Source organism: Amyelois transitella, chromosome 12, assembly GCF_032362555.1.
Source record: "Amyelois transitella isolate CPQ chromosome 12, ilAmyTran1.1, whole genome shotgun sequence".
Lineage (NCBI taxonomy): Eukaryota > Metazoa > Arthropoda > Insecta > Lepidoptera > Pyralidae > Amyelois > Amyelois transitella.
This window is the reverse complement of record NC_083515.1, coordinates 4,554,782-4,823,934: the sequence shown is the minus strand read 5'-3', so window position 1 is coordinate 4,823,934 and position 269,153 is coordinate 4,554,782. Positions and strand designations below refer to the sequence as shown.

General features: G+C 34.8%; 10 protein-coding genes across 11 annotated transcripts; 6 read left to right on the top strand and 4 right to left on the bottom strand.

Moving 5' to 3' along the window:
- The first annotated feature begins 86,027 nt into the window (after window positions 1-86,027).
- Window positions 86,028-86,987, top strand: LOC132902320 (transcriptional regulatory protein AlgP-like). Its single transcript, XM_060946896.1, has one exon. The coding sequence runs from the start codon at window positions 86,028-86,030 to the stop codon at window positions 86,985-86,987; it is 960 nt and encodes a 319-aa protein (XP_060802879.1).
- Window positions 86,988-101,228: 14,241 nt separating this feature from the next.
- Window positions 101,229-107,187, top strand: LOC132902305 (uncharacterized). The gene has a single exon (XM_060946851.1). The coding sequence runs from the start codon at window positions 101,761-101,763 to the stop codon at window positions 107,083-107,085; it is 5,325 nt and encodes a 1,774-aa protein (XP_060802834.1). The 5' UTR covers window positions 101,229-101,760; the 3' UTR covers window positions 107,086-107,187.
- Window positions 107,188-131,878: 24,691 nt separating this feature from the next.
- On the bottom strand, window positions 131,879-132,950 carry LOC132902319 (uncharacterized). Its single transcript, XM_060946895.1, has 2 exons — window positions 132,915-132,950; window positions 131,879-132,577 (listed from the first exon to the last, which is right to left on the bottom strand). The coding sequence occupies exons 1-2, from the start codon at window positions 132,948-132,950 to the stop codon at window positions 131,879-131,881; spliced, it is 735 nt and encodes a 244-aa protein (XP_060802878.1).
- Window positions 132,951-142,628: 9,678 nt separating this feature from the next.
- On the top strand, window positions 142,629-184,623 carry LOC106142437 (uncharacterized). Its single transcript, XM_013344186.2, has 6 exons — window positions 142,629-142,857; window positions 177,905-178,028; window positions 178,885-179,123; window positions 180,242-180,334; window positions 181,760-181,900; window positions 183,735-184,623. Exons 1-6 carry the CDS (start codon window positions 142,755-142,757, stop codon window positions 184,523-184,525), a joined length of 1,491 nt encoding a protein of 496 aa, XP_013199640.2. The 5' UTR covers window positions 142,629-142,754; the 3' UTR covers window positions 184,526-184,623.
- Window positions 184,624-185,634: 1,011 nt separating this feature from the next.
- Window positions 185,635-190,724, top strand: LOC106141265 (protein I'm not dead yet). Its single transcript, XM_060946894.1, has 12 exons — window positions 185,635-185,642; window positions 186,420-186,555; window positions 186,989-187,141; window positions 187,499-187,626; window positions 187,787-187,922; window positions 187,974-188,043; window positions 188,279-188,339; window positions 188,409-188,531; window positions 188,936-189,035; window positions 189,370-189,473; window positions 190,241-190,316; window positions 190,632-190,724. The coding sequence occupies exons 1-12, from the start codon at window positions 185,635-185,637 to the stop codon at window positions 190,722-190,724; spliced, it is 1,188 nt and encodes a 395-aa protein (XP_060802877.1).
- A 10,486-nt stretch (window positions 190,725-201,210) lies between these two features.
- LOC106141257 (protein I'm not dead yet-like) lies at window positions 201,211-210,178 on the bottom strand. Its single transcript, XM_013342909.2, has 15 exons — window positions 210,108-210,178; window positions 209,594-209,717; window positions 208,952-209,104; window positions 206,464-206,579; window positions 205,833-205,947; window positions 205,124-205,226; window positions 204,766-204,826; window positions 204,342-204,467; window positions 204,096-204,210; window positions 203,680-203,795; window positions 203,229-203,323; window positions 202,926-203,018; window positions 202,390-202,589; window positions 201,802-201,939; window positions 201,211-201,327 (listed from the first exon to the last, which is right to left on the bottom strand). Exons 1-15 carry the CDS (start codon window positions 210,176-210,178, stop codon window positions 201,211-201,213), a joined length of 1,743 nt encoding a protein of 580 aa, XP_013198363.2.
- A 264-nt stretch (window positions 210,179-210,442) lies between these two features.
- Window positions 210,443-218,621, bottom strand: LOC106141246 (protein I'm not dead yet). Its single transcript, XM_060946893.1, has 16 exons — window positions 218,611-218,621; window positions 218,154-218,283; window positions 217,503-217,655; window positions 216,731-216,846; window positions 216,237-216,351; window positions 215,820-215,922; window positions 215,082-215,142; window positions 214,844-214,969; window positions 214,488-214,602; window positions 214,030-214,142; window positions 213,969-213,974; window positions 213,634-213,725; window positions 212,816-212,908; window positions 211,637-211,830; window positions 211,065-211,202; window positions 210,443-210,553 (listed from the first exon to the last, which is right to left on the bottom strand). Exons 1-16 carry the CDS (start codon window positions 218,619-218,621, stop codon window positions 210,443-210,445), a joined length of 1,677 nt encoding a protein of 558 aa, XP_060802876.1.
- Window positions 218,622-219,368: 747 nt separating this feature from the next.
- LOC106142702 (uncharacterized) lies at window positions 219,369-241,665 on the top strand. Its single transcript, XM_013344572.2, has 7 exons — window positions 219,369-219,596; window positions 225,190-225,375; window positions 227,887-228,045; window positions 235,741-235,818; window positions 236,220-236,357; window positions 237,801-237,897; window positions 238,423-241,665. The coding sequence occupies exons 2-7, from the start codon at window positions 225,198-225,200 to the stop codon at window positions 238,574-238,576; spliced, it is 804 nt and encodes a 267-aa protein (XP_013200026.1). The 5' UTR covers window positions 219,369-219,596; window positions 225,190-225,197; the 3' UTR covers window positions 238,577-241,665.
- A 1,270-nt stretch (window positions 241,666-242,935) lies between these two features.
- LOC106141235 (uncharacterized) lies at window positions 242,936-248,299 on the top strand. Its single transcript, XM_013342892.2, has 9 exons — window positions 242,936-243,041; window positions 243,639-243,729; window positions 243,990-244,167; window positions 245,296-245,419; window positions 245,725-245,871; window positions 246,629-246,830; window positions 247,265-247,440; window positions 247,791-247,895; window positions 248,153-248,299. The coding sequence occupies exons 1-9, from the start codon at window positions 243,027-243,029 to the stop codon at window positions 248,297-248,299; spliced, it is 1,185 nt and encodes a 394-aa protein (XP_013198346.2). The 5' UTR covers window positions 242,936-243,026.
- A 1,312-nt stretch (window positions 248,300-249,611) lies between these two features.
- Window positions 249,612-261,944, bottom strand: LOC106142663 (putative inorganic phosphate cotransporter). 2 transcript variants are annotated; one of them, XM_013344516.2, is made up of 10 exons: window positions 261,642-261,944; window positions 258,789-258,936; window positions 256,964-257,169; window positions 255,589-255,825; window positions 254,926-255,135; window positions 254,411-254,578; window positions 253,743-253,959; window positions 252,324-252,445; window positions 251,770-251,886; window positions 249,612-250,411 (listed from the first exon to the last, which is right to left on the bottom strand). In XM_013344516.2, exons 2-10 carry the CDS (start codon window positions 258,889-258,891, stop codon window positions 250,187-250,189), a joined length of 1,605 nt encoding a protein of 534 aa, XP_013199970.1. In that variant the 5' UTR covers window positions 258,892-258,936; window positions 261,642-261,944; the 3' UTR covers window positions 249,612-250,186. The 2 variants fall into 2 exon arrangements, with proteins under 2 accessions (XP_013199970.1, XP_060802943.1); XM_060946960.1 differs by having other exon boundaries at window positions 261,790-261,944.
- Between the last annotated feature and the right edge of the window lie 7,209 nt (window positions 261,945-269,153).

The window sequence follows — 269,153 nt, the reverse complement described above, 5'->3', positions numbered from 1 at the left end:
AGACAGAGTTGATATTCTAAAAAAAGAAGGCTATGTTCAGCTGGATGGTTAACTATCTGGTTTTCAATTCCACAATTTATGTTCCGAAAGCACCCAAACTGGAAAATTTCATATAATTTAATTGATACAAACGTTGAAAATTTACAATATGAAGTATTGTTTCTTTGATATTTTTTAAACACGCTTCATTTTATTAAAATATAGTTTAATTAGCGCAACAGAAAAGCAAAAATGAAGTAGAAATGGTGGCATAAAAGTGTGTTGCCTGAAAGTCGTTTATTTCCAATTTACACGGGAGTAATTACAGACTTCAGCAATTAGTACCTCGGATTCGTTAGTATTTTAATGAATAAAAATGAAGAGGTAGGTATTAAACCAATATAGAAATTAGGAAACGGCAGGTTTATCTGTAAAAAACATTTGGACAGCGGCGTAATTTTTATGAGACGTCATTAGGTATTTAGAATACCTATGTGAATAAATTCAAATTTTCAGAATTGCCCGTTTTAAAATATGCTTAATTCATTCATTCCACTAAATAAATAATCTTTCTTTAATTTATACCCAAAGTATATTGTTACAGAGGGACAGTTCTTCTTTTGCCCCATCCACATTCATAAACATTCATAACTTCCTTCATGGAAGCTCGTGGTTTTTGGGTATCCTTGATTTTTGTCCAAAACCTCTCCGATTTGATTAAGTTATGAATTTATTCCAAAACTCCTGTTTACATTCTTATATATTTGGTTAGTTATACAAACCAATGCATGAATGAAATTTTCTTTATATACAGCAGTACAGCACACAAACAACTGATAAAGTTGCAAAATCAAAGCTGTAAAATCACAATCTTAACCCAACTAATATTATAAATTCGAAAGTCAGTTTATTTGTTTGTTTGTTACTTCTTCATGGGTTATTTACTGAATTTATCTTCTTGGAATATCACGGATATGTAATTAAGAGTACATAGGGTAAGTATAGGGACATAGGGTACATTTAATCCTGGTAAAAACTAAAGTTCCTATATTCTTGTAACCTATACACTTTTATAGGTAACGCTAATAAATTCCTCGCTTTTTGTAGGTGGCGTTTCATTTGTTCCTTTTTGTAGGTAGTGCTAATAATCGTCCTATTTTGGTAGAAGTTGTAAAATTTGTCGTAAAAGCCATTTTCATTATATATCCAAAGTCCAGTGAACCAGTGCCATGTCCAGCTAAACAGTAGATTTTTGTTTTGCATTTAGTTTTAAATAGGAGGAACCTAGCATCCAATGAGCTGAAAATAAGGCTTTAACTGAAGTAAATGACACGCAATTTGCAGTTAATAGTCGCGATTATGGTCAGAGAGTGTTAACAGGACAGGCCAGTTAGTAATATCAGATTCATAAGACTTAATTTAGATTGTTATATCAGATGGTCAAAATTTTCATAGTATACTCTTGTAACTTGCCGTTTGTAATATAAAATAAAATATACATATATAGCAAATTAAAACTTTCCCGTAGTGTTAGGCAGAGATTATATTTTCCGCAATCCTTGCATACTTCTTTTGCTCCCTACTCGTAACTCTGTTCATGTAAGCTCGTCGGTTTAAAGTAAAAAATGCCGTTCATAGTTATTTTCGTAGATTTGTAGACATATTCGCAGTGGGTCTACCGCGTAGAAATCTACGAGTCTACGAGAATTGCTAAGAAAAATTGTTCAGCCTTATTTTTGAAGCTGAGGAATATTCTATATTAATAGCAAGCTTTATATAAGGCTCTAGAGGAGGATTAAGATAACATTTGTTTATTTAGGTTTTAGTCGTTATGACACAATATTGAATATTCAAATGTGTATACTTAATAAATGAATTATTTTTTCTCTTCAAAATACATGCGATAGAAAGATTTTATTAAAATTTATGATTAAACCTGTAACGGAGAAAGTCATTATCGATCATGCGAGAAAAAGAGATGAAATTCTAAAACGCATTATCATAGGCTCTCCTTTTGTATTCAGAGGCCGCGATCCACTTACGACGAAAGCAAAATGACGACAGTTTACTGGATCCAATATAGGGCGTATTTATTATTCAATGTGCCTCCATATTTCATGACGTTGGCGTTCTTCTTGGTTAACTTAAAATGAGTGAATGATGCGGGCTAAGATTAGGACCTTTACACACTGAGTTTCATCTTGAATGCTGTATGAATGTATTAAGTGAACTGCGTTGTAAAGTTGTGTTGTGATAGATCTTAAAAGTTGTGTTGTGATAGATCTTAGAATACGCATACACATAAGAGTATATACATGAAATGTATAATCATATCTTTATCCCTTTCCTAATAGACGAATTCAACATTCCGAGAGTGAAATGTCACGTTTATTATTGGATTTAAACAATCCCGTGTCTAAATACAAATTCAATTATTAAACATAGCCATTTAGACTTAAGATTATTGCCTATGTCTATCCTGTAATATGTGTAATCTCTTACCTTTATGTAATTGTATTTAACCGAGTGATGAATTGTGTACCTTAGCTCGCATAGAGCGAACATTGCACCTCACAGCGAGGATACAGCGGCGTTACTTTTCATTACGTGCACCGCACGGCTCCGTATACTTTGGATTTATAGTACATGTAAAATCTTAAGGTATTCATGCTTCGTTTTATTTAGCTTATCTACTTGAGTTACACTAGCCATCACTAGGGGTTAGGATCATGTATACAATTAAGAGGGAAAAGCTAGAAAAAGTAAAATATACTGATGGTTTTGTGCTCAAATTGTAAGATCAAATGGTGACCAGTTTCCTTTTTTACAAAGTTTTTACAATCCTCTTTTTGCCTCATGATGATTGTGCCCTGATTATCTCATGTTTCTGGAGAGCCTTATGTCAACCTGTTAGTGGTAGAATGCCAGGTTTTTACGCTCAGTGACTCCAGTCTGACCGTTTTTACATAAAATCGGCTGAATATGATTGGCTCAGATATGAGTGACTGGTACCGTTAGTTAGATGAAACTACTTTTACCTCACTTAACCTTTTAGTTAAAATATGATAACGTTTGTACATGTCAGTAAAATAAAACTTTTGTGAGTGGTAGAGTATGCTTTTAGCACTAAGTTCACATAATGTAGCTTTAGGGCTCATGAAAGTTTAAAATAAATGAAAATATACGTAAAAGTATCTAGTAGACAAGTATAGCTACAAGGAATCGGAGATTTCCATTCAAGCAGGTTCCAAACTCGAATTCTACGATATGTAAATGTGTTTACTTCAGAAACCAATTCAGTCATAAGTAATATCTATTGTCTGTCAGCTGAAGGCTGTTTGTGCTTGTTCATCCAAGTTCACATTGATATGATGCCACTGCATGGTTGGCAAAGAGAACTCGTTTGAAAGGTCTGCTCGATGATGTACAAGAAACGCTTTAACCTTACAGCTTACATCCATACTAATATATATATCCATAATAATTTATGTTTTTTGATTGTTGAAAAACTGTGGTCGTTTTTTAATAATTATGAGGTACAAACTTTAACAAGACCTTCAAGGGTAACACAAACATATTTTCAATATAAAAATTGTCACATAAAAAAACACTTTATTGTCCACATCCACATCCACACTAATAATAAAGAGGAAAGATTTGTATTTTTGTATGTTTGTGTGGAATAAACTCAAAAACTACTGGTCCGATTTTGATAAAATTTGGCACAGATATTGACCTTCAAAAGTGACATAGGCATAAATTTGTTTTGAAATAAATTAGTTTTCAGGTAATAAAATATGTCCACCCGTGCGAAGCCGGGGCGGGCCGCTAGTCATATATACATTTGGTATGGTTAGGTTATTGTGACAATTAACGAAATGTTAGGGTTTATATCATATACTGTTTGCATTTTATCCACATTCATTACATTCTTCATGGATTCATTACAGCTTGTCGGTTTAGGCTACTCTCGAAGTATTTAGTAAAGTTGAAATATAAAGAAGTCTCTGGCTACATTACGGGAAGGAGGCGTGATTTTATGTATGTTTGTGTGTAGTTCGTATCTGTTTTATCTTTCTGAAAATAATCCGTGGTTGATAATGCAAATTTAGTAATGAATCAGGAGAACCGTAGGTAAACTTTAAAATATTTATCAACATGGAGACTTTATTGATATATTTCTTTATTTAAACTTTGTTGTACAAAATAATATAATTGGAATAAACAAATAAAACGTTAAAAACAGAGCAACAAACAACGCTTCCCTTCCTTTCAGTGCTCTGTGCGTAAAAGCCTCCGCTCCTCTCGCCGCCGCAGCAATATCTATCATCGTGTAAGATTCGCCAAACCGCTTAGTCGAAGTCGATTCTTCCAGCGGATTAGATATAATGATAAGATACTCTTAATCCAAGCTGGGTAAAGTTTTTTGTTAACTGAGCCACAAAGGACAGACCGGAGTGGCTTAGTGTTGCTGACTTACGAAGTACCCTGGAGGTGTATTAATGAAGACCAGAGATATCTCTTATCATCTCTCTTTTTCTATCTCTTAGGTTAACCGTAGTGCTAGAAAGAGAAGATATGATATAATAAACATTAATGAAAAAGGGAGCTGATCGTCGGTGGAAGATGGACACGGGAGGATGATGATGATTCAATCATCTTACATTGTTTTTAAAAGAGCCATTAATCCTTAATGGGCATAAATTGTGACAAAAATGATAAATTTGTAACACGCGACACGTCCGCCCCATCCCGTCCGGGAACAAAACCCAGCAATAGTCCTAATTACAGCCATTATGAAACTCTTCGCGCGTTGATGAAAGTAATTTTTCTGTAGCGACTACCAATTAGGCGTTACCAATTAGTACAAAGAGGCGCAATTTGTAACATGAACCCGAATTATGAGGTAGTTATGCGCTGAAAATGATCGCCTGTTGACAATATTGCTGATACTCGTAAACAAATTCATATTTTTTGTCAGTGACTTACGTAAGCTAAGACAGCCAGTTCTATTGTTTGAAAAAATTCAACTGAAAACAGAAGATAAAGGCCTGAATTTAGACCTTTATGTTTGTGGTATGTGTTGTGTATATACTATTGACAAAATGATGATCTAAGGTATGTACTTAAAAAGCTTTTCATAATTTAAATAATAATAAAAAACATGCATAAACTCTTTTTATTTTTCTTATGGGACTAAAAAAGGGCGAGGATTAAAAGAGTATTGATTTCCGTCAGATTTCTTGAAACAATTTTCGGACCAGGAAAAGACATATTAATCTGATATTTTTGTTTTGAGGATTTATTTCCCAATAATTCTACTAATCGAGGTTAAAAGCAAGTTAATCAGTAGTAAATGATAATGAAATTAATATAAAGAACACAAATTATCTGAGAAACCATACTGAACACGTAGAAAGAAATAACATTGTATATCCAAGCCGTTTTCCTTCCCGCGGAGCTTGTAAAAGTCAATCAAGGAAAAGGCCTAAAAACTAGGGAATCTCTTATCGATGCCTACAAGCAAGTTTCAAGGCAGAGTAAAGTTCCTAGGTTCATATACAAACGTCAATTAATAGAATCGTGGTGCTATAAATTTAAATCCTATTAAGCGCTATCTTACATCTACACATCTAGACTGCATTAATTTCATGAAATGTCCGTAGACTGCTTGAATTTATACGCGACCAGGGAACGTAATAAATCTTTTTGAGCCTCGTATTCTCATGAAATGCACTTCCTAGCTATTAGATCCGATTTACAACACTAGCCCGTGTTGTGTCTGAAAGCCTGGATACAGTACAATTCAAAGAGAATCGTATAAATATAACTTTATACAATAAACAATTTAAGTAACAAAATCTTATTGTTACTGTGCTAGAGTCTGGGAGTAACTTTAATCTATAAATCGTGCAGCTTGGAACCGTGTTAGCAAGTATTCTGAAATAGGAAGTAACATAAACAATAATGAGTATACAACACAAAAGTAAGTATATAGTAAAACTAAGTATAGTGCAATTACATAATATTTTAATAACGATAAGCACGTTTTTTGTTTAATTTTTGTTTTTGTTTTAAAGGGTTTTTTTTTCACGAAGTTTGGTCCAGATTGATTTAATTTATATTTTTTACATAATATTTTGACATTACAAGTATGGTTATTATTATACACCTAGTTATTTTAATTACGCAAAGACCTGTTAAAAAAATTCTGTCTAAATGTATCGTAATGTAACAATTATGAAAAATCTTAATTCCACCATTATGTCATCTGTTGGCTACGCCTACCCTGCAAGGGACAAAGACGTGAATTTTCTTTGATCTGACATAATCCACCAAAAGCTTACTCGGTATAGACTTTATATAGATCAGTTTATATGTCACAAGACCCCTTTCCCGGAATCCACTAACATAATAAAGTTAACTTACGATATTTACTATAGGCTCCATCCCAACCTAATGAACAACCTAAAGAATACGTGCTAATCTATATATATAAAACTCTTCCGTTACTGAGTGACTGACTGACAGACAACGCACAGTCGAAACTACTGGTCGTAGACAGCTGAAATTTGGAATGTAGGTTCCTTGGGATATGTAGGGGAGCACTAAGAAAGGATTTTTGGAAATTCAACCCCCAAGGGGGGGAAAAGGGGTGAAAACGTTTCTATGAAAAATCTTATTCCTTGGGTTTATAAACTTGAAACTTGGCATGAACACGTACATAGGCAAGTAAATATGTTTGACATTATAAGTTTTTTCAAACTACCCTCCAATCGTGATTTAGGGGGTGCGATTGGGTGACTGATTTATTAACGCACAGCCGAAACCGCTCGGTATAGGAGTCTGAGATTTTGAACAGAGGTTCCTTTAGTAACATAAGTGAGCACTAAGAAGGGATTTTTGAAATGTCAACCCCCAAGGGGGGGAAACGGGATAAACTGAGCCGGGGCTGCGGGAAAGTTCTAACGAGAAACCGTGGCCCCGGAACGCAAAGGGCAACTGAAGGTACGAGGTGGGTTTTAGTCAGTAAAAGTCTGACACTCCCTTCCGTTCCACCCAGAGCGGGAGAGGTCATTTGATGATTTCCCATCCTTAAAAAAAAAGACTTTGTATGACAACTTTCAGTCGTCTCTTTAACATACATAATTATGTACATACATGCATAACATTAATAACATCACGCCTTTAAATCCCTATTTTGTGTTAACACTACCCATACAAACAGCTAAAAGGAAACAAGTGAAGAGACGAAATTTGTCCGCATCCATTTTCACCTAAATTCTTAACGTTAATGAGATTTACTTTTTATTATCAGGTCAACCTAATAGCCTCACATGTACGTATAACTTCGTAAGAATTTTCTTTCAACTCCTAACCGTTGAGGAGTTGTACCTTCCATCATCAGCTCATTCACATGGGATGATGACTATCAGACGCAAATACTTAAACAGATCTATGAAATTGACAAAAACGTAATTGCCTGTAAATTTGAGGTTTACCCTTGATTTCCCTGGAATACCATCATCAGATCCTGACTAGGTAACAACGGGACCAACTTGAAAGTATACTCTACCGAACAAAAAAAGAATCACGTAAATCGGTCCATAAATCTCGGCGTAATCGGTATGCATAAATAAAACACCCGAATTTTATTTTCTATTAACTATCACGAGTTGTCTCGATGCTCGATAGATGGCGTTGGCATCGAGATAGATCGCGCTATGGTTTCGTTACCGTCATTTAGCTAGGTAGCGTAAAATATTTTAATTTATCGTAAATTTTAAATTCTAAATTATTAATTTTATAAATATTTTAATTTTTTTATAATTTTAAAATTTACGAATTTAAAAATTATTTATAAAATTAAAAAACGCTATATATAACCGAATTACACGTGGGCGAAGCCGCGGGCGGAAAGCTAGTACTACCTATAACGCAGTATATCTACTTATTACAGGATAAACGAATAGTAATCAAGGATAACAATCTAGTTTCTTAAATAAATACATGGTATTAGCGGATATGTATTACTACGAGTATATTACTCGTATCACTATCATACTCGTATAATATCAAAAGTCATTCGTATAGCAAGCAGCAAACTAATTTAATAATAAACTAGCGACCCGCCCCGGCTTCGCGCGGGTGCAAAATTATAAATGTTATTATACATAAAAACCTTCCTCTTGAATCACTCTACCTGTTACAAAAAACCGCATCAAAATCCGTTGCGTAATTTTAAAGATTTATGCATACAGACAAACAGACTAAAATAGCGACTTTGTTTTATAGTATGTAGTGATATTAAAAATATGATTTAGAATAATTTAAAATACATAAGGCTCGGCAGGATTTGACAATAGTTAACAGTGATTTAACCCTTTACAGGACAGAATACTGAACTCAAATTACACAGGGTGACACTCCGGTTTTTCATACAAAAAATCACCACGTCTATAGCAGTACTTATTAAAATGACTACTAAAATATCAATATACGTCTGTAGCTACGGGCATACCCGCTGTACAGATACAACCGGACTGTTATTATAAATAGAAACTTAAACCAACAAGACGGTTAGTTAGCCTCAAAAGGGTCTGTTTCAGTATTTTCTGATGTTTCAAATAAACTATCATCGTCGGTATCTTCCGGGGCCGATACATCCTCCAACAGTTTTTTGATTATTCTCTTCGTCTTTATTCATCTATGACAAAAAGTGAACTTGAGCAAATCACACAAATTGAGCTAGCCCCAAAGTAAGTTCGAGATTTGTGTAATGGCATTAGTATCGATACTATATTTTATAACAACATATGTACATATGAATCTTATAAGAATGAGTAAAATACTTACGTTTTCTGTCACAAATTTTTGCGACACTGACTTGATGTTTCAAAGAATGTTCTAGGCGAACTAAACGGCTATTGCCGTGGTGTCACTATATCAACTACTTTTTTGTGGTTCTACACGATGTAAATATGTATGTATTTTAGTTTTTAGATTTGACAGTAACAATGCTTGAATAACTTGTAGATAGTCAGTAAACTTGTTCTTTACAATGATAGTATGAACGTAGCACGGTGTCCACCGTAGCGCTCTTTAAGCTATCTTTTAAAACGACTGCGGTGCCCGGGCTGTCAACCTTCTAAGTTTTTAGCACACTGCTATAACCGTACTGTCCTGTAAAGTGTTTATCATACTTAGGTGGGTTTTTTTATATTGAATTATTTTCTTCCTATGGAGATTTTTAATTGGCTTTCCGTTATAATTTACGTTTTATATCCTTTCTTGTTATTTAGCTATGAGTCTTCCGAAAACATAAATATATAAATATTAAGGTGATGAAGAGAAGATTGCTTAGAGAAATATAAAGGTCAGACGATCGGTTAGTAGCCTTCGTTTTGAGTCTTGTGACTGCGGCGAGATCACGTCTTTCTCACCAGTACACCTCAAGGACCTCAAGGACCAAGGAACATAGACTTAATGATGGAACTGACTTATTTAAGTATACAAGTCGTAAGAGTATTATTATGTAGGTATAAATTAATTACTAACTCTATCCCTGCCATTGCGATTTCAGCTAGTTCAGTTTAGTGCATTAGTCAGGACGGTGACACTCATTCCTTTTTTCAATTTATACATATTACTAGCTTTCCGCCCGCGGCTTCGCCCACGTGTAATTCGGTTATATATAGCGTTTTTTAATTTTATAAATAATTTTTAAATTCGTAAATTTTAAAATTATAAAAAAATTAAAATATTTATAAAATTAATAATTTAGAATTTAAAATTTACGATAAATTAAAATATTTTACGCTACCTAGCTAAATGACGGTAACGAAACCATAGCGCGATCTATCTCGATGCCAACGCCATCTATCGAGCATCGAGACAACTCGTGATAGTTAATAGAAAATAAAATTCGGGTGTTTTATTTATGCATACCGATTACGCCGAGATTTATGGACCGATTTACGTGATTCTTTTTTTGTTCGGTAGAGTATACTTTCAAGTTGGTCCCGTTGTTACCTAGTCAGGATCTGATGATGGTATTCCAGGGAAATCAAGGGTAAACCTCAAATTTACAGGCAATTACGTTTTTGTCAATTTCATAGATCTGTTTAAGTATTTGCGTCTGATAGTCATCATCCCATGTGAATGAGCTGATGATGGAAGGTACAACTCCTCAACGGTTAGGAGTTGAAAGAAAATTCTTACGAAGTTATACGTACATGTGAGGCTATTAGGTTGACCTGATAATAAAAAGTAAATCTCATTAACGTTAAGAATTTAGGTGAAAATGGATGCGGACAAATTTCGTCTCTTCACTTGTTTCCTTTTAGCTGTTTGTATGGGTAGTGTTAACACAAAATAGGGATTTAAAGGCGTGATGTTATTAATGTTATGCATGTATGTACATAATTATGTATGTTAAAGAGACGACTGAAAGTTGTCATACAAAGTCTTTTTTTTTAAGGATGGGAAATCATCAAATGACCTCTCCCGCTCTGGGTGGAACGGAAGGGAGTGTCAGACTTTTACTGACTAAAACCCACCTCGTACCTTCAGTTGCCCTTTGCGTTCCGGGGCCACGGTTTCTCGTTAGAACTTTCCCGCAGCCCCGGCTCAGTTTATCCCGTTTCCCCCCCTTGGGGGTTGACATTTCAAAAATCCCTTCTTAGTGCTCACTTATGTTACTAAAGGAACCTCTGTTCAAAATCTCAGACTCCTATACCGAGCGGTTTCGGCTGTGCGTTAATAAATCAGTCACCCAATCGCACCCCCTAAATCACGATTGGAGGGTAGTTTGAAAAAACTTATAATGTCAAACATATTTACTTGCCTATGTACGTGTTCATGCCAAGTTTCAAGTTTATAAACCCAAGGAATAAGATTTTTCATAGAAACGTTTTCACCCCTTTTCCCCCCCTTGGGGGTTGAATTTCCAAAAATCCTTTCTTAGTGCTCCCCTACATATCCCAAGGAACCTACATTCCAAATTTCAGCTGTCTACGACCAGTAGTTTCGACTGTGCGTTGTCTGTCAGTCAGTCACTCAGTAACGGAAGAGTTTTATATATATAGATTAAGTCGCATATCATAATGCAATATAACCGTTTCTACTCTTTGTGCAACATCTTGTCTTACATAAGAGCGCATTCAGCAATTTTGAGCGTGCATAGGTATACCATCTTATCATTAGACAGATTGACGTCAAAAGCACTCAAATGATTAAAAAAAGGATAAAATAATTTATTAAAAGATCACCCATATTACTATTATAGTATAGGCATCCATTTTGGAGTGCTGTCGGAAGGAACCACTCGATATCTCGAGTGAAGTCAAACATGGCTGCTGAATATTCATGAGTTCATAATCGTGAGCCATATCACTCAAGAGTAAGTTGAATACAAACTATTTTCTACATTCAGTGTCTATCTCTACTTTCTGGGTTGCTAAGTTAACTTGTTTTCTGTTGTGTGCTGCCTTTAAAAACCTTACTAATTACACATTGTATTAGAAATAGAGATAATATCAGATAAATATACATATAATCACGTCTATGTCCCTTACGAGGTAGATAGAGTCAGCTATATGGCTTTATGATGGAATTGGGATTCAAATTGCGATAGGTTGCTAGCCCGTCGTCTAGAAGAAGAATACATACATACATACATACATAAAATCACGCCTCTTTCCCGGAGGGGTAGGCAGAGACTACCTCTTTCCACTTGCCACGATCTCTGCATACTTCCTTCGCTTCATCCACATTCATAACTCTCTTCATACAAGCTCGGCGGTTTCGGGTACTTTTGACCTGATCCTTAGAAGAAGAATCCCAAGCTTAAATAAATAATAATAAATTAAACATCAGATAAAGCTTAACTATATTACCTTTCAGTGTCTTTGTGTTCTTACTAGCTTCCTGACTGGCGACCCGCCTCTCCAACATTTCAAACAGTAACAAAATCCATCCGCAACTTTCCGAGATTAGCGCATACATACAGAGAAAATAACTTTATAAGCGTTTTTAGAGTTCCGTACCTAAAACGTAAAAACGTGACCCTATTACTAAGTGTTTTTTGCATTCATTCAATTAACAAAACATTATTCAAAGTGGCCAGTGAATATAGAAGTACATATATATATATATATATATATATATATATATATAAATCAGAAGATCTGGGGATGTCGACGCCTATCAAGATTATCTAATTTGGATATTGTTTGTTAACTAAATCTACACGGATTAGTGACGGATTCCGGGATCAGTGTTAATTGACGTGTACATTTGTATTTATTGTATACTAGCTTTTACCCGCAGCTTCATCCGCGCGAATTTAACGTTACCTTTAAAAAAGTGACGAGTAAAGCGCCACTTACAAAAAGCAACGAATATAGCCCCACCTACAAAATAGACGTATGGCACCTACAAAAGAATGCAGGTTTTTCGAAAATCTCATGGAGACTATAGTTTTTACTGGGAAAGTACTCTGTGTCCTTCTTCAGACTCTTTTTTTCAAGAAGATTTTGTTAGTATGTAACGCGTAGGAGTTGAACAAATAAATTAACTTTCGCATTTGGAATGGGATGTAAACGAAATCTATCAATATATTAATCAATCAATATATACTATGTATCTTCATAATATATTCACTTTTACACTCTGCTATCATCTGGATAAGATTATTTCTTTAGATTGTAATTAAGTAATGTTTTAGTATAAGTAACTTACAATCTGTACCCTTGGAAGAGCGGAGTCTCCTAACACAGGTATTACATACTTAACAGGAGACTTCAAACACTTTTGTTATTTACCACATTGTAAGTTAATGAATAAATATTTTTTCATTTTTTCATTAAGACTAGGTAGTTGTGGTAGTAGTTTGACTAGGATTACTATCTAAGTGTGTAAAATAAATAAAGGTCGCTCGAACTAGTATTGTTTTACACACCAGTGTACACACACACTAGTTTGTAAAACAATGTTAGTTCGACTTAGAAGACCACTTCTAACCATATAGTTTAAGGATTGAAATTCGTGTAAAATAATTACATGAACTGATTTTGCAAGGGCAATCTCTTTTTTTTAATTACAAAATTTTACCTTTATTTTATAGGTTTTACTTAATTCGAAGGTCACCTTCATAAATAGATCGCTGTCTAGTGATAAGGTCGCCTTTTGCCTTATAATTTCATTTCGAAGCGTTTTATGAAGTCGAGGGGTACCTCTTTAATTTTATAATTGTTTTAGAGTATATTTACTAACCAACGATTGTTAAAAATCTAAAATTTGGCAGTATAAATGTCAATGTCCCTGCGCCCGCCCCGTCACCTTGTGGCGATATCTATACGCTACAAGTCATAAAAATAAAAAATAAAATCATCTATCAGTCAAAAACAGCGAAAAAACCTAAATCGCGCAAGAAAAGATTTCACGAATTGGAGCATATACTTACACAACCTCCGACACAATATCGTATGGATTTAGAAAAAGCACATGTTTGTTATGTTTTCACAAAGCAACTTCAATTATTTTAAAATTACAAAATTCGATTTTCTAGAATTGGCATTAGTTTCCAAACGCTGTTCATTTTTAAAACGACTCTAGATATCTTAATCTCTCACCATGCATCAGAAGTGCATTTGCTCCATTTTCTTTGAGAGCGCCGATCTAAGTGACGTCCTGGGACCGCGAGGGCCGGCCATTAAGTTAAAACGTTTTCGTCCTCTCCTGTTAATGTAATTTCTCTTAAACTTCTCCCTAATTCGATAAGGGCCGTGGTGTAAACAATGGATGCCTGATGCTTGACATATATACATATTTCATCCATCCATATAATCACGTCTGTATCCCTTGCGGGGTAGACAGAGCCAGCAGTTTTGAAAGACTGTTATCTCAATTCTATCATTAGGCTATAGCCTAATGATAGAATTGAGATAATGAAAAAAGGTGTATACACCTAAACGTGACATTTCAATATTTTCAAGATTGTTAGCTTAGCTTAGCTTTAGGGATAAAAACGTGATGATGATTATGTGTAAATAAAAAAAAGCTTAAAATATTTTATGTATACCTAATGGCAAAGTTTACTATTTTCCTACCGCTACTTTTGCTTTTTAATTTAGACGCCTCCAGTTGACTACAACGGATAGGAATAAAAGCCACCTATCATCCTTGAATTGTAATAAGATCTTAGTTTAGAGTTTTAATAAAATTTGTAGGAAAATCGAATTCAGTGAAGCGAAGCCACAAAAAGCAATTCAATCTTATATTTCAAGAACTTGAGTGTAAATTTGCGTAAATTAATGTAGTCTTATTTTGGTGTTCAGTCGATTACTTCGTAAAAGTCTTCTGACAGATCTAATTCCGAAAGGACCTTTGAGAATTACATTCCGGCGAGAGAGTGGAATCTTCTTTTTATTGAATTACGCTGGAAAATTACGGGTTCAGCGCACAGTGTCCATCGACGAGACGTGATCGAGTTCGGTGGTAGACACAAAACATTATTGTTTTGCTTTTATTTCGAACAAAAGCTCTCATGTTCTGGTAATTTTATTGCCATGATTTATAAATATTAGTACAGCGAATAAAAGGAAAAAATCTAATAATGAAATATATTTATTAAAAAAAAATATTTTTAAATAATTATTTTTTATATTCATTTTTATTTTAGTGTAAAAAAAGAGTACGCGAGTACATTTCATATTGTCATTAAGCAGAGTGAGATACTTATGATAAACGTCCTGAAATGACAGTGTTTTATGACGCGTCTGCAAATTTAATTAAATTAATTACCCAACACCAGTAATATGTGCATGAAAAATACTTAAGGTGTGTCGACAAGCAACCATAAAATATGTACCAAATCTATAAAAGTATTTCAATTTCTTCAAACATTTCAAATCATCGAAGACACTATTCTAACCTACATAATAAACTGAACAACCAATCTCGTCTGGTTCGTATTAAAAATTTATTCGTGAACATTCGCGTAGATGTCCAAGAGTTCAAGCGTTTCAATAAAGTGAATGCTCCCCAATAAAAGTCCAAGTGTCCGAAGTCGGTCAGAGTGCACATAAAAGGTCCAGCATCTGCGGACACCATCTGATGCATAATGGTAGTGTAAACTGTCCTCTATAGGATATGGGGTGCCTTTACTTGAAGAAAAATTGTTCTTTTTTTCTACCGCTTATTGATCATGGCTTATTTTTAATAAATTCAGTAATGGAACAACGTTGCTTATTTAAGTCGAGCATAGACAATGTGGATTATTGTTTAAAATGTGGATAAGTTAACTAATTCCTTTCAAAACTAAATGTTCTTATCTACTATATTAATTTGATATTTGTTCCCTTCAAATTTCATATTATGGAAGACTAAAAATTTACTCCAATATACAAGCAACCTAAGCAATATATAGCAACATGTCACCATTTGAAAACCAATTCCAATATTAAGCTATACAGCTAAACGCGGCCTTTATTCTTTTTGAGTTTATTGGCTCTGTCTATCGTAGCCCCATATGATATAAAGACGTGATTATATGTATGTATGCATGATTTGTTTTCTTTTAGGTGGCATACCAAAAAAGGAGAGTTATTCTTAATGGACCGAATATTTGGTGATTCTTATTATGTATATCAATTATTCAATAAATAAACGGCAGTACCTATGAACTTATACGTACGCAATCCTCATATTCTGAACAAAACTCTCGACCTGATTTAGAAGTTTATTCCTTACTCCAAACGCTTCAGATTCTTCCTTTTTAAGTATCTTCCAACTCAAACATGTCTCAATGCAATGCGACCAGTATCGTAGGAAAAATGCCATGTAAGCCGCTTTTGAAATCAGGCTCCGTGACAGATGGACGGACGGACGGGCGGGCAGATAGCGTTGGCTCGTAACAGAGCCCGTAATTCGTTTGGCACCCCGGTACGGAACAACGAAAAAGAATTATGCACATTTTGCACAGACAAATTCGATATTATACGAAATTAAATCTTTTCGACACGATTAAATTTGAAAACGATATTGATGACGATATTGATGAATGACATTTACGATATTGCTATTTTTTTAAATAAACGAAATAAGAACATGCACAATAATACTTTATTTACTGAATAGAAAGAACTAATAGTCGAGAGACTTGAAGGCTGATTGATTTAAAGGAGGATAGGAAAAAATGAGTGGTTGAATTGGTAAGGCACCCGGTTAAAATGCGTGATGCGCAGAAAGGCACAGGTTCATATCCCACCTCGGTCATGTACCAATGACTATTTTCAAAGTTATGTACATTAGTTTCAATACTAACCGACGCCGTTATGGTGAGAAAAAACATCGTGAGATAAACTGTGCATTCAGGCAACCGGGACTAATGTCAGGAGGAAGAACAAGAAACAAATGAGTTAGCACATGCAAATAATATAACAGGATCTAGCTCTATGTTGACATACACGTAGGATGTAGAGTGCAAAAATAATGTTTAAGCAACTGATATTAAAGCTATGAATAGAGTAAGAAAGATATAACTTAGTAACTTTTTTTTTAACTGTCTTGTAAGCAATTTTGAGACTTTATCTTTTTCATTATCCACAACCCACGCTGTTAGAGCTTGTATTTGGGTCTAAAAATAAAATATTATTTCGGTTTCCATGCTCGTAATGCCGGCAAAGAAATCTGAGTAATCATATTTCTGTGAATGGCTGACTGTTTTTACGGTTTCCAGTAAATATTATTTAGGAATCAGTTTTAGTGTACGTAAATTTAGTACTTTAAAGATGGAATGAGATTAAAAAAAAGCAATTTTAAAAGAACAATTAAGTGTTTGTTATAGTGACTAGACGACAGAAATACATTATTTGTGAATATTTCAACTCTCTATTACGAGTTCATGACATTGCTTAGTTCATGGATCATGGTGACTAAGCCTCAAAATTAGTGAAAGACGTCGCGCATCTTACAACTTAGGCTTCCATCTAGCTTTGGTTATGTTTGATTGTCAGTAAATACGTAAAACTTTATTGTTTCTTGTACGTGTTGGTACATGCAGGATCAAACAATACTTATTCACTCTTGTCTTGAAATTAAGTACCTAAGTCTTAGGTATCAGGGAACAGAGAGGTGGGGAAGGAATTCCAGATTTAGGCAGTTCACATTAGAAAAGAATTGACGAGGCGTAAGGTTCGTTGAGTAGGGAATTACACACACAAAACACACAACAAACCCACGCTATGTCGAGGAATCAAATTGGACATTGTAAATTTTTACATGTAGTTTTAAATGTATGCTCGAACACATGCTTAAACGCACAGCTTTTTCCTTCACTAAATTTCCCCAGCACATAGGTCACCCCGCTTTTCTCTTCATTTGTTAAACAAACTCATTCATTTAATGAGTGACCGCTAGTTTGCTACGGTTAGTTTGGTTCAGAACGGGCCCGGAAAATACCGCATTAAAAATTGTAATTCCACATCGCCATTGCAGGGTTAATATTGTGCGGCTTTTATCCTTTGTTAGCATCTGTTTTAATATAAAGTAGTTGTGCATGGTCATTAACGGTGAAAATATTGTTTTAATGTATAAAATATCAGATGGTCGTTATAAGGAAAAATGGCAAAAAGAGTAAATATAAACGAACAAGAATAATCTACCTGGTTAATTTTAAGGTTGTGTTATGGAACTAGGTATACAAATAAACAAATCACTTCTCAAACAGATTGTAAAAGCCAATCAAAGGATATACAAAATATAGTTTTTTTAAATTCAGTTATTTAAATCTCAATTTACTCGTTAAAGTTATCCTTAACGAGCTAAACGTAGATTTCGAGTTCTATCTAACCTAAGTCTAGGCTACTGATTTAGTATTTTTAGACAAACATACATTCGTCTTAAACACGGCCATAATCCGGTCCCACAAAACGGTGTCACAAGTCAAAGACAACACAATGGTAAGGGTGTCTTGCTCAATTACGGCTATTTAACTTGTTAAACGGTGATATCGGGCTAAGGGTTTGTACACATGAATGGAATTTTGGTTTTGATAGGCCGACTGCTGACTCTGACATTAATACTCAGCTTTTAATATTTTTAACCACTGTGATTCCATCCTGTGTCCCTTGTGACATGGTTACGGAATTTACGAAACCTACTAATTACAAAACGTTAACAGTCACAGTTATAATATGTAGATTTACTACATACATATATTACGTCATTTAGCCAATAATATGCTTTAAAATATTACAAGGCCACGGTTCAGATGTATGGCTCTATGATCGAATTAGGATTAAATATGATAGTAACAGGTTGCTAGTTCTTCTTACGAACTCCATGGAAGCGCACAAAAAGGGAATTTTCAACATCCTGTGTCCATCGCTTTCCCATGGATGTCGTGAAAGGGGACTAAGGGATAGGCTTTAAAACCTGGGATTCTTTTGTTTAAGGCGATGAGCTAGCAACCTGTCACTTTTTGAATCTCAATTGTATCATTAAGACATAGCTGAGCGTGGCCTATTAGTATTTACGAGACTGTTAGCTCTGTCTTCCTCGCAAGAGAATGAAGACGTGATTATGTGTGTGTCAGCATCATTGGAGTGGTCTTATCATACATTACGAAAACCGGCTATTATTTCGTTTTTTATTTTTCGATACTATTATTTCGTTTTTTTTTGTCTCTAGCTCCCTTCGTATGCAGTGCCCCTAATGAGTCGATATCATCTCTGCGGCGTAATGAAATGCAAACGCACCGGTTTCCTTATTGTGTCTCATTAATCTCTGCTTGACTTCTCTTTTTCTGTGGCTCACACAATTTGTGCGTCGATTTGTCATGATTTCCTCGTTTTCCTCGTTTATGCCGGGAATATTACGTGATTACGTAGTTTTTAGGGGTGGACTAAGTGAATTAGTTGCTATTAACAACTTTGGTAATGATCCTCTCATAATGTGATACTAAATGTTTCCTTTGTATTTGATAGTATTTTTGCAATAAGATTGAATTTAATTGCACACACTTATTTCTGTACAAAACTGTACGTATGTATGTAGTATATATACGTACATTAAATCAAGCCATTTTTCTCGGATAGGTAGGCAGAGACTGCATTTTCTGCATTTTTTTTTCTTCATTCTACTTGCCACGCTTTCTGCATACTTCTTCCGCTTCATCCACATTCATAATTCTCTTCATGCAAGCTTAATGGTTTCGCGTACTTTTGACCTGACCTTTTGCCTGTACATATACAGAAGTCCTAATGTTTGTATTTGATAGTTTTTTTTTGCTATCGGAAAAAAATTTGCTTTACTTTCTGCTTTTGTTATGGTGCTATTACTAATACGGTGCTTCTATAGCTAAAATAAAATTAAAAATCTGAATCTAAAAAATAAGGTAATAATGGATAGTAACAGTTAAAATACAAGTCACGTCTAGCTAAGCATCGATCGAACGTAGAAGTTCTAACAAAAAAACGGTTTAACGGAGACCTAAAAAGCTAATAGCCTTAACAGTGGCAACAATTGACTATCTGAATATCGTTCAGTTCAAACAATCAAACGCATAATGATAGCAATAATCAAGAGCAGGCATCAGACAAAGGAATAGTTAAATGGCGCTATTATATCTGTGATCCTGCCCCTGTAGCATGGCAAAGGCTACGCCATTTTTATCGCGCGAAAAACTATCGTTGTTCCGTTTCACGTCATAATAAAAAGCGAAACAGCGATAGTTTTTTGATAAAAAAGGGTGCCATTTGACAATAGTACGTATGCACGATATATGTTTAGTATTTTCTTTTTGTATTCCTCCATTATTTTTAAAGGGACAAGTTGTTTTTGTTTGTAGCGAATAAATTTAAAACTACTGGACCAATTAATAAAATTGGGTATAGACATGCAGCTTTTATTTCTAGAATTTCCCACGGACGCTAATCCACGAGCAAAGAGTTTTACCTTTCAAATACTTAGTTGAATTGAAACAAGAATCTTTTGCCTCGAATCTATGTATGTTACATCTTTAAAGATTATATCCCGAATTTTAAGAAAAGAAGAAATTTGGAGAAATCTAATTTATATGTCAGAAAGGTTTGCAACCGAATTTGCATTTCAATATCAGTTTTATCTCGTATGAATCTATTTGAGATAGGCATCATGCAAATTGATCAATGTTTAGATCTGACTTTAAATAAAATAATGTGTATTTGAAGTAGCTAGAACTCTTTTGAATTATGAAAAGTAATTGAAACTATATATTAATAGCCTAAAATTTGTTCCACTGTTGGGCCAAGGCCTTCTCCTCGATTGTTAAATTTTACTTCTATATTCTATTACTTCTTATATATAAATTTATTCGGCGTATGCCTGAAATATTACGCGGGTAAAATAAGAAAACTAAACACGTACCCTTGATGAGTTGTTTCAGGATATTGCCCATTTCATGTAAGGACGGAGGTTTCCTCAGAAGGTTAGACTAAATGTCTTAAGAAAAAGAAGTAAATATATATTTTTTTTAAGAAACAAATAATTATATGTTTCTTGAGAAAAGAAAAAAGGAAAATTGATGAATACCACAAAAATAATATTTATACGACAAACAGTTGTTCACTTACTTACAAATACTCATGCTCCCGAAATACTGTTTTATAATTATTATTTCTCTTTAAAATAATTACTGTACGATAATTTTGTCAGAATTCGGTCACATTTTTATCTGTGTTTCACATTTTTGATTTACATAAATATAATCAAATTTTTATCCTTTACTAGGTAAATAGAGCCAACAGTCTCCTAGCGCATCGCCTTATATAAAAATCCCAAGTTTATAGCCTACAATTAAAATAACTGATAAACGCATTATTTCATACTTTTGTTTCGGTAACTTGTTTACGACTGAGCATTCCATTCCACTACGAATACGTTTTCATTTTGAAAAGCAAAGTTATGAGCTGCTCCGGCTTTCATTTCTGTTTCAATTAAAATTCGAAGTAGAAGTCATAGTTGTATATAGTCGCATGCTTAAACAGTAGAGGAAAACATATTGTATATTTTGGGAGTATTTTCAAGGTCATCGACATTCTTTATAGATATTCAAATATCAAAGTATATAAGAAAATAAAACCGTAGTTGTTAATTTTATATTGATTATTATTATTTCTCCACTTAGATTTCACGAGTGACCCCGGATTTTTTTTGAGAGGCTTGCGTGGGGTTATAACATAAACAAATGATGTTTAAAGTAAAGATACAGTTATACCTACAAATTCAATGCGTTAATTATCTAACAAAAATTTGTCGACAGTTAAATTAACAAAAAACATTAATAAAAAATGAATGTGTCGATCATTTAAATAAAATGAACTTTACTGTCTATTAAATGATAACAAGAGCCTAAGTGATTTTCGATGCAAAAATGAATTTGCTAAAATAACAAATAATTTATCCAAATAATGAAACAACAATGCGTCCTTTTCCTACCTAATTAAGTATAATTTGGATATAATTATAGCAAATATTACGTAAAAAACAATGCTAGGTACTGACGAACATAAAGTGTAATAAATAGTACTAACCTTATCAAATCCTTAATTAACACACTTAACATTATCTGTTCGAGTGTCGGGTTAGTTATTTTAATATTATATTATGACTTAACACCACATCAAATGTACTTCGTCACCTGCAGAATTTTAATGCCGCCTCGAGTCCCGTGGTTTTAATAATCGTCTTTACTGAAATTATTGAAAATAATGCTGATCCACATTAAATATTCGTCCGCCTTCGTTTTTGGATCATGATGAGGACAACTAGTCCTGATTTATAATTTTTGGCGAAATAAAACTCTGGACTTGATAAAAAGATGTGTATTCACTATGGAAATTGCGCACAGATAACTAAATGGCGCAAACAGGTTCACCTATTGTCTTCGCAAAAATAAAAGCACAAGAAATGCCCATTTATTTTCCCTCGGCCGGCAGCAAAACACCAATGTTGAAGTTGACCAAACTGTTGAAGTGGGACGGTTTTTTGAAGCGGCATTTTGGCACGAGCGCGGCCGCTTTGTGTCGACTTAACAAGCGTGAAAACCATTGAACGGTAATTGGCAACTTCGTGTGTTTATCAACCAATCTAGCCTGGACAAATTTTATGACGAAAATACAATTTTTTTTTATAATTGATAGTAAGCAGAGTCCATTTATAGTAGAAAATCTGAATTATTTGGATTTTTGTGATAATGATAGAAAATAAACGCAGACTATAATCCAACGGTGACGTTTGCACGTTAGAGCGTTATTTTAAATCTAATTTCATTCCAACATGATAAAAAAATCGACGTATGGTTTTCATTTAATTATGGTTGTCATAACCATTAATAAGCGACCAAATAATAAAAAACATATGTATTTGTCCAATTCTTGGTTATTATTCTTCTTCTATGTATTACATTATGATTGATTGACGTAAACTTAATTCTTAGTGTAATCTCAAACCTTAGTGGTTTCGCTATGCTAAGTTAATACCTACTTAATGTTTTGTAAGATCTTTCATACAATAATAATAATAAAAAAAATAATGAGGTCAGTATTCAGTAAGTTTTTATCTTTTCAGTTCGATAATTAAGCATTACATACATACATACATAAAATCACGCCTCTTTCCCGGAGGAGAAGGCACAGACTTAATTAATTAAGCATTAAGAACACTTAAATACAAGGTAAAGGGTCAGGTCAAAAGTACCCGAAACCGCCGAGCTTGTATGAAGAGAGTTATGAATGTGGACGAAGCGAAAGAAGTATGCAGAGATCATGGCAAGTGGAAAGAGGTAGTCTCTGCCTACCCCTCCGGGAAAGAGGCGTGATTTTATGTATGTATGTATGTAAATACAAATGTTCCTTTGACTTCATTTTTTTGACTCACTCGTTAGTGTGACTGACAGTAACGATTACCAGAATCGACTGAGCGCAGAAAGCAGCAGTGCTTATTGCTTAAGTAGGAAAAGAACTTCATGAAAGGATTCCGTAATTTTTAAGTAAACTGGGGAAAGCGCAAAATTATTTATTCGCGGTTTTATCCCGTCAGTGTTTAAATAAATAAAAACATTTGTGTATTCAGTTGCTATTAAACAACATCGCATGCAATTTCCAGTTAATTCGAACAAACAATCTTGTGCTATGTGGCATTCCTTTGCATATTAATATGGCATTATTTGCTCGTCTTCCAGACTCGGTGATTTACATCTGAAGACATAGAGTAATGTGCATATGTAAATATGTGTTGATGCTGAGAGAATTGGCTGGAGTAGTGTGGTGGGTAACACTTTACAGCGGTTACAAATTGAGCTTTTAAGAATGACTAAAACTTAGGAAGATGAGGATAGATGCAAATATATATTGTTCCTGATTTATGATAAAATTACTTGAACTTTTTCTTTTCCAAGTAACTTCATGTTCCTAAGAGACGGACGGCCTCTGTGGCGCAGCGGTAGCGCGCTTGTCTGTGACACCAGGGGTCCCGGGTTCGAATCCCGGCCAGGGCATGATGAGAAACGAACATTCTCCGATTGGCCTGGGTCTTGGATGTTTATCTATATAAGTATTTATTATAAAATATAGTATCGTTGAGTTAGTATCTCGTAACACAAGTCTCGAACTTACTTCGAGGCTAACTCAATCAGTGTAATTTGTCCCGTATATAAAAAAAAAAAAAAAAAAAAGAGAATTTATAAACTTATATATAAAATTCTCGTGTCATAATGTTCGTTCCCGTACTTCTCCGAAACGGCTTGACCGATTCTCATGAAATTTTGTGAGCATATTTAGTAGATTTAAGAATCGGCCAAAATTTATTTTTCATACCTCTTAGTGATAAGGGTTGTCCCTTAACATTTTTTTAACTAGAAATTACATATAAATATTTATATGGCAAAACAACGTTTGCCGGGTCAGCTAGTATTTTATGAAAAAGTAAGAATGTTTATCTGAAGTACCAGAATAACAGCCTGGGTAACTTATTATATTAAGGACAAGCATCGTTCTGGGGCTTACGTCACTAACAAGATTACTTTGATAGAAACATATTGCCTCTGTATTTTTTTTCCGAAAAAATACTGCCTAAAGTGTTGCCACTAAATAGAATATTTATTTCTAGAGTAATTAATTTTTATACATCAAGGGTGATTTTGTAATTTTGGAGCCCACTGGTATTTATCCTATCAGCGAAGAGCATAAAGAACCATGTCAGGTGATTGAGCACCAACGCATAGATAAATAAGGTCAAAAAGATTATGATGGGCACACATAATACACAAATATATTCTGTGGATGGGTATAAGTACTCGCGACCAAGCGTGCTTTGGCCATGGCGCTTCGCTTTTCGAGCAGCCTTTTCAATTTTAAGGCCTGCTTCATGTCATTCAAAAACAAAAAGAGGATCTAACTTTGCCGCTGATCATAAATAATATATTAATTAGAAATAGAAATCCATAGTGTTTGTCTATCCCTCTATAAATTATTAAGCTTAAGCATAAAGCCTGAAAACCAGGCTATGACCCGACCACAGTGAAAAAAATATTACCCATTCAATTTTTATCGCCACAGACCTCTAAAAGAGCTTCCTCAATTCATACTTTGAAAGTTCATAATTTCGAGGCGGAAATAGGATATCCTTCATCAAAATTTCTGGCTTATCCACTAAGAAAAGTTTTCAAAATGTCTCACCCAATATTCAAATTAGAATATTGACACAGCCTGTGTTGGGATCGAGAATCGTAAATTAAGTTCGGTTTGGAAGTTATTTACAATTAGTTGTGTACCGCGTATTTTGCATATCAATCGGCATTTGCATTCGAGTGTTTTGCGTTATATTGTTTCTACTCCCGACCATTAACATACAAAAACAAAGTTCTAATATTATTAAGGTTTTCGTTTGGTAAAAAAATATGGGATCCTCGAATTATTTCTACGTATATATTGACTGGGTATCAGATTAACCGATTCTACATATCTTGGTGTCAGAGTTTAATATATTTATATATTTAATGTGGCGCTTTGGCATTCATTATTTTTATGAAATACAACTTTTAATACACGTTTAAATTTATTTACAAACTTGTATTCAATATTTTTTCTGAACAATACCCATAATAGGTTGCAACCAGGCAAACACTTAAAAATTCCCAAATATTGATCGACTAACAGGTTATTTAAACAAAGAAAAGAAGTATGTAGAGATTCTTGCAAGTTACCCCTCGTATTTACATAAACAATAAATGAATACCTCTTAAATTTTCTCGTTAATTAGTGAAAACCTTGTTTAATACATTTTCTTGATTTGAATGCTGACTTCACATTACCGAATATCAAATTGGGTTCCAATAAATTATCCAGAATCCAGGCACATGAGGATCGCCTCAACGCCGTGAAATTCAATTTATGGCTGTCTAGATAAGAATTAATTGATGCGGCATGGTCTGGCCCGGACGCTTGTATATATTATGCTGGTGTAGCAGTATTGTACCATACTTCGCATATAATAGGAAATTATGACCGAAATCTCATGTAAAAATATACATTTACATAATTTAGCCTTTAGTAAGTACTTATAAAATTTTGTCTTTGTGGTCTCTTCCTGATAAGTAGCATGAAAACTTTAAGGCATAAAATTATAGAATTTATTAAAGTAATTGAAAATAATTTAAGTTCAAATGAAGAATTCATGGTTTCTGTGTAGTAAATAGGTCCAGATATATGTATGTATTAGAAAATTTGAATAAATAAAAACTTTGCATCGATAACACTGTAAGACATCAAAAAACAATAAATGCCATATTGGTTCGGGCCTAATCGAGTATACAAAACAGAGGGTAGTAATGGGTAACATCCACAAAAAGTTTGTACAAACGCAAACACGAAAGGTGGGAAAGATATCCCTGATGCGATAACGACGTCCCCGACCGCCCTAGTTTTGGCGTTTCACTTACTTTCTAGTTTTGGGAATATGTTTTCCTATCTTAAAAGAGATAGTACCGGATTATGCATTTCGCTGTTTGGTTCTGTCATCACTCAATCACTTAAGTAATTTTATGATACATATAGCATTCAGGGATATGCTAATAAATTTGGGATTCTTCCTTTAGGCGATGGGCTAGCAACCCGTGATGGGTTGCTATATTTGTATTGTTATATTTGTTTTAAAATAAAATTATGCCTATAAATGACTTATTTGTGGCAGCTCTCTCTGAATTGTAAAAAATTTAGTATGACTTAAAATATATAAACCAACGCCTAATAATAAAATACGTTGTTATTATTACTAACATACTATTGAACTAATATTAACAACAATGAAGTTTGTATGTTATAACGACACGGGTGATTTATGGAAATAGATTCTCGATCAGTCAAAGTTTAAAAGAATAATATATGAAGTTTAGTGAAAGGTTTTTGTAAAAGGTTTCCTGATTCCGTAGTCCACAGTTGCAAAATAGGTTAATGCAGCAAAACCAAAGGGCAAGAGCCCTTGGGGTTACGGTAGGGTTTGAACATTTTCACTTTATAAGCATGTAAGAAAAGGTTTGGTTGATAGAAGGATTCCGTTATGTACAAGTATCTACAGCATTTTAGAGCATTCTGGTGTAAGCTAATGAGAAATTAATTTGAAATATTATATAGAAACCTTGTATTATCAATGAACGAATAAATATATTTACTAACAGTTTTAAGAAGAAGTTAGTTGTAGTGTCCGACCGAAGGTCTATTTTTGGCCGAAGCCGAAGCCGAAGCCGATTAATCGGCTCTCGCCACAACCTTCGGCCGAAGCCGAAGCCGAAGCCGAAGGTTTATATTCTCTCAGCACTCAGTAATTAATTTTGTTCAATATTGTCTACAAGCTACAATTAATATTAAAATCATTTCAAAACCTCAATATTGAAGGTTTATATATTGACTGTCTCATATAGAAGTTGATGATATATCATAGAGGTGGTTGGTTTAGAGATAAACTAGCTGTTGCCCGCGACTTCGTCCGCGTAAATTTCGAGTTGAATTTTAATCATACAGTCAGATACAGACAGACAAAAAATGTAAAAAAAAATTCTCTATCCGTTTCAGTCAAAATATTAAATGTACAGAAAAAATATTTTTACCGTTTTATTATATGTAGTATTTTGATTTTCAGTTTTTTTACATAAAATACTCAAACAATAAAAAAAAAATATATTTTTAATAATAAAAAATATCTACGGGCTAACCACTGGACCATCGAAGCCGTTGCGTTGGTGTCGAAATTAAAGTAGACTACATACATATGGTCACGTCTTTATCCCTTGCGGGGTAGACAGAGCCAACAGACTTGAAAAGACTGAATGGCCACGTTCAGCTATTTGACTTAATGATAGAATTGAGATTCAAAAAGTGATAGGTTGCTCGCCCATCGCCTAAAAAAGAATCCCAAGTTTGTAAGCCCATCCCTTAGTCGCCTTTCACTTATATTTATATGTTAAAGGTATAATGCCGTCGTATAATGATAAATGACTTTGAATTTTTAATTTCGTAACTTATTTGCAGGCATACTGATGCCTTGAGTTCATTCAAATGTCGATAACTTTTTTTTTGTGAACCTATTTTGATGAAACAAACTTTAAATGTTATTCTGAGTTAAAACAAAGCAATTGGTGAAAGTTTGAAGTAAATCGGTTTAGTACTTTCGGAGATAATCGTGATCATACATACAGACAGACAGACAAGAAATTAAAAAAAAATATTTTTGCTTTCTTTTATTCATTCTAAGTGTCCCTCTATCCATTTCATTCGAAAATACTAAATGTACAGACAAAATATTTTTACTGTTTTATTATATGTATAGATAAAAGTTTGTGATTTACCTACTGGTAAAAAATAATGATTTGATTTCTTACAAAAACACTCGTTTAAATACACGTACGGACTTGTTTTGATGCATGCAATCAGCAATGTGATATTTTGACAGTGACTCCCCGCCGCCTCATGACTTTCGTAACAGTTCGTTCAATCTCGACGGTCACTCGGACCTTCGGCGAAACCTTCGGCTTCGGCCGGATTTTGGGCCGAAGCCGAATGTTTCGCCGAAGGTGGATTTTTTGGCCGAAGGTGGCCGAAGCCGAAGCCGAAGCCGAAGCTTCGGTCGGACACTAGTTAGTTGATTTAATAAAAAGTTAAAATTAAACATTGCAATTAACTTTAGCCTTTATATAAAACGATTCTCCTTTTTATTTTTAAATATTTTTATTACAAGGTCTAACAAATTTAATAAGAAAGGGTCAATCAATCTCTTGGGGAAGTTCAGAATAATAACATCTTACTGCCGCCGGCTTTTCTCCGAAATTACTTATCCACTTTGTAACACTAAGAAACTTTCGCTCAATCGAAATTAAATTGCTAATTTTGGCGTAGAACTCTTCAACTCATTATCGATCTTCTCACTTCTTGTTGTATTTGAATAACATTTGGTGTCGTATTTGATTTAAGGAGTAAATTTATGATGTGATGTGTATGTTAGTTGTGTGTAGTTGTCCGTTATAGTTTAGGTTGTGCGTCTGTGGAATGCTTTACCCGTTGACATACGCACCTCACAAACAATAGCTTACTTTTAAAAGGAACTTGAACCAGTACTTTCTCTCTTTATAACTTATCTTCTTTGTTCATAATAATATTCATATTTATCAAGCTATTTTATATAGTTAAGTATATAAACTATGTATTTAATTATTTTATGTAGTAATTTATTTACTGTATGTAGTCTGTGTAAGTTTATATTTATAGTTTATGTATGTCGTTATTTATTATACATTTATATCTATTAGGTATACTGCTCACCCGGTTCCATGTTTTACCTTTCACTACCCAAAGGTTGGCTGGAAGAGATTGCTTAGCGATAAGTCCGCCTTTGCTCAACATATTCGTAAATGTATGTTTCTAGTACAAATGTAATTTTTTATGGGCAAAAAGATAATATCTGTATGTACTTGTACCATCAACATGGGCTTACTGGGCGTTAAAGTATAAATAATATACTATCCAGTAGTTTATTATGAATACAATACAGTGACGTGAGGTTCCCAGCACTAATACAAAAAAGAATAGGACCATTCCATCTCTTTCTCGTGGAAGTCGTAAGAGGCGACTGGGGGATGTGCTTATAAACTCAGGATTCTTTTTTTAGGCGATAGGCTAGCAACCTGTCACTATTTGAATCTAAATCTATCATTAAGCCAAACGTCTGAAGGTGGCCTAACAGTTTTTTCAAAACGGTTTGCTGGCTCTGTCTACTAGTGTATAAGGGATATGAACGTGAGTATATGTAGTGTATTTTTAAATAAAAATTGATTCTTATATTTCTTATTACTTGCGTATTTACACAAGCTTATAATTATTTTTCTTTGTCATATGGCACGTATTCCTTATAATTTTCGTTTCATTTGTAGCAACCAACCAACTAGTAATTCTGGAATTTCTGGATAAATTCGTTGTCAAGTCCTAAATGTTCGGGACTCGCATGTTCTGACGTAATGGGCCCTCGCTCCCGACTGTTTTCGCGTATAAGATAGTTTAAGGGGTGTTTATAAGAGGGTTAAATGTATGCCAGTCACGTCATTATAATCCCGTTTGTACTGATATATTGAGATGGGTACAAGTGCTATCATATCAAATCCTATTTCATTTCTTGTGCTATATTTTTTCTTGTATATTTCTTATTTCTTTGTTGAAAGATAATATCTAATTGTATTATTGTCAATTATTTTATTACTTATCGATGAGATTGTAAGAAGTAGGCAGTTAAAACAATACGACGGCTGTAATGCCTTGAAAAGAAACTAAGGGTAAAATAAGAAAGGGTATCCTGAAATTGCAGACATAACTTAATAATTATAACTACATTTTAATTTACTTTCTTAGTAAGTATATAGTGGCAAACTACACACACATTTGTCTCCTCACTACCTATTCTATTTCTGAATTCACTGGATATAAAAATAGAGCCGTATTTCCACAATTTCTTTCCATTCGAAAAATGTCTTAAAATCAGTGCGATAGTGGCGGTAATAGGTGCCTTGTATTGATCACGTTCACGCGCCTTTCTACAAGCAATTTCGTTCAGTTGTATCCTAAATTTTATTGCAACAGCTTTAACAATGTATTTTGTTACTGTACAGACACCTAGCTAAGTGTGTTTTATTTAGTTAACTCTGAATAGGTCTGAGTTTTTAATGGCTTTGATGTTATTTGCTGTTTCCTTGTGGTCATACTAGTAAACTAGTTTGTAATACACACTGGTATGATTACGAGGGTATATATGTATGTCCTCGTTGTCATAATAACATTAATGTACCTCTAGAATTTAGGACTAATATAATTGAATTATGCGCTGGTATAACAAGATATGAAATATTTTTAGTACAAAAAATATATAATTGAGATGTTAAATTCAGGACGAGAAAAAAATAAACAGTAGGTATTAAGTTAGAAATTGATTTTATTTTGGTTTTTTAATTTATTTATTAAATATAGTTTATTGATTTTTATTGCCTTTCCGGTTTCAATCGGTTTTCCTTTAAATTTCACTGTCAATTCTAGATTCCTTGGAATTTTGAGATGAAGAGTAGTTTTCCTTTTTTAAGTCAAGTCTTTCCTTTTTTGTGGCTCTAAAGCCACAAAACCATCACTGTTGAAATTATAATGGATATAAGTTTGTTCATCTTGTATATTAAAGTAGGTACTTGTATTTTTTCTTTTCATTCCTAAACGTATTTAATATTCAAAAACTTATTCAGCAAAGTATCACGTAATGCCTGCTTACCGTTTAACAAAATACACGTCACTAACGTGCCAATACCGTATCCCGGATAAATCTATTAGGGCTAGATGTTCCAGCGTCTTTTAGCGCTGAGCTCCTCTGGATAACACGTCAGCACAAGCCATTAGGCAGGATGCCTTTGAGTAGGGTCGACGAACCGTTGCCCGGGGGCTCAAAGGGCCACTCACTTCATCGTCTTTTCATCTTACCTTACACGTCATCACACAATTTAGATACTCACTCAGTTGGACGCGTATAATATCACGTGTTCTTAATAATGTTTCGGCGGAGTGCCTATAGCTTTGAGGACATTGATTGTTCTTATTTGGTAGTATTTCTGGGAAGCAAAGTGGTTTAATTTGATACAACTTACTATTTGAATAAGATTTTTAAAAGAAAATACTACAAATATCTCCTAACGGTCAAAAAGCTTTTTACTCCCTCAAAATTAATTTATCTCTTTCTCTGTGATCTCATAATTTCAGAATGGATTTTCTATCAAAAAAAAAGCTCGATTTACATATATTAATATCACTTGATTTTATGTTAACCCTTCTAATATGTAAAGGTACTTACTAAATGGGTAATTTTATGTTGTTAGCTTGGCATAACCTTTGAAGATTGTGTGAAAGATCAACAGTGGAGCCGCCCCGTCAAGGAGTTAGCAGGTAATGTGTGTACACAAATATAGAGCCGAGGTTTAATCCCCTCTGCTTATCAAGAAGTCATGGGATTATAAGTTGTTTATTTTCTCACACCTACATAATTATACATGCGCAAATATACAAATTTACACAGAGGCAACTTTTACTACTTCTCTGCGTACTTCTTTCGCTTTATTTACATATTTTATGATAAATATATTTTATGAATATATATCATCTAAGCTTAGGGTATACTTGAACTCTCCTTTCGCCAGAACGTCCTTATGTGATTGAGGTAAGTACGTCTAGGTCTTCTCCTTCCGACGTTCCCATTCCCAATCTCCTTGTATATTTTCTCATAATTGTAGTTTATATATTTTTTTTCCTTTAACTACAAGCATTTGGCTTTTTGTTTTTAAATAATGATTGAATAACCGTTATAAATAAATTAATAAAGTTATCATTTCCTACTCATGGATAAATACCTCTCTCTTCTCATTTCTATTAGAATTTTGCATTTTATCGATAAAGATGTAGACTCATAATCTTCTTTGTTCTACTAGATGTACGGTACGTCCTTCCTATACATATTTTTTTTTTAGTTATACATCCAATGGAATCGCAAAAAGACACCTTTGTGAGGATCGTTAAGATACCTATAAAAATATTTTCACGATGATCGATGTGCGGTTTTTGGTGTTACAAGTTATTAGTAAATAATCTGAAGCTAACTGAAAAATGTAATTTCTGATAGTATTCTTACGTGTGACTTAGAATATTATTTACATGCTGTTGTTTATACAACGTGGTATATTTTACTAGATAAGATGTAAACTTCTTGCACTACAGCAAAACTTCACTTTAGTAATAAAAATTCTCGAGTAAAATATGCAAAATCTTATAACTCTAGCGCACAGTAAATAAAAATGTCGTTATTACACTATATTGGATTACCGGGGTTGCAGACTCGTAATATTTTTACTCAGTAGGAAGCTGTAGTTCTTTTGCTAGTTTACAGATGAGGTTTCTGAATATAATTAAATAATAGAACTGATTTGGACTCGGCAGGTTTGTTACCGCACATTTAAGTTCTTTTTCTCGTATTACCCAGGCACTTATGAAAATACCACTTCATCTCTTCCCCTTATGTAGTGTGCCAGCTGCTTTTATTCTGTTGCTTTGATTGTAAAAATAATTCAACGGAATGGTATATGGATTCTTCATTTAGATGATGAACTTGCAACCGATAATCTGTGTTGCAGCTACCATTTCTGAATCACAATTCCATCATCATTCTATTAAGTCATTCTGTTAAACGTGGCTTCTGCGCCTTGTAATTACTGGCTTTGTTTACTTTTTAAGGGATCAAGACGACGAAGAAGATACTTAAGTGTCTGTTTGTCTCTTTAACACAAAAAAACTGAGGTCGAATTAAAAAAAAACTATTTTAAGTTTTAAATTTGGAAACTTGGTATCTAAAAATACTTGCTTGGTATTTTATGTCGTCCGTAATTGCGACGAGAGAAAATATTCCGTTGGTACTTCAATAAAATTCACGAATAAAGCAAGCCAAAATATTCAAACAAAGAACATTCACCTTTTGATGCTAGGACGAGATGAAAAGAGCTACACAAATGAGTCGCGTAGTTTACACATGTGAAGGTCGCATTAGTTAGGCTACTCTTACACATCAGGGCCGTGCCCGATACGTAGTCGGGCCGTGTTTCGCCCGGAGCAAAAAAAAAAATACCAAGGACGGCTTAATGAAAGGTCAGATTAATATTACGTTAACCCAACGAGCTCACATGAATAGAATTAATGTAGATGAAGTGAAATAAGTATACTAGGACCAATCCCAAGGCAAGCGGAAGGATGAAGTCTCTGCTACATACGTTTTTTTTTGACACGAGCAAAGCCGTGTGAGCGGATCCATAAATAATAGGATAAGTAACAATTAATTTTTAACCTGAGCCGCGTTCCGGCGACGTCCCTAGCACGGCCCGTATGTATGAAAGACCTTCTCGCACAAACGTAAACAACCGTAATGAAGGTTCGAGCTCCAAAGTAAATTGAATCGAGGTGCCGATAGTAGGAAGTCCCTCATTTTCTTGCATTTGTTGTCGCAGTGCCTGTAGGCATTAAATTTTCTTCTACGTCCCATCGCGCAGCCGTTTCCGGGTATGATGTCCGGACCTTAGGTCAGTGTTTCTTCAAATGGGATTTTACAAAATCAATAAAAAAAATATATCAAATTATGATATATATATCTTTTATTGTGTTAGTATTATTGAATATAGATTTGAATATTATTTTATTCCCATCACATTCAGTTCGTGCACCAGATGTGTCCACACATGCTTAATTATTGGAAACATAGAACATTTTATTTTGGTTTTTCGCATAGTTAGGGTCCGTCGCGTTTAATTATTTTCTGATGACCGGAATGTCTGTCTATCTTACGAATAAATATGTGTTGACGATATATTTTTGTTATTTTTATTATAGAAAGTTTGAGAAACTATTTTACTATCTGAGCCTAAAAAGTTAATAACATTATTTTCCATGTATATTTTACTGAGTTTTACATAAACAAGAAATATGAAGGGCTACATTATTGTTTACTGCAGAGATAATTTGATTTAGAATAATATCACACGAATTTATTCTGCTGTTAAAATTTCAGTAGAAAAATGTTATCCAGTAGATAAACCATTGAAACCTCATACAAAATTAATAAATAGCCTCCGGGTTAGAACGTTCGTTTTTTCTACATGTCAGCGCCGTGGCCAGTGCTGCAATTTATAGGCAGTTATTAAATAATCGCCCTCCCTTTATCTCTGTCCAATGGCGTCGATATTGCCGACGTAATTGTTAAATGGTTTACGGGATTGCAATAATATTGGTTTGCGTTTGATATATTATGCGCCTTGGGGTTACTTCGTGATGTTTACACATGATTTAGACACTGGAAGTGAAAATATATTAAGCCAACTGAGAAAATATGGGTATGTATAAGTTTGGATCATTGACGTTTCAAATAAATTATCTGAAAACCAAGAAAAGCAACTGACACTGGCAAAAAATACTTTAAAAATAAAGTCGTTTCGTAAAATCTTCCTAACAAATTTAACCTCAAGATTATCGAATTAAACCAGTTTGTTGGATGGTCAAAATTAATTATAACTAAATCTTGTCAACGACTTTGACAAATTTGTGGTGCACCTGGCACTCGAGCGCCCCCAGGTGGCTCAAACCGAAGGTCGGCCAACTAGGCTCGGGGGAATTTGATAACGTTGAAAACGCTTTATAACACTCTTAAATAAACTTAATAGCTCTCGGAAAGTTTTTCGTTGTACCCTTTAGAGCCATTAAGCAGCGTTACCAAACGATTTATTCCGCGTTTATAGACTTAGGAAGGGGCAGATTTCTGTTCATAGTATTTAGGTGTCAACTAGAGTTGTAAGGTCGATTTACCGTCCCGATAGGGGAACCCTTTTTGAAACAGTTTCCTAAAAGGTGTAAGAGATTTTATTGGCCGGTTTCTTTGTGTTTTTGCGCGTTCCCAAGCTCCCTTTATGATGGCCTGGTTCGGGGGTAGGCGAACATTTTCATAGTCATAAATAAGCGCCACAACGACACGCTGGCCTGAAGCTCAATGGCTGCTTGGCGACTCGGCTTTAGTACATTTATCTGACAAAACCTAACATTTGAGCTGTGTAAAATGGTAGATGAATTCTCATTTGGATTGGATGAATATTCATTAGATACGGAGATAGTGAATATGGATCTAACCTGACGACACTGATACTTCACTTTGTTTGTAATGTGTTTGTTATGCGTAAACATTTATTATGAAAAAAAATTGTGAATTTGTACGTTTATGGATACACCACAAACCTTCTAATTCGTCAACCAACCTTTTTATAAATATAAACTATAAAAATGTTTATTCTTTAACTAAATAGATATGGGCAGACGCTAATCGCTTACCTTTGCCGTAACAATCAATCCGGCCCACTCTAATTTTCCAGCCAATAACCGATGCCCACCGGAATCCATTGAAAGTACCTAATTAATTGAACAACATTTTTTCCTCGATTCGAATCACGTAGATTCGCCAGGTGACGTCATGACAAATACCCGAACGTATATAAAAGGGGCGTCCGAGCACCGAAACGCTGTTTTTACGGTCAGAATCGTATTAATTATATCCGATGAGGGGATCTCTAACAGACAAAGGAAAAGATATGCAATATGATACTCTTTTACAAATAACGTTTCTTCTATAGTACACTTTGCGATTTGTGTTGTTTAAGATATTTGATTTGGGGGCTATCAGGAACAATTATAATTATTTGCATACACTATGAATCCTTCCTAATTTTGACCTAACTTACTGAAGCAAATCTACTCGTAGAACTCAAAAACTAGGATAATTATATAAACATTTCGCGAAGGAAGCCTCTCTATAATTAAATTCTCTGGCCGCATAACAGTAATTTTTCAATTAAATATCATGTCGCAAACAGTCAATTAAGATTTAACTTATCAAACGTGTTTATTTCTAATGCTGTTATAAAGTTATGAAATGTGCTTTAATGCCGACATCAATCTACGTCGGAGAACATGACTTTACGTCAGAAGTTTGAAGTTTTTGCAAGATCGCGTAATAAAATCACGTCGAAGTCAAGAGTCAACGATATTTCCCAAGTTGCGAGTCGACACCGGAACGCGTAAAAGCCTTTTGTCAGCACATTTCTCAGGTTCTGATTGAGATGGACCGTTGTGCATAAATCTGTGGCATTCACCGAGTTTTATGCTCTTCAAATTCTCCGGATTATAAAGACCTTGTAATTTGGCCTAATGGACGTCCCCTTTTGAAAAATACTCGTATTAATGAAAAGAACGACCCAGTTATTTAATACCTTCCTGTACTTGAGAAATATTTATTTACCTAGATATTAATTCCACTAGAATAGTTTATATTCTACAGCGTTCAATAGATTCTTTGGTTTAAAATATTGTGCCATTATTTTTTGGAATGTTTTTCATGTTGATGGTGTAACAAGACTTAATGCTACCGTCTTTGTTTGACACACTGGAGCCAAATAAAACTTCTTGAATTTTGGTGTATTCAGAAATTATAGTTTCAAAATTAAATCTGCCAAAAGTAAAAATATTTTTTACAAAAACATGATGACAGTGATGGTTAGTATCATCGCGACTATTCTTTTTTAACAAAGGCAACGCATCAATGTTTTTGGGCACGATTAGGCCTAAACAGGTACGCTAAATGGTTCTATAAGTTCTCAAAACTATTATAACTATGTCTCTGGTTCTCTAATAAAGAGAAATGTCTCACTTGAAATGTTCAATTGGCTTTTTTAAGTTTCAGAATGAAAACCGTGGCCAAAACTTGACATTTTGGCATCGGCTTAAGGATTTATCTCGCCGGCCAGAACTGCAACCATCTCTAAAGACCTGGTTTTTAACTGACAAACGATATTTACTGAACCGAATTCATGATCTGACTCAGCAATTTTTAAATGTACTTTTCTAAATGGACTATTGTTCAAGTTGAAGGGTATTTAATTAATCTCATTGTAGTGGAGCAAATTGGCTTGAATAGTCGGAGAAATAAAATGGATGCTTCTTTTTCCGACTTCAAGCAACAGCTGAAAGGTTAATTGGGAAAATTGTTCCTATTCTTTGCATCAATTTCGCTTTTTACTACAACATTGGTATTAAACTTTAAAGGATAGAAACGTATGAAAAATCTTGTCGCATAGAATCTATATCAATTGTTTTGTACTCGTATCATATACCTCAGTAATTGTGAAGTATAATGGCTGCACTCAGTGACATTAGGTGAACAACGATCTCTTATCTGTTCATCCATCTATACTTCTCAGAAAAGATCTATTTTTAAACGAATAAATTGAAAAAAATAGATGACACTTATTTTGAAAGTATTTGGCACCGAAACAAATAAAAGTAACAAACGCACTTTCTTCTTTAAATTCTCACGGGAGAGATGCCACGCGCAAAGCTAGTAGCTAATAAAATATAACTTGCAAGTTATTTCATCAAACCCCAAACTAGAGAATGTAATATACGCTCATATGAACCATGATGCTTGAGATAGTTCGACAGTACTTCATAAATGAACGTTTTCCTTATAATCTCTAGCGAATTTCAACTCGACACAATAAAGGATCTAGATACTTAATCATCTGGTGCACGGGAGTGAACCCCGCCAATAAGACTAAATTTTCTCGAAAGTATATTTCGATTTTTATTTTTGTAATTTATCTAGAAACGAATTTTGCTAAAAATGTTGTAATTACTTCGTTATAATTCAAAATTGTACTAAAATAATAAAAGGACTAATCGTCAATTACAAATATGCGGATCATTTTATAAAAACAAAGATTTTCATTTACTAAAATGCATGTATACATTTGTGTTATATTTAAATACATGTATAAAGTCATTTAAGTGCTATGTGAAAACAAAGAAAAACAGGAGACGCTCTCTTTGTATAACTTATTATTTTTTCTAAAATACGTTAACTAAAATCATGATACTATTTTAGCCTAAACGGTATTCCAATACTTAGCTCGCAATATATCCTCTGAAAACAAAATACGCTGACACACAGCAAACAGCAATAAATTATTGCTTACTGCGCCATCGTTTGCATGCACTAATTATTATTTCATTGAATTTATATGTACTGTGTGCTTTGTAAATGGACATTTGAGAGCATATTGTTATTTTATCACCCGTGTGTCTAGTTAAATTGTTGAAACTTTAATATTTTTGACCGATTATATTTTAATACGGCATTGGTTTTGATTTTCAAATTATTGAACATGCTTAAAATTTAGAGTTATTAAGCAATAATCATTAAACAAGCAATAAAAAAAATATATATTTGCCCACGCTAATCTTATAGAACTACTGTGGGGCTAGCATGGCACGCGCGATGCAGTTTATATCGCGCGATTAATTATCGCTGTTTCGCTTTTTCTTATATAACTATTAACCCTAGGAACATTAATTGTATTTCCTTGCTTTAAGTGTACGAAGTCGCGGGCAGTGGCTAATCACACAAAAAAAATTCAAACGACATCAATTTCAAATAACATTTGGTTCATTGATTTATCTTCATTTTCCATTTGGTGATATTGCGTGCGCGATGTTATCCAAACCCCATATTTGATGGCATCGACGACTATGATGGATGAGTGTTTGTTGTGATTGAACGCTGAATTATAACATTTCAACTCTTTCTCTCAATATTTTATTTATTCTTGCCATTTTCACTTCGATGCGAGATGAGATATATTATTATGTACGTTACGCATTAAATTTATATATAAACTTGATCCAAAATCTAAAAATCTTGAACATTAAATGGTCTGTCCATTTAGTTTTATAACATATTATACTTACTAAAACATTTTGTTTAAATTATGTCTATATAGCTAGCTGACAGTACTTTTAAATGTTTTTTATGTAATGAGTATTTACACTTTCCATGCATACAGGGCACTTTACGTAATCTCTCCTTGGGGTATTTTTTTGATATATCTTTCGAAATAATTTAAAAACAAGATGTTTATTTATATTAAGTTATAATTTTTAAATCGTTTACTTTCTGTACAAAATGTATAAGTAAGTAGTTACTTATAGACTTTTAAGTTATAATTCAGAATTATTTCATTGTAAAAAGCTTACCTCTATATCAAATATTTATACTACCAAAAAATACTGTTCAAATACTATCAAATTCTTCAGATTTCAGTATTCTAGTTACGAAATGAACTACATGAAATACCTTTTTGTACTGGCATTAGATGAAAACACATTTAAGCTTTACGGCGTCATAAATATGAAAATATTGTAAGCGTAAGTATAGAAAAACATAAAGTCAATGGTGTGCGTATAAAGGGAAAACATAATGCTTCGATTAAAATACCAATACATATATTATTCCCAACTATCTCTTTGATTCTCTGCGTATTTTTCTAAAAGAGTTTAGGATTATACTGAATTGTTAAATGATTACACATTTTATTTAATGAAATTTAGAATTTTCCCAAATAAATTTTTTTAAGGTTTAAATGGTCGTCCGTTTTACAGATATAAATCCTTGGAAATTCTTTGGTACACAGTTGTTAGTGCGGTAGGCAATGGAAAGAGATAAAATTTAATCATTGGAATAACATCAGAATTCTTATAGAAACCGTAATACTATTTTATCATCATTCTACTAATCTTGTAATTATGTGCGTTTTAATTTTTTCGCCAAAACTATTGGTTTAGACATTGGAATAACACGATAAATTACAATTTACACAAATTTAGGCGAACGACGAGGGGCAACAGCTAGTAGATTCATAAATGGAGCACAGTTGAAAATTACTGCCCCAAAAAAATCACAGCACTCGTTAGACCTCAAATTAATATGGAGCGTACAGCAATCTCCGTAAACAGCTTCTGAAAGTTTGATGTTTAAAAATAAAAGGGACCGGATCGGGCCGGGTGTGTCGGTAGCCACAAGCGCGATAAAGGAGGCAATTTCCTAAATAGGGCTTGTGAGGATTTCCCTAATGTCGGGCAAAAAATGGATTGCCATGCGCGAATCTTGCGACTCCCCTGCCTCTTGTTCACTTGTTTCGCTAAATATGTCATGACGTAATAAGCAGTGGGTTTTTCTAGTGACATTGAGATACATTTCTGAGCAAGGGTGCGGAGATAGAGGGTGCCTCAGTTTGATATATATATTTATATATTGCACCGATCTGTTTTTGTTTGTAGATTCAATTATGTAATAAATTAACAAAAAAATTTAGCCATTAAATGTCTCTTAAAAGATCCTTAAAACATAATACGAAAATAAAAATGCAACTAGTAGCCAAATAATAAAAAGGCTCAAACTTTTGAACAAGAAGAAGTAAATGATAAATAATTTAATTATATATTATTCCACCTAGCAATAATTTTTTGACTAGGAAATGTTGACTAGGAACACAATAATCGTGTAAGTTACAATTTTATTGCAATTTATTTTTGAGCGCATATTATAAGCAAAGGGGCAGAATCAATATTTATAATATAAGTAATGTTTTCTGAAAGCCTACAATCTTAAAAAAATTGGTCATTATTTACAGAACCCCAAGCAAAAATGTATCTTTGAGGCTGTATACTCAAAGAGGGGTACTTCGCGGGAAGAGCGTTCAATTGGATTGAAACGTCGGGTTCGCGAGCACGAAGGGACCGTAATAGCATTTTTGTAGAAAGGGCATCCTTTACAAAAATTGTTTTGTTGATAGAACGCAAGCTATTTATGTCCGATTACCCCTCCACATTGATTATATCAATATTATCTATTATGTATTATACACCCTTATTGAGATATGATTGTAAAAAAATGCGTAGAATGACTTCATTTATGTTTAATACATACGGGTCGCTCTCATAACTATTTAGATCTTTAAGTTTGTTAAAAAACTTGTCCGTATACATCCAGGAACAGATTATAATGTATTGAATCTTGCCAAGAAAAGTAAAAAAAAAGTATGGGTCCCTCTCTGAATCTTCTATGAAGACGTACTTTGCAGACGACGTTTCGGTAGACCCTATATACCTACTCACAAAGTTTGACGATAACCCCTGCGCAGTGAATAAAGGTAATAAAATTTTTCAAATAGTAAATTCAGTAAAACTGCATCAAACTCATTATAATACGTGGAGAGGAATTAAAACTTGACTTAAAACTATTTCGCTGAAACCGCGGCACCGGATTAACAGTGACTAACTTTTTATACCAAAATATCTGGAATGGCGCGACTCTGCCCGCAGATGATACTGTAAATTAAGATTTACATAACCAAAAACTTCTGAAAACACAATTACAGAAGTTTTAACATAGAGCTGTAAGCGCAGTAATCACATTTGTCGGAGAAGTTGCAAGGAGAAAATTGTCTTTGCTGGGATGTAACGAGGTTCGCCCCTACCATTCAATCTAACATTTCCACTCGGTTACAAGTCATTTGTAATTCGATTAGTAAAACAAACCACTAGTAAATTCTAAACAATGTTCGGGTTGTTTCCGAATATAACTGATCAATGAGATTTTTTCGAGCATTTGTAAAGCAAGTGTGTTTTGCCGTGTGGTTCCCGGCACTATTACAAAAAAGAATAGGACCACTCCATCGCTTTCCCATGGATGTCGTAAAAGGCGACTAAGGGATAGGCTTAGGATAACTTAGGATTCCTCTTTTAGGCGATGGGCTAGCAACCTGTCACTATTTGAATCTCGGTTCTATCATTAAGCCAAATAGCTGAACGTGGCCATTCAGTCTTTTCAAGACTGTTGGCTCTGTCTACCCTGCAAGGGATATAGACGTGACCATATGTATGTATGTATGTTGTAAAGCAAATTGAGATTGGGCTTAGCTGAATGCAGTTCGATAAAATGTCTCGGATTTATCCGACTTGTTTATACACTGGGTTCCGAAGAACGACGATGCGCAAATACTTTTTTAAGTTGTATTTTATTGCAACCGATCTGCGAAATCACTGACAGGAATGGTTATTTGTTTGTGAAAATTCGATTTCGTCAAAACATTGACCTGAATTATTTGTTTATTACATGACAATATTGCGAGAAACTATTTTACTCTAACCACTTTTTAATATGAAAGAGATAATGGAAATATAACAAACGTTAATTTGGTTCATTCACAGATCAAACAAACAGCTCTGCGTTCTATGGTTTCAGCGTACCGTGAATAAATGATTCCTGATTCGCCAACTGTGCGAGAGATGCGTGTGGGTTACTTGACGAATTGTGATTAGTGAATAGCCATTGGTAATCATGTTTGAGTTATTTAGCTTGAGTCTTGGGTTTATAGATAAGCTTTGTTGGGTGCTACGGGTAAGATAACTCAAATGGCTTTCTGTTATACGTTAACTAATGAAAGATTGAATGTTTTTTTTTGTTTTTTTTTTAAATGGCAAGAAAAATTTGATTTGTTAAAACAAAAACATTATCCACCCCTCCGGGAAAGAGGCCTGATTGTATGTTTATATTAACGTATAAGGACATAATTTTATTTTAGAGATTTTGATATTACTCTTTTAAGATAAAAGTGTTACGAGTATGATAATGAAGCATTTTTATTGGCGAGAAGAAATTCAAATAGTAATGATATTAAGGTACAGAAACCGGAGAAAGATTTGCAAATTGTCGCTCGTATCCACTTGTTTTCCTTTATCCCGTGAAAATTTGCAGCTAACCAGGTTGGTTTCTAACTCAAGCTGGGTTTAAACGATTTTAGTTTCTAGCTACGTTAGTACTGCAATTTTATTGTGTTATATACAGTCAACCAACGTTAGCCGCTAACATAAAGGTACATAGTTATTATAACACTAGCTTAAGCTGCCCTGTAAACAATTGGACATGAAGGGGTATTAAAACAAAAATGTTCTAAAAAAGAGGACTTTATGTTTTTTATGGCTGACTATCTTGATCTGTCATGCAATTTGAGAACAGTGAGTGGTGTAGTGCAGAAATTGTTAGAGGGAAACAACTTACGTACAATTTTTTATCACACGTTTTTTTCTCTACGACTAGGTCTTACTACGTACTATTCAGCAAACTAAATAATATTATTTAGTTATTTATTTGAACTTTATGCACGTAAAATGTACAACAGGTGGACTAAATACCACAAGGCATTCTCTGCCAGTAGAATCTTTGGACCAAACTGAGAAGGATGTACCGGTATTGCGATAACTGTAAAATAAAAAAATAATATAAATAATTATAGGTAGCTTAATACACTTGCATATAATATATTACAAACATAAGTATGACTATTTTATTTTATATGGAGTATATATATATATATACATATAAAATAAACATACATACATATACTACATAAGTTGGTTGATTGTGTAAAGTTTAAATCTACTGGTCAAAAAGAAGATCATTGACATCAATTTTAAAAATTAAATATTCAGAAAGAACCAACAATTTTCAAAATCTAAAATTAAATTCTTAGTATACATTAGTACACATAGATATTATAAGGCAAAATAAAAAATAATTGATAATTTCGTCGAATCGGACACGCATTATATTTTTGAGAAAATTGGAAGATTAACAACCGAACATTACAACTGAATGTTTTTCCTTCAAATTCAATAAATCATGTGAACGATCGATCTTACAAAGTTTATGCCAATCAACTATATAAAATCAACATTAATCGTAAGATAACGGCCAGTTCAAAAAGTCCCTCAAATTTTGAGTTCGGAGCTACTTTTCTTTATAAAGTGCCTACTTTTGTAGTTTAAACTTTGACCTTTGGCATTGATGTACAGTTTTGTGATAAAGTTGTTTGGAGTTATGCCAAACTCATTTAGTATTCACTTTATGAACTAATATTAAAAAAAAAAAAAAACACTGCCTCACATTTTCTATTTGGATTTCCTCCGACAAATTATCAATCACATTACATGTTTAAAATAATAAACAATTATTATGAGTAGGTAATTTCATTAATCATACATCGAGTTCTCCTGTTATCGTACTAATAATATTATCACTATGATATAGTTTCAATCAAGTAAGTTTATTAGTTACCTATCGATGAGTAATTAGCGAATCAATCTCTTGACTTCACTCAAGACACGGAGCGGAGATTAATGGGCTCAGAGGGTGACATGAAGGTTATATAGGTAATTATTAAATTGCCTAGAATAAATAGATATCTGGTTAAAAATATTGCGAGGTGATAGGCAGTGTAATGAAATAATATGTAGACCTCTATAATCTATTTATGTACATATTTTTTAGTATGTACCTACTAACTTTGTACTAATTGTGTATAATAGATTTAGGAATAAAAACATTTGCAAAATACATAATGGGGTTCCTGGAGAGCATGACGTAAACAGACGCTCTTGAACTTAAAAGTGTCAACTTCACCAAAACAAGCGAATTTATTTATTTATTTACTAATTTATGTACACATAAAACATCGAGACTGATAAACACAAGAAACAAAATTACAAAGGTTCTGCTTATTTCAAAAGAAATCTCTTCCAGCAGACCCGAGATAGGAGACATGATGAAAAGGGTGACAGGCGTGTACTCCACTCACACAACTTGTAATAGACATACATAAACAAATACATAAATAAAATATAATAAAATACATATTTAAATACCAAATAATTAAATTACATAAAAAATATACAATATGTACCAAATAAGTAAGACTATGAAAGGAACTTTTTAATTATTTTTTTTGATTATAGACACGTATCTCGGGAGGCAATGATTTTCTTATTAAATAAATATAGGTAGTTTGTAAAATAATAACGAGACTACTAATATGTTATTCTACAAATTTAACTCAACATTTATTTCTAAAGATAAAATCAGTGACAAAACTAGTATGATCACGAGTAAATTGCTTGATTGGTCGATGGCATATGACGTCAGAACTATTGCCACGAACACACGAACCACCGGATACCACTGATGGTGGACTATATTTTTCTTAAAAGGACACAATAAATCATATCTTAAAGTGTTGTTTTCAAGGAGACGCTAGTAGTATTTCTACGAAAACTGTAATCTTATGACTGAGAAACTTTTCTTGGAAAATAGTTGCTGTCTGTGGTGTGGGCGATGTTTGGGCGTCGCCTATCACATTATCGGAAGCTCGAGTGATGGCGAGTGTTTTCAGGAATAAAGGTACGAATTCATAGCTGGGTCTAGTAAAAGGATATATTAATATAAAATTCTCGTGTCATAATGTTACATACATACATACATACATATAATCACGTCTATATCCCTTGCGGGGTAGACAGAGCCAACAGTCCTGAGCGGACTGATAGGCCACGTTCAGCTATTTGGCTTTAAGATAGAATTGAGATTCAAATAGTGACAAGTTGCTAGCCTATCGCCTAAAAAAAGAATCTCAAGTTTGTAAGCCTATCCCTTAGTCGCCTTTTACGACATCCATGGGAAAGAGATGGAGTGGTCCTATTCTTTTTTGTATTGGTGCCGGGAACACGGCACACGGCACACGGCACTGCCGGGAACCACACGGCACATGTGTGCCATAATTTCATAATGTTCGTTCCCGTATTCCTGCGAAATGGCTAGACCGATTCTCATGAAATTTTATGAGCATATTGAGTAGGTTTGAGAATCGGCCAACATCTATTTTTCATACCCCTTACTGATAAGGGTTGTCCACACTTAACACTTTTTTTTATTTTTATAATTACTTAAAAATTATTTATATACCAAAACAACGTTTGCCGGGACAGCTAGTAAAGTATAATATTAAAAATAATTATTAAAAAAGGCGTAGGAAAGTGCGTTTCATTTTATTTCTGACTTGGTACTCTAGTAGTGGAGAAAATAAATTCAAATTCAATTTCTAAATTTTTTTCATTATTATAGGACATCTCAATATCACTTAATAATTGTCATATCTTTTGGTTTCACAACATTGATTTTTAAGTAATTTATTTGAAGTCATCAAATAAATTACTTAAAAGTAAGTTTACTGCCGCTTCCAAAGCGTTAGTACCTACTGAAGAAGTGGTAACAAACTGAATTGCAGCATTTTCTTCAAAAACGTTAACTTCACAATTATCCAAACTTAGAATAAAAATGTGGACGAAAAAATACATTTTTAAGATAATTGATTCATACGAAATTTAAATAATAAATAATACCTTTAGTATGTGTCAGCTGCTTCCCTTTCCTTCAGCAGAAAATCATTAAAAATCTTGCGTAATTGAGTGTCGGTCTTAAGTCTTTCCGAAGCTGTTGGCTCTGTCTGCCCCGTATGAGATGTAACGTGAGATGGCCTCTGTGGCGCAGCAGTAGTACGCTGACATGCGACACCGTAGGTCCTGCATGTTCGATCTCTTATATATTTATATTATTTATGTATCTATATAGATATTTCCTCTCACCGGACGGTGGACCATTGGTAAGTAATTAAATTGAAAAGTAAATATCCCCTAGCTATGGAATCGCAGTCCAACCCTTGTAGCGAAATAAAGTTACTAGATAAAGCGGATATTTGATGTAAAAGTACTTAAGCTCGAGGCGACGAAGTTTTGTTTCCGGTAGCTGCCTTATCGAATTATGAACATTTTTCAACGTTGAAGGCTTGTGATTATTTTTCCTGGTATCCTGAATATATGAAAAACAAACAAATGGATTCAATATTCTCCGTAGTAAAAAACGGTAAGCAAAAAGTAAATAAGTGAAGAAAATTTTTCTTAAAAATAAAACTGAACTGAAGCAAATCACGCAATATTCTTAATCAAAAATTGGTTACACATCCAGTTGTTTTAATGTGCAACTTCCCGCACGATGATCGTAAGGAGCATTGGTTAGCAATCTCACTAATGTCTGTCACTGAAAAATGAGTCATTATTACAGGACTACAGTAATATGTGAAACTGTGCCTTTTGAACGGACGCGCTCTTTTCAAGTGGGATACCTTAACCGCTCGACCACCGACGATCTAAATGCTTTTAGACAAACGTTAACAAATTTTACATTTTATAAAGTGTACGTCGAAAGAAGTCTAGTTTACATAAATTATAATCACGTCTTTTTCCCAATTGGGTAGGCAGAGACTACATCATTCCACTTGTCACGATTCCTGCAAACATCAGTGGTTTGATTTATACATTTCTGAATTCGCGCTGCCTTTCAAGCAAATCAAGAAAAGAGAGTTCCAATGTTTAAATGATCTCAAAGTTATCCCTGATATGTCTGATATCATATCAAATGTCTTTAGGGATTTTAAGATGATTGATGTATATAGATTAGCAACATCCCAACTAATATTATAAATGCCTCTGTGACTATTGACGGCCTCTGTGGCTCAGCGGTAGTACGCTTGTCTGTGACACCGGAGGTCCCGGGTTCGAATCCCGGCCAGGCCATGATGAGAAAAGAACTTTTTCTGATTGTCCTGGGTCTTGGATGTTTATCTATATAAGTATTTATTATAAAATATACTATCGTTGAGTTAGTATCTCGTAACACAAGTTTCGAACTTACTTCGAGGCTATCTCAATCAGTGTAATTTGTCCCGTAAAAAAATAAAAAAAAATAAAAAAAAATGCGAAAGTATGTTTGTTACATCTTCAAGCGTTATCTACTGAACAAATCTTCTTAAAATATTCTCACATAATTAATTAAGAGTGTGAAGAAGGACACTTCCACTAGGTAAAAAATATTTAAAGTTTCCGGGGGTTTGTGAAAAATCGGTACTTATTGTGTGTAAAAGCTAGTTAAATCGTGATGAAAAGTTTGCTGTACCTACCTTTTCTGTCTGCGGTTTTGGCATCTCATGTGTACGATATGTTTTCCGAAGAGATAACTTTTCAACTTTCGTGAACTTTAGTAATATTTGTTTGGACAGTGTTATGGACGCCCGCATCAAAAGGTTAGTGTGGTAAAATAACGGAAGTTTAGCTCGCGTAGTTTGGAAAATTACAAGTTATTGATGTAATAAGGTTTTCAACTGACATAAATGTCCTCGGATTTTAATCTCGGAATTATGACCTGGATCAAGTTTCATACACAAGGTTGTTTAACCTATGTGTATTTACACATGATCCCTGAAGGGGTCGACATAGTTCCGAAACGATAAAGGTCATGAACTTGAAATATATCTTAAAATAATCAGTAGTCGCCTCGAATATGTGCTCTATAGAATGTAAGAATAATATTAAAATACAAAAGATTTTATGAATAAAATAAAATAAAATTGCTTATAGATTTGACATAAATGAAATAGTTAAGTTTAATATTTTATAGAACACATATGTAGCGCTTAAGAAAATTTGCAGAATCTAGAAAACATATTCTTTCTTTAGGATTTTTACATACATCGAGGTTCATTCTGATGCAAGCTAGCGGGCGTCTTAAGATGAGATTTAAACCGCCCTGTAAATAATGAGAAGATTTCTTCAGATTTATATTGATCAAGGACTTACAACCGTAAATCTTTAAGAGTAAAAAATACTCGTAGCTTCTTTCAAAGTAGATCTTTATGTAGTACCGCGGGTGAATTTTAAGAGACTACTTAACATTGAGTACCTAATCTACAAAGTGAATTGGGAAAAAAACCGAAAGGCTATCTGCTTTTGTATAAATAAATAGGCAAGCTCATATCATACCTGATGATAATTTTTGAAATAATCATTTTAAGATAAAAATGTTCATATTGGTAACGGCGATGATCTGTAGATAAAAATTTGTAAAATGAGGATTTTGATTGGTGATGTAGCGGGAGAGATGATTCACCATGACCGTCACCAAAGAGAAGATCTTCCGTCAGGCTAGGTGTTATGCCAGGCGAATCGCGGCTCCAATGATGTTGTGTGGGAGGCTGTTTATGTGCTCCATTCTGTAAAATCTTTGCTTGCACGATTTAGACTCTTCGCTGTTAGCGTCGCGTGATTGGCTTGTGGCGTAAAGAAGTCGCCACAGTGAAAAGTTTTGAGTCAATAAATTCCGTTCCGTTGTAGTTTTTTTTCTAAATATCATTCGAATGTTTATAAATGCCCGTTTATGTTAAATGTATTCTGTCATAAGTTGATATTGTGAAGTTGACGTTGTTGAAGAAAATGCTGCAGTGCAGTTTGTTACCGCTTCTTCTGCACTGACGACTTGGAAGCGACAGTAAACTTAGTTTTAAGTTATTTATTTGACGTCAACCAATGTTGTTAAACCATACGTTTTGACAATTATTAAGCGATATGAAGTATCCTACAATAATGAATAAAAATTATGAATTTTTGAATTTTGAGTACTATAAATATATTTATATTATTATAACAATCACCTAAAGGTAATTAATACTATTTAAATAATACTTGTTCTTCTCAATATTTAAGAAAAGCAATTGAAATTGTTATCGATATCTAATTAATTTGTGTTCCGAGCACCGAAAATATAACTTGCCTTGATAATAAAACCGTCTAACCCCTACTTACTATACGAAGCCAGCTATATTTTCTTTTGAGCAGCTTTATTCAAAACATTGGCACCGCGACCCGCTGACGAAATTTGCATATTTACATGCAAGTTGCATGCTAAGATGCGTTTCCACAGCTACCGCAGCTTGCTTATCTTGCATGCAAGCCACTTACATAATAGACTCGTCCTTTCCCGGAACATGGGAAGTGTATCGTATCAGAAGCCTGGCGAATGACAGAACAGGTGCAATGTGAATATTGAGCAGCACCAAAATAATGAAAACATAGAAATATGTCCAAGTCCCAGGTACATTGTGCCGTGTGGTTCCCGGCACCAATACAAAAAAGAATGATGTCGTAAAAGGAGACTAAGGGATAGGCTTACCAACTTGGGATTCTTTTTTAGGCGATGGGCTAGCAACCTGTCACTGTTTGAATCTCAATTCTATCATTAGGCCAAATAGCTGAACGTGGCCATTCAGTCTTTTCGGGACTGTTGGCTCTGTCTACCCCGCAAGGGATATAGACGTGACCATATGTATGTCACTATATTTATGTATGTCCCAGGTACATACATAAATATAGTGACGTCTATATCCCTTGCGGGGGTGACAGAACCAACGGTCTTGGAAGGACTGAAGGGCCACAATTTACGGCACAAATTACAGCCATAAAAATTCCATATTGAGCTGACAGAACTGTAAAAGGTAATGGAGAAGTCATAATTTTTGCACATTATTTAAATGTATTAAGGTGAATTTTATGCTATAGCGCAAAGCCTTTGTAAAAAAATTCTTTTTTGTACTAACACTAGTTTATGGCAAAGCCGATGAGACTTGTTATGAAATCAACACATTGAAGAAACATTGCATACATGTCTTGAAGTTAACGGTTGCTCCGAAACAATTTATAAATGGGAATGTTAATTATATCCTATGAGTATTTTTTTTAAAGTTTTTTAGCTAAGCAATGTCTAAATCTAAAACGAGTTAAGATGTTTACATTTAAGGAAGAGATGTGCTTAGAAGGAGGCTGACTAGATACAAAAAACTACTGACACTAAAATAAATAATGTTTTACCGATAGTGACCGGCTGCAATAACAAATTTTAGTAAGTCGTCGTTGGACCTTTTGAAAACTTGATTTCTCGTTAAGTCTGCTTTCTACTAAATAGATAATTTGAAATATTACAGTTTCAAACTGAGCAGATTGCCCAAGGCTCAAGGACTTTGCAAAATGTCATATAATGGCGCAGGCCTACTCCAAATTGTACCACAAACCTCTAAATGGAAGTATAAATTCGCATCTGGCTAATGGTTTTATTTGGAGAGAAATCGTCCCAGATTTAACAGCTTTTCGCACGTTATTCTGCATAACTTTTTACATACATACGTGGGTATACATATAAAATCACGCTTTATAACTTTTTACTCGAGCTTATGGCATACAGGTATCTGAAATTTTTTATATAAACGATTTGTCCAGTATAACTTATTTCTTTAGTTTTAAAACTGTACAGTGTACCTGTTAGAAAAAGTTTTATCTTATCTGAGGAATCGTTTAGTTTTAGAAATTAATAACCACGATACTTATAATCCGGTTCTTTTTCTAGGCACTGACTAAAAGTAGGTATGTATATTGTACTAATGTCATTGAAATTTATTTTAGTCCTTTGCACTTATATTTATTTACTGAAAGATTCCTTTTTATATCCGGCAAGAGACATAGACGTGATTATATGTATGTATTTTGTATGTAGGTACAAGTTAACATATTTGTTTGAAAAAATAATGACATTCATTAAACTTTCATTGATACATTTTTACCACAGCTGTAATACATGAAATATATCCACATTACTGCACCTGAATCCTTCGATTCCTATTTATTTTCTTTTTACTTCTCTTTACTTTATAATGATCGTTCCAACAGCCTGTTTTTAAGTCGAATAATCGCATGATCGAATAAATAAATTCAAACGAGCTGTGTACACTTGCATTTCGGAAACTCTGAGTCTGCAATGTTTTCCGAAATGCCGATGCGGAACGAAAATGACGCGCCGATATTCTGCTACCATTTCAGCGCCCGTTGCATATTGTTTATGTTGTTTTTGCACCGGTGCCTGAATATTATTCCGTTTTAAATAGCTTTACATTTTAAATTTCGAATTGCATCTTTTTGTTTTTAAAAGTAATAATGAATTGTATAATAAATCTTCTTTACTGAGTATTGCGAATGAAAACGTGAATGCTTTTGCCATTTTACTGGTAGTAACAGCATTCATTAGTTTTTATTAGAAAAACCTGCTCGGTGAATAAATCTTTTACATTTAATTTTAAATAATTATTGCGAGTACATACGTTGGTCTTATAAATTTTTTGTAGTACAAAAGTGTTTTCTAAACTAACGAACATAACTTAAAACTATTTATTCCAAATTTAAATTAATGCACTAGATACTTTTGTGTTTTCACAAGCGTATGATATTTACGGTGTTAAAATTCTATTCTATAGTTAACAATCAATATACATGATATGCAGTAACGACTTAGAAAAAAATTGATAACCAAAACCATGTAAGTGCGCATTAAAAGGTATAAAAAATGATACAAATTAAATAATTACCTTATTTGTGAAATTATTATAAGATGATCAATCATTAATAGTTTGTGTCGGTGGTCGAATTGTTAAAGTGGGTTAGGGCATATATTCAATTCCACCTATAGATATACTATAAAATAAATAATCCTTATGACTACATAAATATGTAAGCTTGCGATCTGATAGACTCAAACGCAAATTAAATACAAGTTATTAAAAACTTTTCTATGTAATTTAAAATTGTTACTCATACGTTCAGAATGTACTTAATTACACGCATAATTGAAAAGTTCTCAGAGAAAATTACGTCAATACCACACCCTTTGAGCGAAAGTTGCTTCGGTCAAAGTTTTATGATATTATGCGAGCAGTCCTGAAGCCTGAAGGATTACGCTAGAGTTACTCTTCACTGGTGCAAAAATAGAACAGTAGGTTAACTCATATTTGAATTATTCGAAGGGTGTAAATATTAATAATATTAGCAAATTTTAAAATGTGCTCTCTTTGTAACTTTTAAATTAGTCTTCGTTTTTATATACTTAAAAATGCCGATCACACATATCACATCGTTATCCCTTTTGTGGTAGACTAGTAGACATTATAAACGATAGATAATAACAGATTTGTATGATTGTTAAAATATACAATGTCAAGAAAATGTTGTCAAATAAAAAAAAACAGTTTCAACATTCTTAATAAAATATAAAGAATATCGTAGTCACCATCATAACATAAGTTCGACTTTTGTATTAGGTACTGTTTGTTTGAGCAGTTGACTTTTTTTTAAATAACATATTCTGGATACACCTGCTGTGGTACTAACCTAGATCATCCAGTCTAATTTCCACTGCCTTCCATGTAGTTCCCCAGAGCAATAAATTGCGTCTCTCAACTATGTTCAACATCTAACTTTTATTAACTCTAAGTAAACTATGAACAGCTGTAATTTCCTGACGCTCTCATAGTGCTTGTTTGCCTGAATATCGTCTTATAATTTGTTTTGTAGTATTTCGATTTGAGTTAAAATTGAAATAGATAGATAAATTACAGATGTTTTATTATTTAAAACATTACAACATGCAAGTTACAACAGGCAGCTTGATGGTAAAAACATTCTCTACTAGTCAACCTGATTATACGGGTAAATAAATCAGATGTGAATTAGAGATCAAGGTTCAAATCGGAAAGCTTTTATTTATTAAACATAAATAATACTAAGTGGATATTTAATTAACGTACAAAAATATTATTTTCATGCGTGAAGAATATTGAATCATGCCGCTTCTATTTTCGTTAGTTTTGATAAGTCCCATGGGAAGGGGAATTCGGATACAAGCTAGCCCCTCATAAACATACTTAAAGAAAGCGTTAATGTTGACGAAGAAAGCCACAGAAAGGATGTCAGGACGTCTCGTGCATGAATCATTAATTAACTTTTATTTCACGAAAAAGGTCATTCTACCCATTTCCAGGCCGTATCTTAATGACCCGTGCAAAGAACAAAATTGACCAGAAGTTTAAATTCGCGGTAACATTTTATTAAAATTAAATGTCCAAAATTTATTATTAATTGATTAGTTATATCAAAATTAGCACTGAAACTTTGTATCCTGTTTTTCGGCTACTAAAACAATGATATCTACAATCATTATCTTAATTTAGACAGCATCAAAACTTGATACTCTGTTTTACCGGTAACTTTACTCTTACTCAATGATATCTACAACCACTTAACCGGTTACTCAATGATATCTACAAATGGCCTGATATATAATGTACAAGTTCATGAATAAGTACAGAGGGTAAATTTTGTACCAACATTACTTTATGCCCACGCTGACATTTCAGAAAAGGGTCACTAATTTATCTAAACAAGTTTAACGGAACTTCCCCTTAATTATAGTTTAACATTTGCGCTACAGCTGCTCGCTGTACTCCGCACTCTATAGTAATTAGTTACCTACGGAACCGCATGTATGTGAACAACAGCCCAACATAGATGTATGAGCTTAATCACCCAACTCTGCTTAGCCGTATTAGCTGTCACGACTTTGTGTAGTATTAAATTTGGAGCCATCAAATACGACATGTAATGATTTTTTTATAATAGAAAAAAGAAATAGTATCAGGTCTTCGAAAACAATTTGCAAATTTATATTGACACTTAAATCATAATTCATACATTATACATCATCTTGAAATTAAGCCCCATTTGGGTCACTTTATCATCATCAAGACATTCATAATTCTTTTCGTCAATCCAATCTTTAGCAAACAGACGAGGGTTCAGGGTACCTACTCTTGATTTAACCTTTCGCCAGTTCTTTTCTCAAAATATCGACAAATAAAAAAAGCCGCGGAATATTTCAAAGCAATACGCCAAGTAAACTCGTGAATAAAGGTTATAAATACGAGTAGACTTCATAATATTATCCACTGGGATCTCTGAATAATATAATTTAAGTGAAGGATTCTCGGATTTGTCTTCGTTGGTAATCAAATATTTTCAGTTTCCCCAACAAAAGGCAGCCGAGGTTGCGCGGCGAATAGTTTATGCGCCCGACGCAAATCTCCGGCCCTATTTATCTTTTCTTTTCACTTGTCCTTTCGCAAAAATGAAAATTTATTATCTGTGTAACCGGAACGTCTTGGTGGCTAAAAATATATAGAGTACAGAAAGAACATTTGAATAAATGTTTTCTGATTGAGAAACATCTCAAAGGGCGGAGTGAAAAATGCCGAAACATTTCTTGTTATGTTGCTTACCATTTAATAGCAAGTTTTCGTCATCCTTACATTTCATTAGTTAATATATATGAAGTGTTTTTTATATTAAGTAATAAAGGCATATGCTAGTTTTATGGAATTGTTAAACAAGGGGTAATATTTATTTAGGGAATGATGAACACTAAACATAGTAGAACATTGATTCTGCTTATTTCTGAAGGTTTGTAAATTATATAAATGGTAAGAGGTATACGGCTAAAATTAACACAGGTGTAACAAGAATCTTTACACATTTATTTTATGTAGGTATAGCTGTATGATTCACACTTCACACAAGTCTTACGAATAGTAACAGTGTATTGGTAAGTTTAGTGAGTCAAATTTTCTAGAGAGCATATAATACAAGGATTTATCTGTAATGTTTTTAATTTATATGGGCTGACCGCTAATGAAATGGTATATAGAGCAAGAAGGAAACGGACATATTTTTTGCGTCGCAAAACTTAAGCGAGTGTTTTTATTTATCGCATTTCTTTTTCGTAAATTATAACAGGCACGGTTTCTGTATTGTTTGAAGTAAAAAAGATTACTGAGACAGTTTCATATTAAAAATTTTGAGTCACAATAAGGAATGAAGCAATAAAAGAGATTACTAACAAGATACGAATTGTTCGACTTACGCAAGAAGAAATCGAAATTTTGATAAGGGAAATTACTGATGTATTTTTAGATTTAAAACACACTTTTGTTTACAGTATCAACTTCCTCAATGAACTTTAAGAAGTAAATAAAAACTAACTTAAAAATGAAGGCTAGGGAATTAACGGTTCGTCTTATAAAAGACTCAGACTTAAAGAGATCAAAACTTCATAGATAAAAGTTGAGGATCCGAGAAGATGTAAAAGCAATTTTAAAAAAAGGATCGTCAGCAAAGTCTGAATATTTACCGTGTCGGTGTAAGAATCTCAGTGCTAACTTCCAAGGGGAGTTTTCACATCGTTCATCTCCGAAGGGCGGCCTGAAGGCTCATTACAGGCGAAACTTGTTCAAATCATTAAAATTTATACACTTTTCACAAATTCACCTAATGAAAATTGGAAAAACTTCGAGCCTTCTCCGCCGTGTTAGGAACGTTTGACACATCTGTTCATTGTGTGTTAAGGCTGTGGTCAAAGTGGCGCGTTATTTAACTGGTAAATTAAAAATGCCAGTGCCCGTTGAGGTTAAAGAAATTATACTTTTTGATTATGTCATAGATAATGAACCGTCAAAAACATTTAATCATTTGATTTGTGCAATCTACTAAGAAAGAAGGATACGATATGTATAAAAAAAAAATTGTTACGAATGCATTCACTCATAAAGTTCAAAATGAAACCAGTTACATACGAGTTAAAGTTAGTCATTATTTCTTCTTTTCACTACGCTCTCTTCTGAACCATGCCTTACGATGCACCGTCAAACAGTATAGTTAAGTAGAGTCCCAACTAATCCCCCCAAACTCTATTCCAGTAATCTCTCTTCCTTGCACAACTTACTCAAGAGTTGTTAGTTCCGACATTTCAGGCACGATGGTAACGTAATCCTTATAAGATTTTCCTCTTTCGAGATATCCTTAATTATTATTACTTAACCCGGATTATTAAACTGTCTTTATGATTTGTTTTGCAAATTATTTAGAATACTCAAGATCCCCTTGGTGGTTTCATCTGTTGATAAGTTTCAAAGTTGATATAATTATTTGAATAGAATTATGAAGCGTTTAGCAAGTTCTGTCTGAAATTCTGGCTGAAAAGGGCAAAATTAATAATGCTGAAGTTGATCAGATATTTAGTAGTTAAAATTCTTGGTGTTAACTTAAACTTAATATAAACACTTAAATAATAATCGGATTATGTTAGATTATAATGTATTAATATAACAGACTGTACGAATTAATGTTATTCAAAGAGCACAATTATTTATTAAAAATATTTCAATTATTCAATAGCTTTAGTTTGCAGAAAAGGGCATTTTTACCATTGATATTGTTTATTTAGCCCATTAATACATCATTTGACATCTAATTTTTCCGTCCCCTTATGTGTCATAAAAAATAAATAAATAAAAATGAATATGAAATACAATTAGTGTCTTAACTATGCCATAACTAATATACATAATAGTCATGCATTCACATTGCTACAAGGCAAATTAGGCAAGTGACTTTTGTTAAATCATTATAAGGCAATTTCAGGTACAGACTTTTTGGTGGAATTAGAAAGGTTAAAATATTTGTAAAATACCACGACTGACCCCCGCTATATTTAGCGTTATCTTTCAGACCATGCTCAGAACAAGATCTTATGTTATCTGTAGTAGAGCAAGAGCCCGTGAACGCCAGACATACCTTATTTTGTAAAAGCTGAAAGTTTCTGTAAATATGCCTTTAGTACAGGTAGGAACGATCCCCACCTATGATACTCAGGCAGTGGTTGCTTTGGCAGCTAGCAGGTAATAAAGGTATACTTTTTTCAACCTGAAATTCATTCATCTAGATTTAGATGAGTGAAATGATATATCACTAGATTGAAATAGTATTTTGTCATATCACTTATAATTTTTTAGTAAGAAGATGTATTAAATAGGAATATTCACCATCTTTCGTGATTTCGTGGTATACCTAGGGATTTCGTGAAATCTCTGATATCCTCATTTCTCTGTGACATATACATACACCGTGTGGTTTCCGTTACTGTGGAATACGACCACTCTAATCTTTTTTCCATGGAAAGGCAACTAACATAAAGGCTTCTTAGCTTGGGATTCTTTTTTAAGGCGTTGGGCTAGCAACCTGTCACTATTTGAATCTCATTTCCATCATTGTCCGTACAGCTGAACGTAGCCTTTCAGTTTTTGCGAGACTTTTGTTCCGTCTACCCCGCAAGGGACAATTTATATCTATCTAAACATCCCAGAGAAAAGAAAGGTACGTTACGTGCGCGTTTAGTACCCAGTATATATTTATAAATAGTAAAAGTAAGAAAAATCTTCAAAATTTAATGGAAAACGTTGAATTCGATCAATTTTACATATCACTCGCATAGAATTGATAAACGTTAATAAATCATTGTTTACGAGATCGGCCATGCCCATTAATTACCTCCAGGGTGTCTCGTGAAATATGAACCGTAGATATCAAGCTGCATTGTGATGTTGAATTATTTATGAGGTGCAGAACAGAAGTCTGCAGAACGCTGATTTAATGTGTTCGGATATTGGAATAGGCATTGACGATCATCAGTGCAGTATGACATCATTCTATGTTAAGAAATTTCTGTTCCTGATTTAGTTTAGGTTAGCTAGGTAAGAAGTAGGTATATATCTTTCAACTTTATTATAAAAGTAATTGAAAAGTGTCAATTCGGACTCTGTCCGAATAATATTGTGTCCGAGTAGTCAGAAACTCTCAAGAGCGTTATAAAAATATTGAAGTGCCGTGTGGTTTCCGGCACTTTAGAATAGAACTACAACATATATTTCCCACGGATGTCGTAAAAGGCGACTAAGGGATGCGCTTGGGATTTCTCTTGTATACAATGGACTGGCAACCTATCACTATTTGTATCTCAATTCCATCACAAACCCATGAAGTTCAACGTGGCCTTTCAGTCTTTTCAAGACTGTTGGCTCGATCTACCCCACGAGGGATATAAACGCAATAATTTGTATGTTTGTAGGTACAAATGTATATAGTGAAAACGTAAACAACTATAAGGTTGTTAAACAGACAAGAGACGGTGTATCTCACATTGTACAACCGTTGTGGTTTGTTTCCTGTAGCGCTTATGGAAATCGGTAAACTCAAAGGCATATTAATTATATACATTGAACATCATGTTAGTACTTGGATCATTGCAGTCCTAACTGAAATTAATCTAGGGTAAACTTGTCTTACATTAAGGATTAAGATTAGCCGACGAGCTTGCATGAAAAGTAGATGAAGCGAAAAGTATGGGAGGGATTGAGGCTAGCGGATTGTTATATCTACCTACCGGAGGGGGGAGAAGTAAGAGGTTTTATTATATATATGTATGTTATAAATGAGGTTCAATCTCATCTCTTCAGATTACACTTTATTTTTCACAAATGTAAAATGCAAATTAAAAAATCTATATTCTGTATGTATTATATACCTCAAATCTGAACACCATAGACGTACAAAAAGAGGCGCACATAAAAGCTTAAAAAAATGAAGCACCTTAATGGCGGCTTTATACCTACGCATGTGTGAGTGACAGAAAACTGGCATTCGTGTGATAATCTATGACGCATCTAAGACGTAATGGCGGCTGACTGTCACACTATTGGTGAGAGTGTGTGCGTGAGTCGTGTGGGCATACTATTTGCGCTTCATTTTGCCGTATGGTAAAACTCCATCTGCCTTTTTCTCTACGTCTATGTTATAGATATCTTGACAGGTAATTAATTGAATAAGTAAATTCATTCACGTCGAACTTCTTTCCCTTATGAATTTACGTAACCTTATCATATATTACCCCAAACCAACCAAACACCGGTCTCTTGCCGAGAAAGGACGCTACCGGGACTAAGGCCAAGATGATAACAGTTTTATGCATTGCATTTCACACATTAAAAGTTTATGTTTATCGTCCCCCTAATTTAAGCAATTAGGTGCTGTACTATACAGAAAGGAAAAATAAGCACAGCAATATTAACACAACGGCATGTCCCGCGTATATTTCAGTCGAGTTCTTCATCCAAAATAATGTAGCACATTAGTAGCAGTTACAGTGATTAAGTGGTTAGTGGGGGGAGAGTGACTGCTCGCCTATGGACGGTACAAGGGATTATGATAGAGAATAAATGAACGTAATAAATTTGTGGTCGTGTGTGTCTTTGTTTCGATTTGATTTTATCTTGTATACTTAGGCGAGGAATCCTGGCTTAACATGTAGGCCGGTAAATTTACTAACATTCATTGCATCTTACAGGAAATAAGCTTGGTTTAATGTTATGATTTTTTTTATTTATTTACTAATTTATGTACACAGAAAACATCGAGACTGATAAACACAAGAAACAAAATTACAAAATTTTATGTTAAGTCCTAAGCTGTTAATATTAGGCGTTCTGTGTTTTTACTTAATTTGTTAATTTATATGTAACATATTTAGTCCTTATAGGGGCAGACAGAGTCTACAGTCACAGAAAGTTTAGAATTTTTTTTGTAAGTTGCATTTTAGGTAACTCAGTACAAATAAATTTATTTCCGAAAAGCATCAAACCAAAACATACCTAAAGTACTAAATAACTGCAAACTTGTTTTAATAAGATTCACGCCCCTTGTTTACGTATAGCGGGATAAAATCTTCACAAACTCTCAACTAGTGTTATATTGCGTAATATTTTTTCACCCTTATAAATCAGTATATCTTGCATGAGCTACTTATCGTGGAAAAACGTGAGATGTATTGTCCCCTGGGCGATATATACGGCGTGCCCCGTGACTTCTGCCTCGGGGGACGCGACGTGTTTCCTAAAATCAATACTCATGTCTGCGTTTCTCAAAGTATTAACGACAGGAAAATGGTTTTAACAAATATTACAGGTCTTGTTACTTTATTTACTATATGTAATGTAAATTGTACACTCTTCCACCAGCCTGGGTCCGTTGACTTTACTATTTTACTACCTACTATTATACTACTCTGTCAAGAAAGTAGCATGAAAAGATCAATAATACACAAACTGTTTGTTATTCATCCAAATTTATTTTATCACCTTCAAAATATGCTCCTTTGGAAACGATACACTTACGCCAACGAATAATCCAATCATCAAAACATTTTTTAAACGCTGTTTCCGGAATTGAGGTCAGTTCTCGCCGCGAATTCTCTTTTATGTCTTCTACCGATTGAAAACGGGTGCCACGAAGTGGTAATTTGAGTTTAGGAAAAAGAAAAAAGTCGGCTGGAGCCATATCTGGTGAATATGGTGGTTGCTCGATGGTATTTGTTGAGTGTTTGGTTAAAAATTCGTTCACAATGATGGCCTTGTGCGAAGGTGCATTATCATGGTGCAAAATCCAAGAATTTTCTTTCCACAAATCTGGCCTTTTTCGTCGGATTTGCTCTCTTAAACGCCAAATAACACTCAAATAATATTCCTTATTTACCGTTTGACCTTCCGGCAAGAATTCCGAGTGCATAACACCGCGATAGTCAAAGAAAACAGTCAACATGACTTTGACTTTTGAACGACTTTGGCGTGGTTTATTCGGTTTCGGTTCAGTTGGAAGGCGCCACTCCGAAGCTTGTTGACTAGTTTGCATGTCAAACTCGTAAACCCACGTCTCGTCACCAGTAACAATGCGTTTCATGAATGTTGGGTCGGAATTGACTCGTTCTAGCATGTCCTCGGCGATTCTCATGCGATTGAGTTTTTGAAAAAAATTCAGGTCTTTTGGGACTAGCCGAGCAGCAACACGTTTCATACCCAAATTATTAGTTAAAATGGTACGGATCGACTCGTGAGATACAGAAAGTTCGGTGGCTATCTCTCTCAAAGTTGAATGAGGATTTTCAGTCACTATTTCCTTCACTTTTGCGATGTTAACTTCAGTTGCAGACGTTGATGGCCTACCAAAGCGAGGCAAATCTTCCATCACATCTCGACCGCTTTTGAACGCTTTGTACCACTCATAAGCACGAGTTTTTGATAAAGTCGATTCACCGTAAGCCTTCTTTAACATTTTCATTGACTCCGAACACGATATTCCATTGGCAATGCAAAATTTAAGACAAACTCTTTGTTCGATGTTTTTATCCATTATGAAATTAGCAATACACACTAGATATGATATAACTAAAAATAGCACTGTATTTAATGTAAACAACAGATGCAACTCAAACTCCGCGCCAAAATGGAAAACAGTTGTGCCAATCTAACAACAACAAAAAAAACAAAAATTTGAATTTGGAACCATAAATAAATAATCCATTCCCGATACTTTTCTGACTGAATGTATAATTATCACGTATGTATTTGACATTTAAACCAATTGTCACAAGACTCGAAGGACACCTGCTGAATGGCTCAGTGATGGAATTGAGATGTTTTGTTAAATTTAATGAAACCTAATCGCAGTCGCGATTTGTAATTGTATTATTTTTTACCATTTGAGAAACACAGTATCACATAGGCACTTACGTTTTGAATAAGAAGATACTGTTGTATTGTTTGTGCGAACTTGTTTATTGACTTGGGATTCATCTGCGATGACATGTAGGAAATTATTTATACGCGTTGTTCGGTTAGAAATTCTGAATTCCACATTGATTTTTTCTCTGCCGTTCAATTTTGTATTGTTTGCTTTTGATCTTCGTCTCGTTGATATGACTCTTTGTCATGTATTTGTATGTTATGTTAATGTAAATAAGAAATTATGAAATAATATTTTACAATACCGGGTTAAATAATTGTCAAAAAAATCCTCTAATGATAAGTTAAGCCCTTTCAATACTTATTCCTATCATTAAATGAAAATCTTTCGGTATTTTTTTAATTGAACCAAGTTAATATATATGAAAAATAAAATAGTAGATCAATTAAGGTTTTTGAATTATTTTTCCAAAAATGTATGCGCTTTGGTAAAATATATGTTTGTATAAAAATAGAAATAAGTGACTTATTAATCCGTGAAAAACATATATAAATAACATTATCACCGGAGCTACGCGAAGCATATCCGTTGTCCTTAAAGAAGCGTGATTTATGCGCACAAAAAACTTGTTGGTCCCGCCGCTTATCGCAAATATGTTGTCGGTACGTAAAATTAACGTGTTGTAAACATTATTTTGCTGTAGAAACGGAATAAATAAACACCTTTTCATGACATTACCTTTCAAATAGAAAAATAACACAAAAAAGAAAATACATCTTTTACATAGTTTATTTATTCGTCTTACTTAGTCTTAGGTCTTTTTATATTCATTTTATAAAGAAATTTTACAGCATGGCGACACCAATAAAATGCTGTAGATTTATGTATTATTCATTTATTTCTCTTAGACTTAAGAAAATATTACGAAAAAGCGAAAATTGATACCTGACATCAAGATTTTATTTTAATACTATGTATACCTACATATTGCGGAGTTATCTCGTTTTTAATTTTTACTTAGTATAATGATTTTTTTAACGGTTGGCAGGACAAGAACTTCGTATTGAAAAGGAACCTGTAAAGTGAATAATTTTAAACCATATTTTACAATATTACCATTATAAACTTTCGATCAGATGTGTATTTTTGGATATTGATTTTGAGTAATAATATGAATATTGGCCATAAAATCAAAAATTTGACACTATGGTTTTCCTACAAGAAAGCTAGGCTTCATAATATATAAACCATAATACATAAACAATTCGTTATTAAGTAGATATCTGTTGTTTGATTGAAATCTCTTTAGATGGAGGGCTGTTAAAATTCATAAGTATGGAAATTAGAGTCTTCTGCAGTGCGACAACTCAGTCTTTCGAGTAATGCGCTCGTGGGTGAGCAAAACTTGATTGAAATACTATCGTTCTACTTTTACTTGCTGCTATGCCTACGAGTTTTGCCCATTTTATTAGTCGTTCAATTCAAATTATTACTGAATAAATAGATTTTAAAACGTCTTTGATGTTAAAAACTTTGTATCATAGTTATGCAAACTACACAAGATGTAATGAACGAATATGTACGAGTATGAATATGCTATACCACGAAACCAAAGAAGAAAATCACAACTGCAAGGTGCTCTATACATTTATCTGCTCTTAAAAATATAAATATACATATATATCTCAGACATTAGGACTTATATACGGTCTATGCTGAGACAGCCAAAGGACAAAAAAGCACGAAGGTAAGTAGTGCATGAATTTTCCTAATGCATTTTCATGACAGTCACACAGATAAAAAAACTCTGATAACAGGCACTAAATAATAGGAGTACTCCATATTTTCCTTTCAGATCTAGTAAAAGATGAGTACGGGAATAAGCACAAATATCGTGTATGTCTGATCTTTAGGCGATAGGCTAGCAATCTATCCTTGAATCTCAATTCTATCAGAACCCCATCAGTTAAACTAAGCATTCGTCTTATTACTCTTTTCTCTGTCTACCCTGTAAGAGATAAAGACTTACACAATATGTGTGTGTTATTTAGGTACCATTACAAAGTCCAATCTGTGATGTTACCAGCTGAGAATTCAATCTATTTAAGGCACTCTCTGTACTCTCTCTCACTCACACCGAGAAAGATTGAAATAAAGGTATTTCGGTAAACAGAAGATTCCTGTTCGGCGCTCTATTCTTGTTCAGTCATTTATTCTACATTTTATTCTCAGATTTTTTTTCAGACATTGACCCAGCTTTTCATAATAATGCCGTATAAACATTCCGTATTATTACCCAAATACGGACGTGGTCGTTTTTTATGGAGCAGTAAAATGTTTATTTTTTTCTGTTGCCCTGCCTGTGCGCAATCAAATTTAATTTTATGCGTGGAATTAGACGTTACTTAGTAAAAAGATATTGAATGTAACTTAAAGAGACTTAAATCTCTTTAAGTCTAACTTAAAGAGATGTATGTCATATATTTTGTTAAGTAAACTGTCGATGTTGCGACCAGGAATTTAGCAAATGATCGTAGAAGTTATTAACAAACTAATTTAGGATATAATCATTTAAATGAAGACTATACGTTAAAATCTCCAGGCCTCTTCTTAGGACGTCTACATTATTATGTTTAAAGGGATGTCATAACAGACAAACTCGTAAAATCTAAACATAAAAGGGACCATTGACTAATTGACTGACATTTCAAAACATAGTCCCAACCGCTGGGGATAGCGGTAGGAAATATTGCGTAGAGATTCTATATGTGGTCTAGAAGTTCAATAAAAGAGAATTTCTTGAAATTTCCACGAAAAAGGAAATAAGTGAGATTTAGAGTTTCACGAGGGTGGAGCTGCGGTTGTCTAGTACGTGATAAAAAAGATGTACATCTCAGGAAAAATTGCCAAGTGCGTTTAATACCGTAAATAAACGATTTCTTTCCTACATACAGCGTTGTGTGCGAAACATTATAAAAAACAAACAAATTCTGTTTTGCCCGAATAGTTTCTAAAATAAATTTCAGCAATTCATATTTTCACGATGCGACAAAGATTTCCTTAACACTACTAATATCACAAAAGCCACGGCTGTAAAATTCCTGCCTTCAGACCTTTCTTTTTATCATTGCACTGCAGGCCTTGCTACGGACCATTGGTAAAAATGCTGTGTCCACATAATCCCCTATCCCCGGGGATTAGCCCACGAACTATGACGTCTGATCCCCGGGCTCTCAACGTCGTCCCGGACGTGACAGACTGACATTTAGTTTGCCCGCATTAATACATTACGCTAATTTATGTTTAATGTAGTGATGATGTCAATACAAATTATTTCTTTATTTTTTATTCCTGTTATAAGTACCTAATTTGAATTCGAATTTTAATTCATCATTTAATAATTAAATTTCTCTCTCTGACCTCTACATTGTTATTTGATATGAATCAAATTAAACGTCTGTTCAATAACTTTCACAAATGTTTGCAAGCAGTTTTATAAGTAATTACAAGAATGATAGAGATGTGATAAAACTAAAAGTATACACATAATTTCTTTTGTTATGTTTAATTTATACATACATAATAGTCATGTCCCTTGTCTTTCCCTTGCGGGGTAGACAGAGCAACTGTCTTGAGTAGACGGAAAGGCCACGTTCACCTATTCTGCTATAAATGATGAATTTGAGAGATGATATGTTACTAATTATCATAACGATTAATAAAGTAGAGATGTGCAGCAAATAAATTTATATTTAACCCTTATTTGTAGTGAAAAACTAGCAGGTTAAAAATAGGCATATAAGTTACCCAGAAGTCAAGAAAACAGTATATAAACAAAATGAGAATTAAAAAAGTTCAAGTGTCCAAAGGCCAAGAAAGATGAGAGATAACTCGATTCGGGCAACAATTTTCATAGTTGCAAAGTTTAACCTGTAAATGTTATTACCCCGCTATCAACGTCGCTTTTTGTTGGACGAGCAAACTTCAAATTACACCTCACAACTCCTGAAGAATACAATCCAACTTGAAAACACAGTTAAAGACCGTAAAATATTTTTTTAAATAACATTTTGGAATACCTAAGGCGCTTAGATTTAGTCGAAAAGAAATAATTGTTTTATAGATTAGAAAACTTTTTTGATGTTGCGATTACTGCACAATGTTTACCATAGTAATAGTTTTCTCTCAATTGAAAATTAATTAAGAACAACAACGAAAAAAAGCCTTTGACATTGTGTAAACATATTTTTGCATTTATGTATATATTCTTCTTTAATGAGCAGTTTATTATAAGAATTTTCAGAAAAATCTTAGTATTTCATAAAAAAAAAATTCGCCTGTTACCTAACCTAAATTTATTCACCTATTTAAATGACTAAAATACAAGAGTAGGCGTGAAATTTAAGTTATCGGGAAAATACAATTTTCGGTCCCGGGGAACCGATCCACCCGCCGATAGGTTACGTGTGGGCGAAGCGTTGTCTTGTCAGTCTGTTAGGCAATTAAAAAGACAAAGGTTGTTCATTTGTCTAATTCGTAAAGGAACGAAGACGTGATATGTGAAAAACTATACAAAAATGGCAAAGAAGACTGATTGATAACAGCTTAAGCCACAAGATCACTTGGATCACAAGCCAAATTTCAAATCTGTAACTATTCGAAATTTGGCATAAGGGTACCATACGGTCTAATGGTGCTCAAAGAGAGGATTTATAAAATAGAAATTCCAATGATAACAGGATTTTTGTTTCAAGCTGTCGGAGAAGAACAATTTTGCATTTTATAAAATATTCTGATTTTTATCAATATACCAATAATTTTGTGCAAAACTGCAACTGGCCGAGACTTTAGAATTTCTAGAAAAAATAATCTTCATCAAAGACTGTCAAAGTTAATGACATTTTTTAAAATCAGTTAATGACATTTTTTTAACACCGGTTAGTGACATTTTTTTGTCAGACCCATGTCTGTTGGTATTTATATTATTACTAAGTGTTTTATATTATTACTTGACGTGCTTTTACACAGTTTTGTGTCGAGAAATCAAAATATGATTACAAGGGTAATAGAAATCGGACTCTATCTCATAGATGAAGAATCATTGAAGTGAAAGTTATTCTTCCTTCCAGGTTCTTTCAAGTCTGTAATCGTTCAATTTGTTATCGACAGAGTTAGCTCTTGCTCCGAAGGGACCCACCACCGTGATCGATCTCACACATCTGCTTTTCGACTCCAGTGAGTGATTAATTCTGTAGGTAGGTACTTCTATTATTGTACACAAGCGACCCGCCCAGGCTACGCACTTTCTTAGAAAACCCTCTTTCAAACATTTGTAACAGGAACAAAATCCGTCTACAACTTTCCGAGATAAGCGCATACATACTTACAGACAGAGAAAATAGGGGGACTATATAATATGAAGTGAAGTGATTTACTACATATAACGTACTAGCTGCGCCTCGGGACTTCGTATTTGTGGGAATATCGAACTAAAAAGTAGGTACCCTATGCGTTATTCCAGGTTATGTTCGACCCGTGTATTAAATGTCATAAAAATTTGTTCAGAAGATTTTGCGTAATAGATCAATAAACACACACACATCCTCCTAAATTTTGGCATTTATAATATTAGCAGTAGGATTTATCTCTTACGGGCTAGACAGAGAAAATAGGCCATGACTCAAAGCCCCTAAACGGGGGATGTGGATGGATTAATGGTGTAATTGAGATTTGGAGATGATATCAGTTTAACTGAGACGACAAATTCTTAGAAGCGACATTTTTTCTTACTTACCAGACTGGCATTGTTGGTATACTAAAATTGAAGACTTAAAAAATTATATGTGAATTTTCTTTTCTTCCATTTCTGGTTTTGTTCTCCTTGTAAACTGGTCTAAAATTTGTTATATGTAATTATTGTGATAACTATTGTATTGGAATGCAACGAAACAGAAATAAAAATAACATCAACAGTTAATGAACTGACAATGGAAAAAGCCTGTTGATAGTAAGGTTATTAGATTTCGTACACCTCTCTCGCTAAGTGATTAATTCGATACAAACTAGAGTGAATTGCGGAGAATATCAAGAATATTGAATTATTCCCGGTAAGAGCACGTAAAGAGCTTCTAAAGGAGACATGTTCCCCTGAACGATTAATTCATTACAACCACCTTTTAGGGCAATGATTCAATTAGAAACACAAAGGAGTTGTCGCCCCGTTTCGCCTATGCTACTTTAGCCAATTAAGACGATAAAAATGTTGCCTTGTGAATCGCTTGCTAGGTTACGCATGTAAATTGATATATACACGTAGGTATATTCTTATTTATAAAAAAGGGTAGGTAGAACAAAAGACAAAATATAAATATTTTGGCACTTAAAAACTATGCAACAAGACGCTGCACATTCCCCTAATCAAAATAATTACTATTCCGTTACAATTAATAGGAATCGAAATTTAACTATCTATTTTTTACAGTCTATCACAAATGTTATGTAGTAAAGAGCTCAAACTGATCTGCATTAATATCTAAGTTAATGAAAAACTAAAAACTGAGTATACTCTCGTCCTTAAACGAGGCACAGGTAACTAACTGAAGTTTCTTTTTCATCATTGTATGTTCATTCTGAGTAAATCGGCTTGAAGCTCTAGGATAAAACTTTAAAAAACAGAAAAAATTGCAAATGCTAGATATTGTGAAAATCATCAGCAAAATATTTTATCTCTCAACTTTTATCTCGACATCAACCTATCATATTAGCGACTAGACGAGGAATTTAAGAGATCAAGCCTTTGTACTTCACTAGCCTGCGTAACTGAAAACTATAGATCAATATTTAAAACGCAATTACGCTCTATTCTACGGATCGTAAATCCGACGACAAACAAACTACATCGTTGACGAATGCACCGACTATCCGCCGAAGCTCACTGCCAACGGTCAAATAAATTACTAGCAACTGACACGGCTCAGTCGACGGCTCTCGACGTGGTGCTGTGAAAAGCCGGATAAACCAACCGATTCGCGCATGAAAAAGTTGCAATTAGTTTCATAAATTTAAAAAAGTAGTTACGGATAAAGATACATTTACACAATTATGAAAAAATATATATATTTGTTCATATATATATTTTTTCATAATTTAGTTTCCACTATTTGTCTTTACCTCTCTGGAGAGCAGCTCGGGGTACACTTGTGATCACGATCATGGATAAGGCAAGTCAGTTTTATGTTTACGAGTATTGTACTGATAATCAATTTCTGCCCTGTTATTTAAAAAAAAGAAACATGAAATGAAAAAAACATGCATATTTCATAATTCAGATAAAAGGACCTCGCATAACACCTTACTTACAACCTTACCTTACAATGAAGACTTCACAAAAATCCTTCGCCAAATGAATTCGGTCTATTAGCGTTGTAGCCGGCGCCATTGTTCTTTTAATTTCAGCAATTACCTGTCTATACTAATGCTTTTACGGTGACATTTCTGAAATAATTTTCATAATTTTGGGGGCGATGTAGACAGCGCTAATGGCACCTTATTTAATTCGAAAGGCTCCGTAATTACATCAAGTGCTATTAATTTCGCGTTCCATTCCTTTCAGGGGTCAATATCGAACATTCTAGGCTATACGTAGTTGGTTATAAGTGTGTTTGTTTAGCTAGGTTAGTCATTACATACATATATTTATCATCTATCTATATTCCTTGAGGGGTTGATAGGTTGGTAATTGGCTTTTAAATATCTAATTAAACATTTTTAGGATCCATTTATTCGCTTGTTTACATATAAGCATATAAATATATATGCATACAAATAGCTCTTGCGGGATAAACAGAGTCATCAGTCTTGAAAAGAAAGAAAGGCCACGTTCAGCTAATGGCTAAATGATGGAATTGAAATTCAAATCCTAAGTCTAAAGTTGCTAGCCCATCACTTTCTAGAATAATCCTGAGTTTATTAGCCTTTCCCTTAGACGCTTTTTACGACATCCATGGAAGATATGGAGTCGTTTTATTCTGAAGTACCAGTAAGAACAATATAAAATAGAACTTGAGAAAAAACACGTCCGTATTTCATAAATACATACATATAGTCTCATCTACATTCGGATTTTTTTTGCGGGATAGACAGAGCCAACAGTCTTGAAAAGACCGATAGGCCACGTTCAGCTTTCGTATTTCAATACAATTTATTACCAAAAAAATCTTTCTTTCAATAAACTCGCCACAGAAAATAATTTTACCTTCTATACGACCGTAATCGTAGGCGATTCAGTTGCTTCTTCCTGGGTTTATAATAAAGTATGGAGGTCAAACTGAACATGAATAAATTAAATTAAAGTACGGGAAACTGATAAGATTCAATCGTTCTGATAAATCCAAATATATTTTAACCTTTTCTCTGTGACCATTCTATAGTCTGCTCAGTTAATTGTATTTATTTGCAAAGTTTGCGAACTAGAGTAAATTCAGATTTATGGCTTTTATTACTTTACAAACGAATTATAGTTACTGAACTTAAATTTATTTTATGTTTTCTATTATTGTAACACAAATTTATATCCATAGTTGTACAACAAAGAAGCCTAATGAGCAGAGGTGGAACCTTATATTATTCCAAATGTGTCGGTCTCTGTCAGTTTTGTTTGAAATAAATAATAATCTACCAACCATTAAAAAATTATTAAATTGACATTTGTAATGACATCGAGGGAATAATAATCACTTGGGTGTAACATTTTACAATCAAGGTACAATTTTTTTTTAATAATTATCTGGGATCTGCCAATGGGTCGTGCCAACGCCATGACGTGCCAAGCGAAGCGCAAGGTAGGTTACTCGAAAGGTTTCGTGGTTTTTCGAACTCTTATAACTTTTGTTTCAATGATGCTTTTAGCATTTAAAACATCGCAGATATAAAATAGCAGCGCTTATCTTCATCCATAAAATGAAACTGAAAACAATGTAAATTATAACACGACTCTAAATTACAGTACTAAAAGTTTATTACTCATCCAGTACAAATAACGTTGGTAAAAACTGTCTTGCTTTGTGTTAAATTTTGAATCCACTACAAGTGACATAAAATAAATAAAATACCGAAAGAGTTACCAGCCGTGTTCTATGTACCAGTTTTGTTATATTAGGTAAATACTGCCTAGGTTGGAAACTTTAGTTTAACTAATGCACGCATTTATTGAAGCGTTGAAACTGGTAGATACTTGGGTGTCTTTTTTTTACAATTAAAGTTCCTATTCTCAGACATAATTATAAAATAACGCTGTTTGAAATGCTGAAGTTTACACAATATCAAAGGGCCTCGCCGGGTCACGCAGAGGATTTCTGTGACATTTGCGGTTTCCAAAACGAAGAAACCTTTCAGCAAAAAGTTTCATTACGTAGTTAGCGGAAGTTAATGAAGCCGAGATCAAAACCTCTCAGTGCTGGGAAAGTGAAATACAGGTCGCGAAGTGTGACAACTCCCTTTAATGTGGGTTCTTTATTAATTTACGTTTGTCTTTTACTTTTGACGATCACGGAAAGGGTAGTTATAGTTAAAGTGTTTTCTACAGATTTTTTCGAAATAGCAAAGGTTCGAAAACAAATTTTTTGCTACATGAAGTTATGACCTAGCATTTATATCTATTAGTCTGACAGTGAGACACTGCTAATTAGTAATTGATTTTTTTAATCTATTAACCAGAATGACTCGATATAGGTACGAGTGTATCGTCCTTGCTACAAATCTTTAAAAATTTAATTCAAAGCTTATTATTCTTACTGAAATATAAAATCATCTTTTTTTTTTTCAAAATTATCGTCTTAGGTTTTTAAAAAACGAAGGTTCAAGCCACTGTGGTACCCTAAAATAAGTTGGTTTAACACGAAAGGATATTACTTTGCAAATTTATTCGTACCGATCTGAAATTTAAATGCGAGTTTATCAAAGTTTCTACTCCGCAAGATACTTGTAATGTGTGAGTGTGTGATTGCTCTTCATCTTAAAGTCCCTAGGGATTTGTACGGGGAATTTACTTCCTTAACAGGTCGTTAACAGTTGTATGTATCTTAGTATTCTCGCTAAATAGGAACGAAATCCCTGTCGTAATATCTTTATTCAGTAAATTTAAAACATTAATGTAATTGTAGAGAGTTTTAACATTTTGGTTGCGTATTTGTGGCTTTGTTTTCATGAGAAAATAATGTGATAATGTTCTTCTTTTTGATGAATTGTTAATTAAAATCATGTTTGTGGTTTCTTATTTTTCAGTTTATTTTTCTATGATCCACTGCATTGCGATATAAGAAATGTCTGATATAAGGAAGATGGGAATCTTCCTTATATCTAATTCTTATTGGTTCTTTAAATCTATACCTGACTGTAATGGTGCAATAATTTTCTGAGGTAACCATTTTGAAGGGATGATTCCTTTTGGCTTAACAAATTCCATATCAATTCAAGTGATTTGATTTATTGCTTTACATGAACGGTAACGGAATTTTAATGTGTAGGAATTGATACATCAGTCCGTATACTTATTTATGATTTCGGGAAAGGAATAAATATCCTTAATCGGCGCCGTGTGGTTTCCGGCACTTCAGAACAGAATCACCATATATTTCCCATAAATGTCGTAAAAGGCGACTAAGGCTTAATAGGTTTATAAACTTGAGATTCCTCTTGTAGGTGATGGGCTAGCAATCTGTCACTATTTAAATCTCAATTCCACCATGAACTCATACAAATAAACGTTTCCTTTCAGTATTTGCGAGACTGTTGGCTCTTTCTACCCCGCAAGGGATATATGTACGTTTCCATTTGTTTAAAGCTACTGGCTTCTCTATTTGTTGTGTACTCAGAATGCATGTTTATGTATATTGCCCCTTCATTTATTATTAGGTCAGTTTTGTTAAATTCGTAAGTCTCGGTTGAATCCTCACCTCTCTTGCCAGGGGTGCGCCTTTTTGACTATGTTCCTAAATTAGCTATGTTTTGGTTTAAACCAAAACTACTTCTGACCTCTACAACTCTGTAGTTAGATAAATTTTATTAATTCTATGTCTAAAAATGACTAACAAATTAATTAAATTAACTTTGCTTTAATTGCGGCTATATTATACCTTGAGTTGAAATGCAAATACAAACCTGTTTGCGGAAACTTCATTAAACAGAAAGGTTTTAGTGTTTATTCGGGCAGTAAAATTGGACGTATGTACGTTCTAAGCTAAATTTCTAGAATATTAAGTAACTCACCGGAATAGATACCAATGAAATAGCGAAACAATTGATTAAGATTAAATTGAAATAGTTCTAGGTTAGTAGTTGATGTAGTAGTGGCTACTTGTTTTTTATATTATCTATACATATAATAAAACAGTAAAAATATTTTGTCTGTACATTTAGTATTTTTGACTGAAATGGATAGAGGGACACTTAGAATGAATAATAGAGAGCAAAAATATCTTTTTTTTAATTTCTTGTCTGTTTGAATGTATGATCACGATTATCTCCGAAAGTACTGAATCGATTTACTTAAAACTTTCACCAATTGCTTTGTTTTAGTTCAGAAAAATATTTAAAGTTTGTTTCATCAAAATCAATTCACTAAAAAAAAAGTTATCGACATTTGAATGAACTCAAGGCATGAGTTTGCCTGCAAATAAGTTACGAATTATCATTGTAGTATCATTTATCATTGTATTGAAAATCAGTGTGATAATATTCTGGTTTTGCCGTGGGTAATTCTCACGTAAAAAGATTTTTGGTTTGTTAGTCTACTTTAGTACCGTGTGGTTCCCGGCACCAATACAAAAAAGAATAGGACCACTCCATCTCTTTCTCATGGATGTCGTAAAAGGCGACTAAGGGATAGGTTTACAAACTTGGGATTCGTTTTTAGGCGATAGGCGAGCAACCTATCACTATTTGAATCTCAATTCTAACATTTAGCTGAACGTGGCCTTTCAGTCTTTTCAAGCTTGTTGGATCTATCTACACCGCAAGGGATATAGACGTGACCATATGTATGTATGTAGTCTACTTCAATTTCGACGCCGCCGCCGCAACGGCCTCGATGGTCCTGTGGTTGGCGCGTGAGACTGTGAAGTGGGCCAAGTTCGAGCCCAACAAAAACAAGATTTTTTTTATTAAAAATATTTTTTTTTGTGTTGTTTGAGTATTTTATTTAAAAAAAAACTGAAAATCAAAATACTACATATAATAAAACGGTAAAAATATTTTGTCTGTACATTTAATATTTTGACTGACACGGATAAAGAATTTTGTTTTCATTTAATATTATGTCTGTTTGTATCTGACTGTATGATCAAGATTCAACTCGAAATTTACGCGGGCGAAGTCGCGGGCAACAGCTAGTATATAAATAAAACATAAAACCTGAAATTAAAATCGAAAACAATGAGTTCATCTACCTACAAATGTGATGCATTTTTTTCGAATTCCGAGTAAAGGAGTCCTGAGAAAATTTAATTTAACTGAGACGAAGATCCAGCGAAAATGTGTATTAAATAAGTAATTCTACAATCTTAATTCTCTTCAATAAAGTTTAAAATTAAAACTCACCGTCCACCAAATTAAACAGGTAGGGTTATTGCTACTGGATCCTTTATGCGACTATTAAAGTGGTAACAGAATTATTAAATCCGGTAGTGAAGGCTGCCTTAGCTATAGGACAGGCGAGGTGCGTAAAATAAAATTAACAATGCAAATTTTCAAGTTAATTCTACACTGATGAATTTCTTAAGCCCATAACGTAACTTACAATTTTGTTATTTACGTAGTGGATCTTCTGAGCGGAGATTTTTTAGTAAATCAAGAGGGAATGATAAAAGATGGTAGCTTTTGTCGCAAACGTTTGTCCAGGACGTAATTAAAGTTTTTCATTTTTTTTACTTCTCACTCAGGTGAACTCAGGTGAAAAACTTTGTGATTTTAACAAAGGAATTTGAATTCAATGAAGGAACTCAATATAATAAAAATATTATGTTTGGTATGTAGGTATGATATACAAAACTACTGAAAACACATTAAAGGCTACCTCAAAATAACAAAATTTGTATAACATCTCATTTACTAGGTAAAGCGTAAAGTACATTTTTTACACTTATCACTAAATAACGTTAATCTTAGATCGGACAAAGTGCAGAAAAGTCGGAAAACGGAGCTCAGCACCCGCAACATGGCATATCGCGCCAAAAAAAAAGGTGTCTCTCGTGCCATGGGCATGGGCAGCCCCGAAACATAGGTGGCCGAGAGTGCAATTGAAAACACGCCAAGATGTGAGAGAGACTAAAAATGCTTATCTACTAAGTATATGAATGTTTTGCCTAGTGCAACAATTCTTAACATTGAAGATACTTGGTTTCTTTTCTACTTGGTGTTAGTCTCGATTGCATCATCCCCTGGTTGGTGAGTCAAGGTCTGCCTGTCACCGTGACCTTGAAATAAGTAAGTTTAAAGGTTATTATTTGTAGCGATACCTGTCGACCCGGCAAGGATCATATTCACAAATCCAATTGCTTGAAAGCGTTGGCAATAGTAGTTCATTTTATCCTTAATAAGATATGTGCTAAACATACATTATACATTATAATTAAAAAAGTAGAGTAATCCTGAAAACCCGAGTAAAACATAACGTTAAATTTTTGGGTACCTCCTCTTATAAAAAGATATGAATAGCACGATTACTATATTACAACTCATATAAACGAGGATTAAATTAATAAATCCAGAGGGTCCAGTAAGCCAGGCTTTGATCACATGCTATTAACATATCAGCATTAAAGCCAATTTGTCGTTCGGCTTAATACGACGGATAGACTCATAAAAAAGTGACATCAAAAAACCTGAGATAATTTTTGTAAGCATGTTTGACTGTACATTGATCAGATCGGACGGTGAGATGTCAGGACAAAATTTGCATGAACCGACCAATAAGGTTAAAAATAAAATTAATATAGTAGAAGCTTAAAAAATATGCAAGTGGAAAGATTTAGACTCTGTCTACCTCTACGAGAAAGCCACATCATTATGTTGTTATACTTTTGACTAAAATTTTAAATGATTCGTTTATTTTGTTCTATTAGAAATGCTAACAATATAACTAAGCTGTTTCAATTTATTTTTTACAAAGCTATTGTATTAATTTATAAATCAACTTTTGGAAACATGACACCTTATGAAGTTCTCTCGTACTCGAATATCTCTCGTGTTCTCCGTAAATTCTTTGTTGCAAAACGCTTAAAGTCGACTTAACCAATAAATAAAACGGCTCATCTTCCGAAAATGAGGTTCTTAGGTTTGATGGGGCAAACTTTAACAATTTAGTATCGAATCGACTTAAGATAAATACAATTAAGAACGTAATAATTCGTTCGTGCTTTAAAGGATCTACAAAAGATTAATTTTCGGGGAAATTTTCACGGATATTTACCGTAGGGCTTCAGAACGAGTTTATTACATGTTGCGAGATTCATAATGAAAACGCTAGCTGGCTAGACAACCAATCTCTTATCAATGCAAGTCGTAATGATGTACGTTAAATTTACATTTTAGGCTTTCCAAATATAAACATTTTATAAGCACGTAATAATTTTTATAACGCTACAAATGGAGGCGCATCGCTGGGGCTGCATTATCCAAAGAAGACGCATCGTCATAAAACCACGACCACTCTGTCAAGAGTGAACGACTGAGGAGGGAATTTTTATCACATCATTTTACTAAATGTGGAATTTAATTTAACTTGACGAAAAATCATTAACCACACATTCCTAATTTTTTACTATCATGGTTTTGCGTCAAAAATATAATTTAAAATCTGTTATTGGTGGAAGACAATGTATTTCGGACCTTTAGTATTATAAGCTAAATCTGTTTTTTAGGGGAGGCCTATTTATAGTAGGTCTGTTTACAAGTCAATAATAACTATGCGTGCCTTAAATACTGAGTATAATCATTAGATTTAAATATAATCTCATACACTTGTACCGTGTGGTTCCCGGTTAACCAATAAAAAAAAGGAAAGGACCACTATCCCATGGATATCGTAAAAAGCGCAATCGAATCGAAATTTAGGCGATGTGCTAGCAACCTGTCACTATTTGAATTTCAATTCTATCATTAAGATAAACAACTGAACGTGACCTATCAGTCTTTTCAAGGCTGTTGATTCAGTCTACCCCGCAAGGAATATAACACGTGACTATACGTATGTATATATGTATCTCATACACGATATCGAAGTAAAAAACGGACAAAATCGATATAAGTATGTAAACGCCATAAATTGATTTGCGTTGAAAATAAATATAAACTTTATTTATACACCGTTATGATCTAGCGTCGGAGTGACCTAAGTAAACTTCTGTAATACTATGTAAACTATAAGAGAAAACATTCGGAAACTTCACCTCTGGAGACTAATACACGGGTTGCGTCATCATTACTTCACATTGTCGAGTGGTTTCCACGACTTGAACCACTACATTTTTGTCATGGATGTCGTGACGGATAGAACTTAACAGTGTATTGTCACTGGCTTACCTTAAAGAAAAAAGTATTTAAAACTAGTGCCAAAACAATGAAACCAGTCTTCCGTCACCGTTACTTACGATGTTCCAAATCATAAGGCTATATAAATGGCCTTATGCGCGATATTACGAAGGCCCGTCTAAGACCGTATAGGTTCAGAGTTCCTCCCCAGGGAGGGTGCAAGCGGGAGGGTGATGATAAATACTGTTTATTATTAAGTAAAGAGGAAGAAAGAGTGCAATAAAAAGTTTAATTTATCTATTATTGTTATGTATTGCCGTTGACCCCAAGTTCCGATTCACAGTGACGGAAGGTGCAATTAGAAATGCTCAATGATGAGAGAAATACTCTTATGGTGTTATGATCATTGGAAAATCAGTTGATTTTCAAAAGTCTGGATAAACAGTTTTATTTTTCATCTCAGTGAACCAAGGTTTTTCTTAATTATGCTTGATTCAGGTATTTCAACCCGGAAATGTGCCGTTTTCTTTATTTTAATAATATTCCACCGGAATTATTTTAGTAACGAAGATAATTAACTTGGAAACTTTCAGAAGTTGGAACTCTTAAGTGTGCCTGATAGATGACTCGCGGAGTTTTCAGTTTCTGATATTTTCGTTCGATAAAATATGATAGATTTCACAGTTCACAGTTAATACCTTGTGGGATTATGAAGGGAGAACGTAAAGTTAGAAGGATATTGAATTAAGAATATATTTTTTATGGGAAAATAAATGTTCTTACTACAATTTTTTTTTTTGTGTGGAAATAAAATAATGAGGACTCAAAAGCGTGGAATCTTCTTTTAAACAATGTTATAGAAGTTACTTAAATAAATAGCATATACCTCTAGTATGATTATACCTGTCTTTAATGAGACACAATGTTAACATTTGCCAAAGCCCGGGGATAATCGTAAGATAATAATGTTTTATGTACCCACTTTAGTTGTCATTATTCATGAATATATTATTATTGTACACAGAGCACTTCATTCGACATTCATGACGTCAATTAGAAATTAATTTCTATCTCCATCCATTCAAAGATAACTTAGTTCTGCAGACTGAACTTCGCAATATAAATTTATTCACATTTTATGAATAACTTGCTTTACTAAGCATCGGTTCTGGGAATTACTTCTTTAAAGCCTACCATAGAAGATGCCTATGGCCTTATAACATTGTGTTATTTTAAAAAAAATCGTTTAGCGGTTTCGGTATAACGGTGAATGAGGCAATCACCTTTTCTTTATTTTTTCTAACGTACGCACAACATATCTTTACCCACGTATTTATATGCCTCGGCCACGTTTGACTAGGTAATTCAATTAGTATGTAAGGATTAATGATAGTTACTACTTTGATTTCGTAAGTTTGTCTTATTAGTTGGCTCTCTCTACCCGCAAGGGACAAAGAACGTAATTATATTGTCAGCAAATATTAATTCATACATACAATGTCAATAAATATTAAGACACAAATACCCACATTTTAACAAAATAGTTGAAGCAATGTCAGACTCGTCTGTTCGTGCGCTATTGGTCGCGTGGTGGGAGCAACATCCCCACCCTTCTTCTATAAATAGCTGCGCACGAACAGGCAAGCGACATTATTCGTTAGACTTTTGAGACGAGTGACTGCTCCGGATATAAAGGTATGGCTGTTATATTTTATTAGTTTTTTTATTTGTGAAAATATTATTTGTGTCATTATTATTCTTTTAAAAATGTTATAATTAATGGCTGAAATGGCTGAATATTGATGGCTATCATTCTTTTTTTCCCTTTTAATGTATTGTTGAAATATCGATGGCTTTTATCATGTATATTATTTGCTACTGCCTTGAATCCTTATTGCAATAAAATATTCAAATTGTGGTTACTCAATATAATTATTTAATTCTATATGCATTTTATTTCTTTATCCCGGCCATCCCACATTTCAGAAGTGGGATAGTTCATGAAAATGCTTATATTTTTTTTTTGTTTCATTAAATAATTATAAACTCTTCGCTGCTTTCTTTGCTGTTTTACAATTTCAAATGAGCAGGTAAGCTGCCTAATTGTTTTCGAGCGACTATTTTCAGATACAATGGATTTAACACTACAAAACGCTGGGGCCGGGAGCCCTATACTGCCCAGTCGCCAAGATCCGAGTTCACTGAACCCGAGGTCATCTTTCTTACTGACACCTGAAAGGGCGGAAAGCCGCCGTGACGATCGGTCGCGCAGCCGCCGCGACGATCGGTCGCGCAGCCGCCGCGACGAGCGCCCGAGCAGCCGCCGCGACGAGCGCCCGAGCAGCCGCCGCGACGAGCGCCCGAGCAGCCGCCGCGACGAGCGCCCGAGCAGCCGCCGCGACGAGCGCCCGAGCAGCCGCCGCGACGAGCGCCCGAGCAGCCGCCGCGACGAGCGCCCGAGCAGCCGCCGCGACGAGCGCCCGAGCAGCCGCCGCGACGAGCGCCCGAGCAGCCGCCGCGACGAGCGCCCGAGCAGCCGCCGCGACGAGCGCCCGAGCAGCCGCCGCGACGAGCGCCCGAGCAGCCGACGCGACGAGCGCCCGAGCAGCCGACGCGACGAGCGCCCGAGCAGCCGACGCGACGAGCGCTCGAGCAGCCGACGCGACGAGCGCTCGAGCAGCCGACGCGACGAGCGCTCGAGCAGCCGACGTGACGAGCGCTCGAGCAGCCGACGCGACGAGCGCCCGAGCAGCCGACACGAAGAACAAAATAATCGTGAGTCTTTTCACATTGATAACATCTCTCGAATAATTCAAGCCTTACAATCAGATTCATTAGATAAACTCGGCTCTATGCAAAATACAGTCCCAGAGTTTGATCCCGGCAGAAAGGAACAGACCATGACTATGTGGTTGCATAAAGTGAACGAATGCGCAAGTATTTATGGTTGGTCAGAAAGGAAAACAATACATTTCGCTTTACCTAAATTACGTGGCGTAGCACAAAGGTGGTATGAGGGTTTGTCGTCTGTCCTTTTCTCTTGGGCCGAGTGGCAGGTCAAACTTTGCTCCGCATTTCCGTCAGAGGAAAATTATGGTCAGATGCTTACTGATATGCTGGCAAAACGAGCTCGATATAATGATGGGCTAGAAGAGTATTATTATGACAAAATGGCACTTATAAATAGGTGCGGTATCGTAGGAACTCGAGCCGTTGAGTGTATATTGCACGGTATTGATGACAGGTCGGTTAGGTTAGGCGCGGAAGCTGTCAAATTTGATGACCCGGATAAGTTACTGTCGTATTTACGTAACGTTAGAAATGTAAAACCATTAAATCCTAATGAGCGTAAATCCAAAATACCTCCTTTCAATTTAAATGAAAATCAATCGCGAACGAATGCGAGACAAATACGTTGTTTAAACTGTAGACAGGAAGGTCATTTGGCTGCTCAGTGTAAAAAACCATTAAAAAAATGTGGCAAATGTGGCAAAATTGGACATGAAACAGATAACTGTTATTCCAAACTGCCAGTAGTCGCTGATAAAACTGTACTGAGAGTAATTAATTCTGAACCTAGGGTACCAACTGGTTTATTAGGATGCTCTTACAGTAATCAAAAATATTTCAAACAAGCACTCGTAAACGGTATACCTCTAAAGGCTTATATTGATTTTGGGAGCGAATGCTCTATAATTAAATATTGTGAGTTTTTGAACATTGGTTCACAGCTCTTTAAAGATAATCTTCCTAGTTTGCGAGGGTTCGGCAATTCGTCTGTCAGTCCATTAGGCAAATGTAACGTAGACATCACAATAGATAATATTTCAGCCAATGTGGATCTTTTAGTAGTCCCAGATAAAACGATGCACGTTCCCTTAATTATTGGTCAAACATTTACAGAGCAATCTCATATATCATTTAAAAAGACTAGTGATCATTTAGAAATTGCTGGGTTAGAGATAATAGATGAAATAAATCCAAAAATTAATCTTTTTTGTAAAACCGAAGTAGAAATAAGGGGATTAACTGTTGTTCAGATTTATAGTAATGACCCTAATTTTGAAGGTGAAATATTTGTCGAAGGAAGTCTACGGTATAAAGATTGTGTTCGTTACTCTGTTTCATCCGGATTATACTACATAAAAGATGGCCAGGGGCACGTTGTCGTCAGTTGCAAGCCCTCTGACAAGTTAATTTTGCCTAAAGATCTTTTACTCGCTCGCGGGAGAATCGCTCATGAGGAGTGTTATCAGTCTCGAATACTAAACATCGGTAATTCTTGGGATCGCAGTGTACAAACTATAGTAGAATCAGATTTAAACATTGACAGTGACCTTCATAATGATGATAAACGCAAACTCCTAACTTTACTAAATAAATATAGGGAATGCTTTGCATTCAACTTATCTGAATTACGTTGCACTACTGCTGGCGATATGAAAATAGAGCTGCACGATTCTCAACCAGTCGTTTATAGACCATATAGGCTTGCAATTAAAGAAAAGGAGAAAGTCAGGGACATGATTAACGAATTGTTAGACAATAATATTATAAGACCATCTACATCATCTTATGCTAGTCCTATAGTTCTTGTTAGAAAAAAAAATGGGGACTTCAGGCTTTGTATTGACTATAGAGCACTTAACAAAAAAACTGTTAAAGAAAATTACCCAATGCCCCTCATTGATGATCAGCTTGACATATTAGCCGGTAATAGGTATTATTCAACTTTAGATCTTACTTCTGGATACTATCAGGTGCCTATAAGAGAGGAGGACAAGCATAAAACAGCATTTGTAACCCCTGATGGACACTTTGAGTTTAATAGGATGCCATTTGGGCTTGCAAATGCACCAGCGACCTTTCAACGTTTGATGAACCAGATTTTAGGAGCTGCTCGACATGGAGAAGCATTAGCCTATCTAGACGATGTTATTATCCCATCAAAGTCTATTCCCGATGGTATGACTAGATTGCAATCAGTGTTGCGGTTATTCAAAAGTGCCGGTCTTACACTTAATCCCTCTAAATGCTTTTTCTTCAAACGTACCGTTGATTATTTAGGATTTGAAGTATCCGAAAACGGTATAAGTCCAGGCTCTAAAAAAATAGAAGCTGTAGAGCAGTTTCCTACCCCACAGAATCAGCATAATGTCCGTCAGTTTTTAGGTTTAGCTAGTTTCTTTCGCCGGTTTGTTCCAAAATTTTCGATCATTTCAAAACCACTTACTCATTTACTAAAGAAGGATGTCGTTTGGGTTTGGGGACCTGATCAAGAGACTGCATTTAAAACTTTGCAAAAGGCATTGTCTCAAAAACCCGTTTTAGCGTTATATAATCCCGAGGCTGAAACTGAAGTTCACACAGACGCTTGCAAGTTAGGTGTTGCAGGAATTCTTCTACAAAAGGATGACAATAGAGCTCTCAAGCCTGTGGCCTACTTTAGCAGGCAAACTACTCCACAAGAGCAAAATTACTCTTCATACGACCTTGAAACACTGGCTGTAGTCTCGTCATTTCATAAATTTAGAGTTTACCTCATTGGTCTTGATTTTAAATTGGTCACGGATTGTAACTCACTAAAGTCTACTTTCCAAAAGAAAGACATGATCCCTCGTGTTGCAAGATGGTGGGAACAATTACAGGAGTATAATTTTAGTATTGAGTACAGGCCAGGCATCAGAATGTCTCATATCGATGCTTTAAGTCGCAATCCGGTTCCCAATTTAGAAGAATTACATGTTTTAGTCGTATCTGATGCAAACTGGCTGACGACTGTACAGAGCGTAGATGAAGAGACACAAAGAATTATAAGAATTCTAGAAAACCCCGAATTAAATGATTTAGTCGATGTAAAAACCAATTTTAAGCTCAAAGGTGACAAACTGTTCCGTATAACTGATAATGGTGATAGGTGGGTTGTGCCAAAGGGAGTACGCTGGCAAATTTTAAAACAGAATCATGATGATATTGGCCATTTCGGTTTTGAAAAAACATTAGAAAAAATTAAATCAAATTATTGGTTTCCTAAAATGCGCCGTTTCATAAAAAAATATGTAGATTCTTGTTTAGAATGTGCATACTCAAAATCAATTTCTGGAAAGAAGCCTGGTTACTTACATCCGATACCGAAAATAGCCACACCCTTTGACACAATCCATATAGACCATACCGGTCCCTTCGTACGAAGCGCAAAGGGGAATATGTACATTTTGGTAATCATTGACGCGTTTACGAGATATATTTATTTACAACCGGTAAAAAATAAAATACTTCGTGAGTATTTCGGCATTTTCGGGGTCCCACGTAGAATAATTTCTGATAGGGGGACATCATTTACTAGTAACAATTTTAAGAAATACATTACTGAAAAGGGAGTAAAACATATTTTAAACGCTGTTGCTACTCCTAGAGCAAACGGACAGGTAGAACGATACAATAAAATCATTGTGGATTCCCTTACTGCTAAAACAGTTGGAAAACCCGAAAACAAATGGGATGACTACCTGTCCGATGTGCAATGGGGTATGAACAACACATTTAATAAAGGAATAAACCGAACACCGGCTGAGGCCTTGTTTGGTAAAAGGTTGGTAGGCGGCACGGAAAATAAAATTGTATCAGAATTAGAAGGGGATATAAGCAATAACAAAGATAAACAAGGTTTGGAAGAAATTAGAGATGAAATCAGTTCGCACATTACGGCTAATCAAGAAAAAGAAAAAGCTTATTTTGATAGGAAGCGTTGTGATCCAATTATATATAAAGTTGGTGATTTGGTTCGTGTAGAACGTCAAATCCCAGCTACGAGTCAGAGTAAGAAATTAGTTCCCAAATACCAAGGTCCATACCGCATTACTAAAGTCATTGGTAACGATCGGTATCATATAATAGACACACCGCTTACCAAAAGGGGCAATAGACATTATTCTTCAGTAGTCGCCGTTGACAAGCTCAAACCTTGGTTAAATTTTAAAAGACCACACGATAGCGAAAACGAGTCGTCTAATGAATGCGATTAGTTATGGCATGTTATCAAATGTTTCAATATCCTAAAAATACTAATAAGGACGGAAGGGTCCTATTTTAATTTCAGCAGGACGGAAGGGTCCTATTTTAATTTCAGCAGGACGGAAGGGTCCTATTTTAATTTCAGCAGGACGGAAGGGTCCTATTTTAATTTAAGCAGGACGGAAGGGTCCTATTTTAATTTAAGCAGGACGGAAGGGTCCTATTTTAATTTAAGCAGGACGGAAGGGTCCTATTTTAATTTAAGCAGGACGGAAGGGTCCTATTTTAATTTAAGCAGGACGGAAGGGTCCTATTTTAATTTAAGCAGGACGGAAGGGTCCTATTTTAATTTAAGCAGGACGGAAGGGTCCTATTTTAATTTAAGCAGGACGGAAGGGTCCTATTTTTATTTAAGCAGGACGGAAGGGTCCTAATTTAGTTTTATATAGACGTAATGGTCCTTATTTAATTTAAAGAATAGCATGAGGTCATGCTTATGTATCAGGAAGGCCGAAATGTCAGCAAATATTAATTCATACATACAATGTCAATAAATATTAAGACACAAATACCCACATTTTAACAAAATAGTTGAAGCAATGTCAGACTCGTCTGTTCGTGCGCTATTGGTCGCGTGGTGGGAGCAACATCCCCACCCTTCTTCTATAAATAGCTGCGCACGAACAGGCAAGCGACAAGCGACGGGGGATTCGCCAGTCGCTCCAAAGAAAATTGAAGAGTACGAGCCGATTCGGTTTCCGCGCTTGGGGGAACGTAGCCACGCCCCCCCCAACACCCCGCAAACAACCCTGCGTAGGAGAGGATAGCTCCCGGCGGAAACCCCTGCCAGGACTTCGGGACTGATTTGCTCGCATCCCCCTAGTAGCCGGCCTCCCACCAGCGGGTCTCACCGGTGAAAAAGGGTTGGGTAGTCGGCCCCGTTGTTCCTTCGGCTGCTCGGGAGCGACTCCACTCCCGCGCGTCGTCTGGGCTCCGAAATGGAGCCCCCCCCCCCGGGAAGGGGTAGGTGCGGGTCCCCCGCACCCCTCCCCCGACATCGCCTTGCATACGCCACCAGCGGCGTATGCTACGCCGACGGGCGTCTTTCCTGCGCCCGCCGCCGCCGCCCGCGCCGCTGCTGACACTGCAACTTCAGCCGCCGCCGCCGCAACGCAAGCCAGCGCCGCGACGACGACGACCGCAGCGACACTTGATGCTACTGCCGCCGTCGCCGCCGCCGTCACTGATAGCCGTACCTTTGTAGCAAAGGCCGCTGACGCCGCTACATACTTCGCCGCCGCCGCCGCCGCCACCCACGCCGCCGCCGCCACCGCCGCCGCCGCCGTCGCCACCACCGCCACCCCAGCCGCCGCCGCTCCTGCCTCTGCAGCCGTCTCCGCGGCAGTCAAATCCGCCGCTGCCGCCACCGCCGCCCTCGCCGCCGCATCCCTACCCGCGCCCCTTGCGAATCTGTCCCCTAAAGGGTGGATGAGAAGGGACGCGGAGGTACTCGTCCGCCTAGTGCACGGCGACTGGCTGTCGCCGGGGATGGCGCAATGGATGGCGATTTATCTCCGCCTGAAGGAAAATGAGGTGCGGGGGGTCGCCCCGTCGGTGGACGATCTCGCGGCCCTAGACATCGCCAGACGGGGGATGATCACCCTCCCCCCTGTCGACATGGAAACTCCCTGGAGGCAGGTGATTTCCTCCCTCCTGAAACGGGCAAGGAGCCCCACGGGCGACGCTCCTGAAACGCCGAAGAAGCCCCGGGCCCTCGACATGCGGGAGGGTGAGGAGGAGTCCTGCTCGACAGCCGAACCCTCATCGTCCGGGTCGACAACGGACCTGACAGGAGCCGGCGCCCGCGACCGACCACTGAAACGCGCCGCGACGATGGCGTCGGTCCGCGGCTCGGAGGCCGCCGCCGCCGCCGCCGCCGCCGCTGACGCCGCCGCCATGAAGCCTCCGCCGGCCGGGAAGTCCGCGATCCCGAGGTGGCAATCCCGGGACCCGCGCCGCGCACCGGCGGGGGCGGCATCCAGTCGAGCGCCCGCCCAGGCGTCCGCCCAGACTCCCGCCCTTGCGCCTGCCCAGACGTCCACCCATCCGCACACTCAAGCGGCCGCCCATGCAGCTGACCGCCCGCCCGCCCAAGAATCTGCCCGCCCGCCCAGCCAAGCGCCCGCCCTGGCGGCCGCCCGCCCGCCCAACCAGGCGCCCGCCCTAGCGAAAGCAGGCGCCCGCCCTAGCGGCCGCCCGCCCGCCCAACCAGGCGCCCGCCCTAGCGGCCGCCCGCCCGCCCAGCCAGGCGCCCGCCCAAGCGGCCGCCCGCCCGCCCGCCCAGACGTCCGCCCAGACGCCCGCCCAAGCGCCCGCCCAAGCACCCGCCCAACGCGCGCCGCCCTCGCTGGCCGCTCCCGCGGTATCATTCGCCCGGGTAGCGGCTAGCGCCGGAGCCCCCTTGCCTCAACGGAAGGGGGCACAACGGGGAGCAGTGCCTCGCGTCCCGCCCACCACCTCAACACCTGCCGCCTCCACCTCAACCTCAGCTGCAGCCTCCACCGTGACTGCGGCCCCCGCAGCCATGGCCACTTCCACCGCCGCCGCTGCCGCCTCAACCGCCCCGCCGTCGGCACAAGCGCCCCGGGAGCCGCGCTACCCTCGCATCTGTGTGGACCACCTGCCCAATTGGGTGGTTCACTTCAGGGAGATTAGCCGCCTGCTGGGGCGCTCGCCGGCCGCCGTCGCGCGCGGAAGAGGCGTACATTTTATACCAAAGGACGGCAATGAGTACCGAGTCGTCCAGCGTTATATCAATACGCTGGATGTGCAATGGCACTCGTACTCATTGCCATCAGACCGACCACTGAAGGTGGCCATCCGCGGGCTACCGCCCGACACGGAGGAGGCTGCATTAAAGGAAGACCTGGAGAACAAGGGATTTGAAGTGGAAGCGATAAAAGCCATCCGGGGCAGGGGAGATCGCCCCGGGTGCGTATTCTTCACCCTCCTGGCACGGACACCAAATTGCCAGGAGGTATACGCCATCAAAGAACTCCTCCATTGGCCGGCCCTGAGGATTGAAGCGTGGAGGGGCAAACAAGGACCCGCCCAGTGCCACCGGTACCAGCTGTTCCGGCACTCGTCGGTCAACTGTCACCGGTCCGTCGTCTGCGTGCGCTGCGGCGGGCCCCACAAAGCCACCGAGTGCGAGCGGCCCTTGGACCAGCCCGCCACCTGTGCCAACTGCGGAGGACCGCACCCGGCCAACCACTCGTCCTGCCCGGTGCTGCGGCGCGAAGCCAGGAACAGACGGGCTGGCCCGGTCGCTCGTAGCGGTACCGCCCCCGCGCCCCAGAACTTCACGACCGAGGCAGCGGAGGGTTCTCTGATGGCCCCTGCAAACCCACCGACCGCCAGGGGAGCAGAGCTCCCGAAGAAGAAGAGGAAAAAGAAGAAGAAGAAGAACACCGCCGCCGAGAGCTCTGCCCCCGTGGCGGAAGGAGAAGAGGCGGCCGGGCCGACTCCCCCGGCACCGCAACCCGTTCCCGCGCCTGCCCCTGCTGCGCCGATCCCACCGGAGCACTTCTACGCGCTGGTGCAGTCGGTGCAGCAGATGCAGGCACTGTTGGCCGCCCTCGTCCCCGCGGCCCCCCTCAGAGGCGTACCCACCCCTAACCTTTAATTATGGATGGTACGCCTCTGAGGATCGTATATTGGAACGCAGAATCGCTCCGGAGGAAGAAATACTTGCTGGCCAACTTCCTCCGGGAGCAGCACATCGATGTTCTCCTCGTCAGCGAGACCCACCTGCGGGATGACCAAAAGTTTGGCATCCCAAACTACATCACATACCGGAAGGATGAGAAGAGCCCGGTCAGTGGATACGCCTACCGGGGACTTGCAGTGTTGGTGAAGCGCAACATCATTCATCAGCCCATCCCCCACGTGGAGTTCCAGACGATGTACGCCCTCGGCGTGCTCGTCAGCGTCGCCGGCCGCGAGCTGCGGCTGTTTGCTACATACATACCACCAGGGGCCAAGCTCGACACCAACGAGCTTTGGTCCCTACTGAACACCACCACGCCAACGCTTGTGGCTGGCGACTTTAACGCCAAGCACACAGCCTGGAACTCCACGAGGATCAACCGAAGCGGAAGAATCCTTCTTCAGGCCGCTGTGGACCACGACTTCGAGCTGTTGGGGCCTGACGAACCCACCCACACCGACACGTTGGGAGGCTCCGACACCATTGACATCGTGGCCCACAGAGGGCTGACAGCGCTGCCAACACTGCACGTTTACCCGGACCTGCCGTCAGATCACCGGCCGGTTCTTCTCATCCTCCGGGACCTTCCGGCGAGGGTCACGCTGCCGAGGAGAACATCCAAAATAAAATGGGACCACTTCCAAGAAGAAATTGTGGGCGACAAGGCCAGTGTCGCCTTCAAGCGGGTCTCCACCAGCGAAGAGGTCGAGCTTGCGGCGAGTGCCATCACCCGCAGCATCCAGCACGCTCTCGACGCCGCACGGACCCCCGTGCCGGCCACCGCCAAACCCGAGCCGCTCCCGGCGCACCTCACCGCGCTGCTGGAGCGGAAGCGAAAAATGCGGAGGCTGTGGATGAGTACTCGCTGCCCAACACTCAAAGCCGACCTGAACAAGCTGGTGGAGACAATCAAGGTCAAACTAGAGGAGCACGCAGCCAGATCGTGGGAGAACCACCTCTTATCGGTAGGCGGTGATATCCCCTCCGTTCACCGCCTCTGCCGGCAGTTGTCGGGCGTGCCACAACCCGTCCGGCCGCTGCTGGCAGCCGATGGCCTCCCACGGTTCAAGGCCGAAGACAGGGCTGAGATCTTCGCCGAACATCTGGAGCGTCAGTTCACGCCGAACCCGATCGTGGACCAGGCCCACCACGACAGCGTCATCGAGCACCTTCGGGAGTACCTTGCGGAGCCAGTGCCGGAGCTTGAGGATGCGGTATTCTTCACTCCCGGCCAGGTCAAGAGGACCATTCTGAAGCTGAAGCCCAGGAAAGCCCCGGGCGCAGACAACGTCACGAATGAGGCGCTTCGCCACCTACCGCCGGGATTCATCACGGCGGTGACGCGCCTCTTCAACGGCATTCTGCGCTCGGGCCACTACCCGACCATATGGAAAACCGGAAGGGTGATCCTCTTGCCCAAGCCGGGGAAGGACCTCCGCAAGCCTGAGAGCTACCGGCCCATCACGCTTCTCAGCGCCCTCTCGAAGGTGTTCGAAAAACTGCTGCTCGGCCTCATACTGCCGCACATCACGCCGCGCGCCGAGCAGTTCGGGTTCCGGCCCGAACACTCCACGACGCTCCAGATCGCCAGACTTCTTGGCGAGATCTCAGCTGCCGCCAATCGCAAGGAGACCGTGGCTGTCGTGCTCCTCGACAATGAGAAGGCCTTCGACAGAGTATGGCACGAGGGGTTGCTATACAAACTGTCGAAGAGCCAACTTCCCAGAAGACTGACAAGGATTGTGGCCTCCTTCCTGAACGAGCGGAAGATCAGGGTGGCGGTCGAAGACGCCGTTTCTTCGGAGAAACCCGTCCGGGCTGGCGTTCCTCAGGGCAGCTGCCTGAGCCCGGCCTGCTACGCTGCGTACACCGACGACATCCCGGTCGCCGATGGAGCCAAGCTGGCTCTATACGCCGACGACGCGGCGTACTTCGCGAAATCCATAAACGCGAAGCACGCCGCCAAGAAGCTCCAAAAGGCACTCGACGCCCTGCCAGATTGGCTCCAGAAGTGGAGACTGTCGGTGAACGTGGCGAAAACGCAGGCCATTATCTCCGGGAACGCCGCCCCACCGCCGCCGCTGAAGCTCTTCGGGAAGGACGTGGCGTGGCAGCCACACGTCACCTACCTCGGGGTCAAGATCGACCGTGGACTTCGCCTGAAGACCCACGTCGATTCAGTGGTGCAAACTGTGAAGATGGCCAGGGGAAGACTGCGTCCAGTCCTCTCCTCCAGCCTCCCGCTGAAGACGAAGCTCGGGATCTACAAAACCTACGTCAGATCCCGCCTCACGTACGCAGCCCAGGCGTGGTACGCCTATGTCGCGGAGACAAACAGGCAACGTCTCCGTGCTCAAGAGAACCAATGTCTCCGCGACATCGTCAGGGCCCCACGGTACGTGAGGAACGCGACGATCCAGCGGGACCTCAAATGGGAGGGCCTGGACGCGTTCATCTCGCGTCTGGCCGGCGATATGTTCGGCAGGGCGGACAGGTCGGCGCACCCGCACCTTGTGGGTATCGCGCCACTCCACGCTCGCCCGCCGGACCGAAGACACTGGCCATCGCCGAGAGAAGCCATCTTCACAGCGAACACCACTGCAGGCGCCGCACCCGCGGCGCCCGTTGACCCCGCAGGAAGAGGAAGACCTCATTAGTGGCCGCCACGGCCACGCTCGTGACCTGCCTGCCGTTGCAGGCAGCGTAGACATCCGCTGAAGAGGGCCACAATCCCTGACCAGCTACCCCACATTTCCGCCTAACGGCGGAAATGCAGGATGACCCATGACGACGCAAGCGACATTATTCGTTAGACTTTTGAGACGAGTGACTGCTCCGGATATAAAGGTATGGCTGTTATATTTTATTAGTTTTTTTATTTGTGAAAATATTATTTGTGTCATTATTATTTTAATGGCTGAAATGGCTGAATATTGATGGCTATCATTCTTTTTTTCCCTTTTAATGTATTGTTGAAATATCGATGGCTTTTATCATGTATATTATTTGCTACTGCCTTGAATCCTTATTGCAATAAAATATTCAAATTGTGGTTACTCAATATATTATTTAATTCTATATGCATTTTATTTCTTTATCCCGGCCATCCCACATTATGTTATGTATGTATGGCTTATATTAGTACTATCATAGACTATTTTATATACATGACCATTATATAAGCAATTTTTGCTTCAAGGTAACCAAAAATCATGTTTTTGAATCACTTTACATGTTTTAAGTACATGTTTCAGTATAAGTTTCAAATTAACTATAAATACAAAAATGAACAATTTTTAGTGAAATTTAATCTAAATATCGATAGTTTATACATTGTTGTTCTTACGCATTTTTCCATTACAAACAATCCTCATCTTTACAGCAACTTAATAAAATATACATGACATCAGACCATTCTCGTGCATCGAAACCCTATTCGGATGTTATTAGTTTTCGGTCACAAACTTTCCATGTTATATGGGTTGCGTTTCATTACTACCAGGGTGTTGAAGGGCGCTGACAAGAGTAATATAGTTAGATCGTAGCTGTCTTTATGGGCTCTGTAAATCACTTCTACGTACTTGACCCTACGTAACCGATAGCAGCCGAACATTAAAAGGGTTTGATTTATAAGCCAAAGTTAGGACGTTGACGCCATCTGTTGCTCATTTTGCACAAGTCGCGAAATAGTTTATTGGCAAGGTGAAACTGGACTGTTGATATAGTGCAGTGACTCCAGTCGAGTTGTTTACGCTTTGTTACGTCTCGGGGAATTTAATATAATTTTACTGGAGCATTTCTGCTGTCGCTGAATTATTTAATGAAATCGTTGGTCAAGGTTTGCTACTAGTTAATGAAGAAAGTAACTGGCAAGCTATTATGAGCTAGATTGAATTAAAAAAAGAAAAAGTAAACATTGTTTTCTTGTATATCAAACTAAAAAAAAACATTCAATCAGTCAAACGTTTGGATTGGCTCAGTTTAACATGTAAAGGGTATGTGGGTTTTAATCTATCTATATTCTAAATACTAGGCTTATAAACTTGCAATTCTTTAATAAGGCGATGGGCTAGCAACCTGTCACTATTTGAATCTCAAATCTATCATTCAGCCAAACAGCTGAACGTGGCCTATCTCTACCCCGCAAAGGGTACAGACGTGACAGTAAGATTCGATTTGACAAAATAAACTGATTATACACGTAAATATTTTCAAGGGTTAACCTACTCGTATCTATCAATTTAATTATATTTGGCATGTCTACTAGAATGCAGTACCTTCTCGCAATATCTTGAAACAGACGAAGTTTATAAGGGACTGCGACGGCGCCTCCGGAATTGTTTCTATATTGGCTTGGAAACTTTCCTTCACCTCTTGTTGAGAAGACCTTGTCAATGACACATTGTTTGGTACAACTATTGTATAAACATAAAATCACGTCTTTTATCGAAGGATCTTTGCCGGCAAAACCTAAAGCTTGCATTTATGTGCTAACTTTATTTCACATTCATCAATCATTTCATGCAAGTTCTTCTTTTTAAGGTAGATAGATTCTTTTGGCCTGACAAACTCATCTGACTGACTCTTGCGCTTACACAAGGACGTCCCCGATTTGGTCTTGGTACATTTGTCTTACCTACAATTTTTAGGAATTCCTAATCATGCACGTGTTGTTGATATTTGAAATTTTCATTTAACACTTAGGTTTAGGTTTAATATATAAGTCTTTAATCGAATTATGTCTTCAGTAAAATATTATTTACCTAGGAACCATACTTAATCATATAAATCTTAATAGGAAACTACTAACTAAATTGTATTATTCTGGTAGAGAAAAATAACTATTTTATATGATAACTTCACGAACAATAAGAGATTAAGACTAACAATAATTTTTACTCTTTAAAATATCTCCCAGAAATATAACTAGATTTATGCATAGATAATTGGATTTAAGAATGTTCACTCTGAAAATTTAATTATACTGAGAATCGAAGTCCCTTCCAGTTGCGTTGGACTTTACATCAATGTATTATACCACTCGACGCTCGAAGTAGTGACCGCTCGACAAAAAATTATATTTTTAAGTGAGGGTAACCGCACCGAATATAATACGTAAATCTGTACGCGCATACCTTTCGATTGATGTTAATTAGATATAATTTACAAAATTCACTTCACATGAGAATAGCACTAAAGTGCTATTCTCATGTGAAGTGAATTTTGTAATTCTTAATGAGAATAAAGATCTTAAACCTTAAACTTAAATGAATATAGAAGATAGTGTACACAAACACTTACATTGTCTAGCCAACAATAATGTGCACACAAGATTAATTCCCTTAACAATATTACTCTCAATGAAATAAAGTTAAGGGTATGAAACGAATTGAAACTTTTGTTAAATCTAGAAGAATCTTACTGGGTCATAGTTATAAAAACTTGACCGATTCAACCGTGCATCTTAGAATTTCGTTTTTTAGTTTTTCCTGGGGCAATATTATCTTTACACTGCATTCAGCTTAAACTAATTGAATTTAAAAGTTCAGGTTTTAAAAATTCAATAGAATGTCAGGTATAGTTAAGCGTTAATTGAGGATAAAATTTTTAAATCTTTTAGAAGAAAATGTCGCGGACCTTTTCTGGCAAGGCATTTTGGACAGTGAAAACGTTTTTCGCTCTAAACTTGCAGTCCCGGGTCCTATCCCCAGTCAGGGCAAAATTACAGATTACGTTTTTGATGATGAAAATGACCCCGGATTGGATAAGTTAGATATACACGAATGGAGTACCGTCTAACATCCGCTAGCTTTGTAGGGAAACCTAATCTATATTGGATCATGGTAAATGATGCGCTACATGAATTTGTTTATTTGTTTAGTTGACTTTTACTATTTTCATGGGAAAGAGATGAAGTAGTAGTAGCATGGTAGCTGCAGTGAAATTAGTTATCTAGTGAGAAAGAACTCAAGGTAATTATCAATTTAAACTTTTTATTTTAAACGATTTTTTTCCTATTTTGTACTTATAGGTTTTTAGATTCAAAACAAGTGATTAAATATAATGCATTTATTCAGTAATACTCATAAAAATCTCTTAAAAGTTGCAACTTTTTAAAAAAGAGCTTCTCATAAAATTGAAGACAGAAAACGGCTGATCTGATTAAGCTTTCTTGGGGGTTTCAAGAGAGCTAGATAATAATTTTACTGAGTAAAATTTTTAGTAGTTTTGAGTTTGGTAGAAAATTGTAGTGCAGAAAAGTGTTATTAAGTAAAGTTTGCTTTACAAAGTATTTACGCCGTATTTACCATTAGCATAACCTTTTTTACCAAAGAAAGTTAAATTAGAATAAAAATTGAACTTCCGCAGTAGGATAGCTATGTAAGACGGCAATTCTCATCTTTATTTATAAACCGTAATTTATCGTTGGAAATTATTGTAAATTATAGAAACATGATGTGTTAACTCTTATTCGCAAGAGATTCGGGTTATTCAGCAATCTAAGAGTGAAAACAAGAAATTGCCAACCTACGAGAATGTAATGTAAATGTGTGTTGCACTCCCGGATTATAGAGTTTCACCGCTTGCATATTTACATTGCGGAATCGCTTCCTTCAATTAATGTTCAGAACAAGAGGTTTTGCCGCTCACTCATTTCCTGACGGGAATAACCTTTATGCATAGAATAATTTATAAGAACGCATGTACTCATTCTACTTTCATTTTGTTGTGGGAATTACCATTGAGATTTATGTAACTAGCGTTCGTGTCAAAGTTCATTTCAGTGAGAATTAAAAAGAAATCCTTAGCCCAAGATGTGGTTTTGATTTCAAGTTATATTCCTGGTTACGCCAAAATAAAAAAAAAAAAATACTTATATATACAAAAACATAATATCAAAGTATTTAGTTTTGTCTGTCCTATAAAATAGCTTATATGCACAATATAATGTTCTATATGAAATAAGTATAATCGAAATAGTTTATGTTAAATTCGGCTAAGCTGTTTTCATATTGGTTTAGGTAAACGTTCGTGAAATTGAACATCACCACTTGACATAATATTTCCGCGTCGAGTTCTGACAAAGAGCATAAACATTTTTATCTCCGAAACAATTTTCGTAATTCCAGACGGGTTTCTCAGCATGGTTAGAATAACAATTTTACAATCTTCCGTTGTCACGTACCCCACCAGTCGTTGGACCCCCAAGGAGAAAAGTAATCATTTCTGGCAATCGAAATGTATAAATTTATATTCAGTAGTCGTCAATTTGAATGTTTGCGCCTTCAAAAACTGTAAATAAAGATGAAACTTTAGTATGTCAAATAAGTTAGGATATACATATAACACAAATTTCTAATAAAAATACGGATGCATTTTTTACTTTGCCAACTACTATTACTACTTTTTATAATTATGCATTCACTCAAAATTTTTGATACTCATATTCGAATAAAATGATCCTCTCAGCTCTGCTTTTCGACATTTTTCTCCAAATTCCCCAATATCCCGGACTTAAGAATTTTCATTTTTAACCCCTTACTGAAAAAAAGTCGCGTGGTCCCCACCCCGAACAAAAAATATTAATATTTAGTCTAACCTAATTAAGCGATTTTTACTTTAACATAAAAAATAGGCATGTCATACTTATATAAAAATCGTATTTCTTAAAAAATGTATGTGTTTCCACAACGCGCCGTACTTCTTAAAAATATTTCAAAATACAAACTAAGGCACCTTAAGATCAAGTTTTTTTTTAATATTTCTTACTTTTTAGAGGGACCTTAAACTGGTGCCAGGGTTTTATTTATAATTTTAATTTTTTTTGTGTAAGTACAGTTTACGCCGAGAAACATGAATGGGGTCAGCATTCTCTGTCGTTCTTTTAACATTGCATAAAATTAAATAGTGTCTCAGTAGAGTACAGATTTTTATTTCGCTGATAAAAGGCATGAAAAAGGAAGTACGTATGAGTATATTCCTTTTTTACTCTTACAGCCAATAATTTCTATAAAACTAATAGGTATGTTTTTTTGGTAAGTTCATAAATTAACAAAGTAACTTAACAGTTTAATATTCAATTGTTCCATCTCTTTCGTGTTTGATCAATTCATATTTAAGGGAGGTTTAATTATCCACAATTCTCTTCATAAATCTAACATTTCAGTCTGCCAATGTTAAAGGATTCCTATTGCCTCTTGAAACACCTTGTCTGTTAATTTCATCGTTTGGCCTGAAACGGTCGATGAGCATGCGTCGCTCCTAATTAAATCATTGGGATGCCTAAGCAATCTATGTATGTGTTGTCTATACGAGTATGTAACATTATACGTTCAGGAATTAATGATATTAAAAGACCTGGTGCTCTTTTTTTAGTGAAACTAGATTTGATCTCATAGTATAAATTTTGTAAACATTATATAATTAGAGACCATTGCAATTTATCATACGATATCAATAAGAAGAGGAAGATATATTTCACAATTTACGTCACAAGTCAATGTAATTCCATTCACAAGAAAACAAATAAAAAAAGCCATCAGGTTTTGAAGGTATTACGCGGCTAATTACAGTATGACTTCGGAATCACTTTTTCAATTTGCAACATCAAACGTATTGAACTGGCTATCCTTTGCTTTGAACTTTTGGCATTTTACAAAGCGATTAATTAAAAAGAGAGGCTTGCAAACGAGTCAATATCAATCTTTCAGTCGAATATTCTGCTTAAATATTATGTTTATGGTCCACAGAAGTTTTGATGTGGGCGTATGAATTGGGAATCGTAAATAACTATCATAACACACCCAGATCAATACATTCCTAGAAACCAATTTATATGAAAAGAAAGATTTCTGTGCTAAGATTAAGCTTTAGAAAAATTCATAAATGAAACTTTTTTTCAAATTCAAGTACACAATTGCAAACGATGTTCTAGACCGATTGTTTTATTTTACTTTTATTTATAACTCGAAAATCGTGAAATCATCTATCGGCACGACATATTTCGTGATAAAATAAAATGGCAGATGCATGTTTCGATGATTGACTTATAAAAGCCTCTGTAATTGGCCACAGTATAAAACCATTTATTTCATAAGCTGCGTGAGGCTTATTGATTTCATTCACAGACTCGCAAACATCGTTGCGCGTTCTATTCACTCGATCTATTTGTATTCATTTGTAAAGGTACAAAAACACGATTTTCTCATAAATTATCCTTTTCATTTGCTCGGCAATAGAGTCGAGCGTAAACAAACTTGCTAGAAAATTATATCATCTAGCAAAGTGTGATACTTAGTTCGTGCGTGAAGGATTACAAACGTGACATTGCTGTTGGGTGAGAACATCGCATTTTACGCGGCTATTAAATTCAACGAATCGCCTCTCACAATAAAACGCCAGTGAATTTCCTTCAGCCGTATTTTCAAATGGCTCGAAGCGAAAATGTTTGTTTTCGGATATTTAGAAGGCCGCCGTTGACTTATGTGGAGCGGCATTTCCATGTGTTTTTGTAGGTAAATGAGAGCACTTTTCGGATTTCCATGAATATAAATGTGGGGTTTCGATTATACATAGGTAAATTAAAACTATACATTCATATAGAATACATAGGAATGGGGTTGGCAGTGATAACTCACTCACTCCTACATTATAATTATAGCCTGACTGTAATACCGCGGTGTGTGGCATCCGTATGTCCTCGGTGTTCAGAGAAGAACCTAACCCAAATAGATCTTGTTTATATAGCAAGTAAGTTGAATGTCCACGATTTGTAGCGGGGGTGATGATTGGGCTCGACCGCCACTTAAGGTAGGCTAGGTGTTATGCCTGGGGAACCGCGTCCGTGAAATCTTTGCTTGTGCGCTTTAGATAATTCGCTGTTTTTGACTGATTGTGTCACGTGATTGGTTGTTGTGACTTGTGGCGTAGAGATATCGCCACAGATTAAATAATCTATACATATAATAAAACAGTAAAAATATTTTGTCTGTAAATTTAGTATTTTTGACTGAAATGGATAGAGGGACACTTAAAATGAATAATAGAAAGCAAAAATATTTTTTTTTAATTTCTTGTCTGTCTGTCTGTCTGTCTGTCTGTCTGTATGTACGATTATCTCCGAAAGTACTGAACCAATTTACTTGAAACTTTCACCAATTGCTTTGTTTTAACTCAAAAGAACATTTAAAGTTTGTTTCATCAAAATCGGTTCGCTAAAAAAAAAGATATCGACATCTGTCTACCCCGCAAGGGATACAGACGTGACCATATGTAGTCTACTTTAATTTCGTCATCACCGCAATGGCCTCGATGGTCCAGTGGTTGGTGCGTGAGACTGTGAAGTTGGCGGTCTAAGTTCGAGCCCCAACAAAACAAAATATTTTTTTTATCAAAAATATTTAAAAAATATATATAATTGATTAAAAAAAATATTTAGAGTATTTTATTTAAAAAAACTGAAATTCAAAATACTACATGAAATAAAACGGTAAAAATATTTTGTCTGTACCTACATTTAATATTTTGACTGAAACGGATAGAGAATTTTTTTTTTATTTTTTGTCTGTATCTGACTGTATGATCAAGATTCAACTTGAAATTTACGCGGACGAAGTCGCGGGCAACAGCTAGTATAATTATAAATATGTAGTAGTACTTGTATTAAATGTTCAAAGGCATGCCCAGGCTTCTTTTCAGAGTAATAGAATGCAACCGGGACCAAAGCCAGGAGAAAAAAGAATTATAAATAGAACATGGTTGCTGTCGAATTTTAGCAGGGGCCAATTAACCACATATCTACTGACTGTATACTCGTAAATGAAATACGTATAATGATTTTCTGCTTTTACAAAAATTCCTCAAAATACCGCCTCTAGAGTGGTTAAGTCTTTGCACAAACCTTAATAATGTCGTAGGTTTAAGCCCCACTTGAATTTTTTTTATATATGTATACAGGATATTTTCAGGTTTAAATTAATTGATTTGCTAACCTGTTTACGCATAGGATAATCTGAAATGTATCTTGTTCAACAGTTCATCTAACTAAATAAAAATATGCTAAATATTTCTAAAAGATTTTCATTGAAAAATAACGACGGAGGTCTAATAATCATTATTTTGTTTCTTTTCAATGAGTAAACTTGTCAGATAATTTAGGTGTGTCTTGTTTTATATTTCTCAAATTATTTAATACAAAGTTCATTGTTAGAAGGTCACAACAATAAGACAGTCCCCTAATAATAGGTTCATTGTATTTATTCAGAGAGCACAAAATTTCGAAATTAATTGGGTTTAACGATCAAATCATATTTCAAGTTAGGTACCGATATAACATAACTACGAAAATTAAATTGAAATATATTTACTATCATACTTTGTAGTATGTGTATCATTTGCACTTCATTAATAACACAAAGCATTTCGCCCGGAGTATTGCATTCGTATGGGAACAGGACAGTTGTAGTGTAAATTTGAGTTTATTTTTTTAATCCGATTTAATCCGATCCGATAGAATTGTGCCACTCAGATTTATTAATTGTTTTCCTATCGTCAAGGGTTTTTGTTATATATTTTATACAATTTGTATAAGATAGCTTATAAAAAATTACATTTCCCTTTAAATGCATTACTTCTATGTAAACCGTGACATCCATCATGTGTGTTTTGCATTGCGCTTTTACCGTTCCATAAAGCTATCTTTTTGTTGTAGAGCTGAAAAATAGCCCTTTGATTTTTCAATCGCGCATCAACATGGAAGTGTAATAAAATTAAACGTTCGGAAAGCATATTTTGGGGATGTAACACATTTTATTTATTGTTACGATCCCCTCGTTGTATGTTATTTGTCCATGACAGCCACCATATTTTCAGCGGCTTTACAATATCTGAAATGTTTTCAATTCAAACGGAAGAATCATACCTTTTCGAGCAATAAATAGAGAATATTGTGCGTGAAAAGAACGACAGGTGGACACGAGGAATTTCCCCTTTTCATATTGATGTTTTGTGACACTTGTTTGATCGCGCTTGTTTTGTTTTATCTTAAAATTACTTCATCAATTGATTTTAAAAAAGAAGTTATCAATTGAACCATATTGTTTTGATTTTTCTTTGTATGTATATTACGTAGCTTTGAAAAGACTGAAGATTCACTTTGATTTCCACCGCTTAATGATTGAATTGAGATTCAATAGGCTGCTAGCCCATCGCTTACAAGTAGAACGTCAAGTTTATCAGCCCTACCCTTAATCGCCTTACAACATTCATGGGAAAAATAGGTCCTATCATAAAGTTCCGGGAACCACTTGTAAAGACTCGTTGATATAAGATAAGACCTGGTGCATCATTTTCTTATTCATCCATTAATGCTCATCTTTGAGATTATCTGCATCTGTTAAATATTAAACAGCTCAAGTTTCACTTGTTAGTCAATTGCCTCATTTTCCCATCTGTAACGGCAATCAGTTATTTTTCTCCGACAAGCGGTCTCCTTTCTTTTTAATTACAGAACAAATAATTGTCCTCTTTTGTTTGACATTCAATGCTTTGCTGTTCGAAAAACAGAAATAAGAAATTGTCTTACTTTTCACGGTCATTTATTTTTTTATTTGTCGAATATAATTAAGTTTGACAGAGAGTAACGGCCTTGAGGGTAAAAATATTAAGTACTTATCTTAGTTATTTCACCTTCTCTTCTGTCTTTAATATTAGTACTTAATAACTTTTGTCATTATAATTATACAGATTGCGTAACAACCGCAAATAAACAATCAATAAATTAATCACATCAAATTAAATTGAAATATATTATATAGATCTGTAGGAACGTTGAGAAATTTACTACCTTAAAAAAACATGGCGAAAATAATCCCAGTGAGTATGAGAGAGGATTTCCGATTGCTAATTATACATTCTGTTGGAGCATATATACATAAATAAAGAATATTAATTTAATATTTTTACACCATTTCATAGACAATGTTTAACTTTGTAAAATTAGTTTCTGAACGACAACGCGGCGGTTGTCTATTGCATTTATATCCGTTTCCTTAATTCACAAAAATCACGCTAGATCTTGTGCTCGCCATAACCTCATTTCGCAAAAATATTGTCATCAAAAGAAATAAACGGAATTACACAGGCATTTGAACCAAAGGAATCATTCATTTCAAAACCCAAGCGCCAACATACGTTGTGGACCTTCGTCGCCGCATGAAGACATAGAACCAGCGAGGTTAAGACGTCGGAGGAACTGCTGCATACATTCGGTACGGCCAGCCATCCTTCCTAACCTCGTCCCTGTGAGTTCAATCTGTGCTAATACCGTGCTTTGTTCATATTTCAGTTCTTGTGCATCGCTATAGTCAGCTTTGTGCCGTTGCTAGCATCGGCTGACGCCACAGTACGAACAGGAATATTCACAAACCGTAAGTCCTTTCACAAACAACCAAAATGAGCCTAGTTAATGATGAAGCTAAGCCTAAATCTCGCGATAGGTCTCCGTACAGTAGGCCCCCTACCGCCTTCTGTGACAAAGATAGTGAGAAGTTGACTGATTTAGTAAAAGGCAGAGGCATAATCAAAGGTCGCCTCACAAGACTAACAACCTTTATTAATAGCATAACTCGAGATCAATTAAATAGTCAAAAATGCATTGATTTAAAACTGCGTATGCAAGGCGCAGCCAGCTTACTTACTGAATTTAATAATATTCAAACAATGATTGAGAAGATAGTGATAGACTCTGATTTAGATTGCCAATTAAATCAACGAGATTTATTTGAGGATAGCTATTATAGTGCCTTGTCACGAGCTGAATACTTACTTAACCGAGCCGAAGTCTCTGATGGCTCCAGTGTGTGTCATAGTAAAATAAAATCAATTAAATTACCTGTCATATCTATGCCTACATTCGATGGTTCATATGAGCATTGGCTCGAGTTTCGAGATACATTTATGTCTTTAGTTCATAATTCTAATGAAATTAGCGATATTCAAAAATTTCATTACCTAAAATCCTCATTAAAGGGCAGTGCGGAGTTGGTTATAGATTCTGTGGAGTTCTCAGCCAGCAATTATACTATAGCATGGGAATTACTTCTCAATAGATACAATAATAGCAGTATGTTAATACACAACCATGTTAAGGCCTTATTTACCATTCAGAAATTAACTAAGGAGTCGTACCACATGCTCAGGCGCCTAATTGATACAATACTTAAGAATTTAAGAGCTTTAAAAATGCTTGGTGAACCCACTGAGCACTGGGATACACTGGTCATATTCATAGTCACTTCTAAATTAGATGAAACTACTGAACGCGAGTGGGAGCAATATAAGTGTACTATTCGTAAACACAATGAAACTAAATCATCACTAAAGGTGGATGATCTACTCACCTTTCTCAGGGACCGTGCTGAGATGTTGGAAACATTGCAAGCCTCTCATAGTAAGATTAATCTTGATTCCAAAAAACAAACTACACATAAGGCTCAATGCAATGTCTCCACCAAGTCACAACAAAGTCGCACTACCTATAAGAAGCCATGTTTAATGTGTTACAATGATCATGCACTGTATTCCTGTCCAAAGTTTTTGGATGCTAATATAGACACTAAACTACACTTTATAGCTACCAACAAGTTGTGTGAGAACTGTTTACGCTCTGGACATACGTTAGAAACATGTAAGTTTGGTCCGTGTCGAAAATGTAATAGAAAACATAATACGCTAATTCATAGTGACACGTCTAATGACGCTCAAGTAATGACGCTTCATTCAAATTGCAATAATCGTGAGCCGAGAGATGTACCGACCGCGCCCGCGACCCCCGCGGTCCCCGCGGTCGACGTCCCCATGCATCGGTCTAGCACGGCACAGGTAAACAAGCCGCACATAGATAACACTCGCTATACGTTCAATAATCAATCAGTTAAAAGTATAAATTCTGTTTTATTATCGACTGCTATGATTGAAATAGCGGATAATCACAATAATTATCATATTGCACGCTGTCTTCTCGATTCAGGAAGTCAACTTTGTTTTTTGTCTAAGGATTTATGTACAAAACTTAATGTTACTTTAATACAGTCCACTTGTGAAATACGAGGAATAGGTAACTCGGTTACAAACTCAACACAGATCTGTGATGTTAAAATAAGATCGCGCACCGGTGCCTATTCTACGAGTTTAAAATGTTTTGTGTTGCCTTACATTTCATGTACATTGCCGGCGGTTGCATATGATCAAAACGAACTATTCATCCCTGAACATATACAGCTAGCCGATCCATTATTTTACGAGTCCCACAATATTGACATTTTGATTGGCGCAGAAATATTTTGGGATTTATTATGCGAAGGTAAAATAAGGTTACCAAATGGCCCAGTTTTACAAAACACAAAATTAGGTTGGATAATTTCAGGGCCTATACACAGTAATACGCACAATATTGATAGGTCTTTCCAATGTAATTTTTCGCACGCTATTGAAACACAATTACGGCAGTTTTGGGAACTAGAGGAACTGCCTAAGGCTAGTCTCACACACACGGACGACGAGCGTGCTTGCGAAGAACATTTTATTAACACTACAACGCGCACAAGTGATGGAAGGTTCTGCGTACATCTGCCGCTTCAGAAGTCACCAGCTAGCCTTGGCGAGTCGTACACTCAGGCTAAAATTCGTTTTTTAGTTTTAGAAAGACGCCTCGAACGTAATATTACTTATAAAAAATTATACACTGATTTCATACATGAATACCTTGATTTGGGTCATATGAAAAAGGTAAGTTCATATGGAACACCACATTATTTTTTACCACACCATGGTGTATATCGGGAGCATAGCTCTTCAACCCGATTGAGAGTAGTCTTTGACGGAAGTGCTGCTACTAGTAATGGAGTATCCTTAAATGACATTCAGCTTGTCGGGCCGCCACTACAAAGTGAACTATTTGATATTTTATTGCGGTTTAGACGATATAGGTTTACTGCGTGTGCAGACATACAAAAAATGTACAGGCAGTGCCTATTACATGAGTCACAACGCGACATGCAACTGATTGTCTGGCGGGATAATCCTTCTGAGCCTTTAAGTATGTACCAGCTCAACACCGTGACCTACGGCATGGCAGCGTCACCCTATCTTGCTGTTAGATGCCTCAAACAGCTGGCACTTGAGTGTACTGACCCTGATGTAAAGAGAATCATCTCTGAGGACTTTTACGTTGATGATATGATCACAGGTTGGGATGATAAACATGAATTATTATCATTTTGTAACAAGACTTCAAAGTGTTTACAGTCCGGTTGTTTTCCATTGAGAAAATGGACATTTAACTTTCAATGTGATCAGTCATCAGGTCCGTTCAGCGCAGGTAAGGAGTTAACATTAGGTGATACTGTTCAGTGCAAGACTTTGGGTTTAGGATGGTACAACACTAGTGATGAATTTTATTTTAATACGCAATTTAAGAGTGACACTAACAAGATAACAAAACGTAGTATTTTATCACACATATCTCAAATTTTTGACCCCCTTGGTTTAGTTAGTCCAATTATAATAATAGTGAAAATATTATTACAGCGACTTTGGTTATTGCAATTAGGTTGGGACGATGTGGTGCCAAGCGATGTTCTACTTACATGGACTAAGTTTGCGAACGCCCTATCGGAACTTAACACCATTCGTGTGCCTCGTCATGTTATTAACACTACTGTTACACATTCGGAGTTACACATTTTTACCGATGCATCGCAAGTAGCGTACGGCGCTTGTATTTACGTACGCTCAGTCAGCAGTGACAATAATTCATTGGTGAGACTGTTGTGCTCAAAAAGCAAGGTTGCTCCTTTGAAGCCCGTTAGTATTCCGCGGCTAGAATTATGCGGAGCTTTATTAGGTGCAAGGCTATACGACAAAGTGAATAAGGCACTTCATTTACAATTTAAAAATATTATGTTTTGGACTGACTCAACAATTGTACTAGGCTGGTTACACATGCCACCTAACTTACAAAAAACATTTGTACAAAATAGGACATCAGAAATACATGAGTTGACGAGGGAACTTCCTTGGCGTCATGTAAGTGGAAAAAATAATCCAGCTGATTTAGTGTCCCGCGGTATGTCGCTAGAAGATCTCTCAACTTCTACGTTATGGTGGGAAGGCCCGGCCTATCTTCGCCAGCCCGATTTTAGATGCGATCTGGTGCCTTCATTTATAAATGGTTTGCCTGATGAGTTACCAGAGTTAAAATCGGGCGTGACGCTTTCTGCTGTGCCTGATAAAGTTTCCGAGTCTTCCTTGTTTCCCTTCTATAGATTTTCTCAATTTAATCGCATGAGACGCGCTGTCGCATACGTAAATCGGTTTATTTATAATTCACGCAATACTAATAACCCGCGATCAGGCGTCCTATGTGTCGATGAATTGAGAGAGTCTGATATAACTTTAGCTAGGCTGTCTCAATTGGAATCTTTTCCAGTTGAATACATGTCGCTTACTAAAAATAATTGTTTAGGACATAAACACAATTTAGCAAAGCTAAGTTTATTTATTGATCACAATAAATTAATACGTGTAGGTGGTCGTATTTCCAATTCACAAATTTTCTCGTTGGATAAAAAACATCCAATACTCATATCTGGTAGCCATCCTTTTGCTACTTTGCTATTTCGGTATGAGCACACCCGTTTGTTACATGCAGCTCCACAAGCGCTTTTATACAATTTGCGAGAGACCTGGTGGCCTATTAGTGGTAGGAATCTTGCTAGGAAAGTGGTACATAATTGTATTGTTTGCAAGCGGTTAAGGGGAAAAACTCCAACTCCTTTAATGGGGAATTTACCAATGGAACGTTTGGACGCTACTTTTCCTTTTATGCGTTGTGGTGTCGATTACGCCGGGCCAATGCTCATGCTAAATCGTAGGGGTAAAGGTTCGAGGACTACAAAGTGTTATATTTGTATTTTTATTTGTTTCGTGACTCGTGCCATTCACTTGGAGCTAGTCAGTGACTTGTCCACTGAAGGGTATTTACTTGCATTAAAAAGATTTATATCCAGACGTGGCAAACCTTTAGAAATATTCTCCGACAACGGTAGAAATTTTGTTGGGCTTATGAATGAATTTAAAAAGTTTATAAATAATTGCTCATCGGAGATAATAGATTACGCAATAAGTCAAAATATCAAGTTTACTTTTCTTCCTCTATATTCTCCTAATTTTGGTGGTTTGTGGGAGGCTGGAGTGAAATCCTGTAAGTATCATTTACGACGTGTCGTAGGAAATGCACACTTAACCTTTGAGGAGTTTAGCACGGTTTTGGTTCAGATTGAAGCCGTTTTGAATTCCCGTCCCCTTAGTCCTATGTCCACAGATCCGCAAGACTTCACTCCTTTGAGCCCAGCTCACTTTTTGCTTGGCCGTCCACTTACTGCGCCTGCTTGTGAAGACGTGACTGAAATTTCGACGAATCGTCTTACTCGCTATCAACGTGTGGAACAGATTCGCCAGCATTTCTGGTCCAGATGGGCTAAAGAATATGTTTCTGAACTACAAGCAAGGACCAAGAGAACAAAGGATGATACTCCGTTGAAGCCCGGAATGCTCGTCGTTATCAAGGATGATAATTTGCCGCCTTTGAAGTGGCATCTTGGACGAATCATCGACATCTTCCCAGGAAAGGATGGCGTTGCAAGAGTGGCAGACATACGGACTTCGACGGGCATTGTCAAACGATCGTACAGCAAGATATGTCCTTTGCTCGAGTAGCAGAGAACACATTGAAAGCACGAGCTTCCAAGGCCGGGGGCATGTTGGAGCATATATACATAAATAAAGAATATTAATTTAATATTTTTACACCATTTCATAGACAATGTTTAACTTTGTAAAATTAGTTTCTGAACGACAACGCGGCGGTTGTCTATTGCATTTATATCCGTTTCCTTAATTCACAAAAATCACGCTAGATCTTGTGCTCGCCATAACCTCATTTCGCAAAAATATTGTCATCAAAAGAAATAAACGGAATTACACAGGCATTTGAACCAAAGGAATCATTCATTTCAAAACCCAAGCGCCAACACATTCCTTATGAAGTACATGCCGCGGCATCATTCAATCAACCCTCTCTTTGTTCATAATATCTTAACACCTAAACTTTATGCGGAATTTTCTCAAGGCCGTTTCAATCTAAGAGTAACTATTCCATACTTATATGATAACTATAGCGCTAATGTTAACAAAACATTGTATAAATTAGCCGGGAAGATACTTCGCAGTTATTATACCTTGGAATTAGGTTGATAACATTCTCGTTAGTTACTTGAAGTAGTGTATTATGTTCTTGCTAGGGAGGCCGACAAAAACCTTCACACTTAAGTTATAAACAACTTGGTTTGGGAAGTTATCCGCTCTTTGAGATTGTCTTTTCACCAAATAACGGGCATCTATTGCTATCCACATCCACGCTATTAATAAAGAGAAAATATTAAATACCTATTGGACTGATTTTAATGAAATTTGGCACTTCTTCTTCTTCTTCTCAGCATATTTTTGTCCACTGCTGAACGTATGCCTCTTCAATGGATTTCCACTTTGATCTGATTGCGGCGATCCTGGTCCAGGTCGGCCCTGCCGTCTTTTTGATATCGTCCGACCATCTGGCAGCTGGTTTACCCACACTTCGTTTTCCTGTACGGGGTCGCCAGAATAGAATCTTTTTACTCCATCTGTCATCTTCTCTGCGGCAGATATGTCCCGCCCATTGCCACTTCAGACGCGCTATTCGCACACTTATATCAGTGACTTTTGTGCGCTGGCGTATAATGTCGTTTCTGATCTTGTCCCGCAGAGAGACTCCAAGCATTGAGCGTTCCATGGCCCTCTGAGCCACTTTTAGGCGGTGAACAGTCCCGACAGTAAGAGTCCACGTCTCGCAACCGTAGGTCATAACTGGGAGAACACATTGGTCATATACTCGAGTCTTCAAACTTTGGGGTATTTTTGACTTGAAGACATCTGTCAACTTTCCAAAGGCCGCCCAGCCCAGTTGTATGCGTCTGTCGATTTCCTTTTCCATCGTGTCCTTCCCTAACCCGATCTTTTGCCCCAGATACACATACTCTTTAACTTTCTCCACCGTTATGCCGTTAATTAGAATCTGCGTTTCCGTGAGGCCCATCCACTTCGTTTTCTCCAGATTCATCTTTAGGCCCACTTTCCTTGACGCCTGGCTTAAATCGTTGAGCATCTGTTTTAGATCTTCAGCTGTCTCGGAAAGTAGAACGATGTCGTCCGCAAAACGAAGGTAATAAATAATAAATAAATATATACGGGACAAATTACACTGATTGAGTTAGCCTCGAAGTAAGTTCGAGACTTGTGTTACGAGATACTAACTCAACGATACTATATATTATAATAAATACTTATATAGATAAACATCCAAGACCCAGGCCAATCAGAAAAAGTTCTTTTCTCATCATGCCCTGGCCGGGATTCGAACCCGGGACCTCCGGTGTCACAGACAAGCGTACTACCGCTGAGCCACAGAGGCCGTCTAAGGTGACTTAAATGTTCTCCGTCTATGTTGATACCCATGCCATTCCACTCTAAGGTCTTAAAAATATCTTCAAGGGCATTAGTAAAAAGCTTCGGGGATATGACATCTCCTTGGCGTACCCCTCTTTTGATATTTATTGTTGTGGAAGTGTCCTGTATCTTTGAAGTTATTGTAGCGGATTGGTATAAGTTTTTTAGCACCTGAATGTATCTGTAGTCGATACGGCATCTCAGTAGAGAGTCGAACACAGCCCAATGCTCCACAGAATCGAACGCCTTCTCATAATCTACGAAGGCAAGGTAGATTGGTCTATTATATTCGTGCGTTTTCTGTATCACTTGCCTTACAGTAAATATGTGGTCAATTGTGCTGAAGCCTGATCTAAAGCCTGCCTGCTCTATAGGTTGGTGTTCATCGAGTCGTTTAGTAATGCGTGTTGTTATTACTCGTGAGAATACTTTATAAATATGACTCAGCAGTGCAATCGGGCGATAGTTCTTCAAATCAGTTTTGTGGCCTTTTTTATGGAAAAGTACGACGAGACTGTTGTGCCACTGTGTTGGAATAACGCCTGAAAACAACACCTCATTAAATATCCACCGGAGTTCTTTAAGTATTGGGCGTCCACCAGCCTTAAGCAGTTCCGTGGTTATGCCATCTTCTCCGGGAGCTCTTTACTGTTTGAGCTGTTTAAGAGCTAGTTTTACTTCATACATACTTATTTCTGGGATGTCTTCAGTGTAGTGTCTCACTAGAGGAGCTCTCTTATCGCTGGGGTTCATGGTATCAGATTTTTTAGTATGCGAGTCATACAGTTCCCCGTAGAATTCGGCAATTACTTCAAGCTTCTGTGACGTTTCCGTGACTATTTCTCCATGCCTATTTAAGAGCTTAACAAGTTGAGTGCTGCCATTTTTCGTAGCTCTTTTGAAAACTTTCGGTCCTCGGTGTTCTTCTATAAGTCGTTGTATTCTCTCGGTATTCCGATTACGTACATCTCGCCTTATAGCCTTCGAAATCTTCTTATTAAGCTCACGGTGTTGTTCTGTACCATAGGATTCTGAGTTGAGATTTCTTCTTTGTTCTAGAAGCATTTTAGTTTCAGGGCTAATCTGATCTTTAGCTCGAGATGTTAGTTTGAAACAGTCACGTGCTGTGTTTGATATAGCCGCTGTCAGGCGATTGTATTTCTCCTCTAGGTCATAGGTGGAATTTCCTGGGACTGATGTGGTTAGTATTGAGTTCAGTTTTTCAGCAAATTTTTTATGAACTCCGTTGGGAATTTGTAAATTTGGCACAGACTATAGAATTTACCTTCGGGAGTGACATAGGTTTTACTTTTTTTTTATTTTCCCCACACATTATTATGTATTGACAAGAAAAGAACAAATCAAGCATTATTTGAGATTTTTTATGAACATAAGTCCTTATGTTATGGAAGCCCATGCGTCATCTAGCATTTAACTAGTTCAGCCGAAAATAATTAATAACCATAAAGCATTATACACCAATTGCATAAAGAATACCAAGTATTTTTAGTAAATTTTACTATCTACAAGTGATAATAAGCAGCAATATAAAAAAGTGATTTTTATCCCTTATGGGTTAGACAGAACAAAAAGTCTCTCAATTTGTCTTGATGGTTCAATTGTGATATTATATATTGATAGTGACAGGTTACTAGCCCATTGTCTTTTAAGGCGTTCGGAGATGGAAAAGTCAGTCAAGGGAATGCTAAATATAGATTGCTCTTCATTAACGAGAGTGTGAACACACTATGTTTTTTTTTCGCTACCATGTTGCGCGAGATGTATATGCTTATTTTACAAAAATGTAATATCTGGGACTTATTCTCTTAAACGGAATTCATGGAAATGAGATGAAATACCGGGAACCACACGGCATATATCAGTATACCAATAACACTTCTCATACAATTCTCGACATATGATATACGTATCGAAGGAAACAATAGTGAAGCCAAATACCAACATGCGGCTTGAATATCAATAGCCATGTCAATTAATATGTTTTGAAGGACTATTGGTAAAATGTGATACTATATATGTAAGAGACAAAATTTGATCAATATCATCTTACTTTATTATCGACTAGCTGTTGCCCGTGATTTCATCAGCCATAAATCTCTATTTAGGTATTATATTTAAACTTTTCTACTTAACGAGCGAAGTGAATGAAGTATACCAATCAACTTGGGTAGTAAGTTTTTTGTATGTATGTAGATATGTTTGTAACGTGATAACTTTTGATCCTATCAGTTAGTTATTTCGGTTCGAAAGTTATCGCGTTTTTAACATATATACATAAAAAAATGTTTTTGCCCCAACTTAATTTTTAGACATCACGCGCTTCGCACTCAATTTCGAAATCAGGAGGACTAGTTTTTGTCTGAAGATTTCCTTAATAACATAACATACACCAATAAATAGAATTTGGAACTTACTTTTCCATTCATTGTTATTTTTGGATTGATGAAAGGGGAAGTAAGAGAAGTTACATCGTGGCGAGTGATCAAGATCAAGTCCCTCCTACTCTCCCGGGAAATTGGCATGATCGTATGTATGTATTACTGCACATATCTTTGAGGTAGATAGATATTTATAATTCTCCGGAACAGTGTACTAAGAACACTCTAATTGCCACCTTGTTAGGCGCTTGGCAGTCGTCTTAAAGCGAAGAAGACACACGTTGAACTATATCTAAGTACTTTTGGTATACTCGTAATTAAATAACTAATCCTATTTATCTTGAACCTTGCCTCTGCATTTAATTAAAAACAAATAAGTGTCCGGCCGGAAATTTATGCTCTACCTAACAAGACCTCCACCAAGCGATTCTGATTTTTTTTTCGCCATTTAAATCGAGAATTTCAATCAAATACTTGTAACTGAGAAAAGTTAATTTGCCATGAACACTCTTTTCATGTCGCCATTCCGACCAAAATCCTTTTGAGTTGGAGATTAAAAATCAGTAATTCATTTTGTTAAATGTTGAGCACAGGTTTTATTGAAACGTTTATGAACGGAAGTAATATATCTTACTTTATAGGGTTCTGTTTTTTGAGCGTTTTTTTAGGTATTTTGTGATTTGTGTACTATCATTTTTCCTTGGTCTCTCAATTATCTTAGGCCAAAACTACTGAATAGTTGATGTATAAAACTACATCTAATTAAATAGAAATTTAAGATAAAATAGTGCTAAATAAAAATTCTGGAAATTTGAGTGACTTATGGGGGAAAAAAAAGACCATAGATATTCAGACCTGATGTCATGTTTAAAATTTAATATTATCTCTTATTTATCAAACCCATTTTATTAATAATTTAAACTTAAAATCGAAAAGATTAATACTATTTAAATTAGTAACCAGATTAACCTACTTTCGAACGAAATCAAGGATGATATATAAGGTAACGTTTTACAAAAGTTAATTTATTATAAGTACTTACCTTATACGGTCCCAATTAAGAATTAAAGATTTACGAGATATTGGAGAGGTCTATATAAAGCGTAGTCCGTAATGCGTAATTAGTATCCGAATGTTAAATTTTACAGTGACGCCTCGCGTAATTACGAAGTTGGCGTAAATAATACTTTTATTAATAGGATATATGAATTATTTTATAATGGAAATAAATTTTAAAGTACATTTGAGTGATGTATTGCTTCATTTTATCTGTCTGGTTTCGGTTTCGGGCAGAATGATAAAAGATAGATACATGATAAGATACTTTATTGCAACGAGAAAAATAAAAACACAGGCAACAATATAAAGGCTATCAAGTATATAAGCGGACTTATCGATAAAGTCAACCTCAACGGAAACAGAACAAAGAAGGGGGCCAAGGGCGATTAGCACACGCACGCCACCACTTTCTCGTGAACCACGTTAGAAATACTATGAATAGCTAAAGTAATTTTGTCAGTTGGCCAGCCATACAAATTTTGTATATGTGAAAGTGTGTTAATAACCACCAATAAATAAATAACCATAAAGACCACTCCATCATGTTCCCATGGATGTCGTAAAAGGAAACTAAGGGATATGCTAATCAACTTGAGATTCTTCTCTTAGGCGATGGGGTGGCAACCTATCAATACGAGTATTTTAATCTCAATTCTATCATGAAGCCAAACAGCTGCCTCAGTATCAGTGTTTTTAAGACTGTTGGCTCTGTCTAACCCGCAAGGGATATAGACGTGATTATATGTATGTATGAAAGTTTTGCTTTCACGTTAAAACCAGTGAACCGATCTCCATTAAAAACATGCATATAGTGTGGAGTACGGAGAAGAACATAGGGTACTTTCAGGCGTACTGAGCCGAGGGCGAAAGTTATAATGGTATTTAATATTTCATGTAGCATCGTTCATATAAATAATAATATGTTATACTTTAATTTTCTCTGAATTGAATCAAATGTGCAAATAACATTTTGTTTGGTTCATTAATGTTTGAAAGCTTCTAGGAATACTGCCTTATTTCAAATTATTGTTAAATTTTAATCGTTCATTTGTATATGCTTCACGCGCGCTACCCTAAAATAATTTTAAGATCGGTTCCGTATGTGTTTTGAGTAGTGTTTTTTTATTCTATGTCCGAAACATAATTGCCAATTTTTAGCATTCTACGCCCAGTAATAGTTTAAGCTGTACCTACCTGCAGGCACTAATTGACTCAAGATGTTTATATAACAAGAGTTTTTTTTGATCATATACCAAAATTAAAAGTTCCCTATGACCCCATAGGAACCTTTCATCTTGTCGTCTCTGTGGCGCAGCGGTAATACGCTTGTCTGTGATACCGGAGGTCCGGGGTTCGAATCCTGGCCAGGGCATGATGAGAAGAACAACTTTTTCTGATTGGCCTGGGTCTTGGATGTTTTTGTATATAAGTATTTATTATAAAATATAGTATCGTTGAGTTGGTATTTCGTAATACAAGTCTCGAACTTACTTCGAGGCTAACTCAATCTGTGTTATTTGTCCCGTATATATATATTTTATTTCATTTTGTTATATGATTAAAGACCTGATAAAACTGAAAAGCCACGTTCAGATTTTAAATGTCAACCATCGCCTAAAATAATAATCTCAAATTTATAACTATAAGATGCGGAATCTATTGTAAATGTTTTAGGATTATAACTGCAAATTTTATATTTAATACCTACATATGCTACTGAATCTGTAATTGGTGTTTTCATAAGAACAATATGTACCTAAGTGTGTCCCTGTCATTGAATGTAGTATGTAAACACTGTTGGTGTACCAATTAAATAAATAAATAACTTTTCTCTTGATTGTTTCACCAATCATTTGTTTTATAATTGCATGGGAAAAGAAGCAGTCAGGACAAATTGTTTTTTTCGCTACAGACCAGGATGGAAGCTTTTGACGAATCAATTAAATTAAGTACGAGTATATCCGAATTATAATTTTAATAAACCACAAAGTAAAACGACACAAAATACATCTCGCGTTTTCGACAAACCTAATTCGTTTTCCCATATAAGTTGCAGTCCACTCAGAAACGGAGTTAACAAGCTAAAACGGAACGATGAGCAACTTGTTCAGCTTAAAACGTAGTTAAATCAAAGTAACAGGATCATATATCCGAAACTTTTAACCGAGCATGTTTTACTGCCAGTGGCTTGCTGGGAGAATTTGAATTGAACTGCTCATGTCTGATTTAATAGGTATTATAGGATGTGCGAGTTTGTAGTAGGGAATGTATAAATGCATATTGAGATGAGAAATCAGACCCCGCTTCCGGTCCAGGTTGCAACTTAACAAGAAAAAACTAAGAGAGGGAGGTCTGTTATTTGAATTATGGGTGATTCGATAACTGTTCCCGTCATAATACTAGGTTTTTGCCGTTGCGTATAATAAGGAACCTTATTTTTAGCTAACTTCTGCCACACTCTTGGTTTATGTCGCTCTTGATTTATTTCTGTTATAACTATGTTCTATTTATTGTAACTGTGTAAATTTCTGTGCAATAAAGATATTACAAACAAACAAAAGTTCTGATCTTTCTAATTTTGGATTGTAAACATAGATGGAACCCTGATCTATACCTATACGGGATTAAAGTTATAATGATTATGATAAAGAGGAAATGTTTCTCACAACAAATTGAATACCAAATAATGTTGTGTATGTGTGTAGGCGTGTAACTAACAAAAACTTTTCGTATTTGAGTTAGCACAGGATTAAACAATCGCCCTTCGTATCGGAGCGGACTATAAATGAGCTCGATTTAGGTACGTTTTAACGTAAAGTTTATAATTATTTTGACATGCCGTTGTCGTTTGTTCGTGTACAAGTTTTGAATTTATTTTCCGAAAACACACCCGTACCTATACCTCGAAAATCATTAATCAGCGTTCACTTTGGCAGTGACCCAACGTCCTTACTTCCCTCTCATTTGTATTTACTGAAAGAGTTTTAGATCATAAATCATGCCATTTTGATAAATGGAGCCATTCAATTTTTTCAAATCTGTGAGAGGTCACGTCTGGATTTAAACAGGAGTAATCTTGGTTTTAATGTGTTTAGTCATTGAGCCGATGTTTTGTGACAGAATTGTCGTCTCGCTTAATTTCCTGCTCTTTTTGCATTTGTTTTAAATATTTGATTAAGCTTTAACAATATATTTTGGAAATAAATTGATGTTTGCTGTCGTAAAAGAAACCAACTTTTTCTGATTGACCTTGGTCTTGGATGTTCATACTCGTAATAAAATTTAGTATCGTTTAGTAACACAAGTCTCGGACTTACTTCGAGGCGAACTCAATTTGTGTAATTTGTCCCATATATATATATATTTATGCCAATTTTTCGCAGGTTACACAAAAAGCGAACTACACGCGGGCGGAGCCGTGGGTAAAAGCTAGTTTCCTATAAATCTAGAAGATACAAAATGTAAGTTTGAAAGATTCGCGCGCCAAGAATTGAGTTTGCCAAAGTTATAGTGCTGTTCATGTCACCTCTATTACGATCGTATGGGGTATGTTTTGCTTGTGCAATCTTCCAATATGTAGTGGTCAAGTGGTGTACTGTCGATAGGAGGATGAATGAGCCATCTCCGGGAAAGCTGGAAAGTGCCGGAAGGGAATGGTCGCCGCTCGCCACAGCCTTTTAGCGTGTCATGTTTTCTTCTTATCTATAAAAGTGATTACAATATTTTAAAAATTTGATTTATTAAGGTAGATATAACAGAAAAAGATCTCTATATATTTTTTTAAGGAAATAAAATTTATGACGTATGATGTTACTACGACACATTCCAAGAGTGGTAGGCAGAGACTACATCTTTCCACGCGCCTCGATCCCTGCAATCTTCTTTTACATCATCTACAATTATGTACTTTTGGTGAAGTACACTCGATTTCAATGCCGTAATCGTGTGTGTACGTAAATGGGAATTATTAATATTGTAAAAAGTTAATCACAATTAACAGTTTATTTACAGTATACGAGAGTGAGTACAAACGTCTATTCATGATAGATTGCCCTATAATGTAAAGCATGTGTCGAGGCTTACAAAATTGCTAGCCATATTCAAGGCGATGCATCGACGAGAACGATTTTCCTGGAGAATTAAGTCTAAAAATCGGGAAGAATCTCAGAACATATTTACGTCAAAAGCAAGACACGATTACGCATATCAACGAACCTCTTTGTAACTTCATCTTTTCTCGAAAGAAACTTGGGCACGGACGCGTAGTTTCCACCACACACTGCATACATTCTACACATAATGCATTGTATGCGACGGCTGAAATGCATTTCTGTTTTGTCTCTGAGAAACTTGCAGTAAACAAGTTCGACACTCAATCCTTTGCGGAATACTTTTGCAAAGTTGTTTAATAAGGCCCATGTTGGAACGTGACGGAAGAGAAAATTGGCGATATTTTTATATCAAACTTATATTACCAAGTTTTATATTAAAATATCTCCAGTAATACCTATACTCAAATGTTACCATAATATGTCATGACAGCTTTAAGAGTGAATATAAGTAAAATCGGGTGATTTTCAATTTATTGGAATGTGTATTTGGTCTCTTCAAATGGAAATATGTAGTCTCTGGCTACCCATACAATACATAAAAAATTTCAAGGCCTTAAGACCTTTTAGGTTTGGGCTGTGCGTTGTTTATCAGCCAATTACTCAATATAAAACTAATGGTAGAGTTTTATATGAATAGATTAAGTTATAATTAAACAACATACTTACAAGAAAATCTTTATCGCTGGCATTCAAACGTGCGCCAAAGAAGGCCAAGCTTGCCACAAGTGACTGAGAGGCGGATGCGTCGACCGCAGCGCCCTCTTCCGGCGCTCCCGCAGCGGAGATGAACAATTTATTTTTCTATGCTACATAAATATGACGCCTGATGTCTGAAAGTAAATAAAACCGTTTTTATTTGAACAGAAATTCTCGTAACTCAATATGTCTGGCTTTATTGCCAAATTGGAAAATGTAACGGTTGTTAGGAAATATAGTAAAAAGGCAGTAAAATAATTGACTAAATGATTTATTTATTTGTACTGCGTTAAACCTGATTTGAAAAAGTGGAGGTTGTACTTTAATGAACATGAAGTTAACGAACAATATGTATTCCAATCGACACCTTACATGCTATGAAAAGATTTGGGCTAAGTTTCTACTGTGGTTTAATTTAAACTCTACCTTTGCTTGGAATTTTAGTACAAACAAAGAAAGCTAAAACTAATTCCACGCTCAACACTCAACCCTGAATTCCTGAATAAATACTTAGCAGTATCACGACCCTTTCTTCTCGTAACGCAAGACGTTTCTCACTTATTTTTTCGGGTAATACGGCCGAGGCCGCACAGCTCATCATTTGCATCCAAATAGCTCCTATAAATTCGCTACCCGAATTTTCACCATTCCCAACGTTCCTTGGGAGCAATTAAATACTTTTTTTCTCTTCCACGATTCCGATTTTGCAGCGAGAATAAATACTGTTCAGATTGCCAGCTTCATTAGTAAATTGTTTCAACACGTTACACTGTTTTCTTTGAGTATTAATCGAAGTCTTACATACTTCTCTTGTTTTTTAGACATAAAATTCTGTCAAAAATATTTCGCATGTGGTTGGGGTGCCCATGTAAAAGGTTAGTACTGATTTTTTTTATATAGTCATAGATTATATAAGTTCAGTCCACAGCCATCCATTTAATTAACTTACAATTATGTAGCTCTATGGAAGTGATGGGATCGTCGATCTCGTATTTTTGACAGGGAGTAATCCGTCTTCATTCGTAGTGCACCCTGTTGTTTAGTGTTCTAAGTCTGTATTTGAATTTGATTTGTAAATCTAGTACCTAGGGTAGGTATTAGATAAGACGGCTTTGCGAGAATGGAGGTCTAATAATGGCTGCGCTCTCTTGGGTATTTCCAAAAATCCTGAATGGATGCCTACATCGTTAACTATTCAGTAGTTTCGGTTGGGCGTTGATAGATAAAGCGGTCGTCTTTTTTAATGTATATTTACGGAAAAAAAAAACAGGTATATTATTATATCAAAGACACTGATTAATTGGTTGATATATAAACGCAAATAACAAACCACCAAAGATTTTAATTTTGGCATAAGGTTCCATGTAGTGGTCGAATATACATATACAGTCGGTATACATTTATCCGAATTTTCTAAAAGTTGACGGGTAGAGAATGCTATTACGTCCAGTTATTGTACCTTTGAGGCTCCAAAGTTTTAAGCAAATATTGCAGGTTGTCATTGATATAAAATAATCCATGTACGATACGCAAAAGCTCTTTTCGTTGATGAAAAAGATGCCAGTTTCGCTGGACTGATAGAAGGCTATCCACGTAATGTCTGAATGTTTACAATCGCGTTTGATATTTGTCATATAAAAGCAAAAAAAGGATTTTATTTTATTTTTAAACGCTTTTGAATAAACAGGCATTTGTCTCAACAGAGCTTTCCATATCGGGATAGATAAGACACATTTAAAATTTTCTTCAACTCTAAATAATGTTATATAAAACAAATCACCGATTCAGTCTTATTATTTTATTTTTGTTATACAATTAATGAGAACCAGAAAAAAATCATTAAAAAATAAATATATTTATAAAAGTTTTTTTCAAATTTCCATTTTCAGATCTTGACCTGATGAGTATGAGACCACTTTGGATGTAGACCACATACCTATAATCTCTAAAAAATAAAAATAAAATATACAGTTAAATAAAAATCTTCCGCCTTTTTTTAAATTGTACGATCGCGTTCATATCTGCAGTCATAGTTTTAAAATTCTTACGGGTTAAAATAGCGTGCACTGTGGTTCCACTAGATCCACACACACATGCATATTTAAAAAGAATAAATATTCCATCAAATGAATACGGTCTTTAATACCAATGATTACTAAGTAAAACAGTTTATTATTCTATGACATATAACATAACAAAACAGAAAGAGACGGTAATCAACGATGGCCGAACTGGGCCCGATAATTGTCGATCGAGATATCGTCGTCTCTCATCATTTGCATAAGATTTGCCTATAGAGGGGGAAGCCTGCGACTGCCAGACTTATATCATTTCAATAAGGTTGAAAGTTTGTCTGCACACGACCCTAACATAGGTAGTGGTTCCTTTGAAAGTTATTGGGTAGCAATTTTATTACTTCGTGTGAGCAAGTGAGATCTAAGATATATTAGATAATCTCGCTTGCTCACACTCGCTTGTTCTAGTTACTAGCGTTACTTGGATTCCGAAGTAATTCAAGGATTTTTTTTTGTCTTTTAAAAAAAAAATAATTAGTGTTACTGACAATTTTTAATGTTTCAAGGTGCCATTTGAACTAAGTAACTGACTGACTAACTAGCTAACTGATATCTAAGAATTACAATACCCGTGTCTTCAAACACGGAAGTCAGCAAAAAATATTAAACAAGAGGGAGCAAAATAAAACATTCAATTAAAATTAGTAAATTTTATTGAAACAGTTTACCTATAGTTTTGTTTACATATTGATGATTATATAAAGCTATACATACAGCATATTACACTAATTGTATCATCTACTTATCTCCTGTTATTAAGGTTACAGCTTAATTATTCGTTTTCATAAAGAAAAGATATTGAAGCTGTCCTTAAAACACTATCTAAGTAATTAGTAGTTTTAATATAAACTGGCAGAACCTTTCACGCACTATATGGACGCGATGCACAGGGCAGTTGTCTTGCACAAATGACATTGTTGGCATATCATCAATCGGATAAATTCACCGCACAGTTGGTAACATGGTTTCTTGCAGCACTTGCACATAATGAGCAGCTGTAGCGCGTCCTGCTATCCACACCTGTTCCCCAGGTCCAGCAGCACTCATCCAGCCCCACATATTTATAGATATGCGTCCAGACTCCATCTTTGGCCCAATATTTTTTTCTTAATACCGAGTTGCATTTCTTCGCCATAAATGAAGCCTACCGTGTTGCGATGACGTAAACGAACTTTTCGTCCGTAAATATTGCTTTTTTCCAGTCAAAATCCAAATACTGCCGAGCAAATTCTAAATGTTTTTGCTTATTTATTTCGGATAAATACGGCTTTCTTGCTGGCTGTCTGTGGTGTAGTCCCTCACGGTGCAAACTCGACGAACAGTAACCACTGATGTGTCGAACTGTTCCGCAAATGTTCTGGTCGGTATGAAGCCATTATTTTCGTACTGATCCACCATGGATCTCCGCTGTGTGGCGTGTCGCTGTGTTGATTAGCGGACGACGGCCGCTGCGCGGCGACTTTTATTTACACTACCCTCTTCTTGATGGCGCGTTACCCAACGCTTTACCACTTGTTGTTTATTGTGTTATTTGTGTGAATGTGTGAGTGATAGCGGTGAGTGCAAGCTATAAAGTTTTGCCAACTATGACTGCAATTATGAACGCGACCGTACATATACATATGGTCACGTCTATATCCATTGCGTTGCGCCAATTTCAGCTATTTGGCTTAATGATAGAACTGAGATTCAAATAGTGACAGGTTGCTAACCCATCGCCTAAAAAAGAATCCCAAGTTCGTAAGCCTTAGTCGCCTTTTACGACATCCATGGGAAAGAGATGGAGTGGTCCTATTCTTTTTTTGTATTGGTGCCGGGAATCACACGGCACATTATTTATTTTTTAAATTGGTTGTAAAATATCAGTATTTTAATTAAACCAACCCAATCGGAAAAAACCAAACAAAACACATCATCTATTCGACAATAGCTTCGGGTTGTGAGTAAATTGGGTGTAATGTAAAAGAGAAAATATTGAAAAAATGTACTGTGTTCGGCAGGTGCGGGGGTAGTACATTGAATAAAAGGTTACTTTCAGGGTTCTTATGGATTTTCCGCTAGTAGGTACATTGAATAAAAAATATCGACATTATAAGAATAGGTAATTTGCTCTTATCATATTTTAGATAAATAATTGATTTATCGCAATTTTTCACTATTTTTTAATAGATTTGACTGTAGTTTAAGTATAAGTTGCCTAGGAGAAAAAATAACCTATGTAATTTACTGTCTTATATTTTTTCAGAGACGTGATTTCCTATATTATTTATAAAACTTGAATATTATAATAAGTTAAAGGGTTTTCGATAAATCGAATCGAAAGATATTCGAATACATATCTTATTTTACTTTTACTAGAAAACTATTTTCAAAGCATACGGCAGATAAAATAATGTATAATTTCTTATATGTTATTTTATCTGCCTTCAAACTTTTTCTCAATTTGGTACCGCGATGGAGTTTTAAGCAAAAAAGAGTTTAGTTTATTCGAAGATTTTTACAGCTTTTAAGAGCAGAAAAAGTATTTAATATACTAACATGGGTACATGAGCGTAGCTTTGTGTGAACAATTGAACAACCGATTCAATAATGAAATTAAAAAAAAATCCGTATTTATTTTTAGCCACAAAAACTGCACAATAGAAGACTCACCCAAGGACCATGTATTATCCCTTTCAGTCAAACGAAATGTGAAGTCTATTTTTATAATTCCAAAGAAAAACCAGCGACACTAATGATTATTGTGCAATACAATTACAGTCGAATAGATTTCATTTACGACGAATTTGCGAGTCTACTGTCTGTCGTTAATTCTCAAAACACCTTTCTTTGTAATTTGATAAACCACTTGTTTTTATGAATGGTTCTTATACAAAGTAAACGCATTGGAAGTAGTCTAGACGAAATAAGAATACACCAAGTCATTTTGGAGAACGTAATAGAAATGTCCATAACGATGAAATAAATTAATTTAACACTTCTTTTTTTCTTTCAGGGTGTTTATGTTAACACTATAAAGGTCATATCAGGGTTTACAACCAAATTGAAATTCCGACATCGAAATACGACATTAAATTATGGATATGCTCTTGCAGTAACAGACCAGCGTCGCCATAATATATTCTGGATTACGCTAACATTGGCTACAACCGGCGCATGCTTTGCAAGTGCAAATTCACTAAATACAAGCCAGATGTCGTGTTAATCTAATTCCACATGAGTAAATTACAAGAGTGAGTTCCCGACGCTGGCCGCCCGCCAAATGGTTGGCCGCATCAGCCGCGATTTGCTCCCGATAATTTCTTTCGTTCTTGAGACTCGTTGGCGAAAGCGCTTTTGTTCGAAAAATTTCTTACGAGATATTTAAACCCGCTTCCTAGGGTAACTTCGGATACTATGTCTGAATTTAGGTTCTATATAATACAAAAACATAAAACCACAGCTTTTATCCTGAGGGGTACTCATCTTTCTACTTGTGATTAAAGTAAAAAAAAGTAAAAACTATTTATTCATAAAACACCATAACAAAAAGATAAAAAAGAAAACAATAATATATACAAATATAGACATGTAGTATGGTGCTCCCGAAAGTGTACATAATACAATACAGCATAATGCTGAGTCATGATCCCTGCATACTTATTTCCATTTTCTCAGGAGTAAGCTTCAAGAAATTTCAGATCATATGTGTCAATAAAATCACTACATGAAATAAGGCCTATGTTATAGGGGCATGTAGACACATCTTTCGAGTTGCCATGATTCCTGCATACCTCCTTCGGTTCATATACATACATACAAGATCCTTTTCATCCATCTTCATTCAAAGTCTTTCATATTTTCCAGTACAGATATTTGCAAAACAAACTTATGTAAAGGAGCCTTCTTTATCTGATAATAGCTTTACACGTGTTATTAAATCCCCTAATGGGAATTACCACACAGGAAGTAATTACCTATGCATAAAATAAGAGTAGTACATGACAAAAATATGAGGATAAAATTGTGCACTTGTTAGATATGATGCTAAAATAAACTGGTCATTGATATATTTTTAGAAATACGATCCATAGGTTTAGCCAGTCTCAATATTTCATTTTAAAATAGTTGAATGACTTTCTGATTTATGTCAGTTTTATTTTGCGTTAGTAGATAGAGGTAAGTTATTCTAAATATTCATCAAATAGTCTTAGCAAGAATAAAAGATCTGAGCTGAAATCGAGATGACATTAAAAATACATTTTCAACCAACAAAATTCTCAGTTTACACTGTTACATCCTCAGCACTTTGGAAAGGAGTCAAGGGTGTGCCTTTTGACAATGTCACTGGAGACAAGAAACAAAAAAAATGTATTACATAGTATTTGTACCAAATTTTAATAATGTTAATAGAAATTTTATTAAACCTTTTAGTGCTTTGCCGAAGCTAGCGTCATACGACATAAAACGCTTAAGCTGATACAAAGGACATACAAAAAAGGATAACTCTTCTACATGCACATCATTTTCTTTTCAGGCTTTTTATCATTCAAAAGTAAGCACCTATTTAGTACACCTTTGGTAAAACGAATCTCCACATTCTTTTACTATGAAAATACTGCAGGGAAACTTGATCGCGAGCGGTATTGAGCCCCGTTCGACCCACATCAAGTATAGAACACTTTGACAGTAACATTATTAACACGCGGCCAGGCTACCTACGAACGCATGTTCTCATCTAATAACCATTGCTCCTTAAAATCTTTGCTGACCCTTTTTCAGGAAGGTAAACGATAAAATCAATTTACTTCTTAAGTACTTTGCCTTAAGATGCTAACGAGACAATTATGTTTTTATTTTCATGTGTAATGTGACTGTGCAGAAATTTTAGTAAACAATTTTGTGTCATATTTAAGGTTCTAATTTTTTTCTATATATTGATTGTATGTATGAAAGTTTGTTATCATGCATATTTTACGTTCTTTACGACTAATCCGAATCCGAATCGAATTCATACTACTGGAAGTTGTTTTGCCAAAAAAGATGCTTAAAAGCTTATGTTATTTTTTTCATTCCAAGTAAAAGACTATAAAGTGTCGCTTAAATGTAAGTGGCGTTAAAATTCGTTGTTCAACACATGTTGAACACGCTCGGACGGGACACGCCAAAACGTTGTCACGTCGGCTGGCTACTGGAAGAGGATTTTATTTTTAATCGCTCATCTGTAATATGCCAGGCATAAAAATTGCGGTTTATGAGAACACTGACATGAGTCTGTACTTACTGAATATTAACGACATGAAATATTATATTGAATACAAGATTACCTCCGCGGCACCGCCTGCGTAAAGCGATTTATTTGTGCGCCCCTAGATCACAGTAACCAAATTTCAATTTCGGTCTAGCGGTTTGTGCTGTGCATTGACATATCAGTCAATTGGTCAGTTTCTTTTTACTTATATAGAAAAATAAGTAGTAAGTAATAGTTTCGTTTTCGGACTAATTAGTAGGTTTGTAGCAAAGAAAGAAAAATTATTTTGACACAAATTTCTCTTATAGGCAACGACCATACCGTAGTTATGACTTACACTTGAAATAGTATGAATTTGTTAAAATATAATTAATCACACGCAAGCAACCCATTGGCAAAGGGTAAGTTATAAAAAAATGGATTCACGATATAATTTTTCAAAACTAAATATAGCTGTACGTATTCTCGTAAAGTTTGAAGCGGCTAATTTCTTAAACCACGTAGAAAACAAACAAGTAGAAAATCTCACTGAATTAAATTTTCGAACATTATTTCTGATTACTTAAAACAGAAGTGGAGCTATATTACGTACTTTAACTAATATTATTAATGCTTAAGTGACTTTTGTATATTTATTACCTTTTTATGCATACTATATTTACATACATACATATATGATCACGTTTATATCCCTTGCGGAGTAAACAGAGCCAACAGTCTTGAAAATACTGAAAGGCCACGTTCAGCTGTTTGGCTGAAGATGGAATTGAGATACAAATAGTCACATATTGCTAGCCCATCGCCTACGAGATGAATACTTTAGGCGGTTTTTCTGATATCAATAGGAAAGATATGAAGTTGTCCTATTCTAATGTAACGTGAACTACACGGCATTTATGTTAATATTATAAATGTGAGAGTGTGTTTGTTGGTCCATCTTTCAAGTCAAAAACACTGAACTGATATTCAATAAATTTGCATACATATAATGTGGAGTACGAAATAGTACAATAAATCTTTACAACTATTATTTTCTGTTGGATAAATACTTGATTTGTCAAAGGGGAAATTGTACGCGCAACCAATTTTATTTCAACGAGAATACCCATTTCAACTATTTTATTGGAACGTAATGAAGCAAAAAGAACACAAGTAAGTTGGATTATTTCCAGGACGCAAGCGGCCTCATTTGGAGTTGCACTTTATTTATTGCCCATCGCTTGCTGTGAATTGAATCTAAATTACTGGAAAAAATTCCTAGGAAAACTATGCGCTGGATTCCTTAATATTATATTGGTACCTTCGGAAGCGAGGAGTCTTCGCTTTATGAGATTCACTCCTCAAATTTTATTACCATGAAGTTGTTTTCGAATGAAATTTAGATAGCTTCATTATCTTATAGTATGAATTCTTACTTAATCCAGTCGTAACTATCTTAAGTTTTAACTTTTTTTTGCTAAAGAAAGAATTATTCATTACTTTCCTATTGGTAACTTTCCATTTTTATACATTAAAAAAATCTTGGGTATTTAATTTATCAAATAATAACCGTCGGTTATTTTCGGTTAGGTCCGTACGAGTACCTTTTTGAAGAAGAGCCCAGGATTAGCACGTAACGTAACTTACCTAAGTCAGGGTTTTAAACGAAGTTTCTCCCCTATGACCTTCTCAACCTTGTAGGACCATAAAACATATTGGTTCATAGTTGCACATCCAGTTGCCCGATTTGCAGTATTCTTCACGATGTTTTATTGGCTAGCAAAGCAAATAAATGCGAACGTAGTTCATCATCGTCAGAACATATAAATGCTTTGGAAAATGGCCGCGATAGGATAAAATCTGTGTACTTTGCCTTTTTAGTCAGATTCTTGAACAGCTCGATCGAAGATGCAATTTGTTGACTGACTTGTACACTGCAAAATCAAAGAGAATAAACCATTAGAAATAGTAACCTGTGTGATAGTAATTCTCCGTGTGTAATGTGAGTGTGAGTGTAAAATCAATTATCATATCAGTGCCCAGTCGAAATTCAGTAATTTGTAACTCGGGAACTAATTGAAGTAATCAATTATGTTTGATTATAAAATGTAAATAAATAATTCAGGGTTTAATCGGGGCGTTAATTGCTTCAACCGGCGGGGTGTAAAATGTATCACATGTCGTATTTATTAATGGTATAAATTCTCTTCCGCCATAATCCTCGTGTCAATCGTATGACTAAAGTGATTTTAATAAACGAGATGCGATTTCATCAGATTTCCGCATTCTAACTCATGTGGTTATCTGAATGTGCAGGTATCCTTATATTTTACTGCACTACAAGATAATTGGTAAGTTATCAAAATGACTACGAAAGGATTTCGACCTGTGTATCGACGCTTTTCATCACTGACGCTCTAAGATAGCGTTGATTTGATCAAGGCAAATTCATCTAGCTAGACCTTCCCACTCCAACGTGAACTTATGAAGAAGCAACGTTTTTATTCATTACGTTTTCATCATACATTTTCTTGAATAATTAAATTGAATTTCAACGAAAAAGATTTCTATGGAACCATTCCGAACATTTGTATTTATGCGGATCTTAATATACGCAGTAATATGAAAATGTATTAACATAATGCCTCTCTGAAAAGTTAATTGTAAGTTACACACGCAAAGCGTATTTCAATTAGATTAATTTCTTTATAAAATTCCTTGAAATGGCGTTACTAAGCATTTTTTGAATGAAAACATGAATTAAGAGCTGTACGTGTATACTCGTATTTTTTATATGCAGTCGAAGTTGAATAAAATAAAGTACTGTATGTTTACTAGTACCTTGGTGGAATCTCCTACGCTAGTGTTTGCAAGCTGAATTTCTTCCCGGGCAAATTAAGTCAATTTAGAGAATGTTTTACTTATGGTTCTACTTTTTAACAATAGGCAAGCAAGAAAAGAAAAGAATTATGCCCAATGTTACTGTTACTGTTTTTGTTTTCTATAGAAGACTCCGGGGTCAACTTGCTAATATTTGAATAAATAATAATTGCCTCTGTCTACCTTGTAAAACATAACGACGTGATAAATGTGCAATCAATGAAATGAAAAAGCTGAATAATTTTCCTGAACATATAACTTCATCACATTCAGTATTTAACAGTCTTTGAACCGCAAACGTAAATTGCTAAGTATTCGCTAATTGTTTTCATTTTCACTGTAATTAAGCTATTATTGCCACATTTATTTGGCTTTTGTGGTAAAACCGTGGTCTTTTTATTTCAGAACGTGTTTTGGCAAAATAGTAAAATAAAACCTCGTGATATGTTAGTAAGCCTTTTTTCATAAGTACGTAGGTAAATAAAGATAAATAAAAATTTAACATACTAAGAAGTTGGTAGACTATGAAGGAACAAGTAAAATTAATATTTAATTACGACACATATTTTAATAAGCCTTAGAGATCGTAACTTAATTTTACGAGGACCCAATAAGTATTCAAAATTATAGTTATTGTAGCGTATAATTTATGTTCAAGATCGCTATAAAAGTATTTTCGTTGAGTTTTGTATAAATTAATGCACGAAAAATAGAAATCTTAAGTCGCAGTCGTGACAAATGTATTTTACATAAAATGTATTTTACGTAAAAAGAAAATTACGTTTGTTGTGACGATTCATCTAAAACAACATTTTTAAGTTATACATTTATTAGGCGCACGTACAAACTACTTTAAAGTACCTTTCTCAGTAAGTTAATCTCAGTTTTTGGGTCGTCCTGCAAAAACAACAGGTGCTAAACATGATAAAGACAATTGAATGAACAAAGCTGTGAAAGCGGACGCCAAATTGGTCTAACAGCGGATTACAAGAGCATTCGGACACCTTGCAATCTCGTTCCCTTTCACGTCCTTTGGCTAGTACTGTGAGTGGAACAGTAAATCCTCACATGTAGGACATAGTGTTGTGTTATATTTGTTTGTACATGAAAGGTGCTACGCCCTACTGAATTTGTAGCAATTTCCAAAAATGTCTTAGTACCTCCCTTGGATCGTCGACTTTCAACTTTCACCTTCGTATCTATGCTCACCAGTTTTGGTTGTAAGTTTTATCAGTTAGTCACTCATAGTGATAATAAGCGTACTTCTAGATTACAAATGGATTAAAAGTTGAGAGTTCTATAAATACCGGTCATATTTGAAATAGATTTGTCCATCTTGATACACACAAAAACGATATAATCAGATTACACGTAGTAAAATATTATTTGTATTATAACATATTGTAGTCCCGATAAAATAAAACCACAAAAACTTTTAGGGAAAGATGATGAGTGTAATCGTTAAGGAATAAATATTTTAAAAAGCACTTACCTTTATAACTCGCAGTAACTATACATTTTATTACAGGCTGTGAGTTAACGTCATTTCATTGCCTACTTATCAGGTCAAAAATATAACGTTGAACTCCCTTGATTTTATAAAAAGTTAATATTTAATTTAGTAGGAACAAGGTCCCCAGGAATTGAGGCTAAGAGACTTTTTGCGTTACCATTATCGCGAAAGTAAAAGCTCCAATATTTAATGAATAAAACTTGCTCGAGAGCACACTTTGCTGAAGTAAATTGGGGTTTTGATTTATTTATTATGTGTTTCTATTTGTTGTATGCCGTGAAAATGGCAACGCTCAAGTGATGTTTTTCTTTCAATAGAATAGTAATCTTTGTCAAGATTTGAAGTGGTTTCGGCTCGAATAACTTGGAAGGTTTGTAGAGCCATTGATGGTGGTAGGATAGAGCTGAACTGCTCATGTGGTTAGGTACGTTTAACTAGCACTAGCTTTGAATCCCCACTTTTACGGTTTGTTCTTGATATAGTCGAGTTGTTGAATGGAATAATCTTGCATACACTTTCATGCAACATCCTGGTTTATCTATATTATATTACTAAGGTAAAAAAAATCTTTTATATATTGTGTTAATTTAATATGATGAAAATATTCCTCTTGTTTTAGACACAAAGATAAATATTAAAGCTACGACACCAGCAGTCGCCCAACAATTTTTAATGATCCCTGGAATATAACTCTAATTTTTCTGGCTTTTTATAAAGACCAACAAACACCAGACGAAGATAAAGTTTCGCCAATAAATTTCCACTTTATGTCAACTTAATAAGCGTTCTTTATAAATTGCGTTAGAGAATTAAGTGAAGCGTGAGCGCGGCGGGAATGCACTTGGAGAATTTTTCAAGTAATTTGGATTCTATTCACAACAGGCGAGCAAGTCGAAAGGCGAGACACGCCAAATGAACCGAAGTCGTCGGGTTACTTTGTGCTATAGCAAACGATGGCAAAAACTAGAAGGCTATCTCTGAGAAAATATACAAGTAAGTGTAAACAGGAGTGCTTGGAAGGAAAAAAATATAGGCAAACGAACAATAATGGCATGGTCAGGTGAAGGTCATGTCAAGGGTGCAATATATCTTTTGGTCCACGTTTTTAACCATGGTTCACAACTACTGCAAAAGAAGATTTTTTCAAATTAGCTATGTACCGAAGACATGTTTTTTTGGTTAAAAAAGCTATGATGTTTGATTGTATGAGAAAAGTTTTTCTAGCGAAGAATGGAGAAGGCAGATCTAGGGTCCGTAACTGTGTAGTGAAGCATTACGGTAAAGAGTGTAAACGAGAAAACGCATTGGTAGGTCATTGAAAGAGAGTTTAAGATGTCATACGTCGTTGGAATTATAATTATTTATTTATTTATTTAAACTTCATTGCACAAAATACAAATATATAGCACAATTGGCGGACTTAATGCTAGAAGCATTATCTACCAGTCAACCATTAGGAACATATTTTTCTCTGTCTAAGATATCTTTCCTCTTATAACATTGCTTTGCGCCTGGGCTACCGATGAATACAGCCAGCTAGGAGACTTGCGAATATTAGAGACAGGATTGGTTTTCTAATGAATTTCACCTGGATGCAAGTGGTCTGGATTTTTGTAAGGAACTATATTATGCACTTCACTCTTCCACTCTCCAGCTCTCTCAGTGTGCTTAAGCTAGGTACATAATATTATAATAAATATAGTAATTATGTAAGTATATTATAATATACTTACTTATGAACTTGATAATTATCAAGTTCATGACTTGCAAATCAGGAATTGAGTGAATATTAAGTAATGAAGTAGTTTTCCTGTATCGAAACTTATATATGTTATCTAAATAAGTATGTACTGTCGATAGTTTTTAGGATTTTCAATATTTCACTATTTTCTGCGGCGAGTATCGTAAAATAATATCTTATACCAATGAGTACTTCCACTTAATCATCCTGATCAACAGAGTAAATTTTCCCATAAATTTAGTGAAATATGACTAGTACTTATTCGGGAAACAACTGATGTTTCCATAACAATGATTATTCAATAAAATATGCACACAAATTGCAGGTGAGTTGGCTTCGTTCCAAGATTGGAAGAACAGTGGCATGGGATATGAAACGTCAACGAAATTTGCCTTTGTTTTAAGTGTTTTTTCTGCAATAGAATATGTTAAAAATTATTATTTATTCTTGAACAGAAACATAATAATTAGATGCGACTTGTAATTATTCTTATTTAGTAAGAAAAATGAAATGTTTGAAAATTGTTCAGGTTTTCGTAAATTTAAAATAAATATTTTTTTTTTTTGCGTGTAACTGAGAGCGAAGAAAAAATAAAGCGTAAATTTAAAGAATTACATCTAATATGGAATACTTTTAGGTCCACTATCTTATCAAGCTTTGCAGCTAGATACGGCCTTCAAAATTGGTTCTGTTCAACACCGTATGGGTAAATAAGTATGTGTACACCTTAAGATAATATAAACGTAATATCATCATCATTGCTAGATCTTCAAGTGTGTAGGTCCATTTTGGTTCAGAACAAAAAATCTATAACCGAATTATAAGCAAAATTTGGATTAGCGCAGTAATGTTGGCAGAAATGTGACGTGCACAAAAAGAAATACAGAGAATTTATTTGTCAAAGTAATATTTCTTTGTAGGAAACCCCGGATAATCGTTAATGCTCTGCCCCGGGCGAAATCCCTTGTATAGATTGCGGTATCACCATAAATAACTGCGTAACTGTTTTTAACCCTTAATTTGGCAGAATTTTTTTTTTACATAATCCGATTTTTTTTATTGAAATCGGGTTTAAGACGTTTTAAGGCATTACAAAAAAATACGAAAAAATATCTTTACGTTTCAGTTTTCCTGAAAACTCATGTATGACACAGCATACATTGCCAAGTGAATAGAAAACCAAGGGATCAAAGTCGTGTATGCTGGGATATACATTGCCAAGTGCAGTGACTAATGAAATACCGACGGAAGTGAGTCCTAAAACTTATGAAATTTCGACGGGAGTTTATCCAGGAGCAGGAATAGCAAAAAAAATACAAAAGATAATAATAGTATAAACGTTTATTGAACTGAAATGACTAAATAACGCCTTTACATGGTAATCTAATTGACAGTTTCTGGGATTCTTCGAGTAAGAATTTGTTTGCTCTACGATATCTGTTAGAATGTCTGGCGAAAAAAATTTATAAAAATAATCCAACGCTGATATATCCGGAACATCTGTATAATTGGAGTCTTCTTCTATTATAGCTCTGTGTCGAAAAACGGCTTCTTTCCACTGATAGTTCAAAGTAAATTTTTTCATTAGTCTCGGTCTTTTCCGGACAGGAACGGTGGGCTGACGACGTCGGGATCTGGTTTTTGGATTTGGTGGATTTACTGGAGTAAGAGGAGTTGTTGGGAGTGACGGAATATCACTCAGCACCGGTACTTTATTGCAATTTGGTTCTAAAGACGGACTTGAATATACTGTTTGAAAAATGGGCGTAAGTGGAACATTGTCGCTGTTGTAATGTTCGTCATCATCTAGAATGTTTAGTCTTTCTAAGGAAGAATGAATAGAAGGTGCTGGAGAAGAAAATGAAGAAAGCGGGGTGCGTACACGAAATTCCTCTTCGACATCTGAGCGCTCGCTATCGTCAGAGGGTGCATTTTCAGCAGGCACAAGAGCTAATATTCTACCACCTCGAGTTAGTAGCGTTTGCTGGCAACAAAGAAACAAAAAAACATGCTTCAACCAAAAATAAAAAGCAATCCCAAATCACAAATACATGCGGTATCTTGCAAATTACAAATAAAGCATTTCATTACAAACTTGGCAATGTATGCTGTGTCATACAGACAAAACGAAGGGTCTTTCATTACGAATTTGGCAATGTATGCCACAGCATACATCAGTTTACCGACCAAAATAAACTCAAAACACAAAGTCACCATACACAAAAACATATCAAATCCATTCGATTATACTGTTATGCATAAAATATAGTTCATAAAAACACCACAAACCATGTCAAACCAAGTTAAAATAATATAAATACCTTAGTCAACACAGATGAGCTACGCCGGGCCGCCATTTTCGAGACCGAATGTCAAAATAAGTGTTGTTAGAGACGTGTTTTATTTTTCCTTATAAAAATAATTAGTATTTCAATGAATTAAAATGATTTGTGACACAGACATTTTTATTATACTATGTCAAATATTTTTACAAAGTTAATGTATGCCAGTACATACACTGCCAATTTAAGGGTTATGGAGGAGAAAATTACTCTTTTCACTCACTGCTTTTTATGTACAGAGAATTTTTTTACGATTCTGACTTACCGATTGATGTATTGTGTGATTTATTAATATTTATACAAGTGTGTAAGCAGTATTATTTTTATGGTATCACGTTTTCATTAACACTAGGTGAAGGATTTTTTTCAAGTACCAATTTTATGGGGAAACTATTAGTAAAAACAGGTTGAATTAGAGTATTTTAAAAAAGCTGGACGCATATGTATATTTTTAATGACAATAATTTAGATTATAAAGTAGCAATAAAAAATATTGTATATTAGATTATTCTAACTGAAGCATTTGAATCCTACAAGATGAATATTACTTACCTAGAATGTACCTATCCGTAACCGCAACCAACCAACTATTAAAAGTGAAGAAGCATCAGACATAAACTTGGAATTAACTAAAAACAAACAGACCGAGAACCGATGCTAAAATTAGAACAAACTAATTAACCCTAGCCACAGAAGCAAGAAGATGAAACAACCTGACTACTGAACTCTGAACAAATACGTGAGGACTCGGATCCAAGTGGCGATACAATAGTACTACGACTGTGGAACAATCGGGTACAAATTGAGATTATCTTGTCGTCTTTGTCAGCGAATGTTGTTGCCCATTCGTGGACGGTGTCGATTATCGATTATGTTAAACAAATGTCGATATTGAATCGATTGGCTTATACTCGATAAAACAGATTTGTTATGAAATGGCTTGAGTATTTACTTTTGAAAATCAAATGTTAAGAATATATTTTTTTAACTAGTATTCTTTCATTATGTTTATACTTTCGAACTTCTAGATTGATGTACCTAGTTTAAGTTAAGTATAAAAATAAAAGAATAAATAAATGAAATATAATTTTTTCATTTTAAAACAGCATTTTTTTACAAAAGTGTGAATCTCCGTGTGTGCTCGATAGTGTCAGTAATACCGGAATCAACTTTCCATCAGCCTGTGATCTCAAAGCGCACACAATATGCGGGTTCTGGGCGGGTTGGCGCGGGTTGCACGAGCTAATATTTATTTTGGAGAACCAATCAAAACCGATGCGCTAGGATAGTAATTTTTCAACGGCTACGGTCGATGATTTACAAAACATTTTACGATACACTGCGAAATTGATGACCCTTTTACTCTCTATTAGAAAACATGCTCAACTTTTGGAGAGTGAACCGTGTTATGCATTAAAATATCGATGCTCAACAGGAAAAGTCAATAAAACTCCAAAAAGATATTAATTAAAATAAAACAAATCAAATAGATTTAAATAAATAAAAAAGTAGATATTTATATACATTCTATAAATGCGATCACATTTTATAAAGCAACGACTATTACTTTAGTTAAAAACCTAGAAAAGCTGATAACATACTTAGAAATTCGCCAGTGATATGGTAAATGAGATCACATTTTCAATCCAACCTTCGATACCCCAGTAAAAATAATACGAAAATTAATATAGAAAAAATATTCAGAGACCCTTGCTCTAAAATAAAACCCTTGAAACGCGTATGCGGCTATTCTAAGGATAACACAATGGTTATTTATACTGAGTGAGCAAAGTGAAGCAAGGGGCGCGAAAGGGGTCACCACAGTCGGTCGATCATAATTTTTCATCTCATTAAGTAGCGCCATTGCCACGTGTCCTGGATAGGCATCGAGCCTCATTAGCTGGATTCTATCCTCGCCACTCATCTGTAAGTACATTGCCCGTATTGTGCAATGTTTTTTTTTTTATTGAATATCCTTTGATTGACGTTCCATTTTCCATCATTTTTATGACAACCATAATCTAATCTAACCCCTAGGTTCTACTGTAAAAGGTTCCAGACGTAAGATATCAGTAGTTTCGTGTAAAAACCTAACCTAATCCAGGGTTATGGTCATTGACGCACCCCGGGCTTCTCGGACGATGTCGATCATCAAATTTTTAATTCTCATTCTTTTTAAACTTATCATATGATTTATATCATATTATATATATTATATACTAGCTGTTGCCCGCGACTTCGTCCGCGTAACCCACACTAAAATGACGAAGTTTCATACAAACTTGCAACCCCTATTTCACCCCCTTAGGAATAGAATTTCCAAAAATCCTTTCTTAGTGGATCCCTCCTTATTAAAATCTACCTTCCTGCCAAATTTCATCTTTATTGGCTCAGTAGATTTCGTGATTCCTAAGTGAGTGTTTTTCGCTTTTATATATATAGATACCAGCTGTTGCCCGCGACTTCGTCCGCGTAACCCACACTAAAATGACGAAGTTTCATACAAACTTGCAACCCCTATTTCACCCCCTTAGGAATAGAATTTCCAAAAATCCTTTCTTAGTGGATCCCTCCTAATTAAAATCTACCTTCCTGCCAAATTTCATCTTTATTGGCTCAGTAGATTTCGAGATTTCGTGATTCCGAAGTGAGTGTTTTTCGCTTTTATATATATAGATTTAAATTGTTATGACGTGTAAAATTACAAAGGGCTAATTGCCAGCACCATAAGATAGAAACACTCTCTGCTCTGTAGGTATACTAGTGAGTAGTCGGATTAGCTTTGGAGCACTCAAAGGGTTACGTTACTTACTACTCACATTTGCAAAACGATATACTTGTTAGCGATAAGTAAATTTGAGATATGATGTTTGAAAGAGACCTTTAATATTTTTATATGCTAGTTCAAATTCAAATCTTTATAAATATAATTTATAAATATTGATCAAGCAACTCAAAAAAATTCTAGAAATTTGCTAGGCAAAAAGGGGAGAGTAGTTCTATGTGTGATCGAATTTTTCCTTGAGCTAAGAAAGTAAAAGTGATGATGAATTTCAATAATATTCACCAAGATTTTCGAAATAAATAAAAATCAGTTTTTCATCTAATATATAACAATATTCTAAGAAGGAAAATGTAGTTGATACAGGAGCTAGCAGACGGAATATAAATCGCATCTGCATCCAGAACCAAACTAGCGTTGACAACTGAAAAGATTGATATTCCGAACCAACCAGTATTTGGTCTGAATAGCACCTAAACTTCAAACGTTAACAGTTTCAATTTGCGGTCGGGAACGGATAAAGCGACCACAAATACGTGGTTCGCAGAGCCAAAGTGCATCAAAATGGGCCGATTACGAATTGTTCTCTGCAGTTCTACTGCATTCTTGTTCAGAATAGTAATGCGTCCCGGTGAATAGTTGGTTTCTTAGGAATAGGAATTTTTATTGTTTATAGCAAGTTTTTTTTTTAACTTTGGAATGATTTTTTTATGAGTTCGTATTGATTGGTAACGACATACTGGCCGCAACCAGAGAAAACTGGCAAACAAGGGCAAAATAAAGGGATCAGTGGTGCATGTTGGTGGAGGATATACCTAAAAGAGTACTCGAATTTCGGGCTAAACAACGATTTGTATGTAAAATAAATAATTTTGTAAATATCTTGCGAACTAATAGAATTTGCCTTAAATGAAATTACTACTTTGCCATTTTTTTTATTGTAAACAAAAAATTTATCACGCGTACATACATGAGAACCAACGGGCTGCAAATGCCAAATAATGCATCATTTAACTCAAATTACGCCATTCGTAAAATGAAAAATATTGTTAACAGCCCAATATATTTCATTTTCGTCGCGTGTACATTTTCCCCGAATTTCCTCTTTTGTGACACAAATATTTCTTGAAACTCATCCACTTATTCCACTCCTTTAGGAATGAATGGCTTTATAACAGTTACTTTCGCCTTTTCGATGTTACTGGGTATTCTTTTCCTAAAGGATCGTATGTGCGATGTATTATCAATATTATTTGCGAATACTACTTGTTATTTATGGGCTGATTGAGTTATACAGTATTGTACTCAAAAAAGTGTGCCTGTTTTAAAGTGTCATACGTTGTATCCTACATACATAAACAGTTACTTTTACAAAAAAGAAATTAAAAGATGTATCTAAAAATTTTTCATCACTATAAAAACTTTTAACAATGCTGCTATTCACTTATGAAAAAAAAAGAAAAATTTAAATTAATTATTATAAATCTAGGGTGCACTAATTGTGGATTTTTCGAAATTCGTACGATGCATGCACAACCGTGGGTGTGCTGTAGTAAGGCATAAAATGTTGTTCTCTATAAATAAACTTTTTTGAAGGGTAGTAGGTAAGTATAAGTGTTATGTATTGTATGTATCATAAGAAAAAGTTTGAAAATATACAATCACAATTTGTGCAAGAAACTCACGTTGTGGTCATAGTATGTAGAACTATCGTATTACTTTATTCCCCAACATCCCCTGTCTCATTTATTTCATAAAATCTACATTTTTATCTCCAACAGTATCAGTCTGAGACGAAATATAAATCCGCAAAAGATGAACACTGAATATAAATTCGTGGTTACTGCAATCGAGGTTGGTGCTTAACTTGACTTTTATTTTACAATGAAATGCAGGTGAAATAGCTTAACTACAGATTCATTTGAGATTTAATCTCGAGCTGAGTTGAGCTTTGTGGTTTGCGGTAGAGTAGAATAAAATATATATCGCGCCTTTTTTCCGGAAATATCTAATTGCCACTATCCCTGCAAACCTTTTATTACATATTTATTCAAATAATAACATGCTTGATTTGATAAATTATTAACATAAAAGTGCGGTCATTACTAATACATACATTTAATAATGCTAAAATGAGATAGATGATTCCAATATAAGTTTGAATTACTGACGTACTCGTATGACGAATGATAAAAAAGATTAAGGCATTCTGTTGTTAGGGAATCCTATTACTCCACAAAACAAAGTTTTCGATGAAAATCTAAATCCAATTTCTTTGAGTATGAAAAAGCAATTAAAGATTCTAAGTAACTTGTTTTATAACATAATATAACTTGTATATATTCCTTACATTAGTTGTATTTTCATATACGATATATCATGAAGTTAATTAACCTAACTCGTATTTCAATGCTAGTTTTGTATGCGACTACTTCGCTATTGTATTTCGTTATTAGTTTGTACATGCTCAATTCAGTCAATATAACTTAATATTAGTTTTTTTTTATTGTGAATAACCTTTTAGTAATTAGCAAAGGTTATATTTCTTATCTTAAGAAGATAATTTTAAGTCTTGATCTGCAGCAAGTGACAATCCCATAAATTTTGTCGTATTAGCCGATTTGTTGAACTAAATACGGCGTATGAGGTCAGAGAATAACGATATATAAGGCAGAAAATGTGTTTCAAAGTAATTTGGAGCTGCGATGTGTAGTGCTGTACCTGACCTGTAAGAGAAATCAACTTGCCACTGCATGCAATTGTTTCTGTGAGGGCGATGCATACAAACTTCTTTAATTCAGTTCGACGTTGTGTTCCAAGGAACTGTAGAATACATTTTATTTTTTTCTCAAGAGGAACAGTATGTTTTGTTAGAGAAAATAGTCGAAACGAATAAATGATGAAACTGCATTATTATCAGGCGTAATTTTCATAATAAGTCGCCTCCTTTCATAATTAATACAGAACAATATAGAGTTCCTCAATACTACTATGCCAAAAATTAACGACCTAGTGTATCGTTGGCTTTTGCCAACTTTTTAAGAAAATATCTCTTGATCTTATTTATTTATATAAGATCAAGGGATATTTTCTAAAAAAGATAGGTCACAAGTCATCCTCTTTACCAAATAAGCTTTTATTTAGTTTCCATAACAAAAGATCAAAGCCGCCAGAGGTATTATTGGCTTAGACACATCAAAAGTACAAGCCACTAATCCCAAAAAAAGATTTATGAAGAGAGAGCGCACAGAAAAGGCAACCGAAGATAACGAACATTGGTATAAAACTTAACTCCATTACCAACACATAAAATTCCGAATACTTTCGTAAAGGGGTAGGCAGAGGCTACACCTTTCCTCTGGGCACTATTTTACGTATTTATTTTGATTCCTCTACATTTATCAATATTCTCATCTTATCAGGTATTAACCAATGGATGTCGTAAAATGCGACTAAGGGATAGGCTTGGATAACTTGGGATTCTTTTTTAGGCGATGGGCTAGCAACCTGTCACTATTTGAATCTCAAATCTATCATTAAGCCAAATAGCTGAACGTGGCCATTTAGTCTTTTCAAGATTGTCGGCTCTGTCTACCCCGCAAGGGATATAGACGTGACCATATGTGTGTATGTATGTCGTATTAACCATTCGCCGGCCCCCCTTATCCCTCACGGGGTAGATAGAGCTATTCATGGCTTAACAGTCGAATTGAGATTCAAACAGAGACAGGTTACTACTTTCGCTTTAAAAAGAATCATCACTAGAATAATCACGCCCAGGAAAACGAACTGGTAAAAAACTTCAATAAATTACAAACAAGGTACAAATTTTGCTGCATTACTTGCGACGTAATCCTAAGAACTAAGTTTAAGTAGCAGTACGTTGCACCTCTCTCGAACTATGAGCCGAAGTTTGAGCCGCATGTTCATCAAAGCTGTACTTAGGTTTAGTGATAATAGTTTGTGTAGGTCTTAGGATAAGTACACATTATTCTAAAGTAGCTAATGCTGTCAAAATCGACAGTTAACCAGGAGGAGAAATGTTATACGTTTTAGTGCACATGTTGCAATTAAGGTGAATTTAATAATTGAAAAAGAAAATTAAATGTATTATACATATAAGAAAAAGGTACTACAATACAAAAAAGAATAGGACCAAAGATATGTGGTTCTATTTTAAGTGCATTTTAAAGTTCTAAAGCATGTACAAACACTTGATACTATTTTACGATAATGTATATTGATTAATTCACAATTTCTAACGTTACTTTCTACAACGTTACATAAAATAAATATTTGAGAGAGGAAATCTTGATAGTGGAATATAAATAATTCAGTGTGTATATTAACTTGAAACGTAACGTGTAAACTTGTATGTTGTTTTCTCACCAGAGTCGACTTCAAAGGAATATTAAAATACTTCATCAAAATCATATATTTTGATCGTTTATTTCGTATCTTTGTAGCACTTTCGTAGCAAAGCTACGTCGTAGTCAAGTGCTACGAACTATACATATTTTTACTTAAACCTAATATTGTAAATGTGAAAGTACGTTCGTTGGTTTATCGTTTGTTCAACTCGTCATAAGTGATAGACCTCAATTTATATATAGGTATATAATAAATATTCTAGAAAAAGGCGTATGGTACCTTTCCTCCCGGTGGAAATTAAAGCTCTCGCAGTATTTGGAAAAATCCTGTATTCCTATGTAGAGGGCACTAAAGACACGCGGGCGAAACTATGGGTAACAGCTAGTATAATTATATTTATTAGCCGTTGCTCGCATCTTCATATATACATTTGTTGTTTGTTTAAAGCATTGCGAAAACAGAAGTACTTTTACGTCCTTCTCATTACCGCTATACGTGTGGGAAATATCATAAAGTTTGGTCAATAGTCCCACATCTGATTTGTAATACTTGCATATTAAAATTTGTTATGGAAATAATGGACCTTCAACGATAGAAATATCTTATTACAGTCGACATACATACACATAAACTTACTTAATCTGTTATTCCTTGGGTTTATATGTATGTATAGGTAGACAATGGGTTAGATTTATATCCCATCACTTTTACATCTACTTGTGAACGTACAACAAAATAAGTAAACTACGAGCATTACATCCTTTTTCTTAGCAATCAACAAGAATTGTGACTTCACATTCGTGTGAAATTACCCGAAAACGCGCGATTGAGACCATAAATTTTATTTGTAATGGAAAGAGTGTTGCCAGCGAATCATACAAACGACGTGTCCTTTCTGTGCTATCGAAGTATCTTTGGCACGCGGGAGCTTCACAAAATAAAGTAAGTTCAGAAGCGTAATTATCACTTCGAATCTTTTCGAAACTGTTGGCTCTGTCGTTTTCTTAAGGGATAAAAACTTGAACGTTTGTTTGTATGTAAAAATAAAAAAAATAAGTATTGTGTTCGATATATAAATGATCTTAACTATTTTTTTTAACCTACCTCTTCAGGGAGAACACACCCATGGTAAGCATCAAGACTGTGATGAATGGGATAGCAGACCAAACTTGAGTACTGTATATTAATTTACTACTCTATTATTATATGTATATCTAAAATCTGCAATATTTTTGTTTATCCAAATTTTATTCATTTTGTTTAGGTTTATAAGAAATAAATATAATATAGTAACCACTATACAAATGAACGCCTCAAAATCAATGTGGAAGGGTACATAGATGAATGAAATAAGTAGGTTCATTATTTTTGTTTTCTTTATTGGGAATTTGAGTGCGTTCGATGTCAATCTGCCTATTAGTAAGCAATATGCGGTATAAGACGGACACAAGGTTAAATAATGCCGATTTACTCTTGCCTTTAAAGTCTGGTTAAGGTTTGGTATAAATACTTCTATGTACTCATTAATTTGCTCCAACTTTCTGGCGTCGGCATTAAAATGGCATGCCTGGCTGCTCAGTGCACTGCGCTTTAATTAAATTATCATTTAGGATCGCCCTATTGGCGCTAATTCATTGGGCCACGATTATTACTGTATTTTAGGAAACTGTAGGGACTTAATAACTTACAGCGTATTTAATAATTGTTGTGATTTGAGAATCTAAATTAATAATGAATCTATTTGTAACATTTAAAGATTAAATCTGTATATATATATATAAATAAATAATACAGTCAAAATAAAACTTTCAATAATATTATATTAAAACTTTAAGGTACTTATTATCTCAAGACGAAATAAAATCGTATACTTTAAATATTACCAAAAGTGTTTCACAAAATATCTCAAAGCTTTAGGACATTAAAACAACAAGACTAAGAAACTTTCTTGACCTACCAAAAGAATGAAATGTGGCATGGACCCCGACTCAATAAGGTTGTAAGTTATGATCTAGACCCTAAAAAGTTCTGAAGCACTTTTGTAAAATATTATAGAATGAAAATGGCTCTCAGTTTTAGGTGCGTAAGGCGGTATGGACTTCGTAATAACTGTTTTCGATAAAAAATAAAAGTATGATTTCTATCACATGGCGGGACCAAATAATTCTATTACAGTAATTATAAAAAGAAAAAAATGCTGTTAGCCCAAGAGCGGTAGGATTAAAAACTGTGATAGATTGATTAACCTTAACCGTTAGTACATCGACGCCCTAGCTGAGTTTTATAGTATACCTACCTATAAAGAAAACACAAACTAAAAACAAAACTATAAATGCGAACACCGAATTGCAGCTGCCAAAAATCAGCGTTAAAAGAGTAACAGAATATTTTCACGAGTGGCCAACGAAGTCATTCAGCGAATTTTATTTTATTAAAATCAAATAAACACGACGCGGGCCACGCGGAAACAAAAATAACACATCTAGGCGGGCTCGCTGTGAATTTTAGTTTCAGCATGGGCATTCGCTTTGCGTGCCCACCGTGATCATATTTGAAACATTTTTGGTCAAAAAAATGTAAAACGCGGCCCGCCATCTAGTTTTTAACGAAGTTTTCCTGCACCAGATATTGTGTTAGTGGGTTTTATCCCGTAAAAGTGTAAGAGCATGTTCAATAATACTAGCATCAGTTCGTGTAGAAGTGGTGAATCCAATTATGTGAAACGGGATGGCAAAAAAATAAAGTTTAAGGAGCAACGAATTAACTCGTGTAAGTTTGTTTATCATTTTGTCTAGTGGATAATGTTTTGGCGAGTGTTTATATGGACGAAAAAACCAAAACAAGACATTAGTGAGAATAGACATGAAAGTAGTATTCGTAAACGGAAAATTTAATAGCTTAGAATATATTAAGGATTTAACTGTTAACTGGGATAAGGGAAGGCGTAGAATAAAAGCTATTTAATAAAATTTAAAAACTAAAATACGTATACATGAAAATGATCTATACAAACTTAGTAAACCTCTTTTTGAGCCAGGAGTAAAATAAACATTAAAACCTGTCAATACTACGCACGGAGGGCACAAAATAGCATTATTTTCGAAACAATTTGATTCGTTGTTGTGGCAACAATTTTCCATCTCGGTTATTTTATCCACAATCCGCAATTTAATTATCTAGAGATTGACAATAAAGAGTTCTGTGGTGAATTGGTACTAAATAAAAATTGTGTTCCTGTATAAATTTCATTCTTAAAGTATCCCTGAATTTATTATAAATATTTGTGACCGAAGATACAACTTCTTTTGTTTTTCAAAATATGATATTTTCTGAGTTCTTTTTCGTTCTTTTTATTGTTTATTTGCTTAAATTTTAGCCTCTCATTTTTTTTTCATCACCTACTTTTTAATAAGTCATGTTTCTTTAGTGTGATAAACCAAACCTGTAAATAGGTGAATAAAAGTTTATATTGATTAAATTCCAATATATTGAACTGGTATCAAATAAAGGTTTCGAACATCCCCAATCTTTGCTCTAGGATCACAAACTTCAAACGTAAGTATTATAAAAGATTAGGGTCGGATCATTCATTTTGGAAATCCCAGAAGTAAATCAGCAACTACGAATGGTGTTTCACGTACGTTGGATGTTACTTTGTGACTTCGATGAGGTTTACGCGAATTTTTACGGTTATTACACCGATTCCAATCTTCATAACAACTGGACCATTTTGATTTAGTACACGGATATACTTCTGAATGTGGCTTTTTTATTTGACAGCGAGTAATGTTATTGGTTTTATTCACATTTGGAACAAATTGTGAGTCTAATCTCGATATTTCTATTACAAAAGTACCGTATATGTTGCAGTATCATTACAACTTACGATGTCACACACAATTTGAAATTCCTTAGCCACTAAATCACTTTTGCAGTATATAAAAGTATATTAAGTGAATTCAAGTTAAATACAAATTAAGTGATTATGGTATAACTGATTTTAAACTTTTGCGTTACAATACTATTTATAAACACTACAATAATTATTATTAAACGCGCACGTAACGTATGTACCTTTGTTTTATCTCGAACTTTGCAAATAATGTTACAATGATCCATGGTCACCGAGCGACTACGTGTGATTACGGTAAAAAATGTAATCAATTGTAAAGGCTTATAAGCGAATTCAGTTCGAATCCCGGCCAGGGTATGATGAGAAAATAACCTTTTCTGCTTGGCCTTACTGTAATGTATGTATCAAGCCTTGGTCACCATAAATACAGAATAAAAATTGTATTGCATAATGACTAAGAAGTCTTTTCTCTGAGCACTAAATAGTTAAGCTACCACCCATAGAGTGTGAAAAATAAACAACAAACAATTTCACAGCCATAATACTATTATACGACACGACATTATCTTTTAACTGGTCAAAGTTTCTCCCCCTCACCTATATTTTTCTTATCTTTTCTTTTAACGTGTGTAATAAATCTTAAACGCTGAAATAAAATTGTGACAAACAAACATTACAAGTATTTTCCACAAACAAGTAGCTACTTTCAAAGTCCTTACGTTCGTCTTATGCTGTTATATCTTCTGGATATTTATGGGTGCAACGGTGAACTTTCCCTCTTACATGGGTATTTTAACATCCATTTCTTATTGGAGTAGGGTTTTGTCAAACTTTATTTGAGTTCAGTCATAAGTGAAATTTGAAGTTTAATTGAATAACACAAAAATAGTTCTTCTGGCCCGTTGTCTAAAAGAATATTACCAAGATCGAAATTTTAAGTTTTCCCTTCTTTTATGAACTGCGCGGGGGAAAAGGAAGCAGTTGTACATGAGTTTGTGTGTTTTCTTCGCCACAAGATCTGCATGGTAGACAAAAAATAGAAAAGGATACACAGTTAAAAGTATATTCTAATGACGAAAGCACAATGTATGGTATCTTCAATTAAAATAACATAAAAGTTTAGACTTGAAAAAAAATATCTTTTTTTATAATTAACATACATATGTTTATCACGTCTTTGTCCCTTACGTGGCAGACAGCGCTAACCGCATTGAAAAGACTGAAAGGCCATGTTCAGCTGTTTGGCTTAGTGGTAGAAATGAGATTCGAGAAATCGCCTTAAATAAGAACCACAAGTTTAGAAGCCTATTTTTAGTCGCCTTTTACGACACCCATGAGAAAGAGATGGAGCGGTCCTTTTCTTTTTTCTTTTACTGCCGGGAAACACACGACACATTATTTTATTATTGTTTTCCTTAAAATACCGGGAAACGAAACTATTTTTGTAATACTGCCAGCTTTACAGCCACCGAGGTTACAAATAACGTAGTTGTAATAAAATATCATAGCATGAGCGCAATGTCTGCATTTAAATGCTGTAGCTAAACTTCGCTTGGATTTTCTTCATGGGAACGGGCTGGAAAATTATCATCCAACCGAGAAATTAAAGTATCCGTGAACAGCATAAAATTAACTAACTCTGCCTGGCTTGCCAGTGTAAAGGTCTTAAGGTGTCGGCGGATTTCCCTCTCACATTCACTAACTTATTTCCATTCCATGCACTTGGATTTGCACACTTAATTAAATTAAAAGTGTGTTAATTAGAAGAGATTCGGGCTGGTTTTTGATTAAGGCTGTGGCCAATTGTAGAAATACAAAGTATAGGTCTACAGATAAAAATATTGTGTATTAGTGTTGATTTTAGTCGAGTTCGTTTCCGATAGAGAAAAAATATTATTTGTTTGAAATTTACTCTTTAATTATATTGTAGGAGAATTACGGATAATAGCAGTTATAACTATAATAAAAAAGATCCTGAGAAAGGTATCAGACTGGTAGCTGACTGTTTATTCACGTGTTACTACGGCCTTGGTCGGAGTGGGTCTGTCAAGTTTTTTCAAGTAATATTGTCGACTTAACTCAGCTCCGCAAACTAGCCTAGCTAGGGAAGCTAATCTTTTGATTATGGTATCCATTTGCTTGAATCAGCAGCCCCCGTAGCATAGCACGCGCGACACCGATTTTATAGCGCGACTATAACTATCGCTGTCCCGTTTCACGTCATAATAAAAAGTGAAATATCGATAGATTTATGATAAAAACATCACCGCGCGCGCCATGCTGCTGCTAGGAGTCCCTATGTTTGCAGTTTGTGTTTTTCATAACCATAAGTGCACCCACAGCATGATGTATCTTTCAACAGCATGTTAGCTTTTACTCTTGTAGACCCAGGTAGCTTTGAAACTGAGAATCGATCCATAAAAGAGCTATTTGAATAAACACAAACACAGGTACACTGTTAGTCTATTTTTCTATCCCGCAACTACTGTACGTTCAGTATTGGAACAAAAATTATAGTTATTCGAAAGGAATTTACATTTTAAAGGATGAATGTTTGTGTATTTAAAAGAATGCTACAATCTGTTTAGTTTGTGTCTGGCTGGCTATATGTATGTGTGGAGTTCTTTGTTTTACGTTAAGTTATTTTATCTATTCACAATATTACATGTTGCAGTTAAATTGTTGGTTTGTGTAATGCTGAGAATTTAAAATTCGGAAAAACGTCGTAATTAATATTATGCAATATTATGTTATAGAGTAAAATGTTTACAATATGTTACAAACAAACGTGCGTGGTTTCTTGGAATTTCCAAATCCCAGTTTGGGAAGAAAATGAGGTAAATGATTTTCTTTAAATTAAAGAAAGTTCACAAGAGCACATTGTTTCATGAATAAAAATGGACTTCTTCTCTATACTACCCTATTACTAACGGGTTTGGGAAATACATGAAGTAAAAATTGGTCAGCATAGGAAACGTCACACTACCGCGACATATTTTCGTCCAGCGTAACTTGTTATGCAGTTGACTATACTTAATCGTTGTAAAAAATTATGGACAACTCTAATAACTGCACAAGTCATCATCCTGGCGTTAAATCCGGTTGCGTCCTAACCTCGCCGAAGAAGAGGCTGGGGTCCCCTTATGACCGCAAAAATAGTTTTGCGGTCATACCCTGGGTCCCTTACTTACATAAATTTAAACTTTAGTAGCCCATCCTGCTATTATTACAAATGCAAAAGATGTGTTTGTTACTCTTTCATGCAAAAACAACTGAACGGCTTTTCATAAAACTACGCAGTCACATAGCTTAAAAATTCGAATAACATGATAAGTAAAAAAATATAGAGATATAAGACGGAATTAGTCGCAGGCAACAGCTTTTTAACAAATAATCTTTATAACGAAAGAAAAGCTTACTAAAAATTATATTCATCACTGAGCTTAAAATAGCCATCAGAGAATGTTATCTTGTATCACCCTTTCACTCCATGTTGTTTATAACAGAGTCCGGATACTTTGTCGGATCGCCATTGTTTTGGAACTAGAAGTTGTATGGTCCAAGTCAAAACAAAAGGTAGGGTTGATAAAAACCAGCGATTTTAAATCTCGTAATTTTTATTTATTGCTGACTGTTGTTGCTTGTGTCTTCGTTTACGTAAAAAAAAGTTTATCATGATAATACCTAATTATATGTACTAGTTACCAAAAATTTATTGAACATACATACATACATATAATCACGTCCATATCCCTTGCGGGGTAGACAGAGCCAACAGTCCTGAGCGGACTGATAGGCCACGTTCAGCTATTTGGCTTTAAGATAGAATTGAGATTCGAACAGTGACAAGTTGCCAGCCCATCGCCCAAAAAAAGAATCTCAAGTTTGTAAGCCTATCCCTTAGTCGCCTTTTACGACATCCATGGGAAAGAGATGGAGTGGTCCTATTCTTTTTTGTATTGGTGCCGGGAACCACACGGCACTAAAAATTTATTGAAATATGTATGTAAACTACAACACACCCTACTTGACCATGTGTCCAATATTAAAATGACGTATGATCATACAAACTTGCAACTCCCATTTCCAAATATGCTTTTTAAGCGAACGTCTCCTACCTTCTTGCCATTTGATCTTTTTTGTTTTTGAGATTTCGTGATGAGTAAGTATATTTCGCTTTCATATATAGATAAAGATGATACGGCACCCTTCCTGAACGAGTCAACTCGCACTTAACATGTTATAAAGATTTCCTTTAAACTAAGCCTCTGCCAACGGCTTTTTACATATACACAACAATTATATGCTTGCTTTAAAATTGTCATAAACAAGCCTTTATTACTATTGTTGCTTGTTCCAAACTGCTAATTACACCGGTTAATTAAGAGTTTTCTGTACCACACTTCAAGGATTTATCACAAGCGTGTTAAGGTGTTGTTATTGTTAGATAGGGTTGGGTTCGTAGAATTAGGAATATTATAAGACTATAGAAGAGGTAATTACCGGTAAATGAGGTAACCACCACTATAAGTCGTCATAAAGTTTTTATTTTGCATTTCTATTTTTAATATTACTTGTCAGCCTTACAACTGTGTGTGATTCAACGCGTCTACCCATGATTTCTTTTTCAAATGCAATATGGCTTGTACCGATGTCGTAAAAGATGACTAAAGAAATAGAAATATTCATGTAGTGTACCTTTCCAAAAATCTAATATAGGTAAGGTTCCCCTGCATAGGTGAAGGTTACACGGGAAACGCTTCTTTTTAAAACTAGTCCAGGATCAAAGGCACGTTCTCACTAGAAATGTGAAGATTTAACCCGAATTAACGCCAGGACGAAGAAGGCTATATATTTGGCAATTCTATTGTTTTATATTATTCAAACTGCTATGGTTAAGTTAGTCAAGCCGACGAAGGTTCTTCAAAAGCGTTATCTTCGTTGAGCGTAGGTTACTGTCCTTTATTTAGTCACCCTTGCTTTGTTTTTAACTACGCCTTTTCAAGATTATTTTTTTATTTCTAAAGCTTATTTACAAGTTAGATCTTTATTAGTTTTATCAGTAGAAGGAATTAAAAAAAAATATAACTCGTGTAATATAAATCCTCTGAAGATGTTAGGTAATACTTTTTGGTATCTCCTTACCCCTTAGGCTAATCCTTTGCTTGGAATAATTTGTTACTGTCATTTATATTTTCCTAAAACAATTGCAATTGTTTCAACGGTGCACCTTCTGCCACTATGCTTTGGAGTCTAGGGTCTCGATATTTCTCTTTCCATTTTGTCCGGTCTGCTGTATCATTTTTCCTGATATCAAAGCCGGATTCCTTCAGCCTGCCCTATCTACCTAAATTCGAGAAATTTGTTCATTTATAGTATGCTATAGGCTTCTACCAGAGGTGAATGTACGAGTAAAGGCGGCCTGCTGCATTTCATGTTCTCAAAATCACCATAAATTTAAATTTCTTCAAAGCAATAGCAGTCATTATTTAATTGCAAGATATCCCTTTCATTTTAGTGAGAGCAGGCTAAAAGCTAATCCTTTGCAACAAATTTCGCAATATCTAAACCATCTAATATTACTATGATAATGTGAACACATTCGCCAAGCCCGTTAAAATGTCATTCCGATTCAAATAAAGATTTTAATGCACTAAAAAGATCTATCGGAGCGATCAATAGGAATATGAGGGGGACATAAAATAAAATTGGATGTAATAAAAGGGGTAATACCTGGTGCGGCCGGGCATATCGCACTGGCAGAGCCATAAGGTGGGGCTAGAAAACATGCGGATATGAGTGGATGCAACTATTGTACGAGGTATTTCACACACACACACACACACACTTTTATTTGTTGAGTAAAAAGAGCTAATAGACACATGACTTGATTGAAATACTCCAATTTAACTGAAAATTGGGAGTCTTCGTCAAATGAGTTTAACCTATATCATTTTTTAAATTTGGGCTCTGTCTACCCCGCAAGGGGTATGTATGGTATGATGATGCTTATATGAATGTATTTTTTAAATGTTTACTTTTGTTTGTATTAAATAAAATCAATAACAAATAAATCTATCTTGTGTATAAATTTCCTTACTGTGAAGGTTTACATACATACATACATATAATCATGTCCATATCTCTTGCGGGATAGACAGAGCGAACAGTCTTAAAAAAATGATAGGCCACGTTTAGCTTAATTATAGAATTGAGATTCGAATAGTGACAGGTTGCTAGTCTGTCGCCTAAAAAGAAGAATTCCAAGTTTATAAGCCTATCTCTTAGTTAGTGCGACATCCATGGAAAAGAGATGGATTGGCCCTATTCTTTCTTTTCTAATGGTGCCGGAAACCACACGGCATAGTTACAAATCGTGATATTTGTAATTTTAATTCTATCACTAAGTCATCTATCTAAACGTGGCATTCGAGTGATCTTTTAACTTACATGTATCCGCTGTTCTCGTGGCTTTCTATCAGTTAAATGTGCAGAGTCGATGTCGACTGTACCCGCAGCCTCAGTTCCACGGTTTATGTCGTTAGGTGCTCTCGAGCGTTTTTCGCAATCAGAAATCACTGTCTTTTTTTTTCTATTTACTTTACGATGTTCCAAACGAAAACTGTTTAGATTTAGAACTTCTAAATGTATCTCATGTTTTTGTTTTAGACCGAAATGCATGAATTTCGTGCTGGTTTGCCTTCGAGTCTTGAACGTATAATTGGAAGAATAATGAAATTGAATTTTACAGATAAGCTGTACCTAAGCTCATTACGACTGTAAATCCTAAGTTTATAAACCATTCCCATGATTAACTTTTACAATCAAGGCTAGGAGAGAAACACACAATATGTATATGTATTTACGCTACCAAACCAGCACCAAATTCATGTAGGTATTTCAGTCTTAAACAAAAACATTCTTTGCCAAGTATTAATTTACGTTGCTAGTCAGGCAAGGACTTAAATAGTACATACATACATACGTCACGTCACGTCACGTCTATATCCCTTGCGGGGTAGATAGAGCCAACAGTCTTGAAAAGACTTAACGGCCACGTTCAGCTATTTGGCTTAATGATAGAATTAAGATTCAAATAGTGACAGGTTGCTAGCCCATAATTTAAAAAAGAATCCCATGTTTGTAAGCCTATCCCTTAGTCGCCTTTTACGACATCCATGGGAAACAGATGGAGTGGTCCTATTCTTTTTTGTTTTGGTGCCGGGAAGCACACGGCCTACTTAAATAGTTTTTATAGAATTGTATAATTTGACAAAACAAGAGTGTACTTAAATTTATCTTTGTCTACAATTTAGTTGTCTCATATTTCATATCGTAGCTAAGTATCGATTCAACCGTTATTATAACTTTATACAACCAATGTTGCGCACAGTGTGGTTGTATCCGATCCTCAGTCTCAGGTGCGCAACTTCGGTCGTTACCTCTAATTTGGTATTTGACTTGTTCCAAGTAAATCTGGTTAGTTTTTTTTTTAAACGTATAAAAAACAGATTATGTTTTATTTCAAACTGGTGATTGGGTACGATCAGATAGATAGGCTATAATAATAAGACTCTAAATAATATTTCAAATATAGAGTACGCCGGCGGCTCTGTTTGCACGTTGCTAAGAATCCCGTTGATTTATGTTTAAAGTATTGTCTCAGTGCACTCCTAGACTACATAAGGAACCTATATGCCAGGTTACAAGTCTCTTTACACAGCCGTTTGGGCTGTACATTCATATGTCAATCAGTCAGTCATTAAATAATCTCTTTTATATATTTAGATGATGAGGGCTATGCTAAACCAATCTATGGATCTACCATCTCCCGCGTCTTCCTATAAGACGTACTTGTCGTTTTGTTTAAATGAAAAGATGATTGAGATTGAATGAAGAAATTAAACTTTACGATAAAATATTGCTTCTCAACTATATTATTAAAAAATCGTTTTAATAATAGGCAAATGGCAATAATTTATGTCAGTGTTATGCAAAATACTATTATGGCGAACCCATTGGGATAGGATTCTGTTTTTTTATGAAGTAGAAGGAAGAAAATCGTTTTTGTGAGGTGTTCTCTGGAGCTTATGCCCGCGTCAAATAAATCGTTTTATTATGTCAATGCACCCCTTTTCGTTTTGACATGTAATCTGCATATTTTTAGTCCATTTCTGTATTTTTATTCAAATATATCTATGTTTCGCAATATTATGAAGAGGATGCTGTCCTTATAAATGGACATAATTATTATGAGTTATTTTAATAGAATACATTTACTTATTATACGATAATATTTATACAATAAACTAGCTGTTGCCCGCAACTCCGTTTGAATGTTATTGGAACTACGAAGGTTAAAGTTATTAAATTTACAAAAATACACCAAAATAAATTTCAACGAAAATTGGCATTACATAGGATATAATTTGGATTAACAAAAATACTTTATATCCCGAAATTCTCATGGCAGTGAATCCTTAGAGCACATAGTTATAGTTGACAGCAAATAATTATTAATCCGTACTTATATAGAACAAAGATTTGTATTTTTGTTTGTTTTATTACATATATCTACTAGTAAGTAAACGTCTAATTGCATTTTAATTGAATTGTAAATTAATGAGTTTAAATTACGCCAAAACACTTTCACGATAGAAATTTCCGTCCTCCATTAATTTTATTACAATTAATCGGGTAAGGTGATTACCAGAGCCAATGATATGGCACAAAAACGTTTAGTATATAGCCCGGGTTGGTGCCGTACCAAACTATTTCAGGCCCGCTCCGAACAGCTATAGCCATTTTCATTAACGATCGCTATTTGTATTGAATACAAACGTACCAAATTTCTATGCCTTTTAGCTTCGCAGAGAATGTTTGAATATACAAACAAATAATCACGTCTTTATCCCTTACCGGGTAGACCGAGCTACAGTCTCGAAAAGGCTCACGATCAAATGTAATGCTAAATGATAGTATTGTGATTCAAAAAGTGACAGGTTGCTAGCCCATTGCACAAAAGTCCCAAGTTTACTAGCCTTTTTTCATTGACTTTTATAATTTGCAAGGGAAGAGAAGCAGCTTGCATACCTACACCAAGTGTGCCTCGTATTCACTTAGAGATTAGTATGAAAGCTGGCACTAGACTAATGTGACTATTTGCTTAGTCGCTTTACGGTATCAATGGGAAAGAGATGGAGTGGTTTTATTCTAAAGTGACGAGAATCCTGAATATATGCTCTGCAACATTCGATACTGACTCGAGAGACGTTGAGCTTTTAAGTTGAGGGTGTAACCAGAAATGCGCAATGGTTACATTAAAAATGAAGAAAAAGAAACATTTTTGACCTGGAAAATTTAATCTTGCATAATTGGCCAATGAAAGAAGTCTACGGAAAACTTCACAAAGGCCTATCCTTTTGTTGAGTTTTTTTTTTGGCACAGACGATACAAAATTTTATTCAGTTAGAAATATTTTTCCCTGTAACACGAAACCTTGGCTTGAAAAGTTCCACAAAAAGTCAGATTGGAAAACGTTTTAATTATGAGAGGAATGGCGGCGCAGCGCCATATTACTTTAGAAGTATGCCGATCGCTGAATACTCGATAAAATTATGAAAAAGGCTTTTTTTATTTTTAGATAAGCTGTGCATATATTTTTTATATTAGTCGAGATTCACTTGGTTAATATTGTTCTCTGTCACCCACTGAAAGACACTTATACTTATTTCCATACATACATACATATATATGGTCACGTTTATGTCCCTTACGGGGTAGACAAAATCAACAGTCTTGAAAAGACTAAATGGCCACGTTCAGCTTTGGCTTCATGATAGAATTGAGATTCAAATACCGACTGGTTGCTAGTCCATCGCCTAAAAAGAATCCCAAGTTTGTAAGCCTATCCCTTAGTCGCCTTTTACGACATCCATGGGAAAGAGATGGAGTGATCACGGCCACACGGCATTAATTTCCATGTCACATTTTTCCATTTTGTTTTTTTTTTTAATTACCATTCAATTCAAACATATACAACAGTTAATAGTCTACAAAAGACTGTAAGGCCAAGTTCAGCTTTATTGATTAACTTTCTAATTGAGATTCAACTAGTATCACAAATTTTGAAGGCATTTAAATTTGTGGTAAACACAGCATAGTTTTTGTGTGAGAAAATTCTGTAAGAATTGTTATTTAAAGTTGTGTCTTTTAATGTTATAGCTAAAGTTGTAGGTACCTTTATTCTAAATAAATTGAAAATATTTAAATTCTCGTGATTTTACTTACCTAAAATACAAACATTTATTTTATTTGTTTTATACTGGCGAAAAGTGTATAAATATTGTTTACATACATACATACACATAGTCATGTCTTATCCTTTGCGGGGAAGACAGAGCTAACAGTCTTGAAAAGACTGAAAGCTTTCGTTCATCTGTATGGCTTTATGATGGAATTGAGATTCAAACCGTGACAGGTTGCCAGCCCATCGCTTAAATGAGGAACCCTAAGTTCATAGGCTTATCCCTTAGTCGCCTTTTACGACATGCACGAAAGATACGGAGTGGTTCTATTCTAAAGTGCCGGAAACCACACGGCACACATATTTTTTCAACACTAATAAACCTGTACTCTCGAAGGGGCCTCATAACTCGAAAACTATAAATCAGGGGACGTCAACCTACGGCTTCATAATGGCCTCGCCAAACTACTGGTTATTAAAATAACTCATGTAGGCGTGAAGTAAAGGGCCTTTGTTCAGGAAGCTACAGATATACACCCCCTCGGGGTGTCAATAGTTTAAAGGCGCCATATATCAAACTATGCGGCTGTCTGCCCGCGGCTTTGTAGCCGTGGATTTTGTGGATAGCTCACGTAAAACCATAATACTTTTTAGTAAATATTCCATTTTTGTAAAAAAAAAAATAATGTAAATGAATACTTGTTTGAGACTTTAAAACTTATATAAAACATATTTCGACCTTGAGTGGAGCCGGGATATTGTGTACCCCAATTTCTCTTTCAGTAAACGTTCAACGACCATCATTAAAACTATTTCTACTTTAAATCTTAGTGAAATCATTATAATTTTACTCAATATTATAAAATATTGAGTAAAATTATACACAACAAATTTATCATTAGTGCAGTATTTAATACATAGTTAAAGTATTTTAGTAATACGACAACGAAAGCAGAATTTTCATTTTTCACGACCTGTTTAAGACCATCGAATATGTATGCGGCGGGGTTACATTTATCCAGGAACCTGATGCAAGCTGAATACGCTTTTAGATTGATTGAGATACTCCATTTTCAGAAGATTTACCTGGAGTTGCACGAAAATTATGCTGTATTTGTATTGTACAAAGTTCAGATATAGCTTGAAGATAATAAAGGAACAACTCTCCTGCCTTGTTATGTTATTTTAGTGAACACATAAGTAAGGTTTAATCCACTTTGTGCTTTGATTTTACAGACAACAGCTGAGATACTTACTGATACTGTGTAAGAACTTACATACAACAGCCTGATTTGCCGTTAACTATACCTGGGAAGAAAACGGAAGAAAAAAATTTAATATTGACGTGACAAAACAAAATACCAATACAAAATTTTCACAGAATCGTTTCTTGTTAATTATATTAAAAAAAAAAGGAATTCCAAAGGTGAAGTCGAAGGCAAATCGAGTTAATAAATAGCCTAGCTTCAACTAAGAACTGTTGTACGAAATATACACACGAGGACACCACTACTCAACACCTCCCATTTGACGAGGCCCTTAGGACAATTGAGGAAGGGTCTAATCACCAACCCTTTTCGAGGGACCTATAATGATAATAAATTCAATATCCCCAAATCATGGAGTACTCTAGCATAATGAAATTTGCCGTTATTGCTAGATTACTAGAGATCATATAATTAGGACGGTTAAGCTTTACCCAGAATATTTAATTAGTATAATGAGCATTCGATTATTTCGTTCGATTAAATATTGACATAACAAATTAAATGAAAAGGCTTACGGAACAATAAGCAACTAACACGTGAAGCAAATAGTCATGCCTAGTGGCATGAAATTGGAAGAAGTACTTGATGTTTATTGATATTATTAGATAGGATAGGAAAGGACTGACTAAACAATAAAATCTGTATTTTTTAATCTACGGAAATATTTAACGCTATGCAACAAGGTGGGGATAATTGGAATAAATGTCATAATTTGGTGTTTATTCAGTCAAATGTGGAAATTTCGGGTTTGTTGGTAAAAGTTAGTAAACACTCAACGAAGAAAAAACTATAAGGCTTTTTCCTGAAAATATACGAGAGAGCGAGCGACGAGACGGTGCCAGCAAAAAAATGTAATCCTTTAAACAAAGAGCTCTCTGGAACTACTCATTCCTCACATTTCATTTGATATCAATCACAGCTTACAGAGTCTCGGTCGCAGTCGGGTAGACTCGGGTAACTTCGTTCAAGTTCGCTCTATGTAGTTCGCATCTACTCTCAGTGTGACGACAAAGCGCCGAGCGCTGCCCGTCTCGTAGCCGCTACAAGATTCGTAGAGCTTTGTAGCGGGAGGTTCGAACAACTACGAATAACGTAACGCAATAACATTAATTTTAGTGTTACAACGCGTAGTGATTAACGTGTTATTATGGTGATTAAATTTAATTAATTGAAGGATTAGCGCCTGTTTCACTTGTTTCATTATTATTATATGGTAAGTGATTTTTTTGTATATAATCGCAATTATTACTTGTAATCACTAAAAAATATTATTAATGGGTTTATTTTCTTAACACCTAAATTTTATTAAGATACGGCAATTTTTTTTCTCATCAACAGCCAATTATAAGACTGTTCTTTTTCATATTGAAAAGTCATAAAGATTATGAAATTTTCATTTTATTGAATTGAAATGTATAAAACGTCAAATAAAATATAAGAAAGTTTGTATATAAGTATTTGTTATTTAGTTAATTTTAATTGATATACTTTTACTTGAAAAAAAACTATTTTTAATTATCAGGTGTGGAATTTAAATATTTTTTTTCTACAGATGACTTAAGTTATATGTTATTAACAAGTAAATAAGTTTGAACCAAAAGCAATCAATGCTTAGCTTATTAATGCGCAATCTACGACGTATAGACACGAAATCTAGTTTTACTAAATTTTATTACAGTATGATTACAGGCTTGGTTTCAAACAATATTCTGTGTGTGATATAATAACGTCTGAATATATAAAGAAGATCTCAACATTTCTTCTCATTATTTGAGACATTACATGTTATACTCCAAAGAATAGGTAACGAAATTTTGTTGCTAACTGAAACAGGACAGTGGAATTTTATATGCATGGTTTTATACTATTTCAGGTAAAATGACAGAAATGTGTCTTAAATGTCATAATGTTATATCATTATAAATATTACTTTGATTTGTCTCTCATCCTGGATTTTGAAAAAGGCATCTTGTTAACAAAGCCATTTCACATGGATTTCTAAGTAAGTCTAGTCGGAAGCGGCACGCATCCATCATCTTTTTGCTAAGGTTTACTACTAGCTATTGTTTCCGGTTGCGTTTTCAACCCAGAGCCTCAAGTTTGCTAAAAACTGAGATCTATGAGCGGGGTTTGAACTTGGGCACATTTGTACGGACTGACAATCTGCTTAGTTCGAAAGAAATATTCAATACAGTATATAATATACGATCTCTGTGATGTAGCGGCAGCACTATTGTCTGTGTCACAGTTAGGCCCGTGTTCAGCCGTGTTCCTGGCCAGCACGATGTGAAACGAACGTCCTCTGATTGGCCTGGGTCTTGAATGTTTATCTGTGTTAGTATTTATTATGAAACATTGCGTGGTTGAGTTAGATCTCGTAACACAAGTCTCGAATTTACGAGGCTAACTCAATCTGTATAATTTATCCCGTATATATATTATATTTATATAGGTAGGACTAAAATATATAAATATTTGGAATTTTGATAATAACGACCCACTGATTCATTTTATAGAATGGCAAAACAACAATAATATTAATTAACACCATAATATATGAAACGCCAACGTTAATTTGGATCAATAACTGAGCCACTTTAATTAAATTAAATTCCTTCAAATGTTTCGCTTTGAAATTTAATGAATATACGAGCGAGTTCGGAAACGTTCAATTTTAATTGGATACTTTAATCCTTAAACGTATTAAAACATACAAAATCATGCAATTTTTCTTCAAAATCGTTGTAATAACGTGAAAAAACTAAATTCTTTGTTACCTACGTTCGAGTAGCTGCCTGTTACTCTTTAACAAAAAATATAAAACCAACACCATCTTAAACACGTTTTTAGCGGAACGTGTAAAAGCTGAAAACGAATTTATCAAAAGTAACACGTCTCTCGTTTTTTGCCAATTTGGTTATTCTTTACAATCTATGCGAAAGGAAAGAGTTGATTATAAACTAAATTACTTTCCTTTTATTATTAAAACGGTTTAATACCAAAGTTAAAAGTTGGACAAGTAATAATGTTATGATAATTTTTTGGTAAAAAATGTGTTGTCTTTTTGTGTTACATACAAACATACATATAGGCACGTATCCCTAGCGGGGTAGACAGAGGCAATAGTCTTAAAAAGACTGAAAGGCCACGTTCAGCTGCATGGCTTTATGATGGAATTGAGATTCAAATAGTGAAAGGTTGAAGCCCATCGCCTACAAGAGGAATCCCACGTTTAAAAGCCTATCCCTCAGAAAGTTATGGAATGGTCCTATTCTACATAAAGTGTGTGTTTTTGTTTAAACCAACAGCAACAACAGAAAATAAGATTAAAACGTTTATTTAATTTAGATACATTATATTCACAAAATAATAGAGATTATTTGATACGCAAGGTAGTAGTAACTCAAATCCATCTTTGGCAATGCACCACTTATCATATACGCTTTTCTGATTAACATACATTAGTTTGAGAGCCAACCGTTGCTCTTACGGTAATGGAAAACATCGTGAGACGTAACGGAACAAGTGACAGAAGTAAACAATATTAGTAAAATGATGTGCGACTTCGAAGTGCAATAAATCTTGAATTTCGCACGAATCGCAGAATTGGCCCCCGGGTGTAATATCCCTGAAATATGCGTTTGTGTGAGCACAAAGCAACAGGGCAGCGGGCGGTCGTATTCACAGAGAAATTCCAAATATTTCAATAACAAGTAAATTGTAAATTTTGTTGAAACGCGCCATTGTGTCATTCAATCTTTTTTATTAGTTTTGAGTTTATTATCGCCTGATATAGGTATACTAGGATCGTTTTATTGGGTTAGAATACATTATGTACCGATCATTGCAATTTTTCGTTTAGGTAATACATTTAGGTTATTTACTGGACTCGTGCAAGGATAATTATTTTGTTTCGTCAAAAATTAAGGACATGCCTAAGTAGTTTACAAAAATCATGAAATATTGAAATATTTTAAATAATTTTTTTTGAGACTAGCAATCTGTAACTATTTGAATCTCAATTCTATCATTAAGCCAAACAGCTACCCCGCAAGGGATAAAGACGTGATTATATGTTATGTATGTAACTCTTATTATCTATTATGACCATTAAAATAGAAAATAATAATTACTTCTGACATCCCAGGAAAAGTTAAAATTAGCTGGGATCTAAGTCTTCTTACCTAAAACCTTGAATTCAACACCTACTTTGAACTTTGCTTGAGAATACCTAACTATTTCGAAAAGTACTAAGTAACAAGTTACACTCGACATTCCTTGGCTTGATGAAACTTTGCGGCTTAGATATTTCTAGTTTAAGAGGAAACACCAATGAACAGTTATATCTTTCAGTAGATCCAATCTCATTGATTCTTAATTTTCTTCTTCCTGGCATTAATCCCGGTCACATCCTGCTTTTACCCCGCTGGGGTAAAGCGGAGAGTATGTCTTTTGGCCACGATCTCATGGATAGGATAATTTAGATTGCCAGCAGGATTTCGGCCACTCCGATCTCCGAAATCTTTGCACAGGAACCTTGGTAAAAGATCGGCAAATCTATTTACGGATAATTTGGGATCGTTTTTTCTGTTGCATCCATTGCTACTTTATCCAATTTGATGATAGATCATATCATCAATTGATGTCCATAATTTAAAAAAAAATTGTCGTTTCGTTGAATCGAAAACATTTTTGCCCCCGAGCCCGAGTCACAAGTACTATCGTGGGGTCAATCAAGGGAAATACTTATACTCGTAAACTATTCATAGCAACTAGTCACTTTCTCAGAATCTCAATTCCATCATCAAGCCATCCCGCTAAGTATGATCTTTCGGCTCTATCTATAATAAAAGGAATATGTGTGTATGTATATACCTATGCTCTATCTCATATGCTCCCCGCTTCCTACAAATACTTTCAACCCTTAACGCCCTAAATTTGAGGCGATTACATTCGTCGCCTCAAGGTGAGTGCTCATTTTGTATGACACAGCACATCTGTGGTGTTTCACCGCAATTGTTATTAACATGACATTCATGTGTTCGTGCTATATAAGTGTTAAAATTTGTACTTTGTACAAGTTTGTTGACTTTTGTTGAAATTTTTTAAAGTTGATTTGCTGTTTTATATATATACCTACGAAAATTCGGTATGAAGATATTGTCGTCACTGTATATTTTTTAATTTTTTTTTTGCTTTCACCTTAGTCTTATATTATGAAATTAGATACTTATTGAACTGTTCTTTGACATTTGAGTAGCCATCTTAAACCAATAAAAACCCAGGGAATTTATAAAAAAATCACTTGCTCTCTTATTCTGCTATAATTTTATCAATTTATATTATTTATACATGAACTATTTTGTATCCGCCAAAAAGTGCAACAGCACTTTTTGCAATCAATTATTATTATTATTAACAAATAATAATAATAATTGATTTATATGCGAGCGAAGTGGTGATCAAAACAGTTGATTCCCCCTATTTTCCGTAAAGGATTAAATAAATTAAATAAGATAGAACTTTGGATCGAATACCATCCAGTATACAGTACTTATACGAAGTATACAGTGTTGAAACAGATTAACAAGCAACGTAAACAAACATTGAGTTTCCCGAGTGAAAAACAAAATTTCCGGCTGCCGTACCTACTTAGGTTGAACTAGAAATTCGTGTTCCAAGTGAAGAACTTTTGAAACATTGTTTGTGGGAAATTTTTCGAGTTATTTGAAAAATAAATTAAGTGCGGGTTTGTTGTACAAAGTACTTACTGGGTCAATGCAAACTCCAAATGCGAAAAATTTACCGAGTTTTATTCTCGATTTATATTTTCATCCGGACAGCTATATATTTCGATTGCGTTTATAGTATATAGTAATATTTATAAAGTTATAAAATCACACTTTTGTAGCTACATACATACTGCCAAGATCTACTCTATTCCAAAATAATATATTATAGTAGCTACAAAAGTATAATTTTATTACTTTATAAATTCACACATTAGAAATATAGTTGTCCGGATGAAAATAAAAATCGAGAATAAAACTTTACCATGCCCAATTATGACACTCAAACAGCTTAGTCTTAAAATAACTTTTGTAATCTTATTTTTTGAGTGTTATTTAGTTTTTCATAATAGAATATACATGTACCAAACACGTGTACATAATACCAAAACAAACGCGTGTACATAATACCAAATACTTGTATTCCTGAACCAAAAAGCGTTTAATTCACTGTTACATAGGCTTTAAAAAGTTGAGTGATACTTCTGTAATCAGTTATTTTCTCCTGTTCCTTCGTTCCCACCCTTAAGCACATAATTCACGCATTATCATGTCACTATCAGATAGAAGAGTGCGACAGTTTTGCTGGGAGCAAGCCGCTTTGTATGTTAAGGGATTATTTATATTGCATTATGTATGTATTTTACTTCTAAATATGGTATTATATTGCGCAAAAGGTAGTTAATTAAAAAATTGGGCCAAAATTTGTCTAATATAGTGACGAAACAACATAATATAAAAATAACTGAGTTCAAATATAAAAACCAAGGCATTTTAACCTTAGTACATTTAGTCTAAAACATAAAATCATAACTTGTCTTAAAATATTGTGCATTTTGCAACAAATTGAACTCGTTGGTTCAAAAGGGATCTGAGTATCTTGTCACATCAATCAAAATCTTGTACTTAAACGATTTACATCGATCAAACGGGTAGGAAGACCTCAATAAAAGTAATGCGATTATAAAATTCGATACTTCGATCAATTCCTTACAAGTTCTTAGAACTAAATCAAGTAGGAATGACTTAAGAGTAAATTTTAAATAAAAACATTTTAATAATTACGTTAAGAGGTAAGTGTTGTGTTATTAAGTCGCAAAGATGTTTTTAATAATGTAAAAGTATCGATTTTTTTCCCGAAATTGAAATACCTTTAAACAAATAGAAAAAAGTTGAGTATCCACTCCTTAGTCGATGAGTTTATTGCAAATTAATTTTACTAATCTACCTCCCATTTTTCATGTTCTACTCCGACACTATAAGGGCTGCTTAGTTAATGTCATGCATGCACCAATCTACAAAAAATATTTCTAAAAACTTAAAGAAATATAACTTATAGAAAGTGCTATACACTTAAATAAAGTTAATCACGCGCGTGTGATTTTTGTCACGTTTCGTTCTCAGTATACAAACAAGTTTATCCCGCTGTTTACACTGAAATAACGCACAAGATGATCAATATTCACGGCTTTGCGTTATAAGTTGCCAGCTTTATTTCATCAAATTTCAGCTTTAGGTTTGAAGAATATGAGTAAGTAGATAATAATTTTTGAAGCGAGATTATTTGCTTAAGAACAAAAATTTGGTTAATTACATTAGTAAAAAAAATAACCTTGGTACTGATATTAACGCATATGATGATCAACATTCACGACTTTACGTTACAAGTTGCCAGTTTTATTTCATCAAAATTCAGCTTATTTAAGCATTTAAAATTCAATTGTCGTCTTTCAATTCATTCAAAGTGCCGTGTGGTTCCCGGCATCAAAACAAAAAAGAATAGGACCACTTCATCTCTTTCCCATGGATGTCGTAAAAGGCGACTTAGGGATAGGCTTACAAACTTGGGATTCTTTTTAGGCGATGGGTCCTTTCAAGACTGTTGGCTCTGTCTATCCCGCAAGGGATATAGACGTGAACAAATGTATGTATGTAAAATTCAATTGAAGTGTGAGTAGATTAACATTTTCGAGACAAGATTATTTGCTTTCGGACAAAAAATTGTTGAAATACCTAAATGACAATATTCTAAAATAAACAGTACGGACGAAACGAGCATGTACCTTGTTTTGATTTAATTCAAGACAGTCTATGTTCATAACTCCATTCATATAAATTGAATATACCTAAGTATTTCAAATAATATTGTTATCTGTACAAATCTTATTACTATTTTGTAGCAGTTTTTATAAAAGTGAGTCAAATACAGAATCCTAAACAGCCATTACAGTTCAGTAGTCGTAAACTTTAAATTTTGTCATGACTATATACCTACACATCTCGCACCAAGAATGCTGTCATTTTACCACGTAAAGTGAATTAAAATAAAACCAAATTGTTGGTACCTGCTTTTCTGTAATGCAACGGTGACGAGAATATTTTGTCGAAGAATTTTTCTTTTAAAAGTGCTATTGATCTGTTGTTTAAATTTGTGGTCCATGGTGTAGTAAATCTACATTGTGTATAACCCGCAATGCGATTAGTGCATTTAATTTGAACTTTAAGATCAAACATTCACAAATTCATGCGTGAACTATTTCGCTTCAAACGACAATGTCATTGGAATGCTTCAAAAATAAAAATTCTTGGTACGCATCAATGCGAAATAGGCATCTAGTTGAAGAATGGATGAAAATGCGATGGAGACATATCGTATTCTGACTCATAGGTACAATATTGAGTGCTCTGTATACTTCGTTTTGTATTCACCGTCTTGTTCCTTATTTGATGCTTTTTGTGCGGGAAAACAATGGCATCCATTTGAAGTGTTTCGCGAAGATTCAGCGGTAGCGCTCGAATTGTGTTGGTGCGTGCGCTTTCAATAGTGAAACGCGGAACTCTAAATATCTGCGAGAAACAAATGGATTATTCATATTGCGTGGTGGAAATTCCATTTGTGTATTGTTTCACTGTTGATGTTTCTTTTATTGTTTATCATTTGATGGATCAGATTACTCTTGTATATAGGACGGGACAGTAGAATAGGGATATAATATAAGAGTTTAATATTTTTCACAGATAGTACAAAAGTACTATATGGTAGGTTTTCTGTCAAACTCAAACACTGCAGTACGGAAGGCAAATGGGGTAACATATGTTCCCTAAAATGGAGTTAAAGATAAAAAAGATAAGCTCCACTTAACTCCGCCGACAAGAGTTAGCTCTTAAATTTAAGAAAAAGTAGAAATAAATCAACATTTTAACAAAGTGAACTCTAAAAGGTAATACTTATTATCGTTATATCGTTTGATGTTGGGAATCTAGTTTTAGTTTTGATAAATAAAATCATAATTTAGGTTATTTTTATTTTAAAAATACTCTAGTGCTTATCCCCGAATAAAGGCCTAGTGTTGAACTAAGGAGAATAGTTTGTTTTTAATATCACCCAGATTAAATTAATGAACCTATTTACAAGCCTTAAGCATGGCGATCAGAGATAGGGTCTTAAAACCAACAACATAAGCACCGTTGATATCTCCAAGTCACCTAGCATTCAAAATGCGCGGAGAACAGTCCATATTTCATTTTCGTCCGCCTCGCGAATACACAATGAGTTGAGCATCATGAATACTAATAGACAACAGTTTATTTCGTTAATCGCCAAACAAGAACTAGAGTTTGCATTGCTTTATCTAGAACTATCAAACAATAGACGTACCTAATTTTGTTTGCGAAGTGGCTCGTTGTATGTGGGAAACTTCACGACAGAGTAATATTGTTTTCAGGTCCTATTTCCACGTTGGCGAATGCGACGATAAACAGTATAGGTACCTAGTTATAAATTAATACATAATAACTAGTTGGTAGATCTGTTAACAGTGAGTTTTGAGAATCAACAAAAGTTAAATTAAGTGCCGATATTGGATGTATTTTTGCCCTTATCTTTCAAAAATACCTATTATCTCTACAATTTATTATTTAAGGATATTGTGACCTATAACAGCCTTGATGAATAATGACTATGGGTGCATATAAAAGCAGAATTATATACAATGGCAGAATTAATTTGTATTATAGAAAAGCACCTACTTGGATTGTAATTTGCATTGACTTTAAGACAAAGACTTTTGAGGTTAAGTATCAAAGTACTTAGGAAAGCGTCTTACCATTTGGAATGCAATGCAAGATAAGCTGTTTCTGGATTTAAGTTTGGCAGAAGGGGTTTTAATATCGTAAGCGTAATATGGGATTTATTATATTATTTTATAGAAATTTTATATTTTCGTAAAAGGAAACTGAATTGCTCATTGTCTTAGTCGCCTCTTTCGGCTAAGATTCATCATTATCCTCCTCGTGTCAGTCCCGATTACGACCTTAACCCTTTGAAGAGCAACCCTAGGTTTGCATTAACTACACTAACATCATTAAAGTTCAAAAACTAGGTTACGTTTGAAGGGGAACCTTTTCCATATTTTTTTAATAATAACATGTGTGTGGTGAGGTTGAAGATTACTAACCTAAATAAGAACCTAAAACTACTTATCAGCCCTCTCACTCAGTTACACAAATTCCTAATACATTAAAATGTTTATAATGTGCACACATTCTATCCACATTTTCACAGCACATTAAGTACGCATGCACGTCTATAAGGAAGGTCAAAGTATTTATCTTCATAGCTATTGAAAGACGTTGGGGGACTAAATGAAACTTTCATACGAGCGTGAGGCAAACACTTCATCGGGAATTCTGCCGCAAGTATTTATAGGGATCCTTATTTTTGGGTCCCATTCGGGCAAAGTGGTTTTTGTATATATTATCAGAATAGATATGATTTGAGGTCTTTCTTTCTGCAAATGTGCTTTCTTTATTTCATAATGCGTTAATTAAATTTTTCAGGTTATAATTTATGGATATTATCTCATTTCGGGCAAGACTTAGATAGCATGACAGTGTTTCTTTAAATGCTGGAATATATTTGTATTTTTTTACGATCAACTTGCCTACTTAATGTAGTTGCTTTAATCGTTTCCTGCAATATTCACAGCTAATTCGTAAAATTAGATACCAAATTATTAAACAACCAAAAATTAAAATACCCTGACAAATTTCGGGACGCTCACCCTTGGCCGATTTTTGTTTTGACGCTTTTCACATTACGCATAAGCATCTTCAAATCCTACCATTGGGGATCCTTTCGTGCCGGAAAGATATGAAACTTGCCTCAAAGTATGCGCAAACAAGCAATACAGTGAAGTAATGGTTGAAAAACTCACATCATTTTGGTTATTTACAACTTCGAGAATTTTCCGCTTGCGAATAAAGTTTGAATGTTTTCTTTTTCCTTTTTTAAATAAGCAATACATAGATAATTTTACGTACGTTGTGCTTTAAATTGTAATTTAATTTTTTAAATTTTTATACGTTATATGTAAGATACTCAATCGTTAGGTAAAACTAGCGCCACAGAGTAAGTCAGTTACACATCTTCAGCCAACATTGGCATGAATGTTTATTAAAGAAATTCTCTCAGGAACTTATTATTTGGAGTCCTGTGAGAGAAAATTATCCTAAAATTTAGGCTCGAGCCTTGTTTGAAAATACATAGTCAGTCAACCTCTTTGCAATACATAAACTGGCCACCTATAAAAATATTATGAGAAAAAGAATACATCGCGGGAACGTTTGTCATTAGTCATTATTTTTTCGCTTAGAATATTATAATGACCTAAAGATCATCCGAGTTCTGTAATTTAATGTTTATTTATGTCAATGAGTCCATATAATACAAGTTCAGTGCTTTATCAACCTTATGTGCACTTTTTCTCCATTTCTTTCAAGTTTCAACCCTCATTCAACATTTCAGTATTAAACAAACCTTATTTTTCTAAATTATTTTAAAACAAAAAAGAGACATGAAATAGGTACCTAAAATTTGTTGCATCATCAAAATGGATCCAATATAATAATAAGTTGCCAAGTAGCAATAGCAGTCAGTTTTAAAAGGGCATATAATAACATTGGTCACACCACTAATACAGATTGACTGTCTGTGTGTCAGTGGCCGTAGCCGTCAACAAAAGCTTTCACATTTAGTCTCACTCGGAATTCACAGCCCGTGTCATCCCCCGGGGGCTCTCAAGCCATCGGTAGTTTAGACAACACAAATGACCTCATCTTGGAAGAGCATCGCAATAGTAACATGTATAAAGGCGTTGTTAGTTCTGTGTGTAGCAGAGGGGAATTCCACACATGTAAATTATACTATAAGACTATTAAACAGCGATAGGTTATGAGTAGTTATTATGTTTATAATCTTTCACGCACTTGCTAGGCACTGAACAGATTTTCATGAATATTTTTCAGAATTTACTTTAATACATGTTCTTATTATCTTATATGAAAAAAGCCTATTTTAAGAAGAGATAGACAGAGACTACATCTGTCCATTTACCATGATCCCTGATTACGGTTTTTGTTTCATTCACAATTCCACACATAATTATATAAGCGAAGGTAAACGATTATTTATGCCTATAATATTTTACGTACTAACTACGTACTAAACAGATTTAAATGAAATTCATACATTAGAATAACACCAACTTTCCGGAGAGATAGGCAGAGACTACATACACATGCAGAATTATATATGCGAAAGCTTTTGAATATATATGTTTATTGCATTTCACTTATATACATGTACTGTATAGATTAAAACGAATGTTTTACAATAATCAAGTTTAAACATCATAACTTAACCTAACGCCTCTTTCCCGGACAGGTAGGCAGAGACTAGGTATATCTTTCCGCTTGCCACGATCCCTGCATGTTTTCATCTATATACAGAACGCTATCTTTCCAATTCTAATCAAGAATTTATGATTGTTTAAAATCTGAGCAAAGTTTTTTGCAAAATTGCAACGGCAAAAATACCGAGAATCTAGTAAGAGTAACAATGAAACTAGATCACACTACCTACGCTCACAGCATAGGTGCAGATTGTAAACTGAACTGCAGACTAGGCGTAAGTTACATTTAAGCTTACTATTGGTGGTATTTCATGTTGTAGAACTAAAACTAGAGACATTATGTACAGAAAAAGAATGTATTACGCCTCTACGGAATGAGGCATTACATCTTTACACTTGCCACGATTTATGCTTCTTTTGTTTCATCTACATTCATCAGTATCTTCATTTAAGCCTGCCGGTTGTTTTTTTTCTCATTCTTATTAATCAAATCTACAGACCTAACATATAGACTCAAGAAGGCCACGAATAAATCTAACTATCTATTCAATATTAAAGATCTTGTCAAATATCAAAATAATATCTTTACGTGCACGACGAAACTCTTGGGAAAATGCCAATTTGGAAAGATAAGGAGCCGTTCCCTAAGCACCTATATGCTTACATGTTGATTTCGTCAAATGGCTTAATAATTGGGAGCCTTGATGCTCTTTAGATGGGTTTCGCCCTAGATTAATTTGTGATACCCAGTGATGTACCAAGACGAGTGTCGAGTATTTCATTACTTTAATTATTGGCACTTAATATTAACATAACATAACCCTTTACTTTTTAAGATCAAATACTTTAGGTTAGTATGTCTCTTATAGGTACAATGAATTAGTGTATTATAACGATAAACAATTCTATCGTCTTTCGGTCTGTACAGGGTAATGTGAGAATAGTTTTTTAACAAACACCACACAGCTCGGCTCATTTATCAGCTCTGTTAAGTCTTGTGATAGATCCGCAATCTATCAGTTGATCAATGATCGAGTAAATACTCTCTTAAGTCCATTTCTGGATTCGGTCGCCACACTTAGTAACCATTTATCGTAATTAGTTATCTTAAAACAAGATAAACTCTCTTTAAATATTTCACAATAACATCTTTTTCACTTGGAAAGACAGCGATACTCGTACTTCAAAGGTCAAAAACAGAAAAGGAAAACAAATTAATAAAACCAAACAAACCGGCATGAAGCCCTTGACTCACCCCATTGCGTTCAAATTACATGAAACCCATCTTTTGCGGTGCTTCACAATGATTTGTTCCAGTTTCAATAAAAATGGGGAGTAATCGGTTTCAGCGACAAATGAACAATCAAACGGGTTCTATTATACTTTCGGTTATTCATCCTTCCGAATGATCGGCAACGGGTTTTTTATTTCTTTAGATCGTGAGGTGGCGTAATATCGATTCCGCCAAAAATATTTTTATGTAAAAATGTTGGCAAAACGAGTCTTCGTGGCTTACCCTGTAAAAAGATATCAGATATCGTATAAAGGCAAGCTCAAAGGACTTTGGGATTTAAACCTTCCAGTTCCATACTACACCTTAATCAAAATGTATGAAAACGTGGTCAGGTTTTAAGTTCGTCGCGCCATAATTCTACCAGGCCTAATCTCGGTTATTTGGCCTACACAATGATCGGTAACAGCTTTTATTTTTCGGTGGATCGTTAGGCGATGTGAGATCGACTCGCAATTTGTTTCACAAAACAGTTAATTTGACGTCTTATGGGCAAGGTCAATGCGTAGGTAAGGGTTATTACTACTAACTAAGATTGAATTCTCTTCGAGGATCTAATTTTCTTTTGGCTTTGAAATCTATAATGGATATTGGCAGCTAAACCCCATTTCGTACCAGGCAGGTAAGTACTTTACAAATTTATTTGCTATTGAAAATTATTATATTGATTAAAATACTAGTATAGTAATATTTTTATACCTAAAGGTATAGTAATATTACTTCGAACATAAGGTGGTCTATTTGGTAAAATCAATCGATCGATGGCAAAAACTTAACCAAACGATTCCATACTAATACTAACAACAGCACTGAAGAATCTTCATACAAATAAAACATTTATAACATGTGAAAATATACAAATCATCTTAAATTACAATGTACTCTGCATTTAGAAATTTATTGCATACCTTTGTTATACTTACCTGCTTTATACGGGAAATAAAAAGTATATAAAATATCGTCCTTAGTCGTAAATGTCACGTCATTTGGAACGCCAACGCTTTTACGGTAGTGGTTTCGGTATACGATATTTTTAGTTTTTATATATAACACTAAGACTTCCAGAACGACTTTGATTTGGAGCAAAATATTCATGATTTCTTAGCTAAGCGTATCTAACTTAATATAGCTAATTTAACTACAAATAGCTCATTCAGCTATCGACTAGTTGGAAAGAATTTATTACTAAGCCATGGGCTACAAATCTTTCACTATCGCTGAATATGAATTCCGTAATTATCATCAGCCATCAAAGTTAATGCGGTTTTTATAGCTTGTGACTATGGCTCTATGTCCTCTATAAGGTAAATAGCGTAAGTGTGTATGTTTGCAACTTAAAATTTCATTCTTCACGAATTAATGAGATTGGTAATCTTAATTCTAATAATGTTTACTACCGACACCATAAATTTTCGCCTGCAATATGTCGCATTTTGTCACAACCCGTTTACGCGGCGGAGATGATGAATATTAGGGAGGTGTTATTGAGAAAAGCGTATCGCTTACGCATTAAATCTACATTTATTACGTAGCTACGTTCATTTTAGGCAGAATATTCTTCGCTTGCTCGCTCGTCATTGTTATTGCCTCAGATTCTGAGGACTTGATTGATGATGCGCTCAGCAAGATGAGGGCGCCACGTACTATGGCGACATAAAAATCGCTCTAATCTCACCAATTGCTTGATTATAGCTGTTAATCTCTCAAGATGGCAGCTACGTCTCCGGCTGCCTTTTTATCACTCTTGTTTTATTTCGCCCCAAATTGTAGGCATTTGCGACTACTTAACAAAATTGAAACCGTGCTGTGTATTTGCGTAAATACATCTTCCTCCAAATTCTGTGTTTGCTGTGGGCTATATATTTTTTTACATATAGTACAAAATGTTCAACTGGGCAAAAATTAAGTGAATATTTCGTTTGAACTTGCGCCGCAAATGCGGGCGGATTTGCACACTTCTTGTTTTTGTTGAATAATTAGGTAAAATTTTAACCCGTAATTTTTTACTAATTATTTGCAATGAAAATTAGATACAAAATGATTTGATTATGTAACACCCTGTATAAGAATAATTTAAAAATATTTTTCCTATTATATAAAAAGAACTACATAAACTTTCAGAATATTACGTCTCGAATATATTATAACACAGTGATTTGAGAGTTATAAAAGGGACGTGAACGTTTACTTAGGTCCACGGGCGGTACAATCCATCAAAGTTAGCATTTAATCGGCCTACTGATATCCTCGTATGAGTTACCAAGTCGCCGGCCCGAAAGGGTCGTCATATAAGAGTTTGTAAAGTCCGTCTTTGGGGTCAGCGTGAAATACAATTAGTTTGCGACGTCATTAGTTTCCTTCCTAACTTTTCATGACGGGTCAAAGAAGAAGCATTATGTCTGTAATGTTCATAAGACAGAAGTGTAGCTTTACTGTAATAACCAGGCAGACATTTAAAATAACGAAGAACCCAGGATTCTTTCCAAAAGAAGGGCAGTCGGGACAGAAATAATAAGAAAATTCGTATATTTATATTTTTCTTTGCATTCCTGTAGGTAAAAAGCCTTAAAAGGAAAAATGACTTAAAAGAAAAAGCACTAAGAAATAGTAAATGAAGAAGTCTCAAAGTATATAGTTTAGGCAACTTAATTTATTTGTGTAACCTCTACCTTATTTTAAAACACCGCCGTCTTTTTTTTTTCAATGTTAGACGGATTATTTAATTACTACTTGTAAACAATTTGCGTCGTCGTCCGCGTGACATCATATACCAAGTATGGGTAAACTTGGTCAATTGGGTTGTGGGATGTAAATGTTCCAGCTGTTCTGTTATAAATTGTAAGGTCCAATTTCCAAAAATATACAAACACTTGTGATGCCTTGTTACATAATACCTTACATTCCTTTCAACACGATCAATCAAAGTCTAACGTATATTATTTTTCTGCGCAACATTACAATCTTTTATCACGCTCCTACACTTTCCCTTTTTGCTTGTAGGTATTATAATTCAATCTTATGGGATAATGATAATACACGGAAAATGATTGAGTGTTGCCTATTCTGGTACATGAAACTAGCGTTACAAACCAATCGTACGGATAACCTAAAATCGATTTATTCCACTTTGGTCACCTGGGTGATATCATCTGGGTAATCAAAGGTGACCAAAGTAGAATAAAAAATTAATCTTCTCGATTTTCTTACGAATAAAATTGAATAATCAGATATTAAAGTATTTCAATGTAAATTAATGCTGTATCAGATTGACTGAGCATTTACATACTCATACTTAAGTTTATACTCTATATCTCTTAAGAGGAAAATATAGTCAACAGACTTGAAAAAACTAAGGAAAATTAAAAAGCTACGTTCAGCGTATGGCTTAAGGATGAAATTGAGATTCAAATAGTGACTGAGCGCATTTGAAGAATAAATAGGTACACATGATTTGATAACGTTGAAAAGCCTAAGTGTAAAGTGGTTTTTATTTAATATTTTTAATTAATGGACCCAATTTTATAAGAGTAGAGATCATCTTATGATCATCGTCAATCAGTTCATAATAATGGTTTGTTTTCGATACATACGTTCTGTTTGTAGTTATTTACATACCCATACCATAACTCAAAATTATATTTTTTGTAGTTTTATATTTTGTAGAACAATAGGAGATTTATAGTTGAGTATCGTCGAAGTAAACCAGTTATAAAATTGTGTTCATATTGAGCACAAGTTTGAATCGACCCGCTATTATTCTTGTTCGTTGGAGCGTGCGAAATTCCAATACTTTGTTTCACAGAATCACTTTACAATACTCCAATTCCTGTTATTGTATGTAATGAGTTTCCTTTGGAAGTGCTGTAATTGTATGCCTAGTTAAAAATAAGCCTAGTCTGTTTTTGGTTCATTATCTCTCTTTTTGCGTGTGAGCCTAAGATCTTCAAATTTCCTTTTCAGTTTTAAGTACAAACAAGCATTCTTATAATCCTGAAAAAAAGCCTTTGGATAGTCCCAGTTTGAGTTGTCAACCTCTCGTTATATCTCCTCTGAGATAGAACCAGGTCTCCTTTGACAATGATTCAGCAGTGGGGATGTATTTAAAGGAGTGGCTGTTATCTATCTGAACCCTAAGATCCCGTTGCCTGAATGTCCACATTTTCTCCCACGCTTATTATCACCGAAAGAGCATCGGTTAGCGTTAGAGCTAATATAAGTAACTATTTAAAAAATATTTTTTGCATAGCGACGCGATTTGATTCTAGGTCCGAGCATGCCTAAAAGTTTTCAATATATTTCTTACTTCTTTCACTACTTCAAATAGAGATGAAACTACGAGTATATCGTTTTTCTGCGTATGTGGAATAGGACTAATAAAAAGTTATAAATAATCCGAGGTCGCTGGGCCTCTTCAAATAGACGATTTGCCTTACATTTTTTAAATAAATTGGTGTGCTCTTACAAACATATTAAGGGCCTCATAGCTGTAAGTTACTACAAATTACCGACAGTTACTAATTTTAAAATTTCAAGTAATCGAAGCGATAAACTTAAATTTATCTCTTTTTTTATAGTTCACTTCTATATACATAAGCATACTAAAACATTTCAAAAGTGCAAAAGTAACAAGAGTATTTTTAGAAAATACTCTTGTTCTACTCAAAGTAGTAAAAAGAAGTATGAGACTTATGAACTGTGGATCTTAGATGGGTAACACGTCGGCTTTACGTCATAAAAATATACGCTTATTGACTGCGACAAAAGTGGAGCAAAATTCTTGAAAGATGCAAAGCACTGTCACTTAATAAAAGATCCCCCGAGGGAAGTGAAGCAAACGGCTCAATAAATATGAGATGGTATCATCATTTCAAGGTAAAAAAAATGTCGTAAAAAGTAGAAGGAGTCCTATTAAATAAATTGCTTCCATTGCCTTGGTGGCATCTGTAACATTATAAAATAAAAATATAACAATGCTGGCACTTCAAATAATGTAATATTATCATAGCAATTAAATAAGGTCAAAATAAAATTTAGTATAAATAAAATTAACGAACTTTGGAGTTACATTTAAGAAATTATAGAGAAAGAAAATAATAAAAAAGTTGCCATTTTTTTTTAATACTTCAATGTAGCAAATATCCGAAAAATAAAAATTACACATAAAACTAAATTTTATTAACCTCATTGTTAACATGGTAAGACTTAAAACATTTTTAAAGCTTAAACGAAATAGCAGTATTTATTATATTTATTTAGTACATTTATCTTTCTTATAGATTAATATAGCATCCATATGCTATATCTACATAAAACTCCAGTGAACACGTACAAAACAAATACTGAAATATAAATATGGTTTTCCTTCTGTAATTTCGTTATTCGTTAGGGTTCAAGTTCCTAGATTCCCGAGACACTTTCGAGGGCCAATGTATTGTTTACATGCAAAATATTTACGCTGTATGCTATATCGTATTTAAAAAAATTCCCCTTGTAATTTTTTTAACAAAGCATTGCACATGTTAAATTTGTTTTTTTTAAATTCAGGTTATTATCCCGAACAGATTGTAGAAGGCTAATTGAATTCTACTTTTAGGCGATGGGCTAGCAACCTGTCACTATTTTTAATCTCAGCAAACAGCTGAACGTGGCCTTCGAGTATTTTCTAGATTGTTGACTGTTGGACTCTAATTAATACTCTTAGTATTACTCTACTTAGGGATAAAGATATAATAACATGTATTTTTTTAATATTATTTGTTTCTCAGTTTTCACTTTAAATTTTCAACATTATATTAACGTTATTTATTTATGGACACAAAATTATATACAGGAGCATTTATTACAATAAATCTAGTACAAAGGTGCTACTCATTTCAAAAGAAATCTCTTCCAGTAGACCCATGAGAGGAAAGATAAATTTTAGTTTGTACAATTTGCGATCTATAAGAGTAGAATAGTCAGGTAAGTAATAACTGTTTATGCCCCGTGACCTTATTTTGTAAACAGGGAGTTTATGGGGATATTAACTCAGCGTAGATCATGATTAGAACACGTTGTGTCACCTGAACACGTGCAGGCTACCTAGAGATTTTTTCTTATGTCTTACGGCTATAAGCTTTCAAAATGCATGCAAAACAAGATTGCCGCATCATTAGTATTGCATTGTAAAGAATGTCAGAGAGTTTTAGTGGTCATAATAAAGTACCCAAAAACATTTACCTGGGGTAAGTTTTATCGTGCCCACACTTACCCAAGTGGCCTGGAAATTCGAAAAACAAATCCACATTTTTAATCTTTTTAAATCATCACGGGGTGCGATAACGAATAACACCATTTCCCCAATTCCAAATGAGTTTTATAACTTCTGTAAGATGTGATGAGATGACTACTTGTCTTTGGAGCGTCGCGGCTCGTGATTATGGCTAATAGCTCCGTTTATCGCGGTCATTACTATTACAAACTTTGTATTCGCGAGCGTTTGGTGTAAAAGGCGGAGATATTGCTGGCAATTTCGTCACGATGTGCCTTATTGTTTTACCCATTTTGTGCACTTTTTGTAGCTAATGCTGATTTTATCGAGAATTCAATTTAGTATGTCCTTAGCCTTGTATGTAATTTTTTTAAATTCGCCTGTTACCACGTTCGGGTTAGTCAGGTTGATACTCCAAATGACTCTATCTGTCTTGATCATTGTTGCTTGAAAGTGCAATAATCTTTATGATGATTATCCTCACCGTAGGAACAAATTGATATAATTTATATTAATTTGCTGTTGAATACATCCAAATACGCTGTTTTCTTGAATTGTCTCCTCGTCGCCTTTTGATCCTCACCAATGGAACCTGGTGTCTCCATATGTTACAAACCAGGAATGGAAGATACGAATGTACGTATATTCGTAATATCTAATTATCATTAGAGCCGGCCCGCTTAATCAAACTAAATTCGAACCCGCTTACGAGTAAGGCACCTTAACTAACCGTTCAACGGTTCCGTTGTTATGAAATATTATAAATAAGTTATGAAATATTCCATCATTAATTTGTGTAGAATCCTTTCAAGCATTTAATTAATGTCGTATAAACAGACGAACTTTTGCTTACGATTTCATTAGAGGTCCGCAATTTCCTCTAATTTGTGCTCATTTACCCAGCCATCGAGTTAAAAAGGTAGACCAATGTTGAGTTTATTCATTTTGTTGGCTTAAAAACACTTTTGTTACTCACACCCTTATATATAATTTCAAATGCTTGGTGTACATCGATCCCCTTATGTGATATGAACGTTGTAGATTGATAAGCATTGTTATTTTGAGAGCTTTGACATTTCGTTTCATATACAAAAATTATAAATAAAAAAGAATCAAGAAAATCAAATGTAAGCTTTTATTGGAATAATTATTTTTGACGGCCTCTGTGGCGCAGCAGTAGCGCGCTTGTCTGTGACCACGGAGTTCCCGGGTTCGAATCCCGGCCAGGGCATGATGAGAAACGATAATTGGGTCTTGGATATTTATCTATAAAAAAGTTTTTATTCTAAAATAAAGTATCGTGCAGTTAGTATCTCGTAACACAAGTTTCGAACTTACTTCAAGGCTAACTGAATCTGTGTTATTTGTCCCGTATATATTTAAGATTATTTATATATTTATTTTAAATAAAGTTCTATTTACAAATTACTTAGAATTTCTAATATTTGCTTACATTTACTTCCTAGAAATAATGGGAAAGAGGCGTGATTTTATGAATGTATGTATTTACTTCCTATTCAATATTGTATTAAGGAAGGTACCAAAATGACCTTACTTTTCTAAGACATCTTCACCTTATAAAGGCATTTGGTTGTGAAATAGCAACTTAAGGATAGCTGACGGCAACATTGCGTAGAATTTTTCGGCAAGGGACGCGACCTCTGAATATCAATGTGTACCTGAGCCGAGAAATTCTGTTTAGCGGTATGACAAAAGGACCCCGATTCACGTCATGCCTTGAATACCGATAAATACACTATTCATGAACCCACGAAACCAAATACTGTCTGCACATCATTTGTTTTATATTACAAATGTAACGGAATTGTATTTCTTAAATTTAGTTCAGTATAAATATTTTTATCGTCGTCTAGCTGGCTATAAACTTTGTTCTAATTTACAGTCAGACATATAATTCAGAAATATCTTTATTTCGGTCGGACGGTCTCTGCAATAATTGTTCAGAAATGTACCTAATTGCTGAATTTTATCAGATTTCTTCGTAAGTTTAACTAACGTATTAAAATCCCGAAATTTTTTATGAACATTGAGTGAAAAGTAAGGATTTTGTACATCTGTAAGTTGTATCCAAATCTAAGACTGGGTACTACAGTATTACTGAATCTATAGTGGTGAAGGATTTGTTTTGATCTCGAGAGCAGGTTAACTAAGTAAAAATTCAAGGCAAGTGTGTCTTTACATTTATAGATCATATACAGATCTTTTAAAGAGAGTTCCTACTTTATGTGAAAGATCAAGTCAAGTGTACCCTCTTTACCGACGAGCTTGCAAAGATTGATGAATGAGATTATAGCAAAAGAAGTAAGCAGGGATCGTCACAAGTGGAGATATGTAGTCTCTGTCTTCCGCTCCGGAATGAATGTAAGAATGTAATGTAAAAATAACAATAAATTTTCGGTTTTTCAGTGAAACGACGGGGAGGTATGTGGGGCGGGGGTGCGCAGTGTGTACACGCCTCGCTGCCACGCGGTGCGCGCGCGCAGCCAGCACCTACGCTCAGTGGCGCCATCGCAAGCCGCCGCCCGCCCAGGTAAATACAAAAATAGATCAGTGTCGAGTGCCTATGTGTATTATCTTTCCCAACTGCTATACTGATTTTAATGATATGTTATGTGAAAAATTTTATTTATCAAGATTGTAAAATTTTTAGAGTTATGAGGCAAAATGCAAGCATTAAAAATATCACCTTATTAGTATGTTAGTATACATGGTAGCAACTTACATAGCCGATGCTGGAATTTTGCCAACGGCTTGCTTTACTGCCTGTGGTTTCTTCTACGATGCGGTTCTAGATTCATATGAAGTCAATATTTTACAAATGTAAATAATAAACCTCAATTTTATAAGACATCATCTCTGCCTTCATATTCTCCGTCTAATATTTTGTTACTGCTTACGCGCTGACACGCTAAGCCGTAACTCTCAGACTATCCGAAGTTTTAATATAAATCATTTCAGCATCCCTATTTTTTACGTTTTCTCTTAAAACTATCGATGAAGAAAGATGAATCTTACAAATATAGCAGATTCTGAACGAACTTTTGAAGCAGAAATGGAAATGTAATGCAGTTCGAATTTGATACGATGTAACAACTGCTGCCTTTTCCATTCACATTGTAAAAGTAAATGAAGGAAGAGGCTAATAAACTTGGAATTATTATTTCAGACAATGGGCTGATTACCCGTCACAATCTCTAAATCTCAATATCATAAATCCATACGTGCTACAGCTTTAACTTGTGATATATATCCTGCAATCGATAAAGTCACGTTATGTGCCTGTGTATTCAACTATGTTGTAATAACGTATCATTCTGCACGCTTCGATAGCAAATATTAATTTATGATTAAAAAAATAAACAAATTAGGTATTTTCTCATTTCCAGACCATCACCCCCCTCACCGACCCTCGTCGCCCAAGTGGACTCCTCCGTGGCTTGCCTCTGGCTGCTCACCCCCCTCTCCGCCGGCACCGCAGTGGTGGCTGTACTGGTTGCAGTGTCGACAAACAACTGGCTCCATACAGAAGAAAACATGTTGAATCCCGCCTTCAATGGAACCGGACGGCATAGCCTTGTCGCGAAACATACGGTGTCGGGGCTGTGGAGGTTATGTCATACTGATCGTAAGTATTCAATTTATGGTGTAAAAATCTCATATCTCGATGCACGCTTTTGATAAACTTTGACTAAACCGATTAAAATCATATTTCACTTCACCTATATAATCATATCTAATTTAAAGAATGGAAAAGATTTTTAAGAAAAAAAAAGTACGAATAGATGCATCAAAGTTTATTTTAACCTAAATTTCCCTATGCTAGCGAACTCAGCTAAACATGTAACTGGAAACATAGTCAAATGATAATGATACTCCATCTTACTCCATCTATTCCTTTGTTATAAGGGCAATTAAAAGACATACTGTTAGCATTCACAACTATCATAATGACTTTGTAATTATTTTTTTGGCAAAACTTTCAAGCCGAATAATTTTAATGTAGACACCCTCATAAAAACGGATGGTATCCCAAACATCACATTGTAGTCATTTTTCAAGTTGATTCATAAAGTGACAGAAAGAAAGATTCCAAAAATAACAGATAATCTTGCGAATTGAAAACAAATATCCAACCGAATGCATCGCATGATTTTTTGCGATCGATATAAAACCGCATTCACAATAGCGGACGAAACTTCCTCATGTGCAACCGTTTACAATGCGACGTCGTCGCTTCCGCAGCATTCTAGGGAAATGCATTGTACTCCAGTCTCGTCCCGCGTTCGTCCTACTTCTATTTCATTTGCATCCGCCGATGTGTCCCCGTGTCCATCACTTTATGACTGGTCCATTTCCTTCATTATATATCGCCGCTTTAGTAATGGGTTCGTTCACGCCATGTCACCTCGCTTTATGTTCCATCATCTGTTTTGTGGATCTTCGACTCATGGCCTCGCTAATTTTATCCCTAAGGATAAAATTACTGTTAAATTTTAATTTAAGCTATAAATAAATTGTTGTAAAAACAAAAACAAAAAAACGCGTTAGGAAAATTTGCGAATTGTTGTTTACTGTTCGTTGTCCTAAATTCCGATAAATTGTAACACCCCTTAAAAGATATAAAAGTACTTGAATACTTTTACTTAAATACGTCGGTATAACTGTGGACATGCTTTATACAAATTATTAATAAAAATTTGGTTTTTAAGTAGGTATGTCATACTGTAATGTTCTCTATTTCAGCCGGAGGTCTGGTATACAGATGTCTAGATATACCATATTTCCCACTCTCTCAGTATTCAGCCGATTCTACTGATTCTACAACTGCAATACCATGTAAGTCTAAACTTGTATTATATTAAAGTAGTGTCCCGCATCGGCTTCCCACGGGAAACATTTATACCTTCCTGGTGAATAATTATATTAAAAAAAAAATCGTTGTGAAGTTTTAAAGATCTAAGCATACATACAAGCAGACATAGGGTAGACGCGGAAAGCGAATTTGCTATATAGGTACTACTCGTATGTAGTAATAGTGATGTCGGCCTCCATAGCGAAGAAGAAGTAGGCCATCTCTGAGTCACAATATGAAATGACGACTGAGACCAACAACGAACAATTATAAGTATTTTATTTAAATAAAAAACACAACACAGGCCAAACAAAAAAAGGTTGTTTTTCATCGTGAAGATCACAGAGCCTCGAAGCCACTACGCCAAAAAGGGCGGCATGATATAAAAGGTCGTTGTTAGCCTCAGTCGCCATCTGGCGCCTGTTTTAGAAAACATTTTATATTCAAAAGCGTGAAACATAAAAGCACTACCCAGTTTTTCAGTGTTGTTCTTGTATTTTATAGCATATAATTGTAATGGAGGGCGCTTCAAATATTTATAAAATAAATTTAATTTTAATAAAAGTAGTCTTCTTTTCTTATATTTAAGAGCTGACTCTTGTTGGCTGAGTTAAGTGGAGCGTTCTCCATCTATCTGTTTTCTCAACACAAAACGTTAACAAAGCTTTAATTTAAACATTTTGAATTCAGTTACACAAGTTACTTTGTCCTGTAAGGTCTCATGGGAATAATAGGATTTTTGTTTAAAGCTTGCGAAGCTAAGAGCAAAAACTTATATAGTTTTTACATATATAGGTACATACAATCACGCCTCTTTCCCGGAGGGTTAGGCAGAGACTACATCTTTCCACTTGCCACGATCTCTGCATACTTCCTTCACTTCATCCACATATATATCGTTTTTTCCATAAAACAATCATGATTTCTATCTTAATAATTATATTAAATTATACCTGGTGTTATGGATCTGTTTGCCCGGTAGACCCTGCAGCTCTCCCTGTTCCCAAAAATGCCCCTAATTAGCGGCAGGAATAAATAAAATACGGAAGATTGCAAAATACGGTCTTTACTTCCACTGACAAACAAGAACACACAAAAAAAACACTATTCAAAAAATGACATAAAAAATAAAGAAATATTTCAAAAAACCTTCTTGGACATCCCCAACACCTGGTGTGATGATATACCTAACGAATTCTAAAAATATAACAATTGCTTAAATAATTCCACCTACATACGTATATATCCGTCTACACGTCTATATCCCTTGCGGGGAAGACAGAGCCAACAGTCTTGAAAAGACATATAGACCACATTCAACGGCTTGATGCAATTGAAAATACAGTTTGCTAGCCCATCACCTACAAGAATTATGATTTGATTATACGATGAATTTAACGTGTTTTCAGATGTCGTGACAAGATCAGCTGCGCCGCTCTTGCTGGCTGTAATTACGCAGGCGGTGGCATCACTATGCTGCGTCCTAGGTCACTGTGTGAAGGGACGCAGACTCTGCACCTTTATAGCGGGGGTGCTTTTTATTATTTCTGGTAAGTCATGAAATAAATATTTTTAACCCCCGACCGGAAGAGAGTGGTGTCATAAATTGTTATCTGTCTGTCTGTGGCATCGTAATTTACAAACGGATGAAGCGATTTCAAATTAGTTATACTACTCTGTCAAGAAAGTAGCAGGAAAAGATCAATAATACACAAACTGTTTGTTATTCATCCAAATTTATTTTATCACCTTCAAAATATGCTCCTTTAGAAACGATACACTTACGCCAACGAATAATCCAATCATCAAAACATTTTTTAAACGCTGTTTCCGGAATTGAGGTCAGTTCTCGCCGCGAATTCTCTTTTATGTCTTCTACCGATTGAAAACGGGTGCCACGAAGTGGTAATTTGAGTTTAGGAAAAAGAAAAAAGTCGGCTGGAGCCATATCTGGTGAATATGGTGGTTGCTCGATGGTATTTGTTGAGTGTTTGGTTAAAAATTCGTTCACAATGATGGCCTTGTGCGAAGGTGCATTATCATGGTGCAAAATCCAAGAATTTTCTTTCCACTAATCTGGCCTTTTTCGTCGGATTTGCTCTCTTAAACGCCGCATAACACTCAAATAATATTCCTTATTTACCGTTTGATCTTCCGGCAAGAATTCCGAGTGCACAACACCGCGATAGTCAAAGAAAACAGTCAACATGACTTTGACTTTTAAACGACTTTGGCGTGGTTTTTTCGGTTTCGGTTCAGTTGGAAGGCGCCACTCCGAAGCTTGTTGACTAGTTTGCATGTCAAACTCGTAAACCCACGTCTCGTCACCAGTAACAATGCGTTTCATGAATGTTGGGTCGGAATTGACTCGTTCTAGCATGTCCTCAGCGACTCTCATGCGATTGAGTTTTTGAAAAAAATTCAGGTCTTTTGGGACTAGCCGAGCGGCAACATGTTTCATACCCAAATTATTAGTTAAAATGGTACGGATCGACTCGTGAGATACAGAAAGTTCGGTGGCTATCTCTCTCAAAGTTGAATGAGGATTTTCAGTCACTATTTCCTTCACTTTTGCGATGTTAACTTCAGTTGCAGACGTTGATGGCCTACCAGAGCGAGGCAAATCTTCCATCACATCCCGACCGCTTTTGAACGCTTTGTACCACTCATAAGCACGAGTTTTTGATAAAGTCGATTCACCGTAAGCCTTCTGTAACATTTTCAGTGACTCCGAACACGATATTCCATTGGCAATGCAAAATTTAAGACAAACTCTTTGTTCGATGTTTTTATCCATTATGAAATTAGCAATACAAACTAGATATGATATAACTAAAAATAGCACTGTATTTAATGTAAACAACAGATGCAACTCAAACTCCGCGCCAAAATGGAAAACAGTTGTGCCAATCTAACAACAACAAAAAAAACAAAAATTTGAATTTGGAACCATAAATAAATAATCCATTCCCGATACTTTTCTGACTGAATGTAGGTGATTATCGTGCAAGTTTTCTTAAACATGTTTTATCAAAATCGATAAAAAAACGGTTGAAGATAGTTGGATAGTTCCAGTTGCGTCCTCATCACCCTGTAAGTAGGTAAAGATGTCTGGACACACCTGAGATCATGGTGAAATATCCAAAACAAATAGTAGATGAATAAATATTGATATTGATCGTAACGGCCTGCAAATTTTTAGTTCAAACTAACTAACCTAACGGGAGTTCTAACTCAAATGTATTATAGTATATAGTTTATTTAGTAAGAAATTTCATTGTACAAGTAAACAATCCTTGTATTCATTATATTACAGCATTTTTCGAACAGTAAAAATAATTTATGGAATTATTTGTAATATAAATTAAAACTTTTCGGTTTCAGGGCTCATCATGTTGACGGGGATCGTCATGTACATATCGGTATTCAAATCACAAGTTGGCCATAAGCTGCGTTACATGACCATATTCAACGTTCCTAGAATGTCATACAGCTATGGATATTCCTTTGGATTATATTTAAGTGGATTTGTGGCTGTTGAACTCGCAGGAACCTCGGCAATATTTTTATTTTTACAATGGTATCAAAAAGACTGGATAACAGAGTTAACCGAAAAGGCGAAAGCTGATTGTCGTGCGTGGGATAGAGAATATGCCTTTTCAGATTTTAGAGAACGTGATTCTACTTTGTTGGAAAGAAGGATTATGAAAAGAGACACGTACCCACCCACGGGGTCATCGGCCGCCACTCCTAGAGAAAGACGGCGGTTTGTATTCGATGGGGATGATGTTCCACATTGTTCGATACACAAACATAGAAGAATTAATTTAAGCTCAGGCTCATTAAAAGACTTGTCGTCTTCAACGTTATATGGTTTTCCAGCAGCGCCAAGGCCGACGGCTTGTGATAATTACTTTGAAGAGTTCAAGGATGTGCCACAAAGTGCTAACACGCTTAGTGGATTAAGGAGTGCATCCATATTTCAATCACAAGCATCTGTAGCTAGTGGAAGGTTTCTAGATACTTCAACAGTGGAACCGCCCCCTCCATCTCGTGAGGAGGAGTTGGTGACGTTTGGTGCTGGTGCGAGGGGTGGGGGACACGAAGACCAACAGCCATCACGCCATGACCGTGCAGTTGGGACCGACCCCTTTAGAAGAACAACGCCCGTTTGATATAAGACACCGGGCTTACCTCCAGTCTAAAAGCATATCGATAAGTGATAAAAAAGTGACAATGCATTCGTACTATTTACATGTAGACTAAAAACTGTACGTTGGTAGATATGGGTACCTAACATTATGAAGTGTCTTTCGAATTTACGAACTGATGAGTAGGTACGTGAATTATTATGTTATGAAGTTTTTAATTGTTACATTTCCTTAAATAAATAAACACTGCCATTTGTCTGTAGAGTTTATTATTATCATAACTAAGTACTTTTGTGAGCAAGGGAACGATTTCATTTATATTCTTAAGTAAAGCCATCGATGGTGTATTGTATTAGTCTGCACAACCACCAGAAAAAAGGATTAGAGAAATCATTGCTGCTGTTAAAACTATATCTTTATCAGAATTAGATAACCTACAAAAGACAGTAATAGCTTGAATAACGGAAAAAGAACGGCTGATTCCCCTCAGAATTACAGGTACACTCTAAAAAGGATGCTTTTAAATTCACACCCCAAGTCTCTGCGTAAAGAACTTTTAGCTGATTTCCGTGGAATTTTGTAGAATCCTCGCAATGACTATTTATGGAACCTAAATGCCAAATTTCGAATCTTTAGACCAATCAATCAGTGTCCTCGATACATACATTATTAGCTTTCGCCCGTGTGAAAAGTATCTCCTTCTCCATATTATTGACACTGTACGTATACAAATTTTCAGTGGTTCTAACGTGAAAACGGACTTAAACAACTTTCACATTTTTTATAAGTATATGTAGGTATGTATGGATGGATCTACGTTACGTACAAAAAGAAATGTAAAAAGTATACATATGTGATTGTATGCAATAAAAAAAATCAAAGCTCTGTGTAAAAAGGTGCAGACATATAAATATTAAGTAACGGTTTTTAATCTGTGCCAAAACGGCAACCCTAAAAAACTGGCCTTTTGAAAAATTTGTGTTCTAATTAAAAAACAAAAACCCGTGGATTACATTTTGTTTTCTTGACATGTGTTGTCGTTGATGTAGTGGTTTTCTTCGTTTTTTCAGTAAACACTTGAAAATTACTTTGATAAATTAGCATAAGAGAAAACACCTCAACCGTCTTTCAATATGGGAGCGTGAGTATATTTAGATAATAAATAATATAATAATAAATATATATGGGACAAATTACACTGATTAAGTTAGCCTCGAAGTAAATTCGAGATTTGTGTTACAAGATACTAACTCAACGATAATTTATTTAAAAAAAAATACTTATATAGATAAACGTCCAAGACCCAAGGCCCCAATCAGAGAAATTTTGTTTCTCCTCATGCCCTGGCCAGGATTCGAACCCGACCTCCATTGTCACTGTCAAGCGCACTACCACTGCGCCATAGTGGCCGTCAAGTTGATATTGATATGTTTTATACCAAAAAGAAATACCTTTAAGTTTATTTAACTTCATTTAGAAAAGAGAGCAAGCTTAATGCCAACAATACATATTTATGACACGAGTATGAAGAAAACTTACGCCAAGAAAGTTTAATACATAAGCCAATTTCGCTGATATTTACATCTTATTTATGATACTCGTAGTTTCAATCACACACACAATGAAGGCACAATCTAGATAAGATGAAGTTACCGAATAATACTCTATTTTGAATTAATATTGGTTTTTGTTTTTCAGAATTTTGGCTTTTATGTAAGTAAAATATTGCATCAATCTACCCACCCTTTAATTGATTTTTCGTCAATAGTTAGATCTATCTATAAAAAGTCCTAAATTATTCTGTCGATATTTCGTACTTACAATAATATATCTGTTTGATATTATGATACATTTCTATTCTTGCAGTCAGTTAGTAAAAAAAAAATATTTTTTATTATAATCTATATATTTTATGTAGAAAGGGTAAGCCACCTGAAACGCCAATCAAAGGATTTATTCCAAGGGTGAAAAATATAGTCATTCAGCATTTTAGAGGTATCCTTGGAGTTTTAGTCCCCATACTGCTTTTATCCTGGCAGTTAAATTTGAAAACCGTAAGTGATTTCTATATATTAATACGCATTTAAATCAAATATGAATCCGTGCCTATGACTTCAATACAGAGTGGTATAAAAATAAGGTTTTTACACGACTTGTCTCTCATCTGTCCTCTATTATCCTGTTTATAAAGGTATCTTTAGATTGTCATATATTTAAGTATGTTGTTAAGTGCAGGTGTTTTTTCCAAAACATTTGGTTATCAAGGATATTTATTTAAGTATGTACTTAACCCAGAAATAAACCTATGAGTACATGGCCTCTGTTTCGACCAAATCGCTGCGATACTTAGAGAATGTTTGTATAAAATGATAACGTTCAATAGGTTTGAATTGTGAACGTGCATACATTAAGTTGTGTATTTTTACATAGGTAGATGAAATACACACTCTCAAAGAACGTGTTTATTATGTTATCATTTCATTTCAGGCGAGTGTTACCGCCGTCCATATTTGGATATTGATGTTTTGCTTTTTTCTCTTCCAACCAGTCAGCATTCAAGTGACTGGGATGATCCCTATATTTGCATTCCCAATGATGGGTTTATATCCAACTGTACAAGTGGTGAAAATGTATTTCAACGTAAGTTCTTTTTTATATACGTAGTCGCTTATCGCAAAGAATATAGAAGAATATTTTTAATGACATTTGTAAACGAATACAATAATCAATACTCGTATACATACTTATATTGCATTGTAATCTTTCAGACGTACCTCGACTCGATCTAATAGGATAGTGTACAGTATTCAAAATACTCGAAAGCCCCATTCAGCTGGCTTAATAATGATATTGATACAAAAAAAGTAACTGGGTGCTAGCCCATTGCCTGAAAGGAAAATCTCAAGAAACATGTCCCTTTCTTATTTTTTTTAATCTATACAAGCCAAATTTGTTTCCAACTTCCCTGAATCGAAGTAAATGATAATTTATTTTCAGGAAGGCGTAGCTTTATTTATAATAGCTGGTATGCTTCACTTGTTGCTGAACAATTCTGGGTTTGATAGACGGATTATTCTGGCTATCTTGTGTGCGGGGAAAGCGAAATCAGGCTTTACGCCTATAAAGTTAGTTATTTAGTCTCTAGTACTTTGCCATTAAACGAAAATTTCTTGTTTCTGTGGGAATTTTGGGATATTTTAATTTTTTATTTTGTTACCGATGCGGTTTTTTTGTAATCAATTTATATAGGAAATAGGTAATTACATACACACCTTTTCATTTCAGACTGCTTTGTAAATGCTCGTGTGCTGGATTTTTAATGTCAATGTTTTGCCACAGACTTATAGTCGCTTCGACGTTAATTCAGTATATAACTCCAATATTGATGGAGGCACAGGTAAAAAATATAAATAAAAAAAAAGTTAAACAAATATTTAAATGCATCACATTGTAATTTCTCTACTTTCAACAGGGTAAGGCCGCGGAATTCACAAAGTTGAGATATGTCATCAATAATTCTATTCAGATATCATGTGCCCTAGGTAATGTTTTATTATTATCATTGTTTACATTTTTGAACTAGAGTATGCCCTGGGTTTTCCCTCGCTAAATAAAAATTCCCGCAAATTTTTAGTCCTATCTTAGTGCACCCTGCAAGGGATATAGACGTGATTATATGTATGTATGGTCTTAAAAATTAACACGGGAAAAATTTGCGTCTTAAACTTGATTCATTATTAAACCTTCAAATATAGGCCTTAACTATGTCTTTTTCAGGGGGTATAGTCATTGTTCATGCGTCTTACTGTACCCTGGCGTACAGAGCGATATTTTACGGGTAAGTCCAATTGCAGTTACGTACGAAAAGTTGGTAAGAATAAAATTGTAACTCAATGAAATTTTACAGATCAGTTAAGGACGTGCAATGGCCTGAATTGCTTAATTATTTGCGATATACCGCTTTCGCACTTCCTCTTGCGCTAATAATATTTGTGCTGAATCTCATTTACCATATCATACTTCTTAAAATGTAAGTTTTCTCTTTTCATTTAGATCAGTAGACCGATATCATATTTTATATTTAAAAATTTATGGAATGAGTACATCAATTTTCTTTACCTACGCTTTTACTTAGCCTGACTTTTGATATTCGTTTTAAGTATTCTATCTTATGAATATATGTATGTTTGTTATTCAGTGATGAAATTTAGTAGTACACGGATAGAACAACATATAAAGCATTTTTAGAAATTTCCTCGAGAGTGAAACAAGAGAAGATTTAAAAACTTGTTTTAACGGGTATTCCAACCTCGCCATATGACTAAGATTATTGGCTGGATATGTCTAGTTCCCCACATTGTACCATAAGATCACATCCAGTTGTATGAATGTAAAGATTAATTCACGATACATAACAATATTTTTGTTCTACAGACGTGCAAAACCTGTTCCTGAATATAAAATGACTCTATTTAGAACGAATTTAATAAAATATAAATCCCAAATCCCATCAAAAATAACAAACCACGAAAAGGTATTATTGTATATTGAATTATTTTAAGACGTTACTATTGGTGTAATGGCAATTTCAAAAATATATTTCTTACCGAATGTCTGTCAATAATATGAGATTAATATTTACCCATTTTTTTGCCAAATAATTGGTGCTTTGGCTGTGAATTATTAGATAGAATGTGTGTGTATGTTAGTACAAATAATATAAAAACTTACAATTAATAAGTGGACTGGTTTATTAAATAGAACCAATAATAACCAACAGTAAAAAGGCGACAGCGCACGTCATACGCAATTTTATTGTGTTAAAAAAAACACTGTGCTTTCAATTAAGTATCTTCATTTTTTTTCAGCTGACAATAATTTTTGAAATATTAGCATTAGCAATGTTATTTGGACGCTACATAGACATAAATAGTGGAGCTGGATGGAATAAAGTTAATCCAAATTGGAGCTCGTAAGTATCTGTTCACATACATATATCACGTCTTATATAAGTCTTGAAAAGTCTGATAGGCCACGTTCAGCTGTTTGGCTTTATGATAGAATTGAGATTCAAATAGTGACAGGTTGTTAGCCTTAAAGAAGAATCCCAAGTTTATAATAATATAATTTTTTTGAATTTGAATTCTTTTTTTTTTGTTGGTGCCGGTGACCACGGCACATGTCACATTGTCACATGAACAGGTTCATGTGACAAATAATACGGGCATCAAATAAACCGTTTATTGGTCAATTGTACTTTAAGCACACCCTAGAGGTTTAACATTTAAAATTGAAAGAAAATAACAGTTCCATTCAAAATCCAGTATGAACCAATATTTTTTATTTCCGGTATTATAAAAAAAATATCTTTAAAAATTTTCTTTCGTGTTATCTGCCCCTTTGCTGGTCAATTGTTTTCTCTTACCTTGTATTATACACTAGCTGTGCCCGCGACTTCGTTTGCGTGGAATAGTTTTTTTGGGCATCATTGCAGCCCTCAAGGATAAATAATTTTCCCCTTCTTTTCCACATATTCCATTATTACTTTGCTCCTTATAGTTGCAGCCTGATGTTATATAGCCTAAAGCCTTCCTCAATAAATGGTCTATTCAACGCAATAAGAATTTTTCAATTCGAACTAGTAGTTCTTGAGATTAGCGCGTTCAAACAAACAAACTCTTCAGCTTTATAATATTTGTATAGATATTAAAGATTAACTCCAATATCTATGTTTTACAGGGCAAATGATGCAACAGTTGCTGCAATATTCGTAGTGATGTTACACGTACTTCCGAGAAGTTGTACTTTCGTTAAAGTTTGTCTTGCTAAAAGTATGTATTCCATTCAGTATTTTTATATAAACTTACCTTTATTTATCAACTTCATCATTTTAACTCAGGTTTATAAAAATAAGTTTTTGAATACAATTATTTAAATTGAATATATACAAAAAAAAACACATGAAAAATCTAATCATATTGTTTTCCTGAGTTTATTCACAGCTATTGAGATTCTTCTTATGAAGTTCATTGATAAAATTTTCCGCGAAAAATCGAAAAAATGATAAAATTAAAACTGTCGCCAAAAGCTTATTTGGTTATTCTCAAATAAAATATTATATTTATTTCAGAAAAAAGTCAACTTCCTCCTACAAAGCCCGAGTCAGCAATATTGTTCTGGCGATTTGTTGATAAAAACACAAATTATGGCTATTTCTTTGTAATTGGTAACGTACCTATTTTAATTTACTAATACTTTACTCATACATCTCTATGCTAGTCAGGTTGGGAAGTAAACCGTAGTATGTTCTAGCTGCTTTTCTTCGTAAAAGTCGAGGAAAGGAAACTCGGGGATTCTCTTCCAAGGCGCGGCTTGCGACCTATCACTGAGACCGTTTAATTCTAGGCTGTTTGCTCTGAATCAATTAATTTATAAAATAAGCTTAAGGTATAGAATTACATAATTTTTCGCTCTTTTCTTCACAGGATCTGGCGTGGCATTATGGTTTGGGTTGTTGCTTAAAACTGAAAACCATGACGCTGGGCAAGATTTTAGCAAGAAATTTGAATTTCTTACAAGTCAAAGCTTTTGCATCGGTCTGTTATTGATTTGCTTGATAACTGTTGTCTTGACTAATATAATATCTGGAGTTGCTGCTCTCGCCATATGGATACCTGTCGTTCAACATATAGTAATACATATTTGTTATTTCTTTCTTCATTTTATACATACATATTATCACGACAGAGTTATATAAGTGTTTTAAAAGAACTAAGGTAACGAAAAGATCTCGTATCTTGGGGAGATCATATTCCAAAGCTGAGAAGAACGTACACCAAGATAAGCCTCAAGTCCGAGAGGAATAAGGAGGAATAAGTAATTTATGATGAAACTTTGAAACATGAACATGTCGTACTAGCCCCTACTTTCCTATCTGGAGAGAGGTGTCATTATAATCTTAATTATTAAATTTGCTAAATGAGACCTGGCCAAGTATTAATAAAATATGAGTACATGCATTTTTATCAATTAAAACTGCGTCACTTTTGCAGGGTATTATAGTGAACCAATAGATAATCTTTGTCTAAAATGCGTCAAATTTGCAGGGTAATAGCGGATCAATAGATTCTCTTTGGAAAACCAGTAGGTACCGTGCCGTGATGGCAGTCGGCATCGGTAGTTCTTTTGGTTTTATAAGCCCTTTTCTGTATACTCCTGCATACTTCTGTCATCATACTGGGAAGGTTCCTAAAAGGGTAATGGTAAGTACGAGTAATATTTAATTAAAATCGTATCTATCGTTAGGTTCATATACTTTTAGCTCAATTTTTGTTATAACTGTGCCTGGGATCTCTGTCTCTATGTACTTTTTGTTTTTGGGATGTTCAACTATAATAAAACCAACGGATACGTGACAACAACTGACTTTATTAACCGGAAATACAGGATGTATGATGTTACAAGTGACGTAGACAATATTTTTATTTTTTTTGTTCCTGAGGCATTGTTATACTCTAAAAATCATTAATTCTACACTCCCACTTAACAATGTCTTCAACTTAACAAAAAAAAAATTAATGTTCCACAAGACCTAAAGTTTTCATAAATTCATAATGCTTATTTTTACAAAGGCCTTTAGTAAGAAGATCTGCAGGCATTTCTGCAGTTGGTTTATATTTAACTCTAATTGTACCATTGTTTACACACTCTCGACAAAAATGATAGCGGATGTCTATATGCTTGGACCTTTTATGATGAGTCAATGTGTTGCCTGATAGCTTGATTGCTGATTGATTGTCATTATATATTGTTATTGGGTAATTTTCTTTAATAATTTCAAACAATAAGTTTTTCAGATAGATAGCTTCTTTGCAGCAATCAGCCAACCCCATGTACTCAGCCTCTGTACTAGATAACGCAACTGTACATTGTTTTCTGGTTTCCCAGGCTACTGCACAACCAGAAATTTGGAAAAAATACCCTGTATAAGACTTTCTATCGATTAGGTTACTAGCCGAGTCTGCATCGACATAGCCCTCTAATTGTTTGTTACCACTTTTATAAAACTTAAGAGAAAAATCTTTAGTTGTTTTTAAATACTTAAGTACCCTTTTAGCTCCAATGCTCTTCCGTGAAACAATTATTAAATTGGCTTAAATAATTTATAGAAAATACAATATCTGGTCTAGTGAGGACCGCCAGGTACATCATGCTACCAATTAACTGCTGATAAGGCAACTTTTTATTACATACAGAACTTTTAGTTAAATTTAACTTCTGTTCAATAGGCGTATTAACAGTTTTACAATCATTTACATTAAACTTTTTGGCTATCTCATTTATATAATCCTTTTGATCAATACTTATAATACCATTTTCTTTATCATAACTAACATTCATACCAAGACACCTCTTTATACTTCCGAGATCTTTAATTTTAAAATTTTCTGACAATTTGTTCTTAAGCATGTTAGTTTCTTTAACACAATTTGAAAATATGAAAAAATCATCCACATATAGTAAAACAATAGTTCTTAAGTCTCCATCAATTTTTGTAAATAGGCATGGCTCTAGTTGAGATTTATTATAACCAATAGTTTTTAACAATTCTTCAACTTTCTGATACCATATTCTAGATGATTGCTTTAAACCATATATAGCCCGTTTAAGCCTTAGTACAGTATTAACATCATTACATTCTAAACCAACTGGTTTTTCCATGAAATTTTTTTCTGACAATACACCATTTAGAAAAGCTGTATTTACATCTAAGTGACACATTTCTAGATTTAATTTCACTGCCAAAGCAAACATTAATCTTAATGTGGAATGACGCAATACTGGTGAATATGTTTCATAATAATCTACACCTGGTCTTTGGGTAAAACCCTTAGCAACTAATCTTGCCCTATAACGCACAGAATTATCAGGATTATACTTTTTTTGAAGAACCCATTTACAAGAAACTACAGTACCTTGCTCTGGTGATTGCACTACCTCCCAGGCATCATTGTCCTCAAATGATTTGAGTTCCTCTGCCATAGCTCGCTTCCACTGCAAACTCTCAGTTCCACTTAATGCATCATCTAAGGTAAGTTCACTTTCACTAACACTGATATCACTTTTTGCTACACCAACTACTAACCTATCAGGTTTTTTTCGTATACGTTTAGGTTGTGACACATCAACTTCCTCTGATACTTCTGCCTTGTCTCCTGGAAGTTCTTCCATATCTGGAACTCCTGTCATATCATCTGGTGTTTCTGGAGTTATATTTTTTGCTATATTTTCCTTTTTCATGTTATCTATATCTCCCACTGTTTCTGAATAGGTTTCTGGCTTAATCTCCTTTTTGATATTATCTGGCATGGTGTTATCTATCCTTATTTCCACATTATTATTCTGGTTACCTTCCTCAATCACTATGATGTCTCTACTGGTTGATATCTGATTATTCTGAGGGTTGTAGTATCTGTAACCTTTTACATTGTCAGAATAACCAACAAAGATACATTCTATTGCCTTTTTATCAAATTTCACTCTCTTTTCTTTTGGTATATGTACCATTATCTTACTGCCAAATATACGCAAATGGCTGATGTCTGGTTTCTTTCCTGTATATTGTTCATAAGGTGTTTTGTTAAGTCCAGAGACAACAGACCTATTCCGCAAGTATACCGCTGTATTAACAGCTTCTGCCCAAAACTTCTTTGTTAGGTTAGCATCATACAACAAACACTTTGCCTTTTCAACTATGGTTCTATTTAGTCGCTCGCACAAGCCATTTTGTTCAGGTGTGTATGGATTGGTTTTTTGGTGAATTATTCCAGTGTTTTGCAGGTAATTTTCAAACTCTTTGTTGCAAAATTCTGAACCATTATCTGTTCTTAATATTTTTATTTTCTTACCATTTTGATTCTCTACTATTGACTTATAAGTTTTGAAACATCCAAACACTTGGTCTTTTGTTTTTAGGAAGTAAACATTTGTCATTCTACTGTAATCGTCCACAAATAATAAGAAATATTTGGAGCCACCTATGGATCTGGTCTCCATTGGACCGCAAACATCTGCATGCACTGTGTTTAGCAATTCTGTACTCCTGTTGTTATCATTAGGAAACGGTAACCTGGTTTGCTTTCCTTCACAGCATACTTTGCAATTAGATTTTGTATTCTGGGACTTCTCTGTGTATGACATTCCAATGACAGCACCATTTTTTATTTTTTCTAAATCACTACTGTTCAAATGTCCTAGGCGTCTATGCCACACAGTCCCTGATACTGAAGACAATAAACATTGAATGTTTTTGATGTTCAGTTTGTAAACTCCTCCTATTAAACTTGCTGTTGCCACAAGCTGATCCTTTTTATTGTGAATGTAACAAGTATTACCATCAAAATACACTCTGTTTTCCTGCTTCATTAATTGACTGACTGATAGTAAGTTAGTCGCGAGACTTGGAACACACAAAACATCAGAAACCGGAATTTCATAGCTCTTGTTTTTCAACATAGTTGTGATTCGTGTATCCCCACAACATGTTACAGGTATTCTCGATTGGTCTGCAATGACGATTTCTTTTGCTTCGATGTTAGTTTTGTTAAATAACCAATCTTCATTTGGCGTCATATGCTTACTGGCCCCCGAGTCTACGTACCATTCTGCATACATACATACATACATATCATCACGTCTATATCCCTTACGGGGTAGACAGAGCCAACAGTCTTGAAAAGACTGAAAGGCCACGTTCAGCTATTTGGCTTAATGATAGAATTGAGATTCAATTAGTGACAGGTTGCTAGCCTGTCGCCTAAAAAAGAATCCTAAGTTTGTAAGCCTATCCCTTAGTCGCCTTTTACGACATCCATGGGAAAGAGATGGAGTGGTCCTATTCTTTTTTGTATTGGTGCCGGGAACCACACGGCACCCGGGAACCACACGACACGTACCATTCTGAGCGATTGAAAGTTCCACTTAGAAATACCGCACTGAAAGCATTTGAAAACTTTTGTTTATTTTGTTTTGCACACTGATTTTTGTAGTGGCCCGGTTGTTTACATTTGTAACACATAATGGCCGACTTGACGTTTGACTTTGTCACATCCGGTTTTTCAATGTTGGCAGCTTTGTTATATTGCTTTTGTTTTTGCCAGTGTTTGGCGGCAAATGCACTTTGTTGAGTGTTGGTATCATTGCAATCTTCCATATCTATCAACTTCGATTTGATAGCGTCTGCCGTTATGTCTATGCCCGAATGTTCAATCGCCATTATCATTGGCGCAAATTTATCTGGTAAACCCGCTAAAAGTAATGAGCCGACCCATTCGTCGTTTATCCTGAATCCTGTGTTATTCAATCTTTGACTCGTTTCCACCATTAATGTAACATACTGAGCCATTGAGTCACAGTTTTCACGACGAATCGAGATGAGATTTCGTAGAAGCCCAATTCTTCTCGTAAAGCCGGTGTCATCAAACATTCTTTTTAGCTTTAACCACAGTTCTTTCGTATTTCTCTCGTTTTTAATATGTACATATAGACTGGGATCAATGGTTAGTATAATCTTGGCTTTTGCTTTAGGATCATTTGCACTGTCTTCCTTGGTGATGCATTCCTGCATTCCCTCCAAAATCAGGAAATTCTCGACCGCAAACGCCCAATCTTCATAATTTTCTCTGCCTTTCAACTTTGAGATCGTTGAAATAATATTCGAAGCCATTGTAACTATCACTATCTTTAACACTATTCACAATAATTTTATTTCCGCGTGCGTTCCCATAACCTATAATAAAACCAACGGATACGTGACAACAACTGACTTTATTAACACTAGAAGGGCCATGGCCGTCAATTTGACGGCAAAATAATTTTGATGGCTAATAACTTTTTGCCTGTATTTCAGTTTGTATTCATATTTAATGACTTTTCATAACTTATGATTGTATAAGTTTTAACTTAATAAAAATAAATAAATAATGATTGATATGCGGGGTATGCTTACTCATACCTAATAAGACCGGACGCCGTCAATTTGACGGCACTTGAATACTTTGAAGTGTTATAAACAAAAGTTTTGTTTCTACCTTCTTATCTTACCTATATATTTATATGTTGTGTTTATTGACATGACTTACAGTTTCAACTGATTATTTGAAGAGAATTGTCGTGTGTTTATTTTATAATGAGTTCCAATCGGCGTTCCAAACAGCTCTCGAGTTTAGAAATAGAACGAGAGTTATCGCAACTTTGTAATATTGAAGAAGATGACCCAGGTGATGAAAGTGGAAATGAATTATCAGTAACGCATTGTGATAACGAAGATGAAGACTTTCAGCTAGACCAAGAAAGTGCTACATCTGAGGATTCAGAAGCCGACATTCCAACTGAAAGTCATTTCGACAGTGAAACGCAGGACAGTAATTTACACAGCGAACGTGGTATACGTAGAAGTCGTGGCAGAAGACCTGGATCCAGCGGAAGAGCAGTGCATTCGGGAAGTATAACACGTGGTGGGAGGCAAGTCAGAACGTCATCATTACCCGAAATAGGTATGAGACAAGTGGCTAGTGATGGCACTGAATGGACGTGTATTCCTAGTTTTAGTGGTGGAACGACGGGCCGTCGAAGTCGGCAAAATGTACTGAGAGAAAACCCAGGTCCCACTCCATATGCAAAGCGGTATGTAGAATCCAAAAAAGTTATTACTTCTTGGCGTCTTTTTATTCAAGAATTTATATTACGACGCATAAAGTTGTGCACTGAAACTGAAGCACGTATCAAATGTCAAGATGAATCGTGGGAAATTTCTTTAGATGAATTAGATGCTTTCATTGGACTGATTTATGCACGTGGAGCTTACAACATGAGCCATTTAGACCTAGACATTTTATGGTCCTTAGAATGGGGTCCGCCAGTTTTCAAAAATACTATGAGTAAAAATAGATTCAAAGAAATAATAAAATATTTACGATTTGATTTGAGAAGCACGCGTAATACACGTTTATCTACTGACAAATTTGCAATGATTTCTGATATATGGAATAATTTTATAGAAAATTGCCAAATGTGTTACATTCCTGGTGAAAATATGTCTGTTGATGAGCAGTTATTTCCATCGAAAACACGTTGCCCTTTTTTGCAATATATTGCGAACAAGCCTGATAAATTTGGAATAAAGTTTTGGTTATTAGTGGATGTTGAGAGCAAATATCTGTGTGGGGGTTTTCCTTATTTAGGAAAAGATAGTGAGCGCCTAAGTAATATGTCGTTACCAGAACATGTTGTTATGAAATTGTTACAACCTTACCTCAAAAAAGGTCGGAACGTTACAACGGATAATTTTTTCACATCTCTAAAATTGGCAGAAAAGCTAAGATCTGAAAGTACAAGTATTGTTGGAACAATGAGACGGGCAAGACGAGAAGTACCAGATGTACACGAAGATGGCCAGTCCACGTCTTCTATAATATTCTAGATTTGGCCGCCATAAATTCATGGATTATTTATCGCCAAGTTACATGTGAAAACATTTCTCGTCATAATTATATTCTACAACTTGTAAGTGAACTTCGCGCAGAGTACGTGAATAAAAAACAAAGTGCATCAGCTTTTCAACGTTTGGATAACATAACTATTGAAGAAGAACAGCCTTCTACATCACAAAAAAGACGACAATGTCAAATTAATTCAAAATGTAAAAAGAACCGCACTTGTGACTTATGTACTATTTGCCAGAAAGCTGTTTGTGGTCAATGTGTAAAAAAAGTATTTAAAAAAATTATTTGTGATTAATGTTTTATGTAACTAATCAAAGTATTTAATTAAAAGCATTAATTAAAATTCGTAATTTTGTTTTTATGACACACATAGGTACATATTTCAATCATATTTTCTCCGTAATTATCATATACCGTCAATTTGACGGTCGCGGTCTTTGAAGGTATGCAATTTCCCCGACCCTTCTAGTGTTAACCGGAAATACAGGATGTATGATGTTACAAGTGACGTAGACAATATTTTTATTTTTTTTGTTCCTGAGGCATTGTTATACTCTAAAAATCATTAATTCTACATCAACGAGCTCGAGTATGTCGACATGTTTTAATTTTTTTAACACGTTGAACGCCGAAGGAAAAAGCATGTTGTTCCGTTTAGGCCACGGGGGTTACCGGTGAGCCAAAGGGTGTTGTTCCGTTCAGGCTTTGGTGGTCACCGGTGTGCCATCGGAGAGCTTCACTTCAAACGCAATTTACTGGCCGAAACGCAAAGATACTATGCAATAACGTTACTAAGGTGGGCCGCTTGGCCCTGTAGAATATAAGATTCGGCTTGGTTCTTTTGTACGGGTAAACACTTAGATTTTTTTCCAATTTCTGTCAAATTATTAGGGCTGTACTGAACTGCCATATCAAAAGTATATTAAAAGTAAAATAATTATTAATTTAGATACTTATCATTAGAAAGGTAATATTAAAATGCAAAAACCAATTATTAGGTTAAATGTTTTATTAGAAATATACCAAAAAAACGCAAAAAAAAAACTGAAAACAGGAATTTTGCTTGTAGGTATCCTAATGATAAATTGAGCAACAATATGGTACTTTTCAGTTTGTAGCTTCACTTTTAACTATAAAATAAAATGTACCTAATAAAAACAAAATCAAAACCAACTTAAACAGGCGTTAATACAAAACACACGATATTTTTAACTTAAATGCAATTATAACATCTTGTAGAGAAAATACGAAACATGAGAGATATTTACCCAGCAATGGGACATTACTAGTTCAAGAAATGCTAAAAAATTATCAAAACACACAAAAAACCTTTCAATATCATATCCTATAAGGAGATCTTTTCCCAGCAAAGGGACATTATGAATTAAAAAAAAATGCTAAAAAATTATCAAAAAACACATCTTTCATGTTTGTGATTTGACTTTCTTTTAAGTTCTTACTTATTCATGACTTTGAGTGAACTTCATTAAAACATTCCAAACATATGGATGGTTTATTAGGGCAGGTAGAGCAGTAGGTTACCACTTTCTTTGCCTGATTTTTAGCCATTTTTTAACCGTAATACAAAACAATAGCAAAAATATTGTTAGCGACGTACGTCCTTCCGTGTAGTCCTTGATTTTGCTACTAAAATGGCTGGCTGCGCTCACGGCGAAAGCAAGCCCGGAGTGGTAGCGGGGCGCGGGGTGGGCCGCTGCGTGACCCCGTGGCCAGCGGAGAAGGATTTACGAAATTCCTGCCGTTCGGGCCGCGGGGGTCACCGGTGTGCCTAGTTCAATATTTCCACTTTTTTGGTAATAATTCAAGAAAATAAATAGCCTACATTACGAAATAACGTATTTGTAATCGTTTGGTGCAATAAAACGAAATGGCCAAAAATTACGGAAAACGCAATTTCACTACGGCCCGAACGGATTATGTCAGTGGGCCCACCGGTGTGCCGTCTGGCGTTCAACGTGTTAATATTTTACTCGCTCTTCTCCGCGCACAAAAAATATTTGTTTTAGGGGCCTTCATGACCCAATAGGTTCCATCCTACTTTTATTGCTAATTTAGCATCCAGGTCTTCCCTAAAATAATGGTCTTCTCTAAATACATTGAAACTGGAAACCTTTTTGCGTCCCTGAACTGACAGGACCGTGTCCAGTCCATGGCGCTGTAAGTGTAACCTCACAAAAGTAAAATTTATTTTTGTTTCAGCTTAAATATTCATTGATACCATGCTTAATATCCGCATTAGTACTTTACGCTACGCTGTGTTATTTAGCTCCAAGTATCTTCGGAATGAATATTGAGCCTTACAGTGTCGTTTCGACCACTGAAGAAGTAACTACAGCGGCACCGCCGTGATTATTTGAGAATATACTCGAAGAAGAAGACCAGCTTTCCTTTAGTTTGATATTGGGAGTAAGAATGAATATTGTTTTTTTAATGGATATTAATGGCCAATGCCAATGCCTTCACGCTGCCAATGACAATTGTCAAGTTTGTTTGACCTTCTCGGCTTACAAACTTCACAATAGTCTAATAATAATAAATTTATGATGTAATAATTATATCAACAGGAATTGTTATATTTCATAAAAAATTGTCTGATTTCTAATAGTGAAACCAAACTAAAATGGTAGTTCAATTATTATACCACCGTAATCAGAATAATAAAGAAAAGCAATTTCTATTACCACTTGTTTCGTGTTCTCCATTCTTCTTAACTCTGTTTCTTTTATCGTATTTAATGTAATCTGTGACTGGATCTTGCCCGCCCGGTTACATCACATCTTACAAGTATTTATGTTACGTCAATTATTCTAATGAATTTATTTTAGTCTTCTAACTAGGAATTACTTAAATATAAATTTATTTAAACAAAATTTGTTTTATTTGTAAACTTTTAGCTTTGAACGTACGTGGCTTCAAGATTGTAATATACCTGACCTATCCTTTGACGTGATTAAATATTACACACTAATATTATTAATTATCAATTATTTTAATTATTTATTAATACTACTCCCGTCTACCCGCCCCTTTCAATGTTATGAAAAAATGGAATGACCATGTTGTAATGCGTATTACTAGGTTCCTTAAAATATTTAAAAGAAACACTATGTTTTGTTTTTTTTTATTTTATAGTACAGATTAATAAATAATGTGGGCAATACAGGGGGGAATCATCAAACACATAACTTAGTTAACCCAATGTGGTAAAATATGCAAGTCTGGCCAAACAACTGGAGCCCAGAAATACAATGCAATCCACGATATCAATATAGTTGTTATTGTCGGCCCCAACCCAGCTTTTATCTGAAACAAAAAAATCCAGTCGACTCTTGACTAGATTAGTAAAATTAAGTGGCATCATCCCACTTGGCCCACCGTGGGACAACACAAAGGGACTAGTGAGATAAATGGTAAAATTCTTAGGACCACTCATATTTTCAGGTACAGACTAAGAAACCATCTTGAAATATATTAAGACCACTCCATCTACTTATCTGCGCCTTTCTGATCTATGAATTGTATTAATGATAATTATGAGTTGTATTAATTGTAGTAATTCTATACATGAACAACGAAGTGGTTCCCAGGTGTTCCAGAATTTGTTTAAATATTATTTAATTTCCATGAAAAGTAGTCTATGTTATTCCTGAAGAGATTTATTAAATATTCTGCTAAATTTCGTAAAAATCAGTCCAGTAGTTCAAATTTTTCGTTCGAAATAAAAATAGGAAAATATGCATCTTCTCTTAATAATATTGGTATGGAAGTAAATCAAACCATTTTCCCAGTTGGAATTTTCGCTGCTCCCTGAACAACAAGATTACCAGGAGTTCCAACAGGGAGACAGTAGCAATAGGATGCTGATAAACCTGCAGCTATAATATACCATAGAGGATTTTGGTTTATTTCTTTAGCCTGAAAGATGGAGACAAATTGATTAATAACGGGGCCTGTTAGGCGCAGTTGTCGGATTCTCGCCACTGAACCTAGGGTTCCGGGCCTGTCAGTCGGTCAGTTCATGATGAGTAACAAACTTTTATGACTGGCTTGGATCTTGGATGTTTACGTATATAAGTCTTTATTTTAAAATATAATATCGTCATAACAAAAGTCATGAATTAATTTGGATTTTGTTAAATATGTGTGATTTGACCCGTATGAAGGAATATATTTCTATATTAGAGTGAAACCAAAATCCCGTTTTTCTTGTTCCGGTGGGAATACTGTCTATCTTATAGTTTAAAAAATTCAAATGACTTGGTCACAGTAGTCCCGCGGGGCAAGGTTATCATGTTTTATTTTTTCTCTTTTCTTTGCGAGGTTAACCAAAGATGCGAACTCGGTACTTAAGGATATATAGCGTACCAACTGCATGACTATAGGTGCGATTACATTACACACTGCCACATTTGAAGCAAAATTAGTTACAAAAACAGTAAATATAATTATGAGCAGTATTATAATGCAATTGGGTAAATCCTTCATGGTTTTCAAAAACTCTCCTATTTTACCATTCAAATCTGAATGTTCTGGTTTTGCAGCTTCAGACAAAGCAAAACCGCCACCTGATAACAAAAATACAGGGTGAATTTTTATTTAGGTACTATGAAAATTTTCACCGTATGTTTGGACAAAGAGCAAAATGCGACAAGAAATTACATTCCCAAGGTACCTTAATTACATGGAAATGTAATTTTTTTTCGCTTCACTGATGAGATTATCAGTCAATTGTATGGTAGATACTAAACAGTTTCTTTTCACTTTTTGCTTTTTGTTTTCATACTTAATTTAAACCTATTTAGTTATATTTTCCAAACATGATGTGAATTTTTCTTTAATGAATAAAATTTTTTGTCTCTTTGACTGTCGTGGGCGAATAAAGCCGCGAATAGAATTCTTACCTAAAAGAAACATGAAACTGTATGGTAACTTTGTGTCTAGCTCTGCCCAATCAAGCACTGATGGAATAGTCTTTGTTGGCAAATCATTGATGTCTGAAAACAGAAATTGTTCATTATTTTTATTTTTTCGTCCATTCCTTATACATCTTTTATAGGGTATACAGTGCTAACTGTTTCTATAAAAATGAAAAGCTACGTTAACCTGGATAAAGGAATCGAGATTTAGATAGTGACAGGTTTATGGGTCTAAATATTTTAAGAACATTATGTGGTACTTTATTACATTATGTGGTACTCACTAACCAATATTTTTATTCAAATTTTTGAAAACATCTAAATTTGCTGGTAGCAGAAACATCAAAAAAGAAACCAACATAGCTGCAGCGGAATCTAGAACGCTGAAATAAAATTTATTTATACATACAAACATACATACATATAGTCACGTCTATATCTCTTGCGGGGTAGACATTTAATTTATTTATACATTTGCTCTTTTAATGCCCCCTAGATTTACACAAAAACAAAAAAAAAATCAGAACCTTAGACCCAGCTGTTTGGGCTGTGCGTTGATAGTTTATTCAGCGTCCTCTTTTAAATATTTAATTTAACAACTGTATTGAGCTTTTAGGCTTAACAGGTAAAATTAATGCTTAAACTTGATCTACCAGTCACCCTTATGAAATATGAAAATATAATATTTTGAGTTAGGTATTATTAATGTGTGTGGTCAGTTCTATATTAGAAATCTTACAATTTATAATCATTTAAATTGTAGTAGTTTGAAATTTCATCACCCCATCCAATGAATATTCTCGGAGATCGGCAGAAAAACAACAGCATAGCGCCACTAAACAGTATGATGACCATCTAAAAAAAGGATAAATTTTAGTCCACTATGATTTTTATATAAAATCACGCCTCTTTCCCAGAGGCATGTTTTTGGTGGAATAATTATAAAAATAGCCAGTATCTTATCTTAGACAAATCTGCGGCGTTCTAATGAAAGAGTGATAAATCTAACGAATATTCATGAAAATATTGTTTCATGTGGATAAAGCAAAACAAGTCTGCAAAGATTGTCAAGTAAAAAGTTGTAGCCTCTGCTAACCCTTACTTGAATTCTCTCTTGCTCCTAATGAGGTTTTATTTTATTCTGGTTTTACTTACGATTTCCCAAAATGTTATTCTACCCAACTTTATCCAATCCTCCTTGACTTGCTGTTTCGCCGCGTCAATACCTTTTTGTGGTATATTAGCAAGTTCAGCTGCATTGCTTTTTGGCCTTTAAATAAAATAGGTAGTTTCTATGTATTCAGAGAAAATTATTCTTCGTGTTCTTATTTTACATTACATTGTTTTTACAATTTCGGTAGTTATTCGTTATTTAAGCCTATCTCAAGTAGTACCTGTTACCTTAAAAATCCAAAATATACTACTAGTAAGTATAAATACATGGCTGCTTCCAAAACAAGCATATATGGAATGGTAAAGGCTGAAAATTTTGGAAACGACAAATATTCCGGCGCTGAAGGATAAGCTCTGAAACAAAGATGTAATTAGCTTTTTTCTTTTTGACAACTTAACTGCTCGGTAAACACTACACAGCAGTAAACATTTATATATGTTCAAATAAAACATGGAATATCTGTTTTCTTTTATTATCCCGATTTCTATACTCGTGACCACTTTATTGCCTGAAAGAACCTATAAGGTTTAAGGTTTAAAGACATTTATTCTCATTAAGACAAGTTACACCTATGTATATAGGTACTTCTAGAGTATGGTAGATCTCGACATCGGATCTTTTTTTAAGTTTAAAAAGTAAAATAAATCTTACTTTGCAAACAATCCTTTGAATACCAAGTTAGTTGCAGTACCCACTAAAGTGCCTATTCCACCTGAAAACCACGTTAATAAAGATTATACCTAGGAAATAACGATTAAGAGCATTTGAATACCTGTCACTATTTAAATCTTCATCATTTAGCTAAACGTGATCTTTTGTCTTATCAAAACTGTATATATGTATGTAATCATAACTTTTTTCAGGCTAGCTCAAACATTAAGTAAACTTAGACCTTAATCGAACTATCATCATCCTATCGTGAAATAAACGATATCATTCGATAATCGGCAATATTCGGATTAAAAAGCTGAGCAAAATCAAGGCTTTGTCAAACATTTGAGTAACTAACCAATTGTTGCTGAAAATGTAGTAGCACAAAAGTAACAAGTAGTCATGTCAGACGCGATGAGGTCACCCTCAACAGTTTTATCGTATATTGTAAGGAGTTGTTGCTGAAATCAATATTAGTTTCTACACAATCATTTGGATTTTTATTAGATGAAAACGACTATGAACTAATATTGCCTTCGTACGCTTTATACGAGAGTTATCAATGTTTGGCGTCCCCACTTCCTCAACCAGCGTGGATTTTTGAGCTACATTAATCGAACCAACAGAATCCCATACATACACATACATACAGGTACGTAGCATTCTTTACTAGGATGGCATAACTAGTTGTGCATATCAGTTGGTCCACGAGGAAAACGTAATTTATTTATTTTATTTATGTAGAAAATGCTTGTGTGGCTCTTGTGGTCTTGTGATTCGCGGCACGTTAGAATAAGACCATTCCATATCTCTCCTCCTTTTATGACATGGATGTCGTAAAAAGCGACTGAGGCTTGGATTAAAACTTGGGATTTTTCTTGTAGGAAATGTTTGAATCTCAATTCTATTTAGGCATATAGCTCAAGATGCCAATTCAGTATTTTCTAGACTATTGGCTCTATCTACCCCGTAAGGGATAAATCCGTCATAATATATATGTAAGTGTTTACACTTATCGTAAACATACGATGTACTTGTTGACCAAATATAACTTTATTTTTACTTACGTCCTCAAATACCTTCAAGAGAGCAAAGTTAATTGGCACCATCATGGTAGTAGCTGCAGTGTTCGTTATCCACATTGAAATGAACATGGTCATAAACGACATTGCAAAGAGCAACCTGAAGACCAAACGTAAAATTATTCCTTTTTTTAACTTTTTAATTAACTAACTTACGTCTGGCTTGTTGTTATTAAGGTATGCGTGCAGACCGAACAAAGGGCTAAGAAAATTTTTGAAAAGTCTCTAGGCCCCGAAATATTTAAAGATTACAACAGCTAAAATAATGAGATAGATAGATAAAACTCTTTATTGCACCATAAGAGTAAAACATACAAAACAGCACAAAGCAGATAGAGATGGTACAAAGGCGGACTAAGCGGGTGGAAAGAAACCAAACAGGAGATTGGCGTTGGCGCAGAGCAAGATAAATAAATAGAATTAACTAGCTTAAGAAGAAACTACTCAATTGATTTCTATTTGCTAAGGTTATTTAAAAACACAATTTTAGGTATATCATTCAACTTTTCTGCTTTGTAAAAAGAATGAATAAACAACGTTTCCTCTGTCTTGTCTATATCTCCTCTTATATTTTATTAGTAGGTTCCTATCATCAGTACCTATCATCATCATTTACCTGTAATGGGAATAGCCAATCGCTCTTATAGCGCATAGTGCCATTCTGACATGTAAACCTGATTGTTCTACTGCTGCCGCCAGTATCATGCTTCCAAGAAACATCAGTATTGTATCCTATAAAAACAGATTTGTACGTAATTGCCCATGCCCTCATCAATGGGATAAGTGGACTATATTAGTTAATTCATGTCATACTATCTATATATATAAAACTCTTCCGTTACTGAGTGACTGACTGACAGACAACGCACAGTCGAAACTACTGGTCGTAGACAGCTGAAATTTGGAATGTAGGTTCCTTGGGATATGTAGGGGAGCACTAAGAAAAGATTTTTGGAAATTCAACCCCCAAGGGGGGGAAAAGGGGTAAAAACGTTTCTATGAAAAATCTTATTCCTTGGGTTTATAAACTTGAAACTTGGCATGAACACGTACATAGGCAAGTAAATATGTTTGACATTATAAGTTTTTTCAAACTACCCTCCAATCGTGATTTAGGGGGTGCGATTAGGTGACTGATTTATTAACGCACAGCCGAAACCGCTCGGTATAGGAGTCTGAGATTTTGAACAGAGGTTCCTTTAGTAACATAAGTGAGCACTAAGAAGGGATTTTTGAAATGTCAACCCCCAAGGGGGGGAAACGGGATAAACTGAGCCGGGGCTGCGGGAAAGTTCTAACGAGATACCGTGGCCCCGGAACGCAAAGGGCAACTGAAGGAACGAGGTGGGTTTTAGTCACTAAAAGTCTGACACTCCCTTCCGTTCCACCCAGAGCGGGAGAGGTCATTTGATGATTTCCCATCCTTAAAAAAAAAGACTTTGTATGACAACTTTCAGTCGTCTCTTTAACATACATAATAACATACATAATTATGTACATACATGCATAACATTAATAACATCACGCCTTTAAATCCCTATTTTGTGTTAACACTACCCATACAAACAGCTACGAAATTTGTCCGCATCCATTTTCACCTAAATTCTTAACGTTAATGAGATTTACTTTTTATTATCAGGTCAACCTAATAGCCTCACATGTACGTATAACTTCTTAAGAACTTTCTTTCAACTCCTAACCGTTGAGGAGTTGTACCTTCCATCATCAGCTCATTCACATGGGATGATGACTATCAGACGCAAATACTTAAACAGATCTATGAAATTGTCAAAAACGTAATTGCCTGTAAATTTGAGGTTTGCCCTTGATTTCCCTGGAATACATCATCAGATCCTGACTAGGTAACAACGGGACCAACTTGAAAGTATACTCTACCGAACAAAAAAAGAATCACGTAAATCGGTCCATAAATCTCGGCGTAATCGGTATGCATAAATAAAACACCCGAATTTTATTTTCTATTAACTATCACGAGTTGTCTCGATGCTCGATAGATGGCGTTGGCATCGAGATAGATCGCGCTATGGTTTCGTTACCGTCATTTAGCTAGGTAGCGTAAAATATTTTATCGTGTAATTTTAGCAGCGCCCCATAGCGGACATACGCGAAACTACATATTACACACTACAAATATTTTGATTTGAAATTATTATTCGTTTTATTCATTAACTTTTAACTTGACTTATTTAACTTATTTTACTCTCTATTTCAGTAAATTTTTGATTTGTTGATTAGATTTGATATTTTTGATAGTGATAGGTGTCGAAGTGCGAGAAGTCTTAAATATTGGTTAGTAAAAAATACGTATCAGTTGCGGAAAGCAGGATGGCACTAAATAGGATGGGATGGGACAGGATAGGACTGGACGGGGCAGGACGGGACACAACAGGTTGGGACGGGACGGAACAGAACGAGAAGAGACGGGACAAGACGGGAGAAGCCATATGAATTTAAACCAAATATAAACATAAAACAGCCCCGCACGATACGGGATAAAAAAATGGGTGAAATTTTATGGCGTATCCTTATAATATAAATACATTTGCGCGGGCGAAGCCGCGGGCAAAAGCTAGTTAGGTATATATTACCGTTGTGCCGTGTTGTTCCCGGAACTTTATGGAAACACTCCATTGCTTTTCTGTGGATATCGTAAAAGACGACTAAGGGTGTGGGCACTTTTATCTAGTGTAGCTTTTACCATAATCTATCATCATGAGATCTATCATTATTTCAGTAATAAATATTTCTTCAATGTACATGTACCATATACTATCATACCTGATACCTACAAATTCATTGATTATATCAATATATTTGTACATAGTTAATATATAAGATCAGATCAAAAACATATCCAGCGTAAAAATGGCGTGTAAAACAATCCCAAGTTTATAAGCCGATTCCTTAGACGCCTGTTACGCCATCCATGGGAAGAGATGGATTGATTCTATTCTTTATATTTGTGCCACAACCACACGACACCCGGAAACCATACGGCACATACTACTAATATATTCAATTGGATTATATGAAGATAACTACACAATTTTATCGTATTATACTCGTTTAACATTTTCACGTACGTTCATATAACAAGCGCACGTAGTTTCTGTGTCCATTACTCCGGTCAGAGGAAATATGACGATTGGTAGGAATGAAGTTATGGGCAATGGTATGCATTCCGATACCCAATACACAGCCATTAGTATCAAAGTATAGGCACACCACTGATATTTCTGAAATTCGTGTCCTCAAATTAATAATTAAAATTAATGCTGAAACCCTTCGTCTTCGATTCGAATCCCTGCTCATGCTTCGGAATTTTCCTATGATTTTGCCTAAAATCAAATTTCATTCTAAGTTGGCGCGACATTTTGCTAGATATATTCTGCGAAAGAACCATTTCTACATTCATATGAATTTGCTGGAATTTATTGTGGTGCAATAAAAAGTCCTTATAGAAACTCGGTCTATAGGTACTAGCCGTACGAAACTAGATTTGGTGTCACTAGTCCCATGGGACTAATGGGACAAAATCGTATCACTTATATCTCGTTTATTAGACAACTCGAATGAGACTAGTGTGATAGACCGAAGATTCGGGATATAATTTCCTTGAAACATATACGAGACTCCTAAGAGAATACCGCGAAATTGCCACGGGAATGAATACCTACGGCTAATTGTCGCTTTTAACATTGATTAAAATAATATTGCGATCTTACCTCTGGGGGAAAGGGTGTTAAGATCGGTATACTGATTATTGGTAAAATCAGACATAAAATACCTCGCCAGTATGTAGAAATGAAAAACTTGCATCTGTCTTTCCACGTTAGCAAGAAATCTTCTCTGCATACAAAAAAATATATTAATGTCTGAATGTTGGAAAAAATAACTTTGAAAACCCATTTTCCACAGTCCCGATTGTATTTCACCTCATTGAAAGAACCCATTTGAAGGTCCGCGGATAATAATAAACGAGTATAATGATTGAAAAGAGCAATCCAATCTGGGATTGTGATTCGGTTGTCCAGTAAACCACACCAGAGAAAATATTTTATTCCTTCACATGACAAATTGATTTGACCACAAGCAATTTCACAGTCTTCGCAGACAAACTGTAGTAACACCAATAGAAAAGATCAAGTGACTGTATTGAAGGTGATATAATTATTAACACAAACCAGAAATATAGTCGTAATGAGTATATATGTTTCAACATAATCGGAGAAATCTTACGTGCTGTCGGAGCTAATATTATCTTCATTGGTAGTAACAGCCTCCTGGTCATCAAGAGCAGATTCTGCCATTTTATTTTTTCAAATAACAATGTTGATAAAGAAGCAAGTCTTTAGCTAATGTCAAATAAATTAGTTATGGAAAATATGATGAATCGAGATGGTCTAGAGCCATTTTTTAAGTCCAAATTGTTATTTATGGCATATCTAACAGGGTAAGTGTAGTAGAATAAAAATGAATTAATAAATAAATTGTTTACTTTATTTATTATTATCTCAAAATCATATAACATCAAAACATTATTTGAATTACACTCGAGAAAGTACTTCTAGATACTAAAAAGGTGTTTCTTTCTTTACGTCGGGCCATATCATTGGCGCCCAAAATGAAAATGCCATCCAAGATATAAATATAGTTGTTACAGTTGGAGCAAAACCGCATTTGACCTGAAAAGAAATACAGTCGATAAGTTGCTAGTATGCAACATGTAGGTCGGAAACGGCACAGCGTTCAATATACTCATAGCATGCAAGCATTGGCTCCATAGCACTTAGTACATTAGTGTATTCGCCATCGCATAAAAAGATTTTCATATGCGGCCTGAAAACTTTAGATGCTGCAGACCTAATTGATGCAAAAAGCAAACCCAAAACCCTTAGCATAACTGCGGAATATGCAACTGGAAGCACACAAAGATGAGATACACTTTTCGGTTATGAAAAATACCAAATTTAATAATCCTACTACTATTATAAAAGCGAAAGTTTGTATGGATGTTTGTTACTCTTGCACGCAAAAACTACTGAACCGATTACCATGAAATTTGGTATGTAGGTAGCTGAAGACCCAGAATAACACATAGGCTACTTTTTATCCCAGAGTTCCCGCGGGATTGATAGGGTTTCCATGCGGACGAAGTCGCGGGCGGCCTCTAGTATAACATATTTATCAACTTACCATGGACATAGTTCGGATATTCGCTGCCCCTTGGACGATCAAATTCCCAGGTGTGCCAACTGGCAGCATGAAACACATCGACGCGCTGAAGCCAGCCGCAATGCAAGCCCAGAGTGGGTGCATCTTCATTTCTTCTGCCTGAAAATTGAGCAAAACTTGCGGTTGTAGGAAATACAGAGTTAAAATACTAATGAGATAAATGATTAATGTCCTAACATACCTATATAGAATCACGTCCGGCCAAAACCATTCATGCAGGAAGCTTGCACTAGGTAGATGTATGTGTTCCCTTAGTCGCCTTTTACGACATCCATGGGAAAGAGATGACTTTGACCGATTTCATAGTGTACTATACCGTAGAAATTGGAGTATACCTACATATTCAGAGTTTTGAGGTTTTTGATATTTTTACTAACATTGTAGTTGTAAGGCAAAGCAGAAATTGTGGCAAGCGAAAAGATGTTGAGTAATGTTAAAGGTTTAACTACGCCAAGTCTTTCAAGAGTAAATATAGGGTAGTTCTTCCTAGGGTAAATAAATACAAAAAAAAAAATAAGTAAAAAAAAACTTACGATCACCATACATATCGGAACGAACACATTAGCAACTGCGACATTTGATGCAAAGTTAGTGACCAAAATCACAATCACCGTGATAACAAGGAGTGCAACTTCTTTCGGAAGATTTTTCATAAATGACAGAAATTCGCTAATCTTCTCGTTCATACCAGTGGCTGCTGCTGCAGTTGAGATGGCAAAACCGCCACCTGAAAATATTTCTTACTGAAAAAAGGCTCTATTCGAATACCACAGACACAAGTTCGAATCCCACCTCGGCCATGAACCAAAGACTATTTTAGAAGTTATGTACATTAGTTTGATAACCAACCGACGCCCTTACGGTAAGGAAAGTCGTGAGGAAACCTGCACATTCAGGCAACTGGATTTGTAACCATATGATCCAGTACGGGTTAGGTTTACCTGAAAGGGTAACCGAGGTCAGACGGGAACCGCCTGACTCACCTAATCCAGGATCCATGGTGAAAGACATAACCCGGGCTACTCTCTAGAGTGGTGAGGATGCAATAGGGATTAAAGCCAGGAAGAAGAAGTTCAAAATTCAATTCAAAAATTAAAAATTCGTTTATTTCCTCTTTACAAAGTAAGAAGTAATAGAGAATAAAAAGAAACGACGCTTAAATGATTTTGTAGGGAGTCAAGAAAGAGTGCGCTATTAGAGGGCAGATGCGAGAACACTCCTCCCATGATTCGATTTGTATTGGAAGGTGTCGCGAAAGTTGGTAGAACCATGGCGGTGGGATAGTGGTCGGAACCCAAATTACATAGACTTTTACTCTTAATCTTTTTATCATCATCTGTAGCAGCTATCATAACCTAACTATAGCTAGTGGCTTCGTGCAATCTTCTCTATAGAAGAAACTCAGGGTTCGCGTACCACGAACCTGATTGGGTGAATCTAGTTTTGACACAAATCGATTCTAATCTGACCTCCTCCGCAAGCATTGAAGAGGAACCTTACCTATAAGGATTCATTCATTAAATGACGACGAGAATATCATTATTCCATTGTCCCATTCCATTTTTCATTGATTACGATCATAGTAACAAAATCAATAATTCTTTCCAAAGATGTGAGTTCACCACCGGAAATAATGTCAGGATGATGATGATTGACTACTATGTCTTGTTAAATACACATTATACAGTGCAAATATAATATTTGATACCTACCCAAAAGAAACATGTAACTATATGGCATTACATCATTAAGTGTTTTCCAGTCCAAAACAGATCTAATTGGAGCCGTTGGTAGATGTTCATGAACTAAATAAAAAGAAAAATATTGGTTACGCACATATTTACATACAAAATATAGTAACGTTTTTCATAAAATAAACGAAGTTGCGTTTCGTTTCATTATATTCACAATTTTAAGTATATGTGCGTCTGTGGCTCTGCCCGCGTAAACGGAATGGGCCCGTTAATTTTCCGCCAGAATTTTGGGAAATCCTTTCTTAGACTAGAGAGAGCATATAAACCATTTTTTAACACACAGCGGTTTGGGCTGTGCGTATAGCACTCACTGTCGTCTTTTTATCTAAATTTAAAAAAGAACAATGTGATGACTGACTGACATATCAATGTTCTACCAGTTCTCGTTCCCTACCGTAAAATATGCTACTTATTATATACATTTATTTATCTTGCTCTGCGCCAACGCCAATCTCCTGTTTGGTTCCCTTCCACCCAAAGGTTGACTGGAAGAGATTGCTTTAGCAATAAGTCCGCCTTTGTATGTTTTACTCTTATGGTGCAATAAAGAGTTTTATCTATCTATTATACTAAAAAATTTGGAATGGAATAGTTAATAAAAAAATTTTGTCATCTGATCCCTTCACTTTTCTCTCTAGTACTTCTCCATTTTCTGTATCGTTCGATGAAATGTAGCAAACATTACTTTCCTTTAAAATATTAGTCAGGAGCACGATAATAGAATATTAGAAAATTAATTTAATCTTTTTTTCATGAACGTTTAGAAATAAACTTACATTTAGCAGTGCAATTTTTGAAGAATGTTAAAGTCGCTGGAAGCAGGAACATAAGGAATAAAACAAATGTCGAGAGTGCAGAGTCTCTTATGCTGGGAAAAGAAATATTTTGTAATAACTTAATATAGAGAGAAAACTTCAAAATTAAGACAAAACAAAAGAAGTAGCATTACTCTTATTTTTTCAGGAAATTTCCACTGAAACGGTAGAAACAAAATTAAAGTTTACCGCAGGATGATATGTGTATTTCTATGTTATAACGAATAAACACAAACTAACCAATTTCAGTGAGATGTTGCACAGAGAGAGAAAAAATCTTCAAAAGTAATACAGACAATTTCCTAAAAACCTCGTTTTAAAAAAAGAGGTATATAACATAATAAAAGGCATACGTACGTTCTCTTGCTCACATTAAAATAGCTTTCAAGTGTATCACCCCAGCCAGTAAACATTTCAGGAGATCTACAAAAGAAGGCAATAATTGCTCCTCCAAATAGTATTAGCACCATCTAAAAGTAGAATTAAGAATTAAGGACGTCCTGGCAAAGTTCAGGTCAGTTATGAATGTGGTTGAAGCGAAAAAGTATGCAGATATCGTGGCAAATGGAAAGACCTTAGAGGAAAGCGGCGTGATATTATGTATGTATTTAGTGAATAGTGCAGCTTTTAAGTTACTCGGCCAAGGTTTAAGAGGTCAGCATGAGTCACCTCATGTAGAAACCTAACTTAATCCATGGTCATGATCAAAAGACGCAACATTCCGGAGCTCTTCTCGGTGAGTGAAGATGACAACGTAAAGTGAACGACAGAATGAAGAAGAAAACATAAAAGGCTATAAATTTTGGGGTACTCACAATTTCGTGAAACGTTATTTTCCCCATTTTTTTCACTTCATCTGCAATTGCTCTTTGTGTCGCCAGTTTTGCTTTATCCGTTATCTTCACTTTTTGAGCAATTTTACTCTTAGGTCTACAATAAAGGACATTAAATACAGAATACTCGAATAATTGGTCATGATCAATCTTGTTCGACTTATCCAAAGTGGGTCGTGAAACTCACTGCCGGATAAACCTTCTTCAGTAGCTTTATCCTGGGCCACCATAATCTCGTTCTTCGCAACGCTGTACTTAAAGCGCTGAACCAAACTTGAGTTTCATTCAATTTGTAAAACAATTGTATGTCTAAAAGATAATGCAATGTTCAAGCTTACCTACCAAGTCCTAGGTATTGAAATGATAAGCATAGATACACGAATAGCTCCAATATAATCATATAGGGCACTCCAAAACCAGAGAATAAAGGAAAAGATAAATATTCTTTTACATCTGGATATTTTCTGAAAACATAAAAAATACATTTTTATTTCACATTGTCGTTATTTGGCTTACAAAGAATTAATACGTTTCTTTTTCAATATTGAATTTATGAATTTGATATACAAAACTTACGTTTCAAATAAACCTTTGAATACCAAATTTGTACCAGTTCCAATCAAAGTACCAATACCACCTGAAATATACAATCAAACATGCAACAATTTTTTTGTAATAAATACTTACTCAACTTTGTTCAACTATTTGATATACCTGCTTTACATATTGTAAAATAATACCTAGTTCCCGAAGGGGAAGAAGGCACCTTTTTATTTCTATCCTTGTGTACTACTTTTTGTACAAAATGCTACCTGTACCTTTTGCTTCATCCATATCCATAACAAGTTTGGGTGGTTTGACCTAAACTTTCGCCAGAAAGTCCCCATTTTGATCAAGGGACGCTGTCCTGCCATTTCCAACATTTCAATTTACATTTTTCTTGTTTATTTGCTTAGTCAACCTGCGATCATTCATTCTCTCGAAATGACCAAACAATTGAGTTAGCCTCAAAGTAAGTTCGAGTCTTGTGTTACGAGATGCTAACTCAACGATACTATATTTTATAATAAATACTTAAAAAGATAGACATTCACGACAATAAGAGAAAGTTTGTTTCTCATCATGCCCTGACCGGGATTCGAACCTAAACCTACGGTGTCACAGACAAGCACGCTACCGCTACGCCACAGAGACCGTCAATTCTAAGCATTCTATTCAAAAAATGATAATTGAGATTGAGATTAACTAGTATACTAAGAATAATTTACCTAGGTGCACATAGTGCAATTAATATTTACTATAATTCAATCTCACCTACTGTAGCAGAATATGTAGCACAACAGAAGTAACAAACAGTAATATCAGATGCGCATTTCTCACCGTCGGGTGAAGTTTCGTACATTTTTATGATACCTTGCTGTAATTAAAAAAAAACACACACTTTGAAGAACTGAGGGACAACATACATGGACAGACGAGAGAAAATAAAACATTGACGTTAAAATTCTAAAATAAATCCAATTAAATACTATCTATCTCTAACATTTACATGCAGTATGGCGTAAATAAACTGCTGAGAATATAATGAATCAGATCCGAATCGGCTGTGATGTTTCTAATAAAACCGTTTAAAAAAAGAGCAGTTCTCATAAAAACTAATTTCACTGATTTTGAAAATCTGACATGTTTTACGCGTAAAAGTAAAATATATTTTTACAATTCTTTACGAACCGAATCAAAAACACGAAGTATAGCAAATATGATTGGCACCATCATGGTAGTGGCCGCGGTGTTCGTGATCCACATCGAGACGAAAGTTGTCACAATACAAATGGCCAGTAATAACCTAAAAAAGATATAAATGAGCGAATAGGGAAGATAAAAAGGTAACCAACTACTCCCTTTTTTCGAATAGACTAGGAGATGGGCTAGCAACTTAACACTATATATAGCATGCACCATCATCAACCATCTGCATAAGGCTTACTACTGGAATTATGCAGATGGCTTACTTTTAACTAGGTACTACGAAATATAAAAAAATGCAATCACTACTTATGCCTACAGAATAAAGGAGCACCAACAAAGGATTTAGGAACAGGAAGAATGGAACTTCCCGATTTGTACAAGCCAAGTTGTGGGCATAAGTAAGTTATTTAAGACAACACAAACTCGACAAAACCAGAAGTTTTGTTACAACGTTGCAACAGTTTTTATTTACTTACTTGACATGGGAGTATCCAATCGTCCTGATAGTGCAATATGCAAGGCGCCTGTGAAGGCCAGACTGCTCCACTGAATATGCCAGCATCAAACTTCCTAAGAACATCAGAACTGTATCCTAAAGTCAATTTTTTCATTTAATTTTGCTGGTATTTATGTATACATACTAACTACATAATTTAAAGCTTATGATGTGCGAAAGAAGTAGAAAAGGTTGAATTTATTGTTTAGAATTTAGTTAGAGATTTCAATTGCTAACAATATAGACAACAAAAAATCAAACTTATCATAATTCTTTTAGCGTTTGTCAAAAAGCCCAGAGGTATAAATAACTACAGATTTAAATTGGAAAAAGCTGGTTATTCTTAATCTGACTTGCCAAACATTCAACAGAAAAAATATCCTTCCAAAACTTGGATCACAACACAATCCATATTCAATATGCTGAATGTGCTATTTTATTCACAAAGTTTTCTGTCATCGTAAGAGCATCGTTTATAATTCTTACTAATGTACAGTGGGGCCGAATAGAAATGTATAATCTGCGTTTCGTAGGCGATATACTCTCTGGGCAACCAACAGTAACTCAGAAAATAGTAACATGATCAAATGCGCAGTACATGTACAAAGAGGCAGTGGCAGGAGACCATGATGCGTATTGTGGAACTTACACTTTTGAGTCGGATATTTTTACCACTATACTACCTCTACAATATTTCCTCCCTCGAATATCGTCATCATCCTTTATAACTCGTATAGAATTTAATATCTTACATTTATATAACACGAAGCAGTTTCAATGGTACTCATCACGCCGCCGAGAGGAAATATGACCAACGGTAAAAGCGCAGTAATAGGCAGCGGCAGACATTCGGTCATCCAAAATATACCCATTATTATAAGGGTGTATCCACACCAGTTGTAAGTCTGTAGAAAACAAGTTTAAAAGTAAGAAACAATTTTTTTTTTTAATTTACCATAACTACATTAGTTTTGACTTTTTATGCCCACCCCGGAAAGAAATCTATGCCATAAAAACAAAATGTAGAGGCATGTAGGGTATTTTTTCAAATATTCAATACATTATAAAACTATAATAATTGAAACAATTTATTCGTTTCTAACTCTACTTAAGATTTTTATTTGATTTTCTAAATTTCTGCAAAACGTTAATTATCAGAAACCTGAATTTAAGATGACCTCGCGACCAACTTGGAAGTATCATTAATTCTTTTTTTTTATTGAAAACACTTTCAAAAAACTTTTTTTTGAAATCTGTTAACTCGTGCTTGTACTTAAGTACCTACCTACCTAATCAAAACAGTAACCTTATGTATATCAAGATTTCGACGAATTGAGAACTCCTCCTTATTTCGAAGTTAGTTAACAAAATACTTTTTATAATGAAGTTAATAATTATCTTACCGGTTTTCCACCAACTATCATGAACAAGAAAACTAGTGGCGTAACAAATATCACGACACCTTTCCAATGACCCGCGAAAAATACCTTCAGCTTTTGAAGGATTGTTAGATCAGGGTCTGGCGGACTTCTCCTATAGAAAGTAAATAAATAATAATTTATTTCATCAATTATCAAATTAACAATCATTGTAGTATTTCAGATCAGTGCCGAGTAGTTCCCGGTACCAATACAAAAAGGATAGGACCACTCCATTGAGAGGTATGCCAAAAGATTTTACCTCCTTCTCCTTCATAGATAATTCATGATCACGACCACTCTGCTAGGAGTGAACGATTGAGAAAAAGTCAGTCTGTAGCCTAGCTCGGAGATTGAACGGCTAAATGATGATGGATGATGACTGGCTATCTAAGCAAGTCAAGTCATGTGCAAAACTAGTAATGATGTGAAATGCACTTACAGCAGATACATTTTTGTGTACGATGTATTCAAGTATCTTCACGAAAAACGTTATAAAGCTTACTTATTTCATTAGTTAGAAGACTAGTAATCTAAAACTAATTAATTGACATATGCGGCCTAAGTAAAGGACAATCAATTCGTCTGACAGTTTAAAGAACTTGTTTTGAAAATTCTAATTTCAAAGCTGCTGAAAAATCTAAATGCTAAATTTATGGAAAAGCCTATGCAAAAAGTATAAGTATCAAATTAAGGTTAAGCTGAACTATGTTTTGAACTATACAAATCGAAACAATAATAGTGTGAGGCATTGGACATGGTATCAATTATATTTTGTTGGACCAATATTTTCGTAGTCTGAGATCCCTAATTCCTCAACACTCACTTAGGTTCATAGGTTTTTTAGTGTTTTGCTACGATGTTTTCCCTTACCATACACATTGGTCCGTTATGTACACTCAAGCTAATGTACATAACGGAGAAAAGAGTCACTGGTACATTGTTTGGATTTGAACCCATGTCTCTGACAAAAGTAACTAAAGAGAGAATCAATTATTACAATATAATATAAAGAGAGTAATTGAGTATTACGAAGATATTTTTTAACAATAATCTTATAGACATCATTCCCAAAATGCTTTCTCTAAAATCTTTTAACCATTCAACCTAAACACCGTGTTGCCCAAACGTTTCAGCGAGGGCGTAGACGTAACTCGGGAACAAAAATCAGAATCAGAAACGAATCAGTCGTGAAATAAATTTGGCCGGGACCAGTCCGCCGTACGTCAGTCGAGCTAACCAACGCTCCTCGATCGCGCGCATCTGTTTTTAGCACGAAACAAAACGCCACATGGAAATATTGTGTTTGTAATTCTTAATTCGAAAATCTGTGCAAATATGTGTAATTACCTTTATACGATGACTCAATTTATTGAATGTTCTTGATATAGTACGTTCGCGTTATAGAAAAAAACAGCGCATCAACAGGTTAGTTTCAGAATGTACTTTCATAGTTTTTTGTTGTTAAAATTGTGTTTGGGTAGAACTATTTTTCAGAATCGACGATAATTAATTTATTTTTGTCTGCTCCACCTTGTTTTACGACAGTAGTAGGTACTGTAACGAGTTGTAAGCATGAACGTTTTTGAATAAACAATGAATGTTGGTATCTGGGTAGAGACAGGGGAATATGCTAAAAATAAAGACCATTTTATTGTTCACAAAATTATAATGTAAAACATCAGAATAAACAAAGTCGTTGTAGAAAAAAGTAGGTTAACAAAATACAAGGTAGTTTGATTGCTAACTAATGCTTTTATTGTGAGGAAACATTTAGGCAATTGGATGTATAACCATGATCCATTATGGATTAGATTCCCCTGCAGATGCCGAGGTAATTCAGAAGTCATTACAAGCTAATAATCCTGACCAACTCAAATTAGATCCTAGGTTTCTCTTCTAAAAGGTGTGGACACAACCAAAGATTGATGCGACGCTTAGTGGATGATGTACAATGACATATCACTGTCTTTAGCAGATCAAAAACTTTGAAACCAACATTATGAGAATGTAATCGTGAATACAATAAGATCAGTGATGAGAAAGCATATGTCGAGAATATGTAATTAATTATTTTCACATACATAATTACATATAATTATTGTTTTTATTCCTCGAGGAGTAGATAGAGCCAAATGTTAGAAAACTAGAAGCCTACGGATATCTGGATGCGTAAAGGAAGGAATTTTTATTTAGAGAAAGTTACAGGTAACTTGGTCGCCTACAATTTCCAAGTTTATCAGCCTTTCTCTTATTTCTTCTTCCTCTTGGTTTTACCCCGGTTGTATCCTCATGACTCTTAAGAGGAGCCCGGGGTATGCCTTTGACCATGGATCCTGGATCCTGGTCCTGGAGTCAGGTTTTTACACGAAGCGACTCCCGTCTGGCCTCTGCAACCTTTGCCGGGGAACCAAACCCGTACTGTTTTCTCACGATGTTCGATTTCGATTCGAAAATAGCATGTATAACATGCATTTTAACCGGGTACCTTACCGATTAGACCACCGACGCTCTAAAGCCTTTCTCTTGATTGACTATCACATTTTACGGGATAAGAAGCACCTGGCACATATGGGCTGGTAACCTACAATGTATATAACACAGACCAACCTGGTGAACCTTAGGGATTTAATTATAAACCATATAAATTTAGGAATAACTAATTGATAATTGTTACCTACATTGTAAACGCAAAAATCAACAAATTTTTTTCATAGCTTAAGTCATTTCATAGTTTAAAATTCGGACTTGCCAGGAAAATTCTTTTCCTCATTTGAATATTTTTGCCTAAAGTAAAAAAGTTAAGTTAAGTGGGGTACTTTTTACGTACAGTTTGATTTTCTTATAGTTTGATTGTATACAATAATGCTTCACGAAGCTTATCAGTTTATTTACACATCACAATCATCATCAATAATTATTTCTTGCAGCATTGACCATACATACATAAATCACACCTCATTCTCGGAGACCACATCTTTCCACTTGCCACGATCCCAGCACACTTCTTTCGCTTCATCCACGTTCATAACTCTCTTCATGATTAAACATTTCAAGCATTGACCAAGTGACAAGAATTCTTATAAACGAAAGCCACGTAAATATTAATTAAAAATTTTACTTGCTATCATCAGCAATTGCAGACATAAAAAAAGGAACTTTACAAAAAGATGTTACGAAAGCTCTAACATTCAATAGCATTGATATCTGTAGTTGTTCAGTGGTTACTGATAACGATAACGTGGAAGTGATATTGTACTACCTTTGCATAAACCCAGATTGTGTTGACATCAGCTACAGAAATCAAAATATCAATCTATGTCATCAGCTGACAACATTTCTTATTTTACTATCAATGCTAACTATCACAAAAAATTACATGTCCCTACAATAGAATCACTTCATTCAATTTCCATATATGTCGTTAAAGGTGAGTAAGAGAATAGTCACATTCCCTTAGAGCAAGCTTTCATGTTGGTCTGGTAGTGATGAAGAGACTGTATGAAGAGAGTTTGTAAAATCCAAAAAAGGGAGAGGCTAATAAACTAAAAATTCTTTTTTTAGGCGATGGACACGCTACCTGTCACTATCCAAGTCTTAATTCCATCATTAAACCATCCACCTGAATGAAGCTTTAGAGTTTTTTCAGACTATTGTCCCTGTCCACCTCGTAAGGAACAAAGTCGTGACAAATGTTACGTTATCCATACTTCCATGTTTATCCATAGAATTCGGGATACATTTATGTGTTAATTTCCGGTTCCCATGGGGCTTTCCGGATATGCTCTGTTAGTACTTCCCTTCGTTCTAAAATCCCCAAGGAACATAATATGGCAAATTTCATTTCCTTACACACATTTGTATTGGTTAAGCACTTGTTTACCCTTTTTTTAATTGATTATTTAGTCACTCAGTTATGCAACAGTTGTACATTATTTGGTAATTTATATAATTTTATGGACGTTTAAACAGAGTTGAATAATTTTATTACTTAATCTAATATTACAAAAATATAATACCTACTCCCCTTTCATAATCACCAATATTATGAAGATTTATTGATCCATTTTTTTATGTTTTAAAGAGAAAAGGAAAATCAACACGTATAAAAATTAACGTTATTTTTTATTTGAAAACAATTGTGTTTTTCGTTAAAATGTTTGTTAATATGATTAAAATGTTAGAAATTACAATTTGAGTTGTAATCAAATTGATAAATATCTTTATTCCAACTATATCGTAATTTAACAGCCAATGTTTTACTGCTGTTTAAAATGTCAAGATAGTAAACTGTATGAGTAATGTAGCGTTACAGTTACCACATATCTCAGCACCTACCCACTTTTTGGCTTATGGCCACGAATGATTCTTAAATGAACAATCAGATTGTCTAAGAAAGTTGATGATGTCTTGTTTTGCGTGTTGTGTCAGTTGCGTCCACAGCCTCTAAAATTGGAGAGCGGGTTCTCTTTACTTCCCCTCTCTCTCTTTTTGCGGCTTCACTCTCCACCGCAATGCTACAAGGCCTTCACTTTGTCCGGTCTTCGACGTCCTCAATTTTTGGTCCATTGGCTCATATATCGTTGTTTTTAACCGTTTATTTAAGATTTTTTGGCCTGTCCCTTCTATATTTCATATTTTTTTTCATGCAGATTTCTTTCAACTTAACTATTTCTTCGCTACTCATAGAAAGCGACACTCCTTTTAAAGAAGCAAGGTAAAAATTAATATAGACCTGTGATAGCTTCAGTAAACAGACCGGCTGAGACGACAGGCGCCTTGCCGCCGTCGCGCCTCGGAATAAACAAATCTATTTAGCCAACAAATTAAAACGAGTAAGAAAGCTTCGGTGTTTACAAAAATATTGTCACGATCATTTGTCTAACACAGTCCGACTTATAAATATGATGGACAATTTTTTTCTGTTTTAAATGGCATTTATTGTGAAGGTATGTTTGTCCACTATTCATAACAAAACCACTGCAGCGATCTCTATGTATTTTTGCAAACATATAGTGGAATGTTGGTATTTAATGCTTGAGCCATCTATTTTGTGTTTCATTTACTCTCAAAATTATTTTTGTATATAAGGTAATTTTTTATTTAAAGAATTTTCATAGTCTTTATTTCGATAGCCATTCAATATCAATTCCAACAGCATAGGTCAAATATTCAATTATGAAAAAGGGCGTAAATTTGTTCTGCACCTGTTTTGTACATGAACATGAAAGAAAATTATTACCACGAAGAAAATAAGCAAACAGTAAAGTGAATTCTTGGAAAATTAAGTAATTGCTTGCTTTTTGCTTTTTTTGTAAACCTGCTTTTGCTCATTACTTTTAACGTAAGCTGTACTACCTTGTCGAATCAAGAAAAGCAAGCCGAAAGGGACAGAAAGCAGAAAAAAATATTGTCATGGTAAATTTAAAAATACAAAAAGTAATACTTAGAAATAATCAAAGACATAAAATTATACTACTTAGACAATTTCATTCAATCATCTTAGCGTAAAGCCGTAAACATTAAAAATTATGAGCCGATTTGCCTCTAAATCGTCATGAGCGTGTAGTTTAATTATGTTTATTATTTTATTATCCTATAATACTTTCGATTTTGCTTAAAAGTTTGATGAAATTGAAAACATTAGGCTTGAAGCATGATTATTATGGTAAGTCGTGCGGTGGTCGGACGTGAGCCGATTCGTTATTTCGTATTAAACCCTGATTTTCCTTATTCAGAATCATGGTTAAAAATTGCATCTCGGGCTCCGCTAGAGTTAAGTTAGGACGTAACCGGGATTAACGTCAGGTAAAAGTACAAAAATGTAACAAAGAAAGGTACCTTTTACATTGTACGTGTACCCTTCGCGTTTATACATTGCAGAACGGATTGTATTATATTGTAGCGACTCATTCAATACAGTTATTTCATGTGACAGTTGGTAGGTGCAATATTCTTGACACTGAATCTAAAAATACAGCAGTCCTCAACATTCCGAGCAAGTGAGCAGAGATAATAAATAAAAATATCCCGAATTCCCACAAGTTTAATAAAACTCTTCGAGTGAGTTTTTTCTACTTTTTGAGTGTCTCGAATTGCCAAATTTATGATGATGTTGAGATTAATCACAAAACTAAATTCTTATGCAATTTATTTTTACTGTGTGTAGTATCTTTGCTTTCGCTTTTTGGTGGATATAATTTTGCAGAAAAGGACGTGTGGATGCTATGGATTACTTTCAGTGTTGTCACATAAAGTTGAACCTTTAATGAAGACATCACAATCACTCATATATTTAGGTTTCTGGCCAGTTAATTCAATTGAATAACTCGAAACGAAAACCTCACTTACATACATCAAACACACTTTATATAACTTTCCCGTTAACAATATAATGGGAGAGAAGGATAGGATTAAAACTAATATGATTATAAGTTGCCCAGTTCTGAGAGGCTGATACACGTAATAGGATCAGGAGTTAATAACAAACTACTGTCTGTTACATAATACATGGAAGCTAAACCAGTTGTTAGTCTTAGAGGTGGAAAAAATAGTTTATTTAATTGAAAAATATGTTATAACCTTACACGTCAAAAAGAAGTAATGTTTTTTATTTCCATTGCGAAGAGCCCAGGTTGTGCCTGTAGCAACGATTCATTAAGTCAGGTTTTTACACGAAACGACTCCTAACTGACTTCCGCAACCTTGTTTACCCATTGAATAAAGATTTATACATCCAGGTGCCTTATAACGTTTTCTTTAGATCTTTTTCATTCCCTTATCTTTTTATGTTGTATAGATTAAGATTAATTTAAGCTGCTTCACAAAAACAAATAAACTTGGCATATTTTTAGGCGGTGGACTACAACTTGTTTTTATCCTATCCCACCTCAGTGTGGTCTTTCAGTCTTTTCGGGAAATATAAAATTTTTCTGTAAATAAGATAGGGAAGAGATTATACGTATGTATGTAATTCTAATGCTAAAGTTCTCTCAATAAAATATATCAATATTTGTTTCAGATTGAACAATGGAGACCGATAAGATGTCAACAGCTTCTTCTGTGACGGAGCGGCGTCCACTGATGCATGCTTTGGTCATAGAAAGACGAATACTGTTCGCCTGTACGGTCCTAGTAGGTCTCAGTACCTTTCTTTGGATCACGGCAGTTTGTACTGAGAAATGGATTCACATTGAAGGAGGAAACGGTCAGTGTTAATAAAGCTTTATTAACTTTTTAAGGATGAGGTATTTAAATATATTATTGGTATGAGGTATTTTAATATTTTTTATTCTTGAGAATTCCCATATTTGAGAAAATTTGAGCAAAGTTATGTTATGTCAAAACCTAAATATTTAAATTGAAGTCGATCTAAAAGTAAGTAAAATCTCAATTGAATTAAATTTTACCTACATTGGATTTGCAATTGGTCAATTTGGAGCTGAAGTCATTGGGGCAGATCTCTGTTTAAAGATTGATTTTATGCAACTAATTTTAAGATGTTAAAAAATGTAAAATATGGAAAATTAAGTAACAATACATTATTACAGAAATTAATGAATAGAATAGAATCAGAACTGACAGATTAATAGATGTAAAATGCGCTTATTTATAAATGTGTTAATAGACAAATGTGGTCGCGTTGTTTGAACTATGCAATCACTGACTTAAGCTATTTTAATTACGATCGCGGCTATGCGGGTCATCGACCGACCTATTTCAGTGCATTAGATGGTGTGTAGAAGTGAAGATGCAGTGGTATTTGGCTAAACGGTTGAAAGTTTGCCAAATATCAATTAACATGTCGTATTATAATTGAGTGTCCAGATAATTACTTTGTATGGCTAATTGCCTTAATAATTTTACACTTATTTCGAGTTTATTAAATAAACCTGATTGTCTTGTTAGTGTTAAAATGATAATAAAATTAAAAAAAAAAAAACAAAAAAAATCCTGAATGATTATTCCTCCACCTCTTGACCTATCTTGCTTACCAGGCAAGAGTCCACATGCTGCTTTGCTAAGCAAGCTAAACTAAATAAATGTTAGTTGTAGGTACTTTATAATGAACTACTAGCTTTATGATCTGGACTTGTATTAATCTGTATTGTGTTTCTAAGTTTCTAAGTTTGATGTTAGAATAGAACTAAAACAGTAGTAGGTAATACATACTGTAAAAAATTGGACATTGCTGTATTTACTGTCGATTTTTAGCTGCCTAACACCAACTTGTCCAGGAATAATTCTTGTAAGGTTTTAAGTTGTTTCTTTTAATAATACTGTTTTCTGTCTTTTATTTTTGTTATTTTCGCAAAGTGATTAAAGGCGTAGATTACTAAAAGGTTGAATTTCCCGGAACATATACCAAATTAGCATGGGCTCAGGCAACTGATTCATACTTTCAATAAAATTTGTAGAAAAAATACCTAAAGCAGCTTAATCCATACTAATATTATAAAAATGGAAGTGTATTTGTTTGTCCGTTTGACATGAAGTCAAAACTACTAAATCGATATCCATAAAATGTTGTATACATAAAGTGTGGAGTACGGATAAGAGCATAGAGTTATGTACGTGGGTAGAGCCTGGCGAAAACTTGTATATCTAAATACATACATCGAAGTTAAAAGTACAAAGGTATTGGACGATGTGTACATAAAAAGTGATGAAATTTTTACTTGACACATACATATACATACATACTAATAATCACGTCTATATCCCATGCGGGGTAGACAGAGCCAACAGTCGTGAAAATAATGATAGGCCACGCTCAATTGTTTATCTCGATGTTAGAATTAAACATCCATGGGAATGAGATGGTAATTTTTTTATTGGTGCCTAAAACCACACGACACCTTTAACCTTATTTGTGTTATCATCGATAGCAATATAGGAACAAAATAAATAAATAAGGAAATAGGAACATGAGATATTTTTAAGTGTAAAGAACATAAAATCATTTCACAATTTGTTTTGCGTATAGTTCAAAAGATCTAGAATTAAAAACATGTCAGTGATTCATCGTATCGGGACATTTATTATATGTAGTTACAATGTGCCAAGTTTTGTGCTAGGTAATTTTACGCTAGGTGTCTGTTTCGCATTTTGAAATTGAGCTAATGATCTGCCATTCTTAACATAAACACAACCACCTGTAGTTTCATATATTTACACCAGTCTGAGTCTGAAATCAAATTTCTGAAGTCTATAACTTAGGCAGAAAGTTTTTGATATAATTTGATTGCTATTTTCAGTGTTATTTTTAATTATTCAGGGAGTTTTTGCTCGTAATACGAGTTTTACTGTCTAAGACGATACTGAGCTTTGAAACTAAAATACAGAGTATTCAGAAGATATACATAAAAGTTTTGTACAGGTACAAAAGTGGTTCAATTTAAAGACTAGTCCTCTGGCTCTATAAAGTTATGAGAGCTACTTATATGAGCAACATTAGCTGAGGTACGAGAGTAAAGGATCCATCGTCAAGACGCTAGTTCCTGTTTTCTGCCCACTACTACCCACGTCATTTGAATATCATACATACTTACATACATATGGTCACGTCTATATCCCTTGCGGGGTAGACAGACCCAACAGTCTGGAAAAGACTGGGAAATCCATGGGAAAGAAATGGAGTGGTTCAATTCTTTTTTGTATTGGTGCCGGGAACCACACGGCACATTTGAATATCATTAACAATTTTTATTATCTGCAGGTATTGAGCTGCCTGTCAGAGGAAGATATCTAATGTACAGCGACTCCGGGGTGTGGCAAATATGCCGCTACGTGTTCTTTGAAGATAAAAATAGCACTTTGTCCAACAATACTGTAAGGACGGACGGCGTCTTAGGCTTAAAAGGACAGTATTATACAAGTAAGTCTTTAAAGCATATTTTTTAATATGGTTTATATAAAATCGGGAATTTCCAGGAAAAGGTATAGGTCAAGAATACCCTAAACTGGTGAGCTTGCTAGACGGTGATGAATGTATATGAAGCAAAAGAAGTATGCATAGATCGTGGCAAGTGGAGAGATTTAGTCTCTACCTTTCTACCTTCAAGAAAGGAGTTTTATTCATGTTTGTATGTATGTATATGAAATACTCAATGATGATAGAAATATTGTGTTGAATTCTTAAATAATATTTTTCATCTTTTTTGTTTCTTCTTACTTATCATAAGTAAGGTTAGTGTTAAATTATAACTAATATTCTGCTAAAAAATACCACGAATATTAATAAACATAATCTTTTATTATATTATGTATCGTAATAATAATTTATGTGTTTAGAGCCCGTGTTTAAAAGACTATGTGTCATAATTATGTTTGCCAGAAATAAAAGTGTGTCACATCTTTAAATAATATCGACGGGCTTAACCTATTTTAATATTTAAACATATTGACACACGAATACTAGCGTACTTTAAATTCTTAACCCTTGAAACTAAAACTGAAAAATTATAAACAATTATTCATCAAATAACAATACCTATTTCAAATCAAAATATTTTATTTAAAGTTTTTGGGTTGTTCGACGTTCTCTAACATACAGGTAGCTGTAGTATTTTTTTATTACTAGATAAACTTTTAAAGAAAGTGACAATTTGATTAATTTCGGTCATTTTCATAGACCGTTTATTTAAAAAATATTTTATAAATAAAAAAAAAACAGATCAAACCGTTTATCAAAATACAGAGTTAGATACTTTGTTTAAAGCATTTATAAAAAATGATCATCTAAGATAAAGCCCTTTTTATAAGACAAAAAGAATCTTGTTCGTTCATTTCTCTCACATCTTTAGACGCTATTCTCCGAGTGGCTAATGAAGCAATAAATAACACGGATGAGATGTATGTCACACATAGACGGGCTGTTTTGTATTTTTAAAACAATATTCAAAAAATGTAGCTTCAGATATATCGTATTGAATATCTTTTGTGACAATTAATGTTTTGAATGATGGACATGATACATTTATTTGTTTGTTGTGAATAATTTTTAATTTATATGTTTTCATATCTTTATTAATGATAATTTTTCTCTTAACCTATTATTCCTACTTCTATATCTAATGAATTTGTAATTAATGAACGAAAGTATAAATGTTCTCTTGTCGACAATTTGACAAACTAAACTAATTTAATTGTGTTAAAATTTGTTACAGATATACAAATTTTTTCATTGAATTAAATATGGTTGGCATAGAATTTATTTAAGAAATAGGCTTACAAACTTGGGATTCTTTTTTAGGCGATGGGCTAGCAATCAGTCACTATTAGAATCTCAATTCTATCATTAAGCCAAATAGCTGAACGTGGCCATTCAGTCTTTTCAAGACTGTTAGCTCTGTCTACCCCGCAAGGGATATAGAAGTGACTATATGTATGTAGAATTTAATTCATTTACGTACAGTCGCGTGTAAATTACTCACTCACGATCTGACTATTCATCAGTATTATGATATTTTTTTCTATTCCATAACAATAATACTAGATAAACGAAATATAATGGCATTATTATCAATTTATATATATATATATATATATATATATGTATACAGACAAACTCTTTGTCAGGCAGAATCCAACGGAACGCTACAAAAATAAACGGTTTCATGAAATGTTTGAAAATTTACGCAAGTTTATTTTCTCCGGGGCGCCTTCTGTTTCCACTCAATCTGTTAGTCCATTATCTTACGCCGGTTTGCTTTTCTAGCGGCTCGTTTTTCTAGCATCGCTAAGAAATTGCCTGCCATTAAGAGTTTTGCAAGAAGTTAGCAATTTTATACACGATTGTACCTAAATAAACTATATTGTCTAGAGAGAAATTATATAGAAATTTAAAAATCGTATTGATTTCTTTGAATCTTGAATTTAGCAATATGAAAATAATATCCCCTTGATATTCTTTTACATAGGAATTTTAAATTCTCTTTAATTATTCACTATGTTCTATCTAAAATACATTTCAAACCACTGACTACATATGATTTTACGTTATCTTTCTGTCAGTCACTCAATGGAAGTTTAATAGGTACATATATTGATTAGCTTTTGCTCGCGACTTCGTACCTGCAATGGTCGTTTATTGTTCCCGTCACCATGGAAATAAGTATCGAAATTTTTTCTCAGATAATCATCATTTCTAAATAACGGAATCCTTTTATTTTTTACCCTAAAGCTTCTATTTCATACCAAGCATTCTGTAATGAAGAACATTCCTACGACGGTTCCATAAGACTTTTCTCTCGCCTCGTGCCATATAAGATATCACTTTATTCATGAGATTGCTATCGTTAACCCAGATGATGAAAGAAAATCTTTTATTACATTTCATGTTGAATTTTTTTTTTGTAATAATTGTACATAAAATTTGTTTGAAATTTAAGCCTCGTGATAAGTTAGGTGAGGGCTAACGTAACATGCTATGCCTGTACTCTACGAAGACGGCTTTGTTAATCGTTTGTAGAGATTTTTAGACTTAATAAAATGGCATTGTAATACCTTCTATAACACAGATAAACATTATATTTATCGATTCCATTTTTCAAGTCCTTGTTAGTCTTTTTATATGAGAAACATCTTGAATGAGAAAATACTGAAATAAAAATAATTAACACAGACATCTTGATTATTACATCATATTGAATTGAATCAAAGAAAGCATTGTTTAACTAAATTGTTTAAGCTGTCATATCGTTACACAAAATATTTTCTGAAAACTATAAACATTTATAACAATGAATAGAATAGTTAATAAACATTTATCAGAATGTTTGAAACGTTATCATTTTGCCTTTGAATTTTTTAACCGGTTAAAATAAACGTGTTCATCTATTGGCCGTGTAAACGAAATCTATCAAAAAAGCAGTGAAATTCTCGGATACTATAAACACTGCTATCGTCTACCCACACAATTAGATTTATAGTCACTGATAAAAATACCGCATCGTTTCTTGATTCAAGTCACAGTGTCCTAAATCAGTTTCCATCGTGGATTCGTGGTCGGCTGTCCGGTTCTCTAAATAAATAAACAATGGAACCGTTAGAGATGTGATAGGTAACATTTGCTCCTAAAATTAACTACAGTCGTATATTTTTCGATGTTTTTGGTTCTGCTTCGAAGATTTAAAAACTGCTTTTCAATTTTTTACTACCTATTAATACGCAATCCGTTCTTCATCGGATTTCTGTAGTTTACTGCAAAACAATAGTTATTTTATTAGCATTATCCCGATTACATCTTCACCTTTCTACAGATAATCTTGTCTGACCTGCCTTAACTTCTAGTCCGCCTGTGATAACCGTCTTTGAAGTCCAACGACTCAAATGTTTCCTAAAACTTCATTAATTAGCTAAGAGGAACTATGGGCTAGCAACCTATCACATTAGAAACTTAATCTTATCATTAAGCCGAAACTAGAAATGTCTTTTCGAAACAGTTCGCTCTTTACATCCCGTAAGTGATAGAAACGTGATATGTAGGTAATATAAGATGAACTATCAAAACTAAACGGTTAAAAGCTAAAAACAACCCAAACTTAATTTTACAAAAAAAAATATGGAACCATTCCACTAGACTTGGTTAATAATAAATAAATATATATACGGGACAAATGACACAGATTGAGAAGTAAGTTCGAGACTTGTGTTGGGATATACTTACTAAACAATACTAAATTTTATAAATATAAATAATACTTATATAGATAAACATCCAAGACCCAGGCCCAGACCAAACAGAAAAAGTTCATTTCTCATCATGCTCTGACTGGGATTAGACCAGGGAACTCCGGTGTCATAGACAGGTGCACTACCGCTACGCCACAGAGGCCGTCAAAAGGTTAGATAGGTACTTCCTTATGTGGTCATAAATAAACCTGATAAGCTAGCCCAGGACGGAAGCATTACCTTGCAGATACGAGTAACGAGTAACAACGACCAAGCTCGTGACATAAAACTAACAATACTCTTCCTAAAAGTTCTACGGTATAGTCGTGTTTCTACCTAAATAGTGTTATGTAGATGGCATGATACGAAATCCAAAACTAGCATTTTCGTTTGTTTTATTTTTAAGTTTATTTTAAGGTTAAAATTTTTATTTTATGACTTTTAATTTTAATATAAACAAATACATAAACCTATTAAGACATGCAGCTGGTGGCCTTTTAGTCTATTCGAGACGGTTGGCGCTGTCTTCTCGATTATAAAGTTGGTGTGTATGTAAATGTTAGAAAATAAGAAAAGTGTTAGAGTCGAAGTATAAAAATTATTAAACTAAAAGTCCGAACTAGGTCCAGCCCAATTTTTTATTTATTTATAAAACTGTAATTCTTATACTTTGAAGTTGCAATTGTATTTAAAATAGAATAATTATTTATTTATTTATAGCTTTATTGTTTAAAGTACGCAGTACAGCAAAACAACAAATGTTACATTCGCTTTTAAACTATACAGGGTGACTTTTAATTCAACTGCATAAATTTAACTGTTAAGTGTACTCATCTAAAGAAAAATATTGGTTCATATTTCAGAGATTACGAAAAAAAAATAAACGTATCAAAATCCACGATCCTAAATACGTAATATCACCCCGGCCGGCGGAAAAGCGACGCGTAAGATTCAGAGGTCAACGACACAATTCATTCAACTGAGCGATCTCGACAACTCTGTACTTTACTTGATCTTGATACTAGAAAAATAATTTATTTTTCAGACATTTATTTACATGTTTATTTTTATTTCTTTTTGTAGTATTGGTCTTTAATATAGCGTGTAACGTAGTTTTTGAGGGTTTTTAAAATGTGAAAATGATGACGTTTAATTTAAATAGAAATAGGCTCAAACGGCTCAGAAGCATGGGTATAGTCTATGTTTAAAAGGATGCAGTTGTTTTAAATTTCACCCTTTATATAATTAATATTCGTTTTTTATGTAAATATATATGTATGTGTATATGTTCTTGCGGGGGAGACAGAGCCAACAGTCTTGAAAGACTGATAGGCCGCGTTTAGCTTACCTACTTACGGCTTACTGATATAAGTAATTGAGATTAAAATAGGGACAGGTTGCTAGCCCATCGCCTAAAAAAAGAATACCAAGCTTATGAGCTTCAGTGTGAAAGAGATGGAGTGGTCCTTTTCTTTTTTCTTTTGGACCTTCACGGCACTTTTATCGGTTCTGTGAAAAAGTTAATACCTACATCACAGCCCTAGACTAATTTTTGATTTTGACTACAGGCATTCAAGTTCACGCAATAATACTGAAAATTTAGCGCTTTTAAGTTAAATTAGTATAGTATTCCTTTTGTAATTACGTCTTCTTAGAAAATCTGTCTGCGCGTTAATTATACAAAGCCCTTCAAGTTTGTGAACTCGTCTGATCCCAGTGTTTTATGTAATTTACTCTTGTTCCTTGTAAATTCCACTGAATTCATTAATTGTTGAATTAATATGTAGGACGTATGTTTTCTATTAAGATTTTATAGATATGAATCGCACCTTACCACGGATATATATTATATATACATACATAGACACCTACATATAATTACGTCTATATTTCTTGAGAGGTAGACAGAGCCAACAGTTTTGAAAAGACTGATAATTCTCGTTCAGCTGTTTGGCTTCATTATAGAATTAAGATTCAAATATGCATACTTAATGTAATTTCCTCTTAGAAAACAGAAAGCTCCTATGAAAAAATATAATAGATAGGGAAAAATGACCTTTTTAGAAAAATGGCGTAATAAATTCATGCCGTTGTTTCCCAGATTAAGGTGAGTGTATCCGTTAGCGTCGTTGAGGGTCGTTTCCACAGAACATGAACACGCCGCTCCGATGAGGTCTTTCTTGCTCTGTGCTTGTTTACCAACCGACTACCCGAACTGAATCGAGTTTGAATAATTTATAAAATTGTATTCGCTTATTCGCTTATAGGTGTTATTGAGTGACGTACAAAAATTGGCCAGCAATATATAAATATACATTACATCTTAACCCTATCGATGTAGACATAGGTTAAATACACAAAGCTCTTTTAGAGCCAGGAAGGTTAATTATGAAGGAAGAATTCAGAGATAGTGACAAGTAGCTTCCCCTTCGCATAAAAGCATAAAATCTGGTTAATATATTGCTATTTACACCAAAAGTGCAGTTCAAAACGAGACGAAGTGTTTCTTTTCGTGTATTTAAATTTTAAGTCACTTCATTAACATTAGATAATAAATAAAGATAATGATTTTCATGAGTTAAATATTCAGTTAATAATAAATAAGTTAATCTTAAAGTTCTTTATTCCATTCTGTTTATCGATTTCGTATAGAGGTCGGGCCCAGAGACCCTTGTAACGAACTTTGAAATAATTAACCCTAAAATTGCTTTTAGACGGGCAATAAACTTTGTTATTCGGGTTGCATACCCAAAGGGCATAAAAAGGACACTGTTTCAGATATCTAAAACCGTCAATATCTGTTGTGTTGGAATTGTATGTCCTCATAGCTCCATTTTCTATAAAAATCAATCAGTAAATCATATATGTATGTATGGCATACATTTAGGCACGTCTACATCTCTTGCGGGGTAGACAGAATCTTGAAAAGGCAACGTTCAGCAGTATAGCTTTATGATGGAATTTAGATTCAAACAGTGACAGGTTGCTAGCCCATCGTCTACAAGTTTATTAAATAGGCTAAAGCTTATCCTTTAGTCGCCTATTAAGACATCCATTTGAAAGATATTTAGTGGTTCTATTATAAACTGCTGGATATCATACGGCAAAATATCAATAAATCAGCAATCAATATATACTTATATAAATCTTTCATCACGTATCTGATTGTCATATTGGATATAGAAAACGGTCCTTGGAAAATTTAAGGGAACACATGGACCAGATATACCGAAATTCCCACGTGATCAGAAAATAAACTAGATGTTTCAAGCGGAGGTATAATATGTCTTATATGCGGGCGCCATGTTGCTACATCCACACTAATAATAAAGAGGAAAGATTTGTATTTTTGTATGTTTGTGTGGAATAAACACAAAAGCAGTAGCTTTGATAATATTAGGCACAAATATAGATTAGACCTTCAAAAGTGACATAGGCATAAATTTGTTTTTACTCTTTGTTTATTTCAAAATATAAAACACAAAAATATGTCCACCCGTGCGAAGCCGGGGCGGGCCGCTAGTGTTATATACACAGGTTGAGATAACACCTTAGCCTAAAAATATTTTATTTAGGTATTTACTATATCTTTATACCTAAATGGGTAACTCTAGAGAGGTAACCTTTAAAGATATGATTTAAAGAACTAACATATAAAAATACATACATACATATACGTCTATATCCCTTGCGGGTTGGACAGAGCCAACATTCTTGGAAAGACTGATAGGCCACGTTTGTAGACTGATAGGTCAGTAAGGGATAGGCTTATAAACTTGATGGCTATCGTCCTGTCACTATTAGCATCTCTATTATATCATTAAGCCAAACAATTGTACGTGGCCTATATAAAAATATCCCGATAATTTTATCTTATGTATATTTTTCCTTGTTTCAGAATGTACGAATTATTTATCAACGCCAGTTATGGAGGCTGGCAAGCCTGTTGATAAAGCATATAATGTAGATATAGCAAGTAAGTAAATAATTTTATCGGCAATTCTAAGTGAAGAATCATCGTCTCAAGTGCTCCTCGTCATTATAATTACACCCACGTAGAGGTAGTTGGACAAAAGTGACCCCTAAATTGCTACCTTCCAGCTTGTATTGAGCATCTTTCTGTATATATTCTTTCTGTGTTGTCTAACTTACTTGGCAACATTTTCACGATGCGATTTCTTTGTCGGTCGATAGTCGTCAAATGCTGCCGCCCAGATGGTGTTAAAACTTTTTTTTGATAAACAGAAAATAAAAAAAAAATTAATATAAGAACTTTTATATTTTTTTTGTACCCTATTGCCCGTTTTGAACCTGACAAGGTTTTTGTTTCGTATAGTTTATACCTTTTTTTACTTAATCTATCTTTTTCTTCACCAGACTATGTGAGAACAATGATCTCATTTGGCATCATCAGCCTATTCGTGATGGCGATGGGATGCGGGTTTTCCGTTTACACCTTCCGCAATCCGCGGTACATGTTCAAGAGACTGGCTGCTGGCATACATTTTATTAGTAGTGAGTATGACTTCTCTATTCTTTAGGTTCATGATTTCATATAATAAATGTTTAACTTAATCTTAAAGTATATACCTTTGATCAACTATAAACAAGATTCACAGAGAAGAGCAAAATCAAACAAAGGAACGTCCGAAATTTTATCCGTCATTTCAAAGATATACAACTTTCAAAAATACATAGGTCTCGTTATACTCAAATAAAGAACTCTACCTATTCTCATGTTATACTAAAATAAATCCATAAATTAGGTAATTAATTTCGCTTAATATAAATGAGCTTAGCTTATTAGTTTTATATATGAAGATTATGTTTTTATGTAATATTTTAGGATCCATTTTCGAATGGACGGACGAATGGATTGGTTCGGATACTGTTTTCAGTGGGCTTATGGGTCCATAGTCGTCAATTTTATATATAGTTAGTTAAAAAAATTACGGAATTATTTGGTTCCATTTTGTAACCTGATTTTACGTAATTGTCACTCTTTATTCTTGTTTAAAATATTTATTTCATGTACTCGATAACTATTGATTCATGATTGACGATAAAAAATTGCTAGTGCTTTTACCATATGTGCTTTACCTTCTATAAAATTACTAAATGTGTATACGAAAACAGTCTCCTGAATCTAAAAGTAGTCGATTCGTATAAATATAATTACTCGTAAATGTTCTGTCAGGTATCCATATCGACTAAAAGCATTGGTGTTATATTTCAGTTCCAACATACTCTTACCTATATTTACCTTATTATTTTCGTCGAAAGCATATGTCGGTTTATTTACATCATTTATCTTGTGTTTGTTTTGAAATTTTATACTGCAACTAGCTTTTTCTCTTGCTACCCACAGACAATTCTAAAAATAATTCCTAATCGATTTAAAATTTTAATTTTATTTATTCATTCATAAGCAGTGTTTAAGTTGCAACAGTTAATAGTTTGTAAGCTGTGTTTTAGTATAAAAGTTGTTCAATACCTGTTCTAAGGCTGATTTTAGAGAGAGTTTAAACTGTTCAGAACCGCGTGGTTCTAATTACCTACACTAGGCACCTACTAGTCACGCTACAAAGTAGCACAGTTCAAACGCGACGTTCCTAAAACGCACGCCAATGGTCAGTGCTGCCAAAGTATAACAGTGTAAGTACATTCCATCGAAAAGAGCGATACTCATTTCACAGCGGTCCGCAGTCGTAGATTGAACGCGCGCTTTAAAATCCTAAGGGCCCTTATACATGAAAGTACACAAATCAATTTAGATCATATTTAGACAAATCAATAACATCTTTCCTTTTTATAATTTTGGATAACAAAAGAGATAGATAAACAGAGTATGATAAGAGTAAAAAGATCCGTTAACGATCCTTTTCGATGGCTTTACCCTGAAATCAGTCTAAGTAAAAAAAATTATGTACCTAGTTTAAATATTTTATTTTGTTGTAGCCTCCTGTACATTCGTAGTAGTGCAAGTAATGATGTCAGCGGCGGACCACATGAAGAAAAGTGTAAAATATGTTTACCCCGAACGTGCCTATCACTAGTAAGCATGCTTCATCACTTATTTTCATGTAGCATAACAATTATTAGAATAGTTTAATTGTAATAAATGTAAAAGGTAGCATATGTCAATTACTAAGTAACGACATACCTACATTTGTATATTCTAAGCCTAGATTCTAAGTTCTCATGTAAGTGAATATTTTTCTTATGAGAATAAAGATTTCTTTAACCCGAACCCGAAGTACCCTATTATCACAGTTGCATCGCTGGGGATCAGCTTATCACAAATTAGGATAGGGTAGGTCAGTTAATTAAATAAAAAACTACACCCGGCTGATTGTCGTGGAACTTACTCAGGAAATGTAACTATAAGTGCATTTGCTTTTGGGGCACTTTTTACGATATTCAGGTATTATCTACAATTGAATTATCTTTTATTTTAAAATTAAGGATTATGGACACTATTTTAGCTGCTGTTCTATTTATTGTCCAATTGAGTACCTATCTTATTATAAGAGGTGACATTTTCAGAACGGGTAACTAAAGCCATTGCATTCTATTCCAGTTTCCACATTAGTTTCTACTTGGCTTGGTTCGTGGTGCTCGTCAACTTCTTCGCCGCCGCGTCATTCCTCTGGTACTCCAGAAAGCGGAAGGGGGACAAAGCCGCCACAGACGAATTAGCCATGGCCGACGAACCAACCATCATAGGCCGATGACGTCACAAGATGGCCGCATCCCTGAAGCTTCTCAAAGGGATCTTTCGCAACTCTTTACTGAACAATGCTCAAATGACCAATAAATATCTACATAGAAATGTGTTCATGTCTTCCAAATATACAAAAACAGGTATGAGCAGCTATATCTCTCGAGTGATTTGTTAATTTTCAGATATTTACAAGCTGTTCGGACAATTTCTCTTTATTAATTGGTAGCTAGGAAAATACTTAACGTCGCTATGCAAATGGTTTTTTATTGATTCATGCTTCATTGTATAATGTTGTTGACTGAACTAGCTATAAGGCTCTTTTACAATGACAGTTGATAACATATATTAGATATTTATTGCGATATTTATTTTTAGTGTTATCTCATTACTAATACGTTCAGTTCTATTTAAATATATTTATTAAAATACCTGTATGGGACAAATTATACAGATTATTTTAACCTGACTCAACGATACTATATTAATAGTAAATACTTATATAATTAAATATCCAAGACTGAGGTCAAACAGAAAAGGTTCCTTAGAAAAGAAAAAAACTTCAGAATAGGGAAGACCTACTGTGTCACGGACAAGCGCACTCATACAACAAATGTTTAACAAGGAAACGCGAGAAAATCGTGAAAGTAAATGAACGGCTTTGGCTTAAAATGGCTAATAATCATCTAATTATAATAGAAAACGCCTAGTGGCCTAAGGGCATTTATGAGAAACACATTAGAGGTGGCCATTGACTTGCAGTAGATTAAATTATTTGGAATAGATGTAAGATAAATATAGTAACTAAAACATGGATTGTGGATATTTAAACCATATGACTAAGACGGCGCAATGAAAAAGAAAAACTGGAATATGGGTTCTAGTCTTCACAACTGGACATAAGCCAATTGAGCGGGCGAAAGAAGTCAACGATTTTCGACAACCCAAAAAATAAATCATAAACATTTAAGAACTTCAATGTTCTTTTTTATGTTATGGAACATACAACAATACTATTATCATCCTCCTGGCGTTAGTCCTTACCTCTCTAGAGAGGTCATAGCGCCGAGTATTTATCTTGCTATATATGAGTGTCGATAAACAGCTAAGACCAAGAGTATTCTATGTTCGCTTCCGTATTCCATACAGTATGCAAAAATTCTTGAAGATTAGTTCCATGGTTTAGTTGTAAAGAGGTAACAAACAAAATATGGATACATTAAAAGTTATCAGAAAATCATTTTCTATCTTAGATATTTTCTGGCGTCAGAAAATGTCTTTGAATATAAAAGATATTTTTAATGTTCAAAGACATTTTTATTTTTTAAGAGTTAATGAAATTAAAATGCTATATCGCAGTAAATATTTCGATTCAAATTATTAATTTTGTATATTTCTATCGTCTATCGTCCTTAAAATGGTTGAACCATTACATGAAATCGTAATAATATAGGTACTATTAATCCAATTTCTGTGTTACTATCATATTTTGACATCGCGAAATCGTTGTATTAATAACAGCTTAAAATATCCGTGAATGTTATACGTGTAAGACTAAGTTTATTAAAAATTCGCTTACTCGCGTTCAACTCGAAAGTTAGTTTGGCGTAGATTCATAATTACAACTTTTTGCTAATAATCGATTTTTATCGACTGAAAAATAGTAAGCTATTGAAAAGTTTTCTATACTTTAATAGTTACGTAATGCATCTTTAACATTAATAAGGTGGAGTCTGGTTTTTATAGGAACAAAAATAAAGGTATGTACGTATTTTTCTTTACGAGATATTATAACTGTCGAATGCACACATTTACGCTTTGTGCGTCTAAAAGTATTTTCAGTACCTTGAGGTACCATTTTAAATATGCGTTACGTTTTTGATTAATTCATTTATAATCGTGTACGCATTATGTAATCTTATTCTATAAGAAAATGTTTCCAGTTTATTATGATTCAGATCTATCAAAATAATCAAATTATAACTTGCCATTTAAGGCGTAAGAAAATAGCCCAGTTAAATGAAATAGATATTTTATGAACTGCTTGGGACCTGTATCGGATATAAATTGTATAAATTTAAGACTACTAAAGAAATGGCTTTTCTTTGGCATAAAAAAATTCAGTAAGTAATGAAGTATAAGCGGTCTATGTTTCTAGAGTTAAATTTATTTTAGGCTTTGTACTAATAGTTTAATTGGTACTAATTTAGCTTTGAGAAAATACAAGTATAACGGTCTAATTACAACGATGATTTATCTTTGTAAAAAAATATTTTCATTTATTATATACTCTCTTATATCACTTGTAAAACTAATATATAGTTATCTACTAGCACAAAGCCTCAAAATATAGTAGGTATAATATAATGAAGCCAAAATCTGATTGTTTCGAGTGTTTGTGCTGCCCGACTTATAATCATGCTAAAATATTTTATTCAGCAATGGTTCTAGTCATACAAATAAGCATAAATTATAACTAAGTTAACTACTGTTTGTTTTGCCATTGGTGAAGAATTTATGTCTGACCAAACACGACCAGTGACAAAGTTGTATACTTACATTTAAGCTGTTTCGCTGAAACCGATTTTAATGTCAAGCAACATATAGGACAGCCTACACCGCCAACGAGCGAGAATATCGTTTCACCTCTCTGCATACTTTGCTTCATATAGCCAAGTATAATATTACATAGCTATGAGCGATCGAGCGAGCGTTACCATCTTGCTTGCTCTACATATAGTGAGCGGCGCTAGCTGCCGCGATGTTTCGCTGGCTCACTTGCTACATCTCTCGCTTTGAAAACCACAGCGCTTGATTCCTTAGAATTAGGAACAATTAATATTATATAACTTATATTAGGTATATAAAACAAACTGTATGTGGCGTTTCGCTATATATGTATGTATAAGTCGTGTGGCCTGCCATTTAAACACACTTTTAAGTGATTCCTGTAAATATAAATTATAAAACCTCATTTTAATGGCAAAATAAACCAGATGGTACGTTTATTCCAATGATATACTTGCGTTATCGTGTGTATTGATGTTATGTACGTTCTAACTATTTATAATCTTTTTTATCGAATAAAATCTTGAACTTTAATATTGGCTTTGTTTTCTTCAAACAATTAAATAAGTTGAATACATTTTATTTTGAACAAATTTACATACTTATAATAGATAATGCAATATTTGTCTTTTTTATCATTGAAATTATCCCTATATAAATAACCCTACTTATTTTATCTTTACAAAAAAAAAAAAAAAGATTTAAAAGCAAACCAATATACAAAATAATATTTTTCCAGTCAAATTTTAAAGGTACATCATCTCAAAATAACGTGTGCTAACTATGAGTTTAAAAAAGTGTGACCTAGTTTTGTTAACGTTGTAATTAGTTTTTTTTTCTTCCCAAAATTATTAAATAATATTTTATAATTTTTACACCAACCTTATAAAATACTTTTGTCATACTTTTGAAGGGATCTTTTAATAAGAATGATAAGTCTTGTTTTTTTTATATTATTCTTTTAATCAATACTGTTCTTATTCACCATATCAGTGAAATAATTTAGAACCAAAGTTGCAAGTCGAACATTTTTTACAGTATTTGATAAAACATAAATCAAAAGAAGACTACCAACAAACAATGACCCAACCTCAAACTCAACATTAGAGAACGTAAAAATCTCGTTTTCACTTTTTGTTAGCGGTTATTTCGAGATCGCATTGTCGACAGTCTGGCAGCTTCCCAGATGGAGCCAGTGACACTGCCAACGTCAACAGAGGTGAGTGTCCTAAAAAAACTGGTGAGATAGGCCAGGCATGCTAATGAACCGAGCATTAAGGATTAACTAGCACTCAGCATGAAGCGTCTGTCTGAAAAATAAAATTTCTGATTTACCAAACTCCCTTATTTTTTTCTACAGCTAACTCTACGTTTGCGCAAAGATGAGAAAGGAATAATGCTTCAGGGCCCGAAGTCCGCTTTCTGACTTAACTCTTTCCACTTTGCCCTGTCTTCGGCATCCCCATGTTCACTGGCTCGCATATGACCATTCGCAACATCAACCCAGGATATCTCGGATCTACCTGGGCACAAATGGATACACCTAGACATATCAACATATTGAGCCTAAAAAATCTTATGAAATATTTTAACAATCAAAAGACCTATTACAATGAAATGATAAAAAAATAGGAGAAAAAAAGTACAATCTAATTTAGAAAAAACTCAGAGGAATATAATTGATCCCAGGCAAGTCCAAGGTAATTATCCTTACTAATGTACAAAACCTCATTACAAGAACCGGAAAACATCAAAGAAAAAGCGTTCGATAGACGTTTAAACAGTTACTATAGAAACGGGCCCGCGACTTTTTCATGTTGCGCAGATAATGGAATAAAATAATTTCCTAACCTTGTACAGATCAATAACTTGGTGATTTCAGCTGATCACGCGACATGGCCGAGTCTAAGGTATGGTAATTCAACCCCACAATTTAATTAATGTGCCCCATGTCATGCAGCCGCGCCCCAAGTTATCATGAAAGCACGAAACACACGAAATGATATCATTCTTTACTTTTGTACTTCAGTTCCACGAAAGGATACCCTTGAGAATTCAACCGAGCTTATTTTCTGTTTGAACGGTAATTGTCTTGGGATTATACAACTACAAGAATAAATTTAATGGCGTCTGCGATGAGCGTTGCATGACTGTTTTGGCTATGTGTGTTTGATATTAAATTTTAAATTAGAGTAGTTAAATAAAGGTTTTGTAATGCTGATATCAAAATTTGTACCTATAATAACAGGGACCTATAAATGAAAAAAAAAAAATAGGTTCCCTTATGAAAACATAAATAATTTTTGTTTTTTAGCATTAAACTTCAAGCCATCGTTACAGATCTCTTACCTACTTCAATCTTATTTTTATTTTAAACTAACGGTGTTTTAAAGTTACAGTGGACTTATATAATGAATTCATTTATCATATCGCCATTCATGTTTATCACGTAATTTTGAACTTATACAAATGAAATGGACCGTTTAAAGGTTTTTTTTTACTTTCAGAATTTAAAAAAGAAATCTAGTAAAAAGATAACCAAAAAGAAATCGAAAGAAAGTAAAGAAGAATTAGATAATGGATCAAGTGCTTCTAGTGGTACGTATAGTTTCACGCAAAAAATAATAGTAGTCAGATTTATCTAATTATTTATATAGCTTCTAGTTTTAATCCCTGCGGTAATTCCTATAAAGCCGTTTTAAATGCAGAGTGCATATCACACAAGGAAGATACATTTCAAATATCAAGACCCATCGGTTTGGGCTGTCATTTGTTCATCATCAGTTCATACGTCAGTCACTCAGTGTCCTCTTACAAATGTTAAGATTATAGATACTGAAATTTTTGATCAAATCCAGTTAGTGTCCAAGAGGACAATGACGATGCGGAAGACCAAATAGGAAAAGGAGTGGGGACAGCTGCCATCACTGTCAGCAGAGAAGAGTACCTTCAGGCGCATCGGGATCTAACATTCGACAAGCAGCAGTTGCAACTCAAAAATAATATTCTACATCGACGACTAGCGGAATATTACAAGTAAGTACCTATATAACTACTATAAATAGTAAAATCAAGTGGACGATCTGAAAATATGAATGTGGTAAAATAAATATTTTATCTATATTTGTAAATTGACGTCCGGTTAAAATGCTGCCGTGTAGATTTTTGGCGAAAGATATTAAGTTATGTGATGTCAATAAGTGATGTATTCAATTTTGAAAAAAAAATCTATTCTATTCTTAAGAAATTATTGCTAGTGAATATAACCTAAGATATATTTGAAATATTGCGCAAAGATTTTTAGATAGCATTCAGTGCTATTGTATCTGCCAAAAGAAAGATGATATGGAGGCATTGTTGTGCAATGTCGGCATTTATAGCGAATGAAACTGAATTACATACTCAAAGGAGGCCGGTTAAGAGCCAATTGGCATTTAAAAGAAGGCGGGTACAATTATAAATTAGCTGTTGAAAATTGGTACTCTATCTTAACCAATAATTGTCTACTGTATTGTATCTGCAAAATATTTATAGAAATAAAAAGTGCAGCGGCGCCTTAAGAAAATTTCTTTGATCTTTGGAAGCTTAAAGATACAGCTGTTACATCTTATGTTTTTTTCCTCACAGAAAAATACCAGTTTAAAAGCATTTAGTAGATTGGTGTAGACGAAACACTTTTGTCTTTAAACACAAGTTTTTAAATAAATTAAAAATACAACTAGATCCGATTTCAAAAAGACAAGCTTTTATTGCTACGTTAAACTAGATAGACGTAATGACTCGACCACTCAACAAATTAAGGCCTCTCCCTTGGGTATAACTTCGTTTCAATAAGTCGTTGCATTTAAATAACTTTCTACGTTAATTATTATACAACCAAGACTTGAGTATTATTAAATTTTCAGAAATATTAACAGTGTAGATGCAGAATTGGTGAAAAATTTGTGTGCGTTAAGAAATTAATATTATTTCAAAATTGATATATATGTAGGTGTTGGTAACGAATCAAGTTGTAATAAAGCTGAGATACGAATATACCAAAAACTGACTAGAAACTATTCGAAATTCTATATTAAAAAAAGGGAAACAATTTCTAATTTATATAATTTTATAATGATTGTTATTACATCAGATTTAATTATACTTATGAAGTTTATAATTTAGAAAACGCAAAATGGACCATGTGTTAAAACAACTGGAGGGAGCTGTTGATTTAGAAGAGAAATATCAACAAAAGTTATTTTCTTACGAAGAACTTAAAGAAAAGGAAGAAAGGGAAATGGCTGATGTGAGTCTTGTATTTATATGTAAACAAAATAATAGAAATGTCTTTGTTACTAGTAATAATGACATAATAATCACAATAATGTCTTAATTACGAATTAATAAAATAAAACATTTCTCTCTCATTTTATGTGGTTGACTTGTGTCTGTAAATCAGGCAAGAATTTTCGATATCTCTAGAATTTTGGCAAACAGTTATTCGGCTATTATAACCAGAATAATTCCTAAAGCTATAGGAGGGTTACTGATATACATACATTACCTATCCCAAGAAACTTTAATTATTAATTGAAAATAATATACATACAGATAAAATCAAAACTACACGTAGTGGATATGCATTATCGCAGCCGACTGGAACATGCCGAGGAAAAATTTGAGGAACTACAGCATTTAGAGAAGACAACTGGCACGGGCCTTATCTACTCAAAGAAAGGAAAGCCCATTGCTGATAAGGTTAGCATCTTTTACGTTTGATTTATAAACGAGTATATTTTATTATTTAGGGATACTGGAATGAGCTTATTATTTTTTATATTATACGTGTATTTTTTTTTTTTTAAACGAGTACACATAATGTCGGTAGTTACCTAGAGAAAATTTAAAAAAAAGATGTAGTTGTGTTGTTGCTACCTAAAACATTGGAACGGAATTTTACATTCTTCATTACAACTAGTGTGTAGTAGTAATAAAATGAAGTACCTACTTTTTAAAACTGGAATAGATCCCCAAGAAAAGCTAGTATTAAATAAAATAGCTTGCCTGACATCGCAATGAACAGTTTTATCACCCACAAGACCAGACCAAGATTTTGCCTCGTCCCTGCGTGTTTCGACTTTTAATGGTTGAATTCCCAGCTTTTCGGAGCCCCCATTTCAGAATTCTAGACCGCGTAAAGGAATGTTTTATTTTTTATGATTTAAAGCAAATTTGTATAGTTGAACCAATAAAAGGTTTGAAATAATATGGCAAAAAGTTAGCAATCGTTTTACCCCTAACATACATAGTTTTATAAGACCATAATTATATTTAAAATTTCTTGTAAGAACGTTAAATACAATTCACGAATAAAAACCTTTTGAACAACAGAAAAACAATGAGCATAGTCTTTACGACTTGCTTACTAAACCTGAATTGTCATAATTTAAAACAGCTATTTTCATCAGCTGTTTGACATCACCTAATAGCTTAACTATTTTCATTAAAATACCAGACAGTTCACCGTTACCTCATCCTGCAAAGACGTAAATCCGAACAAGCTTCAGGACTATGTCTTCGTTACATACGCATCAGAAACGCCGTCTCAGAATTAGAAGCTATTGTTCGGAAGTTAGAACAAATAGCCCCTGGACTATTTGTGGCGCAATACGAGCAGCTCTTCATAGATTACCAGAATTTTGCGACCAAAATTGAAGGTAAGTTGATGTTCTTGTAGATTATTTGTATTATTAATAATAACTGTTTACAATGTTATGGCACTGTACAGTTTTAACGTTGCTTAACTTTATATTCCTGAAAAGAAATGTCTTTAAATTGTATTTTTTTACAAACTTACTTCAGTGGTTTATTGGAACTGAAGAAACTTACTAATTATTTGTACGTACTTACTAATCCTTAGTAGCTATATCTTATTTTTGTAGTCATCACTAACGCCTTATCTGTTTGAGAAGCAATGCTATTACCAGGATACTACTTGTACATCCGTATTCTTATGCCTAAATACTCAAATCATCAGTGGCAGCCTTTTACGCAATTAACAGTCTTAATTATCAGAAGTTGGTTGGCAAAAGATTTAACGTTTTACGCTTTATATTGACGTTATTAAATTGACGTTAATTTCATGTTACAGAGCGTGAAGATGAATTAATAAGAAATCGTGGAAGATGCACTGAACACAGTCAAATGTTGGCACATATAAGGGAAAAAATGCATCACACTGATGAGGTCATAGATACCACTGAGTGTGATCTAGGTGAGGCTGAAATGGAATATCAAAGAGCTAGAGAAGATTTGGGACAAGTCAAGGTACGATACAAGATTTATATAGTTACCCAGTTTTAAGCGGGTAAAAAATCTAACGAGTAAATAGTATTAACTTTTGGGGAAAGAAGTATGTTACTGATAGCACTCTTGACGAAGAGATTTGCCGATCTGAGTTGGACTTCCTAGTCTTTCGTTTCAAATTGTTATTGGTATTTAATAATTAAAATCTTGTTTTGAATTCAAACTAACATCCTCTGCTGATAACAAAATAAAAAAAGGAATTTTACTGAATATTTGATTAATTAGTAGTATATTTTTCACCTAAATTCAAAACTCAAATAAGAAATTTAGTTTTCTTAGAAACATTAAAAAAACTGTACAAAAAATTACAGACTCGTCGTGATAGACTGCGATGGTCGCTCGAAGCAGAGCGTGTCAAGGCTGGCCTCTTGACGAGAAAGGATCTACTGAGAGATTTCGAAAATGCTACCGATGAGGTTGGTAAATTTCATTTTTCAAATATTATTCTATCTAATCACTGTTGATTGTTAACTGATGCTTTCGATGATGAGAGAAAACATCGTGAGAATACCTCCACATCCAACGTGTAAAAACGTAAATTACCAAATCTAGGATCCTGGTCATAGGTGCAACCTGGGCTCCTCTCCAGAGAAGTAAGAATGTAAAAGAGACAAGAGCCAGAAGGAAGACATAAGAATTACCTTCCATAAACAAATGTTTCTTTTGAATTAAGGTTGAAATACTGAGAAATAAGAAAGTGGAACTACAAAACCAAATAACGAAAATCACAAAAGAACTTCGAGATGCCAGAAAACGTATGCAGCAACCACGCACACCCACCGAGAATGAACAAGTACTGCCAACTCTAAATTTTGATTAAAATGTTTAATGAAATTATGTTTTAGATGTTTAATAAATTTGTTTATTTTTATGTCTATTTCTTTTTAACTGTCTCTTATCCCTTGTAATCTGTTTTTCGTATAGGGGTAGAAATATTTCAATGTACTAGGAAAAGAATTAGTAAAGCTTTTACAATAGGATTGAAAACTTACAAGTCGACAATTTTTGCCAGTCTACTGCTTCAAAGACAAATCTTTTACATGAATCTCGAAAATCTGCTTTAGTTAGCTAAATTTACATAACTTTTTTAAGTAATATTTCCATTGCCATTAACAGAAGGCTTTTATGTTACGGAATATTCCACTAACAGGGAATTTTCCTTAATAATTCATTTCATGTTAATGTATTCATGTCGAGTCCCCATTTGTGACGCCTTACACCCCAGAGAACGTCAGTTTATTTCCCAATAACGATTAATGGCTCTCATAACTAAATCTTTCATCAACATTTTCATCCTATTTCGCAGATAATATTCCGTAGTCACACTAGAGGGACAAATCGGTAGTTAAAATATGCACTACAGTAAAGTAAGTAAATTTATGGCTGTACATATGATACTTAAGGTGATCTGTACTTTTAAGAAATTTAAAACTTTCGCGTTGCATTATACTATTTATAAATAAAACAGGTATTAAACGCGCACGTAACACACCTTTAATCTCGGACTTTAAGAACATGATACAATGTTCCGTCATCACCGAGCGACTCACGTCTGAGATAAAAGAAAGGCACGTTACGTATGCGTTTTATACCTGTATTATTTAAACATTTAAGTTGTGCGAATGGGGATAAATTTGAATTAAAAAATATCCTATCAGACAAACAAATAAGTTGTGTCGACTAAGAAAAATAGTTGATTCGTTTCAGTTGTCAGAGTGGAAAGACATATAAATTCAAATACATATATGTATTTGAGTACATCTTAACTATAATAAAATATGTTTAATTTATTCATTAATTCACCTACCACAATGCTCTTTTATATCAAATTGAAAGTTCAAATTTGAATTCGAAATGTGTGTTCATTACTATGACATCTTAAATACCACTAAATACATCTTTTGTCATTTCTTTTGGTTTCACAGCACGAAACAATGTAATTGGTTCATCAATTTTATAGTTATTTATAGGTTAAAATAACAAGTGGCGAATATAATTAACTTTTAATTAAGTTGGTTATTTCAATGATAATAATACTAAATGCCAAATTATTTCACACATTGCAAACGATAGAAGTCCGATAACGTGGTTTAGTAGTTTTCTTAAAATAAGTGGGTAAATAAAACGGGCAATAATTTTCATTTATTTTAATTGCACTTAACATTTGTATATAAAGCATATAAAATAACAAGTTTAGGTATTAAAATTAAATTGGTTCAAAAACTTTTGTATAAGTTAAGTATCCTTTATGTAAGCAACTTTAAAAGTTGAAGAATATTAAGGCAGCAAAAATATAGTCGGAATGTCTTTCTTTGTGGGTTTTTTTTATTTAAGTGAGAATTATTTTCTTGTTTTGACTAGGCACTGGGCTTAAATCCTTAATACTTAAACTAACAAGCAGCTATCTATCATTTTAATAATATTATGCTTATTTTCTTTTACAAAACTTAATGAGTATGAACACAATAATATTGAGTTTCTCTCATATCTAAAACTTGTACTAAATTCAAGTAATTGATGCTATCATACATTTTTAATCAAAACTAATAAAAAATCGACAACAATTTTATACTCATTTTATGAGTGAGTCCTACACACTTTAAAGATTACTTAATGGTTTGGCTACACAAACTGGCCATAGACAAAAAATGTCTACACCTCTCCTTTTCTTTATACTAGGGTCAGATAAAGACAGGTATACATGACGTCACTCTTTCTGATCCTCTTTTCGAGTCAGTTGTACTGCTTCTACTTCATCAGGTATGGTTTCTCTAATGATGGGACCATGCTTCCAGCCTGGTGGGTATCCGTACTGCCGCACGTCATCCCACCACTGTTGCTTGCCATCAGCCCAGATGCAATATACCACATTGGTGCCGACCAATACAGCGAAACACACCCAAAATGCGCCGCGCCATTCTTGTAACGTTGACTGTAAAAAAAGAGATGATCAATTCTGTTTCGAAATATGTACAGATCGAAAAACATGGCCTCCTGTTCTATTCGTACAAAATATAACCATAAAAAGGTCACGTTTCTCTGCGAATTATACTAGAATCATATAGTAAGGTCTGATTTCATTAAAAAGAAAATAATTAACGGTTCTTCCTATTAGTCCCTCTTGACAGAGTGGGCATGGTTCTGACCCGTTCATCGGACAAGGGTTGCTGCATGCTTAATTAATTTTGTTGAGTTTCTTTTATATATTAAATAATTAATTTTTTCACATTTTTATCTTAGGAAAATTCAATTATCTTAATCAAAATCAAAGAGTATATTAATACTACGTTTTATTCAATCGCATCTGTTTATTTCAATTGTCATTCTTATAACATTTTTACAATAATTTTTCGTAGTCTTCTTCTATCGAAAATTCCCATAGAGCGAAGCCGAAACCAAATTTAACTGATTTAAAACTTTAATAAATATCGTATTTATAAATAACCGAGCGAAATTCTAAGTATAGTGTATTAATATTGGTACGAAGTATTGTAGTTCTCGCTCGGTGACCACGGATCATTGTAATATAATTCGAAACATCCGTGATAAAGGTACGTTACGTGTGGGTTTAATACCTATATTATTTACTAAACTATATTAATATAATATTATATTAACCCCCTACTACATTTTTTGTGTGAATAATCTTTATTCCAGAAGAGAAAGAACCATTTAAGGCGCTGTATAATTCCCACATTCGTGACATTCCACATTCGGAATAGGCCTCAATCTTATAAATCTTAATGAACGCCATGTTGCGCCTAGGGCGAACCGCAGGACGCAACCCTAGGGGGTCGAATTAAGAGTAAATACGTAGCTGTTTTTCATCTACGTTACAAAGTACGCATTTAATTCTTTATGTTTTAAATTCAGCCTGAATAATTGGCTGTGCTTTATTTTGTCTCTGGGCGTTATTTTATTTTTTTCTTTAATAGTAAGCTGAAACGGTAGCAATAAGAGATCAAGAAAGAACTCGTGGTTAGTTTTGAATTTTAGATCCCTAATATTTGACCAAAGCTTCGCTTCCGAAGTTCTTGTATGAACACCACAGTGCCTAATCCATTTAGCGAGTTTGTATATAAGCATTTTATTTTTTTTAATTTTACTACAAATTAAACTAAATCTCTAATTGTGATTTAAGTGAATGAAAATCTTACAGTACTTGTGCGTGTGGCCTGGCGTGGCGTATATGATGAAATTTTTTTACAATACGAATGTATTGGCAACTGTGGCAACTGATTTTCGATAAAATAGTGGTAAAATAATAATATCCATAGATATGGTACGTACATTTGGTGTCATTAGCCCTATAAGATATGGCGTCACGATGCCTGCGAAGGTGGACGTTGTGTTGACAAGTGAGGTCAATGACCCGGCGTAGTTAGGTGCGAGGTCTAGAGCATTCACCTGGAATACAATAAAATATGGTTTATAGCATTAGTTATGTACAAACAGATTAAAACAGGGTCCGAAGGACAAAATATATTTCAGGAAGCATTTTCCTGGCTTGGTTCCATATCTGGACAATAGCTGATTATCTGACAAGCCAAAGTTTTTAAGCAAACTGCTGTGTCTTGTCAGTTCTGTATCTGAAGAATTTAAACACAATAGGGAGAACACATTGTTCAACCTGTTGCTACTAAAATCTATAGTAAAGATCTATTGATGGATTACCTTGCATTTAATTTTCACTTGAATCCATTACTCACAAAGCACTGACCATTATTTCCTCAGTTTTACATTTAGGATCCAAAAAAATAATTAAACACGTACAGCAAAGGCGACTCCTGACACCAAGTTGTCAGAATGTTAGTTAATAAACTTCATCCGAATAAACCAATTACCTTCATGCCACTGTAGAAGCCTCCCATCAGAGCTAAGGACAGCACGAAGTAGACCATGGCTGCGGTGCGGTCACAGCCAGCGTATGACGCCAGAATGATGCAAATGGCTGGACCCGTTGCCGCTAAAATATCAATACAACTTTATTGGCATGAAGAAACTTTAGTACTTATGTAATGTACTAATGTAAGGCTTGGTAGTAACGGATAAAAACATGCATTAGTCGTGTAGCGGGAGCGATGATTCGGCTCAACCACCACCAAAGGGAAAATCTTCCGCCAGGCTAGTTGTTATGTTGTTGGCGTGTTTGCTGTTTTTGGCGTGGTTGATGTGTTGTCGAAGGTTGTATATATGCTCCAATCCGTGAAATCTTTGCTTGCGCGATTTAGGTTTTTCGCTGTTTTTGACTGATAGCGTCGCGTAATTCTATTTTTTATTTTTGTGACTTGTGGCGTATAGGTAGTTTTTGCCACAGTCGAATTTTATTTAAACCTTCCATGCCTGGTAGCGAAGAAAAAATAGTGTGTGCCAACTGTTTCTCTTCCCGCCACGAATATAGTTAAGAACGGATTGTCTTACCCACTTCAAATTCTCTTTCTACTTGTGACAATCTCTGAATCCCAATGACCTTCTTCAGATTGTAACTTGTCTATGTGTATGAGAAGAATAAGTAAGTGTTTGATTTATTAGTATAAAAAGGTTGTGCATAAGCATTAACAAAGATACACTTGGGTTAAACAAAATCTTATCAAGATTTTAATGGACGTTTTGTTTGAAAAACGTAACAACATCTAACATTGTTTGTGTTTGTATTGCTCTCCTCTCAACGCCAAATAGGTCATCAATCATTCTCAACGCTAGAGTCCTATTTACTCTGTAGTTAAACTCAGTCGCAAGCGAATAAGCACGTGCGCTGACGTAAACAAACATTAAGAGTGGCACAGACTGTTAACTCTCTAAAGTACCTATCAAGATACAACTGGACCATCAATATTTCACAATGCGATTTGTGTTATAGTAGTAGAATCTATTATCGAATTAGCAGGTAAAACACATGTGTTAATACTGGTATTATACCAAAATGTGGGAAGGGTAAAAGTTACAGAAATCATAAAAATATAAATTATTCAAATTTCTGTGGGTAAATAGTGACTCAATCGTAAAGGACGTCAAGCTTTGCCGAAGCACTACATGTAATGTGTCCTTTTGAGTCTTTATAAATTATAAATAATTTTGATTTTTTATGCTATTTTGAGAGCTTATTTTTTATTAACACGCTGTGATTAGAAAAAAAAAAAACTTATAACGTAAAAGTTAAAGTTCGAATAAGCAAAAGCAATATGAATCACACACAATGTAGATAGTAGTTGGCAACAAACGCAAGCTTGCCAGAGTACCAATAACATACAACAGAAAATTACCAATCGTAGTGTGTATAATTCTTCCAGTTTTGATCGTATGCCAGCCTTTTTTGATGCACAAGTCACAAACGAAGCCAAATAGGAAGGAACACAGCCACATGGCCATGTATGGCAGAGCGGTCAGTGTGCCAGTGGTCGCAATGTTGAATTTGAGGACATCGTGGGAATATTTCGGGAGATCAGTGACCATTGTGTAGTAGCCCCAGTCGTGACCAACCTGAAAATAAATTATGAACGTGTAACTTAAAAAAAAGGTTGATTTTAGAACCTCCTCCTTTTCGAAGTCGGTTAATAAGAAAACAACTATATACCTTCACAATATTACATCATTCCCTTTCATTTTTCTACAGAAAAAAAAATATAAATTCAATACCGTTTAAAAGAGTGGGTGAAAATAATGAAACAGTCTTGTCAAAATATTTCTATCTATTTAACGCATTAAACGTAACGTCTCTTCCTTACGCTTTAAACATGTATGTTTAAATATATAGATATGCTAAACTTAAACACCATTCTGAACTTCTCTACCCCTCCATAACTTTTAAACGACTTAACTAATTTACACATACATTGCAGCTTTATTATTCCCGACTGACGTAAGCTAAGTAACGTCGTATTAAATATAGTGTACCTACATTATCTTAGTATATACATGGGTAGGTACTCACAGCAGCCCAGACTAGTGCCCAGACTGGCGCCGAACGCAATATGCCCTTCCAAGGCACAGGATCCTTCGCTCCATGGCTGTCAGCTGTAGTCACATTGTTGTTCAAATACGTCAATTCCTTCTTTGAAATGTAAGGATGTGTGTTCGGCGTGCTGTAGCATAAAAGGCTCTGAAAATAATTTTGAAAATAGAAGTTAAGTTTAAGGGTGAAATGGTTCTTTGTAGTGTGATATTACCTTATAATCTGGATAATGGATATAATTAAATCATCTTCGTCTCTAGAGAGGTGAAGATGTAACCGAGACTAACGTTAGGAGAAAGAAGAGGTTCTTTGCAAACAGTTACAATGAAGACTTTATTTTCCAACATAATTAACTCAAAAATAATAATAATAACTTTACCGTGGGTCACATAAAAAGTATATTACCTTTGTATTACTGACATATGTAAACATTTTGTAAGTTGTATACTTTTCTTAATATAGCCCACTGAACATAAACATAAAAATAATCTCACCCATAAAATGAACCACAAAATGCCGAAGCCGCCAAAGAAATAGAACACATATGCCCAGTCTCTGCCTTCAGATAGGAGAATTCCAGACATGAAGGAACCGAAGATGTTGCCAATCTGCGCCCCGCCGAAGACTAGGGCTCCTTGGAAGGAGCGCTCGTGGGGCGGCACCCATCTGGCCAGCATGATCATGAGAGCCGGCATTGTAGGTCCCTGGAATTTGTATAAGCTTCATTATTTTTATTTCATCATCTTTTGGGTGTTTGTTCCCATCCTTTTTCTCTATAGATTCTTAAAATATTAGAAAATAAAATTATTGCTTCTCCTCATAGCTAAAGTATAAATGAAAAAATAAGAACAATTGTGTCTACCCTAGGGACCCTGGAGTCCTAAAGACCTTTTATATTACCTTTGTAATAAATTTTTACTTACATAATGCCAAAAGGCATCCTACTTCAGACTTACCTTAACACCAAATCCATTTTAACATACGTTTTGCGACTAACTTCCCAACAAAATAGGGTCCATTTTTTACTTACTAATTGAAAATTCCAGCTCCTATCTCTAACTTTTAATAAGTCTGCACTCGAATGGCTATATAAAATTAATAGACTAAATGAAATCCATTCGGTTATAAAATCATAATTAAATATAAAATATACCAACCTCGCCCATTCCCTGAAGAATACGTAATATGAAAAGCCAAGTGGCGCCGCCTGCCCTCGTCACGATCGGCGTCAGAAAAGTGAATAGGGCGGTACTCAACAACCCTAGACCAAGGGTCCATTTTCCCCCCACTTTCTCCGCAAAGTACCCTCCAGGGACCTGAGTAGCCGCGTATCCATAGTAGAACCCGCTCAAAATCAGACCTTGGGTAGCTTGATCCCATTCGCCGATTGCGTACTAGAACAAAAATATGAAATTAAAAAAATAATAATAATGAAGAATTTCTTCGTTTGAGTTTCTAATGTCATAGAAATAAAATTGGGATAATTTGTCTTACATATGTATGTCTTTACCGATGTCTATGAATATTTTGAACAGAGTGGACAATTTTCGTCATGAACTAATCAAAAAAGTTGAAACATTATCAATCTTTTCGTACAGAAAAAGACTGTAAATTTTGGCCAACTGCATAAACTCTTAAGCTGATCTTTATGTAACAACTCCATGCCTAATATTGCGATTACCAATGCGCTACTTATTATGAAATGAATGTAATTTCATCTGCTATAAGAACAAATCTCTATAAAACCTAGGTAGCTATTCGTAGAATATATGTATGTAGTCATGAAGTATTCAAATTGTTGCAAAATATTAAAATTTTCTCTTGCAATGCGGATGACCTTATTAAGTGCTAGAACGAGTCAAATTATTAATTTTTGTCAAATAAATTTATAGTCTAAAAATAACTATGACTAAATAGAATCCCTTTGACAAAACCCACAATTAATAATAATTGCCTGATCCGATCATGTCATGAAATTTCAAGGACTGTTATTTAACGGGACGTTAGTCAGCTTTGCCTTAATTACAAGGACAATTTTGTTACGATGGCGACTTCCAATTAACCATGATAATTAACATTACGAAACTTTAAAGCCTCGTAGCATCCTCATAAATAAAATTATGTCAAGGCTCTCTGAATAAGAGTAGGGATGGCTTTGGTTTTTTACAGATGTTTCAACTAATTTAAATTTCTGCAAAGTAAAATATTTATTGTTGATTTCAAAGTTATGGTGTTGGCTTACTAAGCTAAACTACTTTATTTTTGCGCAAAATATTTGTCAAAGATTTTCCAGTCAGGCCGTTAGGAAAAAACAGGAGTGATTTTATCCTACAATAACTTGCTAAATTTATCACAGTATAACAGCGGTCACTATATAACTCTTGCTGTACACCTTCATGGACGCATTAGATAATATCACTTAATTTACCGTCAATGGTTTAATCAGAACTATGCGTACCGTAACCTTGGAAAAAACTGATAGGACACGTTTAGCTGACGACTTTTTTTTTATTGCAACTTTTTAATACTCACTGGATTTTCAACTACAACAGATGTGGTGTTAGTGACGTCAACATCATCACTCGGGCACGCAAACTCATCAACATAAACTTGTTTCGTCTTGTTCACTCGAACCATCTGAGTTATGGCTAAGTTGAGGCAGACTCGCATTGTATAGGCATTGCAAACGCCGAGCAAACCCATGACTCCGAGTATATAGCGCTGAGGGATGAAACAACCTGAAAGTTAAAGAAACATATATTTTACAAAATATATAACTGTGGCTGCTCTCCCGTGTGATCGAAACCATCTTACTTCTTGACGGTCTTATATACATATATTACAGCCTATTTTATTTTAAATGGTCCAGCAGCAGTAGCCAATTCTCACAAGACTTGAAGGAGATGCTTTGCTTGATAACTTTGATGTATATCGTAAGCAGCGATTAAAGGAATAAGAACCAACAACTTATGTATGAATAATTAAAACTTGAGGTCAGGTAGACCGTAAAATACATCACAATTCTTTTTATGACCTGGAAAAAGTTAGTTTTATTGAAATTTTGAAAGAATTATTGTAGTTTAAAACTTTAGTCTCAATTACGCAATTGAATAATATTTGCACATATCTATATGATATTATGATATAAATATTTAGATAATTTGAAACCAAGATTTAGTTATCGCAGTTACCGGTAGCGAAAATAGTTGTAGAGACCTGATGAAATAATTCTTATGTAATAAAAAGGTATATTTCTATAACACCTTACTTATTATTATAACAGCATATAATGAAATTTGTTAAGTTTACGGTTTAAGTTTATTTTGATTGAACCTCAAACCTGGACAGGACCTCGGGGTCCGTCTTTAGCTACGATCTGAGACTGAGTCTGCCGGTGTCACTAGACCCATGGGATTAGTGTCACTAGTGTGCAGATTTCCTCACGATAATTTGTTACCGTTAGAGTTTGTAGATCCTATGCTTCAACGAAAAGAGATATAGTTTTATAAAAACATTCTCCCCACATTCCCACATTTCATCATTTTATCACTTTCTCACACAATTTTCCAGATAAGTTCAAAGTTGCATACGGAGCTTATCGCCTTGGGAATATTAGACCGTTGACTGCGGCAACATTTCTGCAATGTCAATGAACTTAAGTTGCGATGTATGTGCCATAGAAATTGCATGCCATAACACAAAGCAAGTTTGCTGAGAAAGTCTGCGTGGGAAGACCTACTTCTGTATTCAATGCCAACTTACTAATGCATTTCCCTGGATGTGAGTTTAATCAAAATGCAATGCTAATGAATGTGTACAACGCTTACAGTCCAAGGTTTATTATGTATTTATGTTATCGGTGGTCGGTTCTGTTATAAAACAATTCAAATGGCCATAACTAATTTCAGACTGTTGTAAAGTTTATATTATTCTTTAGAGCTAAGGTTACTAGGGAGTTAACTAGAGTATAAAGGTCAGTTTTTACTGAGATGAGAAGCGAAACTACTTTTAGCCAGATTTTGACCTTTATCTAGATACAAAAAGATGATCCCCTCTGCGTGGCTAACTTTGATTTGCTCTATGATAAGTCGTGTGCAGCATCGCGTCGTCGTCTCGATATGAACTGACCCTTAGCATTAAAGATCGATAAGTAGGGGTGTGTTTTAGTCAAATTCTTAAAGATTAAGGAAACGGTGACTTGCCGCTGTTTTAAGTTAATTATCTGGTTCCTTTATTGTTTTCTGGTTGAGTGGAAAAGATAAGTCCGCCTTTACAAGTGATTTTTTTCTCTGACTCAAAACTCGATAGATATTTTTCAAGCTTTAATTACCAAACAAGGAGATTTACTTATACTTACATGATCGCAAAGTTCTTGTCAATGCATTGTCTACAGGCCTGGTGACCCTGGTCTTCTGACCCAGAAGTTTATGCGCCTGCGCTGGACCATCACGATCCTCCATTTTTGGTTTTAGCGGTTTTTCAAAATCTGATTACAAAACGTTAACCTGAAAACAAAACAATGTACATTCGTTTACTAACAATAAATTCATCTTATTCACCAAATTTTAGGAAGTTAGCAAACAGGCTATTTTCTGTTTATAATACACGTTAAAAATAAACAATTGAAAAATGCATTCGACTAGAAACAATTGATTGGTTGTGCTATAATGAATAGTGATAGTTTGAATCATATTGTATTTAACACTTGATTAGTTCTTTGGTGAAAATTAATAGTTTGAATTATATATTCAAGATAAAACATGAACAAATAAAATACTATTTGATTTTTTCAGTTAATAATAAGATCTTTTTCATTATTTATATTGTAGAGAATTTTTTTTCATATTTTCTTTCTTTTTAAATTGATTCGATATAAACTAAAAACAATAAATTTAAAACTTTTTGCACTTAGGAGTAACATAGCTACTTATTTTTGGAATTTACACGGGTACGGGATAAAACGAAATTATTAAATTAACTTTAACAGAGCTGCTATTCATCGCTTTATGGTAATAAATATTACATTTTATTGTTTTTAAATTATAGCATGGATCTGTGGCAAAACAACAGATGACATTTGTAACAAGGGCAGACAAAAGCAACTCAATAAAAACATTTTTAACAAACGTAATTGTAATCAAGCTACATTAGTAGATACTATACTAGTATCTTTTCAAATACCTACCTGTCGAATAGATACATACTTAATTCGTATTACGTAGTTAGTACCTGTTGAAGGTCGTATCTACAGTTTTATTGTTGCTATATAAAGTAGTAGTTTACATATTGTTAAATTCTCGACGACCTCTGTGGCGTACCGGTAGTTCGATTGTCTGTGACACCGGAGGTCCCGGGTTCGAAACCCGGTCAGGGCATGATGAGAAAAAAACTTTTTCTGATTGGCCTGGATGATTCTTGGATGTTTATCTTCTTATGTCTGACTTCGAGGCTAACTCAATCTGTGTAATTTGTCCCGTATGTATTTATTTATTTATATTGTTGAATTATGTAACAATTGATAAGTTTTTAATAAATCTTCATTTGACGTGTGGTCCCCGGCACCAATAGATAAAAAGAATAGGACCACACCATCTCTTTCCCATGGATGTCGTAAAAGGTTATAAACTTAAGATGTTTCTTTTAGGCGTCAAGCTAGCAACCTGTCACTATACGAATCTCAATTTTATCATAAACCAAACAGCTGAACGTGGCCTATTAGTATTTTCAAGACTGTACTGTTCTGGCTCTATCTACCCCGCAAGGGATATAGACGTGATCATGTATGTATGTATGGATTCATTTTGAAAATATACATACTGTAACACTCATGAAACTGACGCTTCCAACTTTTAACTCAAATATTTTAATCGCTAAGACGCTATGGACGCTATTGTTTTTATTTTTCATCACTATTTTATTTTAAACAAACTATCTCAACAATCCTATCCTAGACAGTTTTATTTTTTGCCTTTTTCATTTTTGATGGGCTTTGATTTATTTTTTGGTTTTTTAATTTTTATGATTTTTCAAATACTTTTGATCTTTTTTGTTGTTCTGACGTCCACCGAATACTGCTCGGTCACCCAGGTACAGATTTTTAAAAGACAAAAATACGCCATGTTACACATCACTCTTATCATGTTTGTACTGCGCGCTGTTTGATCGCAAATATTTCTGTAATGTGCAAATAATTTTATTAGTATCCTGTTGCAGCATTATGTAACATTGATTATTGTTGGTTGACATAAATTTTCACACTGTTGTTTTACGGTTTTTGTAATATTTGAGTGTAATTTATATTTGAGTATCTCTATTTAAGTAGAAAGTATTTAAGGCAAAATTTTTGAAATTCATCGTTTTGTGAGATTTTTATTTAGCACAACACAAACGGCTTAGGGTTAAGTATCTGTTAACCGCATATTTTAAACAGAAGTAAGGATATCACACTCAACTGAAATGGCGACCAAATAAACTAAAAACAAGGAAGAAGATATTGCTGATATATCAATAATGAATACGCAGATTAACCAAATAAATTTAAAAAGCATATTATATCTTATTATTATCAATTCATAGGTCAAACTTTTATACAGATTCAGCTAGAATTTGGCAAGAACAAAGATAACGATTTCATTATAAGTTACAAACATACCAACATTCAGTCAATAATAACAGAAACTCTCGCATTAAAAACGAAACAAATACTATTTTCAAAATACTTAAATTAATAAGAATGTATGGAAAATAGAAGAATACTTTAGTGTGTAGGCATTTATATGTAATACATAGCCTACACTGGAACCACGTTTTTTATAAAGTATCATAACTCGTAAGAGTTATTCAGGGATTCCATGGAAAGTGATTTTTATGAATGTATTGTTTATTATTATATTGTATTGTATATTATTGTATAAACTCACGAGCCCATTTACACTTAAAATCTTGTTAGCCATTGTTTATTGCTTTTGAGATTTTCCTTATTTATTCTTTCTTTATTTTATCTAAAATTGGTCTATTCATTATGTTATTCACTGTACGTTTTTTATTATAATATGTACATAATTATTTTTTTTGCCATGTTTGCATTTTAAGTAAATATTTTGTTAATGTAGGACCTATTATTAAGAACTTCGAAATACCAAAGAGACTAGAAATTTAGTATTATTTCGGAAATAGTAAAGCATAATTTAGTTTAAATAAAAAGACTTACAGGAAGAAGTTATCCTTAATAATAAAAAAGTGTACTATTCAACCACTCAAACTTTTTTTATTACAAAAAAGTTGCTCCAGAGAAACTCGTCGTCATGCCGCTAAAGGTGTGAAAACACTGATCCCAAACAAAACTAAATGCCACTGACCTATAACCGCGCACTGAAAATACACGAAAATTTCAGTTATTCAACCTTGCACACAACTACATTGTACACATCCACTATCACAATTACACTGAATGACATGCGTACGCGAATAACATTTTATAAGCATTTATCAATACGATGGATCAAGTAACAGACGAGCGACTCTATCGGTTATGTGGCGAATATTGTCATCTCTCGGTGCCCACGCGCATACCACGTTTGCCTTGGGCGAACCACCAACACGGACCTTCGGACCAATCCAGTCGAAGTTTTACCGAGTAAGGTGCTTCTGTGGTCAAATACACCGCATGGGATTATGTTACGTCGGTTAATTTGGTTAAGCTTGCACTATTAAGTTCATTGTGAGTTATTTGTGAATTAGATTTGCACATAACTAATAGGTACTTAGGCCAAAAAAGTTTCAATTTCATTAACTTATTGAAATCAACTAGCTATATTGGTTTACAAATATAAATTAAATAGATAGTATCGTTGAGTTAGTATCTCGTAACATGAGTCTCGAACTTACTCCGAGGCTAACTCAATCTGTGTAATTTGTCCCTTAAGTAAACATACATATATTTATTTATTTAAAATATTATACGGTGTGAAAAAATTTAAACGAAATACATAATTATTAAACGTATAATTCCTTTTATCAATCCCGTATTAATTTAATATTAAACTGTGTATTTCATTTTTTGATAACTCCATATTTTAATTACCTACTAAATTAGGATTTCATAAATTATTATAAAGTTTTCATTACATTTCAGTGGCATTGTTTTTGACTCAATATTCGGAATTATATTCAAAATTCTAAGATATTATGTTTACAAATTATTTTCTCCATATTTGAGTGTGCCAACTCTCTTCAAATTCTCTTAAGCTTCTTCTGTGCTCAACTTGTCATAATTATAAATAGCGACTTGCTCCGGCTTCGTAAAGGTATCATTTATAGATATAAACCTTCCCCAGAAAACCATCTATCAAACATTTAAACAAGAACAATATTCGTCCACAACTACCGAGATTAATGCATACATACAGGCAAAGAACTTGGGGAACCTTGTCTAATATGTAGTGATGAGCCATTCGTGATCATCAGTAAGTATGAGGAACAATGTAAGTACAAATTGCTATATCTATATAAAATTATATGTAATGTATGGCCCTATCAATCATGTGACTAATAATTTAACACTCCTTTTAGAACTTCAGTGTTAAGTGTATGATGTCATGAAACTGGATATGATGTTTACCCATAGCTAATTACTAGGCACAGAATTGCTTAGTAAGCAATTTAGGCTTATGGGCGCCATAAATAAATTTGTTGTTGAAATTGTTTATTTATTTTACTTAGCAGTTATAATATAGATAATTTATCGAATCGACTTTATTAATAACAAGAGAGTGTAAAGAAATGAGATATTATATTCTTATTAGATATTATATTATAGTCCATGAATGCAAAATGATGACATTATCAACTTAAATTTGGCGCCCATGCTAGTTTAATAATGAAGAAAAATATAGCTAGTATTTCTTTACTTTCAGCACAGATTGCAAAGTCAATCAAACAAAAGCCTTCTAAACTTGGGATTCTTCTTTTAGGTAATGGGCTCGACCTATCATATCTCTGAATCTGAATTCCATATTTTAGCTAGTCTTGTGACTGCGAGTCTTGTGATCGGCTCTATCTACTCCGTAGGGAAAAAAGCCATGATATATTATACCGAAACCGCCGAGCTTGCATGAAGAGAGTTACATATGTATGTGAATGAAGCGAAAGAAGTATGCTGAGATCGTGGCAAGTGGAAAGATGTAGCCTCTGCTTACCCCTTTGGGAAAAAGGCGTGATTTTATGAACGTATGTATTATGTCGTCTTAAGAAAATAATCTTCATCCTACTTATGTACAAATTAAGCTCTTTGATAAGAAACAGATACGTCAAACACTCTTCTTTTTGCAAATGAATTAAACATATCAATTAATAGTTGAAGTAGATTCACATTCATTATCTGAATGCTAGCTCATAGCTTATTAAGGATAGAGTTGGTCCAGTTTTCATTTACTTTTACAATATTCATAAAACAACATTTACAAAGTATGTCAGTTTATTTATGGGCTAACGTTTATTCGTGACCAACGCATTAATTAAAATAAAAAAAAATAAAAGAGACAATTTTTAATACAACCAATTTTTTAATCTAACAATAAGTATTGCAATAAAGAACAATCTAGTTAAAACTTTATAATCTGATAATATTGATATCGGAATGAACTTGACATCGAAATTTATTACGCTATAAATACAGTAATGGCCCAGTATCGAATGGTATCAGTATTTTGTATATACACTTATATATTTGTATATCCTAAATATGAAGTTATTAGGTTGCGAACAGACTACATATATACATTATTAAGATATATTATCCTATTACAATGTACTCTTAATTGCTATTAACATATGGCAATACTTAATACACAGTGAACCAAAATTCATTGGTTCATACTTTGACACATATATATGTATGTATTAAAGTCCTTTTATTTTCTTATATTATTATTTTTTTCTATAATTTATAAGTAATGTATGAACAAAATTTGGCTACCGGTCATTAGGCGACAACGAACAAATGAAAAAACTGAAAAGTTTAAAGATTTTTTGCTATAATATATGATAAATGATAGAATAAAACGTCTATAAATTGTGTTAAAAAATATCATGTCTATATGTTTTATTAGTTTGTTATTCAGAAATGAAAACAAATTTTAAATCACTATTACAAAGATATACCTAATGATTATCTTCTGCTTTTATTGTAATCTTATAGGAAGACTTTTCCTTATTTTGTAAACATTCTTTGAATTGATATTTTGTTTGTTCATACATACATATATCAGTTTCTGCGAATCATGATTTAATCATAATAAAATACTCTTTATTAATAAGTAATGTATAACCAAAAATATTAAAAATAACATTTAGGTCAATATTCTAAATCATTAACCTAAAAATGTCATTCGTAATTCATTTCGGCGAAACTTCGATCTGTTTAATATCAGATGTCTGAATATACTAGAATAATACATGGTTTAGCATAAATAGAAGTGACCTTGAGAATAATTGTCCGGATATTTTATACTTTTTTGTTCAAATTTAAAATTTAAATTGCACAGACGTGGGCAGTTAAAGGTACAATCAACTTTATACTACTGATTACCACGATTCCACGTTCCATTGATGTTTTAAAGTTTTACACGAATAGAAGGCAGACTTTATTGTCATTATATCATAAACTATTAATACAGCAATTTTTGTACATACTTAAATTTGTACACGCGCTTTCGAAAATGGCTTTTACGAATATGTAAAAATTTGTAATAAATATGCACACGGGGGCAAAAATCGATCTAGCTGGGGTCCACATCCAAATTATTTTTCTTTATAAGATGGGTACAATAATTACGTCGCCGCACCGCTCTGGTCAGCGTGTCAGCCTATCATGGAGGTTCGACTCTCAACTATAGGTATACAGAGCTTTTTTTTTACTATACTTATTTACTATACATAATTTTTTAACAATAAAAGAAAACTTTATAAACTCTCCTCGGTTGACAAAGTACTGTTCTATTAACGGAGCGTGATATCATATAAAAGCAGAACAGGTTTTCAATTTAATTATGTCAAGAAATAACTACGATAATACTTTACTTATCCGCCTGTCTTGTCTTTGCCTGTCTTGTAAGTCTTGCCCATATGACTAGCTTAACATTTTAGAAAATTTCAATTTGTAGCTGTATATTCCAAAAAATATATTGCCTAACTACTGGTATCATCGCTAATCGAATAAAGCGTTATCACTTGTTATGAAATAGCATAGTAGACACATCACTATCGTTTATCAGTCATTTAAACCTTGTAGTAAGGTGAAGGACTAATCCGAAATAAACATGTCTGAGAGTGATTTTAATGTAAATTGTCTTTGTAAATTCAAAGTCTATTATATATTATAAGTCATATTTAAAATCTATGTTTCTTATTTATATTACTTACAAATATAAAAAAATGTGACCACTTAACCACAAGCATTGCAAAAATTTACGGCTTATTCAAAATTGTATTGAAAAAAAAAAGATAAAAATACTAAATTTGTAACAAAATATAATCTTACAATACAACAATAACTTCACATTTTAACTGAACAAATAAAATACTACATTACCAATTCTTATTGTAACATCAAAAATCCTTGATATTCATGTTAAGCACATGTATATTTTCTCAACCATATGAGTGACATACTTACCAACTAACCTCATATCCATAAACATACGTAAAAAATCGCCATATGCACTCATGAGTTGATAAATGAGGGTACTTTATTGTAATGGCTTCCTATGCTGTTCACGCTCTGATGCATCAGTATGGATCCGACCTTGAAACAGTTAAAAAAAAATCATATACAGCTATCGACATTCCTTTGAACGTATTTTAAATTACAGACCTATTGTAAAGTGTGTGCATATTAAATTTATTCATTTCTCTTTGTATGCTGGTCTGTAATAAAAGAAAATACTTTCTCCTACGCATCAAATCCAGCAAATTCAAAAATTTAAGTTATAAATTATTAACGAATTTCGTGAGGCATAGAGGAGAGCAAGATGATCTGATCAGTCTTATTTATCATAATTTTTAAGTGATTTGCAATCTACCGATACATCAATCATAAATTTATTTTGTGTAATTTTTTTGACGAAGTCGTACTATCTTTGTATTCTAGAAATAACTGATATTCTACGGCCTTGAACCAAGTTCCCGAGATTTTACTAGACGCTACTATCTTTTGTGATACTGCTAGGTATATATATACTGACTAGGCTAATATTTAATTAATTATATCAATCAACAATTTTAGGTCGTTTTCACACATTATGTGACTTGACTGTGCTTCGACTTTTTGACCTGAGTCCAACGATGGCATAACGAGGGATGTTATTTGAACGTACTTCTTCGCATTTAAATTTCAAATATTTGAAATAGAAGAATTTAACATAACTATTTAACCCAGAGTTTAAATTCTAACGTGGTAGCAAAAACTCGACTTCTAAATTGATAAAAATTTGACAATCATAATCACATAAAACTCAAACAGAAGCGAAGGATTAATTCACAGATAGATATATAACTTTTATTTATTTAAAGTTCATTTATTTAGAACTGCAGCATCTCTTTCCAACAACAATTACTTTAACGATAGTCTAAATTAATACTGGAACTATTTATTGTATTTCCATGTATGCCCTTTTCTGAACTAAAACATAGGGCCCCAGCAACACAACGTTACTAAGTCATGGCCAAAAGCATTACAATGAAACATTATTGTGATTAAAAAAAATATACTTACTACTCGTTAGTGCAAGGGCCGAGCACACATATCTTAATATCAGAGAATAATTACGTGATTTAAATTATGGCCAATAAAAACAGTAGTTTTTAAGGATATTTTGATTATTTAAAAAAAAACTTCAAATATTGAGATATGGCAAATGATATTACACAAGCTAAATGTAGTAATCTTTATAAGCAAAACTGTGTTATTGTAAAATAAAAGTTTTTTTTTTGTAAATCATGTTAAATAATATAAATACTTACTAAATAATTCTTTTATTACATACATCTTCTTATTATTATTATATCTCATTTTTTCCTTTTCTCCTCAGATGAGGGTAAATTTTCTTCTAACGCGGGTCGTGACCAAGCGATAGAAGCAGAAGATAGATAGAAGAGGTTACCTAAATAGAAAAGTTAGATGAAATGTTAGATGAAGTTAAAAACTTTCGGGTTATTCCACTCTTTGTTTTGAAACATCCATTTCAGGGAACTTTTCTATAAATTTTATTATTATTATTTATTATTATTATACTTATAATAAATCTGTAGAGAGGTCAATTCTGTACATGGAATATATTTTCAAAATAACTATCAGGGGGTGATTAGTGATCGATACTGATGCCAAAAATGCAATCAGTAAAATTTTTGTCTGTCTGTCTGTCTGTATGTTCTTTATAGAAACAAAAACTACTTGACGGATTTTAACGAAACTTGGTACAGTTATTCTTCATACTCCTGAGCAGGTTATAGTATACTTTTCATTATGCTACAATCACTAGGAGCAGAGCAGTGAAAGCAAATGTTGGGAAAACGGGAGAAGTTACTTGATTTTTTAAGCTACCGTCGCGTGTGCAGCCTTAATGGTTAAAGATACAGCGAATACATGTATAACGGAAATATTCTACATAAAATTATTAAAAAAATATCCCCAGACAGCATAAGTCTATCTTTTATGGTTGACTCACAATTACACGTGTAATTCCTAAAAGCTTAGCAGTTCGGAGATTTCTGATTATATTTCTTTACTCTGATGTTTATAATACCAATAACACTCACACTCATTCATAATTCTTAAAAGTTAATATAAGTACCTATTCAATAAAAAAAGAATCATCGAAATCGGTATAGAAACACCAAACTTATACATGAAATGAAATACGCTATCAAGCCATCGCGCGTAAATACTGAATCATGCTAAAAGGATTATTTTTGCGTAACGGTTACCGCGCTCGACGCGGCTAGCGGCGGCAGGGTAGAAAAGGGGCAGGAGGCGAGCGCAAGCTTCATGACCAAGGCAGCCAGGGGGAGACTTCACGCAGTTCTCTCCTCCAGCCTCCCCCTGAGGACGAAGCTCGGGATCTACCAAACGTACGTCAGATCCCGCCTCACGTACGCGGCCCAGGCGTGGTACGCATTCTGCTCTGAGACCAACAGGAGAAGACTCAGAGCCCAAGAGAACCAAAGTCTCAGAGCAGTCGTCGGAGCCCCGCGCTACGTGAGGAACTCGACGATCCTCAGGGACCTGAAGTGGGAGAACCTAGATATACGAAAGGGCGGACGCGTCATCACACAGCCACCTGCGCGGCATCTCGCCGCTCCACGCCCGCCCTCCGGGCCGTCGGGTGAAACTCTCCCCTCGCTGCCTTGCGGCAGACGTCGTCGACCAGTGACGACGCCGCCGCCGATGGGAACTCCCAGTGTATGAAGTCGTGAAGACCCAGGCCGTCACGGCCGCCCCATCGACCTGCCTACAGTCGTAGGCAGCGATGATGCTATTGAAGAGGGCCAAAAGCCCTCACCAATCTACTCCGACTCCCCTAAGGGTGTATAGGAAGACCCGACGACGGCAATAGTATTGCACAGGCGTTTCAACTTTATTTTTATTTCTTTTTCTTTTGTAAGTTGTAGGTACATATTTCTGGTTATAATTCTATTACAATATTTTTTTTAGTTTAAATAGGCA

Coding starts and splice junctions, on each gene's coding strand:
- LOC106141265 (XM_060946894.1), top strand. Junction 187,142..187,498: donor TGGTGAAAATGTATTTCAAC/GTAAGTTCTTTT, acceptor ATTTATTTTCAG/GAAGGCGTAGCTTTATTTAT. Junction 188,044..188,278: donor TCAGATATCATGTGCCCTAG/GTAATGTTTTAT, acceptor TGTCTTTTTCAG/GGGGTATAGTCATTGTTCAT.
- LOC106141257 (XM_013342909.2), bottom strand. CDS start 210,178: ATGGCAGAATCTGCTCTTGATGACCAGGAGGCTGTTACTACCAATGAA. Junction 209,105..209,593: donor TAACACCCTTTCCCCCAGAG/GTAAGATCGCAA, acceptor CACGAATTTCAG/AAATATCAGTGGTGTGCCTA. Junction 203,324..203,679: donor AATTTAAATGATTATAAATT/GTAAGATTTCTA, acceptor ATTTTATTTCAG/CGTTCTAGATTCCGCTGCAG.
- LOC106142437 (XM_013344186.2), top strand. CDS start 142,755: ATGTTCAATAATACTAGCATCAGTTCGTGTAGAAGTGGTGAATCCAAT. Junction 142,858..177,904: donor GGAGCAACGAATTAACTCGT/GTAAGTTTGTTT, acceptor TCGGTTTTTCAG/TGAAACGACGGGGAGGTATG. Junction 178,029..178,884: donor GCAAGCCGCCGCCCGCCCAG/GTAAATACAAAA, acceptor TCTCATTTCCAG/ACCATCACCCCCCTCACCGA.
- LOC106142663 (XM_013344516.2), bottom strand. CDS start 258,891: ATGGAGGATCGTGATGGTCCAGCGCAGGCGCATAAACTTCTGGGTCAG. Junction 255,136..255,588: donor TTCTTCAGGGAATGGGCGAG/GTTGGTATATTT, acceptor TACAAATTCCAG/GGACCTACAATGCCGGCTCT. Junction 250,412..251,769: donor TAGGGCTAATGACACCAAAT/GTACGTACCATA, acceptor CTTTTTTTACAG/TCAACGTTACAAGAATGGCG.
- LOC106141246 (XM_060946893.1), bottom strand. Junction 215,143..215,819: donor TACATATTCTGCTACAGTAG/GTGAGATTGAAT, acceptor TGTATATTTCAG/GTGGTATTGGTACTTTGATT. Junction 211,831..212,815: donor TAGTTACATGTTTCTTTTGG/GTAGGTATCAAA, acceptor AAATATTTTCAG/GTGGCGGTTTTGCCATCTCA.
- LOC132902305 (XM_060946851.1), top strand. CDS start 101,761: ATGAGCCTAGTTAATGATGAAGCTAAGCCTAAATCTCGCGATAGGTCT.
- LOC132902320 (XM_060946896.1), top strand. CDS start 86,028: ATGAGAAGGGACGCGGAGGTACTCGTCCGCCTAGTGCACGGCGACTGG.
- LOC132902319 (XM_060946895.1), bottom strand. CDS start 132,950: ATGGCGGCCCGGCGTAGCTCATCTGTGTTGACTAAG. Junction 132,578..132,914: donor GCTCATCTGTGTTGACTAAG/GTATTTATATTA, acceptor CTTTGTTGCCAG/CAAACGCTACTAACTCGAGG.
- LOC106142702 (XM_013344572.2), top strand. CDS start 225,198: ATGGAGACCGATAAGATGTCAACAGCTTCTTCTGTGACGGAGCGGCGT. Junction 225,376..227,886: donor TCACATTGAAGGAGGAAACG/GTCAGTGTTAAT, acceptor TATTATCTGCAG/GTATTGAGCTGCCTGTCAGA. Junction 237,898..238,422: donor CCCGAACGTGCCTATCACTA/GTAAGCATGCTT, acceptor ATTCTATTCCAG/TTTCCACATTAGTTTCTACT.
- LOC106141235 (XM_013342892.2), top strand. Junction 244,168..245,295: donor CGACTAGCGGAATATTACAA/GTAAGTACCTAT, acceptor TTTATAATTTAG/AAAACGCAAAATGGACCATG. Junction 245,420..245,724: donor AAGAAAGGGAAATGGCTGAT/GTGAGTCTTGTA, acceptor ATATACATACAG/ATAAAATCAAAACTACACGT.